Genomic DNA, 288,358 nt, shown 5'->3' with positions numbered 1-288,358 from the left:
ACATCTAATATCATATACTAAAATAAAGCCCAGATTTAGGACTAAAAATCAATATAGAAAATGACTAAAAATTTTTCAAATCCTTGAGGGGGGTTATCCCAACATTCAAGCTTTAAAAATAACAACATAAAATGTAATAAAAAGATAATCAGATTCAACTATACATTCAAAACTTATGAGCAATTTAAAAAATTTACTGTTTGGAAAAATAAGTAGAACAAACATGATAAGGGCTAACACATTGATGATCTAGTGGATTCAAATTGTAAGGAAACACTGCTTCTAAAACTCGGACACAGCCAGGCATGGTGGTACACACTTGTAATCCCAGCAACTCGGGAGGCTGAGGCAGGAAGAGCTCAAGTTTCAGGCAGCCTCAGTAACTTAGTGAGACCCTGTCTCAAAATAAAAAATAAAATAAGGGCTGGGGAGATAGCTCAGTATAGCACACCTGGGTTCAATCCCCAGTACCCCTCCCCAAAAAAAGAAAGAAACTGGTCACAAAGTATAAAAGACAAAGAAGACTATATCAAGGTTAAAGATAAGTTACCACATGAGCCAGCAATTTCATTCCTGGGAATAGACCCAAGAAAAATAAGAACATGTGTCTATATAACAACTTGCATGTGAATATTTGCAATGACATTATTCATAATAGCCAAAAAGTAAAAATAATTCAAATGCCTATTCAGTGACAAATGAATAAACACAAGGTAGCAATAAAAGGAAGTACTGATATGTGCCACCACATGGGTGAAACGTGAGAATATTATGCTGAGCCAAAGAAGCCAGTCCCAAAAGATCACATACTGTATGATTCCTCTATTGGTATGAAATGTTCAGAATCCGCAAATCGATAGAAGCAGAAAGCAGTTTAGTATTTGCTTAGGGCTGAGGAGAAAGGGTGGAAATGGGGAGTGACTATCATGGCACAGGGTTTCTTTTGGGGATGATGAAAATGCTCTGGAATTCATTACTGGTGATGGTTACACAACCCTGAAGACATATTAAAAACCACAGAGAGCTGGGCACAGTGGTGTGCACCTCTAGTCCCAGCCACTCAGAAGGCTGACGCAGGATTACTTGAGCCCAAGATTTGAGGCCAGTCTGTTAAACAAAATGAGACCCTATCTGAAGAAAAAAAAAATTGTACAGCATACAACTTAAATATTAAGACAAATTGTACAATATGTGAATTAGATCTCAATAATACTATTATTTTAAGAAAAAAGAAAAAGAACCAGCCAGCAAATATATGAGGAATCATGGATTTTATTAATAATGACAAATGCAAACTAAACTCACAAGGTACTAGTTTCAGCTTGCAAACAACTTTTCATCAAGTTTCCAAGACTACAAAGCAACGGCTCGTCTCCTATGCTGCCAACGTCACAGGATGTATGATTTGTCAAAATCAACTGGACACAACAGGTGGTAAGGAAGATGGCAAAACTAGCTCCACTTCCGTGAATTTGTTAGGAAATAACAAAGTAAGGGGAGAAGTGAACTGAGGAAAGCTTGACCCTGGAATTTTAAACAAGGTGGACCCACAACTAGTTAGACATATCACTTGAAATATTATATTACCAGGAAAACAATGTGGAGTCTAATGGTATGTGAAAGCCCTTCAGTTATAAGAGCAAAGACTGGCAGCATGAAAATAAGTGACTGCTCTTTTCTGGTTTTAGACTTTTCTAATTCATTCTTAGGAGCACTGTGGCCTCCTAGTCCAATCAGTCAAGATGACAGGCTCAAAGTCGGTGGGCAGTACCAGGGCAGAGGCAGCAGCCTGGCTGGTGGGTTTCTGGAGGCTTCTGCTAGGAAGCTTGCCTTCAGCTCCACCTAAGCCCTGAGCTACAATCTGCTGCTTCTGTGAGAATGAAAGGTCGCCATGGAAAGGAGGACAAGCAATAGGTGTTAAAGCCACAGTACAGCCCTGGGTACTCTAGACTCACACCCGCCTCTCAACGGCAGCACCAACTGTGAAGACACCTGGTGTGAACTAATCTGGTTCTGGACCCAACGCCACAGGCAAATTCCTCCACAGGGAGGACATCATGAACCCAAGGCCTGAGATGCTGCCCGCAAACAGCTTCCTCATGGACACAGGAAATGTGGGCCGTGTGATGCAAGATCCAGGGGCCTGGTGTTTCTTGGAACTTTAGCATTAAAACAGCCAATAAAAAAGTTAATTTAGTACTGATTTCCTTTCTAAAATAGGATGTAAAGAAATGAACTGTCAACAGAAGGACAAGTCCCACCTGGCACTGCTTCTGCCAAAAAAAGCCGTGACCAGTTGGTTGGCTGGTGCTGCAGAACAGGGACAGGATGACTGCATGTGCCAAACGCAGGCCTCGAATCGTGAGCTCCAGGCGGAGTCATCTTCACTCCCACCACTGCACCTCGGGAGCTCCTTGCAGGACAGGGAACGATCTACTCTTGGCATAATGCCACCATGTGAGCAAGGCCGTCCTATGCCATTGCTCATTTGATCTGCACTGATTTGATTTATTTGAGTAAATTATTTTATATGGACAATATTGGAGTTTATTTTATTCCCCTTCAAAACAACAAACAACAACAAACTATCGCAGAGATCATTAGTCCATGTCTCCGTGACCCTAACATGATAAACAAACAATTATTTGATGCACACAGACCTCATTTATGCACGCCCCTCGGGTCCTGCCCCCACAGTGGGAACGGGGAGCTCCCAGCATCCCCCCGGTGCATTCGGTCCTCAGCAAGCGCTGGTCTCCAGCCCTGAGGCCTCGTCAGGCAGGATGGGCTCCACCACATGGAAACAAATGAGCAGGCCAAGGTCAGCCAGAGCGATAGAAACCCAGAACCCAGAAAGAGGGACACCAGGCAAAAATACGGCTCCAGGAGCTTCAGCACAGATGGGGCAACCTAGCGGAACATTCCCCTAAAAATTCTTTACATTCCCAGTAAAACAGAATGTCAGGGATACTCCAGATTTTTATCTGAGAAATCTGTCAAATGTTAGGTCACCTCCACAGCCAGGTGACCCAGGAACAGACAACAAAGCCAGCACCTCACTGTGTGCTCACAGCACACTGCAGACCCCTTTTGCCCTCACATGGCATCTGGGGATGAATATTGCTATTTATAGATAAGGATCCTGAGGCACAGAGAGGTTAAGTCACTTGTCCAAAGTTCCACAGCTAAGAGGTGGCAAGGCTGGGACTCCAGCACCAAGTCACCTTACAGCAGCTCTGCTGTTTCTTAAGCACTTAAGTTAGCTGCCTCAAGGGGAAGCCAAGGTCAGCCCTCTTTCTGAAGGTCGCTGCCCTTCACAAAGTGAACAACTCCAACATGGCTGAACAAACCCACTGTGGGGAAACTCACAGAACGGTGCAGCCTCTGACTCACGATTCTTTTGGCTTTTACAGAAAAAACATTAGTCCCCAAATGTTATTATCTTTAATGAATGAAGTTAAGAGCCAGCAATAGAGCAGCAGTACAGAATGGTGGGTGGGGCCGCTGCACAGGTCGACAGCAGCGGGATCTCTGCTCACAGGGCTGCTCCACAGCAACTACTGTCCCCCCTGGCTTGCTCAAGGGTTTTCTTTCTTTCAGATTCTGTTTCACTAATGTTTCCATTTTCAATTCAGTATCATTCTTATTAAGTTCAAAATTAAATCAATTAAGTTTAAAATAATTGAAAGGTCTACCAGGTATCTTCACGCAGCACAACCACCCAGCCACCAACCCTGCAGCTTCTACCAAGCCCACTGGTCTCTTAAGGAAGGTCACCTTCCCCAGACTTCAGATTGACCATCACGTAATTTCCTGGCACCTACGACAGTCACAGCAGATGTTTGGTTCGTTTGATCTCTCTCACTGCCAATAACCCAGCTTGCTGAAATCTGGGGAGGCCCAAGAGGGTTTCATAAAGGAAAATTCACACCAAAAACTACAGCACAGCCTGAAAAGAGGTGACCGTCACCTAGATGTGCTACAATTTAGACCAAATTTGAAAAAGCTGCCTCCTCCTATGACTAAAAGCCAGGGCTCACCTGGTCCCTGCTGACTGAGCACTTTCCATAAGGAAGACCCTGGGGACTGTACCATCGTGTTTGTCCACACTGGGAAAACGAGGGAGCATGGCATGGGAGGAGAGCCGCAACCTCCTGCTAGCTCTAGCTTCCCCCCTGTGTCCTCGGGCCTCGATTTCCTCCTCAAAATCTAACTCCTATGGTCACCACATCCCCAGAACCAAAATGAACAAACAACAGACGAATCCATCTTTACACTCCGACTGCAGGAGCCTCCCTGATGGCCCAGATGAAGAGCCCAGTGGTGAGCGGGAGGTGGGAATGAGCACCAGGGGTGACGGGGGTGTCTGCCGCATCGCTGCAGACCACGGAGCAGACGCGCCTCCTCTCCCCCTCAGGAAAAGGCCGCTCAAGGTGGTAGCGTGGACAGCAGTGGCAGAATAAGCTGCAAAATAAGGGCCCCGCAGCGGCCTTGGCTCTGTGAGCAACGCAGCTGGATGAGCAGAGGTCTGGGCCCAGCGCCGAGGCTGGTAGGCAGGATGGATGTGCGTTCAAAGGAGCCTGCGTGGGAAATCTGAATAACAAAAACAACAAAATTCCCTCCCCAGAGAACCTTCTGACAGAACAACATCTTGGCAAGATAGCCAGAGACCCCGAGTTCCCAGGACAGGGCCCTCCACCCATCCTGGCTAAGGCCAGGTCAGCGCTGCTCCCACCCTTCTCCCCAGCCGCTCGTCTTCTGCAGGCCTCCTGACTCCCCAACTCCTCACAGGCAATTCTGAGCCTCAGGAGACACCAACATACAGCAAAGTGATTTCAAAAATGACTCCCAGTCCACACAAGTCTAAAATGACAGAGCTCGCAGACTTAGGAAGTCCCTCTCTGTTCTACCTCTCATGGGGAGAGAGCGCCCCATCAAGGAGGGAAGGCGAGGCCAAGCACACTGGGCTCCTGACCACTGTGGGCAGCCCCACAGGGCGCCTCTGGGCCTGAGGGCTCGAGGTCGCGGCCAGCGGTGGTAAGGGCTCCAGGAAGCTCCACCAGCAGCAGACCTGAGAGCTACTGTAATTAAAACTAAGGGACATTCGCCAGAACTGAACATGCTCCCAAGCCTGGCAGAGGGTCTTTCTCCACATGACCTACGTGACCCCACAAGAGTGCCACCAGAGTGCCAGAACTGTCATCAACGCTCTTCTAACAGATGGGAACGCCGAGGCACTAGGTGACGGAACATGAAGAGAGCAGAGCCACAGAGCAAGGGTCCTTCCAAACTGGCCGCCTACCCTCCCTGGCCCAGCCAGCCACCAGCCTCCAGCCTCCAGCCTCCAGCCTCCAGTCTCCCTGCCCAGGATGCGAGCTCAGGGCTCTTGCTCGCTCAGCCTCTGCTCTGGTGGCCTCTGGTAGCTGGGGTTGCATTCCCCACACTCAGGCAGACATGGCCGCTGGAGAAGACCATCCCAAATGATCTTCAGGGACACAGAACTTGCTCCACACAGGCTGGTCCCAGTCCCCAGCAGACCTTCACCATAGCCACGGGGCAAAGTCTCCAGACCCAGATGAACAGATCCCGGCTTCCAGACCCACAAGGATGAACGAAGTTCAACCCACGTTGCTTAGGAGAGAAAACAGGGTGTTTGTTGGCCTCAGGGTGCCAAGGGACAACCAGCTGCACTTCTGCTCAGAGAACCCAGAAGTGGCTCCCACATGGAACCATCTATCCCCAAACAAGGCAGCACAATCACTGTGTCTTCTCCTTGCCAGCCAGGAGGGTGGGGAAGGCCTGGCGCACAAGCTGAAGGCAGGTGGGAGCTCGCCAGGGTCGACCGCAGGTCACAACCTGATTTAGAATAAACGTTACCACTGGGCGAATGCTCGGTCCCCATACCTTTTCTATCTCCTGGAGGTACAAGAGGGCGATGTCCCCGGCTTTCTCATAACAGGTGATGACATCCTGCTCCCGGTCCATGTGGAGATTACTGGTGGAAGACGAAATAGGCAGCTTCTCTAAACAGAGTCCTGAAAAGCAAACAAAAAATCTGGTGAGGGTTCTTCATGGGGCTTGATTTTTAAATGTTGTGTTTCAGAGCCATAATATGGTCCTAGGATCTCACAGCCTATCAGAGAAGCAGATTCTCCTCCCTCTGATTTCCTTAAGGACAAAATAAAACATCAAAATGGAACACCAAAAGGAACACCATAGCGTCCACCAGAGAAGAAAGAGGCCCTGAAATATAGAAAAACCTGTTCACTTTGAGGTTGAGAACCTGACCCAGCACCTCACCAGGACCTCATCCAGACCTGAAAGCATGTTGGTTAACTTTATGTGTCAACTTGACTGGGCTACAGTGTGCCCAGACTTTAGGGCAAACATTATTCTGGGTGTGTCTGAGGGTGTTTCTGGGTTAGCTTAACACTTGACTTGGAGGACTGAGTGTGCACACTGCCCTCAATAACATGGGTGGGTTTCACTCAATTATTAAAGGCCTGAATAGAACAAAAACGCTGAGGGAGTGGGAACACTCCCACACTTGTGAGTACACACAGCTGGGATCTGGTCTCCTCCGGCATTTGGATTTGCATGGAAATGCTGTCTGTTCTTGGGCCTTGAGCCTGCCATCTTCTGAAATTAACCTGGGTCTTCCAGCTCTCTGACTCAAACTGAAACTACACCATCACCAGTCCTGGGGCTCCAGCTTGCTGACTGCAAGTTACCCCAGAACCTCACCCACTGCTGGTTCTGTCTCTCTGGAAAACTCTAATAGAGAGAGTTCACTCAGACAGCACAAGCCCCTACATTTTTTTTAATAAATAAAGCTAATTGCTATAGCTTGGATCTTAAGTGTACCCCAAAGACACACGTGTCAAAGGGTGACCCCCAGAGTCTTGCCATGGGACACATGGCACCTTTAAAGGGGGATCCAGAGGGGAGGTACTCATGTCACAGTGGGCCTGCCCTGGAAGGGGACCGTGGGACCCAGGCCCTTCCTGCCCCCTCTTGCTTCCTGGCCATTGGTGAGCGGCTCGTTCTGTCATGCACTCCTGCCACCATGTGCTGGCTTCCCAAAAATCCTGAAGAAACAGGGCCATTTGATTATTGTCTGGAAGCTCCAAAGCTCTGAGCCAAAATAAAACTTTTCTCTTTATAAGTTGATCATCTCAGACATTTTGCTAGAGGAACAGAAAGCAGACTGACCCACTGGTTTGGAGCATAACACTACCAAAACATTCCTCTAAAATGCCCACCTGACCTCCTGAACATAGATAACTGGGAGCTCTCGGAATCTGAGATGAAGACACAAGAACTGCCACAGTAAAGGGGGGAACAGACCATCGAAGGCACAACAGGGCCAAACCCAGGTCTTTGGCCTCCAACCAACATTCATTGCATCATTTGCTGATTTTCACAATGGACACCACTCTGAGGAGTGGACCAGACACTACAGGTCAGGAAAGAACTCATGGCCTAACATGCACCATTTTGGATAACGGTGTTACCCAAGTTGCTCTCATCAAACAGCAAAATTCCCAGAATACCACACAGTTGAAGTCACACAGTGCATACACTTCTCAGCCTGGTGCTGGAACTTAAGCACTGAGAACCTACAGTCCCTCCATGTCTTGTGTTAGCTTGATGGCTCATTTATTTCTGTTGCTAAATAATGTTCTACTTACCACTTAGAGAGTATCTTGATTACTTACAAGTCCTGGCAGTTATGAATAAAACTGCTATAAACCTTCACATTGTGGGTTTTTTGTGTGGACATGTTTACAACTCAATTTGGTAAATGCCGAAAAGTGCAACTGCTGGATCATACGGTAAGAGTATGTTTGGTTTTATATGAAATCACTAAATAAATACATTTTATTATTTATAATAAATACTATATTTTTATATTATTGTTCAAATAATATAATCAGATCAGATCTTTTGCTCCTTTTTTAACTGCATTGGGTTTGGGGTTTGTTTGTGGGATTTTTAGTGTTGAGTTTTCAGAGTTCTTTGTATCTCTCAATGCAAGTCCTTTATCACATCTACTTTGCAAATACGTTCTCCAAGCCTGCGACTTCTCTTTCCACTCCTTTAACCACATCTTTCACAGAACATTTTAACTTAAATTCTAAATCACTAACTTTTCCTTTCATGGATTGTGCTTTTGGTTTATAAAGATCTCATTCCAGACACAAGGTGTCATGGTTGCACTATGTGATGGCCCCCAAAAGCTCATGTGTGAGACAATGCAAGAATGTTTAGGAGCGAAATGATGAGATTTAGAGCTTTAACCTAAATGGTAAATTAATCCACTGATTTGGATTAATGGATGGTAACTATAGGCAGGTAGGGTGTGGATGAATAAGAGAAGTCATGGGGACATTCCTTGGGGTCATATTTTGTCCCTGATGAACCGAAGCTCTCTCTCTCTGCTTCCTGGCTGTCATGTCCTGAGCTGCTTTCCTCCACCATGCCCTTCCGCCATGATGTTCTGCCTCACCTCAGGCCCAGAGCTATGGAGTCAGCTGACCAGGGACTGAACCTCTGAAACTATGAGCCAAAATAAAATTTTCCTCCTCTCAATTGTTCTTGTCAGGTCTTTTGGTCATAGTGACGCAAAGATGACTAAAACACAAGGTCACCTAGATTTTCTGTTATCTCCTAGAAGTTTTAAAGTTTTGTACTTCACATTTAGATCTATGATCCATTTCAACTTAATACTTGTCAAAGGTCAGTGTCTAGAATTTTATTTTTTATTTTTTGCATCTGGATGTCCAGTTGTTCCAGTATTATTTGTTGAAAACTACCCTTTGCTCATTGACTTGCCTTTGGTCTCGTTGATCAGTTGACTATAGCTGAGTAGATCTGTTTCTGAGCTCTCTATTCTGCTGCATTGATCTACTTTTCTTTTATTTTTCCAATAGTATGCAGCCCAAATCACTGTATAGCATTTTTAGTAGCTCTAATGAGGTATAATATATATGATATAAAGTGTGCAATTCAAAAAATTTTTAATAAATTCACAGAGTTATGCAACTATCACTGTAATTCAATTTTAGAACTTTCCATCATACCCAAATGATTTGGCACAAGTGAAGTCAGTCTCTATTCCCACCCTCAGGCAACCACTAATCTGCTTTCTATCTCTGTAGATTTACCTTTTTTGGACATTTTATATAAATAGAATCATATATGTGGTCTTCTTGGTTTTCTTCACCTGCCTAATATCTTCAGGGTCCATCCATGTTATAGCAAATATCAGGACCCCACTCATCTTACTGCCATATAGAGAGGCTACATTTTATCTACCCATTTGCCAGTTGGGCTGTTTCCACTCTTGGCTATTTGAACAATAAAGCTATGAACATTAATGGACAGGTTTTTTGTGGGTTGTGCAGATTTTTTAATTCTCTTGAGTGGAGACCCAGGAATGCAAATGTTGGATCAAATTTCTTTTTAATTTTTTAAAGAAATTGCCAAGCTGTTTCCACAGAAGCGGCGCCATCTTCATTCCCACCAGCAATGTATGTGGACTCCAGGGCATTCACCTGCTCAGCAGTACTTGTTATTGTCTGACTCCTTAACTACAGCAGTCCCAGTGACCATAAGTGACACCTTATTGTGGTTTTGAGCTGCATTTCCAAGACAACTAACAATACTGACCACCTTTTCATTGTGCTTATTTGCTATCTATACATCTTCTTTGATGAAGTGCCCATTAAAATATTTTATCCATTTTTATAGGGTTGCTTATTTTCTTATGGAGTTTTGAGCGTTCTTTATATTCTGAATACAAGTGCTCAAACACATGGTTCGCAAATATTTCTGCAAATATTTCCATTCTCATATAACATCAGTTTGTCAACTTTTACCACAAAATGTTTCCTGAGATTACAGTGAATTTAGAGATTAATTTGGAGAGAACTGGTATGCTGAGTTTTTCAACTCTTGAGCATAGTATGTCTCTTATGTATGGATCTTTCACATCTCTCAGCAATGGTTTTTAGAGTTCAGCATATAGGCCTTGCAAACCTTTCCCAGTTTGTCCTTAAGTATTTCATATCTATTATACTATTGTAAGTGGTATTATTTTGATTCACTTGTTGTTCATCGCTAGTATATAGAAATGATTCTTGAATAGTGAACTTGTATTTTGTAACCTTGCTAAATTCTCCTTTTAGCTCCACTACCATTTTTGTAGATTCCAGCAGAAGATCCACATCAACTATCATGTTGTTTGCAAATAGTTTACTTCCTCCTCCACAATCTAGATGCCTTTATTCCTATTCATTGCCTTACTGCACTGACAAGAATCCACAGTGCAAGGCTGAGTGGAAATGGAGAGAGCAGAGATGCTTACGTTAATCCTGGTCTTAAGGAGAAAGCCTTCAGCCTTTACCATTAAGTTCAATACTAACTGTAATAACTGTTAAGCTCTTCATAGATGCCCTCTGTTAGATTGAGGATGGTCCCTTCTATAGCAGTGTGTTCAGAAGAAAAGGAAATAATAAAGACCAAAGTGGAAGTAAATGAAATAGAAAACAAAAAAGCGATAAAGAATAATGAAACCAGAAAATCTTTATTGAGAATTTTTTTTTAAAAAAGGATAAACCTTTCGCCAGACTGGTCAAGAAAAAGGGAAGACACAAATTGCAACATCAGGAATGAGAATAAAGGTGGGGTTTTCTCAATTAGGTCAAGTTGGTACACTGTATTGTTCCAAGGCTTCTATATCCTCACAAATAATTTGCCTACTTGTTCTACCTGTTGAAACACGGGTATTGTAGTCTGCACATAAATGTGAACTTGGTCTGTTTCTCCTTTAAATTCTCAGTTTATGCTTCATGTATTTTAAAACTCTTACTAACCGTGTAAACTTTTAGATCATTTTACAGAACCTCTTAACAGACTTCTTTGTTCTGAAACTGGCTTTGTCCAAGATTAACATAGCTACTCCAGCTTTCATTTCTTCACTGTTAGACTGTTAGCATCATATATTTTTCCATTCTTTTTACTTTTCATAGGTCATGTGTTTCTAGTTACAGTGTTTCTTGTGGGCAACACACTATTGAGCCTTGCTTATTTTCCAATGTTATGATCTCTATTTTTTTTTTTTTTTTTGCAGTGCTTAAACCCAGGGCTTTGCACGTGCCGGACAGACACTCTACCACTGAGTCACATCTCAGCCCTTTTAATTAGAGTGTTTTAACTACTTACATTTAATGTAGTTTTCTATACAGTTAAGATTAAATCTACTACTTTGCTAATTGTTTTTAATTTATCCCATGTGTTCTGTTTTTTTCCCTTTTTCTTTCTTCTATTTGACTAGCTAAGTACTTTTGCTAAAACTGTGTTGTATCAATGGTTGATTTAGAGTTTAAACTGCCAGTCTACTTCAAACGACGTTAGACTAGTTCATATATAGTCCATCACCTCTACAATTGCACACATCCATTTCTCCCCTTCTAGCCTTTATTCATTTATCATATATATTTCACTTTTACACACTTTATAAGCCCCACCCTATATAGTTATTGTTTTAGTTTAAGTAGTCAATTATCTTTTAAAGATATTTAAATCACAAGGAAGAACTCTTATATATTTACCAATTACAGTGATAATTCTTTGTGCTCTTTGTTCCTTTCTGTTCATGTTTTCTTCCAGAATCTTCTTCCTTCTGCTGAAAGTAATTCCTTCAACATTTCTTATAGTTTAGTTCTGCTACTGATGATTTTTTTTCAGTTACTATGCCTGAATATGTTGTCTTGTCTCTGGTCTTCATTTTAAAGAGATGCTTTCATTGAGTATGGAACTGAGGGTTGACAGTTTGCTATTTACCATCCCTTACTCTAACAGTGTTGCTTCACTGAATTCTCACTTGTGTGGTTTATGACAAAATGTTTAATGTCATCCTCTTCCCCTCATAGGTGACTCTAGTACACTTTAAGACACCTGAAGTTGTCATACAGCTCATTTGTACTTTTCCCACTTTTTAAGAAATATTTTTTCTCATTTTCATTTTGGACAATTTCTATTGCCATGTCTTCAAATTCACTAACTTTTTCTTCTACAATGTCTACTCTGCCACAATCATATGCAATTGCATTTTTTAAATTTCAGCCATTGTAGTTTTCATCTCTAGAAATTTGTTTTGGGTCTACTTTTATCTTCTGTGTCTCAACTGGACTTTTAAAACAAAAGGAATGCAGTGATAATAACTGTTAATGTTCATCAAGTCTTACGTCCTCGATATTCATTCTGTTCCTGCTTAGAGCCAAAATTGTTTATGCCATTGCAAAAAAAAAAAAAAAGTAGTTCTCTCCAGTGTGAACTCTATTCTAACTTCTTGACATTTTCTTTGGAGGAGAATATGAGATAAACTGAACAAGTTGCACCATTTAGCATAACAACTGCAGAACTACTTAAAAGAATATATACTTGATTAAAGTTTCCTAAATGCACTTTAAGTACTTAGTACAAAATTAAAACCACCAGGAGAAAGAGACAGAGAGAATGAATATAAATGTTAATGAACTGTTTCACAACCTGCCGTCCACTTACATGAGAAGTAACTAAATAATGTGCAAGTTGATATCAGGGATTCAGATTAAAGAAAAGTAATTCCCCAGAGCATGTTAAAAGGTCAGAAAAGAAATGGCTCTACTCTCTGATACTGTGCTTCTTTGCAAGCTGGACTCTGACACCAATGCTTATGAAGATGAACAAGATAAAAATAAATAAATAAAGGCCAAATACACTAAATGTAATTTGACTATCAGCTGTATTTTACTAGGTTCTGAAATATTTGAAAACCTGTCATCTAGGGCTGCAGTCCATGGTCATGTGTGGTTAGTAAGAATATTCAAACCACCTACACAACTAACCCTCCACTGGTAGGAGAGACCAGTGTTTTCTACAGGTTCACGTTCTTAGGCAGAACACTTGAGGACACTCGAGATCTGGGCTGGCAAATGCATTCTCAGGAAAGAATCCACTCTTAGGCTTTTATGGTATTAAATTAATTTGCTATTGTTGCTTCCTCTTTTATGGTATTAAATTAATTAGCTATTGTTGCTTCCTCTCCCCAATGTTATGGTGTTCATTCCATGTGGCACTGGGCACACATCAGAGCAATGGCAGTGTCTTGACTTATTGCAATGACTTCATGCCTGTGCAGCTGAGTTCCAGAATATTTAGTCCTCTGTCAAAGCTGCTTACAGGCCCTTTGGACTACTCTATAAATTTTCAAGTGTCTGGGATCATATCAGCACTGTCTGAGAAGCAGAGTCCTGAGGTCATGGCCTAGATTGGCTCCCATTAAAATCTCAAATAATGCCTTGTCACTTTGGAAAGCTATCTCAATAATGTTTTTAGTTACTTTCTTTTTCCTAGAGAAATATATGACCGAAAATAAACTGAAAAGAAGACTTGATTAAAAAAAAAAAAAAAAAAGCTGGTGTAACAGCAATGCCTCATTAGGTCTGCATCTCCAAAATTAAAGTTGTGTACAAAAAAGGGAGAAATTAAGTGTTTGTCAGTCTGGTTTTTGTTGTAGTAATGAAATACCTGAGGCTGGGTACTTTGTAAATAAAAGAGGTGGGTTTTTTAAAGAGTTTTTGGGTTTTTTGTTTTGTTTTGTTTTGTTTTTTTATCTGAAGGTTTAACAGTATGGCACCAGCATATGCTCAGCTCTGATGAGAAATTTCTGGCTACATAACAGCATGGTAGATGGCATCATGACGGGCACATGTATAAGAGGGAGAAAGCACATGGTGGCACAGGAAGCAAAAGAAATTCAGGGGCAGACTCATTCTCTTTATAACCACCCACTCTCACAGAAACTAAATAGGGTCCCTCGAGAACTACATTAATCCCTTTCAAGAGCAATGTCCCCAATGACCTAATCACTTTCCACTGGCCACACCTCTTAAACGTTTCATGCTCTCTCAATATCGCTGCCAGAGAGCAAGCTTCCAGCACACGGACATCTGGAGGAGACGCTCACCACAGCGAGTGATCTTGACAGTCAAGGCCAGCTTTAAAGCAGGTGATCAAAGCAGGTAACCATGTTGTTGTGGTTTGAAGAACAGAATATCCACAAAAATTATTTTTCTCTCTGCCACAGGAAAGAATTTCCACATATCGACTCATTTCTAAGAGATCCTTTCTAGGAATGATAACATATTTTAAATAAATTAATGACAATAATATCATTTGATTACATTTAACAGCTTTCAAAGCTCTTCCATTTCCACTGGTCTGTTTGGTCCATTCAGTAGGTACCATCCTCCTCTCAAACTCGTGGAAAAATACAGTCTCAGAAGTTCAGCAATTGCCCAAGGTCAGTGCGGGAGTCAGAAGTTGAAATTATAAGGGACCCCCTGGGTTGGGGCCAATAATTTGCCCTGGTCATATCCTGAGAGGCCACACTGACCGTTGAGACCTTGCAGGATGATGTGGAAAGCAAAAGTGGCCTACAGAGGCCAGAAGACCAGTGGGCAGCAAGTGGAGTGGGTACAGGATGGTTGGGTCGCTGCTGAGGACTTCTACGCTTTTAACAGCTCAAACCCGCCCAGCCTCTGGGCTGTTCCATCTAGGTGTGACTTGCAGAACATCATGTGACAAACTATACTCTCCCTCTGCGTTTCATTTAACATCACGGTTTCAAATCCTCTGCCAGGGAGCGCCATTTTATTTCCCCATGGCCTATAGGTTCCCTGGAGTTCTGTGAGAAAGTAGAAAATTACACATCTCATTGCCAGAGATCAGAAGAGTTAGTTAAATTTGAGATCACTCAGGTAGGCGCCCTCTCTGGACATTAAAACTGAACAGTTTCAATAATAATAAAGGTTCATTTAGCAAATCCCTCCTCAGCCCCTGGCACCATGCCTGGGACTGAACATGCATTCCTAATCTCCACAGCCATCCTGCAAGGAAGGTGTTAACAGAATCTTCTAAATAAGACTGAACTCAGGGTGCCAGGCTAACAGCTGATAAAGCCAGTTTTGACCCCTGGTCTGACTGAGTGCTAAGCCCTGCTCCCAAAGTCCTTTCTCACTGAGCTGCTGACAGCAGCACTCAGTGTCTGATAAAAACAATGCCATCACAATGAGTCCTAAGTTGCAAAGGCATATAGATCAAAGTCTGGAGTCTCAGGGTGTTGCTCCCCTCCTATCAAGAGCTGCAGCACCCCAGGCAAGTCCTAGACACTGGGCCTCCTTTTCATTGTCTGCCATGAAGGGCTGAACTACTGAGATGCCACCTTGAGCTATATAACTCTGAAAGACAAACAGCCAAAACAAATATTTTGATTTTTTAAAATCACACTGAGATGAATAGGAAATTAATTTCTTATAAAATTATGCAATGCAATAAAAGCCTATAAAATGTAAGGACATGAACTGTGTGCTCTAACACCAGCCACTGTTGCCAATTTACCTTGCTTGACCACACCTCTGGAAGTCAGGCCCAAGACAGGCCTGATGCTTTGTTGTCACATGACCCACAGGGAAGTTTATAACTAGAAGTACCAGAAAAACTTTAATATCATGTCTTTCATACTCCACCCTGGGGCGTGGGCTTCAAAGGCAGGAAGACAATTTCCAGGGATCTCAATTTCCAAGTCTGAAAAGAAACTTAGGAAAACAGATTTAAGATGCACAAAGCCAAGCCCTGGCAAGAGCAGCCCAGCCTGCGGTTCTGTGTTCTTGCCTCTAGGATGGTCGGGTTCCCACAGGTGTCAGGTGTTCTCAGTTCAGTGGGAGGAGAAGCCTCAGTGCAGGGTGGAGAGAGCAGGGATGGCTGCCCAGACATCCTGTGAGGTCTGTGTTAATCCCAGTTTCGGAGATTTTTAGTGGTCTCTGGGCTAGGAGCCATGGTTGGTCCCTCTGTTGCTTTACGAATTGTTTTCCTTCTAGACTCAGCACATCCTTCTTAGGAGGTACGTATACACGCACACGCATAAGCATTCACATACACACACGCACACATATACACATGCACATACCACACACACATATACGCACACATGCATACACACCCCCTCATACACACTCCTCACACAGAAAGAGGATACCAGGCCCTGCTTTACACATTTACCCACCAGAGCAGATCAGTTTTCAATAAATGTCCTTTCTAGCTCTATGATCCTGCCAGCAAGTAAGATGCTAAGTCAACCTGAAATGCTCACTAAATAAAAGTTTGCAATTTGAATCTATTCTTTAAGTCTTCCTTTAGTAACCCCACATAATAGTAATAATAGTAATGTGTCACTGCATCCAGATTCTGTTCTGAGTCTGATATAATTTACCTGACTCCAGAAAGCCCTAGGATGGAAGATTCACTCTCCAGACTGGAGATGAGGAGAGTGTGGCTCTGTGAAGTAACTCACCCAAGATCACATCAAAATGGCAGAGCTGGGATGCAGCCCAGCAGGTCCAGCATTGAGTCCTGCTCCTAGGCTCTCTGCCACACTCTTGAATCTCTGGTGCATTTGTCTCTATATATAAAGCAGGACAGCTCAGCAGCCAACCGGCCAGACTTAGGCTCCAATCCACAGCTGACTTCATATGCAAAGGTGCTGAGTGCTTAGAACAGCGCCTGGCACACAGGAAGAGCTCAGAAGCACAAATGCTGAGGACCATTCATCGCATTATTATTATCTTGAGGTAATAGTAGGCTGGAAAGTCTCTAAGAGGGAGAATTTTATTCATTCGTTATGTTATTTTTGGCTATGTTATTTTTATTTATACTTAAATAGTATTGAGATATTATTCATATACCAAAAATATAAACCAGATATTATTCATACACCAAAACCACTGGATTGATATATGGTACCAATTGTATACCAATCCAGTGGTTTTGGTGTGTGGTCCAGTTGTGGAACCATCACCACTAGCTAATTCCAGAACATTTACATAGCTCCAAGGAAAACCCTTCCCCGTAAGCAGGTACTTCCTACTCCATATTCTTTTCAGACCCTGACAACCATTAATCTACTGACTTTTCATCTCTATGGATTTGCCTATTCTGCATATTTCATATGAATGAAATCACACAGAATATGATCTTTTGTGTCTGGCTTCTGGGACTCATCATGTTTTCAAGCTTTACAGCTATATACCAAATATCCAAATATCATTCCTTTTTTAAAAATGAAACTCGGGACTGGGGCTGTAGCTCAATGGTAGAACACTTGCCATGTGAGGCACTGGGTCCTATTCTCAGCACCACGTTAAAAATACGTACATAAAGGTCTGGGGCTGGGGCTCAGTGGTGGAGTACTCTCTAGCATGTCTGAGGCCCTGGGTTCAATCCTCAGAACCACATAAAAATAAAAAAATAATATTGTGTCCAACTACAACTAAAAAATAAATATTTTTTTAAAATAAGTACATAAAATAAAGGAACTATGTCCACCTACAACTAAAAAATATATTTATAAAATGAAATGAAATTCACAAAACACAAAATCAGTCATTTTACTGTTAACAATGTAGTGGGCATTTAGCACATTTACTGTAGTATACAACCACCATTATCTAGCTCCAAACATCATTCCTTTTTATTGCCAAATAATATTTCATTCTGTGAAACACCACATATTCTCTATCCAGTCATCAGCTGCTAAACATTCAGGCCACTTCCACTTCCTGGATGTCTACAGAATACTGCTATCAGTGTTCATGTATTGGTTTTGTTTTGTTTTGAGCACTAGGCATTAAACCCAGAGGCCTCCCCACCATCTTCCCTCTGGCAAGGCTAGTGCCTACTTCCACCGAGCTACATCTCAGCCCTTTTTATTCTATTTTGAAAGAGGGTTTCACTAAGTTGCCCAGGCTGGCCTCAAACTTACAATCCTCCTGCCCCAGCCTCCTGAGTAGCAACACCCCACCCAAGCCCAGGTATTGGTTCTTGTGTGGGCATACATTTTCAATTCTCTTGGCTATATTTTTATGAATGGAATTGGTGGATCATGTGGTAACCCTGTATTTTTTGTTATTATTTTTTCAATATCTATTTACTTATTTTATGTGGTACTAAGGATGGAACCCATGCCTTACACATGCGAGGCTGGCATTCTATCACTGAGCTACAGCCCCAGCCCATGTTAAATTATTTTTATTCTTTGAAAAATTCCATCTTCTACCTAACTGACAAACTGCTAGGTGTACCAAGAATCGAAACTGCACAGGTTTCTACCTAGTCAACTGAACTGGAACCCCTGCTTCTCCAAGTACCTGCTCTGTGACTTGACACTTGTCCTCAGTGAGCAAAGGTACATGACAGCACTTGCTTTGACTGACTGCTGCGAGGCTTAGCCTGTGCCTGGAATACAGAACATACTCAATAAATAGCAACTACTCCTAGCAATATGTGCCTTTCCTGGGGCAATGACAATCCTCCTCCCTATTTTTTTTTTTTTTTTGAGGTATATCTGAAAAATGCAGGAAAGCATCAGGGAGAAGCTAAAAATCACCATGTTCTTTCCACTTGAAGCTCAGCACAGCTACCATGCTGGCACCCCTAGTACATGATGCCATAGCACTCTGATCTTGGCACTAGTCTCCTTCCTAAGAAGAGAGGAGTCTTCACACTAAGGATCCCTGTGGGCCACGTTTAGCCCCTGCACTCCCACTACAGCCCAGGAAAGGGCAGCCAGCCAATGGGAGTGCCTATCCCTCTTCACCCCCAAGTTCTCACTGAACACCATCCCTCAGTGTCCTGGACTGTACAGAACAGGACACAGTTTTCACCCTTGAGAAGTGCCACTTCTAGCAAAAATGAAAAACAAGATATTCTCAAAACAATGTAAAGCATGCAATGACTGCAGCAGACAAGGTGTCACCAAAGAGCAGGGGCCTCAGCAGACCTTCACCTAAAGCTTCCATTCCCCAAATTTTCTCTAGACCCTATGAGTCTCTGCCACTTCCAAAAAGAGAACCAATGAGAAGCCTATCAAAACAAATAACATTAAACATGAACACGGGTCAGTGGCTGGGAAAGGACTCTTGCTCTTCTTACACAGTCTAAATATAACAGGAAGCCCTGAGAGCAACCTGAGAGGAGCCTCCCACCATTCCCAGAACCATGGATCTAGAATGGGAAGGAGCCCAAGAGATCGGAGTCAGAGGCAAAGAGCTAGAAGGCTCACAGCAGATCTCACCCCAGGGCCCCACAGCGCAGCTACCGGCCCCTGCTCCCACAGTGCTGGGTTTCATACATGAGAAAATCCAGCACTCAGCAAGGACTCCTGTGGCCACCTTCCCCACTCCATTCCCTCCACACATGGACTTTTTTTTTTTTTATAGAACTGCTTTTTCACCCCACCCAAAGGGATTTCAAAGCCTCAAATAATGAAAAGCAGCTTCTCAAAAAAATAAAAAAATCAACGCAGAACCCATGTCATCTCTCCTGTAGATGGGGAAATTTAAGATTCCAGAGGGTTCATGATTCAGTCACGGTCCCACTGCGGGTATTGGCAGAGGCCACCCAAATTCCTGATCCAAGGAGATTTCTACCAGGGAAGGTCCCCCCCAGCAGCTGGGACACAGCCCCCAAGAGATTGGAGGAATTCTCCACCAGTGAAGAAGCATTGTCAGTGGCTACCCTGCAACTCCAGGATGACACCTAGAAGGTTATGTCATTAACATCCAATTTATCAAGATTGGGATGAGATTCTGTCACTTTAAGACGTGAACAATGACCATCAAAACAACTTCCTCCTAGGCCTTCTGCGGTCCTACCTACCAAGGATCTTCTTTCCATGCGCAAGGAGGGCACAGCTCACCTCCTGCGAAAGCTCCACTAGCAGCCTATGTGCTCTCCTGTCTTCCTCTCTGTAAACGATCCTCGCACTCAGTGTTTCCTATGTTAAACGCTGTCAACTCCTGGAAAGTCTACAAATGTCCCAGAGGCAGAACCTGGCTCATGGGTGGGGGCTCAGAAAGGCCTGCGAGTGTGAACGCTTCTGCAAGCCAGGCTTTTCCTGCCTCCCGGCGATGCCACCTGCAAAGGGCCGGGCGTCCCCAGGGAGACTCACTAATTCGAGGCTAAAGAAGGAAGCGGGCGAGTTCCTTCCCTCTCCCTGAACTCCAGCTGAATCACAGAATGAACTAAACTTAGTGACTGCCAGCGTCAAGGGGTCCTGCAGAGACCACTGCCCGGCCCCGCCCTGGGGTACAGGCGTTAGACGCCGGGCGGGGGCACGGCCCCGGACGCCGCTGGTGGACTCTGCGCATGCGTGGGGAGGGCGCGCGCCTCAGCGAGGACGCTGCTCCCGCGACCCCTAGTGGCAGCCCGGACCAGGCGGGATGACCTTGGGCGGCTGCACTGAGTACTAAGGTGGCCCAAAGTCCACACACCTGGATGCCTTGTGTAGAACTCAGGGTTTGCAGGTGCCCAGAGCTCCAAAGTGCCCTAACGTTAAAAAAGAAAAAGAAAGAAAAAGAAGCCTGAGGGCTGTCTACACTGTTCAGGGAAGAAGTATTTTTTTCCAAACCCTCCTGCAAGGTCCAACTGGCACTGGGAGCCGCTACTTGCAAACTAAGGCACCTAGCAGCACACCAGGATCAAATTGGTCTCTTTCAATCCCGACTTGGCAGTATTCACAACTGCAAAGTGACATGCCAGCCCTTGACAGGAGAGAGCTGGATAGAGGAGGGGATGAGCCACACCCATGCCTCTCTAGGGTTGAGATTAAGAGACCCGCAAGTGCTTAGATGGTGTTCTGTTTTGTTTACAAAATAATTTGGCCAATATCACCCCCCACTGTATCTCCTCTCCCTTCACTCCCCCTTCCCCAGGAATGTTTAAATGCCATGATTATCATTAGAAATTTACTACTACTACCCCAGAACCTGGCACCCAGGAGTCACTCCATGAACTTGAGTCCTCTGTCTTGAGAGGTGGTATGCCCACCTTTGCCGGCTTCTCCCTGGTTCAAGGATCAGGACACTGCTCACAGTGGCCCAGCCAAGGCTGCTCCACAGCTCCCTGCTCTCGGGCGCCCTTCCCAGCCCACTGAGGGAGCCACACTCAGACGCCCTCCTTCTCCACAGAACAGTCTGTGCTCTGCTCCCACCCCCGAGAGCACTCAGAGCTTTCCAAATATGGATGCTTTTTTCATTCCCAAAGCGTCACGAACATTTGGGGGAAGAAAATGAACACCAGACACGGTTTGGAAACCGTAGAAGCCAAGAGATGGGTGGTGACAGAACAAGCACTGCAGGAGGAGTCAGGCGCCCTGGATCTAAAATAAGACCCAGGAGCCAGGTCTGGGTGATCCTCCACACCACAGCCAGCTCTGTGTGTCTGGGCCCCGGGAGATCCTAAAAACAAGGACCCGAATCCTGAAAAAAAAAAAAAAAAAAAGAAAAAAAAAAAAAAGTGCCGCAGTTAGCACACAAGACAGGGCAGAAAACTGCACTGAGGAGGACAGAGAGCCGCTGCTCTCAGCCAGCCAGCAGGGAGGCAGGCTCTCTGAGGCAGTCTGTGAACTGACCCGCCCTGGGAGAGAGCGTGTGTGGAGAGAAGCTGGCAACAGGAGGCTGTGCTTTCTACCAGGACTGACCCCAAACCCACTTTCAACTAAAACTGGATTTCAGAATATTCCGGAAGCTCTTCACTTTCGCTTTTTACTTGTATTACTCGAGTAGAACTTATCTTCGGGAGGGCAAAATGTTTAAAGAACAGTCCCTGTGCAAGCACCCTCGTGTGGCAGGCACTGTCCCTGGTGTTAATGCAGGGAAACAAAGCCAGCAGCCCTGACATGACAGCCTCCGTGCCCACCCCACAGCAGGAGCCCACAGGGTCGCTGATCTAATGAATTAATTATACAATCTAGTCTGGGAGAGGCAAGTGGCAGATGTGAAGTAATTAAACAAAAACTGAGTGCCAAACTAGATGACTAACTACACACAGAGGTGGACTCAGAGGAAGGAGAGACTAGAGAAGATGGAGGACCAGTGGGGCCTTCATGCAAAACAGGTGTCACTAGATGGATTCAGCACAGGGAAAGGGGAGACTCTAAGGAGAAGGGAGCAGACAACCAGGGGCAGGGTGCACCTGGTGGGGTGAGGACAGGCGGGTGGTGGGCAGGCAGCCTGGCACAGAGTGTGGGCAGGACACAGCAGGACATGTGGCCAGCATGACGAAATTGGGACGTATTGTCCAGAAATCTGGAGAAACATGTGGCCATGCCTCAACTTGTTACAGTAAGCAGGGACACTTATTAGGAACCTGAGCTTCAAGCAATAAGGGAAAAAATGTGGATTTTCTCCATAGTACGTTTAAACCTCATCTTGACTTGTCCTGACACCCAGGCTACCACCTACTTACTGCCTTTACCACGTTTTAATATCACTCTCACTATGAACATACACCTGCCTCAACGTACAAATGCTCATGTTTCAGGTGCTGTGAACCCCAGGGGAAAGCCATGTGTCACCTGCATGCCTCCTCCCTTCCCCAGCCCAGAGCCCGGGCAGGCACTCTGCCTACAGACAGCAGGCCCTGTTACTTGCTGGGGGCTGGCAGGCCCAAGGCTCAGCCCTTGCCCACCTCACTCTCCAAGGTCCTCTGCATGAGCTACAATTTCTAGGAACCTAGAAATTGTAGTCTGACCAGCAACACCAGACTTCCAATGGTCACGTGGACAGCACCCCCTGGTGGACACAGGTTTCACCATATTCAACTGCAATCCAGATTCGTCCTTCCACCCTCCAAGGAAAATAAGTGTTTCCTCCCATGATCCTCATCTGGTTTAACAACATCATTACCTGCCCAGTATGCTAAGCTAAAAACCCCACAATCATCTTTCCTCTCTCAACCACCTTCCCACACCAACTCCAACAAGCATAGTCTGTCTCTTTCAAATGCCTCTTGATTTTGACCTGCCCCATCCGGCCTGGTTCAACACTTTCTGCATGGAATCTAGGTTTTTGCTCTCTTACTGATATCCATTAGGATCCAGTGAGGACAGCGGAAGCATTCTAGCCCTTCCAATACAGGGGATGCAACACCTAGAACTGTCCGCACGGGGGTTATAAGAGACAAGGGGAAACACAAGATGGCTTTACATCCTAGAATCCAGCAACAGCAGGAAGACACCACTGTCATGAAGGACAGAAGGAGAAGACGGAGCTTTGGGAGCCTTGGGTGACAAATCACAGGGGGAGGTTTCATCTAGAGCTGAACCAAAGAGACTCGATTGCTGCCAAAGGTGCTGCCTAAAGCAGAGGAAGAGGAATCCTCGGGTTTCTCTCTCCGCCCCCCCCCAGTTTCCTGCCAGTGCCTCCTGTCTGCCACGCCCATGCATGAGCCTACTACTGACCTGGACACCTGGGGAACAATCTGCAGAAGTTAGGACCCCTGAAATGCAGAAGAGCATGGAGAAAGGGCCAAGGCCAGCTCACATCCCCCTTCCTTATAGTCTTTAATTCCTTCTCATTTTTCTCTGCTTTGTGCCAGAAAGAGCCTTCTTACTTATAAATTTAATTAAGTCATCCTTCCTGCTTAAAATCTGGCAGTGGTTGACAGTTTCTTGGCAGGAGGAAAAAAAACAGGATTTGTTCACCAGGATGATTTTGTCCATCAACTGCACTTATGGGAAGTACTGCTTCCTTTGACCATGATATGTATCAGCTTTGCTTTATAACTCAAATGAGCTGCTACTCAAAATATTACTAAAAAACAGAATAGAGACTACTCCTAAAGTCATTGACTCTGAAACTGGGAACTAGCTAAAAGTGTCCACTTTTCTGACCAGGGTTGTTTGCCATGATTGACCGGCTCAGGACTCAATGAACAAATGCCATAGAGGACACGGAGAGCAAGTGAAGGCCATTCAAACCAACTAAACCAGTACAGTAATGAGACTGAATCAGTCATCAAGAAACTTCTACAAAGAAAACCCAGGCTCAAATGGTGTCACTGGTGAATTCTATTAAATGTCTAAATAAGAATTAACACCAATCCTTCACAAACTCTTCCAAGAGGTAGAATAGGAGGGAACATTTCACAACTCATTCTATGACAGTATGCCAATAATACAAACCCAAAAATGTCACAAGAAAACAACCTACATCCATTATGAACAGAGATGTAAAAGTCCTCAACACAGGATTGCACATAAAACCCACAGCTATAAAGGATTGCATAACATGGCCAAATGTGATTTATCCCAGGAATGCAAGGTTGGTTTAACATATGAAAATCTACAAAGGTAAAATATTATAAAGAATAAAAGCACCAAAAAAATGCATGAACATCTCAATGAGGGAAAAAAAAAAAACTTTTGACAGTCTCTTACTGCTACAGTCTGGCAGGGCACAAATCACGAGCCACTGAAGCAGGATCAAACTTTATTTCTGAACTCCACCAGCACACTCCACACATGCTCCCCAGGAACTCTCCCGAACGCCACGTGGCTCCTCCAGGAACCAACAACAGGAAATCCCTCTTCCGGAAATCCCTTCTCCCGCACTTCCCCAACCAATGAGAACTTTTCAGGAATCCCCACGAGAGCTCAACGGGAACTCCGCGAGAAGTCAAAAGTCATCATCTTAATGGCTTGCTGGCGTCACCTCTCAACCATTACTTCTGGCAAAAATGCCATGCGTCATCCCGACTCGGCTGTGGCCCTCAACATCTTACATGTTTTAATGACAAAAACTCTCCACATATTAGAAATAGGAAAGAACTTCTTCAAGTTGATAAAGGCCACATATGAAAAATCATACTTAATGGAGTGAACGCTTTCCCCCAGAAATAAGGATGTCTACTCTGGTCACTTCTGTCCAACATGGCAGTGGGGGTACAAGCCAAGGCAATCAGGCAATGAAGAAAAAAAGTTACCCATATTGAAAGCGAAAAAGGAAAACTACATTTACTTTCAGATAATCTTATGTAGAAAATTCTAGAGAGTCCTTAAAAAAAATGTATTAGATTTAGATTTCTATCTTTCACCTGGCACAAAAGTCAAATCAAAATGGAACAAAGCCTTAGAAATTAGACCAGAAACCTTGCAACTGCTAGAAAAAACAGGGTCAACACTCCATTATAGAAGTGCTGGCACTGACTTCCTCAACAAGACCCAGAAACTCAAGAACTAAAACCAAGAATCAATAAGAGGGATGCCATCAAATTAAAAAAGCTTCCACACAGCAAAGGAAATGATTAAGAGGGTGAAGAGAGAGCCTGTGGAATGGGAGAATATCTTTGCCAGCTACTTGTCTGATGAGGATTAATATCCAGAATATACAAAGAACTCAAAAAACTCAATGCCAAAAAACAAATAGCCCAATCAATATATGGGCAAAAAATAAAACAGAAGCTTCTCAAAAGAAGAAACACAAATGGTCAGGAAAAATATGAAAAAAATGTTCAACATCTCTAGCAATTAGGGAAATGCAAATCAAAACTACACTAGGATTTCATCTTACTCCAGTCAGAATGGCAATTATCAAGAATACCAATAATTATAAATGTTGGTGAGGATGTGGGGAAAGAGGTACACTCATACATTGTTGGTGGGACAGCAAATTAGTAAACTACTCTAGAAAGCAGTGTGGAGAGTCCTCAAAAAACTAGAAATAGGACCACCATATGACCCACTCCTTGATATATATTAAAAAGATCTAAAATCAGCATACTATAATGATATAGCCACCTCAGTGTTTATAGCAGCACAACTCACAATAACCAAATTATTAAATCAACCCAGATGCCCATCAAAAGATGACTAGAGGGCTGGGGATGTGGCTCAAGCGGTAGCGCACTCGCCTGGCATGCGTGCGGCCCGGGTTCGATCCTCAGCACCACACACAAACAAAGATGTTGTGTCTGCCGAGAACTAAAAAATAAATATTAAAAAATTATCTCTTTTGGGCTGGGGATGTGGCTCAAGCGGTAGCACGCTCGCCTAGCATGCGTGAGGCCGGGGTTCGATCCTCAGCACCACATACAAAGATGCTGTGTCCGCCAAAAACTAAAAAAATAAATAATAATAAAAAAAATTCTCTCTCTCTCTCTCTCTCTCTCTCTCTCTCTCTCTCTCTCTCTCAAAAAAAAAAAAATTGAATAGATTTTAAAAATGTGGGGGCTGGGGATGTGGCTCAAGTGGTAGCACACTCGCCTGGCATGCGTGCAGCCCGGGTTCAATCCTCAGCACCACATACAAAAAAAATGTTGTGTCCGCCGAAAACTAAAAAATAAATATTAAAATTCTCTCTCTCTCTCTTAAAAAAAATGTGATGTATGTACTCAATGGAGTTTTACTCAGCCATATAAAAGAATGAAATAATGGCATTTGCTAGTAAATGGATGGAAATGGAGAAGATCACACTAAGTGAAATAAGCCAGATGAAGAAAATCAATGATTGAACATTTTCTCTCATATGTGGAAGATGGAGCAAAATAAGGGAAAGGAGGCAGTTGGGGAGGGGATCAGATACCATAAAAATTCAGGGAAGATCACGAGAATAAGAGGAGATGAAGAAGGAGGGAGGAGGGATGGGAAGGGGGACGAAATTTGGAATGAATTTAACAAAATCATGTTATATTCATATATAAAGGTACCAGAGGGAACTTCACCTTTACATATGTTTGAAAGAAAGAGCGTTTAGTAAAGTAGGGAGAATAGGGATGGGGGAGGGAGGGGGACAGTGGGGATCAACATCAAAGTCCTTGAGTGTATGATTTTGTCAAAATGAACCCAAATACTATGTATAATTATAATGCTCTAATAAAAAACTATTAGAGATAATTAATAAGTTTAGATCAATATATAAAAACTAGTTGTATTTCTATAGCAATGACCAATCTCAAGATGAAATCAGAAAGAATTCTATACATAATAACATCAAAAAGAGTAAAATGCTTAGAATAAAAGTTAACAAAAGGAATGTAAGGCTTGTCACCAAAAATCTACAAAACATTTTTTAAATTAATGAAAGAAGACAGCCCATATTCACAGATTGTAAGACCTAACACTGTTAAGATGATAGTATTCCCCAAATTGACCTACAGATTCAATACAATCTCTATCAAAATTTTTCCTGCACTAATTTACAATATATCCTAAAATTCATGTGGAAATGTAACAGGTCCACAAGAGCCAAAATAATCTTGAAAAAAAAAAAAAAGTTGGAGGGGCTTACACTTCCCAAATTCAAAACTTACTATAGAGCTACATGTTAGTGAGCTTTTTGTCACTATGACCAAAATAGCTGACAAGAACAGCTTAAAAGAGAAAAAGGTTATTTTGAGCTCAAGTTTCAGAGGTTCAGTAGATAACAGGATGACTTCACTGCCCTAGGACCCAGATGAGGCAGAATATCATGGAGGAAGGCTGTGGCAGAGGAAAGCTACTCAGCTCATGGCAGCCAGGAGGCAGAGAGAGAGAAAGAGGAAGGGGCCAGGGGTAGGTACAGACCAGGACAATCCCCAGTGACCTACTTCCTCCAGGTACACCCTCTCTGCCTACAGCTACCACCCAGCTATCCATTCAAATTATTAATCTATCAGGTGGATTAGGCCACCAATAAGGTGACAGCTTCCTCGTTTCAGCCCTCAGAACATTCCTGCATTGCATAGCACATGAGTTTGGGGGCAGACATTAAAGATCCAAACCACAACATTACAGTAATACACTGCGGTACTGGCATAAGGATAGGCATATAGACCAAGAGAACAGAATTGAGAGTCCAGAAATAAACAATTACATTGATGTTTAATTGATTTAACAAGAATAACAGGACAATTCATTAGGGAAAGAATAGTCTTTTCAACAAACGGTGCTGGCACAACTAGAAATTCACATACAAAAGAATTTTTCCCAGCCAGGGGTGGTGGTACACGCCTATAATCCCGTGGCTCAGGAGGCTGAAGCAGGAGAATTGCGAGTTCAAAGCCAGCCTCAGCAAAAGCAAGGTGCTAAACAACTCAATGAGATCCTGTCTCTAAATAAAATACAAAATAGGGCTGGGGATGTGGCTCAGTGGTGGAGGGCCCTTGAGTTCAATTCCCAGTACCTATGCCCAAAGAAAAGAATTTTTCCCCTGTCCTCACAAACATATATTTGGATGAGAGACCAAATATATTTTGAGACAGCATCAAATCTCACTCAGTTGCTCAGCCTGGCTTCAAACTTGTAATCCTTCTGCCTCAGCCTCCCCAGGAGCTGGGATTACAAGTATGTGCCTGAAACATTTTGATGAGAGGCCAAAATGGATCAGAGACCTAAATTTAAGAGTTTAAAATATAAAACTATGCTGGGCACAGTGGCACACACCTGTAATCCCAGTGACTCAGGAGACTGAAGCAAGAGAATTTCAAGTTCAAGGCCAGCCTCAGCAATTTAACAAGACCTTGTTTAAAATAAAAAATAAAAGAGACTGAGGATGTGGTTCAGTGGTAATCACTCCTGAGCTCAACTCCTAGTTCAAAAAACAACAACAACAAACTCTTAGAATAAACAATAGGAGAAAATCTTCATAGCATTGATTAAACAATGTTTATTAGATACAAAATCAAAAGCATGAAAACAGAAGAAAAAATAGATAACCTGGACTTAATCAAAACTAAGAAATTTTTGCATTTCAAAGGTTAACATTAAGAAAGTGAAAAGAGGGGCGGGAGTCGTGGCTCAGCGGTAGAGCACTCGCATAGCACATGGGAGGCCCTGGGTTCGATCCTCAGCACTACATAAAATAAATAAATAAAATAAAGTTATATCCAACTACAACTAAAGAAAAAAAAAAAGAAATGAAAAAGAAAGAAAGAAAGTGAAAAGACAACCAGACTCGGATAAAATATTTACAACCATGTATCTGTACAAGACTGGAACACACAAAGAACCATTACAACTCAAAGAGTAAAAAGACAAATATTCCAATTTTAAATAGGCAAAGGGTTTGAATAGATATCTCTACAAACAAGATATACAAAAAGCAATAAGCACATGAAAAACTGCCCAATATCACTCGTCATTAGGCAACTGCAAATAAGTGAGGCTGGCTTCACCCGCCGTAGGACAGCTATCATCAAGGGACAGACACTGGCAACGCTGATGAGGATGCAGGGAACCTCTGTGCTGGTGAGGCTGCCTTGGAAAACAGCCATGACCAGCTCCTCGGAGCTGCCCGGTGACCTGGTGGCCAAGGGAAATGAGAATGTCTACCCAAAATCTCTATGCAGTGTTTATAGCAGCATTATTCAGAATTGCCAAAAGTGGAACCAACCCAGGGTTCACCAACTGAACGCAAGATTAACAATGTGCAAATGTGATCTTCACAGGACAGCACAGCGCTCAGCATCACCAGGACTGACACCTGCTCTCACGTGCAGGAACCTTAAAAGAGCAGACAAAGGGAAAGAGGACAATGTAAAAATTCTAATAGAATATGATTCATTTGCATAAAATGCCTAGTATAAACAAATAGACAGATAAATAATTAGCGATTGACTAGGGCTGCAGGTTGGGGATGGAGTTTGGGAAATAGGAAGTGACTGCTAATGAATACAGGTTTCTTTTTAGGCCTGGGTGATAGAATTTTTCAGAAATTGATGGTGGTGGTTATATAACATGGTAACTAAGTAAATTATATACCAATAAATGTTATTTTAAAAAGCTGGAAACATTGCCAGGTGCTGTGGCACACACCTCTAAGCTACTAGGGAGGTTAAGGCAGGAGGATCATAAGTTTGGGACTAGCCTCTGCAATTTAGTGAGACCCTGTCTCAAAATAAAAATAAAAAGGGCTGGGGATGTGGCTCAGTAGCAGGGAATTCCTGAGTTCCATCCCCAGTGCCAAAAAATAAATAATCAAATAAAAGCTATAAACAAGATTCCGAGAAGATGGTGGGAAGTCCCAGGAGTATCTTTCTGCTTAGGCAACAATGACATAGGCACAGTCTGTCCCATGTAACATTCTTGGAACCTGGAGTCTGTTAAAAGCTGGCAATGTCCAGAGGAAGGCTTGATGGTAACTTAGAGTCATGGTCAGCTCTTAGCGCAGCAGCAGCCATGCGAGTGTTCCCAGAGCCACCAACGTGCGGCCTACAGAAGCCAGGCAGCTAAGCATTCCCTCCAGTGACTGAAAAATTCCCCAATGTGATGAAAGAAATGAACACAAACATCCAAGAAGCTCAACAAACTCCAAGTTAGATGCACTGAAGAGACCTACATTATAACCAACTTAGCAAAGACAGAGAATGCTCAAAAAGCAAGAGAGAAGCGACTCACATAGAAGGAATCCTCTGTGGGTGATCAGGAGATAGCTCATCGGAAACATCCATGGCCCAAAATGCAGCGAGTGGGCCGATGTATTCAGAGTACTGGAAGAAGCACTCTGTTGGCCAAGAACCTGTGTCTGGCAAAGCTGTCCTTCCCGAGAGAGGAGCACCTGTGAGACTCCTAGGTAAACAAGGGCTGAGGGAGCGCACTGCTGCTGTGTCTGCACTGCTAGAAACGCTCAAGGAAGTCCTGCAGGTGGAACCAAGTGACACCAGACAGTCGCTCGAAGCTGTAGGGTGAACCAAGGATCTCAACAAAGGTGGATGCCTCCCCAGTGAAAGGACAGGGACTGGCAGAGGAGTGTGAACAACATGGTCCAACTACATGCTGTCTGTGAGAGACCATTCAGCAAACCAAAGTGAAAGGACGAAAAAAGATATTTCACATAAATAGTGACCAAAAGAAAAAGGGGTGGCTACACTAATATCTGAGAAAATACACTTTAAAAGAGTGCAACAGACTAAGGATTTTCTAGATTAATGAAAGGTTTAGCAAGATGTGACAGGTGAAAACATTTACACACCTGATAACCATCAAAATACGTGAACCAAATCCAGACAGAACTTAAGGGAGAAGTCGAGAATTCTGTATCAATTGTTCCACACTTAGTAAGGAATGGACGGACAGAAGGTAAGAAAACAGAACCTGCCACGTCAGCCGGCCAGACCCAGTGGACATACTCAGCACCCTGCCTGCCAACAGCAGCACGCACCTTCTTCTGAGGTGCCCACGGGAGCTTTTCCAGGATGGACCACATATTAGGCCACAAACTAAGTCAACATGTGGTGTATATTCACAGAATGGAACATCATTCACCTAGAAGGAAGGATTCTGACACCAGCTCAACAGGCAGGCCATGAGGACTTTATACTAAGTGAAGTACGCTGGTCACAAAAAGGAAACACTCATGACACAACAGCTTGGACTCTCCCCAGGCAACTGGCTCAAAATCAACCATAAGGCACGCCACTGTGTGGATGTCAAAATCTACATTTTTGAAAGTATTTAATGATATGGAAAAATAATTGTACACTCATGGAGTAAAAAAATATAAAAGAGTACATGGGTATAATCCCAATTAAATATAAAATTATATATATACTACATATTTTTAAATATACACTCAACAGTGGTTAACTACTCAAAGTGGCAGTAGGGTAACTGACAATATAGAAATGATTTTAAATAACTATCAATATATAAGTATATTTAATAGAAATATATGTGAATATTTTTTGTGACTATTTCATTTTTAATATAAATTTTTATATTTGTTTATTTTCCAAATACACTATACTGAGCACACAACTAAAAAATAAATGTTCATTTTTAAATGTAAAGGATTCTGTTGCGTGTTGGCCACAGCGAGAGAAGCTGGACCCTCACTGCAGGAAGGAAGACACACAGGTCTGGCCATCCCACAGGGCAGGCTCCACTTCTGGCAGCTCTCCTGTGGAAATCACATGGAAACGTACAGAGACCGGGGTACACCTCCTCCCAGCTTCATGTGTGGCCGTGAAAAGCTCTGTGCAGCACAGAGGCTGCTTAGCTAAGTAAGTTTTACCTCATGCACACAATGAGAAGCTCCACAGTCCCCCAAACTGCAGAGACGTGTCCATGGAAAGTGTTTATGATCCCTGGTGAAGTGGGAAAAGCAGGTCACAAAGCAGAGTACATTGTAAAATCCCCTTCTGATTAAAAAAAAAAAAAAAAATTACACATCTGAGAAGTGTAGGGACATACGGGAGGAGAGGCAAGAAGGTGCTAAGAGCCCACCTCGGGGGAGATGGGGAATAGGTCTTGCTCTGTCTTGCCTGAGCGTCTGGCTTTTATAACACACATGTGTTTGGTCTACATTCAGAACAATTAAATATCACATGGGAGAAAGGACAAGAGATCAATCCCAGGGACAACTGGAAGCATCACTGGCTACCCAAGCTCAAGAGCATGACAGGCGGGGCCTTCAGGCAGGGGGATGCGGGGTGTGGGGATGCGGGGACTGTGGGGGGTAAGGCTGTAGCCTGCTGCTGCTCCCAACCTCGGCTGTAGTGGGGTCACACTCTACAAAGCCCCTTTCATTGGCCTCCATTTACATATTTCAAAGCACCTTCCTGTTTCATCTTGGCCTTCTTAATACTCTTGTAAGGTTTTGTTAGAGCTCCGTCTTGTAAATTTAAAACATGAGACTTAGAGTGAGAACCTAGATTAAGGTATCTAGAAATCACAGAATAAAATCAGAGTGGAACAGCAGGTTACCTGACACCAGAGTCTCATCTCCCAGGGAGCAGAGCAGCCCCACCAGCCCTGGCCAGGTGGGCTGAGGCGTGTTTGGTCCCTTTATCACAGCAGAGCTACTTAGAAAGGCCATCTCCAGAGGCCACGCCATTTCCAGCTCTCACTCTCCTGACTGCACAGTTACCTCACGTCCCAGCACAAACGGTGGCCCTCTTTCTTTCTACTGCTCCCAGCCTCCTGTCTTGGGGGAACAACATCTGTGGTCACTTGGTATCCCAGAGATTCCCTGAGCCTTATCCCAGAGTCAGCCCTCCACTCGCCAGGTTAACCCAACCTGCCAGACACCGAGGAGCTTCTCACTCTTCCGCCTGTCCTTATGTCTCTACTCAGGTCTAAGAGATGGTGCGAGGGAGAGAAGGGGAGGAGGTGGCCTCAGCTCCGGGAGAGTGGGCACGTGGGTCTGTGCAGGTGCGCCCCGTGGCTGTCAGGGGAGAGTGGCCCATAGGTGCTCAGCATCTCACACACAGGTACAGAAAGCACGTCCAACCGTGACCAGCCAGGAGCCATGGCTCCCAGATCTCCCAACCCTCAAGACAGGCACCTGGGCAGAAATCCAAGCAGGGGAACCTGTAAAATGCCATCAGTAACTAAGCACCAACTATGTGACAGACACTGTGTTGGGTTCCCAAGGACAGCAAACGAGTGAGAGGAGAGTCTTCCTTTACAGGAGCTCACAGACAGGCAGGAGCATCTGGTGATGCTTCAACCAATTCTCTACATTTCTCAAACGATCCTAATCCACTATGCCAAGATGGCACCAGAAATGGGCATCTGTGAATGGGTGAGTCCCAGGTGGCTTCAGAGAGGACAGGAAACAGAACTTAAAAAAAAAAGAACTTACAGGAAGAAAATCAGGCAAGAGTGTGGAATTGAGGTGAAGGCATCAGGGGGTGGGCTGAGGACGGGGAGCAGGTACAAATCCAGGGCATTCTCCAGAGACCTGGATGCATTTTGCCTGAGGAGGCTGTGCATGGCTGAGGGAGACCAGCCCACATGCCAACAGGACAGAGTGACTGAGATCTGGGCTCACTGCTGAGCACGCTCCATTCAGCTCGAGTCCTCCCTGCCACTCACAGAGAGGCACAGGCTCTCAACTGGTTTCCCAGGACAAGTTCTGGTTTGACCTCTTCTTGCTCTAGACCCCCACCAAGGTTCTCTAACTTCCCTCTAACTTGCCTCAGTTTCCTTGTCTGCAAAACAGAAAGCATAATGGTGTTCACACTGTAGGGCAGCTGTGAGGCCTGAACGGGAAACCCAAAGAGGATGCAGTGCAGGGCACAGGAATCTCAGTGCACTCGGTCACTGAGGTCACTGGTAACTTCACCGGGTCTCCTTCTTTCATCTGTAAGCTTGGAGTTTGGAGAAGTAAAAAACAGTAAAGTCCCGCCTGGTGCCGTCCCATAGAAGGCCTCAGTAACTGAAGGATACTGGCTTCTGACTCCCAGCAAGCAATGGCCAACTCCCTTCCACTCAGAAGAGCAGATGTGTGGGAGCCATGGCATTTCCAGGCTGTCACGAGTCATCCATGGGCTGTGTGTAGACTGTTGCGCATAGTAGCCAAGTGCGAGGATAGGTCTGGCATTGCCAACTCCCTGTAGCACCCCCTCGGGGATTGATCACTTGATGCAGGTAAACCTTCCCTCAAGCTCTGCCTAAGATCCCATACAGCACCTGAGATGGGAGTGACCTGCAAAGATACCAATCAATCTGCTGACCACAGGACACCATGAAGCAAGACCTCGCCCTTGAATCCCTATCCCTGTTATAAAATAAATCAAACGCAGGCTCATGTTCCAGCCTACAAGTTTGACCCTGAAAGTCAAAGAGCCGTCCTGCCCTGCTTTCTGGATACTGCTTTCTGTGCCATGTGATTTTTCACAACCACCTTCTTAGCTTAATGTTGCAGCCAGTCTGTTTAAACCCAGTTTGTCCCATCTGCGCGGGTCATGATCGAGACCAGGCTCTGGCTAAAACCTTGGTCATGGTCATGTTTCATGTCAGCCTTTGGATCATCATGAAAAAGTCCAGGTGGACCTAGAAAGCATGCAGGTCAGTCCTGCTGCTTGGAGCAGTGCAAGGCAGCATGGGGAGGGGCGGAGCTGGGGACATTCCACTCAAGGGGCAGCTGCCCCATAGCCCCAATGTGGTCTGGCCATGGGGGTGGACAGGATAGCTCTCCCTTCTTTCCAAAGAAACTGGAAAAACAAATATTTAAGCAGAATGAAGGGGCTCGATGTTGAAATGCTAATTTACAAGTGTGGGGAACCTGAGCTAATGACGAACAGCTCCACCTGGGCAGTCACCTGCCACGGCACTCCTGCTTTAAGGTGCTTTGTACATCAGCAGTCATGGGCTCTCTTGCCAACTGTCTCTCCTTTAAATTCTCTGGAACCTTGGCAAAGAAACAGCCAAGACTGAATGTCTCTTAAGCCCTCAGAGAGTTCACCTGTCTTTGGGCGTCTCGGTCAACTGGGCTGGCAAGTCCCGGGTTGTTATGAGTCACTCCTACGCCCCCCTCCCACCCACTCCACAACACACTCATCTATTAAGCTACCGTCTCATCGTGCCCGCTGTGTGCCAGGTGCCTTTCAGCACTGCATGCGTACTCTCTCACACGGTCCTGATGACCTGCTGAGACCCCTATGTGGAGAGACTGAGGAACAAAAGAATTTGCACAAGGACACCAGACCAGTGCGTGCCCGAGGTGGGAGCTGGACTCAGGCTGGCAGTTCAGCTGGTCTCCCTCCACTCTACACTGCTCTAGCTGCCAACCAGGCTCTCAGGGGCCTGGAGCCTCCAAAGCTGCTGTCCACTTTCTCTACACGAGTGGTCATCCCTCTTCCTGCACACATGTGACTCTACTCACATTCCCAGAGCTCAGAAACTAGCCAGACTTGGACACCTCTTGAGCCAGCCAGTGTTCCAAGAGTCAACTGTCACACTCATAGCTGGAGGGTCACTTAACAATGTCACCAGGGCAGACTTGGGGACCAAGTCTCCTTTCCCACCTTGCATGGCAGCCAAAAGACAGCTGGCACTGTCACCAGCAGACAGCCTGCCTCCACCCTGCTATGTCTGGGCCAATGTGAAGACCTGAGCTCAGGCCCCCAAGCCACCTCCATCCTCCACCAATGACCCAGCTGCTGGCCACAAGCCACTGGGGCCCAGGTCAATTGGGTGACTGGAAAGTGACAGATGAAGCTTTGCCCTCATTCCAGAATATCGTTCCTGGCCCCAAACAGCACATGTATGTGTGCAACACACACACAACAGCTTCCAGCAGCCCAGGGAATGTGGGAAGCTGAGTGAGCACAAGAGAGAGAAGAGGGCCACTGAGCGCAGAGCCCAGCACAGCACACAACACGGCACATGCCAACAAAAGCGGAGGTTCCCAGGCTCCCGAGACCACCTCGAAGCCTATGCCCACTAAGCTGCCCGAGAGCCACATCAAGAGCAATGGCATCTTTTCCTGGTCCACAGGGACATTTAGAATTAATTAGATGAATCTGGAAGACCTCTCAGCTCCCCAGGGAACTGGGTGTATATATCAATCCTGTCACAAAGTCAACACTGCACAGAACACCTGAGTCCCACAGACTGGACCCCCTGGAGCCCCAACATCTTGGACAGAATGTGCTGGCAGTACTCAAGTGGCCAGCTCGCTGCTGTTCTAGAGGGTCAGGCCCAGGGCCCTGTGTAAGCCACAGTCAGTCACAATGCACAGTCAGGACTGCAGGAGCAGGAGGCAGAGGGGGTCCTTCAGAGACTGACTTCTTAGTATTGGGAAGTCCAGATCCAAGTGTCCCTGCTGAAGGCCACCTGCAAAGGTATCACCCACCCCTGGCTATTACCATTAGCTGCCTTGTTTGGGGCTGGCATCTAAAGATATTCACTGAGCACTGAGCATGTGCCGGGCACCATAAAGAGCTTTACGTACAGTATTTTACTTCATCCTGACACTAATTCTATGAAGTGAATGTGACTGCACCATTACAGAGACAGAATCGGCAGCTTAGCAACAATAATACCTGTGTCCTGCCTTTTCTTTCTGTGAGATTGCATCCTACCATGCTAGACTACAAGCTCCCTCTGACCCTTCAGTAGGGACCCTGTTAATCATCAAAGGAACCGCTGTGGATTGACCTTAACTAGTCAGGGGTGACATTAATGAATAAAAAACATGGTAGAGCATGTGGGAAGTTGATCACATGACATACACTGTCCAGTTACTCAATTATCAAGAAAAGTCCCCAGTGAAGTTGCACATTAATAACCAAGAAACTCTACTGAAATGCTTCTCCTTCATTCCCTTGAGCAAGAATCAAAGAACTCAAGCTCTGAGGAAACAGAGTGTTGCTGAGCTTAAAACCATCCCAAGTGCTCAGTGGGGCATCACAGGGGCCTAGCTGGGATTCTCACAGGGGACTCCTGGGAGGCTCTGCTACCCCCAGCGACATGACACGGAGGGAAAAAGGCCCAGGTCTCACCTTTGGTGGCGTAGGATTCTGCAATCATCCGCAGCCTGTACGGAGGGACAGCTGTCAGTGGCAGGTCATCAAGGCCCACCCGGGCGTAAATGTTCAGAGCTTCTTTATAATCTCCTTCCACATAATTCAGCTTGGCCATGATCAGATTGGACTCTTGTAGGAATTCTGACTAGAAGGAAAAGGAGAGAAAGGCATTTTCCTACAGTATTTTGTGGGATGCTCCCTCAGGGCCCAGCCATCTACTGCCATAAAGCCCGCCGCCCCCACATGAAAACCGGCCCATCAATGTTCACAGCATATTACCCACAACAGCCCAAAGCACGAACAACCCAAGTATCCATAAAAATGTGGTCTAGCCATAAAATAGAATATTGGTCATAATCAAAAATTAAGTACCACAATACAGAGGAAACCCCCAAACATTATTCCAAGTCAAAGATCAGCACAAAAGCCCACATATTGTATGCCTCCATTATAGGAAACATCTAGAAGAGGCAAATCTGCAGTCAGGAAATAAGTCGGTGTGCCAAGGGCTGGGGTTTGGGAAGTAGGAATATCGACCGATGGCTGCATGCATGGTTCCTTTGGGGCGTGCTGAAATGTTCCAGGGTATCATGGTAACAGTCTGCATAACTTCAGGAAGATGCTAAGAACCACTGCACTGTACACTTTAAGTGGATGAACTAAACATCATGGGAATCATACCTCAAGGTCGTTGTGAAAACAAATAACCCAGACCCCTGCGGCTCCCCTCGGGCCCTGGGCTGCGCTGGGCCCCAGATGGAAGGAACACTTCCCTAGTAAGCACTACAACGATGTGAGCACCTTCTCCAAACAAGAGAGGCCACTGCCTAGTGTCCTGGGGTCCTGTCCCTGGCACTGGACATGCACAGACCAAAGCCCAAATCACCCACACGGGGCTTGCCAAGTGGCTACGAGGTCAAGACTTACTTTCCCATCAGGGGCCATGTTTCCCACTGAGTGATCAAGCCTGTGAAGCTGCTGCTGACCAGAGTCCTCCTTCCTGCGGCTGAGGGCTGTGGCAGGTCTGAGGGGTCACCTTCCTTCCTGTCCCCTCTCGACCCCAAGTGCCACCTCCTCTGCCTTGCCGTCCCCAGCCTCACTGACTGGAGACAAGAGGTGACCCAGCCATCTAGACTAGGAAACACATCCATCACCTCTCCTGGGCCTTCTCCTCACAGCTAAGTTGTCACGCTTGGTGGCTCTGCTCAGAGAGTCACACCGGCACTCCTCTGTCACCTGCGGCTCTGACAGGTAGGTGACAAAACACAGGAGAGCAGGCAGAGCATGGAGAAGCAGCCCTGTCTGCCAAAGGGGTCGACACTTCTTTGAAGGGCGCAGGGACACCAGACAGTGTAACAGGCCTTAGGAAGGCCACTGTGCTGAGAGTAGCGACTCTTTACTGAGGCCTGCGAGGCCCTGTGGGGACTAAAAGCAGGGTCAGCCCCAGCACCCCTGCTTCCTCTTCTGTCTGCCTCCTTGACTACCTTCAACTCCAGGTGAGGCGCCTCACTCCTACGCAGAGGCCTGTGATCACCAAGGAGCCTTCCTCTCAACCCAGTAACACACGGGCTTAGCCTACCTTGTCCTCCTGGGAGACTGAGGCAAGAGCGGCAGCCTCCCGTTCTGTCCCCCTGAATGGTGCCTACAAGTCCCCAGACATCACCCCTCCCAGAATCACAGGTCTGACAGGCGAACACACTGAAAGCAGGTGGAAGTTGCCCCCGCCAGTCAGAAGGACTACCACAGAGCCACCTGGCAGAGCTTCCTGGCAGACCCGGGCCTGAGAGCACAGCCCAGTAGACCACAGTCTGATCAACGCTGCTCAGTTAGGCACCCTCCCGCCCTCCACCCTGATTCCTCCTCCTTTAAATCCAAAGCTCCTGACAGTGCCCCAAAGACAGGGCCAGGACACCAAGTGTCATCTGCCTTCCCAAGGTGGCCACATGATTCGTTTCCTCTTCTGCTCTCGCCATGACCTTTTCCACTGGTTTTTTGGGTCGAGTGGCCAGAACTGGAGTTAGGCCTCAGGCCTAGGACGCCAGTAACAGCACCACCAAGCATGGGAGGACAGCAAAGGACCAAGGCCACGCAGAGGGTGTCAGAGGGGCCCAGGGAGAGGGTCCCGTGCAGGAAGTCAGAGCTTCCTGGAGACAGACTTGAGAAGGTGAAAGAGCTTTGAAAAAAGCACCCACCGCAGGGTAAAGCAGCTCCAGGGCTGGGTACTTCAGAGAGTTTCCTAGGAGACTCTGGAGTCCCCCCTCCTTCCCCAGCTCTCCACACCTGAGCCCTGGCGTTAGCCAATTGAAGGGAGAATAGGAGCTGGTGCCAAATGGGGTCAGAGGATCATCCAGAAAGGTGACAGAGTCCTGGGGGTGAGTGGTTGTGATGATGCACGTAACATCACTGAGCTGTGTACTAATGGTGGTTCAAATGATCCATTTTACGTTAAGTATATTTTGCTACAAGAAAAGTAAGTCTTAAAATCTGCTTGGAGAAACTCATAGTCCGGAGGCACAGGATGGACACCCCAGGAGGGCCTTGCCAGGAGAGCTTGCCCGCAGCAGTGACAGCAAGAAAGTAACTCTGCCCAGGCCACCCAGCTCCAGAGTGGAGGCAGAGCCCCAGCACAGGACCAGGTTCTGCCTTGTGTATAATAAGCACAATCTTCTTGCCCTAAACCAGAAGCAACCTCCTCATCCAAGGCTCCATCAGCCCTCACTGCAGGCTGACTGCTCCTCCCAGCCTCGGTCACTTGAGACACATTGGACTTTACAAGTTCCACATTAGCCAGTGTGAGTGTGGCAACACACCTGTGTAGAAGCTGCTCGACTCTAGAATATGCTTTATAAGGTAAAGGAAGCTAAAAACAGCAACAAGAGGAAAACCCTTTGGTAGAAGCAATAAAACAACAGTAAAGGGCAGGTGTCCAGTGGGGTAGAGCTTTGAAAGCACTTCCATTTTTCAGCCTTAAAACAACCCTGACCCATGTCAGCCTTAGTTGAGAAACATGAGTTCAGAGAAGTTAAATAACTTCCCAAGATGGCACAGTTTATAAGTCCAGGACAGGGACTCAAACTGTGGAATTTCAACTTGAAATTCAAGGGCTGGGGATGTGGCTCAAGCGGTAGCACGCTCGCCTGGCATGCGTGCGTCCCGGGTTCGATCCTCAGCACCACATACAAACAAAGATGTTGTGTCCGCCGAAATCTAAAGAATAAATACTAAAAAAACTCTCTCTCTCTCCCTCTCTCTCTCTCACTCTCTCTTTAAAAAAAAAAAAAAGAAAAAAGAAAAAGAAATGCAACGTTCTTACTACCACATTGGTTTGAAGAGGACAGAGAATAAAGACCACGGAGATAAATGGCTAATGTTTCAAGATGAAGGTTAAGGATAGGAAAGAATTGAGCAGGATGTCTCCCTTAACACACAGTCACAGGCTCATACCTGGCAGGACACTTGGGTCTGAATGACTATCCTGTGAGCTGTGGCCCCACAGGCCCACTGTCCCTCCACTCTCTCCTGCTGACCAAGACTCACCCCAGTGTCTTTTGGTTAAGAACAGCGGATATGCAGACAAACACTCCCTAACTTCATCCTAGGTGACCTGGCCCTGAGGACAAAAGGAGGGGTGATGAAGGCCTAGTGTAAGGCCCAAGTACAATGGCAGGTCCCCATGAGCCTGGGCTTCCCAGTGACAGCGGTGCCCTTGAGCCGGCCTCCCAGGGGCTAAGGTGGTCCAGTGCAGACAGAGAACCAGAGACCTTCTGAAAGGTGTCCTCTGTCAGCACTTCCAGAAGGCATGAGGCACAGCCAGAGGGCTCAGCGAGGCACAGCCAGCAGAGAGTAACACCATCTTTCCAGGGCTTCCCAAGCCTCCCTGGGACAGAGGCAGGGAGGTGGCCAGATGTCCAGGAGGAAGAACATGAATGAAGGCTCATAGTCTCAGAGTCTGTGGGAACTGAGAGAATCCAAGCTCAGGCCTGCAAAAGCCCATTAAAAACCATAGAACCTTGCCCCAGAGAGGAGCGTGACCTCCCCAGGGTCACACAGCAAGTTGGAAGCAAACTCACGTTTCCAATACAGATGCAAAAGGTAGAGCCAAAAAAATCTGGCTTCTAACAACAGGTGGGTGAGTGCGTACAAATGGACAAGAGTGAAGACCAAAGAAGTAGCCCCAGAAGATTCTGAGACAAGAAGAGAAGGAAAGTGAAAGAGAACCCATCATCAAAGGAAAAAAGAAGTCAGAGCTTCAAGAGTTCACATATAACTCTTTGTCCTCAGTGGAAATATATTCTGGGGGGAAAGGGGGCCCTAAGGGAGATGAAGGGACCCGGAGGATGGGGCTGAGATGCAGTTAATCATTTCAACAGAGTGGCCTCAGAAAGCAGTGAGGGCCAGACTTCAGTGATGGGCAGGGTCCACAGCTAAAGGGCTGGGAGGAGAGGCGGGGCGAACACGGAGAGATGCCCCTGTGGAAGGCGAGGGGTGGGAGGGGTTCCCGAGGAGCAAGCGGGGAAAGTAGGTGAGGAGCAGAGTGTGACTGGAAGGCAGACCAATGGGGAGCTGCAGTGTCCCATGCGAGGAGACAAGGGTCCAGGCTCAGGCAGGGAAGCTCCTGGTGCCCCCCACTCAGAGGCAGTGCCAGGCCTGTGGGAGTCAGTATGAAACCCCTGGCTCTGGGCCAGAGTGGCCCATTGCATTCACAAGCCACATGATTTGGTTAGGAAATTGTGCACTGATGACGCTCACAACCAACTTCTCTCTCTTCTAGAGTGGGGCAAAGCGTCAGGCTGTTCTCTAAGCCTCAGAGTAACGCTGAGGTCACTCTGTTGAGGCTTTACTTCAAGCACCGTGGGAGAATGGTGCCTTCTGTCAGGATGGTAGGTCACTGAGCACTCTCAGAGAGAGCCCCCCAGGGGTTCAGCTTGATGGCCCGGGAAGCTGGCCTGCTTCCAAAAGACGAGCCGTGCTGTGTGCAGAAGCACTCCAACATGGCCACCCTTCCCAGCCAAGGCCTCCCAGAGGAGATGATGCCAGCATCCTTTGCTGTCCCTGCTTCATCCCAGAGGCCCACAGTACCTTGAGGTTCCCTCGGTCTAGGGCGGCGGTCAGATGCTTGCGGACCTCGGTCAGCTGGGGCTTGGGGCCTCGGGGACTGGCCCCCTGCCTCAGCGGGTGTTCCTTCAGGTACTGCTCCAGCTTCGACTCCCCCAGGAGGAGTTCTGCCATGTCATCTACAAAACAAAGGGAGTCACTTAGTGGGAGCAAGGGACGGGTGGGCTGGGAAGCACCTGAGGACCCTGCTCCCCATGGCTCTAGCCCAGCAAGGTCCTCCTGAGGCCTCAGAAGCTTAGATGGGGTCTCACAGGCACTGTTCATTAGCAAGGAATGTACTGAGCCCTGTTCACTAGCAAGGAATGTCCAGCCGTGTTGGCCAAGCACTCCGTCATCTGCTGTCTCACATCTGCTGACTCCAGAGGGATGGCTACACATTAACATGGAGAGAGTCAAGTTCAGGAGGGAGAAAACAAGACTGTCTTTTGATAGGGGCTGGGTTGTGGCTCAGTGGTAGAGCACTTGCCTAGCATGTGTAAGGCATTGGTTCAATTCTCAGCATCACAAATAAATAAATGAATTAAATAAAGGTTCATCAACATCTAAAAATTAAAAAAAAAAAAAAAAAAGAAGAAGATACAGTATGATCTAACAACACACAAAAAACAATGTGACGCATTTCCAAGAGTGGGCAGTGAGGTCTGGCTCTTCTGCGAACATGGACGTGAGCTGGTGGGACAGCTCTATCTGTACAGCTTCTTCATTTTTTTTTTTTTTTTTTTGCAATACCAGGAATTAAACCCAGGGCCTCACACATGCTGGCCAGGCACTCCACCCCCGGCTCTTTTTTTTTTTATTTTTTTTATTTTGAGACAGGATCTCTGAGTCGCCCAGACTGGCCTGGAGCTTCGATCCTCCCCTCAGCCTCCTGAGAGCTGGGATTACAGGTTTTTCCACCACACCTGGATAAAAGTCAGGTTCTTAAAATGAGTTTGGATAAAAAAGACCTAGATGCAAGGTCTCTCTGTCTCAAAGTCAAAACTACATAGACACTGATGTCTAGGCATATTCACAGAAGTTTTCACTCCTAAGATTAGTTACCACTTTGTAGTGTCTACACTGGCTGGTTGATTAGAATAAAAAGCTCACCCCAGGCTTAGCCCTTTGGAACCCCTACACCAGACTGCTCTGACTGCACCCACAGCAGCTCGGACACCCAGCTGAGCATGGTCTATTTTTCTGTGGTGGACAGAAAATAATTGTAACAAAATATAAAATCAGTTTTTAAAAAGTCTAGAAGAATAAGTCTCAAATCCACAATAGCAGTTACCCCTGGGGTACAGGGAAACTTTGATGGGGTGGCAGCCAAAATGGACTTTAGCATCACTTTTATTTAACACCCTGGTCCTAGAAAGGAGAAAGATTTGACTATTAAATGCAATTTAAAATTAACTCACACAACAATCCCTGAGGACCCCACTACGAGGCTAGTGCTCAGCCCATCAAAGGCCCAGGGCCAGAAAAGCCTCCTATACATCCATGTTAGTCAACCCAAACTGCAGTCCACACGCCATAGAGAGCCCTGTCTGTATACTGAGAAGCTGAAATCATATTTAGACACAAGACCTAGATTCCGGGAGGAGCCCATGAGCAGCAGGATAGGGCTGGGGTAAGCTACTGGGCACAGGAATTCTTAAGACAGTCAAGAATACAAAGCAAGTTTCCCATAAGGAGGAGAGAAGATCTGATGGTCAGCAGTAGCGTCCAACCAGAGGACAATGAAGCAATGCCCACAGAAGGAACAGAGACACGGTGTGGTCTCTCCAGATGGAACCAGCCCAAACACCAGCCGGCTAGGAAAGCAATAGGCAGCATCCCCCGGAAACGTGAGCCTTTCTTGAGAAAGGAAATCTCCTATGACACTGTCCAAAGCCAGGATGTGTCTTACACTAACAGACTCTCTACAAATCTGCCACATTTCAAGTGATCAGTAGCTACCAGTAGCCAATGACCATCACATCAGGTGAGAGTGTGATCATTGCTTAGAGAGTACATCTAAATATTTATTTCTATGTCTGTCATGACCCTATAAAGATATCTAAAATAATCTAACAAAAACAACAGGAATTTCTGAACAATAGAGTTGGAGATTTTTAAACTTTTCATCTTTGTAGTTTTGATTATTTATATTGAGCAGAATCACTTTATATTACTTTAAAATTGTAACTGTTCCTTAAAAGCTGGGAGTTTATGCGTGGGTATTAATCGTGGCTATTTCTCCAATGTAAGATTATCAATCTATGCTGAACTTTTTTTCTGTACATTTAAATTTCCAAAAAATAAAATAAAGTAAAACAAAATGGAACATGGGATTCCAAGTACTAGAATCCCAGCTTGTGACCAATGACATCACCTCAGTTTAGAGGACAATTCTGCCCATCTGAGCTCAGGATTTCTCTCTCCACATTACCCACCATGATCCAGTCCCTCCACCTGCCTTCCTGCTCCAGGACCCCCTGACATCACATCTGATAGGGGGTACTGGGGCAGAATCCCTGCCCCGGAGAAAAACAGCAACAGGCCGGGACCCCTGCTCTAGCACTGGAACAGGATGGGGTTTCTCACCCCTCAGAGCATCAATTTCCATCACAAAATGAGAGCCATGCCATCCAGACTGAGCCTGGAGTTGAGGGGTTATCAGAGGCAGGGCTACAGCTAGGGTGGAGCTTAGCCCTCAGCCGGGCCATTATGGGCAGGAGGACCTGGACTGGCCAGCAGGAGGGAAGGGCACACCAGGCTCTGGAAGAGCATGACCTAAGCAGTGATGCAGAGGCCCAGGCAAGACAGAAATAAGAGCCTAGGACGAGGCTACAGTGTGGAGCTGGAGTGAGGATGAGGAGACAGGCCAGTCCTCCCCTCGGCTGTACCTCAGGATGATGTCCAGGGCCCTCAGTGTAGAAAACAGGTACCAGCCAGCCGCTCCTCCAGCTTCACACGCTCAGCATCCTGGGAGCCATTCGCCACTACTTAAGGAACACCCACTGAGGCACGGGTGGCCTCCTCCTACCCGGGAACCACGAGTACCCTGGCCTGGGTGTTGCTGATCTGTTTGCCCTTCTACACTGGAAGAAGAGGCTGAAGGAAGAACCCATGTGCGGTTTCTTTCTGAAGCCGGGCTGAGCACAATGTCTGGCCCAGTCAGTGCCCATAACCAGTGGATTAATCTGATGACAGGGTTAGGCCTGCTGCATGTGTGGCAGCTACTAGCTACCCTGAACAGCTATCCTCCTCTTCCTCTAGTACAGAGGCTACAGATCACGCTTCCCAGGCCCCCTGGTAACAGATGCTACAGGCAACTGAGTCACAGCAGAGGGGACCACAGCCATGCAACCTCTGGGTTGTTCCTCTAGGTTGTGCCTTGGCAATGAGTCTGGGCTAATGGACAATGACACTCCATCCTAGCCCACAGGATGGAAGCCACAGAGGAGGGCAGAAAACTGTGATACAGGGAGCCTTGGTCCCCAACACCCAGGAGCTGCCACCAAGCCCCGGTCTGCTAATGGTCAATTATCACATGTGCGAAACATTCCTTCTATCTGGTCTTGCTGAAGCCACTGCTACTCTGACTTTCCTTACAAGAGGCCAAAGACGTAAAGTGATCTCCTGAAGAAGAAACGGGCTTCCAGGTGAGATGGTCTGCCAGCACCGCTCCAAGTCCCCTGGCTCCCACACAGAATCCTGCAGCTCCTGACCGCACCCTTCAGGTACTATTCCTTGCTTTTTCGTTAAACATGTGCAATTTTTTTACCTAAACAAAAAATCTCATAGTTAAAAAGAAGTAAAAGACTGTTACCCGAGTGCTCTGCAGGATTCACCCCCCATAACTTCTCTGATCTCCTGACTCTGGGAAGGCACCAGTCTCGATGCCAAGATGTGGAGGGAGCCCAGCTGGAGCAGGAACACCTGGCGGGGGCGAGGGGTTTGCACTGAGAGAGGGGGTTTTCCTCAGAATTAGGACACAGTCCCACACAGTCCCTGTCTCTCAGGACCACTCAATAGGATGTGGGGCCTAAGGAAGCTGAGTGTGATCCTGGACGGGGAGAAGGAAGCAAAGCTCTCACCAGGAACATGCCAGATACACCTCTGCAAGGTGGAAAGTGGGGGAAAGGCCTTCCAGGCACAAAATTGAACTAGGAGGCATGCCACAGCCTGGTCATTTGGGGAACTCCAAGTACTCTGTCAGAGCCAAACCCTGGAGTGCTGGGGGGAGGGAGACAGTCGGGGGCTCTTGCCAGGTGGGTGAGGGTCCAGAAGGAGCTGCACCCTCTGAGCTTACGCTTGAGCTTGAAATCCAGCAGACTGGCTGTAAAACAGTTTAAAATTTTTAAAATATCTAGGCTCCAATGTAATCTCCCAAGCAAATTATGTTTTATTTGTTCCCCTTCAAAAAAGGTGAATTCCCTTCCACCCAGACTCCCAACCAGGACAGCAGATATTAAAAACATTATGAGCTCACGCCAAAGAAATTATTCAGGGGCTGCAAGACTCAGTTCTAAAACAGAGAGTGCTGGGTGGCCAGACAGCATACGGTGAGCTCTGATGGGCTGGGCTTCAGGGACTCCCAGTTCAGAATCCACTGGCAACAAGGAGCCGGCGTCGCTAGGCAGCTGCCTCTGCCAGCACCACCCGTTGCACACTAGGACCGTGAGCAGGCGAAGAGGCATCTGGGGTACGTGAGAAAATTAATTCCAGTGGACTAAAAAATTAGAGGTACTATAGAAGAGGATCAAAATGGTAAAAGACACTTTTGTTTCCCACCAATATGGAGTAACAGGGACCAAATTCAGCCTCCTGTGCCACCCTCCCCTGAAACAACCTCAAAAATAATGTCTCAGAACATTGGGACTGGGTGACACAGAAGAGGCCCCTGAGGGCCAGGTGACACTCAAGGTAAGCCCTAGGAGCTTCCACAAGCGACACAGAATCGGGGACCTTGCACAACTCTGTGCACACAGACTCCAGGCACCTGCCTTCTCTGGCCTCTCACCTACATGTGTACAGCAGGCCCAGAGGAGCGCGGGCTGGGCTTCCACAGCTGCACGTGGAGCTGCCACCCTGCAAAGTAGGCTGGGCGCGTGACTTCCAGAATGGAGAAGCCCAGGCAGCATGACATACAGCAAAGAGCTTTGGCCTCAGGCTGCTTGGGGCCTGAATTCCACCACCCCACCCCCTTACTGGCTATGTGGCACAGGGCAAGACACCTGACGTCCCTAGCCTTAGTGTCCTCATCTGGCTGGAGTAAGATTATATATGCAATACCTACAGTGAAGCAGGTGCTAAGTAGACATTCACTACCATTACTGACACCTTGTTTCATTTAGGACATGCAATTTCCCAGGATGGTCATGTTAGACACTATGGGGCAGACAGCTCTGAGACACAGTCCTTGTGCTCAGCGGGCCCAAGTGTGGTCGGAGGATATGAACGCTGGCAACCTTCATTAACGGCCCAGCCACACAAAGCTCTTACTAAGTGCCATGCAGTGTACTAAGCTGTTTATGTGATCCCGATGGCCCTGAAAACACCAGGATGATGACACTCTTCTTATCCCCCCCTTACAGACAGGGAGCCAGGCACAAGCGGGAAAGCAGCCAGATTCCAGAGCAGCTCATCCCGGAGCTGGGGTGTGAACTCAGGCAGGACCCAGTTGTCTCTCCAGCAGGCCCAGCACAAACCACCTGGACATCGGCATTCAGCAGTGGCCCAGCTTCCCTCCTAACCAGCTGTGTGACCCTGGCCACACCACTTAGCCCATTTGCTGCAGGGGCTGGACAGGCAGTTCTAGAGCCCCTTCCTGCTCTACCTGCTAGGATTCTTGGGGAATCACAGTGAGGACAGGCTCTGGGAAGCCTGGGACTGGTTTTACATTTCCCACTGCATTTCTTGGGAGTTTAGGCCAGGCAGCAGGAACCAGCCTCCCCATGATGGACATGAATTCAATATGAATCCTCAGCAAGGAGAGGCATTAGCCTCAGGGGACTGGTTCTCTGGTTCTGCTCCAAAGAGACAACCCCAGGAGCCTTGTGATGGCGCAGCTAGATGCATGGGGATGCCTGGATTCCCTGGTCCCCCAGGGAAGGGGAGCTATGGCCTGTGACTTTGAAGTGACTGCCCCTTCCTCTCAGAGTCTCCCCTGCAGGACAGCAGCTGATGTGCCAACTTTTGATCAGATGGGACAGGAGGGCTATTCCTGGGGTTCTTCATATCAACCACCTGGGGTTCGTATGTCAACAGAGACACGTTTAAGTCTACTCAAACCGCTCCTGGCGTGGCTGTCATCCCAGAGGACAAAGTAAAGCCCTATTCAAGCAGAATGGTTCTCCAGCATGCCCTTGGACACATGCCAAAGACAGCCAGGTCTCCAGTTCTCAAGTCTCACGGGGATTCGATCTTCTCACTTATTGGGCTTCTTGTAAGTCACAGCTAACAGCATTTTCAGGGATTCCTCATCCCCCCAAAGAGCGCTGATAGGAAAGCAGGCATGATCATGTGGTGCTGGTAGGAGTATTAACCAACAAAAGTGACTCCAGGGGCAATTTAGCAGTTTCTACATGATAAATCATACGTCTATATCACCTAAGCAGAAATTCCCATTACAGGAACTTATAAATAGATGCACCCTTGAGCATAAATTCACAGGTATAGGGACACTGATTTTTGTGCAACCTGACTGATAACAGTAAAAATAGAAAGCCACTTACAAGGTCCAGACAGAGGACCTGTTCAATAAATTCAGATGTGCCCTGAACTAGTGCATCCATGAAACAAAAGCAGCAGATTAAACACAAAGCCATAGTAGCCTGACCACACAAATGGCCTGTGTCCTCTCACATCCTGAGTCCACATGCTATGTGGCCTCATGCACTGACCCTGGGCTTGGCTGCCATGACCAGAAGGACCAATAGTCCTCTGATACACACACTCCCAGCTTAGAGAAAGGGCTTGCTGGCTTCCTCTTCCCCCTGGCTACCTATGGCCACCATGAGCACACACTTGGGCTAGCACACACTTGTACTCAGCTAAGGATGAGTCACTGGAGGATGGAAGGCCACATGAAGCAGAATGAAGTTGTCTCACCCTAGGCTCCAGATACATGAGAGCACCAGTCCAGAGCAGCAAGGTCACCATGCTGACCTCCAGAGGGCCACCAATGCATGAGTGAGCCCTGGTGAGCCCAGAATCATGAAAGATGGCCAGGATGGTTGTTGTAGGGCACTAAGTTTGGGGCTGACTTGTCAGACAGCCACAGCTAACAATCTCAAAGACAGAGGGGGAAAAGCAAGATACAAAGGAGGGTATACACTAGGTCATTACTGCATATACACAAAGACAAATAAATAACATACTTTCTTATGAAAGTACAGAACACTTCTGAAAAGAACCCTGTGAAAGTCTCAAGAGGGGCTGCGTCGGTGGCTGAGACAGTCCAGAAGGAGGTCAGTTTTCACACTACAGAAGGTAGATTTACAATGGCTCGATTTATGATTTTCCAACTTTACGATGGTGCAAAAGTAAGACACATTCAGTGAGAACCACCACACTTTGGGTTTTGAATTGTGTCTTTTCCCAGGCTAGCCATATGCAGTGCCAGGCTCCCTGGAGAGGCTGTCAGCATGAGCCATGCCGTCATGATGACATGTATATATTCCTAAAAAGCTGTGTAGATGATTTTGCCCACCGTAAGCTGATGAAGTGCTCTGAGCATACTAAAGGTGCAGGCTGAGCGCTGATGCTCAGTAGGTCAGGTGTATTAAATCCACTTTTAACTTAGGATATTTTCAACTTAAAATGGGTTCATCGGGATATGGCCCCATCATAAGTCAAGGAACACCCTATGCTCTTTTTAATTATTGGATTTTCATGAACATTCAATATCTACACAAAACAGCAATCAGTTAACTTAAAAAAGAGAGAAGAGCTATAACATAATGTGCCCTGAATCTCAAGCAGCTGGACTGGCTACCCACAGAGGGGTTCACCCAACCTGAACCATCACTCAGAGTCAAGTGAAGAGTGTCACATCCACAGTGACTGCTGAGAGCCATCTCTCACTCTTCCTGGGCCAACAGCCTCTCACATGCACATACGCTGGGTCCTCAGCATATTCCTGAGGCCATGGCCATCTGTGTCACATAGGGAACCTGGATACACTGTGCCTCGCTTCCTCTCTGCCCAAACTCAGCCTCCTCTATGACCTACTCCAGGTCCACCTGGAGCAGCTTCCCCAGCTCATGGCCTGGGCTAGCCAGGGTCCCACAGCATGCTACAGGTCACACATCACCAGCAGCACTGCTGGCACCAGGACTTGGAGCTGTGAAGGAGCAGGGCAAAGTCTCTGCATTCAGCAGCTCACCCTCCAGACAGGGAAGACAGAGAAACCTGAAAAGGACCAGAGTGGGACGAGACTGCAGGGAATTAAAACAGGGCAGTGCACGAGCAAGTACTTGGTGGCTACTTCAGACTCGGTGGTCAGGTCAGGAAGAGACTCTTCAAGGAGAGGGCACCTAAGCAACAAGGAGGTAAAGTCAGGCACTCAAAGACCTGAGGGTAGAGGGTTCCAGGAGGGTGAAGGGTCATTAAAAGACCTCAAGCTGGACCCAGCTGGTGTGGTCTGGGAACAGTAAGAAGGCCAAGCAGCTGGAGTGGAGGGGCAGCGCTGCCGGTGGGTTGGGGGTCAGGGGGCGGTGCGGAAGGTCCAGCATGCATTGAGCGCCATGGGAGGTCTTTGAGGGCTTACAGCGGGGAGATGAAAGGCCCTGATTTAAGTTGCTGAACGCTCCCTCTTGACAGCCGTGGAAGGAGCAGAGGCAAGGACAGAAAAGGTTATTGCAGTAGCCAGGTGAGAGGTGACAGCAACTTGGACAGGGGTACGGAAAGAAATAGTGCAGGAAGGGAGAGAGAAACTTGAGTCAGGACACAGCTTGGAGGAAAAATAAGCAAGGCTTACTAATGGACTGGACTGGAGATGTGGGAGGCAGAATAATGGCCCCAAGGATGTCCACATGCCAACCTCCGGAACCTGTGAATATGCACTTGACCTGCAGAAGTGCTGAGCATCCTGAAGTAAGTTTCCTGAATAGTCCTGTGGGCCTTGGGTCCTTAGAAGAGGGCAGCGGAGGGTCCACATCAGGGAGGGCATGGATGTGACAACAGAGACAGAAGAGAGACTGGGGAATATGGAGGGAGGGGTCATGACCCCATGACATGTACAGCCGTCTCTTGAACCTGGACTAGGCAGGGACACAGGTTCATCTCTGGAGGCTTCAGAAGCAACACAGCTCTGTTGACACTTGATTTTGCCCAATGAGGCCCATTCTGACTTCTGGCTGCCAGAACTCTAATAAAAGAATCCATTTGCATTGTTTTAAACCAGTAAATGTGGGATAATTTGTTACAGCAGCCACAGGAAACTAACAGATGATGGAAGAGGAACAGAGAGAGAGCAAAGACAAATCCTGTGGACAGTGGAACCGCTCGCCATATACTAAAGGGGGGGAAGGCAGCCAAGAGCTCTGTTTGGCCAAGTTCACTGTGCAGTGACACCGGTTTCCAGATAGAGAACTCAAGCCCAAGGAATCTGGAAGAGACTGAGCAGGAAGATGCAGGAACGGAAAGGAGAGAATGTCTCTTTCAGAAGCCAAGATCAGGCGAGTCCGGAAGGAGGGAGTGGTCAAGTGGGCTAAAAGCGGCTGGAACTCCGGGTGAGATAAGAGGAGGCCACGTTAGATTTGGCAATGTGGAGGCAACACCAGACGGTGACCCTGACTGGTGTCTCTGTGGGGCGCAGGGACGGGAGCCCCACAGTGGACTGGGAAGGTGCCACGACAGGGAACAGAGAGCTGAGGCGGGGCTCAGAGCACTGCAGTGGGGACTAAGGAAGCTTTTATCAGGACAGACCAGGGAGCAGTGCGGCCCAAGGGCCGGGCCAGAGAGAGGCGGGATACCACATGGCACAGGCCTGAGAGGACCCAAGCTCTGAGTAAGCTGAAGCACTGGTGGCCTCTGAGGGAAGCCCGGAAGCAGTGACAGGGGAAGCTGGCAGACCAGCAGGAGGGGTGAAGGAGTTTCCTAATTGCTCTTACTTCCTCAATAAAGTATGAGGCAAGGTCACAGGCTAGGAGCCAGAGGGTGGCCTTCAGGGGGAGAAGAGAGAGCAAGTTTTGGAAAGTTTGACTTCAAGCCGGTGAGGAGTGGCAGCGCTCTCTCCCTGAGCTTTGGCCACCATCTGCACACGGTCAGCAGGTGCACGGGCAGGCATGCACAGGCCCAGGTGGGCCAAACCAGGGCGGGGACAGCAACTGGTACATTAGAAGGGAAGGGCACACATCACTACTACAAGACATGGATAGTCATCCCCCTGCCAGTTCTTAGAGTGCTCGCAAGCCTTCCAATGGCTGCCCCTCCCCAAAGTGAAGGCCGAAAGCCCTGTAACTTGTCTCCTTTGCTCTCACGTCCATCCTGTCACTCTCACATTTGGGCTCTACGGCCAGTGCTGGGCACACAGTAGGTCCTCAATAAGCATTTCCAAAATGACTCCATCAATATACACATTCCCCTCTCATGGACAGAGTCCCTCCAACCAAGTGCCTGCTCTCAGGAGGCTCAGCCCCCTGGGGCGTCTGACACACAGTGTGGCCATGACCCGAGCCTTCCAGTTCCTACCTCAGGGCTCCAGCAGGCCCACTCGCCTCCACCCCAACCCTCTAGGTTTAAACCGTGGCCCAGTTCAGAGGCCTGGGCACTTGGAAGTCTTGACTGAAAAGCAAAGATGGCAAAAGTCACAGATTAAGAGCCCAAAAGAAGCTGGGAGAAACGATTCTGAGAAAATCCTGGTAGGGAGAGCCCGGGCGTCTTGCCAAACCTCCTCCCCACGTCCACACGGAAGCTGGAAGGACAGGATGGGAGAGCACAATGTGGGGACAGAAGATAGTGCCTCTCTGCGCTGGCAGAACAGACGCGCCTGCTGGACACACTCTTACACACCCTCCTGCCACACGCGTTCTCTCTTCCGCAGCACAGCCACCACACACCTATTCACACTCACACACTCCTGGAGAAGCCTGCCCCACGAGAAGAAAAGGTCACTTTTCTTCTGCTGGAAGGTCACATGAAGTCCCTGTTACATGTCTGGAGTGGTGTGGCCTGTCCTCTGAGCTCTGAGGGCAGGAAGTGACTCCAGGGCCAGGGGATGCAGTCAGGCAGCCCAGAGGCTTGAAAGTGGCTTCTTCTCAGGAAGCCAGCTCCCTGCGACAAGGCACACACGCTCACTGGTGTGGACCTGCGCTCAAGGACACCAGTCCTGCAGGTGGTAGGAAGACCACAGACAGTCAGAGGAGGGTCAGGAGCACGTGACATTGGGGCTGGGCCTGAGGAACCCTCCAAGTGAGGTAGGACTTCTCCAAGTGTGACTCCAGGCAGGAAGTGGCCCAGCTGGGAGGTGGCGGGAAGAGGCAGGGGGCAGGCTCCACAGGGTGTGGGGCCAGCTGCAGAGGGTTTCAGAGACCCACCTTCCCAAGACTTTTTCTGGGCCCAAGACTCAGTGGAAACTCAACTCCCTTGACCCAGCAGGCCAGCAAGGGAAGTGGCATTTGCTGCAGGTCCTGGGCCTGGCTCCCCCAGCAGGGTCACCTTGCCGACTGGCTGCCCTGGGGGTGACTAGCCTGAGAGAAAACAGTGCTTCTCATTGGGCTTCTGACCTGTGAGGGCCAGAGGGGTAGGTCCTCAAGGGAGTCAGTCCTCACAGCACAGGGGAGCAGTCTGAATGTGCAAAGGGGGACAGCAGGGCAGCCGACCACATCCTGGGAAAGGCTGCCCAGCCGTGTCCACCTCAGTTCCAGGAGAGCCTTAGCAAGGGCAGGTAGGTAACAGCACTCAGTCAGCTCTATTAGAAACCCATGAGCCAGGACTCACCCAGAGCCCCAGGCAGGAGGGTCACCCTAAAGATGACACCAACAGCCTTGCCAGGTCTCACGTGGCCTCTGCCTACTCTGGGCCTCCATGGCCCTCGTTCCTCTCCCATTCCAGACCTGATCAACCTTCTGCTAAGCCTCTAGGCCCAGCAGAGCAGAAAAGTGAGTCTTGGGGTCATTCCGACGCCTCAGGATGGTGGCTGGCACACAGTAGATGTTCAGCAAGTGTTTGGTGAATAAATGAATCCAAGTAAACTCCTCCAGGGCAGAGGCCAAGTTGTTCCCTTAATGATCAATTGTGCACTGGCCATGTGCCAGACACTGTCATTGGTGCTCAGGACACAGCAATGAGCAAAAGTGGCAAAAAGGCCTGGCCCTCACGGGGCCAAAGGCAGTCACACTCGCCCCTGACTCCAATAACAAACAGCGCCCCAGCACCCTACGGCAGACCCACCAAAGCACTGAGAAAATGCATGGAAGAGGAGGGCTGTGGAGTCTGTCACATGTGGGTTGAAGCCCTAGTTCTGTGACCCGGTTAGCATGTCTACCTTCAGCTTTGGGCCTCAGTCACAGTCGGGCACAGGAAGCCCCTGCTGCACGTCTTGTTGCATTCACTGTCATTGCTGTCCCCGTCACTCTCCTTCTGCACCCTTGATCCCCTGCATGGACTGAGCATCTGGGTCCTTCCAACCTCCCTCCACACACGACACTCCTGACTTGGCCAAGCGGCTTCCAGGTGCTGCCAGTGCCAGAAACTACAGTGTCTCCTTCACTCCTCCAGCAGCCTGCGCAGGAAGAGTGGGACTCAGCAGCTGAGGAACTCACCCAGGGCGGGATCTGAACCCAGGACTGGCAGGGCATAGCACTGCTTTCTCTGGCACCAGGTTCTGGCCCCCTTGCTAAATACCTCCATCCACTGATGGGATGATCTGCCATCCCACTTGCCCAGACTGAGGGGGTTCCTGGGACTCAAGACTTTCAGTGCTGGGGCTGGGGTTGTGGTTCAGCGGTAGAGCGCTCGCCCAGCACTTGCGAGGCCCTGGGTTCCGACCTCAGCACCACATAAAAATAAATATATAAATAAAAGGTATTGTATCCAACTACAACTGAAAAATACTTATTAAAAAAAAAAAAAGACTTTCAGTGCTAAACCCCAACACTACCACCCTGCCCAAGGCCCTCCCTGGCACTCTACCAGGCCTTACCCACTGCTGCACAAGCCCACCCTGGTCTCAGCCCTTCAGGAACCCAGCTGCATCCTGTGTGTCTTGTGACACTGTCATTGTCCTTCTCAGACTGCAGGGTCACGTGCTGTCTCAGCACTTGGACAGTCATCTCTAAGGTCTGGTCCTGAGATACCCCACACCACAACGACCTGGAGTGCTGGCTGACACTCCTGCTTCCTGACCAACCCACCAAGACCTCCTGAAGTAGAAGCTGGGGTCGAGCCTGGCAATTGCAGCTGCTGCTGGAAGGTCGCATGACCGTCCTGACCGGCAAGCCCTCCCTGGCTAGGGACCCACTCACTCTTTTTCTCCTGATGGCCCCCTGACACCTGGTCTATGCCCACACACAGAATGTGGTGGTACTCATTAAACACTAACCCTGTGATTCAGAGCAGGGGCTCCACACTGCCCACTCAAACCTCCTGGGTGAGGCACAGTCTGAATATTCAGACTCCAGACCCATGTTGGGCCAAGAGGATCACCCCACCCAGAGCAGATGTCTAGAACTCTATAATGCCCAGATTCCCTCAGTCCAGTACTTCTCAGAGTGTCACAGCCTAGCAGCCTTCAGGTCACCTGTGGGCTTTTTAAGAACACAGCCCTCTGGCCTGCTAGGTCAAGATCTCTGGGAGTGGGGCTTTGCAATATGGATTCTCTCAGTGATGTTTTGACATGACCAGTTTAGAAAACATTAATGCAATAGAATAATGCAACTTTCAGAAGTGGGATAGAACCCAGCTTAATTGACGTCACCAGGCCTCAGTCTACTTACCCCTGAATGAGAATTGCAATCCCTGACCTCAATTACCTGGGGTCTATGTAAAAGTCAATGCCCCAAATCTGGTACATGAGAGAAGAATGATTGCATTCTTCTCCCCTACTGGCACTGTTTCACACTGGGAAGTTGGGAGAACTAAAGCTTCAGAGGATCAAGTGGTGCCCACAAGGTCACTTGGAGGGCAAATGGATGGGGATCCTGGCTCCAGGTCTGAGGGGCCTCTGAGAGAACCAAATAGGGTCCACTCTGCATAGTTCTGGCATGTCCACCGTCACAAGTTGGATGAGCAGCAAAAAATCCCAAGGGTGGCAGGGGCTGCTGCCACTCCATTTTTCCTGCAGCTTGTGGCTGTCCTTCATATTTTAAATGGCAGCCACCTAGCCTACCTGCCAAACATCTTTGTCTTGGTGACTGATGGGGACGATTGAGAAGCCTCAGAAAAACACTCCTCTCTTCATGGCCTTCCCAGATGGGAACAGTGGCTCTCACACATGTCAAAGGCCAGCAGCCCTCCACCATCTGCCAAGCATGAGGTCACCCACAGGGGCATAAAGCCACCCATGTGAGGGCAGTGGGAATCAGGAGCAACGGCCATTCCCAAGCACCCAGGGCCAAGCTGGTCAGGCGGTAGAGGTTCTAGGGAAGGGAGGGGGTGGGCCTACAGCATGTGAGCACCACACACCACTTCCAGGTGCTCTCAGTGAAGGAATACATTATCTCCCACAGCAGGAAAACCAGAGAAGGCTGCTCCAGGCAGGGGGACCATGTTCCTCTTGTCTCTCTGTGCTGCCACCCTCTGTGGGTCACCTCATTCTTGGCCCAAGCAAGCTCAGGGGCACAAGACAGTGGCAACCCCAGGTCTCAAAGATACAAACAATGATATCCAGGTCAAGAAGAGAGCCATTTGCTCTGTTTTAAACAAGTAAGTGGCTCTTTAGCAGGGAAAAAAAAAAAAAAAAAGACTTTTCCCGAAGTATCTCCATCAAGCAAATGCCTGGTGATGTCCCATTGGCCAGAACCAATTCGCATGCTCATACCTCAATCACAGGTAAGCAAGTAGAATTACTGGGGTCAGAGCCCACCCAGTTAAGAACATGGTACACCAAAGGGCGGCCCCTAAACAAATATGGGGCTCATTCAGGAAGGAAGAAAATGGGTGGATATGGAGAATGCTGAACTGGCAACCAGGGAGCCTCTGATGGCCACAACTCATGATCCCACCAGCCCCAGGCAAACCCCAGTCCCAGCAGGGTGCTACTCTTCTGGGACATATTATCACTAATGATGCAGCCTTCACTCCCATTGAAAAAGACCCTTGACCTTTTATCCTTAGGCCTGTTCCATTTGCTCAGAGGCCCTGGCTCATTAAAGGCTGTGACTAAGTCAACAAGCACACCAGGAATGTGCGATGGCCCAACACCATGATTTAGGACCATAAAGTAGAAATGCGGCCCTCAGCCCTCTTGAGGCTGGCTGTCTGGTAAGGAGAAAAGACACACACCAAGAGAGGGGTTCAGGAAAAAGAACCCTGAATTGGAGGATAGGAGACAATAGTACCTATCACCACCTCTAGCAGATAATAGCCAGTTCCCAGAAAAGCTAACTCTTACTCCCACACTATAGACTCTCAGTTAAATCTTAGCCTTGTTTCCAAAGAAGACCCTCGGGCACCCAAGACGCTGTGCTAAGTACTCCCAGATATTTTGGGTTTTCCTTCATTTGGTTCTTATGACCACCATACAATCTGTCACTATCATGACTGGTTCACAATACCTGATCAATATTTTCTGAAATTTCAGAACTCTAAAAGTCAAAAGGTGATTTTGTTGTTATTCACTTACTGGATACCAAAACCTCAACTGAACTGACATGAGGCTGTTTATAGTGTCTTTATCCCTTTTTCAATGACAACTCATAGGTTTTGATGCAGAAATACTGACGTGTTTTATTATGAAGTGCTGGCCCAGGGCCCACTGAGAACATCACTCGGTGTCTAGAATATGTTCCATATTCTTAAAAAATTCTACATTCTGAAACACACCTGGCCCAAAGGATTCAGAAAAAGGACTCTGGGTGTGTGTCCCTACTTTACAAATGGGGCTTTGCAAAGTGAGTGGCCCCTCAGGAAGCAACAGAACACCTTGACTCAGGAGCTGGCGTTCTCACCCACTCTGCCTGCTTCTGCCACTCACTGGACAGTGGCTTTAAGGAAGCTGTCTCCCTCTCTGGGCCTATTTCCTCATCTGTAGGAAGATGGACTAGATCAGTGGATTTAAAGGGTTTTTTGTTTGTATTCCATTTCTTCAAAGGAAACCTTAGAGGAAAGCATAACTGCAAGCAGGTGTGGTGGCGCAGGCCTGGGTCCATCCACTCAGGAGGCTGAGACGACAGGACCCCTTGAGCCCAGGAGTTCAACACCAGCCTGGGCAACACAGCAAGATGAAAGGAAGGGAGGGAAAGAAAGAGAGGAGAGGAGGGGGAGAGAGAAGTGCAGCTGCTCCACTGGGTGAGGCCTGATGGCTGCTAATGCTGTTCCCAGACGGCCCGACAGCACAGCTTCACAACTGCTGCACGCCGTGATGGCTCAGGTCTTGCCTGGTCCTAGCACGGTACGGTGGCCTGTGAAGGAAGAATAACTGGAAGAACTTGAGCCAGACCTTGACAGATGGGTAGGTTTTTCATTGACAGAGAGAATTTCAGAGCCAAACAGTGTGAGCAAGGGCATAAAGACAAACAAGGGGTGCAGGAGGGTCCAGAAGGCCACGCTGGCCAAGGGATGAGCGGGGAGAGGGGAAGTGCACCAAGGTGAGAGGCCAAGCACGGGAATGCCAGGCACCCTCCTGCTCCAAGCACAAGGCCAGGGAAGAGCTGGGCAGGCCCAGCCCCAGTGTCTAGGCCCCAGAAGTCAAGGTCCTTCTGCCCTGACTATTGTGACCATGGGCTCCACGGCCTAGATCAGGGCCATCAATCCAAAAGTAAGGATATATGGTTGCCACAAAGATGTGTCCTTCAAAGGACAACAGGTCAGAGTATTTGAAAGCAGGACGCTGGCCTGAGAAGGCTCGGATGAAGACTCACCGGAGGTCTCACTGTTGTCCCTCTGCCCCTTCTGAGGGCAGTCTGACTCCCAGGGCTTTGTTGTGCCCCAGAAGTGTCCCAAGAAGCCACTCCTAAACATCAAGGCCACCTCAGAGACTCAGTTAAATCTCAGCCTTGTTCCAAAGAAGCCCCTTGGGCACACAGAACCCTTCCCCTCTTTGAGAAGGCTGAGAAGGCAAGAGGGGGGCCCTATCCAGAAGGGGAGCCAGAAAAAATCCCCGCCCTGCCTCCAAACAGCAGGAATCCCATCACAGACAAAGAGCTTCACCCCACTTCATCCTAAATACATTTTGTAGCCAAACTTTGGCCCAGAAGAAGCACCACTTCCTTGCCTACATATCACCAAGAAAGTAATTAAAATGTTTCAAAATCTCAAGGAATCAGACAGCAATGATCCCTTCAAGGAAAAACCACTATTTGGGGCCTGAGTGTTCTAAGTGAGCTGAGTAACAGCTTGCTCAAGAAGATTACCAGGCTGCAAAGAGAGAAGCCACCACGGCGGCAGAAAAGGAAGGGCTGTCAGGGGGCCTGGCCAGGCCTCCACACAGGTTTCCACCCCTGAACCACCTGGGAGTCCTGAGCAGGCCGCAGCTCGGGTGTCTCATTTCTAGATCCCCTGCTCTTTTTTCCCAGCCAGGTAAGGATCAGGAGTTGGCCTGCCCTGCCCAGGGTTACGTGGAGCTGCTGAGAGAATGAACAACAATTTACCACATGCCAAGGTTTCCAGGGATCAACCCGCTGAATCCTCACAGCCACCCTATTTTACTGATGGGAAAGGCAGGCTCAGAGAGGTGAAGCAACTGGCCTGAGGTCACCCAGTCAGCTACAGGAGAGTCCAGATATTAGCTCAGATGTCAAATCACCATACTTCATGCACAGCAATGAATTCACCATTGGGGCTGGAGATGACATTCTGGGGAGAGAGGGCAGCTAGACTGTCCTTCCAGAAACCAGGACTTCCTATTAGTCAAACAGAAGCCAAGAATGGTTCTCCATCTTCACCCCTGGACCCCTGGGTTCCTCCTCGTCTCCAGCCATAGCACTGCAGGCTTCTTTGTGCCCTCAGAGCCCCTGGACACCTGGCCACGGGGTGGATTCTGACTTCCAGTCAGGGGGAAGGGCTGAGTCTGCATTCCTCACATGTTCCAGGTGACGCCCACGTGGCGGGTCCACACTTCAAGTAGCCAGAGCCTAGACCTGGTGGAAGCTCCTGCCACCTCCCCCCCCCCCCCACCTGCTGTCTCACAGGGACTTACTAGGGCCTGGCTCAGAGCCAGCTCCCACGACATGTTGGGTTTCTAAAATAGAAGGAATAAATGATGACTAGGGTGGGGAATGAGGCCGAAAACAGATTTTCTGGGTTCTGTTTCCAACTTGGCATTTGCCCTTTTCTCCCTTATTCACCTCTTGGCAAAATGTCTGAACCAGTTTATCTCGAGGTCAGTTGGGCTGGAGCAGCTCAGTCTGCAAGTGTCCACTGCTTAGAGTCCCTGATGCAAAGGGGCTGCCGAGCGCCTCCCCGGAGGAGCCAGAGCTGTGGAGTCAGGAGGCGCCCAGGAAGGAGCTGGTGCTCTTGCAGTGCCCACCACCCTCAGAGGAGTCAGAGCCTTGACCATGGCCACAGCCCCTCCCTGGAATGCACAGCTCCTCTGGTCTTGCCTGAGGTGCTGCCTTCTCCGTGGTGCCCTTACTTCAGGGCCACTCTGGTGAACCCTAGTTTACTATTTAACTAGTTGTCCCTGTGCCCCACCCTACCCTACTACCAAAGCACCTTTTCCTGTCCCCACTGTATTCTTCTGACTGCATTCACCACACCAGGCACCCAACACACAAAAGCACCCTATTCCTTATCTGAACCCCTGCCCTTCCCTCCAAGAAATGGGCCTCCTGAGGGATGGGTTCTGTCTTCTTTATCTGTTTTGCTCCCTGGTGCATCTCCAGTGCCTAAACGGTGGCAAGCCCACAGCAGGTGCACAATATTGGTGGAACAAATGCATGAATGGACGAATGTCCTGCCTGCCAGGCCTCACCACCCTGGGAGAAACACTGGCTTTAATCTTCGTAATCCCACAAGGTAAATCTGTTAATCCCCATTCTAAAATGTGAAAACTGAGGCTCCAGTAGGTGGTGATTTGAGCAAGGTCACAGTGTCAAGTAGCAACAGGGCCAGGGCTCAGGCCCAGGCTGGCTGGGTCCAAAGACTGAGCTCCTTTTTGCCTGTGGCTGCCCTCAAGGTAACTGTCTTAGTTAGAGAAACAGGACATTAACTTGCTTTCCTCATTCTGAGTAGCAATTGCTTTAACTTAAGGATTCTGACAAATTTGATCAGAACTTGTGCCACCACACCTAAAAGGGGTCTAAGGAAAACAGGAGGCCTGTAGCTAGGAGTAATGCCAACACCAGCCCAAGGGAACCCCAGAGCCAAAGGAAGGTGTGTCAGCCACCCTCAGACACCTGAAGTCTAAAGGAGACCACAATATCCCTGTTTGCAATTCATCTTTTTTGTTGCTTTATTATTACTTTAATCTTCCTGAGCAATCTCTTTGATCTCCTTAAGTCTTGAGGACCTTTTATCATCAGTGGCTACTGCTCACTATGTGAGTCTCTGTGACAAAAATCTGTCTCCCATGAGTTTCCCACAACTGAACCTGCACAAAACCCCTGAACCACCTGCTGCTCACCCCACCCCACCCCAAGTGCTACTCATGAACCAGGCTCTGGAAAGGGAGCCCAGCCCAGCAGGAGATGTGAAGGTGAGTAAAACAAGCTCCTGCCACCAAAAACCCCTCCACTGTCATTCCAGGGCCCACCATGGTTTGAGTGCCTGTCTCTGCTCCCACTCCTTGCTCTCAATCATGTTAACTTGCCTGTTTCTTTAAGTCACCTCTCACTACCTGAAGCTACTTCACTTATTTACTCCCACATGAGCTGACTCCCCGAAGGACAGTCAGCATATGGAGGCAGGGCTTGGTCAGCGCTGTTCCCCACAGTCTGTGACTGGCACAGGTTGGGCATGCGTGTATTGGTTGAATGAATGAGCAAAAAGACCAGGAAACAAGTGGATTGGGAGGAAAAAACAGGAGAGGAGACTGGGGAGGACAAGCCAGTGAACCTAACAAGGAAGGCAAGGTCAAACTGTCTTTGAGGCTCTGGGGACTGAACGCTGGAGGAAGAGTTCCCTCGCATGCTCACATCACTGAGAAGAGTCAACGTTTCTCACCAAGCCGGGTCCTGGTGGGATCTGGGCTTCTTCCACACCTGGCGCCATCACATCCCCTTCATCTACTCAGAACACACCTGCCCAAAGCACGATGCTGAAATTGAGAGTGTCCAAACCCAAGTTCTTATTTCAAGGCACTAATACCATAAATGACCAACCAACCCGTCCTTGAAGAGGAAATGTGACATCACTGTCCATTTCTGGGTAGTCTGAGAGTAGAAGGTTGAAAATGGTGCCCATATCCTTTCCTGGATGACCATCATTCATTCATTCATTCATTCACTTTCATGCTTTTGTTCAGCCACATGTATCCAGACTGCTTTGGGAAGCCAGAGATGAAGTAGGACAGAACCTCTGCCCTCTCCTCAGTCTACTGGTGCCTGTGGTTTTGGCGGGTACTTAAAGACAAGCAAATATTAACCATACTTGCTTCCAAAACAAATAGGGCCACGTGGAGCTGTGCTCTGGAATGGGATTTTGGCTGCAATTTTGATTCGATTAGTTGGAAGAACCAATTCAGTCAATGGGGTCATGGACCAACTCCAGGCACCCTGCTCTTCTAGGCACCAAGCCCCTCACCCACCCAACTCCATTTCCCAAGGTTCTCACCTCTCTAGATAATGTTCTCCCTCCAGACTCCTGGGACTCTACTTCCCCCATACTCCTCTACTACATCCCAACCTGACCTCTCCAGGTCTGCATCCTTGACATGCTCCTCTGAACCCCAGGACACACACCCCAACCTGTCACCACCACCCCCATATGTTCCATGCCTGAGCTTCCACCTGGGGCCCTGGAACACCATATGTTTACAACCCCGGGTTCTCAGGACATCATACACACACTCTGGTCGCCCGCCAACCGCTCACTCTGTGTCCTGAGGCTGCGCCCCCGCATCACCTCCAACTTCTAAAAGCCGAGGCCGGCGTGGCCCCCCGGGTCCCGACACCGGCCGACTCCGGAGCCGCTGAGCCCTGACTCCGCTGACGCCCGCCCTGCGCGCCCAACTCCGGGCGCCGGCACAACCCCCCGCCCCACCCCGCGCGACCCCGGGACCCCGGCTCTCCGGGGGCCCGGCCCCGCGCACGTCCCCCGGGCCTGCGCCGGCGGCCCGGCCGCGCCCCGCGCCCGCCGCGCCCGGGGGCCCGGCCCGGCCCGGCGGAGGCCGCGGCGCCCCCCGCAGCCCCGGCGGCGCGCCCGCGCGTACCGTTGGCGATGAGCTTGGCCGACAGCTGCTTGACGAGCTCGGGGATCCGCTCCCACTGGCACTCGGAGCGGCAGCGCTCGATCTCCGTCTCCAGCCGCGAGCCCGCCTTCTTGGTCGCCATCGCGGCCTGACCGGGCCCCGCCGCCCGCAGGCCCCGCAGGCCCCGCAGGCCCGCCGCCGCCGGGCGCCCCCTCGCCGCCGCCCGCTGCCGCCGCGGGCTCGGGCTCCGGCTCCCGGCTCCGCGGCGTAACGGGAGCGCCGGCCGGGGAAGGGGCGGGGAGGCGGGCGGCGGCGGCGGGCGCGGCGGGGCCCCGGGCGCCGCGAGGAGCGGCCCCTGCCGGCCAGGGCCGGAGCCGCAGCGCGGGCCGGGGTCGCGCGGGCCGGGGCGTGAGGAAGGGCGGGAGTGGGCCCGAGGCCCGGCGGCCGGCGAGCGCGTGCGGGGCCGCGCGGAGCAGCGGGCCCGGGGGCGGGAGGCGCGGGTTGGGCGCCCGGGGCCGGACACTGGGCACGGAGAGGGTCGAGGGCCGCACGGAGAGGCCGACGGCCCCGGACAGGGCCGCGCGCGGGCGGCGACCCGGGAAGGTCACAGCCCGGCAGCCCTGGGGCGCCCGAGGCCCGGCCCCAGCGCGTGCGAGGGGAGGCCTGCCCGAGCCTGTGCGGCCATCTCGGGTTACCTGGGAGCCCCTCTGCGCCCGCGCTGACCAGTGCCCTTTATTAGGCTCCCCGCTGCCCTGGCTGCCTGAGCCGCCATCCGGCCAGAGGTGGGCGGAGACTCCTCCATCTGCACCTGCCAGAGGTTCCATAGTGCCTGAACCCAGCCAGGAGCCAGCTCCCCTGCCCTGCGAGGAGACGGCGGCCACCAGTGGGCTTTCCTGGTCGTGGCCCCTGTAGTCCCAGAGCAGGGGCAGCCGGCTCCGCTGTGCATTCATTCCACAATTACAGGGTGGTCATCCACTGTTTTAGGTGAGGGAGACACAGCCTGCCAGGGTGGAACTTCCATTTCAGTTAGAGGCATGAAGAATTGAGCAGAACAAAGTAGTAAATTAGAAGGTCAAAACGGAGAGTTGAGGCTGCAGCTTAGTGGCAGAGCGCCTGCCTAGCAAGTGAAGGGCCCTGGGTTCTAACCCCAGCACCTACGATAAATAAATGGAAATAAGCAAAAGGTTAATAAATGGTAATTTGAAAACACAGAGCAGAATCCAGCAGAGGATACCGAGTGAGTGGGTGGGAGCTGTGATTTTTAAATGGGATGGTCAGAGATGGCCTCATCACCCTGATAGTTGGCAAAGTCTTGATAGAGGCATGAGGATATATATATGACCCTGAGGACATGTGTGAGGGAAGAGGGTTACAGGCAGGGTGGACAGCAAGTGCAGAGGCCGTGGGGTTGGAGAATGTTTGGTGGGCTGGAGAAACATCAGAGGCCAGAGAGGCTGAAGTGGAGACAAGAGGAGGAGAGGGAGGGAAGCTGCTGATGAGCTCAGAGGTGGGGGTAGGAGTTGCAGTTCATCTGTGCCCTGTGGGCTGTTGTAGAGATTGTGGCTTTCACCCTGGTGAGGTGGGGCATCCAGACAGGGCATTTAACAGAAGAGCACTGTGACCTGCCTTACAGGAGCAGTACTGTGGTTGCAGTATTGAGAATACTGCCAGCAGGTCAGGAGACAGATGGTGCTGGTTGGACGGGGAAGTGAAGGTATTGGACTCTAAACACTGTATCTGAGGATGAAGCTGTCACCTCCATGTCTGAGGAGGCCTGAGGTCATCATCACCATCCCCTCCACCTATGGGTTCCTTCCTTTCTCAGGCCCTCCATAGACCCGGGTCTCATGAAGAACAGATTCTGGGGACCATGTTTTTCCAATGAGGAACCTTGTTAGAAAAGGGATGGGAGGAGGGAGGATCAGAAGATGTTTTCTGATGTGACCAGCACAACTTTCAGTTCCTCTGAGATGATGAAAGTTGAACTGATGGCCTCAGACACTAAGGACAGCCCAGGGCACAGGGAAATGGAATGGCTGAGTTTCCACAGGAGATCGTTTGGTGCCCTCTCCCTTTGCTCCCACCAAGAGAGCACCGGAAGGAAGGGAAGGGCAGGGCATCTCCATGGGAAGTACTCCCCTCCGACTCCAGCTTAGAAGTGCATCTCACCAGATGTTGGCCTGGAATGTTCTCCGTCTCTGGCCCAGGAGAGGAGTTGGGTCAGAGGTCACTGAGAGGCCTTGCTCACCATCTGACATCTGCTGTTAACCCACAGCACTACCTGTTTCCCTCGTGGTGGCACTCCCAAGGACAGGCACCAGGGGCCAAGGCCTGCACTGCCTCAGTTGCCACAGTGCAAGGTAGATCATCAGTGTCCCCCTCTCCTCCGTCGCTAAGTTGTCCCCATGAGGGCACGTGCTGCCTGGGCAGTGACTCCTCGTTCCTCTGTCTCTCAGCTACCGCAGCAGAAGCGTGCTAAGACACTGACAGAGTGCAATCAATGTGAGTGGCCTTTCTGCTGCTGTGTCCCCTGCACCTGGTGCAGAGCCTGGCATGATGAGTGAATGAGGCCAAGAGTGCCAAGATCTAGACTCAGCCTCCAGGTGCCTTTCTTTAGCATTTAAGACAACAAATACATGCGACTTGCTGTGGTTCGGATGTGGTTTAAATGTACCTGCCTCAGGTTCATGTGTCGGGAACTTGGTCCCTGGTGTGGCATGCTGAGAGGGGAGGAGGCCTTTAAGAGGTGGAGACTGGTGGGAGTCCTTAGGTCATTGCTCGGTGGCCTCCTGCAGGGATTAAGGTAGTTCTCTGGGACCCTGAGCTTTTGTGAGTGCGAGAAAATTGTTTTCAGAACTATCCCACCCCTGAAGCTCTCTGGCTGCCTGTCTAGCCATCTTTCCCTCTCACACATGCTCACATCGTACACCACGAGGTTCTCACCACAGCCGGGCTGATGTGGGTGTCATGCTTTTGAATCTTCAGAACTGTAAGCTAAATAAGCCTCTTTTCTTTATAAAGGTAGCCTGCCTCTGGTTTTTCCTTATAGTTATGAAAAATGCACTAAGATATGACCACATTCCAGGCTTCCACCTCACGTCCACCCATTTGCTTGAGTGCCCAGGTTGTTGGGTATAGGCTTGGGAGCAGAAGCTGACAAACATTGTCAGTCTGACCCAACATAGAAAAAGAACCTTCTGGATCTTTGCTATGTGGAGCCTAAGAGGTGGACCCTGTGATCTCTGGGTTGATTTCCACCTCAGCAATGTTTTGGTCCTTGCCCACCATCAGTGCTACTCTGACAGCTGCCACAACAACCTTAGAGAGAGACTAGTGATCTGTGAAGAGAAATCTCAGAATGGTTTTTCAGGTAACAATTTCCTGCAGGTGGTACTCAGGTAAATTCAGGAGTAGGAAGCCATTCATATTAATAATAGTAATTAAGCCAGCATCTTATTCTCCAGGAATTCAGGTATTACAGGTTTGACAAGGAAGCAAAAATCCCAACCTAGAGGCCAAATCCACTGCTGAGGCCCAGCAGCACCTGGCAGGAAAGAGGCCAAATAGAGGAGACTTCAGGAGAGATCCGTGGGGAAGGATGGGTTGCCAGCAGCAGTGGAGATGGGCTATAGGTCCAGGCCAAAGGTCAGTGCTAATGGCTAGTCAATGTGTTCTAGAAACCTCCCAACCTCCTAAGCCTCATCTTTCCAGAGCCTGAACACAGCGAGAATAGGAAGTAAACAGAGGGCAGAGGGCTAGAGAGAAAGAGGAAGACTGTGGGTGGGGTGGAGTAGAGGGAGCTCATGGGGAGGAGACGGGGCCTCTGCCCTTCTCTGGGCCTGGAAGACTCTTCCCCTAGATACCCACACGGTCCCTCCTCCCTTCCTTGAGGTCACTGCCCCAAAGTCATGTCCTCAGACCTTCCCTGACCATCCTATCTAAACTCCTTCCACACTGTACCCTGACAACATGCCCCTACTCTGTCATGGGTTTTTTGTCACATCCTGTGCTGTATGGGTTCACACACACACACACACACACACACACACGAACAGACTCTCCCTGAGGGCAGGGTTTTTGTGTGGTCTTGTTCACTGCTGCATCCCCAGCCTGGGGGACAGTGCCTGGCACACAGTAAGTGCTCAGTAAACATTTGGAGGGTGAATGAGTAGAGGCCGGCAGTGGGCCAGCGGGACAGGCGCTCAGGTCTGAGCATCCCAGGGGATACGCCCACAGGAAAGTGGGAATCCACTCACTGCTTTGGGCTTAAGGGGGAGTTGAAAACCTGGAAATGGGAAGAGACGAGGGGCTTCAATATGCTGCAGAGAAAGCAGCTACTTTTCACCCTCCACGGTGCCCTGCTGGGACCACAGCCCTGTCATCTGACTGCCGAAGCCAGGGAGACGCTTTGTTGCCCTGAGAAGTGTGAACCCTCAGCAGCTGGTGCTGTGGGCCTGGCTGCAGCATCCTTGCAGGGAGCCTGGAAACCAGAGCTTGCAAGCCTGGGGTGTGAGTAATGAGGCCACCTTGCTTTGGCTGGGTTTTAATTATGTAATATTTGATGCATACAGAAATATATACAATTAATTATTAAAACAATAAGGTGAGCACCAATACACTTCTGATTACCCCAGAATCGGCTACTTGTTACTGTACCCTTGCTTTGTTTTTAAACCAGTTCTATCATCAAACGTGCTTACAGCCTCTTGTAATATGCATGTCACATGGAACCCCATGCAAGGCACTGCTTGGTTTCGCTTGCTTTTGAGCTTCTTGAAATGGTGTCAGGTTCTGTCGCTTGCTTTTTCGCTCATTCTGTTCCTGAGTGTGTCCTGTTGGTGCACACAGCTGCTCCTCCTATCCTCTGGTGTGTAATACTCCCTGTTATGGCAATGTCCCCAGGGCCCATCCTGCAGCTTTATCAAACCCCAATGCCAGGTGTGCTTCCATGAATAAGGCTGCTGTTCATAAAAGCTACGTGGGTGCCATTGTTTTGAGCAAGGTTTCTTGGGATGAATTCAAGATGGTTCTGTGTCCCTCCCCCTTACAATACCCCAGGGTTTCCCTGACTTTCTTCACAAGCTGCCTGGAAGCCTGGTTTCCACTGTAGGGACAAACCAGTGGGGAACTTGCAGGGTGACGTCATTGCAGGCACCAGAGCTGGTATTTTGAATTTACCACCTCTTGTCAACTGCCAGGGGTAGCTAGATGCAGAAAGCTGTGGCCACTCAGGAAGGACCCCAGCATGGCATGACCCACATGTGGGAACCCTGATTGGAGGGTGGCCTTTAGCTTTGAAAGTCTAGAAGTGTGTTGGTGCTCCAGGGTACTATGTCGACACCGCTTGAAGCCCATGCCAACCCCCATGTACGCTGAAAACCACCCCCAGTTTTCAGATCCAGGAGACCCTGCTTCCAGCATCATGATACATGCAAAGCCAAAATCATTTGTGCTTAGTGGGTACGAACTTGTAACTAGAGAGGAGAAAGCATCAGAAGGTTGCCATCCTGTCCCATTGCTAAGCCCAGCTCTCCAGTGGGGAGAGTGTCCAAGTGTTGCAGTCTGTGTCCCCTCCCAGGATGAGGCTGGACCAGCTCTGTGAGGTTTTCTCTCTCTTCTGCATTCAGGCCAATCTTCCTTTGGCTTTGGATTCCATAGCAATCAAATTGATTCTGGAAGCTTTGTGAGTGTTTTTCTCATACTCAGCATTCTGAGGACACTTTCCTGGTCTACCTGCTCCCAGAAAGCAGAGAGTGAGCTTATGACAAAACACCTACCCATGTGTGTAAAGGAACATCGAAGTAGAGGTCAAAAACTATTCAGATGTGGGGGAGAAGGTTGTACTGCCAAAAAGGAGGAGACTGCTCCTGAGAGGGACCCCAGACTGATCTCTGAGTTTCCTAGCAGCCCAGACATGGAAGAAAATACATGGAGTGTTTGATTAAAATGACTCAGCTGGGCTGGGGGTATGGCTCAGTGGTGGAGTGTGTGCTTGGCACGCACAAAGCCCTGGGTTTGATCCCCAGTATGAGTGTGCACACACACACACAAATGATGTTGGTTCACACATCAGGAGTTTTAAAGCGAACTCAGGAACCAGGGAAACACAGGGGCCAGGTTGTCCCTTGGGAGTTGTATTAGCAAACAGTTTTGAAGTTTTCACTCCAAACACTTTACCTACCACTAAAAGGAGTCTCACTGACACGGAAGCTGCTTCTGTTAGGAATTTCAAGATCTCTCCCCCTGCTCACGGCCACTAGCATGCAAGGTTTCCACAGTTCATCTTGATCATCTACTATGTGCAGATACAGGCTCTGTAGACCAAGACTGTATGGAGTATGCCTCCATCCCTCAAGCCACTCCCTGCCTGTAGGGGAAAGGGACCAAGTGAGCAACAGCTCTGCAGTTACCCAAGAGGAGCACTAAGACAGAAGTCTTCCTAGAAGAGGCAACCCCTAAGCCTTGAAAAAGGATTCAGGTCTGGTCTCACCAGTTCTCACCATTTAACAGAGTGGTCCCGAGTTCTTAAAAAAACAAAACAAAACAAAACAACAACAACAAAAAACCCTGGACTTAAAATAGAGTCTCACTGTTCAGACACATCCAGCCCCAGATCACCCTGACTATCAGATGAGAATAACCCCACAGCTTGGTCATTTTTCCTGCAAACTGTTGTTCAACACAGTTGCAATGGAGATATATATGACCCCACAAAGCACAGAGCTTTGGATTGTTTAATTACCCCACACACATGCACACACACATCAAATTCTTGAAACACTAAAACAATGCTGATTACGCAGACCTTTTCCTGGAGACTAGGAAGGTGTCTCATTCTGTGTGTGTGTGTGTGTGTGTGTGTGTGTGTGTGTGTTTTGAGGGGGTCATCATTTGATAAGGAAGTTTAGGTCAATGAGGTATCTGCCAGTCTCCTCATTGGTACAATGAGGGTGCTAGTCTAGATTGCCCTGGGCTCCTGCCCTAGTTTCTCTCCTATCAGGGTGAGAGCTGGTAGGATGTGAGGAGACTGAGGTTATCCATTATTGTTATGTGGGTTCTCCCACCAAGCATCATTCCTCCTCTGAGCTCTGGGCAGCACACTGTGTGTACGTGTGTCTGAGACCTGGATTGTAACCGACTTGCTGTGTGACCTTGTGAAAGTCATAATCCTTCTCTGGAGTCAATTAGTTCCCAGGTTAAAAGTGAGGAGTTGGTGATTATCAGCCCACAGTAAGGTCCAGCGTGAAAAATTCGCCCACTGAGAAGCAGGAGAAAAGTCCTTGAAATACAACATTAAAATAAGTGGGTAGTTAAGTGATCTGCCAGATCTTAAAGAAAGGAAAGGGGGGGATAAAGGCGCCGGCTATTTCCCAGTAGCACAACAGCCACCGGTCGGCGTAGGAAACCAGCACTTTAGCTGGTTGAAAGGCAGTCTCCGTTTTTTTGTCAGAACCCAAAATTCCCCCTACGGGGTCCGTTGATGAAGAAATGCCTTCAAGACCAGCAGACCTGCTCCAGGTGCCCATCTGCCTCCAGCCCCGGGGCCGGGCTCCGCTGCTTCGCAGCTTCAATAGAGTGGGCGGACCCAGCGCACGGCCAATGGGAGAGCCTGCTGATGAGGTCATGGAGTTCCTCGGCGCACCATTGGCGGCTCCTCCGCGGGACTCGGCGCCGGGGCGGAGTGGCGGCGCTGGTGGCGGCCCGGAGGACAGCCCGGGCCGGGAGCGGGTCTCCGCTTTCTCCCAGGGTTTTTTTGTTTTTGTTTTTGTTTTTTTTTTTTTTGTTTTTTTTTTGTTGTTGTTGTTTTCCACCCTGGGAACAGCGAGCGACGCGATGAATCAGACCCGGTCTCTTCCTTCAGAGAGAAATGAAAATGTCCAGAACAAGGAGCTCTCACCCACCCGAGAGGCAGGGTGGATGGGGGCAGCCCTCATTGGGTGAAAGCGGAGGATAGGTTTATTTTGCTTTGTTTTAATCCAAACATTGATTAAGGACACTGAGTCAACCTCTACTGGTTGATCAATCACCTTTGACTTCCCCATGGAGACCCCCGCCCCATAATGGGAACAGCCAACCCCAGCTTTGTTTTACAGAGGCGGAAGACCCCAAGTGACTTGACCAGGTTGTGTGGCCAGGCAGTGGGGCAAGGGGAACAACAGAACTGAGCTCAGGCCTCTCTGCAGCCTCTGGGGACTCACACTCATGACTTAGGATCACAGCCCCAGACTCCCCACAGCATAGCAGTAGTCAACATGGGGCCCTGTTGCCTCCTGTGACGGGCTTTTAATAAATCAGTTTCATTTTCGAAAACTGCCCAGAATAGCCTGTGGTCAGCAGAAAGAAGCTGACAGCACTGTCTATTCTGGGACATTGTTTTCTGATGAGTTCCAGGGGAAGGAGTTGGTTTGAATGTTTCTTGCTGAGGGCATGACATTGGCCCTCACCCCACCCAAATGTCTTTTGAAAGGCATTTTGAAAGCCAAATGTCTACCTGCGGTGACAGCCTCTCTTTTGCTGCAGTCCAAGGCCCAGAGGAAATACAGTCCTAAGTACTGTATGCAGACTGGGTGACTGGCTGGCCAAGGAAAGCAGGTAGCAGAAGGTGCAGTGTGAGATGGCCCTATTACAGGAAGCTGAGTGGCCATTTGTTATGCTTTATAGCCTCCTGGGATCTCCATCTTTCCTGCGTGTGAGAGTCCCCCACCTCATGAGACAGAAGCCTCCTCCTGCAGAAGCTGAAAGTGCCAGGTGCTTGCTGTGTCCGAATCCCCGAGAACACATAGCCTCAGTGTGGCCAGGCCCATGCCCTCAGAGACCAGGTGTAGGAGTGGGGCAGCCATTCTACTCTAGAGACGTCCCAGGTCACAGCTGTTTTGGAAGCTGCATGGGGGGGCAGGCCGTGCACCTGCGTGTTCCTGCCCAGCTGGGGTGGCAGCACTTTGTCTCCTTGCCAGTCCTGAAGGCAAGTCCTGCCTCTGTTGCCTGCTACTGGGACTCTCAGAATGGGCCCCTCCTCCCAGAGACTGTGAGCCCCTGTGTCTTTTCACCTGAATCAGCTGGGGGTAAAGTTTTGTGGCTTGTAGCAGACTGAACTGATGGAGGTGGATTCCTGTAGTAGAAACAAGGACCAGTTGGGCAGAAGAGGGTACAGGCGCCCCTGTAGAGGGATGGCATCAGGCTAAGGTATGGGCCTAGGGTGGAGAAGAGCAGGCCAGGTTCCGCCACTGCAGCAAGGTTTTCCTTTAGACCAAGTCACAAGTTGGCAGCGGGAAGTGAGTCACACCACCAGGTCAGGCGGGGGCATCCTGCAGCTTTGCTGCTTGCAGGAGTTAGAGGGTCATGGGAACCCTGAAGAGCTGCAGGCTTCCTTGCAAGTCAGACTTCTTTCCTTTTGCTACTTTCTGAGCATTTTACTCAAGAAACTCAGGGTTTTCTATCCTGTCAGTGGAAAGGGAGGTTACTTTAGGGAAGACAGAAGTCAGGTTTTTCTGGTTTGATTACAAAGCCTCAGGGTGCTTCTCTCACTTAGAAAACTATCCTTTATCTTGCACTGTTTTAACTAGGGCTAAAAACCTTCTTTCAATGAAAGATGGAACTTAAAGTACCCCTGCCCTTCCCCAACATAGCTCTTACATCCAGGCCTCCTGTGGCCATGAGGAACTCCAGAGGGACTGGCCCTCCCATCTCTGCCACCTTAGAATGGACTCTCCGGAAGCTGCTGTTTTCCCTTGTGGGGAAATTCCTGGGAGCCCTGGGGACGGAGGAAGAGGCCACGAGATGGTGGGAAGCAAGTTGGGGCGGGGCGGGCCCAACAGTCCATTGTCCCCGCACAGTGCCAGCAGCCCAGGGATGGCCACCTTTCTGCCAGGGGTCGTACAAGCTCCTATACCTCAGCCTTGTCAGGCCTGCCTCGTGTGAACCCGAGGACAGGAGAAAGCCAGCTCGGGAGACTGGGCTGCATCTCTGTCACCTCCTCCTTAGCCATCGACCTCACACAGTGCTGTGTGGACACCGGTGCATGTGGACAAGCCCAGGAGGCATCTGCCCGCACACAGAGCCTGAGAGCACCATCTGGAAAGACAGGGAAGCAGGACGAAGCTCTCTACAGCACTTTCCATCCTGGGTTCACAGACCAGGTCTGTCCCTTGAACATCCTACAGGGCAACCCCTCTGCCCATGACCCCCTCAGTCACCCCAGCCATGAACGCCGGGACCCCATGGGCTTGCTTCATCTCCCTGCCACCCCAGGATGCCAGTGACCAGGGGCTAGGCCTTAGCTCCAGTCCCTAGAGCTGCTCAGTGGGCTTGTCTTCTGAGAGACCCCAGGGAAGGAGCGAGGTGAGGTTTCTAGCTTTTTCCTTTAGTCATTTTTGTTATCCTTTGTGTTTTTCCTGGAACAAGTGCCCACGATCCCTCCCCTGCTGGAGGCTTTGGGGATACGTTTACTTCTCCAGACAGCCTGGGTCTTGGTCCCTTTAACTTCCTCATGTCACAGGCACGTGGTTGGCACACCATCCAGCTTTTGAATGAAAGAGCATTTACTGAATGGAATGGTCTTGCTGAGAGGTCACCCGCCTCCTACAACGTTTGGGTACTAGGCTTGAATTGTGTGACTGAAAAAAGTTTATTGAGATATAAATCACATAGCGTACAGTTCCCCATGTGAAGTGGACAATTCAAAAGTTGTCAGTATACAGTCCCCAGGACCAAAAAACAAACAAAAAAAGTTGTCAGTATGTTCACAGAGTTGTGCAACCATCACTAGAGTCAAAGTTGGAGCATTCAGTCAACCCCATAGTCATTAACAGTTGCTCCCTTCCCCCCAACCCCCTAGGCCTAGGGTTTTTGTTACTATGGATTTAATGTTTTCAAGGTTCCTCCATGTTGTAGCATGCATCAGAACTTGATTCTATTTTATGGCCAAATAATAAAATATTCCATTGAATGGATACCGCATAGGCTCCTCTATTCCTCAGTTGATAGATACTGGGTTGTTTCCATTTTTTTCGGTGACATACTGATGCTGGGCATGGAGGGGGCTTTTGACCAGATGGCAATGGAAATGCAGTTGAGTCAGGGAAGACTTTTGCCAGGGTTTGCATTTAGGAAGGGAGGGACAGCTCTGACCAGACTCAGGCTGGTCCCCAGGTGAAATAAGGAAGCTCATTGCGTTGGTGACTTGCAGGAGTGGGACTGTCGGTGGCTTTAGGTGTACTCGCCTCCAGCATTTTGCCCTGTGCTAAAGATAAGCTCCGGCAGCTGTTCAGGGGGGACACATACAGGGCACCCTGACCTCACTGATGCAAGTCCCGCACTGGCTGAGGGTGGCACACACCAAGTCTCCTGGTGGCTACTCTCAGGCAAGAGTCCAGGCACACAGGTACACTGCCCTCTGTCCCTATGCAGTCCCTGTCTCCACGTTGCCCTGTACATTTGTATACAAGCTTTTGTGTAAACATGCAGCATCACGTTGGTTAGGCACATACTCAGGAGTAGGATAGTAGGGTCTCACGGTGACTCTACGTTTAACCTTTGGAGGACTTAGCAAACAGTCTTCCCAAACAGCAGCGCCATTTCACATTTTCCCCAGCACTATATGAGAGAGGCTTCCCGTCCCCACTCTGTAGGAAAAGCAGTTCTTCCTCCTCTGCTGTCACAGCACAACAGCCCACACTGGAGACTTCTGGGACCTCAGAGTGGGTGGGATTTCCCCCCACCAAAAAGCACACGAGTAATTCTGAGGTGGCCTCCAGCCGGGTCTCCGCTATTACAGTTCAGTTTGGACACTACTCACCTGGACATAATATCAGATCCCACAGGTTGTGGGCTCAGTCCCCAAGACTGCCCCCCACCCAGACACCAGTGCAAGCCCCAGGTAATTTGACCTGTGTTTCAAACAACCAGCTACAAATCAGGGTTCCTCAAGGCTGCCTCAGATTCCAATAATGTGTAGACTGGCTCTTAGAACTCGGGGAAACACATTTACTGGTTCATTTTAGGGGTATGACCAAGGACTTAGATGAAGAGGTGCATAGGACCAGATTTGTCACAGCCTCCATGAGGAAGCTCCAAGTTCAGCTGTCCCCAAGCTCCAGGAAGAACATCTTTTTGGCACTTCAGCCATCAATCAACTCATCAGCACACAAAAGACACTTAACGCTGGGGGGAGTTCAAGAATTTTCGGTGGTGTTTGCCAGGAAACTGGGATGAAGATCAAATATATATTTTGTAATATCACACTCCCATCTTCCATGTTCGCTATGTGAAGTGGTATTTCATTGTGGGTTGGGTTTTCATTTTCTTTTTTTTTTTTAAGCTTTCTTATTAAGCTTTATTAAATATGGTTAGAGTTGTTACCACATGCTATTATTGTAGTTGTACACATTGTTAGAGTATTCAAATTGCTCTTGAAAGAAACTTTTTAACTGAGCTAGGCTTGATTTTCATTTTCTTGATGACTAATGATTTGGAGCAATTTTTCATGTGTCTGTTGGCCATTTGCCTGTCTTTGGATAATTCTGACTCTTTTGCTCATTTTTTAATTTTTATTTATTTGTACAAGATTAAACTCAGGGGCGCTTTACCACTGAGCCACATCCCCAGCCCTTTTTGATATTTTATTTAGAGACAGGGTCTCACTGAGTTGTTGGAGCCTTGCTAAATTGCTGAGGCTGGCTTTGAACTCATGATCCTCCTGCCTTAGGCTTCTGAGCTGATGGGATTACAGATGTGCGCCACCACACTCTACTCTCTGCATATTTTTAAATTGGGTTATTTATTATTATTATTATTATTATTATTATTATTATTATTGAGTTATAAGAGTTCTTTGTATTTTTTAAATACAAATCCCTTATTGGATATGTTATTTGCAAATATCCCCTCCCCATTCTGTGGAATATCTTTTTACCTTTTTGATAGTGTCTTGAAGTGAAGATGTTAATTTTTCTTTTGAGAGAGAGAGAGAGAGAGAGAGAATTATTTTTAATATTTATTTTTTAGTTTCTGGTGGACACAACATCTTTATTTTATTTTTATGTGGTGCTGAGGATAGAACCCAGTGCCCCGCGTATGCCAGGTGGGCGCGCTACCGCTTGAGCCACATCCCCAGCCCCAGATGTTAATTTTAATGGAGTTCAATTTATCTTAAATTTTTCTTATGTCACCTATGCTTTTGGTGTCAGACTTAAGAAACCATTACCTGGGCTGGGGATGTGGCTCAAGTGGTAGTGTACTTGCCTGGCATGCATGCGGCCCGGGTTAGATTCTCAGCACCACGTACAAACAAAGATGTTGTGTCCGCCGATAACTAAAAAATAAATATCAAAAAATTCTCTCTCTCTCTCCTCTCTCACTCTCTCTTAAAAAAAAAAAAAAAAAAAGAAACCATTACCTAATCCAAGGTCATGAAGATTCATGCCTCTGTGCTCTAAGAAATCTGTAGTCTGGATTTTTATGATTAGGTCTGTGGTCCATTTGGAAATAATTTTCTGTGATTGGTGTGAGGTAAGGACCCAAATTCTTTTTTTTTTTTTTTTGCATGTTGATATCCAGTTCTTCCAGCACATTTATTAAAAAGACTACTCATTCCCTTATTGCATAATCTCAATGTCTTTGTCAAAAATCAACAGATGTGCTCTTCTCTGAGTTTCTCCACGATGTGTAGAACAGCTGTTTCTCAGGCTGTGCCTGCACCTTTGTTTCTCCCGTTTTGTAAAGAGTAGTTTGCCATAAGCTAATCCATTTTGAGTTTAAGAGCTGAGGTGGAATGACTCCATACCTTGTTTTGCATAAGTAAGCAACTACCATCTTCCTGGCATAACCATAAGGCACAAACGGATAAGATAATGGTGCAAATGAGAATGGCCACTGGATATGTGTGAATTTATGAGACTTAATTAGAAGCACCTGGATGCAGAGGTGTATCAAACTCATATCAGATAAACCAGGTTGACAAGCTTATCAAGCACACCAGACTACCCAGTGATGCACCCCCTCACTCGAGATCCAGAAAAGGAGGGGCACCCAGAGACTGGATATGGTGGCACCCCAACCCTAACACCTGGTCACTCCTCAAGAGCCTTGCCTGGGAAAATCAGCCCAGTGATGAACCTCTGGATCTCCAGCCTCAGACTTCAGCAGACTGCAGTTTTTCCTGACTGTGAAACCGTGCAAGTCCCACTCCAAGCTGACATCTCAAGCTGACACTGTGCCTTCTGGACTTTGGCCTAGAATAAGCTGCTGCACTTTGACAGCTCTGAGCCCTGAACAAATTCCTGGGCCTGTTCTAATCTTATCTGACCACCTATAGGGACCCTCTGCTTAGGCATCTGCTCTCAGCCCAGTCTCTCAACCCCTGTGGTTGCCTTAATTCTTTCTTAGCCTTTCATTGACACGATAAATAATTGTGTCAAATGTGATGTGTGACTTTGGCATTTTAAATATTAGAAATTAAGATTGGAATAAAAAATTCTGACATTGTGAAAAGACAACATATTTTGTCTGTTAACAACAGAGCTTGCTCATGACAGTTGATCATAACTTTTGGATTATTTCTAAACTCTGGATCTTTATAGCTATGCTTAAGTCAGTATCACATTGTCGTGATGGTTGTAGCTTCAGAAAAACTTTTGAAGTTGGGAAAGTGAGTTCTTAATATAGTTTTTCTCCTCCTCCTCCTCTTCCTTCTTCGTCTTTTTTTTTTTTTTTTTTGGTACTAGGCATTGAACCCAGGGGTGCTTAACCACTGAGTCACATCTCTAGCCCTTTTAATTAAAAAAAAAAAATTAGGGGGGCAGGGCATGGACAGGGTTTTGCTAAGTTTCTTAGGGTCTTGCTAAGTTGCTGAGGCTGTCTTTGAACTGGCAATCCTCCTGCCCCAACCTCCTGAGTTTTGGGGATTACAGGAGTGTACCATATTTTTCTTCTTTTATATGATTATTTTGACTATTTGGGGTCCCTTACATTTCTGAATAAAACTTTGGATTGGTGTTTTAATTTTTGCAAACCTTGGAAGCTGTCGTTTTGATTGGGACTGAGATGAGTCTGTCAATCAGTTTGAGAACTGTTGCCATTTTAGGAATATTAGGTCTCATTCTGCCTGCTTCTCTTTGTTCCTTAGCTGCAGAGCCATGTTTGAAAGAGGCCAGAAGCCAGATTTTTTTGGGTCCCAGAGGCTCCTGAGGCATTTGGTTTCTGCAATCAGAGATCTTTGATTCTTCTCTCAGAGACTCTTGGGAATCAGGGCTCAGCTTCCTGCAGGATCATCTCCTGCATGAGACAGAATTCCTGGACCCCAGTCTGGCTCCAGTTTCCCAGCACCACCCTGCAAGACTTGACCAGAAACTGCTCCAGTGGAGGGCTCAAAAACTTTACCACATTAACTAAGCCTGAAGTCGGGTCTGCTTTTACACTTACAGGCGCCCATTCCAGAGCCTCACCCTTCCTTCCCCAAAACATCCCCTTTGTCCTTAAAGACTGGGCAAAGTGCCTTTTAACACGACAAAATGTCTGAAGATAACCTGAAGTCACTGTGTGAGTGGGATTGTAGCAAATGATTTTTATGTCCATTAGAGTTGGAAAACCAGCACTCAAGGATACTGGGGAAACTGTCCAGAACCCAGACCAGGAGAGAGATGCTGGCCTTGGGGTTGCGTGTACTGCGAACAGAAGCAAGGGTGCCATGAACACCCACAGCGGGGAGACCTCTCTCTCTGCTTTCTTGGTCAGATTAACAGAGATCTTAGAATCTCCTTCTCTTCATATTTAGAATAGGGCACAGGGGGACCTGCTCAGGAGCACCTGTGGACGGATTCTGTTCCACAAGGCCTGTGTGCCTCTAAAGGCCTGAGAGCCTGCACACAGCACTCCAACTGAATTTGGCACAGTTCACCAAAGCACCCTGTGGGTCATCTGGGTTAAAATGCTAATCCTGGGTTGTCTTGTCTAACCATTTAGTGTGCTCAGTGTGGACTGACTCCAATATCAGTTGTTCAGGAATGTTCTACATGCGTTTAATGAAAAAATTGATGTGCAGATCTGTTCTCATGGCATCTCGGTCCATGGCCTGGGGTATTGGGGTATCGTCCTCTCCAGGTTGTGTAACCAAGAACTGGCTGCTATTTGCTGGTGGGGCTCAGCTCATGTTGTCTTTCAAAAGGTCATTAGGAAATATTCTAGTCATGCGGAAAGGTATTAGGAATACTGTGATAAACACCTGTGTGTTCTCACTAAGCTCAAGAAATAAGACACCAGGAAAATAGTTGGGGCCTCCAGTGTAAATCCCTCTTTAAAGAGCCCCAAACTCTAAATCAATGTGCTCCTGTGAATCACTGGCAATTCAAGGTGATACACAATTAAACACAGACTTCTATGTCTGATCTGGTAAGATATTGGAGAATTGTTATGGCATCACTAATAATTATTATCACTCTGACTATATTTGTTGCACCCAAAATGGGTCACCATGTGTAATTTGGGAAGCCATGCATATTGAGCTGAGGACTATTTTTTTTTTCCCTTTTTATTTTTGGTACCGGGGATTAAATCCAGGGGTGGTCTACCACTGAGCTACATCCCCAGTCCTTTTTATTTTTTACTTTGAGTCAGGGTCTTGCTAAGTCACCCAGACTGGCCTTGAACTTGTGATCCTCTTGCCACAGCCTGGGGAGAAGCTGGGATCACAGGTGTGTGCCATTGCTCCAGGCTGAGCTGAGGCCCCCGCACCCCTTCCTCATCCTAGTGCACCACACTGGAGCAGGAAGGAGGTGCAGCTGTGAGGTTGGCTGAGGTCAACTGCATCCTTTCTGCATGTCATGCTGGTTCTTCCAGCTCAGGCCCTGCCTCTAAGCTGCTTCTCTTAGTGACCTCAGACTGTCCCTCAATTATCACAATCTATTCATAGCTACTATAATTTTAGAGTACTCAAATATATTATGTAAACTTCACACCATAGAGACTTACCCCGAGAGATTTTCTAGTCTCCTGCAGTCTGAGGGCCTGCAGAAAGTGACCAAAGGGCAGCCATATTATCATCCCTACTTTACAGATAAGGAAATGGGCCCGAAGATCTGACTTCCAGTGGCCTGAACTCATGTAATATTGGGTGGGGCGGGGTGGGGGGCGGGAATTGAACTTGCTGAAAAGGTGAAATTTTAAGACAGAGTTTCCCCCAGACCTTCCTCCCCAGGCTGATTGCTGCTTCTTGCCAGGCTGGCCCAGACATTGTTTCTTAGTCACTCGTGGTTTAGCCAAACTGCCCAATGGGAGGGACCAGGGGTGGCCCCAGGCTGTGTCCTGTGATTTCTTAACGTTCACATCAGTGCCAGCTACAGCCTCAGAATATCACTGGGCACAATTTGGAAAGTACTGATTGGTGGTTTTGCTCAGCTGTATCACCCGTGACTATGCATGTTTGATGGGATAAATGGTCAGTATTTTCTAGAAACATCCACGGATGCTCGGCATATATTATCTTGACTCAATCTGAGTCTGTGGCTCAGCGTCTTTTGTGACCTAACATTTTAAACTAGATGGGTAATAAGGGTAGCAGCAAGTCAGAGCCACCCCTCTGTGGTGACCAGTGGCCCGAGATCAGCTCCTTCTCCCCACACCTCTATTCGGCATCTCGGTCCATGGCCTGGGGTATTGCCCGGTTTAACCCTGCGGATTACTTCTTTATAAATAGCCAAGCACATGTCTGGGTTAGCTGTTAACCTGTGGGGCTGGCTCTGAGACTTCTGAATCACATCTGCCTCAGTCAGAGCCGAAGCGCACTCAGGAGTCCTCGCCATGTAATCCTGGGTATGACAATTGCCCCTTCCTCTGGGCCATGGCCCCTTGAGTTGTGCAAGAGCCCACAGTTCCCTGGCAATCCTTTGTGGTGAAAGAAACTTCACCTGGGGCAGGAAATTTGAGGGCCCACAAAGAGACAGGAGAATGAACAGAGTGCAGAGCAAGGACTCCGGAGGCAGGAAGGCGGCTAGATCTATAAGAAGTCAGAGCCTGGTGAGGTGATACACACCGGTGACCCCAACTACTCGGGAGGCTGAGGCAGGAGGATCACAAGTTCAAGGCCAGCCTCTGCCACGTAGTGAGACCCTGTTTCAAAATAAAAAAAAATAGAAAGGGCTGGGGATATAGCTCAGTGGTACTCCATCCCCACTGAGAAAAGAAACCCAGAGCTGAGTGCCAGCAGGATGGCAGGAAGTTGAGAGTGAGCCCCGGATGCTACTGAGAAAAATGCCCTTGCTCTTTTCTATTCATGCAGTTTAAACAGAGCTCTAGAGAAACGTCCTGCAGTTTCAAACCTGATGCAAATCATAAACAAACAAGTACAGGCCCCGCTGCAGGGAGCCCAGACTCACCCAGGAAGCAGGCAGAGCCTTACCCCTGGCCATCTGGGGCCTCCAATTTTGCTGCAGGATGCATTTCTTTCATTTCCCAAATATTCTTTTAGTTGATGGAGCTCAGGATGAAATGTCTCCAGTAAAGATCCTGCCACTGGCCCTGAGTGTGCCACTCAGATGGGAAGGAGAAGCAGCTGCCCTGGGGAGAACTGGGAGATGGCCTGTATTATCCCTGGCTGTTGAGAGCTGACCCTGTGTTGCATTCATTTGCATGTGATGCAAAGCTGTGTCCCCAAGAGAAGTAAAAAATACATCTTTGACAAATGCGATGCATTGCCAAGGAGAAAAACAGCAAGGAGAGTGTGGTGGAGGGGACACCCAGCAGTGGGGTCAGGGCTGGAGAGAGATGGGGACGGGGGTGCATACATTTCCCTGCAGTTGCTGCAACAAGTTACAACAAACCTAGTGGCTAAAAACAACCTCATTTATGCCTTTTGATTTTAAAATCTATTTTAAAAATAGACTTATTGGAGATATCATTTATATACCATTCAATTCACCCACAATTCACAGTTCTTAGTGTATTCACAGACATGTACAATTATCATCACAGCTAATGTATAACGTTTTTGTCACCAAAAAACAACAAAACCCCCCTGTATTCTGTAGTTATCATCCCCATTCTCCCAAACCCCCAATCCTAAGCAACCACGAAATCTGGTTTCTGAGGGGACTGAGGACAGTGGCATGCTTCCCTCTGAGTGACAGACAACCCTGCCCCTACGAGCTGAGTGTTTGGAGGGATGAAGGGGCAGTGTCTTGGGTCTCCTTGGCCTGTCTCTGGCACATGCATGGAACTTGGCCCTAGGGGTCGGGGCGAGGCAATCAGGGACCAGTGTTCTCAGTGCCCTGTGCCATCCCTGGAGGGGTGCTGGGGGTAAGAAGGGAGCTTCTAACCCGTATCTGTACTGGCCCAGAAGCTGGGGATGGTGGTGGAGGCCACACCTGTGTCCCGCCTCTCCTGGAGGACAGTCCTCTGACTATGTGCCAGGCAGAGGGGGCCTAGGTTCCACCCAGGCTGTGTCATCTGGGGCGGAGTCTTCTGAACTGGGGAGTCAGAGTCCAATCAGCCTCACTGGTCCAAGTCAGGTGGCAGCAGGTCTTCTTCCTGAGGGTCCTTGGGGGAGGATTCATTTCCTTGCCCCTCCAACTTGCAGACACCATATTGTCCTTAGGCTTGGGGTCGCTTCCACCATCTTCACAGCCAGGAGTATCTGCTCTGAGCTCCTGTCTCCCTCTTATAAGGACCCATGTGCCTACGTGAGCCCACCTGGATAATCAATCGCACATGGCCTTCTGCCTTGACAGCCTTTCCTTAATCCCAGCTGCAAGGTCCTCTCTCCAAACAAAGTGGAATGTCCACAGGTTCTGCGACTTCAATGTGGACATATTTGGGGACATTATTCCATCTGGGACAGGAAGCAGAGAGACGGTGGTGGCCTCTAGCTGAAAGGCGGGCACTTCATACTGACGCCCTGTTGCACATTCCCAAGCCCAGCCAGGGGCAGCACAGGACGTGGTGACAGGTGAAGCTCCCTGAGCTGCCTGTCCCTCCCCAACGCTCCCCCTGTCCTGCCTGAGCACATCCTCATGGCACTGCCAGCAGACTCTGGCCCAGGTCCTCTCCCTGAGCCAATGGAAAAACCACCATCGCTCATTAAACACTGGCAGATATGGTTGTGCTAGGAGGGTCACGTCATCTGGAATCCACATAACTACTCATCAAGGAATCGTGTTTGCATTTGAGAGATGAAGAAACTACATCACACAGTTGGAGGAGTAAGGACCTGTGGGGCTTTTAAGATGTATCTATAAATTCTTTCATACTCCTCTCTTCAAAAAAATGGAACCTTGCCAGGTGCAGTGGCGCACACCTATAATCCCAGAGACTCAGGAGGCTGAGGCAGGAGGATCAAAAGTTGAAGGCCAGCCTGAGCAACCTAGCCAACCCTGTCTCAAAATAAAATGAAAAGGGCTGGGAATGCAGCTCAGTGGTAGAGCATTCCTGGGCTTAATACCCAGTACCAAAAAAATAAACAGTTAGGTAAAAATAAAAGATGGAGCCTAAGTTTCCTCCCCTTAAGTGTGGTTATAATTGGTCGGTGGCTTCTAGATGATGTAAAGGGTACAGGTTACGGTCTCTGAGGTCTGAGATTCAGATGAGCATTCAAAGGACGACAGCCCTGGCCAATATCTCCATCTAGACAGCAGGCCGTGAGACTCTGGGCTGGAAATGCCACAGGAAAGCAGGGAGCTGACACTCCAAACCTCAATTCTTGTGTTCTGATGAAAGAAGATTTAAAGTCTGACACCAAAAGTCATGCAAGAGAACTTTGTTAGGAGTGAAAGTGAGGTGAAAATAAATAAAGTGAGGCTTAAGCAAAAAGCACTCTCAAGGGAGAGAGTGGGCCGTCTCCAAGCAGAGAATGACAAAGGAGAAAATGCTGTCCCCAAGTTCATTACTGTTTGATGGTGACCAGGAGACCTGGGGACCGCCTTCTCTACTCTTTGCCATTCAGATGGTCAACTCTTTCTTCACATCAGGCGGTGGAGTTTTTGATCTTAGTAGCCTCTCTGGAACTGTCATGGTGGCCATCCTATTTAGGGGAGCGGGGCTTCATTCAAGTCAGTCTCATGTTAATGGGGCCACTGGGGTCAATCGCTGGTCAGAAGTTACCTTAGTGCGCCTGCGCCACTAAAGGAACCTTCCTTCCCAGACAATTGGAGACACTTCTAGCCATAACTCATAGCTTTATGTCAACATCAAGGGACCCTGTCAAGAGCTAGTCCCATTAATCGTTTTCTCTTGACATATTTCCCATTTAGCTCCTTTAGCTTCTATTTATTTTCTAAATTAACTACCATCCTTTGTTTTCTCACCTATTTTGAAAGTAGTTTAAAGAAGGACCCTAAATTGAGTTAAAGAACACTTGTGACCTTGCCGGCATCTCACTGCTCATTGCTCGCTACCACCTAACGGAACCACCTGGGTAGCTGCTCCCGAATCCATGACCCACAGGAATTGTGAAATAATAAATGCCTCTCATTTTAAGTCACCAAGTTTTTGGGGGGTTATGCAGCAATACATTACTAACACAGTCCCTGAGTCTGTGCTATTCCATCAACTAATGAGGCCTCCAGAATAAATTAGGTGACTGTTTCTTAGGGAACCTGAGAGAGGCTGGCCTTGAGGGATCTGTGGCAAGCTTCAGAGGACAACGTGTGAGGGATATGTGGCCATTAGGGGAAAGAAGGAGGGTGGACTGAGGAATGAAGGTCAGGTAGGTGGGATTCACCACAGAGCCCGGGAGCAGGCCACCAAGAGCGGTGGCAATGTGTTCGCTCTCCTCTGCTCCGCTCAGGACCTTTTCTCCTGGAGCCTGAACCCAGGGGTGCAGGGAGAGTGATGGGGGAAAAGCAGAGCAGCCCATCAGAGCGTGCCCTAAGGGGTGGCTTCCCTCTCCTCTGAGGGGCTCTCCAGAGCACAGCAGACCAGCGTCCTCCTCGAGCCTCACCTTCAGTCAGCCACCGCCATCTTGATTCAAGCACAATGAACTCCAGTCTTCTAAGATGTAAAATGACTGATGTGCATTTTTTTATTTTAACCAACTTAATTCCAGAACAACAACAACAACATACTTCCCCAAGAAATCCCCCACAAATCCAGGTCAGATATCAGGTGTTTGTACATGGACAAGTTTATTCTTTTCTTAAAGCTCAAACAGTACATCTTTACACACATAGAAGTTGGTAAAAAGTAAGCCCTTACTGCTTTGTTAAGAATAAAGCCCATACATAAAGCTCTCTGGCCAAATTCTCCAAAGAAGAAAATACTACATTTCTAAAATACATTCACTTTTTTTAATATTTATTTTTTTTGGTGTAGATGGACACAACACAATGCCTTTATTTTTATGTGGTGCTGAGGATCGAACCTGGGTCCCGTCCGTGCTAGGCGAGCGCTCTACTGATAAGCCACAATCCCAGCCCCCTACATTTACTTTTTCATTCATGGGTGTTTTAAAGCCCACATAAAACTCATGCGGACTTGCTTGAACCAGAAGTAAACTAACTTCAAGTCCACAAAGGGAAAAAGTACATGCCTCTTTGTAACGGTTGAAGCCAAGTAGCTGTGGAATTCTGGACATTTTCAATAAATAGAATATAAAAATTTATTATTTATCAGGGATAGTTTACTTTTAATCAAAAGCCATATCAATTATCATTATAATAAAGCATTTCAAGGACATTAAAATAAGTGCATATCTACAGCAACAAAAGAAACATTACATGTAGTTCTCCTAAATAACCTCAGAAGAGGGAAAAAGTTTGTTATATTTAATATTTCAAGGTTCTAGCCCTGTTAGAATCAATCTACTTTAAAAATCTTCCATAAAACATATAAATATGGAATTCAGGAAAGAAGGTAAAGGAAAGCTACTACTTTCTAAATGTTGGAGGTATCAAGCAAAACTTGTCATTGCCTTGGGGAGGGGGGAGTTAATAGAGATAATGGCAGATGGCACATAAGAGGAAGATACAAAATAGACCGATCCTTGATGTGAGAACAGTTTTATTCCTTATATTGTAAGAATGTCTCATATTCTTCCAGAAAGGATTCGAAAAAAAGCCCATGCAAATAAAAATAAGATTCATGTCCATGGAGTGACTTTGTCAAGGTTTGTCCTGAAGGGCTTTCAAAGGGGTCAAAGACCTGTTCTAACTGCCATCTAAAATAATGGAGCCCTGTCAATGGACTCACAGAAATGCACTTTGTAACACTGCTTTTAAAAATAAAAACTGGGGGAGGGTGGAGAGAGGAAGGGGGGAGGCGGGTAAAGAACCTCACCACCCAGGCAGAGAGCTGGGACATCAATGAAAGGCCAACACAAGCGACTTCTGCCAACAGGAGCATCTACCCCACTGACGAGCAGAGGCACATTCTAACAGGAGAACCTGCGTCAGAGGCGGCCCTGTGTCCCAGTACGTAGAGGCTCCTTTCATGTTTTGGGAACCTTTAATTAGCTCCTGCTTATCAGGCAACTAACAGAACCAGCAACCAAAAGGCTATAAAAACACCTTCAGCTCTAGCCCTTGGAAATCAGAAACAAAGTTTTGGTTAGAAATAAACATGTTTGAAGATTTTACAAAGGGCGCTGGGTACAGATCTTTTCTCTATAAATACATTCATTCTGGGTGGAATTCTTCAGCTGACAAGTCACCTTGGACCGCTATGAGGGTGATGTAACTGGTCAGAAAATGGTTTAAGGTAGATAATTTGGTGGGTACACATGGGCAATTGCTGCTGAGGGTGTGGGGGCTCTGGCAACTCATCTCAATACTGTAACCTGGACAGCAGCAAGGTCAGCACAGCTTCCCTTCGGTGGGAGGCAGGGTTATCACAGTTTGTGTTACATTATTGTAATTTACTTGTTGATGCTGATGGGGGTCAGTTAGCAAAACCAGGTACAATCATTTCCCAACAATGGTTGGAGTTTGAACACCAACGCTAGGTGATGTCCCAATACCTGTTCCTCTAAAGGACAATCGACACATTGTTTCCCAGCCTTCTCACCTAGCATTTGATGTACACTAGAACCCCAGTCTCCCTGAACTAAGTGCTGTATAATTTTATAATTTCTAAATAAACTCTTACTACAACTGCTATAACCAAACATTCAAAATATTTAATGTGAAACCAGCACAAAAATTAGTTTTTTAAATGCCTAAATAATAAAGATTACATGTTAACTCCAATAGTCCCCAATATTTGTTCCTTTTAGGTTTCATAATATACATATGATTCAAATAATGACAATTTAAAATTTAATTAGAACTTTTAATGATTAAAGTTTTTTTGCTCAATGTATTCACCATTAGAAAAAATGCTTTCTGGGTTTTTAGGTAAGCAGGATTTGGTTATCCTGACACCAGATTTAGAAGCAAGGATAATGAAATAAAAAAAAAAAATCTGGACTATTTTCACAGTATAGACTTTACTCAAATACCAAAAAAATATATCAAAATCAAAGATATACATATATTGACTTAACTACAATGCATCTTTAACTTCCCAGCCCCCAAAAGATCTATGACTAACAGTGCAACAAAATACTTATCTGAGTTCCTACAATTTTAGGTGCACTTTGTTTAAACATATTAAGGAAAAAATTTCAACCACTATCTACTATTAAAAAATGCCTTTAAAACGTGGTATTCAAAATTTATAAAAAGTACTGATTTTATTGTACTGTAGTATACATCCTCCAGATTAAGGTTTTATGTAAAGCAATTTGCAGTTTGAAACAATTTTCTATTTACATTTGCTATAAAAGCAGTCTGAAGTTTTCAAAGCCTAATTATTTTTCTCCAGGATAATTCTTCTTTGCTTTTGCCAGGAACAAAGGCAGTTATTTGAGATAGAGCTATCCATCAATCACTGAATAAAAAGATTTATTCTTGTGTTGATAAAACTTATGCGTTCAATGCATATGCATAAAAACTATTCAGGAAAAAAGATACTTTAAATCTATCTTGAAGAGATAATATAGTCTCTGACTTAAGTATAATGGAGAAATCATGAGTAGGATTAATTCTATGGTATTTCAAAGGTACTGTTTGATTAAAAGATAACTGCTACAAACGACTTCATGAATAAATAAAATATTTCAGTTAGCTGAGCAGAGGGGCCTGCTCCTGAGAGGATGTTAATCTAAGTGGGATAAGAGAGATTTTAGAAAAGCATTCACCAAAGAAAAGTGTGTCTAAAACAAGCCCCAGTGGTCCTGTTAGGACAATGCAACCAAAAGGAAGGGATTAACCTTTAGATCACAGCCGCAAAAAGAAGCTGGATGTGGGCACCATCAGAACACACCCTCAACACTGGGGAAAAAAGTGGCCCAAAGGAGGTTCCCTCTGTGAAGCTGGAACCTCGGTGTTATTTGCAAGAAACAAAATTATTTTGTACCCAAGAACTTCATTCCTGCTTGAAACACTTTCCATCATGATATCAAGCATGCTTCACATGCAATTGCTGCCAAAGAATGGGGGGCTGGAACAGCAGGGTGATAGAAAAGACTTCCTCAGAAGAACTGCATTCTTTCTAGCTAGTGGTTCTTTTTCATGCATATGGTTTTTAGAAAGTTAAGATGACATTCATGTACCATGAAGTTTATCATTTCACTCTGGGTATGGTGGAAAGCACAGTGGTCCCAGCTACTTGGGAGGCTGAGGCAGGAGGATCACTTGGGCCCAGGAGCTCAAGGACAGCCTGGGCAACACAGCACCACCCCATGTCAAACAAACAAACAAACAAACACACATTTTAAGTGTACTAGTGGTTTTTCAGTATGTAATTCCAGACATTTGAATCACCCCCAAACCCCATCACCTGTATTCAGTAAGCAGTCACTCCCCATTTCCCTCTCCTAGCAGCCTGTAGAAACCACAAGTCTTTTCTGTCTCTATGGGTTCACCTGTTCTGGACAGTTCATATGAATGGGATGATGCCTTCTGTGTCCGGCTTCTTTCAGTTTAGCTAGAGTTCTTGAGCTCTTCCCAAAGGGCTGTAATTCCAAGGACTCCAAACAAAGGTGCTTGGGTGGTTGATCTGGTGCATTCTAGTATCATGCAGTTTCCAGGTATGATGGCTGTCTAGTTCTATCCCTGTCTTTGATCATATGAAAACAGACTGTAATCAGAAGTACAGACTCTCTGGAATCTGTCTTTGGAGTACAAAAATGATCCACTGGACAAAGTTTTTGAAGTGGGAAAGAATATCAAACAGGAGGAATAAAATTCTTGATTTGACTATGTGTTTTCAGAGTGATATGTATCTAGGTTGTATTTTCTCTTGGTAACTGTGACGTTATTCTGGAAGACCGAGGACACTGATGGAAAACCAGAAGTATGCCGATTCTTCACTAGATCTCACATTAGCACTCACAGAAAGACCTGATTTCCCATAACTTAGTTCCTAGAGTTTTAACTCAAATTGTACAATAACTGTGCTTCAAAGAGAGTTTTTCATGTGTTTCTCTTGTCTGTATGATGCTGTGACTCACAGATATGGATTAGCATGTTTTAGCTTTCAAAAGGTTGGACAAGGATAGATGTATTGTCAGTAATCTGTGAACTGGGTGAATCTATCACATTTTTAAAAAGAATAAAAATGTTGATATGAAGTTTGAAGACAGAATCATGTAGAAGGTCTCTGTCCTTCTCATAACCCCACAGGAAAAGTCTGTATTTAAGTTACTACAGGTTCGACTCAGAAACTATTAGTCTTTTTATAAACAGTTGGCAATAAGTTCCAAGGAGACAGAGAGCTGACCTTACCTTATTGCCTGTGTCTGGAACCAAATCTGGCATGAAGCAGGTGTGCAAAAACTGTTCAATGAAGGAACAAATGTAGGGCATGGGAGAGGGGCTTGGGGGCCTCTGATATGACTTGTGACAACCAGGCTATCTCTGCCAGAAGCCACCCTGGGGAAATGAAAATGATGACCGAAAGAGACTGCTTTGTGCTTTGGTACAATTAGAGTAGCCCGTGACTGGGCCAGCCCTCCCCCTGGAAACAACTGAAAGCAAAATCAAACAGAAAACATCTTTCACAGGAACCAGGGAGCAAACCAATGCAGGCAGAAGCCCTGGGAAGCTCCCCGAGGGCAGCCCAGCCCAGACTTCTACTTCTCTGAAGGCACTGCCAGCTCCCAGCACGAGGAGGACACCTGGCAGACAGCAGCAACCCTGCTTGGTTAAGAGAGAAAAGCTGGAGCGTGGCTGTGAAAGTAGCTAGGATGTGACAGGCCAAGTCCCACAGAGGAAAAGACCTCGAGGAAGTCAACTTCAAAGCCCTGCTCCGATATCCAATCTGAAACCCATGTGCCCAAGGTGGGACCCCGAGAAACCCAGCAAAACAGCAGCTGGGAGGCTGAAGAGCTGGGCAGAGGGATTAGCAGCTCTTGGCACTCAGGAGACCAAGGGGAGAATTCAGGGCCACTAAGGTGAAGTGGCTCTGATAAAATAATGCAGATCTTCAGTTGGGAACCCAGAGAGGCCACATGCTAGGAGCAAGGAAACTAAAATATGCAAAAGCCCCAATAAAGTCAGTCTTCAAGAGGATGTGGTGATCAGCCTGAATTTTGTCTGCCTGATGGAGAAAACAACCTTCCAGGGAAGATACCACCATGCACAGCCTCTGCCATCTTCAATGCAAGACACGTGGTGGGCAGCCAGACTTGGTCAGCCTGCCGAGGAATCAGGGAGAGACTAAAACCAAGAGAAACTGGAGGGAACAGAAATGAGCCACTGGCTGTAGTTCAGACTTAGGGCTTTTCAGAAAAACATATTTGATCATATTTTATAATATGTTCAAGAAACTAGAGGAAAAAACTGCAAATTCAGTAGAGACTTGGAGTGTATGAAAGTATCAATAAATATAGAGAACAAGTGAGTTAGAAGACAGGTCAGTCAGATTTATTGGTTTTTTTTTTTTTTTGAGGCATAGAGGGAAATAATGATGGAAAGCACAGGAAATGCTAAGATAATCTGAAACATGGTGAAAAGGTTTGGGGTAATCTTAAGAAAGAGAACAGAAAACAGATTGGAAAAAATATTTAAGAACTACTAATTAAGAATTTCCATTTATGTCCATCAATAGTAGAATAGATAAGTAAATGTGATGTACTCATCTGATGGAGTATTACACAGCAATAAAAGAATAGACTACTGTTGCTAGTAGGTGTAGCACAGATATATTTCACGGACATCATGTGGATCTGATAAAACCAGAAACAGAAGACCTTATAGGAAAGTCAAGAACATAGCCGGAATCAGAAGAGTTTGAGTACCGACCGGGAGCCTCCTCTGGAACTGCATGATGGTGACATGAATGCATGTACATGTGAAAACTCATTGAGCCGGACACTTACGACCTGTGAACTTCACGTTATGTGCATTGAAAACTTAAAAAGCATGATCACTACCTACATGTAATCTTAATATTCCACCTGGACAGGTCCTGTTGACCATGTCAATAGAGAAACAGAAAAGAGAAATTAGCCCGTAGGCCACTTGGAAGAAAAGGACCACCTTATAAAACCTAAAGAGACATGTTAAATAACTTCCTTCTCTGGCTCAATCCAGTCTTTATTTAAGTGATCTTAACTATAACCTATAAATCTTAGGCAGTACATGGACACAGTAAGAAGCAGTGAGTGAAATATCAGGGCAGGGATACAGGAATGAAGATGGACTTAGCGTTGGAAAAGAGAAAAACAACGAGAGAAACAGCACACACACCGAGCAAGGAACCAACAGGCAGAGAAGTCAGCCGGAGGCTGTGGGGAGGAACGGGCTCCTTCCTCTGAGGCTGGGCTATATTTTTAATAACCACCCACTCAGAACAGAAGGAAAACAACGTTTTCATCTTATCTTCCACTGGTCTTCTAGTAAGACAAATGCTGTCTTTATGTACAGTTGTGGAAGAAGAGCTATATAGATCATTGAAGTTTAGATTATTTTCAACAAGTTTCAATTTCATATGGACACGTAAAATTTTTGACAGAAGTACACCAGCTGTATATTTAAATGTCAATCTTAAAATTCCTCTCCTTATATGTTTATGTAGTTGAGTCTCTTTAAATAAAAATTCATGCCAGTGCATGAATTTTAGAGATATTTTTCAAAACTTTAATACTAAAGCACTTTTTGTGAGATACAGTGTTTTTTTATTTCCCTTCTTTTTCAATAAAAGATTGGGCATTTCTGTACATTTAATTATTCCTTTTATACACACTTATAATCTTAGCAAGTCAGATAGTAGTGGAGTCCCTTCAATAAACTATTATGAATAATCCAGTACCTACCACAGCCATAGGTCCTTAATGAGAATAACTGTCACATATTCATTCCAGTACAGCACAGCTCATTTTACATCACCAGCCCCTTATGAAGTTAAAAATAAAACTGCAGTTAAAATGTCAAGTGCCTCAACCTAACTGGATTTTAAAACAAACCAGAGGAACACTGATTTTTCCAATCTATCTACAAGGAAAAGTGTCAGAAAATAAAGCCACAGTATTCCATTCATACAATTTCAGTTTTCTTACTCAGTCATGGAATTTCTTTCTTTGTTCTTTGTTTTCATCATCATCATCATCATCATCATCATCATCATCTTCTCTCTCATTTTTAATATAGGAAGACTTTAAAACAAATAAAAAGATAAAAATTGCTTACTGTGCGAATGGACAAGAATAACTGGATTTTTTAAAGCAGAGACGTTTTATAAAATCAGACAAAATATACAAAGGAAAAGAACAATGGAAACAAAAGTGTCACACAATAGGAAAGAATAATGGAATAATGGTCGATATCCCCCAGACTCCTGTGCTGTGGAGACTAGCTGCTGTATTAAATACAAATTTTACTCATTTGAAATAATTAATGCTTTACAATTGGCCAAGCAGCATTCTAACTAGGAAAATATTACAAAATGTTCTTCCCCCTCTCCCAGCAGAAATGTACTAAGAAAATTAAGCAGGATGAAGAACTGCCAAGAATCTTGTTTTTAAACTTAAGTCTCCTTATGAATGCAAAGTGTTAGCTTGGTGAGCATGATCAGAAGTGATGGAGGACAGGAAATGGCCTTGATCAACAGCACCTATTGTGCCTTAGTGCAGAGACCCTGACGCATCTGGGAGTTTCTTAACTCTTTCAGTCTCATAGGAGAGTGTGAAAATACTGGCATCTTACTTCACAAATTCATGAAGCAGGATGACAGCAGCCTTGGGTAGGAGAAGCAGCATTTGGAGGGAGAGCTGGGCAGACAAAGAAGAGGGCTCAGAACTATCCAGAAAGCCCCAAGGTAAGTGATCTGAAGGTAGGACTGAAGTGAGACTCATCAGAAGTTCTTTAGACAATGCTCCCTCGAAAACACGCTTTTCTCCCTGCAGAAACAAGATTTAAAGAACAACTCAGAAGGAAAATATTCTCTCTAAAGAATGTCTCGATTTAGAGAGAAGTTACTTCACAAGACAGTGAATAAAACCTTTATGATGCTGTAGCTGCTATTTTCTTTGGGCCCATTATTCTTAAAACTATTTGACACATACTTCCTCTGTTTATCTTGTCTTTTCCGTTTCATTCTTGAGTTTTACAATGACTCATTTAAATTCCAAATTTCATTAGAGCTTACCACATTCATTTTTGTGCCAGATCAAGTGACAATGGATATTCTAGTGAAAGCTTTGTGAATTTTAAAGTATGATTCATTTTACTTTGTACATGTGGGGTGTAATTAAGTAAAGGCCAGAAAAATTGGGGTGTGAAGGTGTAAGAGACCAAATATCATCATTTTAAGATCTTTCATTGTTGGGCTGGGCTGTGGCTCAGTGGTAGTGCTTGCCTAGCATGTGTGAGGCTCTGGGTTTGATCCTCAGCACCTCATATAAATTAAAATAAAAATAAGGGTCCATTGACAACTAAAAAATATTTTAAATATTTTAAAAACTCTGTTGTTAAAATGGTATTTCATTGTTGTGATAATTCATCTATAAGACAATTATTTTGACATAATGTAAATGGTACATGAAAATTTAACTTGCTTAGATTTTAAGGAATATGAGAAGTGTTCCCACATACATCTGTCTACTCATGCTATTGGTAACTGAGAGAACATGTAAAGTCATCAGGTGGTCTAAGAGAGAGAGCCAATAATTTGGAATAACTTAGCAATTTTCAACATTGTAAGGTACCTTGTTCTTAGTAAGTATAATAATAGCAAGTTGGAGGCCTAGTGAATAAGTAAATAATAAATTGTATACTTTTTATAATGTATCTGAGTACATACTTCAAAAAACAAAGAGAGTATAGAGTGAGTAACCAAGAGAATTTCCTCATTTGAAAAGGAAAACAACAACAACAAACCAATTATTTATCCTGGTAAAATTCTTTAAAATAATTTATAATTAAAATATAGTCCTTTACATACTTATTCAAGAAATTAGCAATAATCTAAAAGAAAAAATTAAAAGGCAGTTTTTTTTTTTAAATAAATGAACTGCAATTCCCAATCAGGTTGAAATTAATTTGGAAGACTGATGTTCTATCCCAATAGATCAGTGGGTTTCTTATTTCTTATCAGTGGGTTTCTTATTATATGTTCTATCCCAGTAGATCAGAGGGCTTGGGAGAATTAGTGAATTTCAAAATAGCCAGTTTAATTCATTCAGCCACAGGTCTGGCATGGTAATTACAAGGAACTGATCTTAATTTCTTTCCTCCATTACCTACCTTCCTTTCCTTACTTGCCTCCCAATGAATTAGACATATAGTTACAAAATATCTGACTTAGGATGTATGCTGGCCTAAGTCATATACAACACAACAGTACTGAAGAAGGGAAGGGTTGACTGGCTCTATCCTCCAAGTTAATGTCATAAAGAAAATTTAATATATATTTGTATTTTTTTAGATCTTCTGCTTAACTCCTAGTATCACAAAAGAGTCCTACACTGTATATTTTTATATAAAGTATTTTTTGGGCTGGGGATGTGGCTCAAGCGGTAGCACGCTCGCCTGGCATGTGTGCGGCCCGGGTTCGATCCTCAGCACCACATACCAACAAAGATGTTGTGTCTGCCGAGAACTAAAAAAATAAATAAATATTAAAAAATTCTCTCTCTCTCTCTCTCTTTTTACCATTGAATTTTGATGTTACCAAAGGAGAGCTTAGTGACTTGTGCTTCTTGGAATGCCATCTTTTGGGTACTGATAAGTCAGGGGAGGATGACACTACCTGATGAGAGCACACACTGTGTGTTTTCCAAGGTCTTTTCCAAAGCCCTTCTGGATGATTGAGGCAAGCTCTTCAGCTAATGGAGAGCCACATCCTTTCTCCCTCCTCTTACTCTGCCCACCTTTGCTGGTCTCAGGGTTGGTTCAAGTCCTCCAGGAGAATTCGTAGGGAGAAGAAATGAGAGCAAAACGTGTCCATTCCAACATTTGCAGAGTCAACCACATGATCAATCTTGGGGTGTGCTGTTGAAGCATTTTTCTGGATCATTTTTTTTTGTAAACATAGTCCCTTTAGTTTCTGTTTCAACTCATATTTTCTACCAGGATTCATAGTTTAAAAGATGACTTGAAGAGCTAAGTTACACATTTCCAAATATAAGTATACCCAAGCTCAAAATAAACAGACATTTTAAAAAATTATAAATATGTACCTGATGGCATCACATTTTATAAATTAGCTATAGTTTGTTAATAATTCACACAAAATTTCCCATCATTACTAGGAATAACTGAAAGAAGTACAAAACTTTCATTGACTCCTTGAGAATTATGAAGTCATTTGCGCCAGTGAAAAGTATAAAGTTATTCCCCAAAACTCAAAACCATCATGGAAAAAATGTGAACAGGATAATATAATTTTTTGAAAATATTTTAATATTTGCCATTTTTGTTGCCTGTGCTATTAGTATACACATTGATTCAGTAATAAATATGCTACCAATACAGAGAGTGCAATATTTTTAGTATTTATAACTGGTTGAAATTAATGCTGCTATTACCTCAGGAAAGGGATAAATAAATATCATGCCCAAATTCCAAACCCATGATCAAGAGGTTATCATTAACAAAAACTATAAACATGTTGGGCATTATCTTGATCATTATTAAGCATGATTCCTGTAAACATAGCAAAGATCACTTTTCTCAGTCCTGGCATTTTATGTGATGGCTTTAAAAGAAAACATAATGTACAAATCCTGTTACTTAATTTTTTTTGCATAGGGAATGAATTAATTCTATTTTAAAATGCAGCAATCTTAATGAAATGTCTTCATCGCATAGCACTTGTTTTCTGTATGAATTCAGAACTTTTGAGCAATAAAAGTGCTCTGCATAAGTTTATAAAATGCTTTCTGGATTTAAAATTCAACAGAAAAATTTCAGAACAAGTCATAGGTATGATTCTAAAATATTATGTACATAATATTTGACTACAGGAGGGATTACCTCACTGTAGCACAACACAGTGTACACATACGAAGCACAGTGTTGAGTAAAATTTCCCTTTAGTTTTCCCTCAGATTGGTGCATAAGTGGCTAATGACACATTATACAAAGCACCCCATTCTACTTGTTGCATACAAAGCAGAAGAGGGATGTGAGGACAAATTTAAAGTAGATAATGGAAAAAAAAACCAGCAAACATACAGTACATATGCTTTCAACAGTGCACTTTATAAAACAGACTGATTTATTCACACTCTTCTATAAAGTGCAATATTACTTAAAACAAAGAAAGGGACATGTACCTTAATATTTTGCAATGATCTTTAAAATTAATTACCAGGAAAAGGCAGTGCAAAATTAAAAACATACACAGCTTAGCATGCATCTCACGTGGCTCCCAAACACAAGGCATGGGACCTCGAGTTCTAATAACTTCTTTTTTTTTTTTTAACTTTTTAGAAAAAGATGAATAGCAAGTTATTATCATATATAACCATCAAATAAAAACAATAAGTTAAAATTCTCTCTCAAGAAATAAGTATATGCCACACACAAAATTCATTACAGAATCTTTTTCTGAAAACAGACCTCTTGCTCTGCTAAATTACTATCCAAAGGGTACAAATCTCTTAAAAACCCACCTTGTCCATCAGGCCCAGTGAAAGGCGTCAAGTCTTGTTGGCAGACATCGGAGAACCTGTGACTGACATTGTAGGCAGCGTCATCTAACAGGACCTAGTAAATGTACAGAAACTTTTGCCCTTTCAAGAATCATCCTGCTGGTATCATGCTAGGTTGTTAAGGGTATCACAAATGCTCCATTCACAGTGACATTCCCTGTTCAGTGCTCTTGTTCAAGGATAACCAGTTTTCCTGAAAAAATTCACTAGGAGCAGATCCCAATGAGACCAACGGGACAAATTCTTTAAAGCACAGACCACCACCTCAGGATCATGCTGAGGGGGAGCAAGGTGCCACGGCCACGGAGGACATTCCTACCATGCACATGTCGGTCTCTCAGTCCGAGAACTGGAAGAGGCTCTCTGGGTTAGTGCTATCAGCAGGGTTGCTGGGCTGCAGGGTCTTGGTGGGTGTGGTTTTGCCATGGGAATGGGAGGAGGAAGAATGGCAGCTCTCGCTGGAGCTGCTGCGGGTCTCTGTACTGGTGCTGGTCTTTTTCATTTTCCTTCTCTTAGCCAATGGGGCCTTATCAACATTCTGAAGGCAAAATCCTTCTCTCTTGTATTTGTTAAAGGCCTAGGGGAGAAAAACAGGGAAGGTAAAAATATTGACATTTTTGAAATGGATGGAACTGGAGCATAGCATACTAAGTAAAATACGCCAATCCTCCCAAAACCGAAGGCCAGTTGTCCTCTCTGATAAATGGAGGCTAACCCCAAACAAGGGAGGGTGGGAAGGGGAAGAATAGAAGTCCTTTGGATTAGACAAAGGGGATGAAGGGAAGGGAGGAGGGAGGAGAATAGGAAGGACAGTAGAAGGAATCGGACATATTATGTTGTGCTGATGGCTCAACATAATTCTGTTAGAGAAAAATTTTAAATCTCTCTACCCCATTATTTCTTATGCTATGTATTCAGCCTCCTATCTGAATACACGACCAGGGTAACTCCACATCATGACAGCCATGATAGGATCCTCATTAGAATAAGTGACACTCTGTGTATGTATAATATGCCAGAATACATTCTACTGTCATGTATAACTAAAAAGAACAAAAGAAAAAAGTATTGACATTTTTGCAGTAAATACAACTTATAGCAGAGGACAACTTCCTGTGGTAACCATAGCTCTAAGGCTGTTCTGGGAACAAAACTTTTATACCCAAACCTGCTGCAGGGAAGAGAAGCTCATGGGAAAAGAATTCTGAGTTTGCATCACACCAGCCAGGCTGTCCAGGAGTCAGGATTTAATTTGTTTATTTATTTTGTGTTGCTGGGGTTCGAACCCAGGACCTTGTGCATGCCAGGCAAGGTGCTCTATCCCTGAGCTACACCTCCGCTCATTTAATAAACCTTTTTAAGAAGTTAGTGTTACATCTCAGTGAGAAACCGCTGACTAACTGGAAAGTCTTGAAGAACATCAGTCATCTGAAGCAAGAATCCTTTCTGTTACTTTTACTGGTTTCATGTCTAAGACTGAAAATTCCAGCCACAAAATTCCAACACAGAGCAGATTCAATCCACTGTAGGTCCTTGCTCTGTACACCCAGTGCAACGTCACTTGGGCTTATTTTGGTCACTTAATATACACAGAGAATCGTAGTTCTGCAAATCCCACCCCAGCTTCTTCCTCACAGCAGCCTGTCTTGATCCTTCTTAGCTCAAGTGTGGGCAGTGGTGCAGGCACCTTGACAAACTCGCATCATGGTCATCACTGAGAAGACCTGGATCACATGGCCTAAACTCCTTTTTTAAAAAATATTTATTTATTTATTTTTAGTTGTAGTTGGACACAATACCTTTATTCCATTCATTTATTTTTATGTGGGCTGAGGATCGAACCCAAGGCCCCATGCATGTTAGGCGAGTGCTCTACTGCTGAGCCACAATCCCAGCCCAGATGGTCTAGATTCTTGCAGCTACTTTCCAACATTTTCTGGTTTGTTACTTTTTAAATTTTATCATTATTATTTTCAGTGCCAGTGATTGAACCCAAGGCCTCACACATGTTAAGCAAGTGCTCTACCACTGAGCTACATACTCAGCCCCTATTTTTCTTTTCTTTTTTTTGGTAGTACTAGGGATTGAACCCAAGGCTCTCACAGCTAGGCAGGTGCTCTACCACTAAGCTACATCCCCAGCCCTTTTTATTTTGAGATAGGGTTTTGCTAATTTAGGCAGGCTGGCTCTGAACTTTTGGTTTTCTTGCCTTAGACTCTCAAATAGCTAGGCTTACAGGTGTACACTACCATGTCCAGCTATGACTTTTAAAATCAAATCCCTGGTGCTGATGGCTCAACATAATTCTGTTAGAGAAAAATTTTAAATTTCTCTACCCCATTATTTCTTATGCTAATTATCTTGATATAATTGTATTTGCTTGACACAAGGGTACATAATGTGGTTATCATCATGTAGTGTCAGCTTTTTAAGGATACAGTCTATATTTATACAATTAACTCACTTCAAATCCCTCAGTCCTAGACTATGACATGCACTAATGGGTGGGTTGTTGAATGAATAGACTTTTCTTACGTCTTAGTTCCTAACATTTAGTTATGGTTTAAAAACATGATTTTGTTTGGGGAAAAACTTTTTTATTATGTATGCTTGTTTAAGTTGTTTTCATTACTTATTAAAATCTTTCAACTATTCAAACATCAGATTACTGTCTCCTCTTACAAACTCATTCTAAACACCAAATAAGTATACTCTTTTTTTTAATAAAATATTTTTTAGTTGTTAATGGACCTTTATTTAATTAATTTATTTATATGTGGTGCTGAGAATTGAACCCAGTGCCTCACACATTCTAGGAGAGTGAAGCAGTTTATAAAAATTAAAGCAGTTTATGAAGCAGTATGAAGCAGTTTATAAAAATTAAAAGGTGAATATATTGTAAATGTGTTAACAGACAGCATGTCTCTGAGACTACCAAATAAGAACATGTGGTTATGGGTCAGGGGTTGTGACTCAGTGGCACAGCACTTGCCTAGCATGTGTGAGGCACTGGGCTCACTCCTCAGTATCACATAAAAAAATAAATTAATTAAATAAAGGTATTGTGTCCATGTGCAACTAAAAATGTTAAAAAAAAGAAATGTGGTTACAATCCCTTTTCAAACCGCCTGCCACATGCGTAGTGCAGAGCCTCACATGGAAGGTTGCTTTCACACATGTGTGCACGGCAGCTCCCGAAGATCCCAGGATGTCTGGAGTCATCAGAGGATTTGAGGACAGCTGACTGCCATCTTGAAGCCATTCATTGTATCTCAAGCCAGACATTTTAAGTCTTTTATTTGGATCAACGGTGAGAAGTCCTGTGGGAATAAATAATATATTTTAAGGTTTGCCATTTTAAACCTGGTTTAAAAATCTATCTCAGACATAAATTTCAATTATGTTCACATGACATGAAGATTTCAATGAGGCTTCAACTTCCTACAAAGATAATTACTTCTTTTAAAAAATATCTTTATTTTTATTTTTATTTTATATGTGGTGCTGAGGATCGAACCCAGGGCTTCACACGTGGTAGGTGAGCGCTCTACCTCTGAGCCACAACCACAGCCCATACTTTTTTTTTTTTTGTACTGAAGGTTGAATCCAGGGGTGTTTAACCACTGAACCACATCCGCAGTCATTTTTATTTATTTTGAGACAGGTCTCATGAAGTTACTTAGGGCTTTGCTTAGTTGTTGAGGCTGGCTTTGAACTTGTGATCCTCCTGCCTCAGCCATTCGAGTCACTGGGATTGCAAGCATTCACCACTGTACCCAGCAGATAATTATATATTATACATATACACATACATATATATACAAATATATTTAGATCTTCTAGTGGACACTGGATGATAATGCCACAGTCGCCTATTTCTAGGAGGCTGTAGGCTAATGAGCTTTTCAATCAGAAAATAAACCCCCAAAACAAAGACTCCCACTGGTGACTTGGTAAGCTCCAATGAGAACAGAACACCTAGATCTACTTCACTCATGTCCAGACCTTTACCAGCATCTGCTACAAGTCAGGGAGGGTGGGAGGCTCTCCTGAGACATGGACTGGAGACTCAAGGGTGACTAAAGACAGGGACAGGAGGGAGCCAGTCTAACAGGAGGGCACTAGTAGCAAAACACACATGGACAGGGCTGGCAGGCCCGGGAGAAGGGCTCATCCGTGGAGAGCAGGTATCCTGGAAGGATCCCAGGAGTCGAGTCCTGTGGAATGAGAAGTGGGCAGGAGGAAGAGGGTGCTCTATATGGGAAGAAATGGAGAAATCTGTTTCCCACAGTGGCAGAGCTGTAGTAACCGGGAAGCAGGGGAAGCAGGGCCAGGTGACGGAGGCCTTGAGGTCTCAACACCAGGCTAAGGAGTGAGACCTGCAGCTGATGGAGAGTCCCTGATCACATTTGTCACTCAGTCAACAGATGGACAGGTCAAACGAGAGGAAGTGAGTCCAAATGAAGGGATGCTGCCGGACTCCAAGACACTTGGCTGGGAGTGGGAAGAAGGGCAGCCCGGGGGTGGCTGAACCTGAGCACCAGGGGACAGGCTGCAGAAGGCAAGGAAGGTGCAGGCAGCCAGGTGACAGGTTTCTGTTTCAGTGACCTGGCTCCTGGGTAGTGCCACTGTCCTGAAGGAGGAAAATGGGAGAAGAAATATGTTTGGGGAAAGGACAGTGGAAAAGTACATCTAAGTTCTTCGACTGAGATGCAGTGGGAGCCATGGGACTAATGTCCATGCTGGAAATGTCGAGATCACTGAGGGACAGTGTCTGGGAAGAGGATGACAGGCTGAAAGGTGCAGCCTGGTAAACCCCAGAGAACACCCATGGGCTCCGTGAGTAATTAACAAACACGGTATGTGTGTGTAAGGGGCACGACTCGGCTTCAGTCACTATGCACCCTGCAGAACACCAAGCGTCATGAGATTCTTACCTTGGATCAAATCTTTAGCTTCTTGGGATACATTCTTCCAGGCTTCTCCTTCAAAGGAGAAATCTCCCTTTTTAATTTTCTTCATGATTTCGACTGCGCTGGTGCATGTTAAACTTCTGTCATGAGACTGGAATGGAACCTGCCCTGACAACATTGTATACTATCATGGAAGAAAAGTAACAAAGCAGAATGACTGTCGCAGCCCCTCCAGTAATCCTACTGCCAACTTAATTAGCACAACTCACCAGCTTTTACAACTAGCATTATTTGGTTTAAAAGACCACATGACTTCCATCACTGAGGTTACCCCACATGCCAAAGACTTGTAAACAAAGTGGCATGAATTTTTATGATATTCAAATATAAAACCATTTTATTACTTCAAAGTACCCCTTTATCCAAGGGGCACAGACTTATAATTTTAGTTGATTATCCAGTAATCGATTTCTTTAAAATTAAGATTAATTTTCTGTCTACAAATGACGTGGTACAAAACAGAGACATATCTATACAGAAATACATATCAAGAATTGCATGTGTATGCAGAAATAATCTCTGTGTCTGTATACATGTATTATGTATGACCATAAGCATATGCATACACATAAATACATTGTAAGAGCACATACACAAGGAAGAATCAGAGGAAAAAAAAAGCAAATGCAGTGAAATCCTAGATGTTCGTAGTATTTTTCTCTCATGTCCTCTACTTTTGAAATTTTCAAAATAAAATTTTTTGGGAACAAAGTAAAAAAACAAAAAACAAAAACTAATGTCTCCAGAATAAAATATTTAGGGGAAATATGTTTTAAATGGAATTATGTGCTATATCACTGGTATGTTATATATCCTGTTCTATATCTCCTAAATACTTTGTGTTAAAGAACTAAATTCATATGTTGAAGTCCCAACCCTCAATGCCACTGTACTTGGAGAGGGAGTTTTTTGGAGGTAATTAAAGTGAAATTAAATTATATGATAGTGTCCTGATCCAACAGGATTAGTGTCTTTGAAAGAACAGATACCAGAGAGAGCTCTGTGGAACCGTGTACCAGCCAAAGGCTTTGATGAGCACATGGTGAGCAGGTAGCTGTTTGTGACCCAAAGGGGGGTCCTTACAAGACGCCAACTCTACTGGTACCTCAATCTTAGATTACCCAGGCTCTAGAACCATAGAAAATAAATCTGCTGTTTAAGTCATTCAGTTTGTGGTATTCTGTGATAGCACAAACATTAATATGCTGTGTAACCTCTATTTTAATTAAGCCCTACACATTCAGACTGGGATTATACTTCCATAGCATATACTGGGTTTTAATCAAAGCCAAATGAGGGCTGGGGTGTGGCTCAGCAGTAGAGCGCTCACCTAGCATGTGTGAGGCCCTGGGTTTGATCCTCAATACCACATAAAAACAAGTAAATATAAATAAAATAAAGGCATTGTGTCCAATTACACCTAAAAAATAATTTTAAAAAACCAGATGATACTATAGGATATATTTTCTTGGAGTACTTATTTTACTCAGGGTAAAATACTTTCTTTTCTTAATAAAATACCCACATTTACATCTATTAGATGGAAAATGCAAAAGGGCCATACATTTCTAAGGTACATCAGGAGACTTCAAATAAATTTTGTGCTTGCTATGGGATAATTCAGGCTTTGTACTAGATGTCTGGAGATATTCTTTCATTTATGCAAAGCTTTCTCTCTTTTTTTGACAGTTTAAAGAAGGTGTTAATTTTTTTCACTTTCATCTTGTATCTTTAAAAAGCAAGACTTTTTAAAATTATAACCACAGTGCCATTGTCACACTTAAAAAATTAGCAGTCATTTCTTTGTATGTTCAAAATCTCATTGTGTTATACATATTGTGGGTATATATATATATTTTAATAACATCTGTATGAATTACTTTTAGAATTTGAATTCAATACACAGAATTTCGATTTTGCTTGAATCAGGATTCAAGTAAAATGTAAACATTATTGCTCAAGTGTCTTTTAATCTGTAGGTTCCCAAGTTATCTTTTCTTATAATTTACTTGCTTGAGATATGGGCTGCTGAATGTTCTCATATGCAGATGTTAACACACAATAAGCGGGGAGGGAACAACAGAGGCTCATTGGATTAGACAAAGGGGAATGAAGGGAATGGAGGGGGAATGGGAATAGAAAAGTCAGTAGAATGAGTCTGACATAACTTTCCTATGCTCGTATATGAATACATAACTAGTGAAATTCCACATCATGTACAACTGCAGAATGGGATCCTGATTAGAATTTGAGTAATTAACAAACAAAAGTATTGAGAATACTTTTTTTAGGTTATACTCCATGTATGTATGTCAAAATATACTCTGTCATGTATATCTGAAAAGAACAAATAAAAAAAGATTGTAACCTCTCAAAACTAATAAATAAAAATCAAGCAAGTGGATGTGACTAAAAGTTACAACCCTATAATCTCATTTCTGAGACATTAACACCCCCAATCCAAAGACTATGAAAATTATATGAATAAAGATATCCACTCAAGATTACTTATAACAGCTCATCAGAGTCAATCGGTACCAGCAATATTCCCTCATGGGAACATCAGTAAGCCTTCCGAGCAAAATAAAGATCAAGATCAAATTTAGTATCATGTTAGATGTGGGCATGATACACACTGTAGTTATACTCAATTATAACTGAAAAACACGGATATTATAAGAAATGGAAACTACCAAAAAAAAGTGGTTTCTAAATTGCCTACAGTCTGGACATTTTGACCATCCTGAGCTATCACTTACCCTGTTTTATATCCCATTTTTCTTAAAATTTGATAATCCCATCTAGGGGGCAGCACTGCTTCCATCCATGCCCTATGGAAAGTTGCTTTCATAGAAATAACACTTGGGCTCTAAGATACCTCTCTGCACGTCTAAGACTCTTAAACCTTACGAGTTTGCTGGTCACAACTGGCCTAGATTTAATGGAAGTCTCTTTTTGCAATGGAAAAGAAAAGTGACACTAGAAATCAAAGGCTCTTTTTTATTTTCATCAATTTTTTAAAGACATTGCTGCTAATGAACATGCCATCAATTTAAGTCCATAAAACTCTTCAAACCTATAGTAGATTTGTTTTTACAATTGTTTATAGCTGTTTATTTTAAAACTTTTTTAGTTGTAGATGGACACAATACCTTTATTTATTTTTATGTGGTGCTGAGGATCGAATCCAGTGCCTCCCACGTGCCAGGCAAGTGCTCTACCACTGAGCCATAACCTCAGCCCTAGAGTTACTTATTTTTACTAAAAATAATCTTATTCATAAGTACATTAGTTTGACAATGATAAATGATGATTTAAAAGTGCTCAGATGAAAACCAAATAAAGCTTAAAATAAAGAAGAACCATCCTGTAGGGACAAGTGGCTGCCATTGGGGGAGAACAACTGACACCAAAATAAATCCCAGATGGAGGACAGATTGAGGCACAAAAATAAAACAGAGTAATGCTGGAGGAAATTTAGGAGACTACTTTTAAAATCTTGGGATGAGGGCAGGGATGGAGTGACAGCCTGACATCAAAGCCACACACCACATAGGGAAAGGCTGACACATCAGGAAAAAAACTCCTCTATTTATAAACTTCTCTAAAAACAAAATCAGCATTCCATATTACTATAAACAAAGTTTTCTTTTAAAAAATATTTTTAGTTGTAGATGGACACAATACCTTTATTTATTTATTTTTATGTGGTGCTGAGGATCAAACCTGGTGCCTCATATGTGCTAGGTAAGAGCTCTACCACTGAGCTGCAGCCCCAGCGTATAAACAAAGATTTCAAACAAAGGGTAAACTAGAAAAACATATCCAATATTGATGGCAGACAAAGGATTAAAATCCTTAACAGATCTTTAAGATTAAGTAGAAAAAATCTCCCCATAGACCAATGGGCAAAGCTTATAAGGAACAATTTATAACTGAGAAAATACAAAAGTCCAAAAACATGAAAATATGCTGAGAGTGAATATTCATCAAAGAAATACATGCTAATTATAAGAACATAGGGACTAATTAAAGATTGATACGGACAGCATTCAATGTTCTCTCATACAGTTGATGGGAACATAACCTGGTGAATCTTCTAACAGGGAATCTAGGCATCCATGTTGAAATAAAGGTGCACCTACCGTCCCCTAGGAATCTGTCCTAAGGAAATAATGAGAAAAATGCAAACATAATGTGCAAAATATTTACTTGTGTAGTTTATAATTAGTGAAAAAATGGAAAATGCTAACATAAAATTATTAAAGAAATATTTAAAAGAAATTTTACAGACTCGAACTACATGTATAATATAATCCCATTTGTTAAAAATTCCATACACAGGGATTGTAGCTCAGGGGTAGAGTGCTTGGCTTGACATGTGTGAGGCACTGGGTTTGAGTCTCAGTGCCACATAAAAATAAATGAATAAAATAAAGGTCTAACAATAACTAAAAAAATATTTTAAAAATTCCATACACATACACATATATAAAAACATACAAGATACACTGCAACTGGGGGACATGTGCAGTGGGGGACTGAGGGCAAGGGAAGCTTGCTCAACATCATCTTTGAGTGGAAAGGTTATGAGCAACTTTCACTTTGTTTCTTGCATCTTTCTGTAATATCTCAAAATTTCCCTCTAAGATCATGTACTATGCACTACATGCAGAAAACGTAAAGCTATTTTGAGGCAAAAAAATTCTGAGATTTTTTTTCCCACTTAATGTTTATTTTCTGATTACATCTTCTAGGCTCATTTGGTGAAAAGCATGCTCACCACAATTGCTATAAATTACCACAAATATTTCCAGTTTGATCTATTAATTTGTTAACTTATCCCAAATGATTTTAATTACATTTTTAGTCTGAAGTCTCACATAAGCTCTTGAAGTGTTTTTGTATTAAAGAGTCACTCTGCTACTTTCACATTATATCCAATATGTCTTATAAAAATACATTCATGCTTCTTTTAAAAAATAACATAATTCATTCATATGAAATAGGTAACTTAAATATTTCAAAATAAACCCAGTTCCAACATTTTCTCTAGTGTAAGTTTTAAGAAAGGGACATATTTATTCTTTGATAGACCTTCTAATTGGCTGTACAGAAAAGAAACCAATTGGCCATTTTTCTATTTTTTTTTTATGAATTCAAGAAAAACAACAGAGAGAGAAAATTACAGAGAACACCTAAGAACTGACCAGGTTTAGTGGCTCTTCTATGACACTCACCAAGATGACACCCAAGCTCCACAGGTCACAGGACTCATCGTAGCCATTGTGATTCAAGAGCTCCGGGGCTGCGTAATGAAGGGTGAAGCACGGGGTCTTCAGGGGCTGATTGTCAGGCGGCTTGAGGCGAGCAAACCCGAAATCGATAACTTTAATTTCCAAATTATCATTTTCATCAGTGAACAATAAATTCTGCAAGATACCAATACTTCAGTTGGTTTCTTATTGAAATGTCAGAGGATCTGTGATCCCATTCATGGAGCACATCATGCACAGGGAGAGGGCTCACAGGGAGGGTTTTGGGGCTGCATGTCAATGTATATTTTATACTTTTTTATACTCTTCCATTTTACAATGTTAGGTGAGGCATTTTTCGACTGCACATGTCTCTTTTCCTTTGGCTTGAGTTTGCCTGCCACTTCCTCTACAACCCCCCTTCCAGCCCACCTACCAACCCCCTCCTCCTCCTCTAGAGACACCACCCTAGCCCTCTACCCAACTGAAGTTAGAGCTTTTCATGTTTTCTCCCAGTCTGGCTTCCTTTCCCTTCCTGGCACTTATCATCTCTGTATTTTTAGTTTAATATTCTGATATACTAGTCCATATTTTCATAAGGATGGGGACTCTGTCCCTAGTTTTAATGTAGGTGCTTTGGTAAGTACAGGCATTCCTCATTTGATTGTGCATCATGTTATTGCTCTTTGCAGATAACGTGTGTGTGTGTGTGTGTGTGTGTGTGTGTGTGTGTGTGTTTGTTTAAGTTTTCGGGATTTTTTTTTTTTTTGCACAGTACTGGGGATTGAACCCAGGTGCCCTCTACCACAGAGCTATGTCCCTGGCCCTTTAAAAATTTTTAAATTTTGAGACAGGATCTTACCAAGGTGTCTAGGCTGGCCTGGCACTTGCAATCCTCCTGCCTCAGCCTCCTAAGTAGGTGGGATTACAGGTGTGCACTTCTGTGCCTAACTCAGATAAGGCATTTTAAACAAATTAAAGATCTGTGGCAGCCCAGGGTTGAGCAAGTCTCCCGGCACTGTTTTCCCAACAATGTGTGCTCATTCTGTGTCTGGACAAGGAGATTTTGACTTTCAAGTCTTGTTATTTAAGAAACAGATTTTATAAGGCTACAGTTGTCGTAGGTGTGGTTCTTATGATTGACCTGGGCAAGGCAGACTGAAAACCTTCTGGAAAGGATTCACCATTCCAGATGCCACTAGGAGCATGCATGATTCCTGGGAGGAGGACAAAATGTGAACAGAACAGGAGTTGGAAGAAGTTGATTCCAAATACTTGTACTCTGAGGGGCTCAAGACTTTATGTGGGGGAAGTAACTGAAGACGCGGTGGAAATGTCAAGGAACCAGAATAGGAAGTGGAGCCTGCAGATGTGATTAAACTGCTGCCCTCTCATGACACAACTTGGACACATAAGGAGTTGCTTCCTATGGGTGATTGAAAAAGGTTTTTTTGAGATGGAATTTACTCCTGGAAAGACACTGTGAACACTGTTGAAATGACAACAAAGGGTTTAGAATAAGAAATTAACTTGGTTGATAAAGCAGTGGAAAGGTTTGAGAAGATTGACTCCAATTTCAAAATTAGTTCTATTGTGGGTAAAATGCTGCCAAGCAGATCCCACACTACCAAGAAATATTTCATGAGAGGACATCTAACTTCATTGTTGACTTATTCAAGAAACGGCCACAGTGAGCCCAACCTGATCAGCAGCAGTTATCAGCATCCAGGGAAGACCCTCCACCAGCAAAACTTTAGGATTCATTGAAATCTTAGAAGGTTGTTAGAATCTTTTAGCAATAAAATATTTTAAAATCAAGGTATGAACCATGTTTTTTCAGACACAGTGCTATTGTACACTTTATAGATTATAGTGTAGAATAAAAATAATATGCACTGGGGAAAAAAAACCCCTGTGATATGCTTTACTGCAATATTCACTTTATTGGGGTAGCCTGCAACCAAAACTGCAGTATCTCTGAGGTATACCTATATTGTTCACTGAATAAAGGCATAAATAAAACAGATATATAATATCTAGTATAGTCTATTAAAGAAAACATGGTAGAGATAGGCATTATGTTTCAGAAACATTTTCTCCAAAACTGTTAATATTTAAACATATTTGAATGTTCCGATATGCCTCAAATATTCAGAAAACATGGTTATTTTGATCATTAATTTACCAAGGACATCTAGACTGTTACTTTACTACTTTGGTGCTTGCTATATGCTTAATAAATGTTAGCTGTTCTAATGTGCAATCGTTTAAATCAGCACGTCAGGCTAAGTGAGTGAATCGGACTATCCTGTCTTTAGATATCCTAACAAAATCTGCTATGCCTTTATACTGGTTCAATTCTTCCCAGTGCTAGAATATCATTTGCTCTGTTAATGCTATTCCAGCTGAAATAAAAGACATGACAGAAAGTTTCATTGATACAAAGAAGAAAAACCTTTTAAGCCTTTCACTTAGAAGCTGAAAATGAGTCAAGTGGGAGGAAAAAAAAACATTAAAAGTTCTCCTAAATTTTCTATCATACAATGCTTGACCTTTAGTTTGTGACAAGTGAAGCCACAGCTGGGTGTGTGAATGTCTGCTTGGAGAAGTCTCCCGGTAAACAAAACTGGAGTCCCCTTGTAGCGCCAGGCATGTGCTTCCCTGAGCAGTGAGTGCACTGGCCCTCTGAACTGTACTTGCTTGCTAAGCCTTTGGAAATGACTTAGGTTTATTTTGTATTAAGACTGACAAAGGACCCCCTCCATTTTAGTTTTAGAAGTGGAGAAAATGAGGGCATGTGGCGTTCACTTTAATTTGGTGACTCTGAACCATTCCTCCTATTCCTGAGCTTGTAGAAATGGAGCACTCTGCTCACCTCTCCCACAGCACAAAACAGAGGCTTTGAGAGCTCTGCGTGGGGTGCGTGCAGGTGAGCGTGTGCGTGTGTGTGTGTGCGCGTGATCAGGAAGCCGCCAATGCCCTTTCAGCCTCATTTCAAGTTCTGCCTGAAACTATGTGATAGATACAACTTTTTTTAAATCTTCTAAGAAGATGGGGCCAGTTTGAACAACACAAAGCAGCCTACTAAGAATGTCAGCCAGCTTCTAAATTTATCTGATTATCTCTCACCCAGAACTTAGGATTTTGCCTAGGCAGAAACGGATGCTTCATCACCATCGACCAAAAGATATATAATCAGATCTTCAAATGCCACATTGGAAAGGGATTACACTTTTGGTTTGGAAATAATATATTTTGCCATTTAAGAGTCCAAGTGAAAGCTATATGATTGTGAAGATGTTAGTTCAAAGGTACATTTTCATTTCTTAAAAATCTAGTTATGGTTTAAGACTATAACTGTTGTAGAATGTCCTCAATAATCTGACAGTTTTGTTTCATTCCAAATGAAAAAAAAAAGGCTTATCACAAATAAGAAAATTAAGTATCTTTTTTATCAAGGAAGTAGGAAGGCAACTTTAAATTGTGCTGCAGAGGACAGTTGCCTCATTTCAGACTCATGAGATGACAGATGGCCAGTTATCAAAGAATAAAACATGTGAAAATGAATTCTATACAGTCATGGAACAGATCTTCTTTTCCATTAAAAAAACTACATGCTTGTTCCTTGTCTATCAAGAAAACATTTAAGTGGTGTGCTTTCACATTTAAAAATAGACAGCTAATCTCCAATGTACAGAGCACCATATTTTCTGTGGGCGTTGTGTAAGGAAAGAGCGAGCCAGGAGGAGGGAAGCAGAGGGGAGCAGAGTGGCAAGTTCATCAAACACAGTGCACTTCGGATTAATTACTAGTAATGGGGATAACTAATAGGAAGTACACAGAAGTTAAACACTTTACAGGCATGATCAATTACAGTCATCCCTCCAGGTTACTGAGTTTTATAACTTCAGGCTCAATCATCTATGGATTAAAAACTTAAAACTGCAGCTGTACTGAGCATGGACAGCCTTTTCTTGTCATGATCCCCTAAACAATTTCATATAACTATTTAAATTGTACTTAACATTGCATTGGCGTTATAAACCTTCTAGAGGGGAATTAAGGTACAGGGAGGCTGTGTGTAGGTTATATGTAGATAATACACAAGGGACATTCTTACAAGGGACTTGAGCGTCCCTGGAGTCTGAGGTGGTGGGAGTTCTGGGACTGACCAGTCCTCCACAGAACCAGAAGGATGACTGAATATCTGAATATACAGATTCCCATTTTAAAAATATCCTCTTTCTCTAATGATGAAAGATACTTAAATAAAAAGCAAAAACTGTGTCTTTAGAGAAATATTCTTTTGTTAACAAAAAAGAAACATCAAATACACTAATATCTTAAATATACTTAAAAATGCACTATAATCACATGGGATCTAAAAATAAAGTTCTATTTTAGAGAAGCAATATGTATAATTGTGCACACGGTAAGGGATGATTCACTGTTATCTTTTTATAAATTACTGGGTTTTGTTTTTCAATTTTCATTATTATTTTGTTGATTTTCAAAAATGAGTTTTATATACTAAAAAGGGATTACTCTGAGTAAGAACCTTGTTTATTAACCTTTCAAAAAAAGAAATATATTAAAAGCTGCTTCTTGTGCATTGCTACACAGTTCTATAAATATTATAGTCTGAGCACAAAAAGCCCATACAAAGATGGCAAAACTTATTAAACCAATATAATGCTTTATGTTTAAGTATGTTGAATAAGATTATGTACATTCTTATTCAGGAACTAATCAGTTTGATTACAAACATGAAAAATAAGTTTTCAAAATACGTCATTAAAAAAACTCTCCAAAATGGAATACATATATGAAGGGATATTATTTTCTGCTACAAAAATTTTCCACTGCTATTTTTAGTCCACAACTGTTGCAAAAAGCATTTTTTCCATAAAAGGTTCTCACACTTACAAATATAACCTCAAGATGATCAGCTGGCCCCAAACGAAACAAACAACCCAAAAAATCCCATAAAACCAAAACATCAAAAAGGACAAATTTATTTTAGACTGACATAGAAAAGAGCCACCCACACCCTGTGATATTTTCAAGTATCTACTTAACACCTCTGGGAAAACAAATAAATCCCCCAAATTCCACAACCACTTGGGGGGGTTTAATAGTGATGTCAGGTGGACTGTAAAAGAGATCACACTGTTTTATACCTCGGGCTTCAGATCCCGGTGCACCACCCCGACGTCGTGCATGTGGCTGACAGCCGACACGAGCTTCCGCATGATGTAGCTGGCTTCCGTCTCACTAAAGTGCTTCTTCTTCTTTATGCGTTCAAACAGTTCCCCCCCATTCAGAAGTTCCATCACCAGAAAAGTATGAAGCTACAAAAGAAAACAGAATAATGTGGGGTGACTTAATGGAAAGGAGAAGTCTATCATTGTATAAAACATTTATTGATTATTATCCATTATCAGTTAAGTATAAAGAATCCCTTATTTAAACAATCACCAGCAAGCAATCTTTGAATTTTAGGGAAAAGAGCTGAGGGGTAATGTGGCTCTTTTAGAATTTTATTTTGGTAATGGAAAATTTCAAGTACTGCAGGGAAATCTTCATATATCCTCTCCTTGACTAATTCTTTCATTTGAATTCCATTCCAACCCAAGTAATGACAGTAATCTGAAGTGATCTGTTAAAAATAATCTAGAAGATTATCAACTAGGTGTGGGCAACTGTGCACATGAAGCTTGGCACGCCCATGTAATGACAAATCTACCTCTTAAAAAAGGTATTGTTTGATAATGTTAGGACACAAAAGATTAGTTTCAAGGTTCCCAGTTATACTTGTATTACAAGTATCTATCCCCATTGTGTATGTTTTTTAAAGTAATTGCTTTTGATCCCCATAGCAACATCTTAATTAACTACTTTATAAGTTATACATTTACTATGCTCTGCATATATTTCAATAAGAAGAGAGGAAGGACTTATATCAGCTCTCAAATGAACACAAATGGTTTAGAAAAAAAAGGTCAAAATTAAGATTCAGGTGGTTTGCATAATAGCACTAATATCACTCAATTAATGCTGCTGGAATTAGAAACTCATAAAAATTGCTCCATAAAAAGTTATATTATCCTGAGCATAATAGAAAACTTAGAGTATGTAAAGCACAGATCATAAAATGAACTGTACTGTCACAGTCAAAGGTTGAAGACCCAACCTCACTGCCACCCATCAATTAAAAAGAAGACCATCTGGGTATGGGGGTGGTCTAGGCACTCATGTCATCATCATGGGGAAATCCAAGGTTTAGTTCTACAATTACACATTAGAATGATAATGTATTTATGCTAGTACATACAGGATTATGAAATGATTTATATTCTAATAATTCCTGAATATAAAAACAGCAAATAATCAACTTCTGACATAAATAATTAGGGGTGTTCCTGAGATCCAACATCAGTCTGGAGTCAGAGAGCAAATTACTGGGATATAGTTTGGGCACAGAAGCAAAACCACAGAGGGAGATTTCTAGGTCATCCATATATCCGTTGATTGACATGTCTATCTACATCAGCAGGTTGTCCAGTCTGTAGGCTCTCCTCTTTGTGGTACTGGGGACTAAACCCAAGGCTATGCCCTTGCCCAGGCACTCTAGCCCTGAGCTGCATTCCCAGCTCTTTTATAAATTTTATTTTGAGACAGGGACTCACTAACCTGCTCAGGTGACCTTGAACTTATGACCTCCTACTCAGTATCCTCAGTAGCTGGGATTACGGTGTGCCCTCATGCCTGACTCGTAGTCTCTTCTTGAACAGCTCTAGTGGACAGGGGACTCACTACCTCCACTAGAAATGCATAGCTCAATGATGTGGGAGGCAGTGGAGAAGCAGGGAGAGCAGTTCCCTGAGGCCTTGCTTCCAAGGGCTGCCTTCTCTGATTGTGAGTACCAAAAAGGAGTAGAGGATAATGCCAACTTTGGGTGCTCATTGCCTGATGTAAACAATAGCCTGTTTCTGCCTTCCCTCCGGCAGCAGAGCGGAACAACGGCTTGCTGGCCTCAGACCCAGCCTTGTCGCTTACAGACTATGAGGCCTGTTAGTGAACTGGGAGTCTCTGTGTGCTCACCTCATGGAGTACGGTGACGACTGACTCAGGTGACATATGTAGAACACCTCGTGTGGTACCTGGACCACATGAAGTATGTGATTATAAATGGCAGCAATTATTACAGTTTGATAATACAGCTGTTGCTGCCCGAGCTCACTGGGAGGTATCATTCTTTCCCAGGTTCCTGTGGTAGAAACCTGGGTTCCCGCTATTCTAGTCATGATGTCACAGAATCACATTGAGGAGAGCCCAGAACTGGTGATCAGGTTCTACCTACTAGATTTTCGCTGACCTGTTGTAGGATTTTGGCACAAGTCTCATGACCTTCAGAACCTCAGTTCCTTCATTTGTAAAATTAGGGCAAACCACATTTGCAACTGGTTTCAGCTGCTGTGCCTCCTTGTTGTCCCGAGCAGGACTGTGTCATTCCACCTGGTATCAGGGGAAAGAATACTGAAATGGGGCAATTTCCAGTCGTGAATTGGCAGTGGGAAGGCTGAGAGGTGACATGAACCCAATACAGTGGTCCCATTTCCCAGCTTCCTGTTGGACAGCAAGACTGGGAGTGAAAAAGAGGGCAGCATGATCTAGGCTGGGGCAAGCAGAATTTGCCCCCTGGAGCAGCGAGCTGAGGGGAGCAGCTTTGCCCTTCTGCTCGTGTGCCCTTAGCTAGCAGTACGTGTGCTCAAGACTCTATGCTGGGCTGTAGAAGTGACAAGAGGGCTGAAGGCTCAAAACTCCTGAGTACTGAGAAGTGTGCAGACGGTGTGCCTGCGACAGTGCCCTGAGCTGCTGCCCTGTCCTCCTTCCCTGGCACAGGTGGTGCTGGCAGAGTGAGGAAAGCAACACAGCAGGATGAAGTGCTTTGGGGTGGGTAAGAGCGTGTGTGGGGTGGTTTCTCTGCCTTCCTAGTGCCCAGGTGATGTTCCACACCAATAAAACTGGTGAGAAATGGAGCACTGTATATAAACGAGGACACAGAGGAAGAAAAAGCCACATAAATACCTGATCATGAAAAACCTCATGCAGCTTCACAATATTGGGGTGTCCTTCACAGAGCTTCAGAGCGGTTATTTCTTTCTGAGTGTTGGCTTCCATTCTGCAAGATGAAATAGTTAGCATCTATATGATTCTTCAAGAAAGTTTTTATGTCAGTATTGCTCCAGCCCCAATTTTTGTTTTTATTTACAGTGCACTCAGAATACACATGTCCAAGAATGAGATTTAATAAAGTTTCCATGAAAGTAATGAATCATACCTCCCACCAGAAAAGTATGACATTTTTCTGGAGAAAATTATGTTCTTTGAGTCAGAAAAGAGCTAGTCATACAAATAAATGGATGCCCTACTTGCCTAACAATTTGGTAATAAGAATAGACAGTCCTGAGAGTAATAATCAGTGACTGAAACAACTAGCTGGCTGTTGAAACTACCAGTACCATACAATTTCAGAGAAAAGTACTTTAAACATACAACTAATAGAAAAAGCAAGAGCTGCTGAGATCATTAAGCAAGACTGATTAAATGTATCACTGTCGCAGAAAAGTTTCCCTATATGAATCTCAAAAGCATATCAGATAATGATTCATGTTTAAAATGAATTATTTATCAGAAAATATCTATTAGAACTATAAGTATAAGGGGTCAACTAATGAGCCACATAGTTAAGACTGTTGGTATAGAAAGTTAATATATCATTGATTCCTTTTCTATAAAAACCTCTTAATTTTCAGAATCCCCTGACAAGGATCAATACACAAGAAAGACGGCTAGAAACGGTCATACCTTTTGCTGATTATTTTGACTGCAAATGCTTGGTTACTTTTTTTGTGCACGCACTTTCTACAAATGGAAAAACTTCCTTCTCCCAATGGTTTGTCCTTCAGATCTAGGTCATAGTGTTGATAGAATGGAGAGTCCTGATGAGAAACCAACATCATTTAACTTAAGAAAAGGTTAAACATACACAAGGGAAAAGTAAAACCGTAGAGCCATATAAAATCATTAACATTCATAGATCTGAATGGAACACATTTATAATCTAAAATTCATTTTACTTTAGCTTGTTTCTACTTTTATCTATAGCATTTACTTAATATCCATAATTTTCTAGGGCAAATATTGCTTTCTATTGATTCATTCATTTCTCAATTGTCCTCAGTTGATTAGTAAATCTATTACAATGACTGCACTTGAGAACACTGAACAACGTTGACGTCTGAGCAGTCACAGAAGCAAGCACCCTGGAGCAGCCACACGCACCTTCACCATGGCACTCCTGGCGACATTCGCCATGCCAGGACGCTCGACTCCCAGGTGAAACTGAAGAGGATCTATGACAGCTGCATTGCGCTTGAACAGGATAGAAGGAGCGACAAAGGAATAGCCCTAGAAAAGGGAAGGGGAGGTCAAGGAGAAGGACTTACAATTTGCAAGTTAGTGGAGAATAGCTCACTATGTTTTCCTTTAAAAATACTCAAATATTGAGATGAATCTAATTTTACTGCAATCCTAAATGCAGGGTTTTTTCAATTCACTAGGAAAATGCTTTTCAGAAGGAGACAATGCCATCTTCTGGTAGAATTAAGCCAATTCAAAAAAGGTAGAAAAAGACTTCCTCACTATCCCACCCCCAAATCTGACTCAGATCTGTAATTTTTTTGCATTTGCTGATAAAAGTTTGCTAATGCAACTAACTTCTCAAGAAAGATACATCAAGGCATTAAACAATAGTACCAGTATCTACGTATGGTGTTTCGCACTAGAAAAATAACGAGATTCCTTAAAATTGGTTTCTAATTCAGCAATTATTTGACTCCTGTTTACTCAGAATAACTAAGTTTAAAATTGAATTTTGGAAGAGACCAAATCCAATGTCAGAATGATGTGATGAGTTAGAAGTGATGTAATGATGGGCAATTAACCTGCTCTGTTCAGGTTAATTGCTGTAACACTGACTAGTTCATCAACAAATGTCTACTAAGGGCTTGGTCAACTGGTGGACAGTGACAGGGAATGAGCAGGACACATTCTGGATGTCCATAAGCATGAACAGAAGTCAGAGGAGGAAGCTATGGCACCGATTAACAGGCCGAGAATTTTATCCTAAGTCTGATTCAGAACATTTTCTAAACACAAAGTCTTTTCTAAGAGTTGGAAAGTAGTTCAGATCATTCACTGAAAATGAAGAATCAAACAACACTGTGAACCAAAGACTATTTTATACAAATAGAGGGATAGATAAGGTATTATGATTTTTATAAAAAAGTCTGAACAAAAATCACATATCAGGTAAAAAAAAAATAACCTTTACTTATATAAAAAATAAACACATAAGCAATATCTGCTCTTGAGCCAACCATAATATTCAGTTAGTAATGTGAAATATCTCTGTTCTTAATAATTCTGACTAGATTAGGGAGCCCTGATTTTTAGATGCCAACAAAAGTACTTTAATATGGGGAAACAGGTCTTTTCCTCCAAAGCACCCAGGGCCAGCGTACAGGTGCGCACCGTGAGATTACCTGGAACAGCCGCTCGGAGCTCTGGGGCAGGGCTGCCGGGGAATAGGTTGGGTCCATTTCTGTGAACTCTTCGGCAAAGTTACTCACATCTAACTCATCTCGGATGACTGGCTTAAACGGTGCGGGCACTTTTTTGGCAGCTAAGTCATCCCAGTTGATTTTCTAAAGAAGAGAAAAAAAAAATTGGTACAAAGTAGAAATCAACAAAGTCAAAATAGATTTTTCTATGAATAATAAAAATAGATTAGGATTTTAATTAATAGGGAGAGGCTTAAAGTAAGAGGTTTCAAATCAGTAATTTTTAAATAATTGTTTTTTTTTCAAGGAAGAGGCCATTTTCTGACTGTTGCTGCTTGTGGTCCCAGGCAAGGTGGTGTCTGCATGAGCATGACGCCCTCATCTGGAGCCCCACAGTGTCCTCGCAGGCCACCAGGACACCCTGCTTTGCCCTGGGAGACACCAGAAAAATAACTTGTCTTGAGCCTTCTGAGAAAGGAATTAAGCCCCAAGAAACAAATAAAAAAATGAACAGAAAACAATGCATTGAAGGGCTTTAAAATGTTCTGTTTATATTAACTTTAAAGGAATACTCCTGTCCCCTAGGCTTCTTTTCCTCCAGATTAAAAATAAGTTATTTTTTAAAGGCATGGACAGAAGTTTATTTAGGAAGTACATATCAAACGTGTGCTTATAAGTTTAAGTGATGCTATAATATTTGTGGAACCACTCTGTTCTCCTTTGACTGGTATTCAAGCATTTTGGATACTGCCTCTCATCTGAGTTCCCTTTCTACCCATGTCACACACTGGCTAAATGATGTGGGTTTTTAAAAAAAAGTATATATTTTTTTTAGTTGTAGGTGGGCACAATATTTTTATTTTATTTACTTATTTTTATGTGGTGCTGAGGATCAAACCCAGGGCCTCCCAAGCCCATGCAAGGCAAGCACTCTACTGCTGAGCCACAACCCTAGCCCCTAAATGATGTGTCTTATATTATTCAAATTCAAATCCCTGCTCTGTTTCTTTATGCTCCTTCTGACACTTAAAACACCTCAGATAATATGTACTGAATTCTATAGATTCTCCTTTTACCATATTTTTTTTTTCAAATCTCAGATGTCACTATTGATATTAAGGTAAACCATTATTTTAAGTAATTAAGAAAAAAGCATTATAGATTAGAATAGTAAGATGATGTTTACTACAAGATGCATACTGACTTTATGATGATAAAATGTAAAACCTGCACTTCCTGGTTATAAAAATCATTAGGTTTAATCAACCACATAAAATGTCTTTTTGTTATGCTCCCTAAAGAGGCAGTGAAAATAAAATCATTAAATTAGAAATCTTCTGGTGTTCAGCTAGAACAGGTTTTAGAGCTTGATTAGTTCATCCTTCTTATATAATCCGGAAGGAAACCGAGGCCCATAAATAAGAACTAACCCTTTCATATTACAACAGCTGGTGGAAGAGTCAGGATCTGAAAGCAGCCTCTTGGCCTTCTGGTTCATATTCTTTCTTCTATGGCTGTAATGTTTCCCACTGTAAGCATGTGATTTGTGCTGGCTATTATACATACATTAAGAAACACTTCTAAAGTAAAGGTATAATTTAAAGAAATATATTGTTAGCAGGAGAATGCTTAACATGTATAAAACTGAATGGTATCATGAGCCACTCCTGTTCCATTTCTGGAAAAAAGACCATTTAGATGATTACATGTAGAGTTCTGGTCTTTCCAAAAGCATTCCTACCATTTAAAAAGTCAAAGCAATTAATCAATCTAAAATTACTATTCCAAGCTATCAAAAAAAAAGAGGGAGAAACTCTTCTAATATGAAAGATAATTGCAATATTCACAAATATAGAAGCAATGGTGAAAAAGATCCTAGGAAAATATGATTAGGGATATTTTGTTTGAGTAGTTTCTTGAATTTTATTTTATTGTTAATTCTGAGCCAAATTTATGAATGTGATATTTGAAATAGCTTTTCAAAGAATAATCTTTCCAAGTCTTGTGAATTCATGTGAACTTATGAAATGCATATAATGAGAAGTTCACTTCATTCTAAATGTATTTCTCACTATGCTACTGAACTTCTGTAAGGTGTACAATAAATGATTACAGTAAGAGATTGAAGTAATCATACTCTTTTCTGAGCACAGAAGTACAGAGATAGTGTAATTTTCAGTGAATATTTGTTTTTCTCCATTTAAAAAGCAATGAAGAACAATATGAAAGCTTACTTGACAGAATAGTTCTTTTCCTTGCTTTGGTATGCTCTTTTCATTTGTTTTGATAATAATATAAAAGCGCTTACAGGATAAAAATATCTTGAATGGTCCTTTTAGACTGTAAATATTGAGGTTATACTTGTTGATATGATGAAATTACTTAAAAGCCATAAACTCAAGAGTTTTAGAAATCAGGGCATGTCATCCAGGTTTGACCACTTAGACTGAAATAACTAGCCAACCCAGTCAATTTAACTTTTTTTCCCAGTTACTTAATATTTTGATGTTTTCCTGTAATCAACTGAACAAACTACACTGCGCAGATGTGTTGGTCCTCTGTAGAATGGCCTTATTAGGCTGTTTTTTTTGAAGAAAGTCACAGGGACAAAGAATATAAATGAGTAACTCTATATGTTGTAAATGTGTAAAGTTTTGGATTTTTTAAGATTTTTTCCTATGAACAGAGGAAGAGAGAAAGTCATCACGTAAAGGTGAAAAAATACAGTGACAGTAATAGCTCATGAACGGAGAAAGAAACAAGAAATATAACAAGTGTCTTTAGTACATATGCCAGAATCCCAAGATCATAAATGGAAACCACTATTTAGAAATTCTAACCCATCGGTATGGAGAAAACTAATTGCTATTATAATCTGTCCCACTCCCATTGCCCCTAGGGAGGAAAAGACCATTTAGAGTTATTCAAGTAGTACTCTAGTCCTTTCTAAAGGGTCTTTGTCATGTTTTTATTTTTAAGGTACAATGTAGTGAGATTAGGTAGAAAGACCCCGAGAGGACTGTGTTCATTCCTTCCACCAAGAATGTCAAGCACCCTGAAAATAGTAGGGGTGTGAGTTCATCCATCTGCTCAGTAAACTTCACCTGAAAGAAGAGATGTTCCTTGATTTCATCTGCATCCCGAGGACCACATCCCAATCTCTTCTTGGGATCTTTCATCAGAAGACGCTGAATCAGGTCTTTAGCTAACGCGCTCATCTCCTGTGGATATGGAGGCTCACTTTTCAATATCCTCCTGTAGGCAAATGAAACTTGCTGTTAAACAACTAGAGGATGGAGTCACAGTGATGACTTTTTTTTAGCAAAAACAAGTATGGTGAAACACACTTTGAAACTCAACTACATGAGAGAGAAAGACATTTTGAGATGAATCAGTAGTACCTCAGTAAAGCTGAAGAAATATTTCAAACTGAGATATCATAAAGTCAAATTTGTGAAACTCACAGATGTTTTTCAATATAAGTCAATCCTGAGGGAAGGCTACGAATCCAAATACATTACTGGGGAAGATAAAAAAGGGGGTGTGGACTAGAACAGAACAGAACACACACATACACACACACACACACACACACACACATGTCGGGCTCTCTGAATAAGGACTTTACAACAGAAAGAACTCAACAAAGTCAGGCAAGTGAACGCAGCAGCATCCAGATTCAAAAGGAAAAAAGAGAACCATCATTGTCCCCACCTCCCTGAGTGCCAGTCACTGTGAGGGCCACTGGGAATCGAGAGGGCAGCTGAGCAAGATGGGCGAGGCCAAGCCACCCAGACATGGGTCAGTTCTGACATGTGAAAATGGGCCTGGGGTGGCAGCTTTTCATGGGGTGCGAGCGAGTGTATGCTTCAATATTTGCTGCTGTAAAGCAAACAGGGCCTTTAGGAAGGAGGAGCTCGGAGAGTAAAGTCTATTATGGAAAATTAAAAAAAAAAAAAAAAAGAGGAAACCAAGTTTCTTGATGAGAAATTTATTCTGGTCACAAAAGAAATCAATTCAATCCAAGTGTATCTTTTCCCCTCATAGAAGCAAGATCAATCATTTAATGAGAAAAATAAGGGAAGAGCTTGATTGAAATTAAAATCTCCACAGAGCATGCATGAAGATGTAGTTACTCCATTATCTGCACACACAGGATTCTCCTGTTGTGCATGTTAACAACTATCATGAGACAAAACCAGGTAACACACAAGAGTGGAAGAACACGGACTATGAGGCCAAACAGATCCACACTGGCTCTGTTCCTTACTGGTTGTGTGACCTTGAGAAAGGTAATTACCTGAGCAACTCAGTTTTCTAAACTGTAAAATGGGAAGAAACAATAGTACCTGCCTAAAATGGGTAGTATGAGTTGACATGCCTAACACCACCTGGCACACAGCAAATGCTTGAAACACGTGAGCTACTAACTGTTCCACTCCCCCATTCTAAGGCAACAATAAAGAAAAAAGACACAGAAGCTGTATTGAGTAGCTACTGAGAATCATTAAATGATAACAGAACTACAATTTGGGGGTGGGGTGGGTACTAAGGATTGGATGCAGAGGCACTTTACCACTGAGCCACATCCACAGTCCTTTTTATATTTATATATATCTTGCTAAATTGCTTAGGGCCTTGCTAAACTGGCCTTGAACTTGCAATCCTCCTGCCTCAGCCTCCCACGCTGCTGGGATTACAGTGTGCATCACCATGCCAAGCCAGAACTATAATTTTGACAAAAACTTACAACAGAGTTGTTAATATCAATTAATTCTAGATAGGGAAGAGGGGTGGGAGGGAAAGGGAGGGGGAAGGGGATTAGCTAGGATGGTGGAATGGGATGGTCATCAATACAAAGTACATGTATAAAGACTTGAATTGGGTGTCAAAATACACAGAGATATGAAAAATTGTGGTATATACATGAATTAAGAATTATAATGCAAAAAAGTACATGTATAATGGCATAAATTGACCTAAACATACTTAAAACATAGACATGAAAAATTGTGCTCTATACGTATGATAAGGATTGTAATGCTTTCCACTGTTGTTGTGTATTTAAAAAAATAATAAAATCAACAACAACAACAACAAAAATAAGCTAATTTTACTTCTAGCCCTCCATTCTGAGAACACAAGGAAATGTTGGTAGAACAAGAAAGAAATAATTTCCTCTCCCCAATTCTTTCATACACTCCCACTGTACACTGGAGGGTTTTCAGCAGTAGCAGAGATGGTCCTCGCCTTAGATCAGGCTCGGGTGTATATGAGAAAGAAATTGGAAATTCTTTCACAGGGAAGAACAAAAAGAGCCTCTCCCATTTTCTCCTTCACTATACTTTTTGAAGGACAGAATTCCTTGTGTAAAGGAGCAGCTATAGATAAATGTTCCATTGGTGATATTGGCTATTTCTGCATCTATTGCTTCTTAAACCTCAGGAAGGCTGCACTCTGCTCTGGGAGGCTATTCTGAACCTGGCACCAGGGAAAGCAAGAGCCAGTCCTGTGAAGGAAGATACTACAGAGAGATGTCCACCTTGGTTGGTGGGTCCTCTCTCAAGAGGAGGTGCACCTGAAAACAGGGATGGCTCTGCTGAGATGCCAAGCCTGGAAAGAGGAGCATACCGAGACCACGGCTCAGGTCAGGAGCTTGTTCTGGGCACAGGAACAGTAGTAGCATGTGACCAAGTGGATAGCCTGTGCTGGGTGCAGGGGCCGACATTTTAGATTCTGATGAGAGAGGAGGCTGATATGGTATGATATGAGCTGTAGCCTCATCAGTCCACCTTGGCCTACCAGAAGGCAGAAAGTAAGGTTGAGTCGCTCCCTCCCGGCCTGTCCAGCACACGTGAACTCAATCTGCATATGTACTTTAAGCCTCACTTGCTGTCTCTTCTCCTTTAAAATCCTTGCTTGCCCTCAGAGATGTTGAAGACAGAATTTTTGCAAACAATAAGTTCCTTCTATCTTCCTTCAAAACTGGCTTCAAACAAAATCTATTTTACTAGCAATTTGACTCCAAATATTTCTGGAGTGCCAAGTGTTGTAGTCTGGCCTCTACATGGGGCTGACATTGGTGCTACCTGGTAACAAAAACATGTGCTTCTGTGTGTTGCTCTTCTATCCATAATGGGCCATGGAAGCCACGCACGTGGGCAGCCAGTAGACAAGAGCTGCTGAGCCAAGCTTCCCATGCTGGGTTGGTCCTCGCCCACCACATGGTCCCGTCACTACTGGCTTACAGGGTCCTGTGATCTGGGAAGCATTGCCAAGGTCTCTGGAAGGGCATACACTGATTCCTGCCCTGTGTCCTTCTACAAAGCTGAGTTACACTGGTGTCAGATTCCAGTCTATTGTGACATGCGACTGAGCATGCTGATCTGAGCCCCAGGCTGCTGATGGCTGTGCAGAGTGGGCATGCAGGGGCGGGCTGACTGTGCAGGGTCTTGTGGGACATGTGTCCCTCAACATTGGAGCATCTGCAGCAAGGAGGCGTTTCTTGGCCATTGCTGCCACTTCACTTCCTTCAATGGGGCTTGATTTCCAACTTGGTAATAACCCCAAATTATTCATTTTCTTGCTTCCAGATGAATCTGGGAAACTCCAGAAATGAATTGCAATTATGTAGGCCTAAATAAATCTTAGAGCCTCCTGTAAAATTAGAACAGGCTCTGAGTTGATGGATAACACTCAACATTTTATGTTATCATTTAATACAACGATCTCATTAAAAGCTGCTACTATTATTCCTGTTTATAGAGGAGAAAATATTCCTTTCTAAAGAGCAGTAAATATAAATACTGCAGGAAGGTATTTTAGAACATGTATGACTTTAATATTGATTTGCAGGAATAAGCATGTGACACAGTTTAGAAAATTCTGAAAAAGAAAACTGGGGCTGTTGTGCCTAACTATTTATTAAAATGCATTGTAAAGCAAAATTGTGAAAGTGAGGTGGCAAAGTAAGTCAACAGCCAAATAAGCGAACAGAAGAGACTTCTTGAAAGCACTGAGGCATTTATGAAGACAGCATTGTTCGTAAAAAGTGACCAGCCCCATAGGAAAGGCTGTGTGGTTCAACAAACTCTTTGAGGATAGAGCTACATGGGAAATAAACACACCAGGGCAAGATCCCTGCCTTGCACCATGATCCCAAATAAACTCCAAATAGACTGACAAATTACAAGAAAAATTCAAAATTAAATAAAATTATAAAGTCCATAAAAATATAAAAATGAATATAAAATTCCTTCCTATTTGTGAGAGTTCTTTTATCTGAAAACCGCTGTGATAAAAGAAATTCACAACTGACTAGCAAGAAGAACTTATGAGATGTGGGTTAAGGACATCAAGATTAAAAATCAACTCTGTGATGGGAGAGAGACAGAGACGGGCAGAAGGACAATGAACCAGGATGGTAAAATATTCATGGTTCCACCTCGCAGGGAGTGTGTGGACCTCCACTGTTAACAAAAGTCCAAAACTTTTCATAATAAATGTTTTACAAAAAGAGAACCTATGGAACTCTGTATGTAGGTTTCATTAAAATAGACCACAAAGAACGGCCTCTGGAAGACAGCACCACTGGCCGTGGGCACAGCTGTCACCCGCTAAGCTCTTCGCCCGAGGGTTGCACTTTTGGAGAGGCGCTCCTAGCCATTCTGCCAAAGCTAACCGTCCCCCCACCTTCTTTTGCTCCATTTTCTTTTTCTTCGTGGCATTTATAGCACATTATCTACTTGGGTGCCTCTTGTCTCTACCGACTAAAATGCAAGCTCCCGGGGAGTAAGGATTCCCGGTGTTTATTCCCTGCTTCATTCACAGGGCCTAGAACACGGCTTAGCCTAGAGCACGTCTGTTTTCCATTCACTATACCTTGTTCCCTGTGGCCCTTCCTTCCTCAGTTCAATAAGATGCCTGCAAACAACTCTATCACTTGCTAGCAGAGAGCACGGGTTCTTGTGGGTGGGTTCTTTCTCTTTGTCCTCCATTTAGAAGTTTGCCAGCGCGGTCTGGGGAGGTAGCTCAGTGGAGAGCGCATGAGTGAGGCCCATTCACCAACCTTCCTATTGCACAACTTGATGCTGCTGGCTCTCCTTTTCTGGTTCCCATATGGTCCAAGATTCACTGAATTACTTATATGCCAGTCTGGGTAAGAAAGAGCTTTCAGCAAACTTCACTTACTTTCAAGTTTTTGTCCAAAACTAGAGAAATGCGTGTGGGGTGTTCACTCAGTAGTATGTTACACAGGCACTGGAAACTTACGTTTAGAGAGTCTGTAACTATAGAGGGCTTATGAGATGAATTCAAGCGAAAACTGAGAACACAAAACCATGTTTCCAGTATGAACACATCACACCAGTGAAAGAAGGACTCTACAAAACATGAGCAGTATGTTGTCTCTGGGTACTACTGTCAGTTTTCCCTTTGCTCATGTTTTGAGTAGTTATGAACATTCCTTTTAGAATAGGAACAATAAAATAAATCCTCATTTGTAAGATCACAGATCCAGAACAGAACACAGCGAGGCAGGGAGACAAGGGAGTCTAGAACCTTCTACAGGAGCATCCCCCCCCCCCAGTGCGGCTGTGTGCTCCTGCCACCATCTGAAAGCCATCCTGTTCCCCCCACAGCTTCAGCCCACACTGCTCCTCCATTATGATGCCTCCCTGACAACCCAGTCCCCAAGGAACCACACTCCTTCAAACTTCGCGACATCCTTACCACTCACACTTTTCAAAGCTCCCTGCTATCATGAATTTTCATGTATTTCTTTCATATCTTCCCACATACTATATAAGTTTGCTTAGAACAAGGAGTAATTCCTTATATTTTTCTTCCTCCTTAGGAGTAGAAATCTACTTAAATACTCCACTGATTAGAGCAATCACGCCCCTTGTGTGGGCCATTATTTTACAGCCCTTTATCTAAAATAACATCTGCTGGACTAGGGAAAAAACAGCAGCAGGAAGCAAGTGTTCCCGGTGGGACAGCACCAAGCAATCTTCCAGTCACCTTGCACTTGACCCTGGTCCAGTCTCACAGCAGCCGAGTACTGAGGCAAGGTGCCCCCCGTTTCCGCCTCTGTACAACAGCAGGTGCTGCTCCTGTTCATCCGGGTGTAATGACTCCAGGCTCTAATGTGGTGGCTCTCAGCACAGAGACTGGCATGTAGTGGTCTCTGGTGATGGTGCTATGGGTGCAGTTCCACAGGAGTGGGCCTTCCTCAAGCCACCAGATGGCCTGCCCCAAGGGACCGGGTCCCAGGCCATCGCTTCTCTTGGGGTCTTAGGAGTTCTTCCTTGGTCCCCATAACCTGTTTCCCCTGGCCACACCAGCTGGGTCATTAGAACAGTAAAATTAGATTCTGTGGCCAGTTCCCTTATGTGCTTTTGTGGAATTTGTGACTGTGCTTAAAAGTCTCGCCCAGCAACTCCAGGGAGAGCCCAGGGCATGTCTATATGAGCTAGAAATATAGTCACTCACTGCATGGTGATGTTTCTATCAACCAGGTCATGCACATACAACAGTGATGCCGCAGACTACACTGCCCAGTGCCGGGGAGCCGTCTTGGTTTGTCTTGAGCACTCTGATGCTCACGCAGTGAGAGACCGCTGAAAGATGCGCTTCTCAGAACATGATGCCATCATTAAGTGTGCGTGGCTGTGCTCCCCGTCACTCTCCTGCCCAGCACACTGCCCAGATCTCCTACCCCCACCATGTAGGAAGCCACGGGACAGGCACCCACTCCTGCCACTGTCCAAGGAGAAAACTGCTGCACCTTACAGGGCCAAAGACACATGTATGATCTGGAAGACTGCACTTAAAGGCTTGCTTTTCCTTTCATCTTACAGCATCTTCTTCCTAAAAGTGGTAGATACCACCCAGAATTGCGCTTCCTCCCAGTGGCCAAGGCTTCCTTCGGACGCCATGCTCGTGTGCCTGGGTTCCTCTCAGATTCTCACACAGGTAGGTTATTGGTAACTTATTGAGAATCAAGGTGACCTTAAAAAAATCCTGATAAAATGGCTGGGGCTGTAGCTCAGTGGTAGAGCACTTGCCTCACATGTGTGGGGCCCTGGGTTCCATCCTCTGTTCCACATAAAAATAAATCAATAAAAATAACGATAATGTGTCCATCTACTACTCAAAAAATATTTTTAAAAATGCTGATAAAAGATTTTATCATAAATCTTCAGAAAATAAAAGGCCAAGGAAATAAATTTGATCTCATCTTAAAACAGGACAGAAAACAATGATACCTGTAATTATTCTATACTGTAACTCCAAATCCAGATATCTATGAACAGAAAGATACATAAAAATGGAAATGAGTAAATTTAAGGTGATAACTGACAAATCAACATGCATAAAATATAAAAAACAACAGAATTACTGTCTTAATTTTGTGTCCTAAAGCAGTTAGAAACTCACACGAAATCAATATATTAATTAACTAAAAAAAAAGACTACTTGGGAGAACAATAATAAATCACCTTAACCTGGTTTGGCACTCCTTTTCATAAAAGAGCCAATGGTAGATAAGACTTCAAAGATGGCCTTAATGACCACTTTGTTCTTGTATTCATAGCCCCCTCAGTGTGTACTGGCCTCAGGGTCTTTATTATACAGTAAAGAGGACAGAATGTCTTGTTCATGATCAGATTATAAAACATTCCATCATTCAGCAGATTCGTCTCTATCTTCTCAACATTCATGGTTTGATGCTGCCATGGAGAGAGGCCCACAGGGTAGGGAACGGAGGGTGTTCTCCGGCCAACAGTCAGCAAAGAACTGAGGCCCTCAGGCCAAACACTCTCAGTGAAATGAATGTTGCCAACACCCACGTGAACTTGGAAGGAGATCATTTCTCAGGTGAGCCTTGAGGTAATCATAGCCCAGCCAAGACTCTGCAGCCTGGGAGACATTTAAGTAGAGGACCTAGCTCAGGCGTGCTCAGATTTCTGGCCACAGACACTCTAAGAAATATATATTATAATTTTTAAGTCACTAAGTTTTAGAGTAACTGGTTACTTGGCAATGGATAATGGAAAATTAACATGAAGCCATGCAGCAGATATTTTATTTGATGCAAGCTGTACGGTTTCTATGGCAGTTATGCAACACTACTACTGTAGCACAAAAGCTGCCAGAGCAAACACACAAATGAACGAACATGGCTCTGTTCTAATAAAACTTTATTGATGGTGAACACTGAATGAATTTCACATAATTTTCACATGTCATAAAATACTATTTTTCTTTTGATTATTTTCTATTATTTAAGAATGTAAAAATCATTCTTAGCTCAGAGGACACAAACAAAACAAAATAACTCCAGACAGGCAATAGAAGGAAGCTGGCTTGCAGGCTGTAGTCTGCTGACATTCACCCAGACAGTACTAATGAGAGCTCTTCTAATACTACTTTGATCATCCATCAGTATCAGCAGTGGATTGTCCCAGGACTCTCGTGAACACCAAAATCTGAGGATGCTCAAGATCCTATATACAATCATAGAATTTGCATATAACCTATGCCATGCTCCCACACATTATAAATCACCTCTAGGTTACTTAAAATATCTAATACAAAGTCGACGCTGTGAAGACAGTTGTCATACTGCACTGTTTAGGGAAAGACAAGAAAAAAATTCTGCATACAATCTGTACTGACACCACGACTGCAGGCCTAACTGCGCGGTAAGAGAACCAGATGTGGGATGGACAATGTTCAAACAATGAATGCCAGAGACAGAGAGAGACTGTGAAGTGGCAGGAAGGGACAGCAGGGCAGGCCCACACAACACTTCATTTGCATAGCACTTGATGTGCAGCCAATTCCCCTGACTAGGTGGGTCCTTCCCCTGCAGCTGCAGCCCGTTCCTAGAACTTCTACCCAGAAAGGCAAGAAAAGCTAGCGGAAGACACCCAGGTAAGAAAAGCCCATGCTACACACATGAGTAAAACATGAAACACCACACAGAAAAGCTGAGGAGCAACCATTCAAGTCCACAAAACTGACAAGTTCATATCTGTCCAAAAGGGTACCAGAATGCAAGGAACCAGAAATGATTTCAAATGAACACTTAAAGGAACTGAAGAGTTCCATCCTAAATAATGATCTTCAAATACCTATAACAATGTGGAAAAACGAGAATTCCTCACATCTTTGAGAGGACAGGACCAGGATTAACAAGCAGTGATTAGAGAAAGATAATTTCAGCTTATTGCAAAGGTGAAAAACTCCACCAGCTAGACTGCCCCACAGCACACAGGTTTCCTTAAAAACGTCTCAGAGCAGGGCCGTGCGAGCCAGGGGTCTCACGGAGGAAAAGGGTCTAACTGAAGGGAGAAGGCTGGACTCTCTTGAAGTTCTTATTATATTTTGAAATTTTATAAACCAGAAAAACATTTTTATTCTGATTTTAGGCCACCTATAGATAATAATGGCAAGTAGTTTACATAGATAATACATTATTTTGAAGCATCTCAAATAAAAAACACAGTAAGTATGCCGTGTTCAGGGAAAATGATAATAATTAAAGAATGGAAGAATTCAATAATGAAAAAGTCTTAGCTAATCAAGATATCTGAAGACAAGATAATGATACATTTATCCAAATGATTCATATTTTAAGAAGACTATGAAAGAGTCTATGTCAGGAAAGATAATCAGAATGATTATCTCGAAAGGAAAAGGTAGTGTAGTATAATTCAGTTGCCACATTGTTTGTATATTCCAGTCACAAAAAAGTCCCCCATAGGATCACAGGTTAACAACCAAGCTTTAAACAAATTATTAACATGATAAAGCAGATAATTAACTGATTAAAAGGAAGAAATTCTATTTAAATGTTTGAAAAATCTATTTTTTAAAGGTTTAGATAATTTGATTCAGGTGTTCTTTCTTTTCTCCAAACCAGAATGTCAATCAGTTGATATAAAGGGAATAAAAGCCATCTAAATTCTAACATCACTTAGTTCAGAATATTACTGCCATTATGAGAAATATACTTCTCTCTAGGCCTACAGTGGAAAAGAAGATTATAAAAAAGAAGCTGTACTTGTATGTGACTCAGAAAGACAGGACTGGTCAGAGGAGCCTCTAATGTTCCCACACTAAGGCCACCCTTTGCACCTGCCACGTGGTATGACTTCGCAATGGCATACAAATTCTTCAGGTCAATGGCCAAGGTTTTCTGTCATTTTGAGGTATTTTCAAACTGCCAAATTTCTTTTAAATTTTAAAAAATTTTTAAAAAGGTATTTCTGCTCACTTAACTTTGATGTTAAGTAATCTGAAATATTGAGAAATTATTTACCTCCTAGCCTTTTCTGGAAAAGGCATACCTTAATTTTGAAAAATAGTTTCATTTAAGTACAACTGATAAATAATAAACTTCCCCCACACAGTGTACCATTTGATAAGCTCTGACCTTTATCTAGATCTGAGAAACCATTGTCACAATCAGGATAATGAACATGCCCATTACCTTCCAAAGTTTTCTCATGCTCCTCTGTGATCTTTCCTGCTCTCCTTCACCCCAGTTCACAGGTAACCTCTAATCTGCTTTTTGTTACTATAGGCTATATTCTATATTTCTAGTTTCTTTCAATTAGCATAATTATTTTGAGATTCATCAATGTTGTGTGTTAACAGGTCATACATTTTTATTGCCAAGTAATACTCCACTTGTGTGGATAAACCACAACTTGTCTATTAACTGTGTACTTGCTGACAGACCTTTGGCTTATTTCTAATTTTTGGTTATTACAAATAAAGTTGCTGTAAACATCTATGTACAAGTTTCTGTACAGACATTTTGTAGCAAAGAATAATTCCTTTGGTAATTACTTAATATAGAATGGATGGATCACTTAGTAGGTTGCGTTCAACTTTAAGAAACTGCCTGTTTTCCAAAGTCCTACCAGTGAACATCTCTTGCAGTGTGTGACAGTCCCAGTTCCTCCATTTCTTTACCAGCACCAGGAGTGGTCAGACTCTCTGTCTGTAATGGCTGGAGTGTGCAGTAGTGTTTCACTGTACTTTTAATTTACATTTCCCTAGAGACTAATGTTGATCAGTTTCTCCCATGTTTATTTGCCACCCACAGATCTTCTTGGTGAAATGTCTGTTCACAGCCTTTGCCTATTTTATATAATAAAGCGGTTGTTTGCTTCCTTGAGTTTTCATATTTCTTTCCATATTCTGGATAGCAGTCCTTTACCAGATGTATGACTTAAAATTTTATCCCACTCGGTGGCTTGTCTTTTCATTCTCCTAACAGTTTTGAAGAAAAGTATTTAATTTTGATAAAGTAATCAATGTTTCTTTTATGGACCATTCTTTTGTGTCATACCAAAGAAATATTTACTTAATCCAAAGTCACAGAGATTTTTTTCCTCCAGAAGTTTTACAGTTGTGGGTCTTACATGTAGATCTACGATCTATTTGGAGTAAGTTTTTTTTAATATGGTTTGGAGTATTTATTGAAGTTCATTCTTCTCCATCTGGGTAGCAATGGAAAGCACCATTTGTTGGAAAAACTTTTTTTTTTTTTCCTGTGCCGAAGTGACTAGGCACCTCTGTCAAAAGTCAGTTGCCTGTAATGTGGATGGTTCTCTTCCTGGACTCTCTGCTGAGTTCCATTTACCATTTGTCTATCCTGATACCAACATCATAGTGTCTTATATTTATGCTAAGTCTTGAAATCTATCTTGTTCTGTTTTTTTTTTTTTCCAAGGGTGATTTGGCTATTTTAGGTCCTCTGTTTTAATGCGAATATTTAGAATCAGGCTGTCAATTTCTACCAAAAGGGGGGTGGCGGGGGCACTGAGGTTGTAGCTCAGTTGTAGAGCACTTGCCTAGTATGTGTGAAGCACTGGGTTCAATCCTCAGTACCACATATAAATAAATAAAAATAAAGGTCCATTGACAACCAAAAAATATAAAAGGACTGCTGGTCTTGTAATTTTGTAATTGTACTGAATCTACAAGTCCATTTGGAGAAAAATAACATTTTTACCTATACTGAGTAATTCCCTCGTGTGTGTTTCTTAGTGCTTGACTGGATACTTTGTAAATCTCTGGACTTCTCTATAACGAGTTTTTTCTTCTCAGACACTATGGCCTGCAAACTACAGCTGCGTCGGTTTCCCTGGACTCTCAGTTCCATCTCGACTCTCCCGAGGGTTTCCTCTGCCTGCCTTGCAGCCTGGGAACTCTCTCAACACAATTAGCTAGGGCACTCTTAGGGATCACCTCATTTTTTTTTCTCTCTCTCAGGGATCACTGTCCTTCATTGCCAGATGTGCAATATCCTCAAAACTGTTGTTTCACATATTTTGCCCATTGTTAAAATTGTTTCAGGCAGGATGATAAACTGTTCCCTGTCATTCCATCTTCGTTGGAAGTAGAATCTCAAGTGGAATCTCTTTTAATTTTTAATGTCAAATCTGTTCTCAATATTATAAAATTCAAGAAAAGCAGGACAAAAAAACACAACTAGTAATTAGCATAATGTTTATCACTTTTTACCCATTTGCTCTTTATCCAGTTTAATTCCACAAATATTTACTGAATTCTATACATAAGTAATGAGGATAAAAATCAGATATGCCACTTGCTCTCACCATACTTTCTATTTAGTAGGTCAGACAGACACTAATCAAACAATTACAAACAAAAATACAACTGTAATATCGGCTGAGAATGAATAGAACAGAATGATGCTATCAGAACCTACGAGAGGGCAGTTCTGTGGTATTCTTTCTACTGAGCAGATGTCTCTCAGCTGAAAAAATATCATCATTGTTTCTTTACATTAAAGTCACAGAGAAATTACATTTATACAGTGGAAAATAGACTCATCAACCCATTAAGTATAAATTTTCAATTCTGCAAATATTGCAATGAAATTGACAAAGACGCATTAAGATAGGTTATATTTGATATATATAATATACAGCTTATATATTATATTAATATTACATGACATTACATTATAATTACATGCTACATGTCATATAATCCTATTATATATTATACATGATATTTAAATCTTTATAGGTGTTCCATATCTGAGATTATGGGTTAAATTTCTCAAAGTATGATGTACCTAGAGGTATAAGACAATATGCTAAATATGATTTGAGGTCATAAAAATTATTACACTATCCTTATGAGACTTAAGATTCAACTCTGCATATTAGATATATAGAAATAAGAAGACTATATATTTATATCCTCATATTGAATATAAATGAAAATTTAGCACTTAAACATCATTTTGTTTATCCCTAGTAAAAAATGTTTTTTCATTAACCTAACTACAGAAATTTGATCAGCTCCTTTGAGATAATAATAAATGTGTTCTATATGAAATCTTACCTAGATATTTCAGCCTGGGAATTTTTTTCTCCATCCACAGTGAAAGGAGATGCTCCAGTTAGTAATTCATACATTAGAACACCTAAACTCCACCAGTCAACTGCCTATAAAACAAAAAATTTTATAGAATTATCAACTATAATATATTTTCTAAGAAAAAAGCATATAAAACAATATATCTGAAAAATATTTTTAACAAAAATATTTAGTACATAACTTTCTGGGAAAGAAATATTAAGTTTGCATGTGCAAAAAGACATTTAGAGAACAAATACCCAGGTATCCTCAATGCAAAAAGTGTTTTAGTTATTTCCTAAACTAGTTACAGCTTTACTTTAACAATTAAAAAAATCTAATGTGAAATAAATTTTTAAAATTTTAAGTAGGTAAAATATTTGGACTTATGATAGGGGAAAAAGCACTAATCCACATTTTTGTTAAGAATTCTGTTCCAAACAGCCTCATGAAATTCCTTAGGATAGAGGATAAAAAATGTTTTAATCTCATCCAGTGGTGTTATTTTTTTCATGACCTCCTAAATCAAATTCTCTTAGGATCTATCACATAAATTTGATAGTCTTCACTGATACAAAGATTTAAAATAATAAAAAATAAAATGTATTCTAAATTGGAAACCTATTTATGAATGTATTTATCTGAATTGAGAAGAGTGAAGTATACATGGCTTAAAGAATTTTGATATATTCAATCAGTTCTTTTATAATTAGGCAGATCAAAATTTTAGTTAACTGTTGAATATATGAGCTCACACCAATGAAAGATATTAACTGGATGTTAAAATTTTGAACTATCTGCTTCTAAATTCCAGGTCAAAGTTTCAGAGAAGTGACACAAAGATTATAAGTCTAGAGCTATTTTTAAAGAAAATACAGAATACTGACATAAAACAGGACTGGGCAGCTGAAGTCAAGAGAGGAAAAGTATTTCCTGAATGTTCCTTTTCTATATCAGGCATGGTGATGAGCATTTTGCATATAACATCTCACTTAATTAACTCTAAGATGTCAGCATGTTCTATTAATATCTATTAAGTCGCTGTATTCTGGACCTTAAGTATGCAGAAATTCTAAAAGTAATACAAGGTTTTCTTGTGTGGAAATTGGCTTCATTAGGTTTAGGTGATAATCTTCATTTTTAATTTCTACTAAATTCCCCAATGGCTTCCAAGAACACCATGAGCAAGGCACAGCAGCAACGAGCTCCTCTAGCCATACGAGTCACTCCCCAGCCACCTGAGCCAGGGCCCTGCGAAAGTTCTGCTGCTGGATGTGAAACCACACTCTTCTGCTGACACAGAAGGCAGTCCGACTTCCAGCCACGTTCCTAAAACCAATGCCACTCAAACCTGAAGGTGGCTTTATGAGTATGTGACCAGTCATTTTTCTAGAAAAGAAACCAAAGATTCCTACTAGATTATTTGGATTGCACATGTGGCACTCTGACTGAGGGGGTGGGGAAGGTAGAGAACAAAAAAGACAGAATTTCTTATTTGGGTAGAGTTATTAATGAAGCAAAAGTGTTAAAAAAGACTGAACAACATTTTTACACATTAACACAGGAAGGACGAAAAATGACCTAGGCTTTATAACACAATCACTTAGAAAACTTCTATGATCTTCATTTTGTATATAAAAAAGTATGTGAAGTGAAGAGGCCAAAAAAATTGAGCTTTTTAGAGTGTTAGGAAAACAAAGAGGCTATATTGAATGTAGGATTTTTCCTTCTTCCAAGAGTTGTTAAAATATTTATTTCTGTTGGAGAGAGAATCAACAAAGTCATCAGTATCTCTCTATAAAGTTAAAAGCAGAAATTGGGAAGATATGGTGATCCCTTTTTAATGACCTCAACAACCTATAGAGAGCAAATACCAACTAGAGCAAATACAACTAGTTTCCGTATGTTTTTCTAGAAGAAATTAATCATGCCAATAAAGCACTTCTCATATAAAGCAGCGTGACTCTTAGGAAGCATGGACACAGTTTATGCATTCCATGACACTTCTTCATTGTACTGTGGTTCAGATGTGTCCTAAAAGATCGAGGTCCTACGCAACAGAAAAAGAAACATTTTTTTTTAAAAAACAGGAGTCATAGTTGTTGCTTTGGTTAAGCTGTAGGCTCTTTTAATGGAATATGAAGAATTAGTTTCAAGGTCTCAACTTTTTAATAAGAGTGTTACTTAAAAAACAAAGAATTTTCACCAAAGAATTTTCCTTTAACAAGGAAAATCTAGAATGTTTTAACCTTTCTATTATCTTCTTCCTCTAAAACACTAAAATTTATATTGTGTTTGGTATACAAAGCAAATTGGAAAAACAGGAAGAAGTAAGATAACACCAGAAAAAGGGCTCTGTTGAAAGGATAGCACTGAAGTTATTAACTGGGATTCTCACTGAACATTTTATGGAAATATAGAGAGAAGTATAAAAAACAGAACATACCTTGTCGTGTCCTGAATCGCCCCCTCTGACAATATCTGGTGCCATGTATTCAATAGTTCCGCAAAAGGAATATGCTCTTTCAGTCTTGAACAAATAAACAAACAAAAAAGGGATGTGATTTCAAGGCAGCATGATAAATATCCAAAGGAGAAAGATAATAATAGCATCATGTTGATACACTGCAGCAGCAAAGCAGGGGTAGTGTCTACCTGACAGGCCCCCTTCTCAGGACAAACCATCTCCCATACAGCATGAGACCTGCGTAAATGTCCTCTCAGACTTCTCTTGCTGAAACTCCACCATCAACCACCCATCCATCCACCCATCCATCCATGAATACATTCATTCACGCTGCTTCACTTGTTTTTTTTTTTTTTTTTTTTTTTTTGAGTGACTGTTTTGGCTTTGGTTTCTTTAACCCTCCTCTCTTTGGCACTGCAAACAGTCCCAGTAGGGGAACAGGAAATAGAGAGCTCTTTCCTAGAGTGACTAGCTCCACACAGGGAAGACCAAAAACACACTGGGAAACCTGAAGGAGGAAAGAAGACCAAATGCTCAGGAAGGGGAAGAGAGAACCCAAAGATGAAACTAGAGGGAAAAAAATAGTTTTTCTACCTGATCCTCTTGCACAGGTTTGGCACTGTGAACAATATAAATATATATCTCTAAGTGATGATGAACAAAACCATCTCTAAAATAAAGATTGTCTCTTAAAGGTAGTTGTTTCACTTTTATAGAAATTTAAAAATTCAAAAGAACTACTATATCAGGCCTGAAAGTTAATTATAATAACTTAAGTAATTCTGAAAGTAATAGAATAAATATTAATGTTGTTATGCATGCATAAAAGGAAATAATATACAATCATATGGCTGTATCTAAAAAGCTTTACTCTTCTTCAACCAGCAAGGTTTCAAAGCTCACGTAGACAATGACTGTGAGGCATTCACACACCATGAACAAAAAATTTATGTCAAATCAATTTTATTTAGCTTTAGTCTTTCCAGTGGTTTGCCACACAAAACTGAAGTGATGAAGCCGAGGGATAATACTGTGTGCTATGTGATTTATATGAACTATTCAATAACTATTCCCCCCTCAAACTGGCTTATAAAAAGATGAGTTTTGAACTTCTCAGAAGGTGATATGCAATTAATCAACAAATATATGAAAAATGTTCATCATCTCTAGCAATTAGAAAAATGCAAATCAAAACTACTCTAAGATTTCATCTCATTCCAGTCAGAATGGCAGCTATTATGAAGACAAACAATAGTAAGTGTTGGCAAGGATGAGGGGGAAAAGGTACACTCATACACTGCTCGTGGGACTGCAAAATGGTGCAGCCAATATGGAAAGCAGTATAAAGATTCCTTGGAAAACTGGGAATGGAACCACTATTTGACCCAGCTATCCCACTCCTCAGTCTATACCCAAAGGACTTAAAAACAGCATACTACAGGGACACAGCCACAACAATGTATAGCAGCACAATTCACAATAGCTAAACTGTGGAACCAACCTAGATGCCCTTCAGTAGATGAATGGATAAAGAAAATGTGGAATATATATACACAATGGAATATTACTCAGCAATGAAAGAGAATAAAATCATGGCATTTGCAGGTAAATGGATGAAGTTGGAGAACAAAATGCTAGGTGAAGTTAGCCAATCCCAAAAAACCAAATGCTGAATGTTTTCTCTGATAATAAGGAGGGTGATTCATAGTGGGATTGGGAGGTGGTGCAGGGGAAGATTTGTCAAACTGTAGATAGGGCAAAGGGGAAGGAGGGGGAGGGAAGGGGCAAGGGGATAAAGAAAGATGGTGGAATAAGATGGATATCACTACCCTAAGTACATGTATGAAAAAGACACAAAATGGTGCGAATGTACTTTGTATTCAAGCAGATAGATGAAAGATTGTGCTCTACATATGTTATATGAATTATAATGCATTCTGCTGTCATATGTAACAAATTAGAATAAAAAATTTTTAAAAAGATGAGTTTTGAGATGTTATTTTTCAAGATTTTTATTTATATAGAAGACTAATGTTTTTAGCAAATGTAAATTTTCAATTCCATTTAAAGATAGCTTCAAAAAATATTTTAAAAATTATGCATACTTCTTTCTTAGTATGAAGCAAGAATTAAATTTTTTAAGACTGAAGACTTACTATAAAGTTACAAACTGTTTTGGTAGCTGACTCAGGGAGAGGCAAACAAACGGAATTCAAGGAAGAGCCAAGAAACAGACTTAGGGTGTGCCTGTGAACTTGGTGACATGACCGCACTTCACACGGTCAGAGAAAGGGTTGATAACCCCTCAATGAACAGTTAAAAAGAGACTGGGCTATCTCTATGAAAAATAAGATTTCCACCTATGTTATACCCTAAACATAAGACCCAGAAGTATAAAACTGCTAGAAGAAACTTCATAACATTAAATTTAGCAAAGATTTCTTGGATATGACACCCAAAGCACAGTCAACAAAAGCAAAAATAGACAAAAAAATCAAAGTTACGAAAACGAATGAAAAGGCAACCTAGAGAACGGGAGAAAATAGTTCCACGTTATATGTATATATGAATATATGATAAGAAGAAATACCCAGGATAAATAAAGAACTCCTAAAAACAATCTGATTAAAAAAAGGGGCAAAGGACTTGACTAGGCATTTCTCCAAGATAATTATACAAATGGGTAACAGGCTATGAAAAAATGCTCAACTTCACTAATCATTAAAGATACACAAATCAAAATACAATGTGATATTAGGATGACCACTGTGACAAAATAACAAGTGTTGGCAAGGAAATGGAAAACCTGGAAACCTTGTGCACTGTTGACGGAAATTCAAAATCCAAAACAGTTTGAAACTTTATGGAAAACAGCAGGAGGTGCCTCAAAAAATTAAAAAAGATTTACCTATGACCATCAATTCCACTTTGGGATATTTATCCAAAAGAATTCAAAGCAGGACTTTGCTGCTGCATTGTTTATTTGTTTGTTTGTTTTTGCTGCTGCATTATTTATAGCAACCCCAGTGGGGTTGAACAAACAAAATGTGGTATATAAATACCATGGACTATTTAAAGGAAGCCCTCTCACATGCTGCAACATGGATTAATCCTGAAGTCGTTATCCTAAGTTACATAAATCAGTCAAAAAAGATAAATACTGCATGATTCCACTTACACGAGGTCTCTAAAATCAAATCAAATTAGACTCACAGAAACGGAAAATAGAATGGTGGCTGCCAAAGGCTGGGGTAGGAGGAAGATGCTGAGTTGTGTTCTGGGCATGGAGTTTCAGTTGTGCACAATGAAACAGTTCTATGATTTGCTGCACAAAATGGACAGCATCAATACTACTGAACTTAATATGTAAAAGAGGGTAAGATGGTAATCTTTGCTGTCTCTTTTGCCACAATTAAAAATTAAAAAGATCCAAAAAATGTAAATTCTAACAGAAAAGATCAATAGACTTGATTATTATGTCAAAATGTCAAATCTGATACTGGAAAATAAAAGCAACATTAAACAAAGATAAAGACAAGTGAAAGATTTGAAAAACAAATTTACAAAATATACAATTTTGAAGGATGAGTGTAAAGAATATGTAAAGTACTCCAACAAATCAGTAACATGAGAAACAATACAAATCTGTAATAGAGAAGGACACAGAAACAATCTTAAGTGTACCTCAATAGAAAAATGGATAAATAAACTGGATAACTCATATAAAAGAATATTATACAGCACCAAAATAAACTATTTCAAATTGGATAAATTTGAAAAATAATTCAAATTAAAAAAACAACTTGTGGGGCTGGGGTTGTGGCTCAGTGGTAGAGCACTTTCCCAGCACATGTGAGGCATTGGGTTTCATGCTCAGTACTACATAAAAATAAATAAATAAAATAAAAATATTATGTCCATTTATAACTAAAAAAAGAGTTTAAAAAATCAACTTGCAATAGGATATGCCATTCACATGTGTTTTTCAAACAATATAATAGTATATATTATTTATGGACCCATACTTGTGAGGTAAGGGTACTAAAACAAGATCAAGTTCAATCTACCACTCTCTCTTTATCTGCTCCTCTGCAGCTAAACATGGTTGGACAAAAAACATAATTAGGTTGCCTAATCTCACGATCATCAACCTCATGTCTTTAATGCTCCACCTCATGTCTTTAATGCTGAGCAGCAGAAATACTTATTTCCTGATTCCATTATTTTACATCTTCTCTCTCGTCAAACTTCCAATGTGTCCACCTCTTCCTTACTCTCCATGGGATAACAGAAGCGATCACTAATAAAGATTTTTCATCAGCTCCCTGACCACTCAGCCTTCACTCACAACTCTCCACTGGCTTCTTATTTTGCAGAGAAGCCGCAGTCCTTCGATGGTCTTCAATGCCCTCTATGCTCTGCACAAACCTTGTTTCATATAATCACCTCTGTGTCCTTATTCCCTGCTACTCTGACCCTCACTCACCCACACTGGCCTCCTCATTTTCCACACACATTCCAGTCAAGATCCCACCCGAGGGCCTTAACATTGGCTGATTCTCCTACCTAGAAATCTCTTTCCTCAGGTGTCTACCTGGCTCACCCCTCACTTCCTTCATGCCCTTACTCAACTGGCACGTTCTTCTTCTTCTTCTTCTTCTTCTTTTTTTTTTAAAAAGAGAGAGAGAGAGAATTTTTTAATATTTATTTTTTAGTTTTTGGCGGACACAACATCTTTGTTTGTGTGTGGTGCTGAGGATCGAACCTGGGCCGCACGCATGCCAGGCGAGCGCGCTACCGCTTGAGCCACATCTCCAGCCCAACTGGCACGTTCTTGATAAGGCACTTACTAACCACCTGATTTCAAAGCACAACCTACTGTGCTTGTCTCCTTGCAACTTATTACTAACATACTACATACATGTTTTATTTACTTACTCATTATTGTCTGCTTTCCTGTGTAGAAGGGGAATTTTTGTCAGTTTGGCTCATTATTAGATCCCAACACCACCCAGAACAGTGCCTGGATCACGGCAGACATCCACTCAATACGTCCTAAGAAGTGGGAAAAACTATTTCCAAGAGTTCATAACTGAAAATGTGAATAATGAGTATACAGATCAAGTAATATATTTTATTTATTCTTTTCTTTTTTGTGGTACTTGGGATTTAAACCAGGAATTACTGAGTTACATACTCAGTCTGTTTTTTAAATTTCATTTTGAGACAGAGTCTTGTTAAGTTTCCAAGGCTGTCCTCAAACTTGTAATCCTTCTGCCTTGGCCTCTGGAGTCACTGGGATTATAGGGCATAGGTCACTACGGTCAGCTATACTATACTACTTTTTATTTTATTATACTTTAAATATTTTATAATACAAAAATGTAAAATTAATTTTAATATAAAAATATAAACATTTATTAATCATATGATCATGTTATTACAGAAAGTCCCTGACCCTCAGCACTGTTTTAAATCATTTTCCTTTTTTAGAAAACAAAAAATAATCTGACACACACCTGCCCTGGATGCAAGGGACCAATGGGCCCTCTAGTGGAGACTGGCAGTAACACACAGGCAGGCCCAGGCAGGCCCAGGCAGGCCCAGGCAGGCCCAGGCAGGCCCCCCCCCACTGGCCAGCCACAAGGCAGTATTCCCACTGGGGTGCTTGGTTTGTATTCATCAGGATAAAAACCCAAAAAGAAAAAAGTAAATAGAAAGAAACCATGCTACTAAATATAGTTTTCAAGTAAATAAAACATTCAACATTATTTAAACGAATGGGGTATATAATACTGAGAAGTTTCTGTGAAAAGAATCCCAATTCACAAATTGTCACTGTTTGCTCTGTGATGCTGGACACTGAATGTGCTCTAAAAATAGTAATATGAATATACCTTACCAGAACCAAGTCTCTGCCAGGAGAAAGTTACAAAGAGATCCGTGAAGCCACTTCAAACCTCCCCTCCCCGAGTCCTATGGAGGGGAACAAAGGTCTGCTGATATCTAGGGGGAGAACTTCACAAACAATGGCTGAGGATAATGTGTAGGTATCTGAATATTTTGTGATACTGTTTTGAGCTGAAAAAAAAATTGGGGGCATAGGAAAATATTTTGGTTTCTAAGTCTCCTACTTTCCTAACATCTTCAACCCAATGTTCACCTTAAAATAAATTATGCTAGAGTCACTGACCTTGACAAGTGATTGACAGGGCTTACTTACAGAGACCTAACAGGTTTTCAGAAACACATGAGAGATAGAAGGTGGGGGGGAAAAGACTACATATCACTGCAAGTTAATTAGGAAAGGAGAGAGATGCACAGGGTGCCTCAGAGAAGGGTCGCCAGGTTTCCAGCGTAGACTTTCTCTATGAATTCTGGCTCTAACCTAGGTATCCTGAGACATGTACATCATGATAGCAGAAAGCCTGCCAACAGCATTATTAACCAGACAGTTATCAGAGAAAACTAATTTAAAACTTTCCTATAAACAGGAAAATACAGGAAGAATAATTTAAGATTCTATATGGTACATTTTGATTTTGTTCAAAGTAATCTGAAATCATACTAGTATTTCTTACAAGTAGAATTAATATTTATATGGTATTTTACATTTAAAAAATACTTCCATAAGAATTAATTATAATGGTATAACAATTTCATAAATTAGATCAGTATTATTTTACAGATGAAGAAATTAGACTTTGGGGTTAATGACCAAGTTGTCCAATGTCACACTGTTAGGAATGGAGAATGGAAAAAGACCCTTTGAGATTACTGTGTTGTTCTTGCCATTAAATGTCCCTTACATAGAATTAATCAATAAGTAACAGTATCTAAACTGAGCAAGATTAGATTTTCTTCTATTTCTGGAAAGAGAATATTCATAAATCCGTAGGCCCTTTTCCCCATAAGTGTAGGTTCTAGGGAAATGGGCTATCAACAACTTAGCTACCGTGGTTTTAAATGCGGGGAACATTAGCTTCTTAACTAAAACTGGAGTTTTGTTTATCAACTTGTGGATTCATGTTAATGACCTGTTATAAAAATTTTCAAACATTCAATGCTAAATTATGAAAATGCAGAATGCATATAGAGTAATAAACGCAAATGCCTCATTTTTGACATTTTTTCATTATTTTATTATAAATAAGAAATGACACAATTTTGCCAAAGCTATCTTCATCCTTTAACTGCCTTTTAAGTCTTCAATGCTAGAAACAGATATCCAACACCAAGCAAGTTGTCTGTCTGACAGTAAGAATTCAACAATGTTTGCTAAACGGTACTTTCAAAAAATACATACATACATACATATATATGGCTTGGTGTAGCACCGTGGTAGAGTGGTTGCCTAGGAGTCATAAGGCCCTGGGTTCGAAACCTAGTACCTTAAAAAATAATCCTTCAGAGGACATATGCGTAGCTTCCCAATATTTAAAAGTGTCTTCTTTTATTCTCAGGTTTTCAAAGGATTTATCAAATTTTATGATCAAGAAAAGAACATACCAGTAACAGTATCAAATTGTACAAAGTATATATCATTATCATATTAAAGATGTTTAAGGCTTCTAAAATAAATTTACTATATCCTGTATATAATAGGTTAGCAAAGTATTATCTAGAAATAATTATAAGAATATTTGACAAATACCTCTAGAATATAGGCTCACAAGGACAAGGAATTTGTTAGGTTTACCATTGTACTTCCAGGGTCTAGAACAGTCCTGGCACAAAACAATACTCCTAAATATCCTTCAGATTATTAAAATAATGAACATAGAGATGATTATTGTAACATGTGAAGAAATATGAGACACACAAAAAGTAAATTCCTAAAAACAAAAACATATTCTCCAGAACAAATGAGGCCAGGATTTATATTCTCCGAAACTGTGACGTACTGGAGGAGAAGAGAACTAAGCTGGGAAGGGCAGCCTGGGGAGGGGTGCTGAGTGAGGAGCCTATGAGGAGTCCCTGCATACCCCAAAGGCCTTCGGGGGGGCCTGTGCCCAGAGCAGAGGTCAGGGTGGCCTTGTGTACTTGGTAATCGGCAGCACTAGGCAGAGAGCGCAGCTGAACAGGGAGAGTGGCTGGGACTGAGCTGTGAGAAAGGGCCTGAGAAGACAGTGACAGGGACGCTAACCTAAGAGGGACGGGAGTCAGGGCCTTGGCTCGCCAGGCAGAGGTGAGACACAATCTCCAGTTGGACACTATGAGGCAATCAAGAAAGATGAGGAAGAAAAATACTAAAATGGAGGTCACAGCAGCGCTGGCCAGGACAATTTCAGTCAACTAGTAGGGGCTGCAAGCCAAAGAGGGGTAGATTTAGGAGTGAGTGACATGTGTTAGCGGAGACAGTTACAAATATCGACAGAGAACAACAGGACAATGGCTACAAGGGATTCTGAGATTCATCTTTTTTTTTTCTATCACTCCATTCATCCATCTCTCGCTCCACTTAAAATTTTTAAGATTGTGGAAGCAGCATAAAAGAAAGAACCTAAGTGGAAGAATTAGAAAAGCCATTTTGAGAGAGAGATTCAAGTTGGAAATCTATGAGGCAGAGTAGGGATAAAGGGAGGAAGAAACTCATTCCTAGAAAGATGGTATTGAGTTGGGCTGACACTTGAAACCAGAAGGAATGTTAGCTAATCAAAACAGAAATGGTTTCATGGGGGATTGGTTTAAGGTAGAAAGGGTCTAGGCAGGGAGAACTGCCCACCAGGTGCTAGGGGATTCAGAAGCAAAGGGTGATTAGATCAAGTTTGGGGAATGCAGAAAAGGAAAATCCCTGCTGATCCCTGATAGTTAAAGCTGAAGCCTAGAATGACAATGTGTCCTCTAGGCTCAGAAGAAGTATGAGATGGAAGCTTTCAGCAGCTGGAAAACTTAATAGTTACATAAAACAGAGCTAAGTTGTATTCAGTGAAGAAATGAACCTATTGATAACTTCTCTGTGTCAGCTTGAACCCCAATGGTTCATGTTAGCTCCAAACAATTAAGGTCTCAAATCACAGTATCTGATTGGAACTTCCTTCATTCTTTTGACAGGTGGCTGTTGACATGACCAGCAGAAAACACAAGAGTCTTCTCTCTTGAGGAATGACCTGGCTGTTTTTGTCACTATCATTTCTGACTAACTGCATTACTGTAGTAAGACCTAACAACTCTGATCAGCTTTGCTTTTTTCAGTCTTGTTTTGGGTTCTAATGTCTTAGAACATTTCTGAGTGATTAGACACACAGGTCTATAAATATCGATGCCTTTCATTATTGTATTCTCAGTACCCGGCCTAACATATACCACATAGAAGACCCTCAATAAATATCGATGGAGTCAATGAGCAAGTGAATGAAGGTTCCAGGGAAAGAAAAAAATGACCACCCAGTGTCCCTGCGCAGAGGGAGTATCACACGCTACATGCCAAGGACCCTTTTGACAGGTGCTGGAGCTGTAGATTCCTTCTGGGAATAATGTTCTGAAACATACACCTCTACAGAAAAAGCCAGTTATTCTGAAATACAAATGTAAACTAGGAAAACATTGTGACATCATCATAGACATGCTGCTATGGTACAGTCCCCGATTGCCAAGTCACAGAGTTCTGGTGGGACTGGTTCACTTTTGAAATTTCCATCTGAGAGAATCTGTGATTCTTTTGTTCTAGGAATCTTCTGTACCCCGATCTGGGAAACCACTGTGCTCAGAGACAAGAGGTAGAAAGAGGCCTGGGCTCTGCTCTGGGTGTGTCCCTTTTCATTTTCTCCATTATTTTCCTTAAGGTGTCTTCACCTCAGCTGGGCATGTTGTCCCTGAACCCAGAGTCTGTCGGCCTGACCTTTTCAGTCTTCTCTGAGGTGAGGAAGTAAATGGGGTGGAGATGGAATCCAGGGTTACCTCTGTTTCATGCAGACTCCTGACGCATCCTCCTGGGCCCTACTTTACCTGAACTTCTAGTTTGAGGGGTATCTGGAGCCCCCAATTCCTAAGCGTTTCTGGGGAGTCAGAAGTGCCCAGGAGCCTGCTCTTAGGCCTCTCACCTTAGTGGCTTAATCCAGATGTTCTGTGGATGTACCAAAATGTGGTTGCTAATATCTTCTTTCCCTTTTGAGTGTATTTATTTCTATCTTACCCTTTTTATTTTGCTTTAGTAGGGTTTATTGAGGAAGCAATAGCAAACATAATCTGGTACCTTTTATGAGGCTACAACTAAAATTTTTATAAGAGTAAAAATGTTATAAAAATAAAACTTGAAAGTAAATTCCTCAAAATTTACCTAATTTGTAACTATGATTTTTCTATCAAAGATAATTTATTGTTATTACCACAGCTTCATGAAGGCACAGATCATCTGCATTTTATGTATCACTACAATGTCTAATACAGTAGAGGTGATCAATAAATTGATTAAGTAAACTGAATAAATACAGATATAGTACAAAAATTGGGATCTTTAGTTTTTATGATTTCACCACTTATCTCACTCACTCAGAGCTGCTATAGCAATATTTCTTTTTTTTTTTTTTTTTTTTTTTTTTTTTTTTTTTTTTTTTTTTTTTTTTAATTGATTTTTATTGTAGGTTGTTCAAAACATTACATAGTTTTTGATATATCATAATTCACACTTTGATTCAAGTGGGATATGAACTCCCATTTTTACCCCATATACAGATTGCAGAATCACATCAGTTGCACATTGATTTACATATTGCCATTCTGGAGTCTGTTGTATTCTGCTGCCTTTCCCATCCTCCGCTATCCCCCCTCCCCCCTCCCCTCCCCTCTTCTTTCTCTACCCCCTCTACTGTAATTCATTTCTCCCCCTTATATTTTCCCTCCTTTCCCCTCACTTCCTCTTGTATGTAATTTTGTATACCCCTGAGGGTCTCCTTCCATTTACATGCAATTTCCCTTCTCTCTCCCTTTCCCTCCCACCTCTCATCCCTGTTTAATGTTAATCTTCTTCTCATGCTCTTCTTCCCTACTCTGTTCTTAGTAACTCTCCTTATATCAAAGAAGACATTTGGTATTTGTTTTTAAGGGATTGGCTAGCTTCACTTAGCATAATCTGCTCTAATGCCATCCATTTCCCTCCAAATTCTATGATTTTGTCATTTCTTAATGCAGAGTAATACTCCATTGTGTATAAATGCCACATTTTTTTTATCCATTCGTCTATTGAAGGGCATCTAGGTTGGTTCCACAGTCTTGCTATTGTGAATTGTGCTGCTATGAACATGGATGTAGCAGTGTCCCTATAGTGTGCTCTTTTTAGGTCTTTAGGGAATAGACCGAGTAGTGGAATAGCTGGATCAAATGGTGGTTCCATTCCGAGCTTTCCAAGAAATCTCCATACTGCTTTCCAAATTGGCCGCACCAATTTGCAGTCCCACCAGCAATGTACAAGAGTACCCTTTTCTCCACATCCTCGCCAGCACTTGTTGCTGTTTGACTTCCTAATGGCTGCCAATCTTACTGGAGTGAGATGGTACCTTAGGGTGGTTTTGATTTGCATTTCTCTGACTGCTAGAGATGGTGAGCATTTTTTCATATACTTGTTGATTGATTGTATGTCCTCCTCTGAGAAATTTCTGTTCAGGTCCTTGGCCCATTTGTTGATTGGGTTATTCGTTATCTCATTGTCTAATTTTTTTAGTTCTTTGTATATTCTGGATATTAGGGCTCTGTCTGAAGTGTGAGGAGTAAAGATTTGTTCCCAGGACGTAGGCTCCCTATTCACCTCTCTTATTGTTTCTTTTGCTGAGAAAAAACTTTTTAGTTTTAGTAAGTCCCATTTGTTGATTCTAGTTATTAACTGTTGTGCTATGGGTGTCCTATTGAGGAATTTGGAGCCCGACCCCACAGTATGTAGATCATAGCCAACTTTTTCTTCTATCAGACGCCATGTCTCTGATTTGATATTAAGTTCCTTGATCCACTTTGAGTTAACTTTTGTGCATGGCGAGAGAAAGGGATTCAGTTTCATTTTGTTGCATATGGATTTCCAGTTTTCCCAACACCATTTGTTGAAGATGCTATCCTTCTTCCATTTCATGCTTTTAGCCCCTTTATCAAATATAAGATAGTTGTAGTTTTGTGGATTGGTTTCTGTGTCCTCTATTCTGTACCATTGGTCCACCTGCCTGTTTTGGTACCAGTACCATGCTGTTTTTGTTACTATTGCTCTGTAGTATAGTTTGAAGTCTGGTATAGCTATACCGCCTGATTCACATTTCCTGCTTAGAATTGTTTTTGCTATTCTGGGTCTTTTATTTTTCCATATGAATTTCATGATTGCTTTCTCTATTTCTACAAGAAATGCCGTTGGGATTTTGATTGGCATTGCATTAAACCTATAGAGAACTTTTGGTAATATCGCCATTTTGATGATGTTACTTCTACCTATCCATGAACAGGGTATATTTTTCCATCTTCTAAGATCTTCTTCTATTTCTCTCTTTAGGGTTCTGTAGTTTTCATTGTATAAGTCTTTCACCTCTTTTGTTAGGTTGATTCCCAAGTATTTTATTTTCTTTGAGGATATTGTGAATGGGGTGGTTGTCCTCATTTCCATTTCAGAGGATTTGTTGCTGATATACAGGAATGCCTTTGATTTATGCGTGTTGATCTTATAGCCTGCCACTTTGCTGAATTCATTTATTAGCTCTAATAGTTTCTTTGTAGACCCTTTTGGGTCTGCTAGGTATAGAATCATGTCATCTGCAAATAGTGATAATTTGAGTTCTTCTTTTCCTATTTTTATGCCTTTAATTTCTTTCGTCTGTCTAATTGCTCTGGCCAGTGATTCGAGAACTATGTTGAACAGAAGTGGTGAGAGAGGGCATCCCTGTCTTGTTCCAGATTTTAGTGGGAACGCCTTCAGTTTTTCTCCATTCAGAATGATGCTAGCCTGAGGCTTAGCATAGATTGCTTTTACAATGTTGAGGTATGTTCCTGTTATCCCTAGTTTTTCTAGAGTTTTGAACATAAAGGGATGCTGTACTTTGTCGAATGCTTTTTCCGCATCTATCGAGATGACCATATGGTTCTTATTTTTAAGCCTGTTGATGTGGTGAATAACATTTATTGATTTCCGTATATTGAACCAACCTTGCATCCCAGGGATAAATCCTACCTGATCATGGTGCACAATTTTTTTGATATGTTTTTGTATCCGGTTCGCCAGAAGTTTATTGAGGATTTTTGCATCTAGGTTCATTAGAGATATTGGTCTGTAGTTTTCTTTCTTTGAAGTGTCTTTGTCTGGTTTAGGAATCAGGGTGATGTTGGCCTCATAGAATGAATTTGGAAGTTCTCCCTCTTTTTCTATTTCCTTAAATAGCTTGAAAAGTATTGGTGTTAATTCCTCTTTAAAGGTTTTGAAAAACTCTGCTGTATACCCATCCGGTCCTGGGCTTTTCTTAGTTGGTAGTCTTTTGATGGTATCTTCTATTTCCTCAATTGATATTGGTCTGTTTAGGTTATCAATATCCTCCTGGCTCAATCTGGGCAAATCATATGACTTAAGAAATTTATCGATGCCTTCACTATCTTCTATTTTATTGGAGTATAAGGATTCAAAATAATTTCTGATAATCTTCTGTATTTCTGAAGTGTCTGTTGTGATATTGCCTTTTTCATCCCGTATGCTGGTAATTTGAGTTCTCTCTCTTCTTCTCTTTGTTAGCGTGGCTAAGGGTCTGTCGATTTTATTTATTTTTTCAAAGAACCAACTTTTAGTTTTGTCAATTTTTTCAATTGTTTCTTTCGTTTCGATTTCATTAATTTCAGCTCTGATTTTAATTATTTCTTGTCTTCTACTTCTTTTGCTGTTGTTTTGCTCTTCTTTTTCTAGGATTTTGAGTTGAAGTATTAGATCATTTATTTGTTGGTTTTTTCTTTTTTTAAGGAATGAACTCCAAGCAATAAATTTTCCTCTTAGAACTGCTTTCAATGTGTCCCATAGATTCCGATATGTTGTGTCTGTGTTTTCATTTATCTCTAAGAATTTTTTAATTTCCTCCTTGATGTCTTCTATAACCCATTGATCATTCAGTAACCTATTGTTCATTCTCCAAGTGATGCATGATTTTTCCTTACTTCTTTTATTGTTGATTTTCAATTTCATTCCATTATGATCAGATAATATGCATGGTATTATCTCTACTCCTTTATATTGTCTAATAGTTGCCCTGTGACATAATATATGATCTATTTTTGAGAAGGATCCATGTGCTGCTGAGAAAAAAGTGTAGCTGCTTGATGTTGGGTGGTATATTCTATATATGTCAATTAAGTCTAGGTTATTAATTGTGTTATTGAGCTCTATAGTTTCCTTATTCAACTTTTGTTTGGAAGATCTGTCCAGTGGTGAGAGAGGTGTGTTGAAGTCTCCCATGATTATTGTATGGTGGTCTATTAGACTCTTGAACTTGAGAAGAGTTTGTTTGATGAACATAGCTGCACCATTGTTTGGGGCATATATATTTATGATTGTTATGTCTTGTTGGTGTATGGTTCCCTTGAGAAGTATGTAGTGTCCCTCTTCATCCCTTTTGATTAACTTTGGCTTGAAATCTATTTTATTTGAAATGAGTATGGACACTCCTGCTTGTTTGCGAAGTCCATATGAGTGATATGATTTTTCCCAACCTTTCACCTTCAGTCTATGTATGTCTTTTCCTATCAGATGTGTCTCCTGAAGGCAGCATATTGTTGGGTCTTGTTTAGTGATCCATTCTGCTAGCCTGTGTCTCTTAATTGGTGAGTTTAAGCCATTAACATTTAGAGTTATTATTGAGATATGGTTTGTTCTTCCAGCCATATTTGTTTATTTATGTTACTAAACATGGTTTGTTTTCCTCTTTGATTATTCCCCCCCACCTTTACTGTACTACCTCCCGCTGTTGGTTTTCATTGATATTTTCCATTTCCTCTTCCTGTAATATTTTGCCGAGGATGTTTTGAAGAGCTGGTTTTCTAGCTGCAAATTCTTTTAACTTTTGTTTATCATGAAAGGTTTTAATTTCATCTTCCATCCTGAAGCTTAATTTCGCGGGATACACAATTCTTGGTTGGAACCCCTTTTCTTTCAACGTTTGAAATATGTTATTCCAGGATCTTCTAGCTTTCAGAGTCTGTGTTGAAAGATCAGCTGTTATCCTGATTGGTTTACCCCTAAATGTAATCTGCTTCCTTTCTCTTGTAGCTTTTAAAATTCTCTCCTTATTCTGTATGTTGGGCATCTTCATTATAATGTGTCTAGGTGTGGCTCTCTTATGATTTTGCACATTCGGCGTCCTGTAGGCTTCTAGGATTTGGGATTCTGTCTCATTCTTCAGGTCTGGGAAGTTTTCTCGTATTATTTCGTTGAATAGATTGGTCATTCCTTTGGTTTGGACCTCAATACCTTCCTGTATCCCCATGACCCTTAAGTTGGGTCTCTTTATGTTATCCCATATTTCTTGAATGTTCTGCTCATGGTTTCTTAACAGCTTTGCTGAGCTGTCTATGTTCTTCTCCAGTTGAAATACTTTGTCTTCATTGTCTGATGTTCTATCTTCTAAGTGTTCTACTCTGCTGGTAGTATTCTCAATTGAGTTTTTAAGTTGGTTTATTGTTTCCTGCATTTCCAGGATTTCTGTTTGTTTGTTTTTTATAACCTCTATCTCCCTGTATAATTGATCTTTTGCTTCTTGGATTTGTTTGTGTAATTTATTGTCGAAGTGGTCGAAGTGGTCTTTCATTGTCTGATTTTGCTGTCTAATGTCTTCTTTGAGACTCCAGATCATCTGAAGCATGTATATCCTGAATTCTTTATCTGACATTCCATCTGCTGCAGATATTACCTCTTCTAAAGTTGAGTTGACCTGCATTGCTTGTGGTCCTTTCTTTCCTTGTCTTTTCATACTGATCGCGTTTCTTTCTTCTGGTAGCCACGCCCCCGTATCTGGTGCAAGAGACCTCAGTCGTCAGCACTGGTGGGTGCTGTAGCTGGGAGACCCGCGCCGCGCGGCTCCCGCCGGCTCCTGCGTCAGCGCCGCCTCAGCTCCCGCCGGTTCCCGTGCCGCTGCCACGGTTCCCGCCAGCTCCGTCCGGCTCCCTCGCCGCTCCTGCTAATTTAGAGTCCGCTGGGAAGGAATCTCTTTGGCCGATCTTTGGTGACTTCCCCTCTCTGCTATGGCGGGCCCCTGGCTCCTTGCAGGAGTGACCGAAGGGAGAGGTGGAACTGGCTTGTCTCTGGTCTGATATAATCTCTGGTTTTAGATCCCAGTTCGCTAATTCATAGAGGCTTGGTTAGATTTCCTTCCCATCCTCTCAAGGTGGGGAGCCCTTTCCTGGGTGGGCAGGGCCGTTAGCAGAGCCGGAAGGGCACGTGCCTTCTGTCGGGCCAGGCGGGGACCCTTCTGGCTGCGCTGGGCCGCCGGGGGCTCCCTCAGCGCCAGGCAGATGGCGCCCGCGTGGCTAAGAGCCGGGTGGGGTAACCCTTCGCAGAGCGGGCGGGCCGCCAGGAGTGCCGGGATGGTGGGAGCTGTCTGCCGGCCGGGCAGGGACCCTTCTCGACGAGCAGGGCCGCTGGGGGCGCTTGTAAAGCCGGGCGGCTGCCGCCGCGTGTCTAAGACCCAGGCGGGCGGGGTGGCTGTTTGCAGGGCAAGAGCGGGACCGGCAGGGTAGCCGGGATGGCGGAAACTGTCTGTTGGCCGGGCAGGGACCCTTCTCGCCGAGCAGGGTCGCCGGGGGCGCTTGTAAAGCCGGGCGGCTGCAGCCTCGTGGCTAAGAACCAAGCGGGCGGGCTGGCTGTTTGCAGAACAAGAGCGGAATGGCGGGAGCTGTCTGCCGGCAGGGCGGGGACCCTTCTCGCCGAGCCGGGTCGCCGGGGGCGCTTGTAAAGCCGGGCGGCTGCAGCCTCGTGGCTAAGAACCAAGCGGGCGGGGTGGCTGTTTGCAGAACAAGAGCGGAATGGCGGGAGCTGTCTGCCGGCAGGGCAGGGACCCTTCTCGCCGAGCAGGGTCGCCGGGGGCGCTTGTAAAGCCGGGCGGCTGCAGCCTCGTGGCTAAGAACCAAGCGGGCGGGGTGGCTGTTTGCAGAACAAGAGCGGAATGGCGGGAGCTGTCTGCCGGCAGGGCAGGGACCCTTCTCGCCGAGCAGGGTCGCCGGGGGGGCTTGTAAAGCCGGGCGGCTGCAGCCTCGTGGCTAAGAACCAAGCGGGCGGGGTGGCTGCTTGCCAAGCAAGAGCGGAATGGCGGGAGCTGTCTGCCGGCAGGGCGGGGACCCTTCTCGCCGAGCAGGGTCGCCGGGGGCGCTTGTAAAGCCGGGTGGCTGCCGCCGCGTGTCTAAGACCCAGGCAGGTGGGGTGGCTGTTTGCAGGGCAAGAGCGGGACCGGCAGGGTAGCTGGGATGGCGGAAACTGTCTGTTGGCCGGGCAGGGACCCTTCTCGCCGAGCAGGGTCGCCGGGGGCGCTTGTAAAGCCGGGCGGCTGCAGCCTCGTGGCTAAGAACCAAGCGGGCGGGGTGGCTGTTTGCAGAACAAGAGCGGAATGGCGGGAGCTGTCTGCCGGCTGGGCGGGGACCCTTCTCGCCGAGCAGGGTCGCCGGGGGCGCTTGTAAAGCCGGGCGGCTGCAGCCTCGTGGCTAAGAACCAAGCGGGCGGGGTGGCTGTTTGCAGAACAAGAGCGGAATGGCGAGAGCTGTCTGCCGGCAGGGCGGGGACCCTTCTCGCCGAGCAGGGTCGCCGGGGGCGCTTGTAAAGCCGGGTGGCTGCCGCCGCGTGTCTAAGACCCAGGCATGCGGGGTGGGTGTTTGCAGGGCAAGAGCGGGACCGGCAGGGTAGCCGGGATGGCGGAAACTGTCTGTTGGCCGGGCAGGGACCCTTCTCGCCGAGCAGGGTCGCCGGGGGCGCTTGTAAAGCCGGGCGGCTGCAGCCTCGTGGCTAAGAACCAAGCGGGCGGGGTGGCTGCTTGCCGAACAAGAGCAGAATGGCGGGAGCTGTCTGCCGGCAGGGCGGGGACCCTTCTCGCCGAGCAGGGTCTCCGGGGGCGCTTGTAAAGCCGGGCGGCTGCAGCCTCGTGGCTAAGAACCAAGCGGGCGGGGTGGCTGCTTGCAGAACAAGAGCGGAATGGCGGGAGCTGTCTGCCGGCAGGGCGGGGGCCCTTCTCGCCGAGCAGGGCCGCCGGGGGTGCTTGTAAAGCCGGGTGGCTGCAGCGGCGTGGCTAAGAACCAGCCGGGTGGGGTGGCTGTTCGCCTAGCGAAAGCAGGGCCGCCAGGGTAGCCGGGATGGCGGGCGCTGTCTGCTGGCTGGGCGGGGACCCTTCTGCCGCGCTGCTCTGGGCCGCCTGCCGCTTGCAGAAGCGGCGGGTGGCCGCGGGATTGGACTCTGAGCCCGCGCTGCCAGTCAAGTTTCACTTGTCTGGGGCAAACTGTCACGTCTATTAAACTTACTAATTCTCGGCAGGTCTCCTTTCAACGGAATTTTGCTAGAAGATCCTCAGTAGGTAGAATGTAGCTGTTTTAATTGGTGTTTCTGATCCCGTTAATGTGGAGATATTGAAAGTGCAGCTTCCTCGCCGGCCGCCATGTTCTCTCCCTTAATCAACTCTTAAAATGTATAGCAATATTTCAAAAAGCAATCAGAAATATATATACAGATTAATTATCCTTCATCTAAAATGCTCAGGACCAGAAGTATTTCAGGTTTCAGATTTCATTTTTGCACATATTTATGCACATACATATGTATTTATGATACCTTGAGAAATTCATTTGTTTCATGTATATTATATATGTTTCATATATAATTACCTTCAGGCTATATGTATAGCTGTATGTATATTACATACGATGTTTTAATAGTTTTGTGCATGAAACAAAGTTCATGTGCACCAAAGCTCAGAAAGCCAAGGTGTCTCTCTTGCGGCCATCCATGCATGTAGACCATTGGTGACTGTCTGGCACCATCACTGCTCCTAGGAATTTTCATGTGACCAACAAACAATCATGTTCTTATACTTGTTCACACGTAAGTACTAAATAGTAAAAAATACAACATGGCTTTAATACTGTGGAAAACCACGAGTTCAGGGTTACTAAGCAGCAATGGCACTGTCGCCGGAACCTGTGTCGTCCACTAAGCAGTGGCGGCTTCAGTGTCCACCTGTGATGCTGGGTTTTGGTTAAAAGATTACTGTGGACTTTATTTTATTTATTGGTGAGAAGAAACATCAGAAGCAGGAAGCAGGTTGTTTGGGGAAGAGGAAGCATTTAAAAATGTTCCTGCAGGGTCTTCTGCCTCACTGGCAACCATCTGTCTTAGAGGTCTCGCTGGTGTTCGTGTTCTGCTGGGAATCCGTGCTGCTCGTCCCCCAGTAAGACCTCTGTGCTCTCTCACCATGCTGTCCAAAGGCACTTTTGCTGCATTGTTAACGTTGTCTCCATTGTCACTATTACCATAATCATCTTTTTTTGGGGGGTACTTGTGATTGAACTCAGGGGTACTCAACCACTGAGCCACATCCCCAGCCCTGTTTTGTATTTTATTTGGAGACAAGGTCTCACTGAGTTGCTTAGTGCCTCATCATTGCTGAGGCTGGCTTTGAACTTGTGATCCTCCTGCCTCAGCCTCCTGAGCCGTGGGACCATGATCATCTTGATTCAGATCTATTTAAACTATTTTACATCTGTCAATGAACAACTAAAACTTCGTTACTGATGTTAAAAACTTATTTGATATTTCTTTCAGCTTACTGTCAGACTCTAAAGATACTTTTTTTTTCAAGTGTAAGGAATTCAGAGAGCTTGTTTTTCTCACTTAACAGATGGAATCCTCAAAGTCGCCACCTTGTTCATTATCATCACTGAACCCAGTCACAGGTCAGGAGCTGTGCCAGGCATGCCCACCTATGTCTGCCATCACCATGTTCCAAGTGTTGGCAACAGCACACACAGCGCCTTCATGCTCAGCTCCTGCTGAAAACTTCCACACTCACCAGCTGCTGTTCCCTGCTGCCAGCATGCTGTTTACGAAAATGTTTTATATTTATTCTTTAGTCACTTAAGGAAGCTCTGGTCACATGGCTAAATTAATCAAGCCACATTTAAGGAAAGTACTTGGCATAAACATAATTTGTGAGCAGTTCAGCAGAAGGTGAGCACACGAGATCTTGTAGTCTTCACCTGGTCCAGCTTCCCTGCAATGAGCACGAACAGCTGGCACAAAACAGGAAACCAACACAAAGAGGTCCCTCATGCCCAGGCCTTTCTGTTAGCATAATAACAGACCAGCAAGACACTCCCTCTTTAAAACCTTGGTCCACCACACCACGTTGACACTATGTGTACCTGCTTCAGTAGAAGGTCCTGGCACAGTTATTATCTCCTCGGTCCTTAATTTCTTTGGGGCTGTCTCATCAGCTGTGCCAGTGACTCTCTGGGCAGTGACACCCAAACAGTGATGTTTCCTCAGGATTTCAAACTTGTTCTGGCATCAGATTTTCCTCTGCGATGACCTTGGCAAGCTTGTCTGTGAATTTCTCTGCTGCTTTGTGATAAGAAGATGCTTCATCACCACAAATCTTTAAAAATTTAATGCCGTATCTCAAATTTCTGCAACTAACCTGTTGAAGTTCATGATAACCTCAGTTCTCAGTCCATGGGGATAGATCTTTGTTTCATGACCATTAAAGGGCACATGATCACTGTGACGCTAAAGGACCCACTCAATACACAATCAAGACCTTCATATTTGCCTTTGTGCAGTGATATGTTTTTTACCAACTTCTTTTTGTCACTTTCACACAGAACTTCACTCATTTGTCCCTCCATCCCTTCAGGTGGTATGCAGTGGCCACTGCAACACCATGTTCTTTGGTAAGACATTTTGCTCTTGCATTGCTCTGCAGTTTCTCTAACAGCTTGACTTTCTCTGCTAGAGATAAATAAATGCTTCCTCTTTTTCTTATCATTGTTACCCATACAAGTGTCCACAGACCTTTTTGACATTTTCAACAATATCTTTATATCACAGAGCACAGAATACAAAAAATAAAAATTAAAAAAAAACACAGTTGGATAATGCATGTAGGTATGGATGCCACGTGGGCATTGCGGGGCACCTGCCCTCAGCACATGGGGCCCGCACATGTGCCATGTTATCCTCTGTGGATGGTGGATATGTGTGAAAAGATATATCACACCTGAAGGAGGCTGAGATGGTCTTGTGTTCCTTGGGGACACTGAATAAACTGCACTGTGTGTCTGTGTTTTGACTGTGACCTATCACACCAGGTCAGGAATTTCTTCCCTTCTGGCATCAGTGGGTGCTCAGACAGTTTTGGATTTTGGATTTTCAGATTAGGGATACTCAACCTGAACCTAATATAGGAGACAAGAATGGTGTATTGTATAAAACAAAGTCCTACATTACAAATATTTTATTATGATTTTGCATTCTATACAAATAATTTCCTGCATAGAAACACAATCAGCATTCAAATTCACTTAGTTATCCTGAGTGATCAGTAGTGTAAAAATAAAATTTTTATTATGACTGCTATCAAATAATATTTAATATTAATGAATAGGTATATATTAGCTACTACATATTGGTTCATTTTGAACAAAAACCCATCAAGATTATCAAAGAATGAATTCTAGTACAACCTTGTCATTCTTATCAATTGAATTCAAAGGGACATCACAGCATGTCCCGCTTGGTAATCATAATGTAAATAGTATGTGCTTTGTTTTGTGATTATTTGTTGACCACCCTCTAAGCCATAATTCTTCAAAAGGCCAAATGGCTAATATTTTAGTTATTTACAGATTTTATGGGGAAAGGTATACATTGTTTTTCTTAAACTGAAGAATTCTGATGCATCCAACAAAGGTTTACAGCAAATCTAACAGGATGGTTTGACAGTAATTTTATACTAAAAATCTTTATAGTCACTCATTCCTTTGAACAAAGCTGCATGGAGTCCATAATCCATAGGGTACTGTCATATTAAATGTTTATTCTATAGCTAATTTTCATCCTTGTTTACATTCTGCTATTACTAACTTCAAATTAAAATATAATACTCACTTCATCAGCCACAAACTCCTTACTCAGACCAAAATCTGTCAGCACCACATGGCCATTAGAATCAAGTAGAATATTTTCAAGCTTAATGTCACGGTATATAATCCCCAACTGTAAAAACAAACAAATATGCATTTTAAAATAATTTCCAAAAAATTAATTAGAACAGTCTTTCTTATCTACATTAAAAAAAAAAAAGGCATTTCCCTCCTCAGATCCTGTGGCTCCTAAAGACCATCAGGTCAAATGTAAATGTCTCCTTGTCAGGGCCATCTGCTCAGTTCCCCAAGACTCTGCAACCCCATCTCCACTCTCTTTGTAGAGAGGACCTCCTCCTATTGGGCCAGCTTCTTAGGACTTTGCTGTAGACTCTTGCTTCTTCCTGTCCCTGCAGATGATCTTCAGGGGCCTTCTTAGTCAATCCTTGTCCATTATTTCCTAATGGCTTCAGAAAGCTTTCCCACTAGCCTGGTCCCTCACTGGTCATTTCCTTCTTTTTCATCATATACCACCTATGTTTATATTGTACTTACCTATAAGGGAATAATATTTTCTAGGCATTTCCTGTTTGTCTTGATAAACTTATACTCTAATTCAACTTTTCACTTTTTTTGTTTATTTCTCCGGTATCCAGAACAATGCTATGTGTCAAATAGATAATTTAATAAAGACTTGTTGAACAACAAACTCTTAAACATGAAGGTTAAAGATAATAGGTTAATTTTAGTTTATCTTTAGTTCTAAATGTGGAAAACAAATCAATTAAATAACATTTACAGAGTCATGCATTGCTTAATGACAGGGAGTTTCATTAGGAGGTCCTGGGATTGTGCAGACATTGTAGGGTACTTACATGAGGCTACACAGTAGAGCCTACTCTACACCTAGACTAAGGAACAGCCTGCTGCTCCTGGGCCACGGTGCACAAAACAACACGAAATCAAAATGAGCTTAAGAGAAAATGATTATATGGTAAACACAAGATGTATGAAGCTGATGCCAGTATAACATAGCATACTGTCTTACAGAAAAACCTTTTTTTAAACAAGCAGGACTACATTCTCAACAGTCATTTATTATCATTACCAAGTATTATTGTCCTATACTTAATTGTATGTCATACTTTTATGCAACTGGCATGCTGCCATTTGTTTCCACCAGCACCACTGTAGACACTCGAGTAACAAGGTGCATTATGACAGCGATGACGTCACCAAGTAATAGGGACTTTCAGCTCCACTAGGATCTTATGGAACCACTTTGCATGTATTGTCTGTTATTGAAATGTTGTTATGTGGCGCATTCTCTATTCTGTTTTGCATGTAAGTTTTATAGTAAAACAATTCAAGTATTACATAGAAATATCTACCTAAGTTACGAAGAGGTGTTTGATCTACATGAATGTTGTATTTCATGTTTTTAGTTAGTCAGCCTGGATGAAATATTTTTAAACTTAGAAATCTTGCTTTCCTCAACACTAAGTATCTGAAAAAGCAGACTCTTCCTTAATAGCTCTCAAAAGTGAAATCAAAATTACACAAAGAAGAACACTAGGCAATTTTCCTCCAGTATCTTCAGTGTTTTATGTGAAATATAGGAAGGAAAACATCTGGTGTCTATACTGAGCAGATATTTAACTTAAGCATTATTCACGTCTAACAACAATAGTATGGTTTTTTTAAACAACTTCTTTGGAAGAGAGTTTTAGTAACAAATAATTTACTATCTTTTTTACTTCATCACTTTCAAGTAAACTCCCATTTTTGTCTCTTTCTACAAAATCCAGTGTTAGTATCTATAGAGGCTGGGGTTGAGGCTCAGTGGTAGAGCGCTTGCTTAGAACACGTGAGGCACTGGGTTCAAACCTCAGCATCACATAAAAATGAAATAAAGATATTATGTCCACCTACAACTAAAAAATAAATATTAAAAAAATTAATTAATACTGTTGGCTTTGTGTTATATGAGTTTTCTTAAAGTATTAAGATAAAGATAAAATGAGCTGAGTTCTGATTTGCTTCATATTACTTCATCCCATGTCAACTATATTTAGATTCAATATTCATTATGTTTCTATTTCCATGTTTCTTGCTACTGTTAAATAGTAAAATGAATGTTTGTGGATTTTCCTTTAATAAACAGAATGAACAGAATTAAAGTTCTGCATAAATTAAAAACTGAATTTCCTATCTTATTCACTGGGGCTTGGTGCTATGTTTATGCTGGTATGTATAATAAATCTGCCATCACTTTTACATTATTAAATATGACATTTAAAAAATAAATCTCAAAGATCTTTGAAGCCTATTCCTGGGTTTGATTTGTTTCTTATGCAAAAATGTGTTAACTACTTTAAATCACACAAAAAATAATAAGCATAAAGCTTGTCACCATACTGAAGATCCTACCAAAGGAAGTGTCAATGTCTGTCCACAATCTCAGTGGACCCCCCCTTCCCTGCTCTGCAGGCCACCCCCTGCACGTTCCCCCAAGTGTTCCCCACTCTTCTCATGATTCCTGCCTGGACTGCCTTCTTCCACCTGTCCTGTCTCGGTTCTCTTCTGGCCTGGGTGCTCCCTTCCTTGACCCTAGGCCTTCCAGAATCGCTTCTTTCAGCCTCTCCTCTATCCACGGCCTCTGTCTTGCTGCTTGGATCTGCCAACCCCTTTAAACTTCCTCCTCCTCCTAGCCTTTTCCCTTCCGTTCTCTCTTCCTTCCACACTCTATGATCAGTACTTCAGTCTCTGCTTATCCTATGCTAGGGCAGGGCTTGAATATGACAAGACAAAGAAGAGTGGCTTCATGATGTACCTGTACTGCCATAATTCAGTGGCTCGAGTCACACTGTGTCTTGGGGTCTCCACAGCCTCAGGGAAAATTACTTCCTAGACCTGAGGAAAAACACACAAGCCCCGGCTACATAATGACTATTTGCTTCTACAATAATGCTTCCTTATTATAAAAAAAAAAAATTAAGTCAAAACTTCATGGATCAAGATGAATGGCATCTGTAGTAACATACAAAAAGTTCAAGTTGATTTGTATAAGTTCAAACATGGTCATGGACACAAATTCCATTTAAAGGATTTAGTAACAGTTCATGCTACATGTAGGCAATGGAGGAGGAGAGCAGGGCCGGGCAGGAGAGTGGGTGCCAGGGACAAAACAAATGGAAAAGAAAGCAGCGTGAGGGGGGCGAGAGCTATTCTCCAACCCCCACAGGAAATACACCTGACAGGGACAGCAGAGACGTGATGGAGGAAGTCACAACTGAGGGAGTACAGATTATGACTTGTGGCTTCATTTCATAGGTCATTTTAAGAATTAATAGCATTTTTCTAATGATACTTGTAATAAATAAAACATTAAGGTTTTATTCATGGGGAAAGTAATCATTCAGGTTCTTCCTTCCTGATCTGCCTCCCAGCAACTATGATAGCAAAGGAGATTTTTTTTAAAAAGGGAACTATGAGAAAAGCGGTAACATTCTGGAAGTATGCTCTCAACAACCTCCATAACAGTGACATGTGAAAACACTAGCTGAATCAGAACCTCAATCAATAGGTTGTTCAAGGGGAAGCTCCGGAGATGAAGCATCTTACCTTATGCAGATGTTCGAGGGCAAGTACAATCTCTCCAACATAGATCTGCACCTCATGCTCTGTGAAACGCTCTCTTTGAGAAAGATGAGTAAAAAGTTCTCCACCATTTATATAATCTAAAAATGAAATATATTTTTTCTTTCTTTCACTTGTATTCATAAATGAAAGGAAGTATTTCCTTTTAATTACTCCGGATTAACCATAAGGCATTGATTTTAATAGACTGGTTTTTGTAAAATTCTTAAGTGTATAGTATACTGTTTTATTTAGAATATATTACTAAATTCATATAGTAATACAGTTTCATAAAATAATGATAAATCAACTTGAAAAAAGCATTGCCATTAAAACTATTACATAAAATCATACATATTTCAATACGTTTCCCAAATACAGCATATCAGAAACCTAATCCATCACTGTACAATGGATATATAACTTACTGTGAAGTGCCAAACACCAGCCCTACGGCAACCAAAGCAAAAAACAAAACACAAAATCCTAGCTTGTCAGCTGTGATGGTTGCCAGCCAGCTGTGCACAGATTCCTACTTTCCAGAATTGCCAATGCACACTTTCAAAATGCGTATTAGGCAGCAGGTAGCTTTCCTATTGCTCCTTCCAGCCCCATAGTCAAAGTAATGTGGCTGAATCAAAGCACCCAGAACCAGAAGATTCCATTTCCCTTTCAGTTTTCCCTACTCATCCCAAGGGGAATAATAAAAGACAAATGGTTACATTAAGAAATTAATAAGGGGACTAATTAAAAAAAATGTTGGTAATTGGTTATAATAAGACATTTGTTGAAAACTGATAAATAAATGTTTATTATTTTAGGTAATAACTATGGGTTAATGTTAGAAATCATTCAAAATCATACAGGATAATAAACCTTCTGCAAAAAAATTTAAACTATAGTTTCATCAGAGACTAACTATTGCTACATTAACATACATTTGTGTGTGAGAAACAACATTTAGAAAAGTCACTAATTAGCTTAAGCATTTCTCCTGAAAAATCTGAAAAGCTTGTATCCTAGTATATTCACTATCAAGTTTACAACAATTTGATAAAAGACAAAGCAAATTCTTCATAAACTCATATTTCTGAAAATCTTATCCATTCCAGAAAGAAGATGCAATAGAATTACAGAATGCTAACTGCTAATTGTTTTGCAATACTTTTTCAAAGCCCATGTCAGCATTTTCTATCTAAGGTGTCTGTATTTTGCCAAGGGGTTTTAATTATATCTGAACACAAAGCTAATTAATAAAAAGGTGTAAAAGAACATAACATTCCTGTAAACTAACAATGAATTTTGCTTCCTTTTAAGTACTTATTTACTTAAACCTGATACTGGTATCGATGCATAAATGGTTTTCCTCCTCAGTCATGGCACCCATCTACCCACTACCAAACTCTGAATGTTCAATCATTTTATCTTTTAGGACCATTCCAGCAGAGTTGATCACTTCCTCATAAGTTATCATCATACTTATTAAAGACTTTCACCATGTAATTATCTTGCTGGAACACAGAAAGTGCTTTCTATTCCATTTACTGGGGAAACTGAGAAAAAGTAACCATAAATGGAAACAGACCGATGGATAACAACATCAAGTACCGGACTTCTTACCTTTGGAAGATTAACCTTGGAGCCCAAAATAAAATCCTGAGGTAAGTAATGCTGTTTTCTAGGTATGTGCTATTTACTTTTACAAGCTATTAGCAAACTCTACTCAGGGGTCCAGGCTGTAACAGTGGTGAAGTAGATGCCAAGGCTGCCAAAGAGGTGTAACAGCGGAAGCTATGTTACCTGGAGGGTCATCAGGGGTAAGTGCTATAATTAATGGCAGAAATGTGAGAAGCTAGTGGGAACCTCTTTAAGGTAAGCACTTGGTACTGTCTTCATAATTCTGTGGTATATCTCATTATGGTTTTAATTTGCCACTTTCCTGAATAAAAAGATTACTTAGCATTTTTATATGCCTTATTGAACATTTCCATATCTTCTGTTGTGAAGTGCCTGTTTTGTTTGTTTGTTGGGGTGTGTGTATATGTGTGTGTGTGTGTGTGTGTATTTGTGTATGCATGTTTGCATGCATGCTTCTGTGCCTATTTTGGTTTTCTTTTCTCTTTGAGATATAGTTCACATGCGGTGAAATTCACTCACTTTAAGTGTAAAACTCCATGGTGTTTAATTTATTGAGTTGTGCTACCGTCGCCATAATCAATGGTAGAACATTTTTATCACCCACTACACCCCAGAAACTTCAATTCATCTATGTCTTCTTTACTTGTTTGTGATTTTGGTTTTATGTCTAAGAAATCATTGTCAAAACCAATGTCACAAAAAATTGCTGCAATGTTTTCTTCTAAGAATTTTATAGTTTTAGCTCTTTAGTCTTTGATCATTTGGAGTTAACTTGTTTATGTTGGGAGGTCTGGGTCTAATTTTCCATTTGCAAGAAGCTTTCCAGTTGTTCCAGCATCATTAATTGAAAAGACTGCTCTTTCCCCATTGTCACTCTTGATGAAAAATCAATTAACTGTCAAAGTGAGGATTTCTGGACCATTCTTTCTACCCCACTGTTCTATATGGATCTATAAATCTGTTCTTACACCAGCACCACTTTCTCCATTACTACAGCTTTTCAGTGAATTTTGAAATAGGAAATAAGTTTTCCAACTTTATTCTCCTTTTTCAAAACTGTTTTTTCAAAACATCTACAAACATATAAACTGAATTTCTGAAGAAGGTTGCATTAAATCTATGAATTGATATAGGAAGTATTGCCATCCTAACAATAGTGTCTTTCAATGCATAAAGATGAGATGTCTTTCCATTTATTCAGATATTCTTTCAACCTTCCAACAATGTGTTTTGCTTTATAATTTTGTTATATTTATTCACAACCATTTTGTCCTTTTTGATTGTAAAGTAAATGGAAGTGTTTTCTTAATTTCCTTTTCAGATTGTTCAATGTAAGTATACAGAAATTCAATTTTTGTATGCTGATCTTATGTATTCAGCAATGTAAGTTTTCTTCCTTCCCTTTTGTGACTTCTTCTAGCCTACAATGTTAAATGAAGTGGTAAAAGTGAATATTCTATCTCTGTTCCTGATTTTAGGAGGGAAGCATTTGGTTTCTCATCATGTTAGCTGTGGATTTTTCATGGATGCCTTTACCAGATTGAGGAAGTTCACTTCTATTCTTACTTTGCTGAGTGTTTTTTATCATGAAGGAATGTTGAATTTTGTCAAGTGTTTTTTCTATGCCTACTGAGAGAATTATATGGTTTTGTTCTTTATTCTACTGATAGGTATATTAAACTGATTGATTTTTGTTTATTAAACCAACCTTCCATTCCTGGGATAAATTTCACTTGGCCATGATATATCATCTTTATTATACAAGTTGCAAGACTCAGTTTGACATAATTTTGTTGAGGATTTTTCCATTTATATTCTTAAGAGATTTTGGTGTGAAGTTTTCTTTTATTTTATCTGGTTTGGGTATTGAGGTAATACTCTCTTCATAGGACAATCTGGGAAGTGTTCTCTCCTTTTCTATTTTTTTGGAAGAGTTTGTGAAGAACTGGTATTGTTCTTTAAATATTGGGTAACATTCACCAGTGAAGCTGTTTGGGCCCTGGCTTTTTTCTTTATATATATATATATATATATATATATATATATATATATATATATATATATATATATATATTTGTAATTGGACACAATACCTTTATTTTATTTTTATGTGGTACTGAGAATCAAACCCAGCACCCCGCAAGTGCAAGTACAGGTGAGCGCTGTACCGCTAAGCCACAACTCCAGCCCCCCTGGCTTTTCTTTATATGTAGTTTTTATTATAAGAAGTAGTAGTAGTAGTGGATTAGTAGTAGAATAATAGCAATAGTAATGATAATAACAGCAGTTCAACATCTTGTCATAGGCCTACTCAGAATTTATATTTCTTCTTGAGTTCAAGTAGTTCATACCCTTATAGGAATTTCCTTATATCACATAATTCATCTAATATGAAATGCCACTGGGCTGGGGCTGGGGCTGGGGCTCAGCTGTAACGCGCTTGCCTGGCATGTGTGAAGCACTGGGTTTGGTTTTCAGCACCACATATAAATAAATAAAATAAAGGTTTATTAACAATTAAACAAACAAAAAAAGAAAAAGAAAAGAAAAGAATAAGAAATGCCATGATAAAAACAACTTAACTGAATGTTGTTAGAGTTGTTCATGGTATTCTCTTACAATCCTTATTAATTCTATAAGGAATGTCCCTTCTTTCAAGATTTTACCAACTTGAATCTTTTTTTCTTGGTCAGTCTGGCTAAAGGTTTGTGAATTTGCTGATCTCCCTGAAGAAATCACCTTTTGGTTTCACTGATTTTCTCTATTGTTTTCACAGTCTTTGACTTATTTTCTCCTAATTTTTATCATTTCCCTCCTTCTTAGTTTGCTCTTCTTTTTGTAGTGTTTTAAAGTAAAATATTGGTTTACTGATTTGGGATCTTTCTTTTTAAAAATTGAGGCAACTGTAGATATAAATTTCCCAATAAGCACTTCTTTAACAGCATCCCAAAAGTTTGGGTATTTACTGTCTTCATTTTCTCTCATCAAAATATTTTATGATTTACTTCTTCTTTGGTACGTTGCTTATTTAGGGGTATGCTGTTTAAGTTGCACATAATTGTGGAAATCCCAAATTTCCTTTTGTTATTTATTTCTAATCCTATTATGTTTGGTCAGAGAATGTACTCTTTATGATTTTAGTCTTCTTGCATTTATTGACTTTTTAAAATGGTCTGGCATATGTCCATCTTAGAGAACATCCTATGTGTACTTGAGAACAATATGTATTCTGCTGTTGTTGTTTACCAAGTTCTATAGATGTCTGTTATGTCTAGGTGGTTTTAGTATTGATCAACTCTTCTCTTTCCTTGTTAACCTTTCTCCTAATTGTACTTAAGCATTATTGAAAATGGGATATTATTGTTAAATATCCATTTCTTTCTCCATTCCTTTCATATTTTGGGGTTTATGTTGTTAGGTTAGCATACATTTACAATCTTCCTGATTTGTCCTTTTATCATTATGAAATGTCTCCTTTTAATGTATAATGGCATTTTTAAAAATATCTGTTAAGTCTGATGTTTCTTGTAGTTGCTGTTTAAAGATTTACGTTTTGCCATCCTTTTCCCTCTAAATAATTTGGGTATTTGAATCTATAGTTTGTCTCCTGTAAATAGTACATAGTTTAACCTTATTCTCCCCAGTCTGACAATTTGACTTTTGATTAGAATAGTTAGCCATTCACATTTTATGTTACTATTAATCCAATAGCTGAATTTATGTCTACCATTTTATTTTTTTGTTTGTTTTTTATATATCTTTTTGTTCCTCTATTCCTCCTTTCTTCCTTTTTTCAAAATTTGGTGACTATTTTCTAATGTAACATTTTAATTCAAGTAGCGAATTTTCTTTTTTTAATTCATTTTTGTAGTTGTAGATGAACAGCATGCCTTTATTTTGTTTATTTTTATGTGATGCTAAGGCTCGAATCTAGTGCCTCACCCATGCTAGGCAAGATCTCTGCCACTGAGCTATAGCCCCTGCCCTCATGTAGTGAATTTTCACTTCATTTTCTTGAGTTATTTTTTAGCGGTTGCTCTATAGCTTACTATATAATATTAACTTAGAAACAGTATAACATTTACACTAACTTAATTCCAATAATATATGGGAAATTACTCCTATGTAGTTCTACTTTCTTCCTCCTTTTTGATCTATTAATGTTAGACACAGTACAGCTACAGTTGGTCTTCTTATCTGTGGATTCCATATCCATAGGTTTAACCAACTGCAAACTGAAAATATTGAGAAAAAAAGTCTACATTGAATATGAATGATTTTATTTTTGTCACCATTCCCTAAACAATACAGCGTAACAATTATTTTCCTAGCATTTGTCATGTACAATCTAGAGACCATTAAAAGTATATAGGAGGGTGTGCATAGCTTACATGCAAATAGTGTAAGAGGCTGCTCTTCTGCATGTTGTCCTTGGCAAATTATTTTTTCCTCCTTCCTTTGCTTTTCTGCAAGATTGTTGCCCTCCCCATTCCTTTTGTTATGTCCCTCTCTTTTGCCCTGCATTCTAAACTCTAGGATGTTAACTGCTAAATAATCTACAACCAAGAACCAAGAACATCTGGTGACCTTGGCGATGCCTTTCTGCAGCCTTGAGTTTAGTGCATCAACTAACACAAACCGTATCAACTGCTGTGAAGTTTAACTTGCAGAAAATCTCTATAATGTTAGACACCTCTCAACTGTAAACAGTTGGCCTTCTGTGTCTGTGGCTTCCACATCCACTAATTCAACCAACAGCATATTGAAAATAGTAAGCAAAAATGTACTTATTTGTAAATTACAGGAACTACCCCAGGAGGCTGAGGTCAAGGTAGGTTTCTGTGTTCCAGTCAGAAAAAAAGAAAAAAGGAGACACAAGCTATAAATGATGAAGACCCCGCTCAGCACACAGCCTTCCTGCCCACTGTCTCAATGCATCTTCTCCCCCTCCCCATAAAAGCCCCTTTGCCTCTGAGTTCCCCAAGGTGAAGCTTTGAGGTTGACAGCGCCTCCATCTTCTAAGATGCTGGTCTTTGAATAAACCTGATTCCTTCAACTCCTTTCCCACATACTGGTCTTTAAATGGTGAGCAGCTGGGACCTTAATCCAGTAGCCAAATCACACCATTTTATACAGGGATGTGGATATTTTTTTGTTCTGGTCTGTGAAGGTAATAGAATCAAGAACCCATGGATACCAAGGGTGCATATGTTGAAAGCCTGGCGATACCGCTATCATTATTACTTTACATAATTTTGTCTGTCAAAGAAGTTGAAAAAAGAGAGCAAGTACATATTTATAGTTTGCTATATGGGTCTTCCTAGTTACCATTTTGATTCTCCTCTCTTTGGGGGGGATTCAGTTATGATCTGATTTAAACTTTCTACCCTAGCCTGTTTTTATTATTTTTTCCACATTTAATAACTTTGGCTATTTTGGTGAAGTCTATTTTATCTGCGGTGTGCCTCCCAAACTGCTCCTCAGAAAGCAGAGTCCTGGGCTTTCCCTCTCTTTTCTGACTGGTGAGGCCGTCTGCCTTTGCCGCACCACAGCCAGCTACTAGGCCCCACTGACTGCTGGCTGACTGCTCTGCTGTTTCCAATAACATTCGGAGGCATAAATTACTCCACACTCTGATCCTATAAATTCAGGGCCCTTTACAAGAAAAGTCAGAGGCCAGTGCTCCAGGTTTGTTCTGACCCTCGGAGGGCTCTCCCTAGGTGTCCACTTCTAATAACCTACCTTGTGCTTTAATAGAGCTACCCGCCTCCTCTCAGTTGCTCACCCGCCAGAATCTTTTTTTTCCCCCCAAAAGTACTTGTAGGTTTGGATTTTCCAGAAATTCTATTTTACATATAGTTAGTTCTTTTGACGAGAGCTTCAGATCTCTGTTCTTCTGAACTGCTGTTCCCCTTATGGATTAAAAAAAAAAAAAAATCTACAAGCCACCTCTCTGGAGTTAAGGGTGAGGACTGAGGCCCACTTTTGGAGTGACAGTCCTGTTTTATTAGGAGACTACTGGGTGAGGACAGTTGCTTTTGGCCATCTCTACCAGCCTGCCCCACCACCATGGAACCCCCATCCTGCGAGTGGAGTGGGCAGGGATGGGGAGCGCTCCACGACCTCGGCTCGCCAAGCCACAGCAGAGTGCCTGCCTTGGGGTGGGGGATGGGGAGGGAGAGGCTCCCCAACCTCCCAGCCTCACTTGTCAGAAAGGTAGGCAGTGTGACTCATGGTGGGTAGGAAATGTTGGTGGCCTGTCTCTTCTGGAGATCCTGGATCCTGGACAGGGACCTGTGGGAAGGAGTCCCACTTCAGGCCACGGCACTTCATGCCTCAAGTGCCATCTACTGGATGCTCTTACTCAAATTTAGAGTTTATTAGATTTTTTCTTTAATAAACGTTTCTTTTTTGACTGTATTCCTACCCTTAAACTTCCAGAGACACTTAATGGTTAGTTGTTCCAACAGCTTTCGTTAGATGAGGTTGTTTCCTGCAGAGGTGTCTACAGAGCTCTTCATGCTGCCAATCTAGGAGTACAACCTCTGGTTTTCCTTTTTTCATTATTAATTTGAAGACATTCTTATATATTTTAAATACAAATTCTTTGTTGGGTATGTAAATGGCAAATATTATCTCTGACTTTGTGACTTACATTTTAATTTTCTTAAACATTTCTCTTGATGAGCAGAAATTGTTTAATTTTGATTAAAATTAATCCCTGACCTGTTAGTGTTTTGAGGAATTTCTGCTTATCCCAAAGTCAAAGATTTCCCCTGATTTATTCTAAAAGCTTTATACTGTTAGCCTGTATATATAAGGTCTTTCCATTTCAAATTATTTTTTGTGTTCACAGTACAGTAAGGGCTGGGATTCACTTTTTTCCATACTACCCAGTTGTTTACATATTTAGTTGTTCCAGAACAATCTAATGAAGAAATTTGTTTCACCTCTGAAATTGCTTTGGCCTATATGCCAAAAACCAACTGACCACATAAATGTGAGCCTGTACCTAGAGTTTCTGTTATACTCTATTGATCCATATCATACCATACTGTACTACTGTCTTGATTTGTGCAACGTGTAGTAGGTTTTGAAATCAGATTGTTTAAGTCTTCCCCATTCCATCATCTTTATTGTTTTACTGTAGAGTCAGCTCTTCAATCTCTATATTAAAAAAAAGAGTACTTGGATTTTGATTTGGATAATTTTACTTTTATAGTTCCTTAGGGGGAGAACTGACTGCTTTAGGCAGCTTCTGTTACTGGAACAAATCTCTGAAATAACTGACTTATAAGGAGGAAAGGTTTATTTTGGCCCATGGTCATTTGACCCTGTTGCCCTTGGGCCTACAGTGAGGCAGCATATCATGGCAGGGGACATGCAATGGAGCAAGCAGTTCACTTAATGGTGGCAGAAAGTGAAAGAGAAGAAGAGGGGATGGTAGTGGATGTGGTAAGGGGTCCCAATATCCCACTTTAAGCACACGCCCTAATGACCTAAAACCTTCCCTAGGTCTCACTTCGTATTTTTACCACCTTCAGCTTTAATAACTAATATAGATACCATATTAGTTATTATCCATAAGCTGAGAACTAATTCTTTAACCCACAGGCTTTGGAGATATTTAAGAACCACACCATAGCACTAACACTTTAACAATATTGAGTTTTGTCAACCACGAATATAGTGTCTTTCTCCAATAAGCTGGTTTTCTTTAATTTCTCTCAGTAATGCGTTCTAATATACAGAGTAAATTTATTCCTAAGTATTCTATGTTTTTTAAAAACTATACTGTTGGGCTGGGGATGTGGCTCAAGTGGTAGCGCGTTCGCCTGGCATGCCTGGGGCCCGGGTTCGATCCTCAGCACCACATACAAAGCAAAGATGTTGTGTCTGCCAATAACTAAAAAATAAATGTTAAAAAAATTCTCTCTCTCTCTCTCTCTCTTTAAAAAAAAACTATACTGTAAAGAATACTTTAAAAGTTGACTTTCTAGTTATCTGATGTTAGATCAAAATATAATTGCACCTTTTTGGTTTTTATTTTGAAACAATTATAAGTTTACAGAAAAACTGTAAGTATAGTATATAGAACTTTTTTCATAAACCATTTAAGTCACCAGCTAGACAACCCATCATTCATATATACCTACAGTTGTATTTCAAACCACAATACTATCATTACAAAGTAAGAAATGAACATGAAAATAGCATTATCATCTGGGGCTGGGGTTGAGGCTCAGTGGTAGAGTGCCTGCCTAGCATGTGTGAGGCGCTGGGTTCAATCTTTCACGTCACATAAAAATATAATAATAAAATAAAATTATTGTATCCATCTACAACTAAAAAATATAAATACAGCATTATCATCTAATCCTCAGTCCTAAATTCAAGTCTCTCAAGTTGTTCACTTATTTCCTTATAGAAAATGATCCAATTCAGAACTAAAAGTTAACATTAGTTGACATATTTCTTTAAATGGTGAAATTTCTCCGTCTTTCTTTGACTTTCATGATCTTTACACTTTTGAAGACTTCTCACAATCTGAGTGTGTCTTCTTATGACCACCATCGTATTTGGTGTGTGAAAGTGTCACCGTGACCTTGGTGCAGCACTCTCTCAGGCAGTATGTGACTTCACTTCATCCTATTATCAATGATTGACTTGGGCCATTTGACGAAGGTAGTGTCTCCTTGGTTCTTCCACCATCAAGAGTACATATTTTACTTTGTGATTAAAAAGTAATTTGGGAGAGGCAGTTTGAAATTATGTAACCGTTCCAAGCCTCATCAAACATTCAATTTATTTATTTATATCTAAATGAATTCATGGTTTCCTATTTTATTCAACTGGCTGAACTGTACTACCATCATTTATTTTTATCCTGAGTCTGTGCTTTTACTGCTAAGGCATGGCCCTGCTGTAATTCTGATAAAAATCTTTTGGTATTTGCCGAGTCCATGTACCCTGGGAGGAATCTAACTCCAACCTCCATCTCCCTGGAGGTGAGGAGCTGCTGAACCTTCCAGCTGTTGCTTTGTGTGTCTACTGAGACTGTCCTTCCACACATTCATCAATTCCCTCCTTGGAGGTCCCCCTTCTCCACAATCTGCAACTACTCCGTCACCCCTTACTCTAACTTCTGACTCTTCAGCCGGTGGGACTGCCACTTCAGGACTACATTTTTTACTTATTTTGCCTATTCTTGGAGAGAAATATTTTCATCTTTAGAAAGGAAGGTAATGCAGTGGTTAAGAACACAGGTCTCGACAGCGGAAAACCTAGAGGGCAGTCCTCGCTATACCCTTCACCAACGGAGGACTGAGCGAGTTACTTAATCCCTCTGAATCTAAATCCATACTTAAAGAACAGTGCATCTTCCTAGGGTTTGTTCATCCCATTCAACAGCCATCTGAGTCCTTATTAAATAAGTCACTCTTCGAGGCACCATACGCACAGCAGTGAACAAAACAGGCAAAAATGTCACTATTGAAGCTATTGGGAGAAGACAGAATCATAAAACCCCGAGAGCATTGGAAGGTCATGATTACTATGGAAAAACAACTCAAATAGAAGCGGGTAGAGAACACCAGGGTGGAGATGAGGATGGATTCTAAATGAGAGTGGTCACTACAGGTCGCACCAAGGTGACTTCTGAGCAAATACGTTAGGTAAACACAGGAGCTAAGCAGATATTTTGGGGAAGAAGGTTCCAGGCAGAAGTTAACTACTAGTGCAGAGACCTGAGGCAGGAGCAGAGTTGGTATATTCAGGGATCAGAGGGGAAGCCAGATGGCTATGACAGAATAAGGAAGGACAGCAGCAGTCAAGGTCACCGAGATAACTGAATTAAGGCCAATGGGAGGGCTGGAAAGGGCCTGACAGGCCATTATTTGGTCTGTTCTATGTGCCATCACTGCACCACGACTTACTGTGGTCTATGTGAACACAGGCAATGCAACACAGAGGCCCTGGCCACTGCCAGGATTTCATTACCTACTCTGAAATGGAAACCTGGAGAGGAGAGGAGGCTGATATGACATGACTCTTTTTAAAAAAAATTTTTAAACATAACTCGTTTTAATCATATTAATGGCTGTGGCTTCTGGGTTGAGAACCATAAGGGTGGAAGCGGTCACTGCAAGGGCAGCCCTGCCTGAGCAACTGGAGGGGGAGCTGGTTCCCCCAAGATGGGAAAAGTCTGCAAGGCATCATGGGGGTTCACTGCTAGATATAAAGAATGCACAGTGTCTGACAAATATTAACAGCTCAAAGCACAGTAGTTGTCATTGTCGTCATTATCATCATCTTGAGTTACCCATGTTAAGAGTGGTAGGACAGGGCAGACCTGCGAATCACCAGCAGATCAGGCCCAGCAACCGCGGAGCGGCAGAGCCACCCCCGGGCCTGCAAGGTAGGCGCACTTGCCACCCACCGGCAGGTCAGGCCCAACAAACTGCGGAGGGGCACAGCTGCCCCACGAGCCTGCTAGGTAGGCAGAACCCTGACCACCGACAGAACAGGACCAGGCCGGCCTGACACATCGCCCCGCCCCGGTTGGGGGAGGGGCAGAGCCGCCGGGCGCCTGCAAGGTAGGCAGACCTGCGACTCACCAGCAGATCAGGCCCAGCAACTGCGGAGCGGCAGAGCCACCCCCGGGCCTGCAAGGTAGGCGTACTTGCCACCCACCGGCAGGTCAGGCCCAACAAACTGCGGAGGGGCACAGCTGCCCCACGAGCCTGCTAGGTAGGCTGAACCATGACCACCGACAGAACAGGCCCAGCGGCCGGCCAGACACATCGCCCCGCCCCGGTTGGGGGAGGGGCAGAGCCGTCGGGCGCCTGCAAGTTAGGCAGACCTGCGACTCACCAGCAGATCAGGCCCAGTGACCCGCGGAGCGGCAGAGCCACCCCTGCGTCTGCAAGGTAGGTGCACTTGCCACCCACCGGCAGGTCAGGCCCAGCAACTCTCGGAGGGACACAGCTGCTCCATGCGCGTGCAAGGTAGGCGGAACCATGACCACCGACAAAACAGGCCCAGTGGCCCGCCAGATACATCACCCCGGTTGGGGGAGGGGCAGAGCCGCCACCAGCGCCTTTTAGGTAGACAGACCTGCAACCGACAGACAGAACAGGCCTAGTGGCCAGCGGAGGGGCAAAGCCGCTGCTCATGCCTGCAAGGTAGGCGGACCTGTGACCACCGAAAGAACAGGCCCATCAAAAGTACAGGCACAGCGGCCTCCCGGCATGGTAGGCACATTGCCTCAATTGAAGGAGGGGCAGAACCACTGCCAAAGCCTGCAAGGGAGACGTTGCAGCTATACAAGAGCAATATAATATATAGGGGGAAAAATCAATAACACAACAGTTTCACCAAGCAGAAAGAAACGCGATCAGTATGAAAAGACAAGGAAAGAAAGGACCACAAGCAATGCAGGTAAATTCAACTTTAGAAGAGGTAATATCTGCAGCAGATGGAATGTCAGATAAAGAATTCAGGATATACATGCTTCAGATGATCTGGAGTCTCAAGGAAGACATTAGACAGCAAAATCAGACAATGAAAGACCACTTCGACCACTTCGACAATGAATTACATAAACAAATCCAAGAAGCAAAAGATCAATTATACAGGGAGATAGAGGTTATAAAAAACAAACAAACAGAAATCCTGGAAATGCAGGAAACAATAAACCAACTTAAAAACTCAATTGAGAATACTACCAGCAGAGTAGAACACTTAGAAGATAGAACATCAGACAATGAAGACAAAGTATTTCAACTGGAGAAGAACATAGACAGCTCAGCAAAGCTATTAAGAAACCATGAGCAGAACATTCAAGAAATATGGGATAACATAAAGAGACCAAACTTAAGAGTCATTGGGATACAGGAAGGTATTGAGGTCCAAACCAAAGGAATGAGCAATCTATTCAACAAAATAATACGAGAAAACTTCCCAGACTTGAAGAATGAGACAGAATCCCAAATCCTAGAAGCCTACAGGACGCCGAATGTGCAAAATCATAAGAGATCCACACCTAGACACATTATAATGAAGATGCCCAACATACAGAATAAAGCTACAAGAGAAAGGACGCAGATTACATTTAGGGGTAAACCAATCAGGATAACAGCTGATCTTTCAACACAGACTCTGAAAGCTAGAAGATCCTGGAATAACATATTTCATACACTGAAAGAAAATGGGTTCCAACCAAGAATTGTGTATCCCGCGAAATTAAGCTTCAGGATGGAAGATGAAATTAAAACCTTCTATGATAAACAAAAGTTAAAAGAATTTGCAGCTAGAAAACCATCTCTTCAAAACATCCTCGGCAAAATATTACAGGAAGAGGAAATGGAAAATATCAATGAAAACCAACAGCGGGAGGTAGTACAGTAAAGGGGGGGGAATAATCAAAGAGGAAAACAAACCATGTTTAGTAACATAAATAAACAAATATGGCTGGAAGAACAACCCATATCTCAATAATAACCCTAAATGTTAATGGCTTAAACTCACCAATTAAGAGACACAGGCTAGTAGAATGGATCACAAAACAAGACCCAACAATATGCTGCCTTCAGGAGACGCATTTGTTAGGAAAAGACATACATAGACTGAAGGTGAAAGGTTGGGAAAAATCATATCACTCATATGAACTTCGGAAACAAGCAGGAGTGTCCATACTCATATCAAATAAAATAGATTTCAAGCCAAAGTTAATCAAAAGGGATGAAGAGGGACACTACATACTTCTCAAGGGAACCATACACCAACAACACATAACAATCATAAATATATATGCCCCAAACAATGGTGCAGCTATGTTCATCAAACAAACTCTTCTCAAGTTCAAGAGTCTAATAGACCACCATACAATAATCATGGGAGACTTCAACACACCTCTCTCACCACTGGACAGATCTTCCAAACAAAAGTTGAATAAGGAAACTATAGAGCTCAATAACACAATTAATAACCTAGACTTAATTGACATATATAGAATATACCACCCAACATCAAGCAGTTACACTTTTTTCTCAGCAGCACATGGATCCTTCTCAAAAATAGATCATATATTATGTCACAGGGCAACTCTTAGACAATATAAAGGAGTAGAGATAATACCATGCATCTTATCTGATCATAATGGAATGAAATTGAAAATTAACGATAAAAGAAGTAAGGAAAAATCATGCATCACTTGGAGAATGAACAATAGGTTACTGAATGATCAATGGGTTATAGAAGACATCAAGGAGGAAATTAAAAAATTCTTAGAGATAAATGAAAACACAGACACAACATATCGGAATCTTTGGGACACATTGAAAGCAGTTCTAAGAGGAAAATTTATTGCTTGGAGTTCATTCCTTAAAAAAAGAAAAAACCAACAAATAAATGATCTAATACTTCAACTCAAAATCCTAGAAAAAGAAGAGCAAAACAACAGCAAAAGAAGTAGAAGACAAGAAATAATTAAAATCAGAGCTGAAATTAATGAAATCGAAACAAAAGAAACAATAGAAAAAATTGACAAAACTAAAAGTTGGTTCTTTGAAAAAATAAATAAAATCGACAGACCCTTAGCCACGCTAACGAAGAGAAGAAGAGAGAGAACTCAAATTACCAGCATACGGGATGAAAAAGGCAATATCACAACAGACACTTCAGAAATACAGAAGATTATCAGAAATTATTTTGAATCCTTATACTCCAACAAAATAGAAGATAGTGAAGGCATCGATAAATTTCTTAAGTCATATGATTTGCCCAGATTGAGTCAGGAGGATATTGACAACCTAAACAGACCAATATCAATTGAGGAAATAGAAGATACCATCAAAAGACTACCAACTAAGAAAAGCCCAGGACCGGATGGGTATACAGCAGAGTTTTACAAAACCTTTAAAGAGGAACTAATACCAATACTTTTCAAGCTATTTCAGGAAATAGAAAAAGAGGGAGAGCTTCCAAATTCATTCTATGAGGCCAACATCACCCTGATTCCTAAACCAGACAAAGACACTTCAAAGAAAGAAAACTACAGACCAATATCTCTAATGAACCTAGATGCAAAAATCCTCAATAAACTTCTGGCGAACCGGATACAAAAACATATCAAAAAAATTGTGCACCATGATCAGGTAGGATTTATCCCTGGGATGCAAGGTTGGTTCAATATACGGAAATCAATAAATGTTATTCACCACATCAATAGGCTTAAAAATAAGAACCATATGATCATCTCGATAGATGCGGAAAAAGCATTCGACAAAGTACAGCATCCCTTTATGTTCAAAACTCTAGAAAAACTAGGGATAACAGGAACATACCTCAATATTGTAAAAGCAATCTATGCCAAGCCTCAGGCTAGCATCATTCTGAATGGAGAAAAACTGAAGGCATTCCCTCTAAAATCTGGAACAAGACAGGGATGCCCTCTCTCACCACTTCTGTTCAACATAGTTCTCGAATCACTGGCCAGAGCAATTAGACAGACGAAAGAAATTGAAGGCATAAAAATAGGAAAAGAAGAACTCAAATTATCACTATTTGCAGATGACATGATTCTATACCTAGCAGACCCAAAAGGGTCTACAAAGAAACTATTAGAGCTAATAAATGAATTCAGCAAAGTGGCAGGATATAAAATCAACACGCATAAATCAAAGGCATTCCTGTATATCAGCGACAAATCCTCTGAAATGGAAATGAAGACAACCACCCCATTCACAATATCCTCAAAAAAAATAAAATACTTGGGAATCAACCTAACAAAAGAGGTGAAAGACTTATACAATGAAAACTACAGAACCCTAAAGAAAGAAATAGAAGATCTTAGAAGATGGAAAAATATACCCTGTTCATGGATAGGTAGAAGTAACATCATCAAAATGGCGATATTACCAAAAGTTCTCTATAGGTTTAATGCAATGCCAATCAAAATCCCAACGGCATTTCTTGTAGAAATAGAGAAAGCAATCATGAAATTCATATGGAAAAATAAAAGACCCAGAATAGCAAAAACAATGCTAAGCAGGAAGTGTGAATCAGGCGGTATAGCTATACCAGACTTCAAACTATACTACAGAGCAATAGTAACAAAAACAGCATGGTACTGGTACCAAAACAGGCGGGTGGACCAATGGTACAGAATAGAGGACACAGAAACCAATCCACAAAACTACAACTATCTTATATTCGATAAAGGGGCTAAAAGCATGCAATGGAAGAAGGATAGCATCTTCAACAAATGGTGTTGGGAAAACTGGAAATCCATTTGCAACAAAATGAAACTGAATCCCTTTCTCTCGCCATGCACAAAAGTTAACTCAAAGTGGATCAAGGAACTTGATATCAAATCAGAGACATGGCGTTTGATAGAAGAAAAAGTTGGCTATGATCTACATACTGTGGGGTCGGGCTCCAAATTCCTCAATAGGACACCCATAGCACAACAGTTAATAACTAGAATCAACAAATGGGACTTACTCAAACTAAAAAGTTTTTTCTCAGCAAAAGAAACAATAAGAGAGGTAAATAGGGAGCCTACGTCCTGGGAACAAATCTTTACTCCTCACACTTCAGACAGAGCCCTAATATCCAGAATATACAAAGAACTAAAAAAATTAGACAATGAGATAACGAATAACCCAATCAACAAATGGGCCAAGGACCTGAACAGAAATTTCTCAGAGGACGACATACAATCAATCAACAAGTATATGAAAAAATGCTCACCATCTCTAGCAGTCAGAGAAATGCAAATCAAAACCACCCTAAGATACCATCTCACTCCAGTAAGATTGGCAGCCATTAGGAAGTCAAACAGCAACAAGTGCTGGCGAGGATGTGGGGAAAAGGGTACTCTTGTACATTGCTGGTGGGACTGCAAATTGGTGCGGCCAATTTGGAAAGCAGTATGGAGATTTCTTGGAAAGCTCGGAATGGAACCACCATTTGATCCAGCTATTCCCCTACTCGGTCTATTCCCTAAAGACCTAAAAAGAGCACACTATAGGGACACTGCTACATCCATGTTCATAGCAGCACAATTCACAATAGCAAGACTGTGGAACCAACCTAGATGCCCTTCAATAGACGAATGGATAAAAAAAATGTGGCATTTATACACAATGGAGTATTACTCTGCATTAAGAAATGACAAAATCATAGAATTTGGAGGGAAATGGATGGCATTAGAGCAGATTATGCTAAGTGAAGCTAGCCAATCCCTTAAAAACAAATGCCAAATGTCTTCTTTGATATAAGGAGAGTAACTAAGAACAGAGTAGGGACGAAGAGCATGAGAAGAAGATTAACATTAAACAGGGATGAGAGGTGGGAGGGAAAGGGAGAGAGAAGGGAAATTGCATGTAAATGGAAGGAGACCCTCAGGGGTATACAAAATTACATACAAGAGGAAGTGAGGGGAAAGGAGGAAAAATATAAGGGGGAGAAATGAACTACAGTAGAGGGGGTAGAGAGAGAAGAGGGGAGGGGAGGGGGGAGGGGGGATAGTAGAGGATAGGAAAGGCAGCAGAATACAACAGACACCAGAATGGCAATATGTAAATCAATGGTTCTGCAACTGATGTGATTCTGCAATCTGTATATGGGGTAAAATGGGAGCTCATATCCCACTTGAATCAAAGTGTGAAATATGATATATCAAGAAGTATGTAATGTTTTGAACAACCTACAATAAAAATTAATTAAAAAAAAAAAGAGTGGTAGGACAGCTCTATAGGGACCCTCCTAGGAAGGAAGATTTCTGTGGCTAATTTCATAATATTAAGAGGAGGCTCCATGAACCAGCCTGAAAGAGATTCATGTACATTCCTTGAAATTATGTGGAATTGTTTTGAGTACATGCAAGCATATGTGCATTCTTTTGAGAGCATTCACAGGTTTTATAAAATTCTCCAAGGATGGGCTGGGACACAGCTAAGTTAGAGCATTTGTTTAGCATGTGTGAGACCCTAGGTTCAATACCTAGAACCATATAAAAAATAACAACATTAAATTAAAAACTCTTAGTGTTTTTATTAGTGTATTATAGTTATATGTACTATTGGGGTTTGACATCATTATACATGCATAGAATATAATTGCTCCACTTCAGTTCCTAGAGCTTCCTTTTCCCTCCCCTCCTCCCTCCTGCTGTTCCCCTTCCTCTACTTTATTAGTCTTCCTTCTCTTTTATTGATAGTTTCTTTTTAACCGTGCTTTACAGATACACATAAAGGTGAACTTCACGGTGGCATAATCATATGTGTACATGCACAATTTGATCCATTTCATTCCACCGTTCTTCCCTTTTCCCACCCCACCTCCCTCCTGCCTCTATCCTCTTCCTTTCCTCCACTATCTCCCTTCTAGGAATTCCCTGCCCCCACCATTTTCCTTATTTTGCTCGAGCATCCACATATGAGAAAAAACATCCAACCTCTGAGTTTCTGAGTCGGCTTATTTCACTTAACATGATGTTCTCTAGTTCCATCCACCTATCAGAAAATGACATAATTTCATTCTTCTTCATGGTTGAATAAAATTCCACTGTTTAGGTGATGGGCATCTGGGATGGTTCTATAACTTGGCTGGTGTGGCTTGCACTTCAATAAACATTGATATGCCTGTGTTACTACAGTATGCTCATCTTAATTCTTTTGAATAAATACCAAAGAGTGGGATAGCTGGCTCATATGGTGGTTCCGTTCCTAGTCTTTTGCAGAAACCCCATATTGTTTTCCAAAGTGGGTGTTCTAATTTGCAGTGCTACCAATAATGTATGAGTATGTCCTTCCCTGACATCCTCGCCAGCATTATTATTACTGTCTGTATTCTTAATGATTGCCATTCTAATGGAGTGAGATGAAATCTCTACGTAGTTTTGATTTGCAATTCCCTGATTGCTATGGATGTTGAACATTTTTTCATATATTTGTTGGCTATTTATTTATTTGGTATTTATTGTTTTGAGTTTTTTATGTACTCTGGATATTAATCCTCCTGTCAGAGGAGTTGCTCGCGAAGATTTTCTCCCATTAATGTAAGTTCTCTCTTCACACTCTTTGTTTCCTTTGCTGTGTAGAAGTTTTTAAACTTGATACCTCTCCTTATTGATTTTTGGTTTTATTTCTTGAGCTTTAGGGGTCTGGTTAAGAAAGACGGTACTTGTGCCAATAAATTAGGAGTGTTGAGTCTATATTTTCTTCTAGCAGTTGCAAAGTTTCTAGTCTAATTCCTAGGTCTTTGACTCACTTTGACTTTTGTGCAGGATTAAAGATAGCAATCTGGTTTCAATCTTCTACATAGGGATATCCAGTTTTCCTAGCACCATTTGTTAAAAAGGCTATCTTTTCTCTAATATATGTTTTTGGCATATTTGTTGTGTATCAGATGACTATGTGGACCTGTCTCTGTGTCTTCTGTTCTATTCCATAGGTCTTCATGTCTGTTCTGATGCCAATACCACGCAGTTTTTGTTACTGTAGCTCTGTAGTACAATTTGAGATCAGGTATCCAGCATCACTCTTCTTGTTCAGGATTGCTTTTGCTATTCTGGGTCTTTTATTCTTCCAAATGAATTTTAGGATTTTTTCCTAGTTCTGTTAGAAATGTCATTGGTATTTTGATGGGGATTGTACTGAATCTGTATAATGTTTTTGGTAGTATGGCCATTTTGACAATATTAATTCTGCCTATCTAAGAACATGGAAGGCTTTCCATCTTCTAAGATCTACTTCAATTTCTTTCTTCTGTGTTTTATAGCTTTCATTGTAGAGGTCTTTTACATCCATAGTTAGATTTATTCCCAAGTTGTTTTTTTGTTTTTGTTTGTTTGTTTTGCAGATATTGTGAATGGGACAGTTTTTCTGATTTCTTTCTCAGCAGATTCATTAGGAAAGCGATATGCTACATACAATAAGCTCAAGGCCAACATCATTCTGAATGGAGAAAAACTGAAAATATTTCCTCTAAAATCAGGAAAAAAACCAAGGATGTTCACTCTTACCACTCAGATTCAACACAGTTCTTAAAAATCTAGCTAATCAGACAAGAAAAGGAAATTAAAAGAGATATAATAGGAAGTCAAATTATCTCTCCTTGCTGATGTATTACCTTATATCTAGAAGACCCAAAAAACTCCACCAGAAGATTTCTAGAGCTGATAAGCAAATTCAGCTAAGGAGCAGGATACAGATCAACATACATAAAAAAAAAAAATTCTTAAATAAGATTCTCCAAGGAATTTTAGCCAAACCAAGTGCAAAGAGCACCTTAAATACAGCAGAACTCTGAATGAAAAGCTCCTAGTGATTGACTATAGATCAGCAAGTGTTGACTGATGGCACATGGGGACATCTGTGAGTAAGCAGAGCACCATGGCTCTTTTGTAAGTGTCACACAGACATGGGATCGTCCCCAGCACGGACACCCAGGGTTCCACGTTCCTGAGTGTTAAGATCACTTCTCCCTATTTTCACCCCTGCTTGGCACAGCTCCCTAGAGCTTCTCTGGAGTTAGGCAGGGGAGGTTTGAAGCTAAAGAAAAGTGAGGTGCAGCGAGGGCTTTTCATCTTCAACAAGCTCTGACAACTGAGGATGCGCTGAAGCTATGTCTCTGGAGTCTTTACACCTATTTGTTTATCAGGAGACAAAGAAACTGTAGGGGATGGTCAGGGCTCGCCCTGGAAACTCAGAACAACTTCATCAGGCAATGACCGAACCAAGCCAAAACATGGAAAAGACTGTCTTGAACATTATTAAATCTGAGTTGAATTTTGAAGTTTTATTCTCTCAAAAGAAGCAACAGAAATAGAAATATAGGCAAATTCTTGGCCAGAATCACTAGTGACTTCAAAATGGTTAGTGACACCCTGAGCTGGTCAAGCCTCACTGACATTAAGAGGATTAGTCTTCTCTGCTTTGTAACTCAAGAAAGCCCCCCCCCTCCATGACTCCTGCCCCTTTCCAGCTCAGCCCAAATTACCCTGTTCACATAAAAGATGTATTAAAAAGCTCAGGCTGAATAATCTGAGTGAAAACTGCCTACAGTTAGAGTATTTAAGGTACAACCTGCCTGGTGGGTTCTTGACCCATGCCAGCTCACATATCTTGAAAAATTTATCTGACAGAATTAGGGGCCAGTTACATTTCTGGAAATTCTTTCTCAAGTTTTGGGCAATTTTCCCATAAGTTGTAAGCTTGTTCATTTCTTTTAATTTTTTTAAGCCAATGATGTTTTTATTCTTCTCGTTATAGAAAAACTGTCAGGAATAGGGTGAGCTTGCTCCATTTTTATTGATATTTCTTCAGCTTTTTGCCTTTGTGGGAATATAACAAAAATGGACTGAGTAACATTGTCAATACACCTCTGGCTACTGATGGTTTTTTGATTTTAGCACCAGGGATAGAACTCAGGGGCACTCAACCACTGAGCCACATCCCCAGCCCTATTTTGTATTTTATTTAGAAACAGGGTCTCATTGAGTTGCTTAGTGCTTCACTATTGGAGAAGCTGACTTTGAAGTGGTGATCCTCCTGCCTCAGCCTCTTGAGCCCCTGGGATTATTACAGGCATGTGCTACTGTGCCTGGATTACTGATTTTTTTTTTTTTTTTTTTTTTTTATAAAAGTAGCATCTTGGGGCTGGTGATGTGGCTCAAGCGGTAGCACGCTCGCCTGGCATGCGTGTGGCCCGGATTTGATCCTCAGCACCACATACAAACAAAGATGTTGTGTCTGCCGAAAAACTAAAAAATAAATATTAAAAAATTTCTCTCTGTCTCTCTTTGTCTCTCTCTTAAAAAAAAAATAAAAGTAACATCTTAATAACCCCAGAAAGTCAAAGAAAGTGGGAAAGGACTATTGAAAGAGAAGAATCTAGTAATATTATCAAGGGTTTGGGCTGCCCTCCTTTAAAATCTGAATCTTAACATACATTGACCTCTGCTTCTGAAACTAGACAAATGATAATAATAACTACAGATACTGGGCACTTATTCTGTGCCTGTTCTATTTAGGTATAATAAATTTGACCCTCATAAACAATGCTGTGAAGTAGGAACACTAATGGTAACCTGGGTATGGTGGTGCAGACCTATAATGCTAGCAACTTGGGAGGCAGAAAAGAGGATCACAAGTTTAAGACCAGCCTGGGCAACTTAGCAAGACCCTGTCTCAAAAAATTTTAGAAAGGGTTGGGGATGTAGCTCAATGAAAAAGTGTCCACGGGTTCAATTACTAATACCAAAAAGAAAAAAGAAACCATAATAATATAATCCTCAGAGGAAATATAACAATTGCTAGAGATAAAAGTAAAACTTGGAGAAGTTAAATAAATGATCCAGAGTTGCACGGTTTATTAACTGGAGAAGTAAGGGCAATGACTAGAAGCATCTGACTCCACAGATGGTGCTTTCACAGGCCTCTTCCAGCTGCTCTTGTCCCTTCTGATGTGACTTCACTGCTGCTTATCAGAACAGCCTCGTCAGGCAGTTGGTCTTGCTAATTAGTGTCAGAAAACATGCCTTCAAAGCAATAATTATGTCCTTTGACTCTTTAAACCACTTATAGCCAACATAGAATGTTTTAAATATATATTTGGTCACATAATTTCATTATCTTAAGGGTTTTTCCCAATTAAAGTTCTGAAGGCTCATCAGACTACCGCAGACCTTGAGAGCAGATGTCTGATTGGATCCATACTGAGTTGTTGTTTTAATGGCTAGAGTAAACAATTAGTTTAAATCTTTCTGAGAATGTGCAAACTAAAATTATGGTGGACCGATTTTATAACATGGAACTTAAGCAATTTAGGTTGTGCAGCAGGGCAACCCGGCTGGTTTCTTAAGAAAAGGACTTGTCCTTGTTGGCAGAAATGTCTGCAACCTTGCAGAAATCTCCTTAATTTTTATCAAGTTATTTTAACCTACCTGCCCATTAAAGCAGACAAAACTGAATTTGTCAACGAAGAGCTACAATTGCGGTTCTGGCCAAAAATTAGAACCTCAAATTGTCTATAGACCAATATCATCAAATGTTCAGTTGTAAAAAATGGTACATATGAAGGACAATACAGTACTCTATCCACCCTTCTCAATATGCTATTGTGGCTTTGAACAAAGGCACAGCAGAAGAATACCACAAACTTGGACAACACTGTATTGGAAAAAACTATACACTGTTATCTTGTACCAAAGGCTTCTAGTAGGAAGCCTCAAGAGTGATATGAAAGGGCTCTATTTAGGAAGCTTGGTGAAAGCTGTCCACCACATCATACAGTGGCTCCTAAAGGAAGCCCTATTAAGACCATTTCTCCTAGGTCACAATGCTTCACTTGGGGACTTTAAGATAAAATAATTTATCTTGATATCAAATTCAGAGAAAATTGCAAATTTCAGTGTAAAGAATCTCCATATACTCATTAGGAAAGTTCACCAATTGTTTCCATTTTGCTTCTTTTGCTTTAGAATTCTCTTCCTGTCTGTTTTTATACATGGCACAAAAATTTCCTGACCCACATTGGAGATATCATGCTCCTCTACTCCTACGTACCTCAATGTGCATCTCCCAGGACATGCTCTCACACTCCCACGGTGTGATTTAATATCAGAACCTTCAACTATGATAAAAATACTATTACCTAATATATTCCTATTCAAATATTCAAAAATGCCTAATAACACTCTTTGCAGCTACTTTTATTCAGTCCAGGATCTAGTTAAAGATCATATATAATGCCTTAGAAATGACTGTCTGAAACTTTCTTTCCTTCTTTCTTGATCTTGACACTCTGAAGAGGAGAGGCTTGCTATTTTGTGGACCAACCCTCAATTTGGATTTTATATGGTGTTTCCTCCTGATTAGACACAAATTCCTGGCTAATACCAGTGCAATAATTTTACCCTTCTTAGAACAAATCAGAACGGTCCTCTCCTCAACACTGGTGTTACTGATCACCTCCTTAGTGCAAAGTCATGAGTGGAGTTTGCCAGGATTCTCCACACCATAAAGTTATTATGTTTTCCTTTGTAATTAACTGGCAAACTGTGGGGTGATCAATTGAGACTATGTAAAAAAATATCCTGCTCCTCAACAAAGCATTCCTCCCTCTTTCTGACAGGAGTGATGGTTGTTGAACTCCATCACCCCGTCTCTCATTGGCTTTCTTCCAACAAGAGAAGAGCTTTCCCTTCGCCCTGTTTATTGTTCTTTCCTACTTTCTAGCACAACAAGATGTTCTAGTTTCATCTTGTACTCTTCTAGGCTTTATTTTAATACAACCATCACGGATAGATCATTATCACTTTACATAGATCACTCCACATAACCAGACAACCGCAGGGAAATGGGACAGCACAGGGCCGGAGATTAAGTGCTGTGTCTAGGATGCTGCAGGCAGGAAATGCCGAGACCCAGGGGTGAGCTCAGTTAGCACTCGAGTAAAGAAGAGGAAATAAAAAGGCAGGTTCGCAGAGGAGCAGTAGATTATTTAGCTTGGCTGGAACTTGTGTATCAGAACACAATAATGGGAGTGGGGCTGGGAAAGACAGGCCGAGACTGGGCCAGACTGTTCTAAAAGCCTGACTATGGAGTTGAGACTATCTCTTCAAGTAAACAGGAGTCACTGGGAGATTTTAAGCAGTGGTGTATCCCAATTATGGCTGTGTGGGAAGAAAACTAATTAGTCATATCTTTAAAGGATGGACTGGAAAGGATTGAGAGGGGTGAAACAAAAAGACATTCCAACTGTTTATCATTTTCTGCTATTAAAAATAAAACTGCTTCTCCTGACACACTCAGGAAATCAATTCCTGTGGCCTGAACTGTGTGCTGAAGTGAAACCACGTGGTTCTTCCACATACCAACTGTGGGGCCGTGGCACCTTTCACAGAGATGACAATCTATCCCCTTAAGTGCTGCTTACAAGGAGTGGATGAGATGGGTTTGAAAAAAATGCCATGAGTGCTGCCTGATAACAAATAAAAACTGAAGAATCTAAAAATTACATTAAGAGGGCTGGGGATGTGGCTCAAGCGATAGCGCGCTTGCCTGGCATGCGTGCGGTCCAGGTTGGATCCTTAGCATCACGTACAAACAAAGATGTTGTGTCCGCCGAAAGCTAAAAATAAATAAATAAATATTTAAAAAAAAATAAAAATAAAAATTACATTAAGAAATATTTGCCAGCTCTCATCTCAAACAGCTCCATGGTTCTAGATACAGGAATATAGGATTTTCTAGCCTATAAATAAAATTAGAATAAGATAAGAAAATAATGCCACAAGAAATACCCTGGTATATACATCTTGTCTACTTGGGCAGGTACAGATTGGTAGGACACATTCCTAAAACTGAATTAGTGAGACACAAAATACCTTGTATATTAAATTTTTATAACTGCTATCAATTTTAGGGGGTAGGGGTGTACCAGGGATTAAACTCAAGGGCACTCGGCCACTGAGTCACATTTCCAGACCTTTTTGTATTTTTATTTAGAGACAAGGTCTCACTGAATTGCTTAGTGCCTGCCTCCCTTTTGCTGAGGCTGGCTTTGAACCCGTGATCCTCCTGCCTCAGCCTCCTGAGCCGTTAGGATTATAAGCTTGTGCCACCACACCTGGCTTGCTGTCAATTTTTGATAAGCACTGTGTTCAAAAAGGTTGAGGCCATTTATATTCCACACCAACAGTGAATGGATGCCTTTTAATAAGGTCTAACTCTTGTTATTAACAATATCTTTAATTTTTGTTAATCTAACAGGCAATGCCAAGATACAGAGAATTTTAAGGTTCAAAAGAAAGGAGAGCAGAAGAAAATCTGAGGGTCTTCTGCAGCTCGACTGGAGATATTTTCAGTGAAGTAGGACAAATCATCTCTGCCAGACAGGAAGAGAGTGATGGGGCTGAGGGTTCAAGAAGGAAGAAAGGTAGGAAAGTTCATATGCGGTTCACGAGAGAAAAGTAAAACCTCTGCTAACCTTCCAGGAGGTTCTGTTAAGATTGTCAGCACAGATTTCATGCCAGACCCAAGAGACACATTTTATTGATCTATAAGGAAAGCTTAGCAACCTGGAATTGCAAACAGAGATCAGAGGTGATCCAAGTGATAGCAGTGTCAGGTGAGGAGGGAGAATTGGAGGGTGAGCAATTCCAGGGTACCAGCAAGGCAGGTTCCAGGTTCGCAAGGATGATAGGAACCAGAAGGAAGTGGTGAGAGGAACAGGAAGGCAGGGTTCAAGGGGGATTAAAGACTGCCTGAGGAGTGCAAGAAACGGGGAGAAGGAAGGTTGTGGCCAGAGAAGACATCTGACGTTAAGGTCTTCCAGGTGTGGATGGTTTGACCATGGCCCAATGAGTAGCTATTCTTATTTGGGAACGGCTAATGTGAAGTAACAGGTCAAGATGTCTGACTTGGAGTTGAACTGGTTATCAATACTGCTCCTAGGGAGGTGATGGAGGGAAACTGGAGGAAAAGGAAACCAAGTCTGATGAGCAAGTCATTGGAAAGGCACGTGTGTATCCTAGGAGGCAGTAAATGACAGGACCCAGGGGAGTGGAGAGAAAAAAGTTCTCAGGAAAACCAAAACTCCATTAACAAGTAACTACTGAAATGACATTTAGCCACCATCACTTTGCTGAGTTCCAGGAGCAGAATGGGAAGACGGGTGGTCTTCCATGAAAGGGACTGCTGGGGAAGAAACACCGTTCAAGGAGAGAAGTTTTACTTAGGACGAGAGGACAATAAAGTGTGCTTGTTAAGATTCAGGACCCGTGCACACAGGGTTACTCATGGAGCTCACGGAAAGGGTTAGAAGACGACGAGGGGCAGGGGATATGTAAGTAGGAAAGATCCTAATAAATCAATAAATTAAAAAAAATATCCAAAGCTTCTAAAACATTAAGTGCATACAAAATGAAGCTTTACAGTGAGTTCACTGTCTAATTACATATTTTATATTTTACTCTAAAAGCTGATTTAAATATATTTTGACAGAAAGTCAAGTTGAATTTTGGCACGGATGAGACAGACCTTAAAGTTCCAGGGCAGTTTTCCCACTTGCAGACACAGAGTCTTACAGTAGCAAATATAAGGCACTCATGTTCAATTCGAGAAATGAATAAACATGTAATAGCCCAATCACTGGCTGCTATAGCTGCAAAGGAGTCTTAGGGTAGATAGTTCATCTCAAGTTTTAGCATTGATTAAAAAGTACAAATAAGATGTTGTAACTGCTAAAAACTGCAACTGAAATGGGCCAGTGGGGAACAGAAAGAAAGTAGGGAAAGGAAAAAGGGAAGCTGTAGTGATATGGTAAGAAAATCTTTCTTAACAGACAGGTACTGGCATTCTGATCCCTTCTCCTAAGAAAGTATAGGGTGAATCTTGAGACTTAGTCTGTTTATAACTAAGAATAAAAGGGGGCCATGAACAGTCCATCCTTTAGACAATAATTAGAGACAGAGTGCTTGCCTAGCAGGCAGGCCCTGAGTTCAACCCCCGCACCACCAAAAACAATAATTAGAAATAAATTGGGAATAAACCTGTATATAGGCTCTGAAGCTGTCAAATTTCATCAATTGTGACTTTTCCAAAAAATAGCGACCAATTTATTATTATACTGAGATTTATTTGTAATCCATAACAGTGGAAAACTCATATGATCCCGGTATTGACAGTTGGTTCCTTGATTAAACTAAAGGGAATTTCTTTGTTATATGAATATGATTAAATCTCAATTATTTTGAATTTGTTAAATTGTATTTTACAGATAGAATGACTCACATTCTATAGCTGCAAATTATTAATAGAAATGATTTTAATTCCCATGTGATATTGTCACGAGGACTAAATGAGCTATCGAGGATAAAGGCTGGAGCAGAAATACAATAGACACTTATTCCATGGTAACTAATGGCTATTGTTATTATTTATACACATCAATTATAACTTATAGAATAGAAAAATACTGTTCAACTTTAATTATTATGACTTAAATATAAAAATCTGATTTATAATACCCAGACCTATCTATCAATATAAGCAGAATTTCAATGCTTATAAATGCTTAACATATATTTCTATAAAGTATTACTTGAGTCTAATTAGTTTTAGTTAATGCTAAAGGGAAATTTTCTTAAGTAATTGATTTTTTTGGTGCAAAATTTAAATTTTCAAAAAATTTGTTTTTTATACAAGGGCAATTAATTTGCTCTTACAGACTCTTGTGTTCTGGTATTCGGGTGTCAGATGAAGAATTCCAATACTGTGTCTCAGCATACAAATAACAGAAATCACACAAATACAGTAAAAAAGTCAAAAGCACAAAAACTCTTCCATTTTAAAACACACTACCATCCTCCTTAAATCCTGCATGTCACATCTTCCCTCTCTTCTTTCTTTGGTGGCCAACTTCTATTAAGGGAGGTCTATGTGGAGGACATTTCTTTCCTACCCAATGTTCACTTCAGAATGCTGCTTAACAAATTACTTCAGACCTAGTGGCATAGACAACATAAATTTATTATTTTACCATTTGGGTCATTAGAAGTCTAATATGGACATCACTGGGCTAAAATCAAGCTGTTGGTGGGTTGCATTTCTTCTAAAGGCTCTCTCTGGGGGCATCTGTGTCCTTGCCTTTTCCAGCTTCTAGACAGAGGCTGCCCACATTCCTTGGCTCAGGGCCCCCTTCTCCACCTTCAAAGCCAGCAATGGCAGTCGAATCCTCCTCACATGGCATCTCCTGCTTCCTGCTGTGAGATGGTTACAATGGGCCCACTCAGGTAATTCAGGATAATCCTCATATCTTACAGAGTCTCTCTTCCATCTATACCTTTTGCCAAGTAATATCTATACCTTTTGTCATGTAATCCAACACAGTCACAGGTTCTGGGGATGAGGCTATGGGCATCTTTGGGAGGCCATTACTCTGCCTGCCACTGCCTCCATTCACTCCTTAACACACTACAGTACAACTTCACCTTCACTACACCACTGTAGCCTATGGTTAAAAATAACTCATGTTTCTAAAATCTGTGAATACTTTTCAGTACTTATACTACTTAACATTTCAGCTGCACTTTGCAAATCATGGAAAGAATATTTCCAAAAGAACAAAGAGAGACTGACACAAGAACTGCCCTGGTGGATCAGTACTGAACCTCTCAAAATTGCTGGTATTAGACCACTGAATTTTGGGGTAGTCTGTTATGCAGAAAAGGCTAACTAATATCGTAGTAACTTATAGATCATTTTTAGAACTACTAAGTGACCTGTTCAAGATCATATGGGAAGTGACAAAGCCATAATTTAAATCCAAGTCCATCTGACTGCAAAAACTAAAGCCCCGTCTGATCTGACCTCACCACCAGGACTCCGTGGCATTCACCTTGGCCTTGTGGGTAGTTAGGTTTCTAATGCTCCACACATCTTCCTGTCTTCAGGCTGACACACATGTTGTATGCATCACTGGGCCTTAATATTCTTCCTCATCTTCTCCTTTTGCTCAGTTATGGATTATTCTTGCTCTTAGTCACAGGTGAAACTTTTTTCAAGAAGGTCTTCTCTGATAAACCAGATTAAATTTAGGACTTTTCATTATACACTGTCATTAGTACTCTTTGTGTTTCCTTTCAAGTGCTTATTTCAATGGTAATTACTTAATGGTGTACTAATTTGCTAATGTCTGTTTCCCTTTTAAACTCAGAGGCCCCAAGGACAAGGATTTGGTGTAGGTTGTTTGCTACTAGATGCAAACATCTGGCACACAGTACTCAGGCAAATATCTGTGGAAGGAATAAAGAGTTTAAAATTGTCTATACCTTGATACAGTTCACATATTATAATAAAGGAGGCAATATCCCAAAGAGAAAACCTACATGATAAAGAATCTGAAGCCATGTATTTTTGTGCAGAGGGATCCATTATTTATTCCTCCATAGTTGAGTTTCATTGATTTTCTAAGTGTAAGGCCCACAGACTGTGGAAAAAAGGCCTTCATCAAAAGTCTGAGTGAAGCTTATGTCTAAAGAAGTAACAAATTAGAATGTTTAAGACTCCCCAGTGAGCAGTAATTTTTTTAGTATTATGACACAGTCATATGTTCTTTTAGAAAGTAATTCAAAATTGTAATGTTATAATGCCAGGCTGATTTTATTTCCAGTGCTGGGGACTGAATTCAGGGGTATTCTATCACTGAACTCCATTCCAAGCCTTTTCTTCCTTTCTTTCTTTTCTTTTCTTTTTTTTTTTTTTTTTAAGTTGCCCAGGAAGGGTGAGTAGCTAGGGTTACAGGAATGTGCCACTATGCCCAGCCCTTTGAAAGAAGTGTGTGTATAAGTAGGTATGTATGTATACATTTTTTTCTATGCCACCATAAGGATGTTCTTTTAATTCTGGCCACGTTTCTGCCACATGAGAGACACAATTTATATCTCATTTTAATAGTAACTAATTATATACAGATATTCAACAACAGCAAATAGATTTTATTTTTATTTTTTCTTATATGGTACCTTCCCTTGGATTCAGAATAGCATGGTGTGTGTGTGTGTGTGTGTGTGTGTGTGTGTGTGTGTGTGTACGGTAGAGACTGAAGGAGGAAGAAGAAGCCTTTAAACTAGTAAATTTGTTTAAAAAAATGAATTAATGCTGAGATTTTAAACAGAAGGTCTCCATAAAATTTCTGAAGATTCTAGCAGTTCCCTCAGACAAAATTATTTGTAGAATTCTGACAATGTCTTACAGGTAAAAGGATACCTGCTTTCAGTCAAAATTACTACTTCCTAAACAGAGATTATTTATTAGATTGGTGCATTTTAAAACAAAAAGATCAAGTGTTCAAAGGCACAACTTTCTGGACCTGCACTATTAACATTGCTTGGTGAGAAGCCCTGTATTAGAGCATAAGGAAACACACTCCTCTTACTGAACAGGAAAGGCACTGTGACTTCATCAGAGTTTCAGCTCACGTCCTCTGCACGCATCTTGACTTAACATTAAACCAAGAAATCTCTCCACTGTGCTTTAGTCCACTTGCTTCTACAAGCAGATGGGGAGACTGAACTCCACCGTGATGGTGCATTCCATAAGGCTTGATATGTTACAGAACTGGAGAAACAGCCTCCGCTGCACTATTTTCCACTGAGGATGCAAAAGAAGAACCAGTGCCAGGGAGCGCTCCTCAGGCTGTCTCGCTCTTGCAATCTTTTCATGCGAGCCCGCTCGTGGGAGGGGAAATGGCAGAACTGATAGAAGAACTGCTTTCAAGGAAAGAGTATCTATCCTGCTTTCACTCTCTAAATACCTACCTGTTTCCAGTCCCAACTTTCACTGATGTCTGTCTATCTTCCAACCTTTCCATTTCCAGTTCCCTTACTTAGAACTTCTGCCACGGTTCTTAATGGTGGTGACACCTTTCTTCATTGAAATCCTTTCAAAGCTCTGAGAGTATCTATCTACAGCTTGTGAATTTTTCATATTTACTTAAAAGCCAGGAAGTTCCTTCAGTTACTGTCTGTTCTGTCATTCTAGCAACTGCAATAGAGCATGAACATTCTGTTACCATCTCAGCAAGTATTGTCACCCTTGCAATTTCTGAGATGAAACTAATACTCAAAAGTGAAACTTTAATGTTTTACATACCTCTTAATTCCTGCTGAAAGAATGACTCATGATAATAGAACTGTCAGCAAGACTGAGGTGGCATTCATTATGGAGAACAATCCTTGGCATCACCTTTATAAATAACTTTGTGACTTGCTTCTTTAATGTCTTATGAATTCTCCTGATTAATCTGACAGTTTAATACAGTCACAGATCAGCTAGTGTTTTGACAAAATCAACAGACTAGAGAACACCAGAAGAGAAGGTTTTTTACAGATTATTTTCCATATACAACTGCTTCCCACTGTTGTTGAAATAAATATGAGTTTCACATGAGACAGAAGAGATAAAAATATTTTTACATCTCTTGTTGTGACCATACACAAGTACCAAAAACCTTGTAAAGAAGATATGGTCTTTATGCTTTAAGATTTGGGAAGACAAAAAAATATAAAGGGGAGCTGGGGATGTGGCTCAAGCAGTAGAGTGCTCGCCTGGCGTGCGTGCGGCCCGGGTTCGATCCTCAGCACCACATACAAACAAAGATGTTGTGTCTGCCCAAAACTAAAATGTAAATAAAATATTTTTGAAAAAATATAAAGGAAAACTCTGTCAAATCCATAAGATGCCATTAGACACAAATTAAGACAGAGCCTTAAAACATATTAATGCTATAGAACTAAAAAATCATGAATGTGACTTACAACAGAAGGGTTTAGTTCGGGGTCAAATCTAGCCCACTGCCTTTTTGTAAATAACATTATACTGGAAACTGCCAAAACTAGTTGTTTACTCTTATCTATGGATAAAGAGACCTTGAGGCCTAAAAAGCCTAAAATATTTACCACCTGGCCCTCTACTGGTCAGAAAAAGTCCTGTCCACTAAGTAGAGGACGGAAGATAGAATAAGTGAATGGGAGGCAATCAGGATAAGGCATACCACTTCTGCCTGATACAAATGCTAGTCTTTTCCATAACTGACTACTAAGGCCAGATGCTACAGGTACACAGTTGGCAAGATAATACTTTTTTAGAAGCCTATGCCACCTAAGCAAAATTTATCCCACTGGAACAGGCCCTGAAAAGCAGTCTGTAGTGAGCCAGTAGAGTTGACTACAGCCTAGCCTAAATTTCCATCTCTCCAAAACATCTTGAAAAACAGCAAGAATGACTATAAACCTCCCTGACCTACTCCTTCAGCGAAACCAAGTGGAAAAGAAAAAAGAAAAAAAAAAAAAGGTCACATACACCAAATGGTACTCTTTGGGGTAGAGAGAGAGGGAACAGGGCAGGACAAGAGTACCGTGGGAAGATGAGAAAATCCAGGAAGGCATTAGGATTAAAAAATTAACGCACAAACTTAATAAGTCAGCGGAAGATACGGTGAAAGATCCCATTTACAAGAGCAACAGAAGAAATTCTGAGATTAACTTAACAAAACATGTGGATAGAAAAAAAAAAAACATTAAAACACCCCTCAAGATCTCAGAAGTAGTTTTAAATAAGAGAAGACATACTACATACTTGAGGAATGAGCAACATCATAAAAATATCGATTCTCGCTAAATTAATTTTTTAACTTAAAGCAATCCCAATAAAAACACCCTAACAATTTTTTTTCCCCTCCCAGAACCATACATTGGATTCTAAAGTTCACGCTGAACGGGCTGGGTGCGATGGCACACGTCTGTAATCCCAACAACTCAGGAGGCTGAGGCAGAAAGATCGCAAGTTCAAGGCCAGCAGGAACTTTGGGAGGCCCTAAGCAATTTAGTTAGATGTTATCTCAAAATAAAAAATTAATTAAATAAATAAATAAACCAACCAACCAACAAGAAGAGCCCTCCATCATGCTCTGAAAAATAACAATGAAAGACAACATGAAGAACAGGCCAAGCCTTACCAGATACTAAAGCATACTGTAAAGCCTTGGTAAATCCAAATAATATGGTACCACACTTAATCAACAACCCACATAGCACTCAAACTCAAGAAACAGATCAAAACAGCAGCACTCTGAAGTCAGAGGTGCTTTTTACCCAATAGTGTTAGGGAAACTAAGCAGCTATTTTTTAAAAAGATTTAATTGGATCCTTAATTCATGTTGCACAAAGAAAAAAATCCATCTGGATTAAAGGCCTCCATGCAAAGCATAAAACCACTTAAGTATTAAGAAGAAAAAAATCAGTGAGTTCCTTTATAAACTCAGAGGAGGTCTTTTAACTACAACTCAAAATCCAAAGCCAAAAAAAAATCCATAATCAATAAAAATAGTTTAAAAAATACATTCCACAATATAATTTTTTTTGTGTGTGTGGTGCTGGGGATTGAACCTACAGCCTTGTACATGTGAGAAAGAACTCTACCAACTGAGCTATATCCCCAGCCTATACATTTAAATTTTTGCATGGTTAAAAACATAATGAATAATGCCAAAAAATAAGTGGAAAAAGAGTAAATATTTACAATGCATACCAAAATGATTACTCTTTCTAGGGGCTCTTAGAAATTGAGAAGAAAAAAAATGGGTAAAGGGTACAAATAGGCAATATAAAAAGAGGCTCAGCAAGGGTGGGGGTGGGGCGATTGGGTGGGGGGTGAGATAGAAAAGCAAATGAAGTCTATAATGAGACAACTGCTCACCTAAGAGGCACATATCTGAAGTTTGATGATACACTGTGAGGAGGCTCTCTCAGACAGTGCTGGGGGGATTGTAAAACAGCACAACTTCGCAGGGTGCATAGGTGCACACCTGTAATCCCAGCTCCTCAGGAGGCTGAGGCAGGAGGATACCAAGTTTGAGGGCAGTCTGGGCAACTTAGCAAGACCCTGGATCAAAATAAAAAATAAGGGCTGGGGAGGTAGGTCAGTGGTAGAGCACTTGCTTATTAGCATGGGTGAAGCCCTGGGTTCAATCCCTAGTTTTGCAAAAAACAAAAAAACAGAACTCAAGAAAGAACTTTATAAATTGATATGGAGTTCATATTTTCTGTTGTATTACAAACATGTTCTATTATATTAAGATTATAAAGTGTCAAAACATCACACAGAATATTTTCTAAGGACAAAAATGTAACATTGTAATGAAAGGACCAGGCTATAATTTATGTAGTCTAATTCTTGTATTAATAACTATGAATAACTTGAAAACAGTTTTCTTCTAATTTGATATTATATATAATACACAATTTCATCTAAGGTATATTCCAGCCCAAAATGTTTAACTTCAATCTGTCAAGACTTTAGATTTAACTTCCCAATTATTAGAATTCAGCAGAAGCAAGAATAAGCTAGACGACACTACAAGGACACAACCAAGTAAATATCCCTAGATTACACAAACATGCACCTGTAGCTCCAGCACTTGAGAAGATGAGGTGGGAGGGTCACGAGAGCCCACGCGTTTGAGACCAGTCTGGGCAAAATCAGTGAGACCCCATCTCAAAAAACCAAACCAAACCAACCAACCAACCAACCAATCAAACAAAAAAACAATAGTAAAGGGCAATTCTGTGACCATTAGTGAAGTCAGAATGTGGACTTGGTGGCAGATGACCACAGATTCTTTGCAGTTCCCCTCATCAAGACGTGGACCTAGGCGGGTGGTGCTGGCAGGGAGGTTGGTGAGCTCCAGGACTTGGCCTCGGGAAGTCTTGCAGCCTCCACCTTTGCCCTCTTGGCAGTCTTCATGCCCTCAGACTGCCAGGCTGTGAGGAAGCTGCTCTACTGTCCTGGAGGGTGAGGGGCCATGAGGAGAGGTGAGGTGGCTCAGCCAACAGCCACCACCAACGGCCAGGCATGAACATAAAGGCATTGTAGCCCGTGCAGCCCAGCTGACTCTGATCACTACCTGAGTGGGCCCAGACCAAACCAGCCAGGGTCACCCTGTCCAGCCAAGCCATGGAATCATGAAAAATAAATCACTGAGCAAGTAAATTTTAGGTGATTCGTTATACCACCATAAATAATGTTTTATAACTGGGGATTGAAGGAAATGAAAATTTATTTGCTGCAAAAGGTAGACATCATTAACTGAAAAAAAACTAGTTATAAATTTAAAAAAACTAGTTATAAATTCTCATTTTGATAAACCATGTATGCACAAAGGTACACAGATAAAAATATCTAGGATATACATTAAGTAGTAACAAAGGTATATACTCAAATGCTCAAGTTATGACAGTGTTCTGTGCCAATAAACGCAAGGTAAATTGAATATATCATTATGTGGAAAATGCAATTAGTATGTCTAATGCTTGAAACATCCTAAGTTGGCAACACAGTGTGCTGTAGAGTCTGGCCTGGTGACCCCTGTGATCATGAGATTGACCACTGCCTAGCATCAAGAGAGAGAATCGAACCACATATCACTAGACCAAGAAAAGATCAAAATTCAAAATCTGAATAAGATTTGACTGGATGAATACTGCTCTCGCACCATCCTAAAGTTGAAAAATGGCAAGTCAAACCATCTTAAGTCAGGAACTATTGTAATAAGGTAAACTCTGGGTAATGAAAATATATTTTTATATTCTTATTTTTTCTTTTCTATATCTTCCGGATGTATATGTATTATCTTTGTAGTAAAAGAATATTCTTTAAAATATCATTCTTTTTAAAAAAGATCTATAATGTTTATTTGGTCATCCGACAAAAGTCAGCAGGGTCCCTGAAGAGACTACTAATTTCCTACTATCACCTCACAAAGAAGCTGGATGAAGTCAGTGATCAATAGTATCAGTTATCAATAGACAACAGGCTGCGCATATCTCCCCAATGCTCTTCTACTGAAGCCCCAAATCCTCGGTACCTCAGGATGTAACTGGATATGAAGTTACAATGAGGCTTCTAGGGAGGCATCATCACAGGAAGAGAAAACTGGGACCCAAAATGAGACACCAGGGTATGCATGCCAAGAGAGATGGCCATGTAAAGAGACGGCAGGGAGCAGCCCTGTACAAAACAAGGAACAGGCCTCAGAGGACACCAACCCTGCCGACACCTCCATCCTGGACATCAGCCTCCAGAACTGTGAGCAAATAAATCTCTGCTGTCTAAGCCACCCAGTCTGTGACATTCTGTTATGTCAGAGACTAAGTGTTAGAGCTGAATATTTGAAAAATTGACCTAATGTGTGTCAGAGCACTACAAATAATTACTAAACCATAAAAATAGTCTTTAAAAGTTCTGTTCTAAATTTCTGAAAGGTTTTCATCTTTAAAATTGAACAACTATTTTAAACATGTACAAAAAGAAACTGGTAAGTGAATCTATTAGGACAGGGCCTGTTTTCTAATGCACTGCCAGGTTAGGGAACAAACACATCACCTAGTCCATATTCCACTCTTGAGCGGCACAGAAACAGGTCTCCTTGTTTTGTTTTATATCTGTTTCTTTATGGGTCACTGACAAAGAGCAAAAATAATGAAAAGCTAACAGCTAAAAAGCAAAATGATTAAGGACTATTGCTTCTTAATCAGATACAAAGTATTTCATCTCCTTTTAAATTAAAAACATGATTTACAAAAATGACACTATTCAGAATACATAATAAAAAACATGCTGAGTACAGTTACCATACCAGAATAAAATAAGAAGGGAGAGAGGAAAGGCAAAAGAGAGAGGAAGGAGGAGGGCGAGAGGCAGACTGGGGTGCAGCCGCTGGGCAGGGTCACAGCTCCTGGGCTTACAGCTCCTGGCTCGTGTGACCTTCACATGATTTAAAGAGGGAGGCTCAAATGAGACAGTCATTTCTTAAACAGCCCTCAGTGACCTCCTAAGCCTTCCTTGGGTGAAGAACTCAAATAAACTAAGGCCCAAATTCAAGCTCAGGTATTTATTTCTATTTATTTTCCATTTGAATATCTGTTTTCATTCTGTTTTTCACTGTGAAAAAATATTTAAAGCTACTATATTAAAATGTTCTATCCCTTACAACACTGTTACTGACACTAAAAAAAATACATAACAAAAAAATCAGTCAATAACATACAGTATAGATACACACACAAGGCAGGCCAAGGGCCGTGTGTTGACTCACTGGAACAATAGGCAGGTATAACATTAACAGGGACTGTGAGAGGACAGGAGAGACTGTGCATACAGAAGATTCAAGGTTGTTAGTTGATGGTAAGCATTCCACAGGGAGCCTGAAGTATAACTTCATGGCTAAAAAAGCGAATGCAAATTTAGGCATCATCAATAAAAGTATACTTTCCAAAATGAGAACATTTAATATAATTGCTAAATTTATATAAAACCCTGTTTGCAACCACTAATAATAGAAGAACAGAGACTGTACTGTTTGGCCACAAGAAGACAGACTTTGGAAGCAGTCAGGTCTGAGTTCCAACCTTAATTTTCAACCTTACACAAAATATGTAACTTCAGGGAATGCACCTTCTAGAACTCTGATGTGCATACTGAGGGGATCCTGTGGTGTTGTGAGGGTCACTGGCACCATAAACAATTCCTATTACAGTAGACATCCAACAGACACTCAAGAAATAGCTAAAGTTTCCAGAGAAAGAGACTATGTGAAATTCCAACCTCACCACAGTTCTAGGAGGATGTGAACACACCAGAGGACCAAGTGGCAATAGTCAATGATGACAAAGCACAACGCTATAAGCACTACCATATTTCCATTTTGCTTTCAGTAGGAACAGAAAACAGTGCAGCTTTTCTGCAGAGCAGCCTGGCAACGTGTGCTGAGGACTTTTCCAAAGATCACCAACAAAGGTCCAGTTGGGAAAGGAAGACTCAGAACGTGCTGGTGGGAAGTGGGCGTGGCAGGTGGGTGGCTGCTCCCTTTATCTGCAGGCTTTCCACTAGGAAATGCAAAGCATCTCTAGGAACAGAAGTTTTCCCTTTCTTTTTAAAATTTCTTTCCTATTATTGTTCCATAAGTGTCCTCCTGACAGCCCCAATCTAGGGCTGAAATCAAGGCCCACTTTGCAACTCAGCTCCTCGAAGGGAACAGAAGCACACTGGCCAGGATGGCTCCTCCTAACGACACCACTGTTTCTTAAGATTACAACGCAACGTGGGCTTTAAGCAGCTAAACTTCTTCCCATTGGGAAGTTTCAAATCCAGAGTCATCTGTGATGTTCAAGAAATGTCCCCCAAAAGAAGAGTGACAGTGAACACACATCATTTCTTCTAAGTCTGAAGTGCTGCCCTTTGTGCAGGTTCTAACTCAAGGCCTGAGGAGAACGTTCTCATGAGAAGTGTGACAGCTGACACTTACCTAAAATGAGATGAAGCTTGGTTTCTGTCTGGAAAGCATAGTGCAGAGTCACCAAGAACGGCGACTGCCTGATGTGCTCCAGGACTTGCCGTTCTGTCCTCGTGTGCTCTGTGGTTTTGGCCTTCTGAACGATGGTTGCCTTTTTCAAAACTTTCATGGCATACAGCTTTCCAGCATCGTGGCCGCTTATTTTACGCACTAGAAATACTTTTCCATAAGCTGAAAATGAAAAGAAAAAAAGGAATTAAAATGCATTATAGGCAGACTGGTAATTTATGAAAATTTTTATTTAATGCACAAAAAATACTCTTTAAAAAGAAAAGTATCCTTGTTACTGTTTCAAACAGATCTTTAGAATTCTTCAATTTCATACCTAATAAACTTCTAGGTCTAGCACTAAGTATTACATATCTAGCCACAGCTGACAAAGTTATGCTTTTATTCTTTAAATGTTATTCTCTCTCCTCAATTTTTAGCTGTAGGAAACTAACTGTTATTATGGTCAGCTAACCACAATCCAATTCTGGAACAACTAGGGCATTTTAGACAACAGATAAAATCTCTAAGTAATATGTTTGTGTGTGTGTGTGTGTGTGTGTATATACACACACACTCTATATGTACATATACATATATATATTTGTTACTGATGTAGACAAAGGATGACAGCTCTTAATAGAATCTTATACACACACAAATCAAAGGCCCTCAAATATTCCTGCTCACTGACCCAAAAAAAACCCCCACAAAACGCCCCCCAAAAAAAACAACCTAAAGGAACATAATCTGATGTTATAAACAAAGAAGATCTCTAGAACTAATAAACATAAAAGGCCCTAAATTACAAGCAATATAAAGAGAAGCCCCTTCATATCTCTGGGCAGAAATTCATGGCTTACTGGGTCAACCAGGCCACTTTCCTAAGTAAGGGATCTTTCAGGCACAGTAAATAGGTGGTGCCACTCCTCCAGTGCAGGGGCTAGGGCCTTGCTGGGCAAAGCAGGTTTCTGCATTTATTTGCCTAGACAATAGGGGGAAGGGAGGGAGTCAGGGAAGGAAGAGGGAGGAGGAAGGACAAGTAAACAACAACAAACCTGTGGGAGAGAAGAGGGACATCCCCAATCCACCCCCCTCCAGTTAATCCTGTGAAAAATGGAAAGGTGAGCCCAATTGTGACCCAGAGCACTGCTTCCACACCCTTTCAGTCCAAACTTCCAAAATTCTATTGCCATCTACCCACTGGAACAAGAGAACTTTACAAGAAGTGCTCTGGTCCTCTGTATGCCACGCAGTTCAGTGCTTCAGGAACTAGATTAGCACTGACACATGATACACCATGGATCAAGCGCTAGACAGACTAATCCCAAGGAGAAGCAGAGCCAGGACTTGTTAGGGATGTGACTATGCCAAGTTCTGCACTAAACCCTTTCCACATACTGAGTGGCTTAATCCTCGCCACAGTCAGTGAAGCTGGTACCTTTAACAATTCTAATTCACAGATGAGAAAATGGATTCGGAATAGCTAACAAACTGGCCAAAAGACATGGGCAAGGAGTGGCAGAGCTGACTGAGAGCAAGCAGTGTGATTCCAGGGACTACCCTCCTAACCCTAGAGAATAAAAAATAATTCCTCGTGAGTGCTAGGAACCTGGATTTTAATAAAACCAGTATCATAAACATACTGCACACAGTTTGGAACAGAGAGAAAGTTGACAAAGGCTTGTGCCTTTTCTCATTGTAAATATATATGATAATTGTAGATTGAGACCTCAGAAAGGTGGAAGTGAACAAAATAGGAAATGACAACTTTTAGAACCTAGCAAATCAATTTAAGTATGAAAGTGAAAAAAGTATCTCTATCCAGACGCAAAGAAAGAAAGCTGGAAAATACTCTCATGATGTGTACTATACTTCTCAACAAAGGAAGCTACTACATAATCTAGAGAGAAAGCAAAGTCCTCTAAGCGGCTGTGGAGCTATGCGGGGTACCACTGGACCTCCCAGAGTCCAGTCTCCAGAGCTACAGTACTCAGAACTCACAGAGTCCATCCACCCTCTCAAAAATGGCTGCTCTGTGTCTTCCACCCTTCACATTTGTTCTTCAGTACAGGTGTTGACATGTGACTGACTGATTACTGGGTGTCAGCACCTAACAACAGAGTACTCAGCAGCCAGTTTAGATATATAGTAACTCATTCCATTCTTAGACCATCCCTAAAGGTGGTGGGACAATGACATCCATCTCAAAGATGAAGAAACTAAAGTGAGGAAGATGGGCCCACTTGCCCAAGATGGCACCTGCCATTGAGCCTGCCTCCTGAGTGCCTGCAGGAAAGTCACAGTCCAGGTGAGGTATTCTAGCAGTGGGATGGATACACTAGCGACTACTTTTAGGACAAGAAAGTTTTGCAAAGTAGCCTCATCTTATTGAAGGGGGCTCTGAATTTACAAAATGTTCTTCATATTGAGGCCTATTTTAAATCCTCATCTGTTTGTCCTTCCCCACACTCTGGACTTACAAAAAAAAAGAATACTGACCCTTCTTCCATAAGATCATTTAAAAGTGTTTTTAAAAACTATCATGTCATCTCCTTACTCCTTATGCCAATCTCAAAGTAATAAGATTTTAAAACCTCTCGCCATTAGGAGGTTCACTGATGTGTTTTATGGGTGCATAAATTTTCTTTTATTTGGATTCTTCCCTACTCCTTTGAAAATTCTATTTTATTCCAAATAAGCATGAGGTAGTACAGATTGTTAATGACAATTTTTCAAACAATACAAAATCATCCTATTGCCATGTGTTTCAGTAAGCTTTTCTATCGCTTTGACCAAAAGACCTGAGAAGAACAATGTAGAGGAGGAAAAGTTTATTTGAGGCTCATGGTCTTAGTCTACAGACGGCAATTTCATTGCTCTGGGCCCAAGGTGAGGCAGAACATCAGGGCAGAAGGGCATGGTGAAGGAAAGCATCTCCGGACTTGGCCACCAGGAAGCAGAGAGAGCTCTGTTCATCAGGGACAAATCATATATCCCAGAGGTATGCTCAGAGTAACCTACCTCCTCCAACCACACCCCATATGCCTACAGTTACTACCTAGTTAATCCATTCAAGTCAATTAATGCAGTGATTAGGTTAAGGTTTTCATAACCCCAGCATTTGACCTCTAAACTTCCTTATTTCTCATAGCTGAGCTTTTAGGGGACATTCAAATCTAAACTATAACACCATGTTTCACTCCACAAAGTCTAACAATATATAGTTATCCTCCTTGCCATTTGATGATGTCCAGAAATTTCCCAATAATTCAAATTAAAGACCACATCTCCATTCAACACAATTATATTCATCTATCAGAAAATTTCAGGGGTGGGGGAGGGACAGTGAAATTCCCAATTCCTCAGTTTTTATTTTAAGAATTGCCATGATTAACACTAAAGCTACAGTACTGCTGTCACAACGCAACTGTGAGTGAATGCTTATGTCAATAAAATTCAGATGCCTTAAAACATTCCCAACAACCAGAATTTCACACAAGATACTTGGGAGCAGGCTGCATAGCTAAAACATAGTGGCCTCCAAACAGACTTGTTTCTGAAGCACCCATAAGGCTGCTTATCATGCTGCCAAGGGGAAGAAAACACAGCAATCATTGAAGAGGCCTTGAAGAACATTCCTCATCTGTTTAAGCTTGTTTGCAGGTTGAAGTAGAGAGAGAAAGTGAAACAGTCCTATTGAACAATGCCAGCCTTTCCAGAACTGCCTACATGTCTTTTAATATTGTAAGAGACCACCAAAACTGGAATTGGTGGCAATATTATTTCATTTAATTCCTTTTTGTTTGCAGCTAGATGACTGACTGCTTTAAGTGCTGTCAACTGCTAGCTTTTGTTCATTACATGTATGCTGATGTTATTACATAATCCAATATTGAAAACATGTTTTAGAAACTGCAAAGGCTACTGATGGTGAAAATTCTTTTGGCCAAGAATAAGATAAACAGCATTTCCTGCTTGGATGGATCCCCAACAGAGATGCTTGGAAGCACATCTGGGTTTGCTACTTGGGGTGAAGAGACTGGCTTCGTCCCTTAGTGTGACTCTAATTTCTGCATCCACATGCAATGGTATCAAATGCTGTACTAGAAATCTTCACAGAGGACTGGGGTTGTAGCTCAGCGGTAGAGTGCTCACCTCCCATGTGGAAGGCACTGGGTTTGATCCTCAGCACAACATAAAAATAAAATAAAGGTTATTGTGTCCATTTACAACTAAAAAAAATATTTTAAAAAAAGAAATCTTCACAGAAGTCTTGTCTATTGCTGTGACGGTAACCAACTTCATTAGAACTGGGGCATTTTCAAGATACTTGGTCCAGAGCAAAAGAGGATATGGAATTCACTAGTCTTGCAGCTCTTAACTGAACTTGAGTAGAGTTCTACTTATTTTGAGATTGAGAGAAAGTACATTCTAAGAAAAAAATAACAGAAGGGATCACTTCCTGTCTTAGCTTAAAAGACATCTGTGACCCTGAATAAGATAAATCTTTCAATTCAAGGCCTTACAGACACCATTTTGGATGCTGTCAAAAACTTTTTAGCCAAGTAGCCATTTCAGAATATATAATTATATCAAGGAAACTATATAAATTTCCCCAGACACTGTAGATATGCAAGTTACTCTGTTCAAACTGAAGTGTGGATTTGTGATTCTGTTCTTCTTGGTGAAAACTGTACAATATTGACAATCTTTGCTGATGACCCTAGTGGTTTGGAGTAACGTGAAGAGATTTCTGGTTCCCTGGAGTAGTACTCTTCTTGGTTTGCTTTTTCAAATGTGGGACTCTTATTCCATTTTTCACGAATATCATTATGAATTAACTTTTTAGCAGTTTTTGCCATTATAACAGCTAAAACTCATTAAAATAAAGCAAGACATTTGTGCTGCCATGCCAAATAACAAAACCAAATTTCAACTTCTTTTTTAAGCCAAGCAAAAACAGTCTTTTGCTAAAATTTACTTTGAGTACAATTAAGCTAATCTCTTCCATTTTATTCCAAAAATTTAAATCAAAAATGTTCAGGAAGTAGCCTTTAACATTTGCATTAAAATGATAATGAGGTCAATTTGTTAAAAACTATTTTTACAAACTGTCTATAAAAGCAATCAATTTACAGTGTAAGATAATTAAACACATGTAAAACTTCATAATTATACATGTTCACCTTCATTATTCTGGAGCAAGCAGTCATGGTCCAAAAAGGTGAAGAAACATTGTTCAGAAGGCCCTGGTTTACATCCTTAAGAATGCTCAAGTTGGGTGCAGTGGTGCATGCCTGTAATCCCAGAGGCTCAGGAGGCTGAGACAGGAGGATCGCGAGTTCAAAGCCAGCCTCAGCAAAAAAAAAAAAAAAAGTGAGGCACTAAGCAACTCAGCGAGATCCTGTCTCTAAATTAAAAAAAAAAAAAAAAAAATACAAAGTAGGGCTAGGGATGGGCTCAGTGGTCAAGTGCCCCTGAGTTCAATTCCCGTACCCCACCTCCCACAAAAAAAAAAAAAAAAAAAAAGTGCTCAACTTATATACAGTGCTCTCACTAGGATCCAAATGGCACATCCATCCTGAGACCACTGCCTTCTGTCACTTAAACTTTTATTAATGCTGCTTTAAAATGTATGCACTGTGTGTGTGTGTGTGTGTGTGTGTGAGTACGTATACTGCTTACTAGTCACATCATACTCTGGATTCATATCAAATTTATGACATAAACTATTTCACTTGACATAAACTACTGTTTTAAAGGGGGAAAAAATTTCACTTGACATAAACTACTGCTTTAAAGGGAGGGAAAAAAAGCCAGCAGAAATCACTCCCCTTCCCTCTGAAACACCCTGGCTGCACACGGAAGGCCTCCAGTGAGTTAGTGCACCACGTGCTCCTGCCCTCTTGCTTTGCACTAGTCACTGATACTTATTGTCCTCCAGGCTTATGCTTCTTGTATGAGTTATTCTTATTACATAATGTAATTAGATATTACATAAGCCAATAAAATGTGAATGTGAAAGAAAAGAGAATAATGAGGTTGAATGCTTTGAAAGGATTAGATAAAAGCAAGACACTTAAAAGAAAGGAACTGTTGAAAAATTAGGTGTGGGTGAAACAACTATAAAAGGCTAAGAGGGAAAATTTTGGAAATCTTTTTCTACTCAGATTGCTTCAAATGTGTCTAGTTCTCACTCCACTGAAAAGAATCTGAAACTCTTAATTTTAAAGGGTGCCTTACAAGTGTGGTTTGTGTAAAACAACCACTGTTAATGAATGTATTCTCAAAGTCTTAAGCCTACATCCAAAGATTGGCAAGGAATGTATATTTGTACATTAAGTAAAAAAAAATAACATTCTAAAAATACATATCTATCCTTTTTGAAATGATTCTCACTTGAATCCACTTTCTTTGATTAACCTCAAGTATCTATTGTGTCACTTGAGAGAATTTCTACTAACTACAGCTGAATGCACCCTTCTCGACCTTCCAGATGATCAGCATCTTATTAAACAGACCATACTCATCCATCTTTCTAGCTATGAGTCCCAGCTTGCTCTCATTTTCAATCTGATAAACATGTCTTTTGTGCTGTCATCTAACTTGATAAAAAAATACACACCTTCTAGTTCAAAAAACCTGTTTTCCTATTGTTCTCATCATAAATAGCATCCTTAACCTAAGTTTCTCAATTACCTGGCTTCTTCCTCTCTTTCCATGTCCCCACCATATCCTCAGCTAACTCCTTCAGACCTCTGTTCTGACATCCTTTCCTGATTTCCCATCTAGGATAATTCTCCCTGTTTTAGGCTTTTATACCTCTGGACTCCTCTATCATAGAAATAATCAGGAATGATATTTTATATTTATTTGTGGGATTGTTTTATCATCTAACTTACAGTAGGCTATGAATTTCACAAAATCATTGACTATGTCTGATTTTACTCACTTTGTATCATTAGCAAGTAATTCTGGAGGCTGGTAAAAACTCAAATGTTGAAGGCATGAAAAAAAATAATAAGCAGGCTAAGAAACAAGTAAAGATTAGGGAAAGAGCTGTATGCAGTAATCCCCTCCTCTCAGCCCATGATTTTGACCTAAGGTCTAAGCTGGGTCTTTAGTAAAAGAATCTAGCAATTCAGATCCACAGTGTTGAGCCACAGGTGGCTCATTCTCTTTTGGGGAGGAACAATGGACTGGCATGAAGAAATCCCTTCTAATTTTGGTATTTAATCTGTCTTGGCTATCTTCCCTGGTTAAAGTGAACTTAGGAAACCTAGCTACCACCATTTTAGAACAGGAAAATATCTTAACATAGTGACATCTATATACAGTCACTGCTTTGTAATCTGCCATAACTGTGTAAGAACTATTTATAATGCCTGGCCACATCCCTTCCTCACATGTAATTTAACTTGGGGAAGGATGTTCATCTTCCCCACGCGTGAAGGGCCCTAGTTCCCAGCTGACAACTGACCTGCCTGCCCACAGAACCTCATTAACCTCACAGAAATGCCAGATATGGAACCAAGCAAGAAATATACTCTGGGTACTCTAAATTTCACTTGCTATGTCGTTAAAAATTGGCATCCTTGTTGGATAGTTTCAAGCCTGTCTCACCTACAAGGGAGGTGACACTGGAGTAGTACATATCAATGCCCAGAAAACCGCCACTGAGCAGGTTTATTTTAGCATTACAGCAGCACAGTCTGTATGAAAAAACAAACACACAGAGTTCCATGTGAAACTGACCATAATATTATACGTCTGAAGACTCAGTGAAACATCTGACTACACTTCATAATCGAAAAGAACACTTATTGTGATTCTGGGAAATTCTCTAAAATTTACCCTCTGTTAAGCCAGATCAACCAAAGCACCTCACCTGGACAAATGCAGTAGCAAAATTCTACTCAGAAAGACTTTAAGGAAACTGAAATTTAATTTTCTGTGTGTCACCTTTTAAAGAAACTATATAAAAAAGAAAATTATGTGTTTTCAAGAATATCTGGTTTTGGATCAAAGATAATAGCCTCATGATATTATTTAATGCCCATGATACAGCAGCTATTCAAGAACTTATTAAAAGTCTCTATACAACTCATGCTTTTTTCAAACAATGGGATGAGATCCATTAGTAGATGATTTAGTGGGCCCAACAAGCATTTTCAAAAACATTTAAACAGAATTGAATACACTAAACGTTTTCACTAAACCTCTGTTTCCTCTTTCTACACACATATACATACATATGTATACATGAACGTGAACAAATTAAGCACATGGGAGTGAACAAATTAAGCACATGGGAGGAAGAAATAGGGGGCAGTATAGAACAATGATGAAAAATAGAGAGTTGGGTTGTATCTCAGTGGTTGAGGTTTTGCCTAGCACACACATGGCTTGGGTCCAACCCTCAAAGTGCTACAAAACAATCAAATAAACTCTGGTATCAGATTGCATGGGTTTAAATCCTAGATATGTTATTTACTAACTCTGTGACCTTGGGCAAAATATTTAATATATCTACATCTAAATTTTCTTACTGGGGATAGTAACAGCTTCTAAATGATATGGTTTGAGAATCAAATAAGTTAACATAAGCATCTAGAATAGGGCCTGGCCAATGACAAACACTAATTAAATATTAGTGAAAAAAAATGTGCATTTGTGGGTTGGGATTGTAGCTCAATGGTAGAGCGCTTGCCAACCATGTGTGAGACACTGGGTTCGATTCTCAGCACCACATATGAATAAAATAAACTGGTATTTATAAATATACCTACACTGAGTTGCAATAAAAAACCTAATTCTTGCTATGGGTAATAGTCAAAAGTGCTTGAAAGCCACCATTCTAGATGAGTTTACACAGCCCTCACAAACAAATTATACAGGCTAAAAAGTTTTCTCTCTTACCTAAACTCTTGGTAACCTAGAGTTAAATTCAAGACTCAATTACAATGTCTACCTCACCCAGATGTCTGTAAGACCTACTGCACCTCCCTTCAATATGGATTCCTTCCTTCTTTCCTTCTTTACCTCCCTCTTTCTCTTTCCTTTCCCTCCCTCCCTCTCTGCTTTCCAATTCTCTTTTTTTTGCTATCTTTCTGTTTTTGAAATATGTCAGCTTCAAAACACATTAAAAATAAAATGCACATGATTTTACCTATTTATCAAACAGAGGCAGTGATTCCTAAATTACCTTATAAAAGAAATATTAATTGCACACTAGGGCTAGGGATGTAACTCAGTGGTAGAGCATTTGGTAGCCTGCATCATTGGATTGATCCCTAAAACCACTACCAAAAAAAAAAAAATCCTTTAATTGCACCCTTGTATCTATGAAAAGTATTTTCATATTTTAACAATATTTCAATAATTTTCAAGTAAAAAATGAAGAATTTATACTATTTAATATATTTAAAGTTATTGTCAGGCTTTATAAAATCGTAAAAATAAAATTTCTAAGTTTTTTTAAAAAAGAAGTCTCAATTATTTATCCCTGAAAGTTTGGAGATGTCTTTTTGGTCATCACTGGTAGACTGAGGATTTTATAGCTTCTTAAAAAGAAAGAGACTTATTTCATAAATATTTATATAGGTATGCATGTACAAACATACGTATTTATATAATACATAAATATAAGTGAACATAAATATGTGTACACACATATATAGTAATTTATTCAAACATATGCATACATATATATATTATATGTACACATACACTACTAGTCTGGAGTGATCTATCACATCCTATGGAAATAAGGCTACAAATACATTGTTTACATAAATGCATACACACAAATATAAACAAATATATATTTCTAGATAAACATAGACAACAAAATATATTGATACATAACCATATAAATATATAAAAATATAAATAAGTAAAAAGCATGATTAAAGATAGTTTTTAGAAAAAACTATGAATTCACAAGATGCTTGATAAAATAAACTGATGCCAAAAGTAAAGACACATAAAAGCACAGGAAATTACAGGCAATAATTTTTCTGAAGGAGGCTGAGGTAGTCCATTTGTTTTAGACAAAAACACTCATATCCTCTTTAGATAAGAGATGCATAATAAAAGTGCCATTATTCTAGATTTAATTCAATTTTGGTTTTTAAATTAACCAGAACCATCCTGACTCACTAGCTTAATCTGTTTAATGGTCAAAAACGATTATATGTCGAATCAGGAACACAAATGAGTACATTTTCTCATGGATGGTGACAGCTTCTGAACAAAGACTTGACATGTAAGAAGGTTAAAACAAAAACAGTTAAGGAACTAACTACCCAGCAATTCCATTTACACATACTGCATTAGCTAGAATAATTAAAGACAAATTTCACAGTACTCTTTCTTCTAGTACTTTTTAAGTTTCAGAGAAAGCTGAGACTACACATTAAACCAGCTTGCAGTTACGTGTGTATGCTGCTGTGGCTGACTCCCGAGTACCTCCACATGGAGGACCTGTAAGATTCACAGGCTGTTTCTTACCCTTGATCCCAAGCGACTTGAAAAACAAACAGTTATGGTTTAGCCGAGAAGAGAAAAGTTGCAAAGAAACCATGTCTTACTGTGAGGTCTAAACTAAGGAGATAATTATCCACAGATGCTTATTTTAAAAAAATACACACAAAAAAAGGAATCAAAGAAGACCAAGACGCACATTCATAAATCATTCTACATCTTAACAAACCAGTTATTTGCCAAACTAGACGGTCATGTCTTCACTGCAGCAGTCCGTGACCACCTAAGCGGATGCTGGTAGTGCTAGTACCCTGCCCGAGCCCTTCTCTAGATTGATGCGCCTACACCCCAGCTGCCAGGAGGGCCAATGGCCCATGGCGGCTTCCTTCCCTGGAAAAGGGCCTAAAGTAGACGGGATCCACCTCCCCTGGAAGGTTAGATGCCACCATTGCCTACCTCACCTCCACTCAAGCAGCCTGTGGCCAGTGACTATATAAATATATAACAAATATTTTTATTAAATATTTTATCCAAAAAAATATATATATATATTTTTGGACACAAAAGTCCTGCTTCCTGACTCTTGCCCCAAACTTCCATGGATTCAGGCTGAAGTTAACCCCAGCTCAGACCACTCTGGCTTTGGCTCTTCCCCTACCTATCCCACCTCCCTTTCTCTCATTCTCCTGCAGTCAGTCACAAGAATCCAAATCCCTGCCCTCTGATTCTAGCAAATATGACCTAATACAACAACAATAACAAAAATTATATTTATACTTGGGAGACAATATCAATACCTTCATACAGAATCATCTTTTGAATATGACATAAACAACACAAGTATCTAACTTCTAGAATTTATAGAAACATTGTAGGTTTACATTGAAGCACGAGCAAGTGGGTATACACAGATGTAAAATTATAAATTTTCTGAATGACAATTTTGACAATTTAATGAACATATGCTTTCAAACGTACTTTTTAAATAGGAATACTTTCCAAACAAAAGAGTAAAATGACAAATGATGACTAAGTCTTCATACTATTTAAAAGTCTTTTACATGACTCAGCCAAAGTTTTTTCCCATCATCTCACCAAAAAGTGGCAGTATTTAAGTTGCCTAGGACAATTCCTAGCACCCTCTAGTGGAAAATTACTCAGAAGAAACAAATCTGAAAAGTCTATTAAGTAGTTTCTGGTCTTATGCCTAGATCTTTGATCCATTTTAGGCTGATGTTTGTACAGGGTGAGAGGCAGGGATGTACTTGCATTCTTCAGCATACAGACATCCAGTTTTCCCAGCACCATGTGCTAATTAGGATGGCTTCTCTATGTATGTCTTTGGCACCTAGGTCAAGAACTGGATGATTATAGCTGTATGGGATTCTGCCTGTCTTCTATTCCATTGATCTATGTGTTGTTTTTTAAGTCAGTGCCATGCTGGTTTGGTTACTATGACTCTACACTATAATTTGAAGCTGGTCATTGTGATACTTGCAGCATTCCTCAGCATTCGGGATTGCTTTGGCTATTTTAGGTCTTTCATTCTTACCTATGTGCCAATATAGGCACAAACAATCATCTATTGATAGGATTCCAATAGAAAGTAATATCAAGAATTGATAAATGGGATAGTATCCAATTAAAAAGCTTCTGCACAACAAAGGAAACAGCATGAAAAGATGCCTGCAGAACAGAAGAAAGTCTCTGTCAACTACTCTTCTGACAGAGGATTAGTATCCAAAGTAAATAAAGAACTCAAAAAACTCAACACCAAAAAAACAAATAACCCATTCAATAAATGGGCTAATGAACTGAATACACACTTCTTAGAAGAAGAACAAGTGGCTGACAATTATATGAAAAAATGTTCAACATCTTTAGCCATCGGGGAAATCCAAATCTAAACTACTCTAAGAATCCATCTCTGGCTAGAATGGCAATCATCAAGAATAAAAATAACAATGCTGGTAAGAATGTGAGGGAAAAGGGAACTCTTATACACTGTTGGTGATGATGTAAATTAGTACAACTACTAAGGAAAACAATATAGAGGTTCCTCAAAAAGCTAAAAATAGAACTATAAGATGACCTAACCATAACACTTCTTGGTATTTATCTAAGAATTAAAGTTGGCATTTTTTTAAAACTTTTTTTTTAGTTCTAAGTGAGCAAAATACCTTTATTATTTTTTTTAATGTGGTGCTGAGGATTGAACCCACTGCCTCACAAGTACAAGGCAAGAGCTCTACCCCTGAGCTACATTGCAGTCCCAAAGTTGGCATTCTTTAGAGTTAAGCATACCCGTTTTGATCACATCACAATTCACAGTGGCCACGTTATGGAATCAGCCTAGGTATCCATCAACAAATGACTAGATACATAAAATATGATACACATACACAATGGAGTCTTATTTGGCCACAAAGAAGAATGAAATCATGTTGTTTGCAGGAAAATGGATGGAACTGGAAAGTATCATGTTAGGCAAATAAGCCAGACTCAAAGTTAATTATCAAATGATTTCTCTCATATGTGGAAGCTAACGGGGAAAAAAGGACATCATAAAAGCAAAAAGAAGACTATTAGGGTGGAGGAAAGAGATCAGAGAGGGGAAGGGCAAGGGCAAAGGGAGGTACTGGGAGGGAAACTGAATTATGTTATATGCATGTGTAAATATGCCATGATGTGGGTTTCATCATGGTATATTTATACACCAATATAAAAATCTGCTGAAAAAAAAGATTTATTAAACAAACAAAAAAGACTTCCCTGCTGGGAGCTTTTTTTTTTTTTTTTTTTTAATACCAAAGTCTGAGACCAATGTGTAAAGACACACCACAGACTACATTACAAGGAGGACACTCAAGGCAGAAATAAGCAGCCCAGGAAGAATCTCTACTGGATAAATCAGCATTTCCACAGAAAAATTTGCAAGATCTGTTGTTGATTAGATGAAAAAAATCCATGTAAGTAAAAAGTGAGCTTCTTAAGAGGACCCAGGGACCAATGTAGGCACAGACGATACTGCTTATTAGACACTCCTGTAGGCGCAGCAGTTTAGAGTTCTACACTTGCCAGCCCTCAGTCCAAGGTTTATAAACTCAGAAGTAATTCTACACTAATGAAGACCAGACCTCAACTTTCAATTCGTGAGTTTATATGTAATGTGTCTTTTTAAAAATACTCACTAGTCTATCCCCACCACCCGAAACAGCAAGTGCCTCCCAATAAACACATGTGAATAATGAATTCTGAGAGAAATGGGAATGAATTGAAAGGTCTTACACAGAAAAGTGACATGATGAAATCTGCACTTCAGAAAGACTGCTCTAGTTGTGATGCATGGTTAGCAAGGTCCAGCCTGAAAGCAGGAAGACCTCTGGAGGTCATTGTTCCTAGTGCTAGACTTATTTTAGGCTTTACAATTAAACACTGATGAAGAAATGATACTCAATTCTACAGTAAGCTAATCTGAGAACTCAGTAATGTACTATATCAGCTCTTTTAGAAGCTGTGTTACTTTCCCTTTCAGCTTCCATAAAAATAGCTAAAATGTATATTTTAGCTTTTTCGCCAATGTGACCAAAAGACCTAACAAGAACAATTAGAGGAAGAAAAGTTTAGTTTGGAACGCATAGTTTCAGAGGTCTCAGTCCATAGATGGCTGACTCCATTCCTCAGGGCCCAAATGAGGCAGAACCTTATTGTGGAAGTGTGTGGTTGAGGAAAGTCTCTCAGGACATGATAATCAGGAAGCACAGAGTTCTCTCACCAAGAACAAAATATATATACCCCAAAGGCATGCCCCTAGTGACCCACCTCCTCCAGTCACATGTTACCTGCCTAAAGCTAAGACCCAGTTAATCCTCATCAGAGATGAATGCACTGATTAGGTTCAGGCTCTGATAACCCAATCATTTCACCTTTAAGCTTTCTTGCACTGTCTCACATATGAGCTTTTGGGGGACACCTCACATCTAAATCACAACAGTATAGTATTTACTATGTGTCAAGAAAGCTAAACATTTTATTACTCATTTTATGCAAACCTTACAGTAAGACTATTTACCTATAATACACTAAGATTGTTCCAAACCTAAAATGGTTGAGTACTTAAGAGAAAAAAACAAAGAATAAGAAATACAATCTTTTAATTTGATGTTACTTTTAAGGTAACAGTCAAATCGACTTCTTAAAAATGCTAATAAAATTTCAACTACCAATCCCTCACTTAAATGATTTTTTTCAGTTTTTATTAGAAATATCACATTAGTTGAAATTACTCCCAGAAATGCTAGCAAAGCGACTATATGAAATAACTAGCAATCTCTCCTTAGAAGTTGTAAATAACTGTGTTTTTCCAATTTATATTACACCTTTACTATGGAGTTCCCTTTTGAATAAGTAGCCAGATAGATGGTTATCTAGCAACTGGCATTTCCTATCCATTATCTCATTGATCTTATAACTACATTGAGAGATGGGTATTACTAACTTACATTGAAAGGGACCTGGGCTCACAGCATTCATATGATTTCCTCAGGGAACTCAGATAGGCAGTGATAGTGTCAGGACACAAACATGGTATTCTAAGTCACCCCCTACCCTCAAGGCTTCCACAACCAGAAGGCATCAAAATGGTGTATAAGCCAACATGACTGCATCCTCGACAGTCTCATGGCAAAACTTGTGTTTTTCTTTTTTATTATGGTAAGTCAAGATCACATCAAATCTCCAAAATACATGATCATGTATTATCAATAAAGAAAATTCAGAGGAAAAAGTAGTCTTTTAGCTGAGATCCTCAAGCTCTGCTTCATTATTAGAATTACTGATAATACAATGGGTAGATTTTAAAACTTTCCTATGGAATAAAGAGCTGTATAAGAATATTTCAATTAATGACAGATTGCAAATATGATGGTGGTCCTGTAAGGTTATAATGGAGTTGAAACATTCCTACCCTCTGGTATTTTTATATTCTATGTTTAGGCACACTTACATATGCAAATACCACTGCATTGCCTCTGCCCACAGTATTCGGTACAGCAACATATTGTTCCAGTTTGTAGCCTGGGAGCTAAGCTACACCTTTAGCCTGAGTGTGGAGTGAGCCAGCCCATCTAGGTTTATCTAAGTACACTCTATGATGTTCACACTATGACTAAATCATCTAGGGACACATTTCTTAGAACATAATCCTGCTAACAAATGGCATGACTATACTTGGACAAACATCGCAAAGAAAATCAAATGGTCATAAGGAAGGCAGACAGGAAAAGAAATAAATTAAAATCATTATTCCCACAAATACTTCCACATGAAAGAAAGAATTCTAAAAGATGAACCAAAGATATTTCTTGGACTTTGGAGTATCGATCTGAAAAATAATATGAGAGGCAGAATCAGAAGTGATATCTTTGTTAAACTATTTGGCCACATCCTGTGCTGGGCTGTGGGAAGAGGGCTGCAGAAACACAGATCATCTTGAGGAGTTTACAATGTGGAAGAAAGCTGAAGGGAAATTCAGAGGACAACTCGGTGCTGAAATCTCTACAAAGGACTCTTAGAGCAACGATTCCGAGAATGAAGCAATCTGGTAAGGATTTAGACAGCTGGAAAAAGAAGGAATACTTGAGATGGGGAAAAATGATAAGACACAGCGTTAGAGCAGAGTACAGATAATGGTAGGGAGTACAAGAAAATAAACTGACTAGAAAGGAGGCGGGCTAGCAGGGGGGCTGAGGAAAAAACATAGAAACTAAAAGCTAAGCAAGAATTTGGACTTGAATATGTAACTGGAAAAGACACTGTAAGTTCTTAGGGGAATTGTACAGTAATGTATTTAGTAAGTTGCATATTGTTTATAATAGAACATAGTTCAAAATGTACAAAACAGAGGAGAGAACCTGCAAAAAACAGACCAGCTAAGATACCCCTTTCAATAACTCATGAATAAGGTAAAGTGAGCAATGGCACTAGGAACACAGGAGCACAGATAAATCCAAGGGCTATTTTTACAGAAAACTTATACAACTTCATGAGAAACTGGACATAAAGCGATTAAAATAGAGAAAAGCCAAAAATTATTTCAAAGTTCCAAACTGAGTAAAGAGACCAACAGATTATTAATGGACTAAAGGAAACAAGAAAAAAGCTGAAAAGAGAGAGCACTGTCTGAATAAATGAGATGTTGACGGATATTATAGACATTTAAGACTTAAATAAAAAATCTTTCATCTCTCATATTCAAATAGTCCATAAAGTCTTCAAAATATCTGATGAACAGCATTTTTTTCTTAGCTCAGAATATACAAAATTAACTCATCAGAAAAGTTTTTAGTTTCACTTCCAAAGAAAACCTTATATGACACATAAAGACATCTGATGAGGCTTTTCTATTATTCTAAGTAGCGCTGGAAAAAAATTATCTTAAAAAGGTAATGAAACTGAAAGATTAGTGGTGAATTTTTTGAATAAAACTGAGATTTTATTATATTCAAAATAAAAGTTTCCACCTACTCCATTTAGTCATCAAAACTGATTTAAAATTCAGGAATATCTATAAATGACATTTCTTAGTTATTCCATCTTCTCATAAAAGCTACACATTGTCAGCTGAGGTGAAGGAAAAGCAGCATCCATGGCTGATGACAGACCCACTATGGCTAAGTGGACATGCAAAGGTGAAACATCACAACTAAGCTGTTGGCACACTGTGTTAGTCAGCTTGTCATCACTGTGACCAAAAAACCTGACAAGAACAACTTAGATAAGGAAAATTTTATTTGGGATTCGTGGTTTCAAAGGTTCTGTCCATGATTAGCCCACTCTGTTATTGCGGCAGAATGTTATGGCCTAAGGGTGTGACAGAGGACAGAGGCTCAGCTGAGGGGAGGCAGAAAGCTGAGAGAGAAGAGTAGCAGCCAGGGGACCAAGATATACTCCCCAAGAGTAGGCCCCCAGTGACCCACTTCCCCTAACCTTGCTTCACCTGCCTGTAGTTAACACACCTACAGCAGCCCTTTCAAACTATTAATCCATCAATGAATTGATCCATTAATTAGGGTACAGCCCTCATAATCTAAACACCTGTCAACATGCTACACTGTCTCACATATGAGCTTTTAGGAGACACCTCATATCCAAACCACAAACCACACTCACCTTTGATAAAATGCCTTAAAGGCCTATAATCAAACCACTCAAAGGAAAAGCAGACTATTAAATGTGTTGAAAGAAATACACACAAGGTTTGATTTTATTTGATAATAAAAATTTCTTCCCTTGTACTTACATGTTTTTGGAATCTAGGTTATACAAGCCTCAAAAATGAGATGGAAGAAATAATCTCCCTTATTCTGTTCTCTGGAAAAGTTTGAAGAATAAAATTATCCATGACTTTAATGTTGGTAGAACTACTTCTTAAACTCTATCAATGGTTTCCTAGTGGGGAGAGCTTTAATAACTGAACAAATTATTTCACAGTGATAGTACTATTTGGGCTTTTTGTTCCTTTTTCAAGTAGCTTGAAAATTTATACATATTAAAATTCATGTGCATGTAGTTTATTAGCATTTTTATTGCTGTGACCGAAACACCTGACAAAAACAACTTAGAAGAGGAAAAGTTTATCTGGGGCTCACAGATTCAGCGGTCTCAGTCCATGGATGGTCAACGCAATTGCTCTGGGCCCAAGGTGAGGCAGCACAACATGGGTGAAGGTGCCAGTGGAAGAAAGCTGCTTAGCTCATATGGCAAAATCAGGAAGGAGAGAGGGTGGGAAGAAAGAGGACACAAGAAGAACAAAACTTCTAGGGCACACCCCAACCCCCAGTGACCCACCTCTTACAGCTACACCCCACCTGCCAACAATTATCGCCCAGTCAATCCATTCAAACTAGGTTGGAATGATCAGGCTATAGCTTTCATAATCTAATCACTTTACTTCTGACTATTCCTGTATTAACAGGAGCTTTTGGGGGACAACTCATATCCAAACCATACCACATGTTAAAACTGGTATCTCAGAGCACTAATTCCTATCACTCCCCCCAAATTTTATGTTATTTTTATCCAATATTTCAGTTTTCCTTTTTTAATCCCACAAATTAGATGTTATGACTATGGTTTCACATTGTTAATACCATTTACATTACTCTTCACCAAAACTTTTGGTATCTCAGAAACCTCCCTGGCACCACTTTTCTTCTCCCGGAAAGTACATCTTCTAGAAAGTTTTCTAGTGTGGACTTACTGGTGGAAAATACACTCAGTTTTTGTGTATCTGACAATGTCTACTTTGTCCTCACTTATGGGAGTAGTTTTGCTGGATGCACATTTCCAGATTGACAGTTATTTCTCTGAGTATTTTATAGATATTATTCCACTATTCTACAGCTTCCATGGCTGTTACTGAAAAGTCAACAGTTATGATTGTTGTCAACCTAATTACTGTTCTTCTACAAATAAATCTTTACTTTCTGGCTTCTTTTTAGGTATTTCTACATCTCTCACACTCATAAGTTTCTCTCTGATGTATCTACATAAGAATTTATTTTTACTTGTCTACCCAGGATTTGATGTGCTTCATAAATCAGTGAATTCATATGTCGATTACACTAATTAATGAATGCTCAGCTATTATCCCTTTGAATAGTGCCTCTCCTCATTTTGTTAGCTCCTTTTGGAACTCTGATTATACAAATGTTGTCTTTCTCTACCATCTATGTTTTAACTTCTCTTTTATATATATCTTTCACCCTATATTCTGCATATTTTCCTCAAGTCTATCTTCCAATTTGCTAATTCTCTCTTTAGCTATACTTCTGTATTAGTGAACCATCCTTTGTGTTTATAATTTGAATTATTTTATGTTCACTTCCAGAAGTAGTGTTGGCTATTCAAGTAGTACTGGGTTGATCTGTGTAGTGAACCGACCTTATTTTTAAATCTGTCTAGTTTGTTTTAGCATGTCTTATTCTTTTTTTTTTTTTTTTTGGCATGTCTTATTCTTAATAGTACTATCAAATATCTTCGAGATGTTGCTTAAAGGATATAAAGTCTCAATTAGAGTGGAGGGAAGAAGTTTTAGTCATCTACTGCACTGTATGGTAATGATGGTCAATTATAATCTAGTATATGATTCAAGGTTTCTAAAAGAATAGATTTGCATTATTATCATTTAAAAAAAGGTAAGTTGGTGAGGTAATGAATACATTAGTTAATTAGCTTGAGTAAATCTTTATTTAATATATACATAAATGAAAACGTACTATAGTCCAGAAATAAACACAATTATGTCAATTTTTTAACGTTAATAAAAATAAACATATAAACATTTCCATCATATTTCATATTTCATATCAAATAAGTCCCAATTATCTCTGGTTTATTTATATCTCTTTTACCCATAATGCCTTGGTTTTGAATGTTAGCCAATTTTTGATAGTAAGGTAATACCTATAAAACTCTGATAATTCTTTAAGGTCTAGGTAAGAATTATTTCTCCAAAGAGAATTCATATTTGCTTTTGTTATACACCTGGGAACAATACCAATGCAGAACTACTACCTTAAGCTAAATCCATACTTTCTTGAATTTTTTGTTTTGCTTGTTTTTATATTCAAGCTGTCGAGCTGCATGGTATGGGACTTGTGGTTGTAAATGCTCAGGAAAGGCTTTTACTTATCTGTTTTCCTTCACCCAGAACAAATGCTGAGGTAGAAAAGTTTCCTCAACATTGCCAACTGGGGATTCCCCTCACCCCCATCATTAGTCTTTTCTCTCCCCCTGATATTGGGGATTGAACCCATGGCCATGCACACTCTAAGCAAGTGCTTTACCACTGAGCTACATTTCCAGTTCTTTTTATTTGGAGGCAGGATCTTGCTAAGTTGCCCAGGCTAGCCTCAAAGTTGCAATCCTCCTGCCTCAGTCTTCTGAATAGCTGGAATTATAGGCATGTGCCACCACACTTGGCTTTCATTTAGTTTTTTAATGAACAATAGTTATCTCTACTTCTTAGGAGCCTTAGATGCTATCTCCCGTACCAAGCATGAAAATAGTAGATCTATAAAACTACTCACAAATGAAAAGCATATTTCCCCAACACAATTCCTGCCTTTAGTAAATGTCTCTAGATTCTTACTTCCATTTTCTCTTTTGAGTCTAAGAATTTTCCTTATTCCTCACACTCAGCTCCCTTCATTTCCCGTTAGGGTTGCTAACTGCTCTTAACTAGAATCCCAATTTACCTGGGAGGTTCCCAAAATACCAAAACCCCACAAACTCTCCAGGCAATATAGATCATAATTTATTACATAAGCAAAAATTTTTTGCCACAGATTTCTTACTGTCTCACCAATTGTTAAGACAAACCTGTGGTAAAAAGATGAGATGAACCATCTCGTATCATGAATTACTTAAAACTGGAATGAATTTGAGGGGGAATTTATATAATCTTGAACTCAAAATATTTAAAATATACACAACTTCTTGTAAAACCCCTGGAAATGGAAAGTTAATAAACTAACCTGACAGTTTAACATTTAAGCAGGACAAGTAGCATTCATGAATTGAATTCTTAAGATTTCACCTAAGCCTTCTCATATCCAGTAAGTACTGAGAAGGATGTGGAAAAACTAGAATCCTTATATATTACTGGTAATAATGTAAAATGATGCAGCTCCTTTGGTTACCATTTGAGCCAGCAATTTACTCATTGTTATATATCCACAAAAATGAAAACACGTTCACACAAAACACTGCATAAGAATGTTCACAGCAGATTTATAAATAACAGCTAAAAAGTGGAAATACACAAATGTTCATCAACTGATGATTGGAAAAACAAAATATGGTATATTCAGACAATAAAAAATCTATCCATAAAAGGAATGCAGCACCGATACCTGCTACAGCACTATGAACCTAATATATTATGTAACAGAAATAGCATATACTGTATGATTCCACTTAAAGGAAATGTCCAGAAGAGGCAAAAATACACATACCACATACCGACAGTAGATTCATACTTATTTAGTAGTAGAGATAATAGTGATCTTTGAAGTAACTGCCAAAGGGTTCAAACTGTTATAAAATTGATTTTGGTGATATCTGTGCAATTCTGTGAATAGAAGGCCACTGAATCAAACACTTTAAATGAATAAACTATATGATATGTGGGATTTAACCTCAATAAAGTTGTTAAAAAACAAAACAAAAACTCATGCAAATAAAACACATTCTGTGCATTTAAATTGGCTGGTAAAGCTTTTGACAAGTTATCACAAACACTATTCTTTTTTTAATTATTTTTTTTATTATTGGTTGTTCAAAACATTACAAACACTATTCTTAAGGGAAACGAGAAACCATGGTTCTGTAACTCTCATTCCCCTGGGAGAAGATGCTGCCTTTGAAAATAGAAAACAAAGGTAGAGATGAAAGACATTATTTTGTCATTATTTGAAATCATTACTTCTTAGGTCTACGGTATGGTGGGGCTACTTGGTTTTTTTGGTTGTTATTGTTGCTTTGTTGTTTTTTGCAGTACTAGGGTTTGAACCCAGACTTTATCCCAACTAGGCAAGCTCTCTACCACTGAGCTACGTCCTAGGCCTTTTTAAAGGTTTCATTTTGAGGCAGGGTCTCACTAAGTTGCCCAGGCAGGCTGCAAACCTGGGATCCTCTGCCCAGCCTTTCAAATAGCTGGGATATAGGTGCGCACTACCACTGCTGTATGGTTGCTTTACATTTGTTTAATTTTGTTTTTGAAATTCACCTTTATGAATGATCCAAAGGTCAGAATGCACTAGAAAAATCTCCAAGTTGACAGTTACGCTAAACTCTTTCTAACAAGGTGCTTATTATAGGGTTCATTCACGGTAGCTGTAAAGCTGACTCTACATAATATGCTAACTACTCAGGAGGTTCACGAAGACCGAGGATGGCAAAACCCTAGCCATGAAAGCTCATTATTAAGTAACCGAAAGACAAGTGAATTTAAACCTGTTCATGGGAGGCTAGAGCAGTGGCTGGGACTGACAGTGGAAGCCTAGGAAAAAGCCTTTTTTTCCTGCTGCAAGGTTTGGCATTTTGGAAGGTATAGACCATACCCTCAAAGGACAACTGCAGTCTACCTATCAGGGCCTGGGGATCTAACAAGGTACAGAAGTCCCTGAGAGAGTCAAGCTAATCTTATTTTTTTTTGATCTATTCATGGAATATTTTATTTAAAGTCCATACATAGTGAATATTATGTCTTTCTGATGAACAAAATTTTTTTTTATTTATATATAGCAGCGAATGCATTACAATTCTCATTATACATATACAGCACAATTTTTCATATCTCAGGTTGTAAACAGAGTATATTCATACCAATTCGTGTCTTCATACCTGTATTTTGGATAATAATGATCCTGACATTCCACCATCATTAATAACCCCATGCCCCCTCTCTTCCCCTCAAACCACTCTGCCCTATCTAGAGTTCGTCTATTCCTCACATGCTCCCTCTCCCTATCCCACTATGAATCAGCCTCCTTATATCAAAGAAAACATTTGGCATTTGGTTTTTGGGGATTGACTAACTTCATTTAGCATTATCTTCTGTAACTCCATCCATTTACCTGCAAATGCCATGATTTTATTCTCTTTTATTGCTGAGTAATATTCCATTGTGTATATATGCAACATTTTTTTTAATCCATTCATCTATTGAAGGGCATCTAGGTTGGTTCCAGAGTTTAGCTATTGTGAATTGTGCTGCTATTAACATTGATGTGGCTGTGTCCCTGTAGTATGCTGTTTTTAAGTCCTTTGGGTTAGACCGAGGAGAGGGATAGCTGGGTCAAACAGAGGTTCCATTCCCAATTTTCCAAGGAATCTCCATACTGCTTTCCATATTGGCTGCACCAATTTGTAGTCCCAATGAGTGTACCTTTTCCCCCACATCCTCGCCAACACTTATTGTTGTCTGTCTTCATAATAGCTGCCATTCTTACTGGAGTGAGATGAAATCTTAGAGTGGTTTTGATATGCATTTCTCTAATTGCTAGTGATGATGAACATTCCTTCAACAAGAGAACACATTTTCTTCTCAGCAGCACAAGGATTCCATATTCTATATATGTCTATATTCTGTTAATTACTTATATAATTGTTATAGTTCTTTGTTAGATTTGATATTGTACCTCTCTCTTTATATTGTACCATAAACATACTTTTCAGTATGTTTTTTCACACTTTTCAGACACTTTCAGTCCCTATTTTTCTATAATAAATATTGCAACATCAAAAAAAGAGATGGGGATCTCTTTAACCACACAGACTGGCTAGCTCCAAGGCCAGCCCTAACTCCCGAGTAGCAGAGCAGAGGTAAGCATGGGCACACGTAAAGCAGAAACTCAACACATTACCACCCAGAGATCACCACTGCTACCATTTTGGTTTTTATCCCAAGATTTTCCTACATATATAAATATACACAGACATTTATTCACATAGTTATTTAATTATGGAAATTGGAAATTGTATATTCTCTTTGGTAACCTATTTTTCAACTTATGACTTTTTGGAGAGCTTTCCAAAATGTAAATAAATACAGACAATTTCAATCCTATTATATAGCTGACAGGTCCATGTTCCATTTATCCAAACCCTTACTGTTGGGTTTCTGAAGGGATTTGGGTTTTTCATTACTACAAATGATATACATTGAGTATCAGTAGCACTGAGTGAAGACTAAATGAGTCAATCAATATAAAGCATTTCACAGAATAGCTGGTTGTCTAAAAGTATTAGTGTGTTCTTTGTGAGGTTGAATTAATTTATATTCACAACAGCAAGGGAAAATATTCTTTAATTCTTAGAATTTTTGCCTTTTAATTTCTTTTGTGAGTGATTTGTTTGTAATCCTCGTCCTATTGGATTCCACAAGCTTCTAAAATTTTCATTGACTTCTGCACTGGGGATATCAATCCTGTGTCATAGGGATAACAAGTGTTCTTTTTCCTTACTTAAGAAAAAAAGGAATAAACTTATAACTTACCTCCAGTTCCTAGAACCTTCAGGAGCTCAAAATTTTCAATCCCAACCTTCTCTGCATGTCCTGTTAAATTAGCTAAAAAGAAAGATAGAGAAAGAGAGAAATAATTAAGGGGCTCACAACAGGACAGGTCCCATGGGACTTCTGATGTACCAGCAAAGTTTTATTTCTTGGCCTGGGTGATTAAACCACCAAGCACTTTACAATTTACTTGTTAAGCAGCATAGCTACATTTTGTGCGATTTTATGTTTTACATTACAATAAAACTTTTTAAAAAATTTAACTAGATAACAGTACCAAAAGTTGACATAAAGTATTAAAAGACTCACTATGGACCAATATAATCTGAACATAAACAAAAATTCTAACATATACACTAAAAAGAAAATTTGACAGATTTAGAAGATATATTTATTGAATCAGCAAATATTTACTGAGCATCAAATGCCATCCTTAGCTCTAGGTTGGGTGCATTTCTGCCACTAAGAATATGTCACTGTCTCCTGCACACATGGCGTCTCAGCCACCTCACCTCTGAAGAGCAAGCTCTGGCTGGGCGCAAACTAAGACCCCCCTACCTCTAACGTTCTAGGACTATGTTTAAAAATATAAATTCTCCAAAAACATATTCTATTCTCCACAAACTTTATAATGAGCACTTTCCACTGAATTCTGGTCCTATCGATGAGAGGTTAAAAGGTGCTGTGTTTGGGGAAGTACGGGGAGCAGAGTACTCTGGGAGTCAATTTGGAAATGGCTGGCTTTTACAAAATTAAATACTTAACCTAAGTGTTAGATGTCACAGATTCTGTACCACACATCTCCAAGATTGAGATAATGCATTTGTCAACTTATTTGAGTACAAGATTCCTATTGTGGCAATGTTATAAATATTATCTGAACTATCATTCTATGGAAATGGTGAAGAATGGCGCTAGGGTTGGGGATGTAGCTCAGTGGCAGAATGCTTACCTAGCATGTGCAAGGCCTGGGTTCAATCCTCTGCACCACAAACACACACAGACATGAACCAAATCCCAATTCTACCACTTAAAAGTTGTGTGGCTTTAAACAAGTTACTTCTCCGTGTCTCAGTTGAGGATAATAAAAATATCTATTCCCAAAGTGCACTGATGTTTGAAATTTACTTGGAAAGCATTTAAAAATTAAAATGGACTGATAAATATAGGTATGAATAGACATGTCATAAAGTAAATATCACAAAAATTTGATTGCTGAATCTAGATAATGAGTATAAGAGTATTCAACAGACAATTCTTTCAAATTCTCTGTGTATTTTTAATGTCTATATTAAAATGACAAAACAATAAATAAGACCTACCTCACAGGGTTTTGATGAGGATCAAATAAATTAAACTCACACAGTGCTTGATGCGTGTTCATAAGCAGTAGTGTGTCACAAATTATTGCTTTGAAACTGACTGCAATTTTAAGAGAATTAGATTTAACCCAAACTTTTAGAATTAAATATTAGGGGAGGCGGATGATAATGATGGTTTTAGCTGCTGAGTTGTGTGAATTCTGTATCCACAATGGAAATTCATTTCTTGTCAGATGTGTAGTTTGCAAATATTTCCTCCCATTCTATAGGTTGTCTCATCACTCGGTTGACATTTTAGTTGATACAACTCCATTTGTCAACTTTTCCTTTTGTTGCCTGCCTATCTGAGAATGTAGCCAAAAACTCTTTGCCCAGGCCAATGTCCTGAAAAGCTTCTCCTGTTTTCTTCTAGTAGCTTCAAGGTTTTCAGTCTTAACATTTAAGTCTTTGATCCATTTTGAGTTGATATTTGTAACTGGTGAGAGTCAGAGGTACAACCATTGTTTATGGTATTATTAGTTGTGATATATTGTTTTGGGCTTATAAAGTCTACAACATTTGTTTGTATGATATGATCTGCAAAGAAATTAAGAAGAAAGGGGAAGAGAGAGTTTCTTCTATTGTTCACATATTTGCCATATTTGATGATCATACTTTTCAGGGATCCAAAATTTCATCTGTCATCACTCCCCCTTAACCTTGAAGAACTTCCTTTGACATTTCTTATGGTATAGGTGATAAATTCTTTGATATTTCTTTCATCTGAAAAAATCTTTATTCATCTTCATTAAAATTGTATTGATATGTAATTCATATGCTGAAAATTCACCCTTTTACAGTGTACAATTCAGTGGTGTTTAATATATTCACAAGGTTGTGCTATTATCACTGCTAATTCCAGAATCACTGTTGTTCTTGAAGGCGTATTTTTTTATAGACAATTCTGGTTTAACAGGCTTTTTTCTTTTCTTCTAGGACTTGACCTGTGTACATCTGCTCTGGGCCTCCATGGAGTCTGAGGTGGAGTCAGTGATTAGCCAGCCGGCTCCTTAGTTTGACATGCTCTTTATTTCGGCTTTCAACAGTCTCCTAATGATGTATCTTAACACAGATTTCTTTAGGTTCATTCTGTCTGGTATTCTCTGAATATCTCTTATTTGTAAATTTCTCTTCTTGATCAAATCTGGGAAATTCTGGCCTTAATTTTTCAAATACTTTTCTATCCCATTCTCTTTCCACATTTCTTTCTTCAAGTTCACTTGCTTTTTCTTTTGCATTTTTATTCAACTGTTGAATCAATCCAGTGAATTTTTATATTTCATGCATTATTTTTCATTTCCAGAACTTCCATTTAGTTCTTTTTCATTGGTTTTATATATCTGAGTATCATTTTATTTTGTTAAGAGTATCATTTTATTTTGTTAAGAATACTGTAAAAGCATCTTAAAAATTCTTATCTGCTATTTCCAGTATCACATTCACCCTGGGAGAAGCCTTATTTGATTTTCTTTCCTCTTGGGATATGTTCCATTTTCATGACTATTAACATGTAGGGTAATTTTGGATTGTATCCTGAATAGTGTAAATGTTACTTGTGAAGAGCCCAATTATCTTTCTCCAGTGAGTGTCACTTGTTTTGTTTTAGTAGACAAATACCTTGATGTGGCTTGACTTGACTTTTAAACTTTGTTTCTAGGGAGGCAGCTCCAGTCCCAGCTGACATTTCTTACCTTTAACTGAGTTACTCGGAGTCTGTCATGTTCATGCTTAGCTCAAAGGTTAGTCAGAGATGTGGTGCACAAAATCTGAGGATGTCCTCCTCTCCCTCTGGGATTCTACTATCGTCACTTATTAGGGTTCCCCGGTTTCATTTTCTAGTTTCCCTAACAAGAAGACTGCTATTTTTCCACTGGAGTCCCCACAGCATGGAACATACTTAACCTGATCAGTGTAAAAGCAAAGCTACTTCTTGAAAGCGCCCCTCCTTCCCTCCTCCAACTGTGGACTCCGCACCAGAGCTATTTGCTTCTGTTTATTCTCAAATGCTTTCAGATATCAACATTTGAGAATAAACAAGAGATCAGAGATTAGGATTTCAATGGGCAGACTGGCCATTCTCTTGCACTTCTCCCTTCCAGGTATGCAGTAGTTAGCTAAGCAGGTTTAGGGTTGCCTTGAGACCTGGGCTATGGTTTTATCTTTGTGTCACCTCCTCCCTCAAATTTATTATGTTGAAATCCTAATTTTAATGTGCTGATATTTGTTTTTGAATTAGGCTTTTATACCTGTTTTCTCAAAAGGCACCCTTCAGTAGTGGGTTTTATTCTAACATTACAAGAAGCAAAAGTCTTCTTGCAGTCAACATTATAACAGAAATTTCTCCTTCAACCTCTACCTGCACAAGTTAATTTAAAAGAATAAAATCAAATAAAAACCGTGATATGATATAGATCCATCTCAGAGATCTTGAATTTAATATCCATATGATTCTTTCTTTTGCATTATATCCACTAGGCAAAGTAAGTGGCCATACATATGGAAGCAATTCAGTAGGAAGATCAATCATATATAGGCACAGGAGTGTTTAATTGTAAATATTTTTTCACTGTATCAATGACAAAATACATGAAAGCAAATGGGCCAGGGCTGTGGCTCAGGGGCAGAGCTTGTGCTTATCAGCATGTGAAAAGCCCTACCTAGGTTCCATCTTCAGCACACACAAAAAAGCAAATGAAAAACACATATTCAAGCATGTGAATCTAGGTGTCTAAACAGTTCTCATTTCTATGCTATTATTTTGTCATCATGATTAAAGCCTTTGAACATGAAAGTCTAAAAATAAACTATATTTCTCTTAATTAAATTGTTAACCTAAGAACAAGAGCTCCAACTTTCCAGCAACAACACTAACATTTATTAGAACAAGTCTTAAAATATTTACACATTTTATTTCACCCCAGAGGTGATATAAACATCACCAATTGCAGAAAAATCTTCTGCGCTGAGAGTCACTCACATGCCTTAGTAAGTTTGAAGTAGGTTAATCAGAAGACTTGCTGCTACCTTCATGCCTGGGACCATGCTATCAAAACAACCTGAACTCTTGGAAGAGAATTAAGAATGGCCATTGTTTTTCTTTATACCCAGAAGGACATGATGGTACCTTACTGTGGCTGTAGGAGAAAAAGAACTTTCTTCTGATCCTATGCCAGGCATGCCTCTGCTTGACCCCCTTTCTAATTTTTCCCAAAGGTGAGACAGTTACAAATCTACTACCATTCAGAAGTCCAAAACTCTGAAGGCCCACCTAGTAGTAGGCGAGCCACTGTGTCAAAAGATCAGCCTCGGGCTGGGCTGTAGCTCAGTGATAGAGCACTTGCCTAGCATGTGTGAGGCCCTGGGTTCAATTCTCAGCACCACAGATAAATAAAATAAAGACCCATTGACAACTAAAAAAACAGATCAGTCTCCACAAAAGTATTTGGTTTTGGCCTCAAATTTCGGTTATGGTTTGATCTCTGAGGCAGAGTGGCCATTCTCTTGCACTTCTCCCTTCCAGGTATGCAGCAGTTAGCTAACCAGGTTTAGGGTTGCCTTGAGACCTGGGGCTATGGTTTAATCTTTGTGTCACCTCCTCCCTCAATCTCATTATGTTGAAATCCTATTCTCTAATGTGCTGATATTGGGAAATAGGGCCTTTGGAGGCAGTGGGGTCAGAAGGTGGAGTCCTCACCATGGAAACCCTTATGAAAACTGTGAGACAGGAGAAAGCAAGCTTCCTTTCTCGCTCTGCCTTCCACCACAGTGAGGACACAATGAGAAGACAGCCATCTCCAAATCAGGAAGCAGACCTTCACCAGAGACGGTAGCTACCAGCACCTTGAACTTGTATTTGCCAGCCTCCAGAACTGTGAGAAACACATTGTTGTTTACACCACTCAGTCTGGGGTATTTTTGCTATAGGAAATAGAAGCCTGAACTAAGACACCTGGGGTTCACTCAATACTTTGTTCTCCCTTCTAGCCTTCTAAGCCACATGCTTGAACATGCTGGTCTGGTCCCCAGATTGGGATTAGATGGGGTTGAGAGGGACATAGGAAGCCTCACTGAGGCCTCAGCCTAAACAACTTGTATCAATACAACTTTCATAAAGTGGAGTCCTGCATGGGTGTGCTGGGAGCACGCTCTGCTCCTCCCAGGTGGCACTCTGATTCCACTTGCTCCTGTCATTGCAGACAGACCCCTTGTGTCTCCTGAGGGGACAGAGCAGGCTGGCTGACAGAGAGAGCAGGGTTTCTGCATTTCTGGCTCTAATACACAATGGCACTAAACCTCACCATCAGCCTCTAAAACCTAACGAGAGGATTAATTCCTTCCCACAGAAACAATGCCACAGGAAAACCCTTCACAAAACAAAACCAAAGAATATTAATAAACTTAAAAAACCTAACCCTGGAGCTGGTCAGCTGGCATGTGGCAGCACGACCACACCAGTTGCTTACAGGTGGCTTCGACTCTGAGCCACATCACATGACGATTAATAACCTGGATCAACACAATACTTGGATCTTTTCAAGGTCTACTTTAAGCCTACCTCTTTTATTAATCAGATTAGTCACCTCTTGTCAAAAGCTTTTATCATTTTTTTACATTAATGAATTATTGAGTTTAATCATTTAGAGAAGAAAGATATAAACAAGTTTTCATGCTTTCACAAAGCAATTATAACCAATTTTTCTTCTTATTAAAATATGAGGAGCTGGTGATGTGGCCCTGTGGCCCAGTGGTAGAGTGCTTTCCTGGGGTGTGGGGGGCAGAGGAGGAGGGAGGGAGGGAGGGAGGGAGAAAAGGAAGGAAGGAAAACATTGGAATCAGCCCACTAAAAAGCTTTCCACTTATTGATGAGACTTGTTTTCCTATAATGCATATTCCTTGGTTAGGTGATCACTTTTTTAATATTTATTTTTTAGTTGTAGATGGACACAATATATTTGTTTCATTTTTTTTATGTGGTTTGAACCTAGTACCTCCCGCATACTAGCCAAGCACTCATCCGCTGAGCCACAACCCCAGTCCCAAGTGATCACTTTTAAAACTGAATTTAATCCTTTCATAAGAAATCAACTTTTTTTTAACATGTCAAAACTCAAATGAATTTTCAATATTAAAGTGATTCACTTTGGGGCTGGGGATGTGGCTCAAGCGGTAGCTCGCTCTCCTGGCATGCGTGCGGCCCGGGTTCGATCCTCAGTACCACATACAAACAAAGATGTTGTGTCCGCCGATAACTAAAAAATAAATAATAAAATTCTCTCTCTCTCTTTCTCTCTCTCTCTCTCTTAAAAAAAAGTGATTCACTTTAAAAACAGTCTGAACTATTAAAAGTTTTTAAAGGAGAATATCATAAAATAGATATAAAATAATTGGTTCCTTACACAGTGATTGAACTTCAACCCATCCCGTATTTAATAAATAAATAATAATCTGTCTATATGCACTGTGACAAAATTTGACTAATTTTCCAATTTTTACTCTAGCAAGATATATTTAAAAATTTAACATAATACTTATTTTAATTGTATCATTCACTGTTATTAAATGCACTCACAGGAGCTGGCTTTGTGGCTCAGTGGTAGAGCACTTGCCAAGCATGTATGAGGCGCCTGGGATCTATTCTCAGCACCACATATAAATAAATTAATTAATTAATAATGGTATTTTATCCATCTACAATTAAAAATCTTTTTTTGGGGGGGGGGATACTGGGAATTGAACTCAGGGGCACTCGAACACTGAGCCACATCCCCAGCCCTATTTTGTATTTTATTTAGAGACAGGGTCTCACTGAGTTGCTTAGCACCTCGCTTTTGCTGAGGGTGGCTTTGAATTCATGATCCTCCTGCCTCAGCCACCCGAGCCACCGGGATTCCAGGCTTGAACCACTGCACTTGGCTAAAAAAAATTTTTTTAAATACACTCATGATGTGCAACCATCTCTACCAGTTATCCCTGCAACTTTTCAAATAAGACTAAAACTCTATCCACTGAACACTTCCCAATCCCTGGCAACCAATTCCACTTTGTGTCTCCATGATTTTGACTCAGATACGGATCTCACTGAAGAGGAATCTGGCTGGCTTACTCTACTTGGCATATGGCCCTTAATTTTCATTCGCACTGAAGCACATATAAGAATCTTTTTCATTTTTAAAGCAGAATAATATTCCATTCTATGCATCTGCCACTTTTGTTTATCCATTCATCTGTCAAGGGACACCTGGGTTGCTTCCATGCTTTAACATTGTGAATAATGCTGTTATGCACTGGGTGTATGGATACCTCCATTCTTATGGCAACTGAAATCCTATGAGAAGTGGAATTGTTGGATCAAATGGTCATTCTAGTTTTAATTTTTGGAGAAAATTTCATAGATGTGTTTTTTACATTCTTACCAACACCTGTTATTTTCTATTTTTTTTTATGTTAGCCCTCCTGATGGGTATGAGGAACTGAGTAGTCTAACTTTAAAAACAGTACATTCAAGCTAAAAGGATAATTGGTATTTGTCCAAGATTTAAATAACTTTGTTACAGTTTTTTTTTATTATAAAATAATCCAGGTTCTTTTTTAACAAAAAGATACTACAGACAGGCCTGAAGTAGACCTTGAAAATCCCTCATAACCGCAACACTCGATGATAACTTATTGTTAGCCTTTGCATATTCTTCTTGGCATATTTCAACCATGAACCTATGACTGATAAATGACTTCTTAATCCAGCTTTCTAGATAATTATATTGCCAAATGTAATTTGTAATGCATATTATCTATGATCATTTTTTTTTAAGTTGTGAAATGTTTAACTTGGAACTTCCCACTCTTAGAGAGGAAAACAATCAGTGAAAACACATTTTTTCAATTCTGTTGCCATAGTTTCTGCTAAGCTGCATAAATGTAATTGCACAGACCATGTGCTGAAATCATTTGATTAGATCCAATGATTCACTTATGTTAAAGCTAAGAAAAGGTTTAATTTAAAAGCACTTTAATAATTAAAGTTGAACAGAGAATGATGCTTTAAGCCATTTCAAACTTGCTTCTTAGTAGTGATTAAGGTACTCCTAAACCAGATTTTCTTTAATAAATTAATCTTTTCTTAAACTTGACTATGTTAGAAATATAATTTAATAAACAAGTTTATGGAGCCTATGGGCATGAATATCATCATCATCTAAAGCTGGTCAGAAAAGTTCACTGAGAATACCCATCCTTGTGCACTCATTTAATAAATATTTATGAATGCCTATTAAAGGCTAGGCCCTAGGTTAGGTGTGAGGTCTTGCTCGAAGTGCAGGATCTATACTGGTAAAAATGAGAGGATGGTTGGAGAATTCTAGGCCAGAAGACTAGCTGGAGCAAATGTATAGGTGGGAATAACTATTTTCTTAGTAGAAAATAATAAGAGAACTGTTCTAATTCACTCTATTATGTAATGTGGGAAAAAGTAAAAGCATAACATAAAATAGATACATGGAACTAGCTGATTCAAAACCTGCAATGCCAGACTGATGACTCTGAACTGAATCTGTAAGTAATAATAGCTCTTGACATGATAAAAGCATGTTTAGAAAAATTACTCCAGCAGTAGTGTGCTAGGAGGATAGAAGAAAAAAAAAACTAATGCTAAAAGATGATGATATTATTGCAGACAAAGGTGCCATAAACATACACTGGAGAAAAGATAGCCTGTTCAACAAATAGTCCTGGGAAAACTGGAAATCTTTATGTAGTAGAATGAAATTTAATCTCTGTATCCTACCTTGTACAAAACTCAACTCAAAGTGAATCAAGGACCTGGACATTACACCGAGACTTTGTGCCTGCTAGAAGAAAATGTAGGCCCAACTCTTCATCATGTCAGCTTAGGAACAAACTTCCTCAACAAGACTCCAAAAGTGCAAGAATTAAAATCAAGAATCAATAAATGGGATGGTATCCAACTAAAAAGCCTCTTTAAAGCAAAGGCAACAATCAAGAATGTGAGCAGAGAGGGAGAAAATCTTTGCCACTTGCATCTCAGAACATTAAATCTCCAAGATATATAAAGAACTCAAAAAAAACTAAAAAAACTAAAAAACTAAAAAAAAATCAAATAACCCAATCAATAAATGGGTAAAGGAACTAAACAGGCACTCCACTGAAGAAGAAATACAATGGTCAAAAAAATATGAAAAAAAAAATGTTCAATACCTCTAGCAAATAGAGAAATGCAAATTAAAACTACACTGAGATTTCAGGTCACTCAAGTCAGAATGGCAATTAGCAAGAATACAAGTAACAATAAATGTTGGCAAGGATGTGGGGGAAATGTTCACTCATACATCACTGGTGGAAATACAAATTGGTACAACCACTCTGGAAAGCAGTATGGAGATTCCTCAGAAAACTTGGAACAGAAACACCATTTGACCAAGTTATCCCACTCCTCGGCATATACTCAAAGGACTTAAAATCACTATACTATGGTGACATGGTCATGTTAATGTATATAGCAGCTCAATTCACAATAACTAAGTTATGGAACCACCTAGGTGCCCTTCAACAGATGAACAGATAAGGAAAATGTGGTATACATACAATGGATATTACTTAGCCATAAATAAGAATGAAATTGTGGCATTTGCAGGTAAATGGATGGACTTGGAGACTGTCATGCTAAGTGAAACGGTCTCTCTTATATGTGGAGGTTAATACACAACAAACAGTGAAGAAGAGAAGTTCAGTAGATTAGACAAAGAGGAATGAAGGGAAGGGAGGGTGAATGGGAATAGGAAAGCGAGTAGAGTGAATCGGACATCACTTTTCTATATTCATCTATGAATACATGACCATGTAACTCCACATCATGTACAACCAGAAGTCTGGGATCCTAATTAGAATGAGTCATACTCCATGTATGTATAACGTGTCAAAGTACACTCCACTGTCATGTGTATTGAAAAAGAATTTTTAAAAATGGTGGAGCCTTTGGGAGGTGACTTGGCCATGAGGGCAGAGCTCTCACAGATGGAATTAGTGGCCTTATAAAAGAGTTTAAGGGCTGGACACAATGACACACACCTAAAATCCCAGCTACTCCTGTGAGGCAGGAGGGTTGCAAGTTTGAAGTCAACCTCACCAATTAAATGAGACCTTGTCTCAAAATAAAAATAAGAAGTGCTAGAGCTGTAGCTCAATGGTTGAGTAACCTGGTCTTAATTTCCAGTATAGAAAGAAAGGGAGGGAGGGAGGGAGGGAGGAGGAACAAAGGAAGGAAGGAAGGACAGGACAGATAGGCAAGCTTGAGGGAGCCTCAGGCCCTTCCACTGTGTGAGGACATAGCTAGAAGGGGCAATCTATGAAACAGACAGCTCTCACCAGACACCAGATCTGCTGGCGCCTTGATCTTGAACTTCCCAACCTCCAGAACTGTGAGAACTAAATTTCTGTTGTTTATAAATTAACCAGCCTAAGGTATTTTGTTATGGTAGACCAAACAGACTAAGGCTGTCCCATATTTAAAGTACAAGAAATGCAGGTCTGGTGAATGAACAGCACTATAGTCAGAACAAGGAAGTGGAAAGGGGAAGTTTGGGGTTGCAACACTGCCATGAGGTGAAGGCCAATCATCCCAGCTGGATGTGTGCAGGCAGCGCTAGAAGCAGAACTGAAGTTCTGCAGAGACTTTATGCACCACGTTAGAAGAGAGGCAGTGGCTAAAGCTTCAAGAAGCCCCTCAGGAGACTGCACAAAGAGAAAAGTGAGTCTTAACTTCTACCTGGAGTAAAAAAGCAAGAAGAAAACTGAGTCAGAGAATCAGTCATTAGAAAACTCACTGTACACTAAATCCAACCAAAGACAGAATATCAAAAAACAACGTAAGTATTGATGGAGTAAAACATAACAGAAAGATGGAAATGGATGAAGACAGCAGCACACTAGGGCAGTTCAGTCAACAGTGATTTTCTTTAAGGAACCATTGACAGTGGAAGGATAAGAGCAAAAGCCAGATTCTTTTTTTACAGGGTTGGGTACTGGGGATCAAACTCAGGAGCACTCAACCACTGAGCCACATCCCCAGCCCTATTCTGTATTTAATTTAGAGACAGGATCTGAGTTGCTTATCACCTCACTTTTGCTGAGGCTGGCTTTGAACTTGTGATCCTCCTGCCTCAGCCTCCTGAGCCCCTGGGATTAAAGGTGTGCACCACCATACCTGATGCAAAAGCCAGATTCTAAGAGTATAATCTATATTTTTAAAGTTTAAAAGGTGGGAGGCCATTAAAAAAATAAAACAAATAGTCAAAACAGAAAAAAGTGAGTTATTTCTATGATGATTTATCTTTAAACATACAGTGGTATGACTGTTAAATAGGATAGTGACCACAGAAATGACCTCCTGCAACCCTTTTAAATTCTGAAGTCAAATATCATGGGTGGAACCAAGGTATTCAAGGCCATACTCTGGGGAGTAAGAAAAATTGTCCCAGGATCAAAACAACAAACTAGCTGGAAAAACCACTGAGTTTTCCATGAAAATGCAGCCTCGTGGAGCTATAGTATCTTCAATCATCAAACTCTTCAATAACACTACAGTCCAAATCACATCCAGCCTTTTAAAGACAATCTGAAACCCCTTTGTGTCAATGCCAGTGTAACGGGCATTCAACTGCTCACAATAAAAGTTAAACTCAACCTAAAAGCCTATCAATAAACAAAGCTTGAGCCTCAAGTCCACACAGGATGGCCAGAATATGAGGGTAGGGGTGAAAAGAGAACACCACCCTCAAAGAATATAGACAAGGGATGGGGACATAAAAGAGGAAATAAGAGGCAGTAGGAAAGAATCAGATGAAACTTTTTTTTCCAACTTAGAAAGCAGATGGGAAGGAAAGCCCGTGAGTAGAGGGGACACGGGAGCAGGTCCTCCTGGCAGTGATAAATAATGGGATCCAGGGCAGAAAGGGTGGGAGAGGAGAAATAAAGGGTAGAGAGACAGATGAGGATATGCAAAGGTGTCAGACACAGGGGACAGAATGACTAAACACAGCCTTGCTGGAGGACAGAACAGCCTCTAAAGAAAGCACTGCAGAAGCAGCGCACTGAAGCAAGAGAATGCTTCACCATCAGCTTGGCTACAATATGCCACAGAGGATGAAACCAAACCACACAAACTCACCTTAGGAGATACAAACTACTGTAAGCAGAGTAGAAGCACTTGAGATATCTTAATCAAAAAAAATTTAAAAGTCTAAACAATGGACAACAAAAGATAGACTGGAGAAACGGTAAAACTAAAACAACAACAAACCACTCCAAATTGTCAACATGTTCCTATCAGTGTCCAGGGGGACAACCAACCAGTCAACTGAAACACCAGGTCCCCCGGGAAGGAGCACCCCCATGATAGAGAAGGCTGTATCACGCTCTCAGGCCACAATTCATTAGGTATATGAACAGTCACCCATCTCCTTTTTTTCTGATTCCAGGTAGCATTTGACTCTATCATTCTTTTGATTATAATGATAACTCTAGGCATAAAATCAGGGCATGAAGAGAAAATGCAAGCAGTATCATGACCCAATACTGAATGAATCCTATTTTCCTCTATCCAGGAACATTTAATTAACAGCAATGTATAAATGATACTGCAGCAAGTATACTGTGACTGTGTCAATGATTTTCTGATGTTTTTCATTTTGAAAAATGGAGAAGAATTATAAAAAGCAAGAGCGAGAGATTCAGTTGTGAATGCAATAGGAAGTACAGAAATCTACTGCTTGTTGCAGCCTAACTGAACTAAGAAGTCATAACTCCCTATAAATGTCTGATCTACAAAACACTGTCAATCTCTAGAATTTAAACTTTGTCCACTCAAAATCCTATTCAATTTTCAGGTACTTAAACTTCTTTTGTCTGTGTAATATCGGTTCATCAACAAACAAAAATCAAAAAGGAGAAAAGGGAAACAAAGCCCAAAAACATGTTAATAAAAAAAGTTCCCATTTTTGGTGAAGAAAGGAGTTTCAGTCCTGGTCCTTTTTTTCCCATTCCTCAATCATTAGTTTCACTTTCCCCTTTCAAACAGCTTCAGTATTAAAGAAATCTCAGTATTAGTCTCTAACTTTCGAGTTCTGGTACAAAAAAGATGAGGACACCACAGATGGTCCCACTTCCAACGTCTGGCATAGACTTGCCAACTTTACAATGGTCTAAAAGTGATGATTTGGTAGAAAGGGCACCTAGAATCTTGAGTTTGGATCTTTTCCCCAGGCTGGTGACACTGGTGCAGGGCAGCAGCAGCCAGCCTCAGTTCCTGGTCAGCCTGCAACCATGAGGAAATGACCTCTGCAGCGCCCGTGCTGCGGAGCTGTGAAGTTCAGCAGGTTAGGCGCAGAGTGCGCTTTCAAACGCGCAATGGTTCAGCAACATTGTCAGCTTAAACATGGGTCCAATAGGACTCACCCCATAATCATTGAGGAGCATCTGTAGGAGGTTCACCAGAGAAACTGAACCAACAGGGCATCTCTCTCTCTCTCTCTCTCTCTCTCTCTCTCTCTCTCTCTCTCTCACACACACACACACACACACACACACACACACCTTTTTTAAAAAAACTTATAAGAAACTGGCTCATGTGATTATGGAGACCTATGGTCCAAAATCTCCAAGGCGAGCTGGTGGGCTGAAGGTGAAAGATGGTTAATTGCTTCCAGTTTGAGGCTGGCAAACCAGAGATCCAAGAAAGCTCTTGTTCAAGTCCAAGGACAGACAGCTATACAACCAGGCAGGGTGATGTTGCAAATGAAGCCTGAAGACAGTGCTGCCGAATTTTTTTTAGCTTGGGGGTAACCAGTCTTTTTGTTCTCTTGAGCCCTTCATCTGATTGCATGAGGCCCACCCACATGTCGGAGGGCAATCTGCCTTATTTGACCTCTATGGACTTAAATGTTAATCTCACCCCCCCAAAAAAAAATCCTCACAGAAACATCCAAAATGTTTGTGTGACCAAATATCCATTGATTCAGCCAAGTTGACACACAAAATCAACCATCACAAGGCCATCCCTTGTTGACCATGCGTATCTCCTTTAAATGATATATAATCTCCAAAAAAAAAGACAATAACAAGGTCATAATATAATATACGACTCTCCTGTGAAAATGCAGGAACCCTTTCTCCAGAAGAGGAGGCAGAGTCCTTAGATGATGATCACTCTTCTCCTTGATATCTAGTACTTGAATACTATGACAAACTTAGTACATCTGAGTTTATAAGGAAATAAGAGAGGTAGAGCACAAAAATCCTGTTTTTATGTATTAACATACATAAAAATACATTCATAATGAAATAAGGAAATATCCATGATACTCATTGCTGTAACTGGTTACATACATGGTCCTAACTAGTACTTATAAACAAAAAATTTTCTTCCATTGCCCATTCTGTATGCCTTTTGCCTTCAGCTGGCTCCTCCAACAGTTGTGATCTCCTGGAGAGGTGACTCAAACCTTTGCTCCTTAAAGGTCTGGGCCACAAGTAGTCCTGCCTGAACTGGGGAGTTGTAATTTTCCATTGGATTTAATCACAGGTTGTAGCAATGTTAAGAGACAATTTAAGGAATACTCAAGACTCCAAACACACGCTTCCTACCTTTACTGTACTACTTTCTTGTACTACAACTATATAAGTAGTAGTAAGCCCAAAGTGGCCAGGAGGCAGACTTAACTTCCAATTGAATGGGGTCATGGCTATTTCTCCTGGTGAAAGCCTTTGAAACTATGCTAAGCCAGCAGGGTAAAAAGTTGTAACAGGAAGCAAATGGGATATTAGGGGTAACAGTGAGCAGCACCACTCTAACTTCTACCACTGGATTCCTGGACTTGAGAGGCCTGGCTCAGGGAGAAACAGTATCATTAACTGGATGCTGAATCAGAACATATGCCCGCTTCTGGAGAACCCCTCTCATCCCTGGAAGGTACCAGCACCTAAATAGCGCTATAACTGAGTTTTCAAAAGGCTATTCCAGCATTCTATCAAGGCAACAGCTTCAAGATGGGAGAAAGCGGGCTGGGGATGTGGCTCAAGCGGTAGCATGCTCGCCTGGCATGCGTGCGGCCCAGGTTCGATCCTCAGCACCACATACAAATAAAGATGTTGTGTCCGCCGAAAACTAAAAAAAAAATAAATAAATATTAAAATTCTCAAAAAAAAAAAAAAAAGATGGGAGAAAGCATGGTGGGCCCAGCAATGTCCATGGCACAGGCCCACTACCATACTTAAGTTGCTGTGAAGCAAGTTCACTGACCCTGAGTGATGTGTGGAAGACAACAATGGATGAGGCATTTGGTACGTCCTCGGTTGGCAGCTGGACAGAAGGCTAACCCTATCAGAGTGTCTATTACAGCAAGAAGGAAACACTGCCCCTTCCGTGAGGTTAGGGGTGGGCAGCCATTTCCCTCTCCAGGCAGTGGTCCATATCGAGACTCAGTGCTGGTCTCTACTATTGGCAGACTGGGCACCTGGCCCAGGCTATTGACAAGTGGGAGCCCACGCTGTTGAACTGATGTAACTCTGCCCTTGGCCATGCTGTTCATGACCCCACTGAACCATGAGAAGGGTGCCTAGGCAAGGAGGCTGACCGCTCTCCACTGAACAGGCTATCCTATCCACTTGATTATCAATATCCTTCTCTATCAAGGTTACCCTTCAGTGAGCAATGACATGGGACAAAAATATCTTCCTGTTTTTTCCCAATTTAGAGAGCCCTGCACATTTTTTTTTTTTTCTCAGATTTCCAATTTCCAACCATGTTCCTTCCAGGTCTCTGACCATCCAGCCAAACTATCGGCTGTACTTCATAAATCAGCATATAATCTCACATCCGGTCATTTCTCCATCTAAGCAAAGTGAACAATAAAGGGCAATACTCCAGGTCCTGCCCACACGAGGACATCCTTTCTCCACCCTTCAGGGGTCTCAGAGAGGGCTGGAATGCTGGTGTTCACCTGCACATGGTGCCAGCATATGGTACAGTACCAGTATGAACTAGACCCCAGTTTCTTCTTCCTTTGTCAACATCATAAGGAAATCCCCAGACCTTAGGTGCAGGCTGGGAGAGAGAGAGCAGTGGGCAGGAGTGAGGCAAGGAACTTTGCCACTTCTTCATGGAACTTTGCCTCCAGGGCCTGCCTGACCTGACCCCATACATACTTCCATCTGATGACAGAGTGCAGGTACATGTGCCTAACTTCATGGAGGGAAATTTACTTTCTCATCCAAAAAGACACACAGAAATACCCAGAATAGCGTTTAACCAAATATGTGGACACCCTAGTTTCAGAAAAGTAAGTAAAACCATAATAGATGCATGCATACGTGTGTGTGCATGTGTACGTGTGTGTATGTGCATGTGTGAGCAGTAATAAGAGGAAAAACAAATGGAGAGAATGTTAAAAATCAGGAATTATGAACAAAGGTTCTTCAGATTATGAATTAATAAAAAGGTATGTGGATTACAAGTTGTCTATTATTTTTGCCATTTGGGATTTTTAAATCATTTTAAGATAAAATTTTAAAAACTAATTGGCAAAAAGAAAAAAGCTAAATGACCAGTGTGCGCTGAGATTATGTTTAGAGGCACAAAAGATCTGTGGCTTTTTTTGTGGTGACATAATTGTGCTGGTCCCCTAGTCATAAAATCAGAAGCAATGTTTGAGCGCGTGTTGGGCGACAGGTTATACAGGTGTGCGTGAGATGAGAACGGGGGACAGTGCGTGCTGTGTAGCTCCAGTGCTTCTAAGCCCTCCACAGCACTCCTTGGCTTTTATCTGGTAAGCCGCAGAATTGGGGCTGAGCACCGGGTGGTTGAGAGAACAGCTGAAGCTGACACAGGGGAGGAAGGACAGAAGCAGACAGGCGAATCCAGTTTCTGCGGTCCCCAGTTTTCTCAGCATTAAATTACATAACTCACTGGGAGTTAAAAGTAACATTTTTTAAAAGCAAAATTAATCTTGAAAAATTAATTGGCAGTAGCCCTATGAAAATTTAGAGCTGTAAGCACAAATTATTACAAACTGATATGGTATTCAAGGCTGCTACCTTTAAGTGCCCATAGAAATCAAACTGGCACTATTAGCAGCATGTTGCCTGGAAAATAGAAAAAGGGAAGGGTGTTCACGAAGTACTTTCTGACAACAGAACTGCAGCGGAAAATGAGGCTTTAACTTGGGAGGAACAAAGAGCTGCTACAGTTTCCTACATCAAATTGAAATCTGATCTTGGAAACATTATCTTGGACTATTAAATTTAAAAGTACTTTATATCTTACATGAAAAGTATGGTTCAAAATATATAAACAAACAAAAATAATATCAGGAGCAGTATGGAAGGTGGGATATATGCCTTGCTGTAATTGTTTCATTCTTTATTATTCCCAAGCTACCTAATTTTTCCTTGCCAAAAGACTGATGCACGACATCTACTGCAAATAAAGTGGGGGTACGGAATGATGCGCGTTGCGGGGGGGGGGGGGGGGGGCAGGGCCGCCTGTGCCTTCTCTCTCCATCCAGGCTTGAAGCACACCTGCCTTTAATTTATGTGTTAGACAGTTAATGATTTATAAACTAGCACTACAGAATCTTGCTTTTAAAAATAGTCTTATAAAAAATATTAACACTATCCTTTTGGATTTACTGTTTTGTTCCCTAAAATCTCTCTCTTTTTTTTTTTTTTTTTGCAGGGGGGGAAGTTTACTGGGGATTGAGCTCAGGGGCACTCCACCACTGAGCCACATTCTCAGCCCTATTTCATATTTTCTATTTAGAGACAGGGTCTCACTGAGTTGCTTAGTGTCTTACTTTTGCTGAGGCTGGCTTTGAACTTGAGATCCTCCTGCTTCAGCCTCCTGAGCCCCTGGGATTACAGGCATGTGCCACCTTGCCCAGCTGCTAAAATATCATTTCTTTACATTTTGGCAAATATTAAGTCCAGTCATTTAACATGACCAAGAAATGAAGTATGTAGACTACAGATTTTTCTCTTAAAGTTGCATAGTTTACAATAATTACAAAGTTCCAAATAAACTGGCTATAATAAGAGTGCTTATTTTCCACTGGCCATTTTCATTTGGAAATCCTGTATATATTTCTCATACTTTTTAAAATTTATAACAGTTATATTTACCAAATCTACACACACACACACATATACACACAGCTACATGTAAAATAGCATGTTATCAAATTACATGCTATTAAAGGCCATAAAAATTTGCAACATTTGAGAATAATGCATTAATAAATAATGTTTTACAAAAGTAAAGAACAAGTTGTGGGCTGGGGATGTGGCTCAAGCGGTAGCGCACTCGCCTGGCATGCGTGCGGCCCGGGTTCGATTCTCAGGACCACATACAAAACAAAGATGTTGTGTCCGCCAATAACTAAAAAATAAATATTAAAATTCTCTCTCTCTCTCTCTCTCACTCACTCTCTCTTTAAAAAAAAAAAAGAACAAGTTGTTTTCTACATGATGTGTATGATGTATCGTTTTTATGTGTATATTATAAAACTAGTCTTAGGGGGCTGGGGTTGTAATTCAGTGGTAGAGCTTTGCCTAGCAAGTGTGAGGCACTGGGTTCAATTCTCAGCACTATAAATAAATAAATAAATAAATAAATGTCCACCAACAATTACAACTATTAGATATTATTATTGCTGTATGTATATAAGTGACTGTATGACCAATGTGATTCTGCAACCTGTACAATCAGAAAAATGAGAAATTATACAATAATTACAAATTTGATTCAAATGTATGAATTGTCAAGATCATTGTACTGTCAAGTGTAACTAATAAAAAATTTAAAAAAAAACAATTACAACTATAAAAAAAAAAGAAAAGAAAACTAGCCTTGTTTTCATATGGATATTTTAAAAGATGAGGTTTTTCTAGAAGCATTAGCTTTGACAAGTTATATCAAGTATATGTACTACACATACATTAAACAATAACTAAACATTAAGAAAGTCCTTGTTGAATCTGAAATTTTATTCTTTCTAATATTCATGTTTTAAAAATACTTTCAGGTTTTTATATAGTTCTACTATGTTTCTACTGAGGTGTAGTTTACATATAAAATTTATTCCTTGTGGGATACAGTTCTGTTAATTTTGACAAATACATACATTTCTCTTTTTTTACTATGTATTTTTTAATTTTTTAATTTTATTTATTCTAATTTGTTATATATGACACTAGAATGCAATTCAATTCATATTACACAAATAGAACACAATTTTCATGTCACTGGTTGTAAACAAAGTAGAGTCACATCATTCATATTTTTATACATGTACTTAGGGTAATGAAATCTGTCTCATCCCACCATCTTTCCTACCCCATACCCCTTTCCTTCCCCTTGCCCTATCTAAAGTTCGTCTATTCCTCCCATACTCCCCCGATATCCCCATTATGGATCAGCATCCTTATATCAGAGAAAACATTTGGCATTTGGGTTTTGGGGATTGGCTTACTTCACTTAGCATTATATTCTCCAACTCCATCCATTTACCTGCAGATGCCATGACTTTATTCTCTTTTAATGCTGAATAGTATCCACTGTAATCCATATATTTCTTGCACAACATTTTGAAAGTTGATCTTGTCTTTTATCCCTAGTGTCTTATGATCTCATGGTTATTTATTGATTTTCATTGTGAACTTTAATGATTACACTGCAATTATTGAGAATAACAATATCTAATATTTCTCTTTGTCCTTAGTGAATAACACATTAAAGAATTAACTTTTTCTTCTTTCCCTACTCTCAGGACCTTGTGGGCCATTATCATTCTGCCCTTACCTATTATATCTACCTGCGAAGGCTCTGCTGTCTACCATGTCAATTCTTTTCTGGCTTATCTTCCACACTGAAGCTATGGGTCTTTCTAAGGTATAGAAGTGATTACTTTAGTCCTCTGCTTAAAATCTTCCATGAGCTCTCCCATGCGTACTTTTCCAAGTCAAACACGAATTCCTCGCTGAGCTGGCCCCTGCCTTTTCCCTCCTTCCCACAACCTGCAGGTTCACATTCAGTGCACATCCCAGACATGCCACCTTATCCGTGGTGTTGGTGCTTTCATATGCTCCTCCTGCAGACCCCACTGTCCACCAGCTGCCCGACTTTCCCCAGCCTTCAGTCTCTCTCTGTACTCTTCAGTAATCTCTGACCTCAGACCTCTCTAGTAGGGCATGCACCTTGGACTTGGTCACTTGTCCAAGTGTCTCCCCAGGACCCTGAGGTGTTTGGGATCAGGGCTGTGTCTGCTCCAGTCCTGCCACTGCCTGGCACAATATCAAATGCAAGTAAATACACAGAAAGTTTGTTCAATTAGCAGACTGTGTAGTCACTGTAGAATATGATGACTACATAACACATTAGCACAGTCATGGACGTCAGAATTCCTTATATGACAAGAAGTACTAGGGTCATTGCCTCAATCTCAAGCTCCCAGTAAAGTTGAGGTCCCTGAGAGTGTGGAAGCTGGCTTAAATCAAGAGGTCAGAGGCAGCAGGGGAAAATGAGGATAGATTTGATGGTTTAATTCTAACAGGGAAGGGGAGAAAAAAAAGGACCCAGAAAAAGAATGTGAGGCTAGGAGAGAGGTGAGATCCCCATCCCCCTTGGCTGATTATGAAGCTCCTTTTTATTTTTTGTGATGAAGGGATCAAACCTAGGGCCTCCTGCCTGGTCGCTGCTGCCCTGTGAACACCCTGCCTTTTGGAGTCTTCACTGAAGTTTAGAAGGCTTTCTCTATGTGTAACTTTGGCATTTGTCTTTCACAGAAGTCAATCAAGCACCCGGATGGGATCTGGATTGGTGAGTGCAGAAATGAGACAGTGGTGGAGTAGCTGCAAAGGTTCTGAGAAGGCTAGTCCTCCTAGTAGTTAAAGGAAATCTTGACAGATTAGTAAGGAGAGAATTGGCTTGTAGAGACCAAGTCACTGTGGGATTTGAGTCCATTTAGTCTAGATCATAAGACAAGTCCCTCCTAACAACTAGGGTACATATACAACAAGAAAGACTGTAAATGAACACAGAAAAATGAAATTAGAACCCAGGCACAGCAGCACATGTCTGTAATTCCAGCTACTCAGGAGGCTGAGGCAGGAGGATCACTTGGGCCCAAGAGTTCACAGCCAGCCTGGTCAACATATCAACATTCCCTCTCAATCAATCAGTCAATCAATATATATGGCATTTAATATATCTACTGAATATCCAAGCTTAGCAACACAGCACACTGCAGCGTTGATGGTATCCCCCTGTGACAGGGGCTGGAAGCTGTGGCTCTTGGCTGCTGTTCAGCATCAAAAAAGAGGACTGCCCTGCCTATCACTAGCCCAGGGAAAGATTATAACTCAAAATCTGAGTACAGTTCCATATCACTTTCACATCATTATAAAGTCAGAAAATCAAAGTCAAACCATCACAAGGAAGGAACCATCTGGACATCCAAGGGGAATTTTTCCTCGAGTACAAAACACATATTGCATTTATTTTGTCATGTCTTTAGTCTCATTTCATCTGGGAGAGTTTCTGAATTTTTGTCTTTTATGATTGACATTTTTTCAGAATAGAAGCCATTGTTTCCGACTGCTCAAATAAAATCTTCTCGTTTACATTTCCTCATGGTTCAGGTTGTGCACAGCCAGGACTGAAGTAGCATGCACTTCTCCTGGTGTCACAACCAGCAGCGTACCATGTCAGTCCGTCCCTCACTGAGCCTGTTAGTCTTGACCACTCAGTCCTGGTGTTTTTCAGGTTCTCCACTGAATACTACTGATTTTCCTCTTGCAATAAGCCACCTGCGGGGACACTCTATAGGGCCATTAAAATATCTTGTTCTTCATCAAAATCCCCCAGGAAAATTAGCTTCCTTTGATGATCCTTACCTGAACCAAATGGTTATTACAAAAGAGTAATTTTTTGCAAGTTTATCAGTCACACTGTACTTGGAGAAGAGTCTTCCCTGTCCCCACCTATCTATCCACCTATCTATTAGACAACTCGTAGATTACTATTTTTGTTTTCAACAGTTTAAAATTTATCTATATGCTTACTTTTTTTGCAGGGCGGGGGTTAAACTCAGGGGCTCTCGACCACTGAGCCACATCCCTAGTCCTTTTTTATATTTTATTTAAAGACAGGGTCTCACTGAATTGCTTAGCGCCTCACTGTTGCTGAGGCTGGCTTTGAACTTGTGATCCTCCTGCTTCAGCCTTCTGAGCCACTGGGACTACAGGCGTGCGCCATCATGTCTGGCTCTTAATTATTTTGATATATAAATTTTCCCATATTTGGTCAGTGAAAGCATCTTCAAGCTGGTTTCTGTATCCTGAAATGCACCCTTTCTTTTCTTTTCTCTTGTTTTCTTGAATACTTAACTTTATTATTCTTAAAAGTAGGCTTCATTCTTTTTTATTGGAAAATGATATTAGAAACCCAAACCTAGCCACTGGGTACGTTCATGGCTACTGGGGTACTTGCCTTTGAGGCAATTTCATGAACAGAGCTGGGAAAGGTGTATTTAGGTTATGTATTTGTGTATATTTGAGCTGTTTTATGTTTATTTAAGCTGCTGTACACACATTTATGCTGCACATGGATTTCCACTGTATCTGCATGTGTGTATGTATTTCAAGATACTGCCTCATTCAGTTGGCTACACCATTGTCTTACAATTTCCTCATGTAAAAAAAAAATATTTGGATGTAAAATTATTTGACCTTACACTTGTTTACTGGTTTAATAAGTCATCCCAAACAAACCAATAAGCATATGGACAACTCACCCAGAACAAATAAGAACATGAAGATTACAAGAGTAATAACGATCTATGTGAATGATGAGACCCAAATACTATATCAAACCAATGTACTGTGAAGGATATCAATAACATCCATGTTCCAGCTAGTATAAAAACCAACCCTGTCATCCATCACCAGGCCATTTGCCATCAATCTGTCCACCTCCCTCTCTCTTCCTAGGAAATGCAAGAATGTCAGCAACTGGAGGAAGGACACTTGGTGGCAGTTCAAGCAGAGAAAGAGTGAGAACTTGAGGATTCAGGCTTAAATGCTTTCCTATCACTTTTTTACACTGGAAATAAAAGCTTGAATTTGAAAATGTTTTTGTGGTCTGCATGGCTTCTGAGTTCTGTTTCTGTATGGCACAGCTCATGGAACCAGATTTTTTCTGTGACCTCAAGGGAACAAGCATGGACTCAGCCTCAGGCCATATGCATACGAATGCAACATAAATTACAAATATACACACATTCAATATAATTGAAAGTTTACATATGGTCTTCTATGTGTCTCATCCTCACTTGAGTCTCAACTCTACAAATAAACACGACTAAGTGCTTCCCAGCAGAATTCACTGTCGGGGAGATTCCTCAGGAAAACCACCCATGTAGGGCACTCTCTCAGTTCTTAGATGCTCAAAACTTTTCCTATGGCTGTAATCCTCAAGCTACTGGCTACATATAATCCTGGGTTTGTACTTTCTTTCCTAAAGTTTCTTAAAAAAAAAAAAATGCTGCTCCAGTGGCTTTGGGGAAATCTGATAACAACTAATTGTCCTGCCATGGACAATCTATTTACATCTTTTTGCCTGAAGTCCCAAAGATTTTTAAAAATCTTTGATCTAATAATATTACTAATACTAAAGTAGCACTAATAATGGCTATTACTGGATATGTCTCAGAGTTGATCACTATATTATCACTTTTTTTGGTGGTGAGGGGGTACTGGGGATTGCACCCAGGGGTGCTTTACCACTAAGCTACATTCTCGGTCCTTTTCATTTTGAGACAAGTTCTGAATATGTTTCTAAGGGTCTCCCTAAGTTGCTGAGGCTGGCCTTGAATTTGCAATCCTCCTACCTCAGCCTCCAGAGTCACTGGAATTACAGGTATGTCCTGGCTTCATTATCACTATTGATTTTCCCCAGAACTCAACAGACTACTTCAATGTGTAGACTCGAGTCTTCTTTATTCTTGTATACATTTATATAGTTTATTTTTCTTCTTTAATGACTCCTGCTGTACAAATGTTACATCTGCTTTGCCTTTCTCCATTTCAAACACTTTCTTTCTGAAAAATCATTTTTCTTTCTGTACCTAATTTAAAAAAAAATGGTTTCCTTGCTTTTCTTCAATGCCCTCATAACATTTTGTTTCAATCGATTCTTATCTATTCTTCCTTGGGGACTTTATAAATATAGTCATCATTTCTGATATAACTGTATCTTTTCCATCTTTTTTTCAGAATCTAATTCTTCTCCACCTATTTCTTAGTTTTTAAAATCGGATTCATACTCCCTACACACACACACACACACACACACACACCCTCCTAATGCTTGTCTGAGGGTATTCAGTTTGGAGTATTGTATTCCTGTTTTTGTCCTGCATAATGACTTAATTGGGGGGGGGTAATATTTTGATTTTTCATTTTGTTTTCTTCTTACAGTAGTTTTGTATTGTTTTTCTATTTCTAACATTTAGTGTACAAGGTTTCAAGCATAAAAGTGTTGTCCCTATAAAAGGTTACTGAGGCTTCCTTGGTTTAGGGGACGATGGGGAAGAACTGGTGTGTGATTCTTCCTGTTTCTACAAGATCTGTAATTTTTCCTTTTACTCCTTTCCCTTTACTGACCACATCTGCAAGGTGCCCACCCCTCTGCCAGAAGCAGCACTTCCTCATGCCTTGGGCTGTCACTTTGGGTCCTCTTCACTTTCAAGCCCTTTTCCTTAGCTGAAGTTGTCCACTAAACAAATCCCAGGTGAGAATTCAGTACTTTGGTACATACTGTTGACACTTTCTCCTTCTGGGGGGGGGGGTTCTGCTCATACTTTTTGGGTCTTTCTCTTTCTCCCTCTCTCTCTCTGTGTTTTTCAAGGTTTCTCAACGTGTTGCTGTTTATCTACTCACCAGACTATGTGAGGTTATCTACTGTGAAGACTGTGGCACTCCGTGACTCTCAGTAATAAGGCAGGGACATTATGGGTTTTATTTGACTTTCTTGTCGATATTATGTTGTGGGGCGAAGCACTGTACACATGGAGATTTGGAATCAGGCAACTGTCCAGACCTAGAAAACCTGTCCTTGCTCATTGCTGAAGTATCATTTATGATACTCAAAAAAAAAAAAAACCCATCAAAAATCCTCAAGACAAATTGGAAGTTGCAGGTTGCTCTAGGAGTCTCTTGAAAGTTACCCAAAAGTTTAACACCCTCCAATCCCAACTCCATCAAGCAGAATACTTTCCTTTTTTCTCCAAAAAATGTGGACTCTTTTACAGCTCCACACAGTTAAGAAATTCCAGATTTCAAATTAGACTTTCCTCACAGGAGGTTTTAGCACTAAGAATCATCTATATTACACTGTAGTAACAGAACCCAAGATCGCAGAGGCTTTAAACCACAGGCTACTTCTCCTTGCCCACTGCAGCTGATCTACAGGCTCTGTTCATGTCCTCCTCGTGGGACACAGGAGCACAGAGAACAACCGCCCACAGTACTAGTACTATCAGTTGCTAAAACATAGGAATAAAAGCTTTTTTTTTTTCTGGTCCTGGGTAATTGAACCGAGTAGAAATAAAAGCTTTAATGGAGTCAATGACAATCAAATGTACCAGCCCTGAAGCCCCCTGTGTCATCTCCACTCAATTTCATTGACCTGAACTAGTCACATGACTACTCAACTAAATAGACTATCTTATATCTAAAAACCCAGAAATCCTTTCCATAGAAGATCTAGCTTAAAGCTAAAATATTCCTAAATATTTCTCTTAATAATATGGAAATATAATGCTTAGTATACAAAAGCTACACTGACTTAACATTAAAGTCAAAGAAAACATATTCTAATGAAATGCAAATTATCCGCAGTAAGTCCTATAAAATACATGTAATATTTTAGTTGGCCAAATAAAGCAATCTAAAATGCTTTAGAGCTCCCAGAAAACAAAGTTAGCTATTGCCAACTTCAAATTACAGAACACGACTGTAACCATACACACTTATGAAGTAAATGTGCATGATGTTTAATGAAGGGAACCACTAACACAAACATACATAAGTTTATATTTATACAGAGATGTTTATCTATATGTAGGTTAGAAGCCACTAATTGTCTTTTTTCTTAGCATAAATACAACAGAGGTAATATCTGAAGCAGCACTACACACAAAGGAAGATAATTATTTAATTTTATATTTTAAATAGATCTTAATTTGAACTACATCTATGGAAAGTAAAGAGGCCAAGTTTTAAAATATCTATAATAGCCAGATAATAGTATGTTGATAGGCATACATATTTTTTAAAAATCCAGGACATCCATGGCAAAAAAAATATAATAATAAAAATAGCTAACCACAGAAAAAGATCTATTATTTGTGTTGTATGCTTATAAAAAGAAATTTTAAAGAAATATTATAGGGTTGGAATTGTGGCTCAGGGGAAGAACGCTGGCCTCGCATGTATGAGGCACTGGGTTAGATCCTTAAAGCTACATAAAAATAAATGAATAAAAAAATAAAGGTATCATGTCCATCTACAAGTAAAAAATATTTTAAAAAAGAAATATTATAATAAAAAATTGAACCCCTCCCTATAGAGTAGTCATTGGAAATGTCCTAAAAAATTCCATTTTGCTTTCCATTATTTGCTTTTTATTGCCTTCCATTTTTGACAACTTTAAAAATGTAGATGAAAATAGTAGCTTTTAATCAGACCTTTGCACTATATTAAGGTGTCTTTATGATATTGAAACTGTTCAAAAATAATAGAAGAATCAAATGGTATTAAGATGCTGCAAAGAAAGGACTGTAAGCAGGCAACAGTTAAGGAAAGAATATATCTACAAAAATATCATCTTAATTGTAACCCAGGGTTTACTTTAAAATATTCATTCCACAGATGTTTAGCAAGTTCCAATTACCTGCAGGCACTGTGTAAGCCACCTAGAACAGCAAGGACTTAGAGTCCCAATGCGAGGCATAGGAGAGAACCCAAATTCCTTTTACGAGGCATGCATTCTCTGATGAGTTACTTAACCTCTCTGTACATATGTATTGTCATCTGTAAAATGAGACAACAATATGCCTCTTATGTGGTGAGGGGGAAAAGGCACACTTAACACATTGCTGGTGGAAATGCAAATTGGTACAATCACTCTGGAAAGCAGTAAGGAGATTCCTTAGAAAACTTGGAATGGAACCATCATTTGACCCAGCTATCCAAAGGACTTAAAATCAGCATACTACAGTGATGCAGCCACATCAATGTTTATACCAGCTCAATTCAAAACAACTAAACTGTGGAACCAACCTGGATGTCCTTCAATATATGATGGATAAAGAAATTGTGGTATATATAAACAATGGAATATTACTCAGCCTTAAAGAAGAATGAAATGATGGCATTTGCAGGTAAACTGATGGTGCTGGAGAATATCATGCTAAGTAAAATAAGCCAATTCCCCCCAAAAAACAGAGGCCAAATGTTTTCTCTGATATGTGGATGCTGACCCATAATGAGGGAGGGTGGAGGAATTTTGGATTGGGAAGAGGGGAGTGAGGGGAGGGGGCATGGGGGTGGGAAAGATGGTGGAATGAGACGAACACGATTATCCTGTGTACATGTTTGGTTGCATGAATGGTGAGACTCTGCACCATGTACAGCCAGAGAAATGAGAAGCTGTGCTCCATTTGTATACAGTGAGTTGAGATGCATTCTATGTCATGTAGAACTCATCAGAACAAATTTTTAAAAAGTAATGAGATGAAACAAAAAAAAAAAAAAAAAGTATGACCGCTTTAGGATTTGTTGTGGAGACAAAAAGAGTTGAAATTCTTAGGAAGTTCAGCATCTGGCATAAACCAGATGTAAGGGTCAAGTAAAATAATGCATCTGCACCACTTAGAATGGAGCCAGATACTTAGTGAGTGTGCAATATGTTAACTGTTGTTATAATTTGTGGAAAGGAGTCATTTATTGGCTTCCAACTTCAAGAAGGTAAGACTTTTCTATACCCCCTAACAACACAGTAAACAAGAAACAGAAACACATTCAATAGCCCTGAAGACATCAACAATCCTACTCCACAATACATGAGGGCAGAAGACATCTAAAGAATGGTGAAGGACTGAGCTGAGGGGGAAAGGGCCAACCTAAGTGCCTGGAGAGGACAATGTTCCAATGAGCAGGTAGAACGGCCACCCGGGAAGCCCAGCAAGGCTCAAGATACGAGTAACCACAGAAGCCAGGGGACCAGGAGGAGGGAGGGAGGGGTGGAAATGGGGGAAATATCTGGAAACCCTTTAGGAAGTTTTAGTTCCCAGATCCCCTAACGCAAAGGATCAGTAATTTCAGGAGCAAAATAATTGGAGTTGTGGTAACCAGGCTTAGAGAGGGGCAAGGATGAGGGAGAGGAGGAGGACACAGAAGGAAGTATAAATCCACACAATCCCTGCTGGCTCCAAAAACACAGCCAGATGTTCCCCAAGGAGAAGTCTGCAGGACCTTCTCTCGGGAAACAGAACATCTCCAGGTCAAAGACTTGCTGATTGGGCTGGGGATGTGGCTCAAGAGGTAGCGTGCTCACCTGGCATGCGTGTGGCCCGGGTTCGATCCTCAGCACCACGTACAAACAAAGATGTTGTGTCCGCCGAAAACTAAAAAATAAATATTAAAAAAATTCTCTCTTTAAAAAAAAAAAAAAAGACTTGCTGATGGTGACATGGGATTCACAGTGAAAAATGCTACAGGTGTGTAAGCCTCCAATTATACCAAGCCGAGCTTTCAAAAGTAATAATGAAGATATTCTAATATTTGAAAAAAATTTTCCAGTGTTCAAAAAGGAATACTTTCTCAGTCATCTGCTAGGTTTCTGTTCTCGTGACTAAAAGGCTCAGGGTCACTCCAGTTGAACTGGACTGACTGGGCTGCACAAAATAACCACACAAGAGAGACAAATACCTTTTTCTTTGGGGTCACTGTGACGACTCCTCTGACCTTAATGTCTGGGCATGGTGATACACACCTGTAATCCCAGTCTCTCGGGAGGCTGAGGCAGGAAGATCACAAGTTCAAAGCCAGCCTCAACTTCTTAGCAAGGCCCTAAATAATTCAGCAAGACCCTTTCGCTAAATAAAATATAAAAAGGGTTGGGATATGGCTCAGTGATTAAGCACCCCTGGGTTCAACCTCTAGTACTCCCTCCCCGCAAAAAAAAAGATTGGGATAATTTAACTTCAGAGAGGAAAAAGTTTATATAAGGACAAAAAAAGAAGCAAAGAATACTTGGCTCAGCGATCAATATATACATAGAATTTAAGATTTAATGTGGATTCAACCAATATTATAATACAACTTCATTAGGTAGATAGGCAAGAAAATAAAAGAGGAATAAAACTGAGGTCTCAAGAGGTTTAAAATGTCACTTAAAATTAGTAAGACAGTATAAGAAGAAAGTAGAAACTGGGAATGGAAAAGTAGGAAAGGGTCAGGAACTCCAGGTTTCATCTGGTCGGTTTTGATATAAACCCTATGGTGCTACTTGACTAGGTCTCTGTGTGTATTATTTTGGTAAATTTTTAAAGAATTAAACTAAGTAGCAGATACTTAAGGATGATCCACTTAGTACCATTTTAACCATGTTTTCCCTTGTCTAGAGAAGTTAGAAAACCACATACTCAAATTTTAAGGATGAGCACATGATACCTTGTGACCAAAAACCAGATACAGAGAAAAGTCTGCTAAAGATTTCAAATCCTAAATACAAAGGAAACACCTCATGAACAGAAAGTGTCTTCCTTGCTCCCATGTTTCTGTCTGATGTAGACAGTGAACAATGAGGAAAAGGTCACCACAGACTGCCAGGGCAAAAAGAGGGTGAGCCCAGGTGTGGTGGTGCACACCTGTATTCCCAGGGACCAGGGAGGCTGAGGCCCGAGGTCCCAAATTTGAAGCTAGTCTCAGCCAAGTCAACAAGACCCTGCCTCAAAATAAAAACAGAAAGGGTTAAAAGATGGAGCTCATTAATAAAGCACACCTGGATTAAATCCCCAGTAACAAAGAGAGAGCGCACACGTGCACCTAGATTCTTCAGGGCACGAGCTGCTAGACTCCAGCCTTCCTGTGATGTGGACATTTAAAAATCCTATTTATTTAAGCTAGTGTATTGAATGAGTTTTCTATTATTTGCAGTCAAAAGCAGTTACTAAAATAGGCCCTAGGATACAAAGATAAAGCAATGGTTCCTCCTCCAAAAGTTCATTATATACTCATTATGAAAAATGAAAAACCGAGTACTCCAAAAAGAATGCACTACTGCCACACGCGAGGCCTGGGGAATCCAGAGGCGGAGGGATGCGCTGAGTGGAGCGTCACTGCCAGTGGTCCTCAACCGTGGATGGCTGGCCCTGCAGAGCAGAGCGAGCTTTCACAGAAACATACATGCCACCCCAGGGAATCGCACAGGCCAACCACAAGGGAAACCCAGAGCATTCCAGCAAAAGCAAAGGACTTCTGAGTTGACCAAAGATTACCGTCCAAAATTCACCAACACCACACAACACAAAACTCCCACAGGAAGACAAATCCACAGAGGAGAACAGGGAAAAGACACAAATAAGCAATGTGTAAAACAATCTAAAAGGCCAATAAACACGAAAAACGCAAGCTTGTTAGTAATCAGGGAAACGTAATTTTAAAAATCACAAGATCGGTCTGAGCGCTTGCCTAGCACATGCAGGGTCCTGGTTCCTCAGCACCACATAAAAATAAAATAAAACAAAATAAAGGTATTTGTCCATCTACAACTAAAAATAAAATGTTTTTTAAAACCCACAAGATCACAGTAAGATTCACATCCACCAGCCTGGAAAAGATTTTGTTTAAATCTGACAATAAAAAAATATTGGACAAAATGAAGAAGAATTAGATTACTTATATCCTGTGTTTAACAGTATAAGTTAATAAAACTTTTTTGAGAAAAAAAAAACAGTACTGTCCAATCCTTTTGAAGTTGTATATTCCCCCATGATCACTAGAGGATTTGATTTCTAAGTATGTGTCTTACAGAAACTCTTATATATGCATCAGAAGGGAGAAAATATATATTCACAGCAATATTGTTTAAGTAAGAAAAAGCAACTCAAATATCCACTGACAGTAGAAGAAATGAATTATAGTCTTCATACATGAAACTATGTGAAAGCATAGTAATGACTTTGTAAATCAGTACTATAAAATACACCTACATGAAACTAAGTGAATAAATCAAGAACATAAGACTATGCTGCAGGCAACATAAAGAATTCCTTTTCATCAAAAAAATTCAACAGAAAATCCATTTAAAAAAAAAAATAAGCAGAAACTACATGAATGGACAGATTCACAAAAGGGGAAGGCCAAATGGTCAATAAAGATATTAAAACTAGGGGCTGGGTGTGTGGCTCAAGCGGTAGCGCGCTCGCCTGGCATGCGTGCGGCCCGGGTTCGATCCTCAGCACCACATACAAACAAAGATGTTGTGTCCACCGAAAACTAAAATAAATAAATATTTTTAAAAAAAAAGAAAGAGAAACTATTCTATCAAATCACTAACATTTTAAAGTCCTTATTTATAATACCAAGAGTTAGCAAATAAAGTAAAATGAACTCCTATGTCCTGCTGGAGGGGATGGGAGCTCTTACAACTGCTCTGGAAAGCAATCTGGCAACACTGACTAGAGTCAAAGGTGTGCAGACCCACAATTTAGTGAACGTAGTCCTAGGCTCATACCATAGGAAAACGCTCACACATATGTATGTGGAGATACATCCCAAGCCACAGTCACCATCAACACACAACAGTGAAAAACTGAAAACCTAAATGTCCATCAGCAGGATAACAGATAAAGAAATTATGGTGCAGTCATGCAATGAAATACTGTAGAGCAGTGAAAATTAATAAATAATTAAGTCGCCAATGCACACACTAACAGTTCTCACAATGTTAGCAAGGAAAAACATTTATAATATGCTAATAAATATAAGTATGTACTTGATGAGTACAACACCATTTATGTAAAGAGAAAAACATGCAGAATGCTATGATGTACTATAATTTGTATAATAATGTTGTCAAAGTATAAAAATATTAAAAAATTAAAATTCAGGATAATGGTTACTGCTGGAAAAGAACATAAAGGAAAATGAGTCCAGGGAGGATGCTACTGTTTGGATCTTAAAGGTCCCCAAAGGCCCAGGGGTTGAAGGCTTCGTCCCCAGCCTGAGATGTTACTGGAAGGTAAAGGACTCTCTAGGAGAAAAGCCTCCTGGAAGGAAGTTAGATAATAGGGGATATAGCCTGGAAAGGGACATTGCATCTCCAGCCCCTTCTGCCTTTTCTCTTTCTTTTCCTAACTACCATGAAGAACACAAGCCTCCTCACCACACTCCCACCATGATGTACTGTCCCACCACAGACCCAACGCAACAGGGCCAAATGACCATGCTTTGAAACCTCTGAAACTATGTACCCAAATAAACCTTTCCTCCTGATAAGTTGATTATATTAGGTATTTTATCACAGTGACAAAAAACTAACATAAAAGGATACGTAGGTTGCAACTAAATTAATGATACTAAGTTTGTTGGTACATTTATGGGTATATATTCTCTGCATCTATCAGAAAAGATCCATGCTCTAAAAATTGATCTTTGAAAAACAAAAAATAAAATAACAATTCATAAGAATACAAAAAAAATTAGTTTCCTTTCTTGGCATGCTTCCCTCACTCCTAATACCTTTGCCCTTCACATCATCACTATCTGAAAATGGACAGATTGTCAGATAAGCAAATAATAAGTAAATAAAGGTAAGGTCCTCTCAGGCAAGGCAAAAAAAATCACTCCTGGAAAAAGGGTTAGGTCAGAGCTTGGTTTCTGGAGTCAAAACATCTAGATTCATAGTTCTGTCACCTGAAATACAAGTGGATTTGAACACAAATTTAGTTTTGCCCTCTGAAACATATAGTAAGAGAACTTACAGCACAAGGTAGCTCACTAGTTAATGAGAATCCACAGGCAAAGCACCTGAATGAATTATATAGTAGTACTAATAGTGATTGTTACCAAGGGATAGTATCATGCCCTGGTTCAAAAGATCCAAGTAGTTTGTTCACAATCTTTGGAATAGCTTAAATACTAGGGTCCAAGTATCTTCTCAGAGATGATGTCCATCTGCAAGAACAATGTTTCCAAAGAAATTACTTCACAATTCTAGTTTCACGTGGCTTACTTCTTTTGAAGAAGAAAAAACTTAGAATATACAACGGTGCAGTTAAACAATTATCAAATTAGTAAACTAAAGGAGATTCTCTTTCAATTAAAAAATTATTAAAAATAATGTCTATGTCATATGGCAAACAAATATCAGCTGCCTATCTATTCTATATCTTTTATTTTTCCTTCATTTCAGAACACAGGAAACTAAGAACTCTATTTTCTGAATGAATCATGTATGGAGACAAATTTACCTTCTGATTTATATATGAGCAAAATCAATGGGATACATCATTAACATCTGCTATTCATAATAATACCTTTCTATAAGAAATTCTGAAGAAAGCCAATTTTTGAAGTCCTGTGAAGTATAATGTAGTTGCATACTAACCTCTTATTTCATCTCCTAAAATCTTATCTGATTTTTGTGTCCAATAATCATGGCCAACAAAACAAAATGGAGTATTATAAATGATAAATGGGTTAAGAAATAACCCTTCCTTTTTAAAATGTCTGTTTATATTATGAAAAACTGGATAGAAAAAAATTCTAGCAATAGAAATAATTATTATTATGTAAAGAGTCTGATTTTTCATTTATTCAACTTCCTTAAAGATATACAATCATATTTTCAATTTTTTTATTTCAAAACCAGTTACAGAAAAATCAGATCTTTTCAGGATGCTAAAAAGCAGTAATAATTGAGCAGATTACAGGATTTTTGGCACACTTACATCCAACATCCGTCAATTAGGTAAATTCAGATTGTATATTTAAGAATCAAAATTTGGGACTGAGGTTATAGTTCAGCAGAACACTTACCTAGCATGTACAAGGTTCTAGGTTCAAATCCCAGAAACACACACACACACACAAAATTTTTGTCTTTTCTTTAAGTATGTGAAATTTTAGTCATGTGACACATTAAAGACATTTTAGATAGAAAAAGGATAGGAAGTCACTTATACATTAAAATGATTTATTAAAAACAGAAATTTTGCAGAAACCTTTTCAAAAGATGGGGAAAAAAAGGAAAGAAAGAAGATTTCAGAGTTTTAATTATTTAACAATATTAGAGGAAAGAAAAGGTATATGTAAAGGTCATCTTAATTTTCAAAAATTAATATTATAAATGATGTAGGAGAAAGAGGTAATCTTATTACCTTAAACTTTGGTATTATTATAATAAAAACCTGATCATTATGCAAATTTGTACCTATTTATACTTCTCTTAAAACTGAAGATCAATCTGATCCAAAAATATCCAAACTATTCGTGGCTGATGGAGGTGACATTCATCAGCTGTCTCTATTCTCCTTTAAGTCAATTAATCCACTTAGTAGGTATCTACCGTGTATCACAAAAGAATCCATGGTTGCCATTCAGAGACATTCACAATCTGATAGGTAAGGGAGACAAATAAATACAATATAATATGATAAAAGTAATTAGAAAAAGGTAAAATAGAAGACAGAGCAGCAAATATCTGAACATGGACACTAGAAAATTATCAGAAAAGTCTCCAAAGAAAAGAAGTTTGAGCAGAGCCTTAAAAGTAGAGAGAAGCTTCTGGGTTTCAGGGACAATGAAGGTTACCTCGTTTCAAATCTCCCTCCCACCCTTAAGACAAAAAACACCACCACTATAAAACCAATGAAGAGAGCAAATAAAACCACATATGACTATGCCCTCAACAGTATTAGGTGACAGAGGATGCTACACCTTCAAATTTCCTGTCATAGAAAAACAGAACAAATCCCAACAGAGCACCCCCAACCCCAACAAGTGTGAAGGTTGAGAGACAGGTAGGGATCCTCAGAGGACTCTGAAAATGAGTAAAGGGGCACAGAGCACTAAGACAAAGCAATATAACACCTTTCCCTAAAAGAGTCCAATAAAAAATCTAAAATATTAAAAACAGGTCAGGAATCCCAGCGGCTCAGGAGGCTGAAGCAGGAGGATCTTGAGTTCAAAACCAGTCTCAGCAATGGCAGGCTAAGCAACTCAGTGAGACCCTGTCTCTAAATAAAATACTAAATGGGGCTGCGGATGTAGCTCAGGGGTTGAGTGCTCCTGAGTCCAATCTCCAGTCCTCCCCTGACTGAAAAAAAAGGTCAGGGCTGGGGCTGTAGCTCAGGGTCAGAGTACTTGCGTAGCATGTGTGAGACACTGGGTTCAATCCTTAGCACTGTATAAAAAATAAACAAATAAGATAAAGGCCCGCTGTCCATGTACAACTACAAAAAAAATTTTAAAGAAAATTTTAAAAAACAGGTCAGAACTTGGTGCTCTAAAGCACCAACCAAGCAGCAAAGAGAGTTAACCTGAAGAAGCAACGTCCAAGGGTGAACAGAGAAGAGTGGGTGCCCTTGAAAATATGGCACGGAAGAGAAAGAAGGAAGGAAGAGCGGAAAACTGAGGATCCAACAGCAACAAAAGAGAAACAACCTCCCCAGTGCCATCCATGAAAAAATCTGCACAGAGGAACGTGTCCCATGGTGCCTAGAAAAGTGGACCACACAGAGGACCAAGAAGAATGGACTGGGCTGGGGATGTGGCTCAAGTGGTAGCGCGCTCGCCTGGCATGCGTGTGGCCCGGGTTCGATCCTCAGCACCACATACAAACAAAGATGTTGTGTAATATTTAAAAAATAAATATTAAAAAAATTTTAAAAAAAGAAGAATGGACTACGTGCCCACAGAGCAGACCGCCGCAAAACAAGCTGTGAAGACATGTATTAGGAAATGCTCATCAAGCTTTCCAGCAGCTGATAAGATCCTCCCCTAAAAAAAAAAAAAAAAAAAATGACAAAAGACCACAAAGCTGAAGAAAACAGTAATACCACTTTCCTCCAAATTGAACTAAACTTCAAAAAGCATTTAAAATTATATATATATATATATATATATATATATATATATATGAATCCTGAACCAAAGATACAAAAAATAAGAACAGAAATGAGCAAATAAACAAAAAAGGTAGAAATGAAACAAGGGTTGATGGAACTCAGAAGAGAAACGGAAGAAAAAGTACACACAGAGGTACTCTGCAGTCGCAGCACCACAGGGAAGGGCAAGGAGAGGAACCGACGAGCAAAGGGAAGAGCCATGCGAGCTCGCCTGGCACACTGGGCACTGTGGTCACCCAAGCAGGAACACCAGATCACCCAGGACTCGGAAGGACGAGCTAGTTAAAGCCCCCTGATGTCATCTGCCAAGGTGGGGAGGAGGTGGAGTCAAGGAGGCAGAGAGCAGGGTCTGGCTCAGATGAACTCACTACGGGAATCCCAAAGACAAGCGGAATCAACCAGGATGAACAAGAGCCTAAGTCTGTCTCTATCTTCAGCCTCAGCGAAGCCCATAACCTGCAGAGAAGCTGCGCCCCACTGCCCCAGGGTTCCCAGAAGCTGAGGGAGGTAATCCAACAGGAGGCAGGGGAGCTGCAGCCGGCCCTGCTCCACGCCCACACTACTGTAAAGCAGACTGGCAAGGACGTGTGGGAGCTGGAGCGGGCCTAGTGCCATCACCAAGCTTGAGACATAAAGGAAACTGGCTGCTGCTTCGCTTGGGTCCTCCAATATCACTCAAAATGTTTCTCGCAGCCAGTGCTAAAGTCTAGAAGAGTTTTAGGAAACATACTCCAGTTGAGCTCAGCAGACACCATACAAACCATCCCAAAAGGCATACAGCTGTGCTACCCTTTGATTAAATCCTGGGCCTGATTTTTTATTAGCTTAATTTGACTAATGGCCACAGGTTCTTTCCAAATGCTGTCATGGAAGCCCTCTTTTCACAGGATGCATTGATAACTAGCTAAGTTGTTGTTTTCACGGTTTCAAAAGCTAAAAGAGGTCAGTCAACTCAGAGCCATATAATCACCAATGTCCTCACACCACTCTATTACTGGAGTTATTGCATAACCCAACCCTTTACCTTCTATTCAATATTCTAATCCCCTAAAGGTATGAGTCTTAGTACCTGGGCTGCCACACATGTCAGGGTTTATCAGCATCTACTGCCACCAACAATGGGGTCCATACTACAGTTTCACCAATGAGTAATACGCTCCAATATCCCATCCAAGGATACACTTTCTAGAGCCACTTTCGGCATTACCTGTCACAGTCAGACACATGTGCAAGTGGTTTTTGTGGAAGGTAATCCCAGTGAGAAGGATAGAGGAGAAATTGAGAGTAAAAATAGGGAATAAGGAAAAGCCAAAACAGGAATGCCTTATCAACCCAATCTAATCTGGACCTTCTGAAGAACTTATGGAATTTTCCACCCTTGAATCAATACAGAGAAGACATTATTACCAGTTCCCATACCCCATTAGTTGATGGTTGCCCCAGTGGGACGTAAACCCCTAGTACTTACTGAGCCTGCTCCCTAAAGGGTCCTAAGCTTTGGAGCAGGAATCAAAGTCCCAGGACAGAAAATGGAAAATGTACAGTTTGTGTGTTTGAAGGTAGATGCATCAACCTGAAATGAGTGGACACCAACAGAGAACTATTTGTCACTGCTTCAGCTGAACTCCAGGCAGACAGGACAAAAGGCTGTACACCAGAGGTATCAGCTCTAGCAGCCATCAAACAGATGTGTTGTGAGAATTAAATAAGACATGTGAATTGCTTGGCAGAGACACACAAGGCTCAACAAATGAGAGCAATTATCATTAGGTTCCACGCTGAACAAAGACTGTGGTAATGGCAACAGTGAGCAAGGAACAAATAAAGGAGATATTTTACAGTTGCAGCTGACACAACTGGCAGAGCCAGTTAGTAAGCCCAGGGAACATGAGAAAGGAAAAGTCTAGGATGTTTCTAGCTGGTCCTAGCAAGATGGGAAATGACAATGTCACTAAATAAAACCAGGAGAGCTAGAGGAAAAACTTGAGTGACTAAGGTTACCTGTGGATGGCCAGATGTTTTGTGTCTAGTGGGCTGTTGGGAGTGTCTGATGAGGAATGCAAAAAAAGAGATCTAAGCTGAAGACAGAGACTTGGATGATAAATGAAGCCATGATAACACCCTGACCTCTTAAGAAGCGCAGGAACAGAGGACAGATCCTTCCACGAGAAGCAGAGAGACAGCAGGCAGCGGAAAGAGAGGGGCAGTCAGTGAGAGGGAAGAACCAGGGAGCAGAGCAGAGTCTGTCACTAGGAAAGGGAGGTCAAGACCACACTGGGCACCAGCTGCTGGTTCTAAAGAAGCAGAGTTATATTCAACTGAGAATTTTCACCAGACTAAGAAACAGAGAGACAGGAACTTTGGTGAGTTAATAACCATTTGGGGGCAGTGGCTGCAACAGAAGCCTGATGCCAAAGCACATCAAAGACTGGGCAGAGATGGAGAGGCAGAAAGAGCTGTCAACCGTGCCTTCAAGCACCAGAGGAAAGATGATGACAACCATCACAGAGGGCTTAGTGTTATCATTCTTTACAGGCTGACTCAACTGTGTCTATGGGAAGGAGAGCTTGGGGATCAGGGGAAGGGGAGAAATGAGCGAAGTCTGAGGAAGTAGAAGATTTAAAAATCAGTGCAGAACAGACTGACAACCTGACTTGAATCTATTTATTTCATATGCTCAGATTTGTTTTTAATATACCAACTAGAAAACATGTATTTAGCATATCATTTCCTGGGACCAAGCTAATAAGGTTATAAAATAGCTTTTCTTATACAACCTTGCCTTTTCTTATTCCACACTACAAAACATAAGGTTCTCAGACTAATTTAGTTTCAGTCAAAAGGTGACAATTGTATGCAGTGAGAAAAAAAAATCTATTTTTTTTCTTCCTTTTTGTCAGGGGGAAAATTATTTATAAAGCAAATTATTAGATAAGCTGCAGTTTAGCTTAGGTGGTATCCAGTATAGTGCTGACAGCACATACATTACTCTGAACTAAAACCCCTAATTCCTGTCCAGAGGGTCCAATTAGCCCAATTCTAGGAAGGCAGGAGAAGTGGAAAATAAGCTAAAGAGCTGGCACATTAGGTTCCTTTTTACTGCCAGGTGGTAAGCTGTTCTGAAGCTGTTTAGAGTTGTGGTTGGGCCTCAAAACCATGCCTCTGGACAGCATTCTGCTGGAGGCAGAACAAAGTTATATTTATTATCTGTGTACTTTAAAACAATGCTGCCCACTTTCATTGCTGGAGTCTCTTACCTTGAAGACACACTGTACTTCTGGTGCATAAAACAGCAGTGTTTACTTCTCCAAGTGATTTTGGAATTACATGACTTAGCCAATATGAAAACTGAGTCAATAAGAACACAAATGCTTATAAAGTGGCTACAAATAGCCAATACATGCACCAAATAAATTTAATTTAGAAGAACTGAACTAAATATAAAACACTTCAAAAATAAGAAACAGAACATTAAGCCTACTAAGAATTTTGGCATGATCCAGAGAACATGTTCAGGGAAATGACCTCTGCAGAAAGCACAGGAGCATTTCCATTGCTGGGCCTGAAAACCTTTTTCTGGAAGCTGTTCCACAACATTAGACAAATTTTTCTTGTACATTATGTAAGCTTTGTGTCAACTTTCTGGGTGATTTTCCTGTATCTAGGAATTTTTTTTTTAAAAGATCAGAATAATAATTCTTTAAAACAGTGAAGCTATTTTTCTTGAATAAAGAATTGCCTTTTCTTCATAACTCCCAGAAAAGAAAAAAAATCATGCCTTCAAAACTCCACATCCTCCTGCCACCAAATGCACCTGTGTATTCTCATCCTGCACACCCCTGTCACAAGGACCTCAGCATCATCACCTCTCCCCCTGTGCACAGGGGTCCGTGGACTGTGTCCCCACCTCCAGCCCTAGCACCTCTCCTGGGCTCCCACAACAGCACAACTCCCCAGGTGGTCTCCAGCTTTTCTCCTGGCTCCTCCCTCTCTGTGTTCTTTCTTGGCCACTCCTTTTCTATCCATTCTCTACATCTTGGGGGTTTTCTGGGCTCAGGTCTAAGTCTTCTTCCTTTCTTCGATCTCTTCTAAGGTGTTCTCATCTACCACCTTGACTTGAAGTGTCATTTACATGCCAATAATGCCAGGATTCTTATCCCACCCAGACCTCTTTTTGGAGCTCCTGGCCCATATTCATCTACATGAGCACTTGGTATGAGTGGGACCTCAGGACAGTCTGCTTGGGTTTTAAAACCAATTCTTCTACATACTTTCTGGATAAGTAGAAGTTTTCAGTTTCCCCATGTATAAAATTAGAATAAGAAGAAAGTAATCACCACACAGGGTTTTGATGGCTCCACAGAAGGCTCCACTGATCCCTCACACCCTGAGAGGCCACCCAGTTAGGCTCCCTCACAGAACCCATACATCTTCAGTATCACAACTGTAACTGTAGAGCTAGTTATGTGATTGTGTAATTAATGTCTCTCTCAAGTATTATTTAGTGATGATAAAAGCCAGGTTTAATGTATTCCCTACTAAACATAGCATTTAGGACAGTGTGAGACACACAGTAGGAATTCAATGATAATTGGCAGATAAATAAAACTGTGACTATTGTACCCAATTTATACATAGAAAAATTAGGTCCAAGTTATGAGTTTCATTTGTGTGTGGCCGCATTAGATTTATTCCATTCTGGCCCTAATTATGATGTTTCCTTATAAACAAATGACATAAGTATAAAGGAAAAGCAAGCATAAGATCATGAGAGTGGGTTTTTTCAAAAACACTGTTAAAATTCAGTGTTCATGCCCCCCACCCCCCGCCACAGCACCATATTTAGAAACAAAGTACATCCTTATCCTTATTACCTATTTTAAATAATTTTTCCCCTTGGAAAAACACCTACTCCTACTTCAGATTATTGATTTGGTTAGAGTACGGAGGGCTTCAGTTGAGTGAACTTTCCAGCTAATGATGGGATATTCCACTTTGCAGGAAACTGCATAGTGCAAAGAGAACCCTCTATCCATCTCCACCTTTTTGCCTCTAGAATTATTTTAAGTATGCCTCTATTTTATTGATTTATCATATTTTTTAAACATCAAAAGTGCTACTAATTAATTAGAGGACTCACTTTTCTCTTTTTAGAAGAAATGTAAAAATAGCATAAACATTATGATAAAGATTCTACTTAAGAATCAAAACACTGAATAGAAAGTAAAAAGCATTCTCATGTTTTCTATATTACTTTATGTACTCATATGTTTAAATATAAATGTACTTACTTAATTTCATATTTAATAAATCCTTGCCTTGGTCTAGAAAAGATTGAAGTCAAATTTCTAAGATTAATTAAGACACCAGAAAATTAAGAAAAATAACACAAAAGAAGACAGGAGGAGATTCAAGACACATACCCTGGGCTGGGGTTGTGGCTTAGTGGCACAGTGCCTGCCTAGCCTGTGTGAGGCACTGGGTTCCATCCTTAGCACAACGTAAAAATAAATAAATAAATAAATAAATAAATAAATAAATAAATAAAGGTATTTTGTCCATCTACAACTAGAAATATTAAAAAAAAAAAAAAAAGACATGCCCAATCACACGTTTACATGCTATGGGCCTGAGACTGGATGCTTTCATGCCACCAACTTAATAAAGTAGGTGTTCCCAGGGATCTAGTGCAGAGTGTTCCTATGAAAAATAGAACAGGTGGTCAGCAGCAACACAGCAAGGATGTTTCCTTGGAGAAACAGCACAGTCCTACCCCAGAAGAACACTCATTGCCCTTCCCTATTAAAATAGTTGTTTAAATGACTGCATCCCATTATGTTAGTCACCAGTGCCTGAAGCAAAATTATCCCTTGGCTCATTCAATCCTAAGCAACAGGTACTCGTTTCCTATTGCTGCTATAGAAGATGAACATAAACTTGATGATTTATTAACAACATAAATTTGTTTCTTAAAGTTCTGGAAATCAGAAGTCTGAAACTGGGTCTAATGGAGCTAAAATCAGGTGACAGCAGAGCTGTATTCCTTTGAGACTGGGGGAAAAATCTGTTCCCAGCTTCTAAAAGCTGCCTGCATTCCTCGGCTCATGGCCCCTTCCAACAATGGCATTACTCCATATGTTTCCTCGTGGTGACATTCCCCCCTCTTCCCCTGCTTCTTTCCCCTTTTCCCCTCGCCCTTCTACCTTCCTATGTGATTACACTGGACTCCCCTGGATAATCCAGGCTACTCTCCCCATCTGCAAAAGCACTTCTGCCATGGAATATTTAACATATTCACAGGGGTCCAGGTTTAGGATGTGGGCATCTTTGGCAGGAGGACAGGGGTCATTATTCATCCTACCACTGAAAATTTCATTTACCTCTTTGCAGCAACTTAAATTATAAAAATGATGTGTCAGAAAAATCCCCTTAACAGTAAGAGGCACAAATGGAAAACAGAATCAAGAGGTTTTTTTAAAAAATATAAGCACAAATAACAGAATTCTTTTAAGTACCAAGTTCGCTTTCTATATTCCATATAATTTGATATACAAAAATATTATTTACACAATAAATAATTTTGCTCCTTTTTTATGCTTTCTTTACTTTGAGGAGAGTAGACAGAACTTGTGTTTTGTGTTTAGTTTTTGTGTTGGTCAAGAACACACTGATTATATAACAAAACTTGAGTGTGAAACAACTGCAATACCAAGTATTGCACTAAAACTTGGGAACTCTACCTCCGTATTATCCTGCAGTACAGAAGAATGTCTTTTTTTTAATATATTTTTTTTTAGTTGTTGATAGATCTTTATTTTTTTATTTATCTATACGTGGTGCTGAGAATCGAACCCAGTGCCTTACACATACCAGGCAAGTGTGCTACCACTGAGCCCCAGCCCCAGCCCCAGCCCCTGGAAGAATGTCTTAGAGAATTTTTTTTTAACTGAGATCATTCACTCACAAATCTAGGAATGTGTGAAGTTCAGAGAATCCAACTGACTTTCAGAGAAAGGAACTACACCTGAACTAAAAGGGACACTGCTAAAAACAAACACAAGGAAGACAAGAATCTATTTTGGACCCTAGTCACTCAAACAAGATAAATGCAGGAGTGCTCATACATTTGATATATGCAGAATGGAAGTCATGACAGAGCTCAAAGGCAGTGACTAGGACAATCTCCCCTCTCCCCCTGCATTTAAGGATAAACATCTCTCTCTTTTTTTAGTTGTTCAAGACAATACAATGATCTTGACATATCATACATTTGATTCAAATAGGGTATGAATTCTCATTTTTCCACGTGTACAAATTGCAGGATCTCTTATCAGTGTTTTTAACTGTGAAACTTCAACCAACGTGTGATGTTATCAGACTTTCCCTAGAAGAGCTGTCACCAAGTGTCAGTTTCTTATTAAAGGGAAAAATTGTTCCCGCCAATCAAATCACCTTGGTCTCCAGAAGCTTGGGTTCCAAGGTACTCTCTTTTTCTCTTTGGCGATCGGAGCAACTGACCTCTTACTGCAGACTCATCATACTGTATTGATCCTTGTTTTCTTCCCCCAACCTTGTGGGAGCTTTTGGAGGGCAAGGTTGGGCTCCTCTCTCCATGAAAGCATTGGTCTAACAAATGGCCCTCAGGACTCTATCTAGGTCATATGTGTCCTGGGGAAGTTGAAATCCTTGGGTGCAAGATTAACCTTACTTGATCCTGTTTATTGCCCTGACATCTCAATACAATATCTTTTATATTTTATGTGATTGATAAATAGATGATAAATAGATAGTTTCTTGCAACTAGACTTATCACCGAGGTCTTTCCCCCACAAATACATCCAGAATTGAAAGGAAGAAGTAATCCAACCTCTATTCACTTGAATCTCTTTGACATAAAGGCTTAGATGCCATTCTCTGCCCAAATAAATCATTTTCTCAATCTCTGAAATTCATGATAGAAAATTAAAAGGAAATTTTGGGGGGGGGTCTAGGGAATCAGCTAGGGTACTGTCAATAACCTATTCATATTTTTAACTTTCTCAATGTATCTATAAAATTAAAGACAGAGCACAAGTTCTGTCTACTTGCCTCAAAGAAAGCATGAAAAAGGAACAAGTACTATAAAAACATATACGTCCACAAAAATATATTTGTGTATGTTTAGTGTAAAAAGGAGAGCTGCATCATACTCTCAGATAACTGAGACTGTCACTGAAATCTGAATATCTTTTACTATACATGATGGTTTTATTTCCAAAGAACTAACTACAGGGCTGGGGCTATAGCTCAGTGGCAGAGTGCTTGCCTTACATGTGTGAGTCACTGGGCTCGACCCTCAGCACCACATAAAAATAAACAAATAAAATAAAGACATGCTGTCCATCTACAACTACAAAAAAAATTAAAAAGAAAAAATAACTAACTACAAATTAAATCCTTATAAATAGAGCCATGTTCAAAAAGCAGCAGAGAACTGTTGTTTATCAGTGGGATTCTACATGAATTCTTCAGTAAAACAGAATGGTCATTAAAAGTAAATCATAGCTCCTAACTTTCTTCTATTCCATAAAAATCCTTAGAACACCAGCTTTCACTAGGTCCAACACCTTTACTTTCTGGATAAGAAAACCTGGGCTCAGAAAGATTCAAGTTCCCACAGTAAGTTAGAGCAGAATCAGTAGTTTGGCCCATCCCCTGACCTCTGTTAAAAGACCTTCAATATGGATGCCAGAAACCAAACAGGTAAGAAGGAAAAGGAAGGAGTGGGGCAAGGGGAAGGAAAGAAAACTAAAAGTATCTTTTATGAATACAGACACAGAAATCCTCAACAACATGCTAACAAACATATAAAAAGGATTATATTCCAGGCCCACAAAGGATTTACCCCAGGAATTCAAGGTTAGCTTAACATTCAAAAATTAATCCATTCAATAAATCACACCAACAAAAAAAAAATTAAAAAATAAAAACACACGATCATCTCAACAGATGCATGTGACAAAGTCCAAAACCCTTTCATGACAAAACACCAAACAAACTAGAATAGAAAGACACTCTCTCAATCTGATAAAGGGCATCTATGGAAATCCCACAGCTATTCTTACACTTGGTGATGGAAGACTAGTGCTCTGCCCCAGGGTCAGGGATAAAACAAGGATGTCTATTCTTGACAATGCTACTGAACACTGTTTTTAAGGTACTAGCCAGGGCAATTAAACAAAGAAAGTAAACAAAAGCATACAGATTAGAAAGGAAGAAGTGAAACCACCTCTATTCTCAGATATGATCTTTTAAATAAAAAAAAAATCCTAAGGCATCTGCTAAAAAACTACTAAGCTAATAAAGGTTGCAGGACACAAGGATCTCTAGACATCTGCAAAGAATAATCCGAAAAAGGAATTAAAGACAATAATTTATTTTACAAGAGCATCACTTGGGAATAAATTTAACTAAGTAGTACAAACTCTGAAAATGATAGAACATCATTTAAAGACATGAAAGAAGACCTCAATAAAAGATATTCCTATGCAGCAATCAGGAAACTTAACACTGCTAAGACGGCAACACTCCCAAAACTGATCTATGAGTTCAATGCAATCCCTGTCAGAACTTCACCCAGCTAGCTTCTTTGCAGAAACTGAAAAGCTGATTCTGAAATTCATATGGAAAATCAATGGACCCAGAATAACAATCTTGAAAAAGAAAGACCAAGTTTGCCAAGCACAGTATAATTTTGGCTATTGGGAGGCAAACCAGAAGAATTGCAAGTTTAAGGCCAGGCTGGGCAATTCAGCAAGACCATGTCTCAAATTAAAATTTTAAATTGGAAGAAGGGGTGGTGGTGGCTGGGGATGTAGCTCAGTGGTAGAGCACTTGTCTAGCATGTGTGAAGCCCTAGGTTCCATTGAAAGTACTACCCCTCAACACACACACACACACACACACACACAAAGAACAACAAAATTAGAAGACATATGTTCTTATTTCAAACATACTTGGTAAGACACAGTAGTGTGGTACTTGCTTAAGGAAGGACAAACAGATCAATAGAACAGAATTGAGAATCTAAAATAAACAAACCATACATCTATGGTTAATTGATTTTAACAAGGGTGCCGATACAATTAAATGGGAGAAAGAATAGTCTTTTCAACAAATGGTGATGTGACAACTGGATATCCACAGGCAAAACAATGGATCTGGACATTACCTCACACCATGTACAGCAATTTACTCAAAATTCATCATAGCTCTAATTCATAGATCTAAAATCATAAAAGAGCTAGAGTTATAAAACTCTTAGAGGAAAACAGAAGTACAAGTTCTTATGACCTTGGATTAGATAATGATTTTTTAAACACACACAAGAAAAAAAATGGAGGAAAAATAGAAAAATTAGATTTCATCAAATTAAGACTTTCACACTTCTCAGGACACCATCAAAAAAATGAAAGATCAACTTACTTTATAAGAGAAAATATTTGCACTCATATATCTGACAAGGTACTTGCATCTAGAATAAAGAAATCTCAATAATAAAATAAGACAAATTAGCCAATTTTAAAAAATGAGCAAAGGATTGGAATAAATATTTCTCCAAAAAACATACAAATGGTCAGTAAGTGCATGAAAGGATGTTCAACATCATTAGAAAAATGAAACATCAAAAGCATAATGAGGGGCTGGGGTTGTGGCTCAGTGGTGGAGCACTCACCTAGCACATGTGAGGCCCTGCGTTCAATCCTCAGCACCACATAAAAATAAGTAAATAAAATAAAGGATCCAATCGACGGTTAGTACCCCCCTTCAGTGGAGCAATCTTCTAAAGTAGCCTAGACATACTAACCCTTATACCTGCATAGCACCTAACCTAAAGTCCTAAGAACAAAAAACAAACCACTATATGCATACAAAATCCGGAAGCCCTTTATAAATTGAATGAATCAGCTCTAAAGTACAATAAAGCCCAACATCTATAGGCATAATCTCCCACCACAAAGGAGAGACAACAGAGATAAACAAAGCCAAAACAAATGTATAGGAGAAAGCAGTTACAAAGCAGTCAAACAGAGCTGGAAAGTAACGTGAACGACATGAAAAAACAAGGGAAAAAAGGATTACAGATAATGCAGGACAACTTAAATCTACAGGAGGACCTAGAAGAATCAGAAACATGGACAGGGAAAGAAATCAAGGCATACCTAACTCAGATGGAATGGAATTTTAGAGAAGACATGAGACAGCAAGTCCAAGAATTGAAAGTATATTTTGAAAACGAACTAAACAAACAAATTCAAACTGCAAAGAACGAGCTTTACCAGGAGATAGAGATCTTAAAAAAAAACCAAACAGTAATTTTAAAAATGCAAGAAACCATAAACCAGATTTAAAACGCTAACGAGAATATTACAAATAGACTAGATCAAGTAGAAGTCAGAACATTAGATAATGAAGACAAAGTTTATCAACTTGAAAAGAGGATAGTCAACACTGAAAAGATGCTTAAATCTCACGAGCAATCTATCCAAGAGATATGGGATCTCATCAAAAAACCAAATTTGAGAGTCATTGGGATAGAAGAAGGCACAGAGGTTCAAACCAAAGGAATGGACAACCTATTAAATGAAATAATCCTAGAAAACTTCCCAGAGATGAAAGATGGAATGGATTGCCAAATCCTAGAAGCCTACAGGACCCCAAACATCCAAAACTGTAATAGACCAATGCCAAGACATATAATTATGAAGATAGCCAACATACAGAACAAGGAGAGAATATTAAAAGCTATGAGGGAAAGGAGGCAGATTACATTCAGGGGTAAACCAATTAGGTTAACGGCTGATTTTTCATCACAGACTTTGAAAGCGAGAAGATCCTGGAACAATGTATTTCAAACGCTGAAAAATAATGGTCTCCAACCAAGAATACTGTATCCAGCAAAATTAAGCTTCAGATTTGACAATGAAATTAAAATCTTTCATGATAAACAAAAGCTAAAAGAATTCGCAGCCAGAAAACCAGCACTGCAAAGCATTTTGGGCAAAATTCTACAAGAAGAGGAATGGAAAAATAGTGCCCAAAACCAACAGTGGGAGGTATCTCAGTAAACGGGGAGGAAAACAACCAAAAAGTAAAAACTAGCCAAACTAAAATAAATAAATAAATAAACATGACTGGAAGTACAAATCATATTTCAATTGTAACCTTAAATGTTAATGGACTAAACTCACCAATCAAGAGACACAGGCTAGTAACCTGGATCAAAAAAACAAACCCAACAATATGCTGCCTTCAGGAGACTCATATGATAGGAAAAGACATACACAGGCTGAAGGTGAAAGGTTGGGAAAAATCATACCACTCACATCGCCCTCAGAAGCAAGCAGGAGTGGCCATACTCATATCGAATAAAATCAACTTCAAACCTAAGTTAATCAAAAGGGATAAAGAAGGACACTATATCCTGTTAAAAGGAACTATCCACCAACAAGACATAACAATTATCAATTTATATGCACCAAATAATGGTGCAGCAACGTTCATAAAACAAACTCTCCTCAAGTTCAAGAGTCAAATTGACCACAACACAATAATTATGGGTGACTTCAACACATCACTCTCACCATTAGACAGATCCTCCAGACAAAAGCTGAATAAAGAAACTATAGAACTCAATGACACAATCAATAACCTAGACTTAACCAACATGTATAGAATATATCAACCATCATCAAGTGGATACACGTTCTTCTCAGCAGCACATGGATCTTACTCAAAGATAGATCATATATTATGCCATAGGGCAACTCTTAGTAAATATAAAGGTGTGGAGATAATACCATGCACCATATCTGATCATAATGGAATGGAACTGGAAATCAATGATAAAAGAAGGAAGGAAAAATCCTGCATCACATGGAAAATAAACAATATGTTACTGAATGATCAATGGGTTACAGAAGACATAAAGGAGGAAATCAAAACATTCTTAGAGATAAACGACAATTCAGACACAACATACCGGAATCTATGGGACACAATGAAAGCAGTTTTAAGAGGGAAATTCATTTCCTGGAGTTCATTCCTCAAAAAAAGAAAAAAGCAACAAATAAACGAACTCACACTACATCTCAAAACCCTAGAAAAGGAAGAGCAAAACAACAGCAAATATAGCAGAAGACAAGAAATAATTAAAATCAGAGCGGAAATCAACGAAATTGAAACAAAAAAACCATTGAAAAAATTGACAAAACTAAAAGTTGGTTCTTTGAAAGAATAAATAAGATCGACAGACCCTTAGCCATGCTAACGAAGAGAAGAAGAGAGAAAACTCAAATTACTAACATACAGGATGAAAAAGGCAATATCACAACAGACACTACAGAAATACAGAAGATAATTAGAAAGTATTTTGAAACCCTATATTCTAATAAAATAGAAGACAGTGAAGACATCGATAAATTTCTTAAGTCATATGAGCTGCCCAGATTGAGTCAGGAAGACACACACAATTTAAACAGACCAATAACAAAGGAAGAAATAGAAGAAGCCATCAAAACACTACCAACCAAGAAAAGCCCTGGACCAGATGGGTATACAGCGGAGTATTACAAAACCTTCAAAGAAGAATTAATACCAATACTTTTCAAGCTATTTCAAGAAATAGAAAAAGAAGGAGCCCTTCCAAATTCATTCTATGAGGCCAACATCACCCTGATCCCAAAACCAGACAAAGACACTTCAAAGAAAGAAAACTACAGACCAATATCTCAAATGAACATAGATGCAAAAATCCTCAATAAAATCCTGGCGAATCGAATACAAAAGCATATCAAAAAAATTGTGCACCATGATCAAGTAGGATTCATCCCTGGGATGCAAGGTTGGTTCAATATACGGAAATCAATAAATATTATTCACCACATCAATAGACTTAAAGATAAGAACCATATGATTGTCTCGATAGATGCAGAAAAAGCATTCGACAAAGTACAGCATCCTTTTATGTTCAAAACACTAGAAAAACTGGGGATAACAGGAACTTACCTCAACATTGTAAAAGCTATATATGCTAAGCCTCAGGCTAGCATCATTCTAAATGGAGAAAAACTGAAGGCATTCCCTCTAAAATCTGGAACAAGACAGGGATGCCCTCTCTCACCACTTCTGTTCAACATAGTTCTCGAATCACTGGCCAGAGCAATTAGACAGACAAAAGAAATTAAAGGCATAAAAATAGGAAAAGAAGAACTTAAAATATCACTATTTGCGGATGCTATGATCCTATACCTAGAAGACACAAAAGGGTCTACAAAGAAACTACTAGAACTAATAAATGAATTCAGCAAAGTGGCAGGATATAAAAACAACACGCATAAATCAAAGGCATTCCTGAATATCAGCAACAAAACTTCTGAAATGGAAATGAGGAAAACCACCCCATTCACAATATCCTCAAAAAAAAATAAAATACTTGGGAATCAACCTAACAAAAGAGGTGAAAGATTTATACAATGAAAACTCAGAACCCTAAAGAGAGAGATAGAAGAAGATCTTAGAAGATGGAAAAATGTACCCTGTTCATGGATAGGCAGAACCAACATCATCAAAATGGCAATATTACCCAAAGTTCTCTACAGGTTCAACGCAATGCCGATCAAAATCCCAACGGCATTTCTTGTAGAAATAGATAAAGCTATCATGAAATTCATAAAAAATGCTCACCATCTCTAGCAGTCAGAGAAATGCAAATCAAAACCACCCTAAGATAACACCTCACTCCAGTAAGATTGGCAGCCATTATGAAGTCAAGTAACAATAAGTGCTGGCAAGGATGTGGGGAAAGGGTACACTTGTAAATTGTTGGTGGGACTGCAAATTGGTGCGGCCAATATGGAAAGCAGTATGGAGATTCCTAGGAAAGCTGGGAATGGAACCACCATTTGACCCAGCTATCGCCCTTCTCAGTTTATTCCCTGAGGACCTTAAAAGAGCATACTATAGGGATACTGCCACATCAATGATCATAGCAGCACAATTCACAATAGCTAGACTTTGGAATCAACCTAGATGCCCTTCAATAGATGAATGGATTAAAAAACTGTGGCATCTATACACAATGGAATATTATGCAGCACTAAAAAACGACAAAATCATGGATTTTGCAGGGAAATGGATGGCATTAGAGCAGATATGCTAAGTGAAGCTAGCCAATCCTTAAAAAACAAATGCCAAATGTCTTCTTTGATATAAAGAGAGCAACTAAGATCAGAACAGGGAAGAAGAGCATAAGGAAAAGATTAACATTAAACAGAGACGAGTGGGGTGGGAGAGAGGGAGAGAGAAGGGAAACTGTTTGGAAATGGAAGGAGAACCTCATTGTTACACAAAATTACATATAAGAGTTTGTGAGGGGAAAGGGGAAAAAAACAAGGGAGAGAATTAAACAACAGCAGATGGGGTAGAGAGGGAAAATGAGAGGGAAGGGGAGGGGGGATAGTAGGGGATAGGAAAGGTAGCAGAATACAACAGTCATTAATATGGTATTATGTAAAAATGTGGATGTGTAACCAATGTGATTCTGCAATTTGTATTTGGGGTAAAAAATGGGAGTTCATAACCCACTTGAATCAAATGTATGGAAGATGATATGTCATGAGCTTTTTAATGTTTTGAACAACCAATAAAATAAATAAATAAATAAATAAATAAATAAATACAGAATGTCCAATAAGAAAAAAATAAATAAAATAAAATAAAGGTATTGTGTCCAACTACAACTAAAAAATGAATATTAAAAAAAATAAGGAAATACTGCTTCACCCCTCCTACAACGGCAAAAAGCAAAAAGAAAATAATAAACATTGGCTGGGCTATGGAGAAATTGAGGCCTTCATGCATTGCTGGAGGGAAATAAAATGGTACAGTCACCTTGGGAAAACAGTCCTCAGGTGATCCAGCAATTTTATACTGTGGGTAACACTCAAGAGAAATAAAGACACAGGTCCACCCAAAAATTTGTCTACAAATGTGAAGAGCAACATTATTCACATAGCCAAAAGGGAAACAACCCAAATGTCAATTAACTGAGGAATGGATTTTAAAATATGATACATCTAATACAAAAAAATACAATCTATCAATAAAATAATGGGGATGAATTTTGAAGACACAATGTTTAACAAAAGAAGATAGTTACAAAAGACCACAATTGTATGATTCTACTATAATAAAATTCATAATAGGCAAATATATAGAAACAAAAAATACATTAGTTGTTGCCTAGGGCTGGGGCTGGGTAGTGGAAATGGAGAGTGACAGGTAGGAGGGTTTTTTTTAGGTAATGGAAGTGTTCTAAAATTAGATTGTAGCAATCATTATATATCTCTAACTTTACTAAAATACACTGAATTGTACACTTAAAACAGGAAAGTATACCATACGGTATACAGACGACATCCCAATAGAACCATTTAATAAAAAAGACAACATGGCTTTCGCTTTGCTTTTTCCCTCCTGTATAGCTTGTTCTGGGAGAAACTAGCTGCCATGTCATAAGGACACTCAAGCCACCCAATGGAGAGGCCCATGTGACAAGGAGCTGAAACAGCCTGACAAAAACATGTGAGTGAGCCCTCTTAGAAGGGAACAACCAGCCCCAGACAAGTCTTCAGTTGAATGCAGTCCTGGTCAACATCGTGACTATCACCTCGTGAGTGTCGCTGAGTCAGAACCACCAAGCTAAGGAACTCTCAAATTCATGATCCAGAGAAATCATGTTGCTTTAAACCTTTAGGATTTTCAGTAATTCATTAAAACCCAATAGACAACCCTCCTGTCAGTCCTCTCCTGAGTTTTAAGGCTGTCTCTCCTAATGACAAGCAACATTCTCTCTTCAGAGAGTTTAGTTTGCCCCATCCACGTCACTACAATTGCTATCACCTTAGCAGAACATGATCGCTTCCCCTGACCTTAGTTCAATGAACCAAATGTGGACACCTGACCAAAGCCAAGACAATACTGTCCTTTCCTGACATTTTTATAAGCTTAGAAAAGGGCCAGTGTCTTTCTAGCACCTAAAGATTTAAGATGTAAAACTTGGGAACTTTCAGCAGCATCTTCCCATGTGGGAGAAGCTGGACTGCCAAGGAGAAGGACAAAACCATCACATATACATAAGCAGAGATTCAAGAGACGATAGACAATCTACACCTCTGCTTCCATCAATGCCTGATGCAGCTGATGTCCTTCCAGTAGAGAGACCACATATGTCTTGTAACTCTAGTATCTAAAACAGCATCCAGAACGTAAGCAATAAAATACTTATTGCATAAATGAGGAAGATAACCCAACGCTCTGATTGTTTAAAAGTCTCAATTGCTCTTTGGCAACTTTATACTGTGCACATACCACTATTATTAAACTATGACAAAGGGCAGAACATTTTCTTAGTCATTTTTGGTACTGATACTATCTAGGCTAAAAGACAGAAAGTGCTCAAGAAATTGCCATTTAACTCAATCCTATACTCTGCATTCTTCAGCTTTTATTGTCACTATCATCATTTATCAACCACCTAACATCTGCAAGGCACTGGGAATATAATATACTATTAGATGTGTTCCTTATTTTCATCCATTTGATGAATTCATTCAACAAATATGAGTAACTACTATATGCCAGGGGCTACAAATAGATCAAAGACATAGTATCTTACCCATGGACCTTATAGTCTAATGCATATAAGTAAATGAATTATTATAAGGATCACTTATGCTCTGTTAGAGAAAAAGAAATACAGAAAAAGATAACAGCCAGACAATGTGGCATGGGTTAATCATCAAATGAGTGATTTTCTTTCCAGTATTCACAGAGTTAATATGGACACCTTACAATAAGATATTGTTGTGCAGTGATTCCTGGGTTTCTATTCAACAAACATTTCCTGAGTGCCCACTTATTGTAAGTTAAGCAAAGTGCTTAGCATTTTTCCAACTATGTCTCATTCAATCCTCTCATTTTGTAGATGAAAGAAGTGAGTCTGAAATAAATGAAGCGACTTGCCCAAGTCTACACAGCTAGTAAGTGGCAGAGCTGGGATTTATTATGTCTTCCAATTCCATGCCCAGGTGTGCTATGCTATTTAATCTACATAACTGCAGCAATTCCCATATCCTTACACTGACTTTTATTGATTTTTAATTCATCCTAAAGCACACAGGGTAGTGTCATGAACAAAAAAGGCAATCGTCAACAACCGACCTGATATGACTATGCACTTGTCCACAATTTGAGAAGGGACCACATCAGATCAAATTTCTTTGGTGACTATTATAGCATCCTGCGCTAAAAGGAGCACAGTTGGCTCAAGATGAGTGACTCTTTCAAGTTTTATTTTAACAGTGGTTTTGACCACTATGTCCGGTCAGTTGTTCCAGTGTTCAGCAATAAATCAAAATGACTGCTCATTTCCTTTGACAGTTAACAACACTAATGAATTCAGTATAACCTCATCAACCAGCAGAAAAAGTTTCTAAAATGCAAACTTGCTGATGATTCACACAGTTAGTGGAGAAAGGGAAATAAAGCAGTACTCATTGTTTTCTACAAAACTAGCATTGTTTGCAAAATCCAGAAATTGAGCAGTTGGTTGACTACTAATAACAAGCAAGTTGCTCCTTGGACGGTCATAGAGCAAAAGCTCCTTGTTGCATCATGGTCAATGGATGAGGAGCACATGACTTCAAGTATTTTTTGCTGTACGGTATGATTCTGTACATATAAAGCAGTGAATCATTATGTAAGATAAGGAAAAATTCACACAGAAAGTTCTAGACACTGAGCCTGGTGCAAATCAGATATTAACACCAAACATATATGTATTAAGTAAATGACCTAATAGCCCTTTGAAAACATCAGTGGTCCATAAAATCAAAAGAGAAAAACCAAGCCAACAGAAACTACAAAGGTTATGTTAGGAACTCAAAAATATTATAGATGACTGGTTCAAGATATATAACAGATTGACAATGTCCAAAACCACAATGTTTAAAAATGTTGAATTAGGAAAGCATGAAATTGATCCAGGCCCAGTGGCCAAACGTGAAATCCCAGCAAGTCAGGAGGCTGAGGCAGGAAGATCATGAATTCAAAGCCAGCCTCAGCAACAGTCAGGCACTAAGCAACTCAATTGAGACCCTATCTCTAAACAAAATACAAAATAGGGCTGAGGATGTGGCATAGTGGTTGAGTGCCCCCTGAGTGGTAGCCAGAAGAAGGAGGAGGAGGAGGAGGAGGAGGAGGAGGAGGAAGAGGAGGAGGAGGAAGAGGAGGAGGAAGAAGCAAGCAAGCATTAATTTGACATCTCTTATGTTAAGTGACCACAATGGCATCCAATGGAATACTAATCAGCAATATCATCAGAAATAACAATAATTAAAAGAACTGTGCAACAGAGCCACCTTTATGATCTGTTCAAAACAGAAATAAAGTGTACTAGGTGTACCCCTGAAAACTGCCATTTAAGCTTTGTGTCTACATAATAAAAGAATATTTCAATATGAAAAGAAGCAGTGACAAAAAATCCTAAATGCTCACAATAATATGTAATAATAAAGACCACAGACTGTTAAAATGTACTATCTGCTCAGAAATGAAAACGTATCTCCAATAGGAGATTGAGCTCTACAAACACAATTGTACCCAAACTGTACTGATTGGTCCAGATAAGCATTTTCCAAAATCATAAACCTGGACTTACACAATGAAAAAGTAATTTAACAAGTATAAGACTCAGAACAACTCTAGTGATCACAAACATTAGAATGTGGGATCAAAGCCTGCTCCTTAGTCCCTTTCACCCAGAGCTTTACAGAGCCTGCATCTCAAGAGACCTTTGAAAGAAACTCAAGGCCAAGTATAGTATTTCACGACAATTGCAAATAAAAGCACTCAATCCCAGGAGCCGGCAAGCCTCTTTATCTCCGCAGTCTAGACTGGCTAAAGCGGAGACACCCCCCTGGGTTTCTGTGTCACAGGACCGCAGTTCTCACGGGACGGTTCCTAACCCCGAGCCTGGACCACCTCAAGGGGCGTGGAGAAGGGAGTCACGCTCCAAACCCAGGCGCCGCTCACCTCGCGCAGAGGAAAGCGCACCTTTCGCCCTAGACAGGATGCAGTGACAGCTGTGTTACCTGAGCGGGAAGGGGGGCGCGAAAGCATCCTCGGAGACCAGTGCCGCAGGCAGCGGTCCACAGCCTCCAGGGCCCCGCCGCCCCGCGTCCGCCGCCGCCTCCCGGACTCGGGAAAACTTTCGGCCCCTCCTCAGGGCGCGCGCCCACCTCCCGGGACCTCCCGAGACCCCCGGCTCCCGCCCCGCCAGCGAGTCCCGCCCCCGGCCCGCGCGGGCCCCCGCCAGTCCCCCGGGGCGCGACCCCGCGCCGGGCCCGGCCGGCAGAGGGCGGGGTCGCTCACCGGTCCGCAGCTCGTGCTTGACAGTTAGGAGCTGCTCGCCGCTGTCGCCGCCGTCCCCGCTGGTGCCCGCGGCGGCGCCGCCGCTGCCGCCCTCCTCCATCTTCTCCCTTATTCCGATCCCGCGGGTCGCTCTGAGGGGAACCCGGGAGACAGCGGACGCCCGTCCCCACACAGCCCTTGCTGCAGCCCCAGGAGCCGGGGTGCGGCGGCTCCACAACTCGGACGCGAAGACGAGTCTCTTTCCCGCTCTGGCCGCACGGCTGGCTCCTCCGCCTCCTCCCCCTACGGCGGGCACCGCTAGTACCGCGCAACCAAGCCGCCCCCTGCTCCACCGCCTCCTCCTCCAGGCCGCTCCGCCCACAGCCAACAAGGTAGAGGAGCCATTCGAGCTGTCACCGCTTATTGGGCGCAAGGCGCGCGCGTCTGCCAGCGCCGGCTTCCATTGGGCATCCTGCTCTGACGTTTCACTAGACGCCCCGCCCCGCTCCTCGAATTGTTGTTGCTTGGCGGGGAGGCAGGAGAGGGAGAAGCGCGGCCACTCGGATTGGTGAGACCCTAGATTCTGCCCCGCCCACTGCCTGTGGTGCGCACGCGCAGTCAACACCTTCCCTTCCCTGACCTCCTAGAAGAGTCACACCCCTTATTCCCCAGCTTCGATCTGTTAGTAAACAGTGTCTAGTAGTCAGGAGGCGCTCGGGGTCTGTGATTGGCTACTGCTGAAAGAGGCGGGGAGGGATGATTGGAGCGTATGGTCCGCCAATCACCGTGGACAGAGGAGGGACCTGAAGAGAATCGCTTGTCATCCACGTGTTTGCAGACAAACCAGAGGGTCCCAGGCTGCGATCCGCAGGTGTGTGACTGCCTGGACGAATGCGTATACAAAGGTGTTTCTCGTTCTAGTGAACCCTAAATAAGTTAAGCAAATTTTATACTTAAATGCAAGTTGTTCTTGGTACAAAAATTTACAGTCCAGTTCCCTCTGAGAAATTTTGAAAAAAAAAATTTGTATAATTTTACCGGACCCTTCCCGGGCGCCAAAAGGACACAGAGATTAATAAAATAGAGTTCAATTCCTTCCCCTAAGCAGCTTTCAATAGAACGTGAGAAACCGACAATCTGTGTATATACACAGGAAACCATAAAGCAGAATTTGAAATAAAACAGTCGTACAGTACAAAACGTTACAGAATCGCACAGATGGCAGAAATTATTCTCAGAGGAGGGGCTGGGAAAGACTTTTAGGGCAAGTTGGTGTTTAAGATAACCAACTGCCAGCAGCAGACGTTTCACACAGAAAGGGTAACTGTGAGTCTAGGCCTGAAGTAGAGAAAGCCAGAGTAGGTGAAGTGATTGATAAGGCTAGATGAAAGTCGATGTAAGAGAAACAGCTGGAAAGGTAAAGCAATGGAGAATCCTCAGTTCTATGCCAAACTGCAGGTTTTGTTTAGTACACAATGGGAAACCTCAAATAGCAGTTATAATATCAAAACTGTTCTCATGAGACCTAGCTTTGATTATAGTGAAATGGATGGACTTAAGGAGAGAGGAGAGAGACCGCAGAGAAAGGATACTGTTGCGAGGTTTGAATTAAAAGGGGCCTTAGGGAAGGGAGGGGGCATGAGGTTAGAAACGATGGTGGAATGTGGTGGATATTATTATCCAAAGTACATATATGAATTGATTTGAATATACTTTGTATACAACCAAAGATATGAAAAATTGTGCTCTATATGTGTAGTAAGAATTGTAATGCATTCTGCTGTTATATACAAATTTTAAAAATTAATTTAAAAAGGGGTGCCTAATTTCTGATAGTAGACATGAGAATTGAAAAAGGAGAGGCATAAAGACGTATACTTGAACATAATTCACATAAAAGTCACCTTTTAAACTAAGTGTGGATTAGATCGGAAGCCAGCACATCCTTTGTTAAGGGCCAGACAGCAAATATTTTAAACTCTGTGGGTCATATATCTTCATTTATAGCTGCTTGATTCTGCCTTGTAGCTGGAAAGCCATATGCATGTTTACTAAATAAACGTACTATTAATTAATAATAAATATATTATTAATAAACTAATAAACCTATGGCTGTGTTTCAATAAGACTTTTTTATGGACATTGAAATTTGAACTTCATGTAATTGTCCCATGTCTTTTAATTCATTTTTAACCACTTAAAAATTTTAAAATCATACTTAGCTCATGTGCCATTAAAAAAATAAAACAGGCAATGGGGCCTATAGGCCATAGTTGGCAGACTCCTACAGAAGATTGCCAGGGAAAAGAAAGCAGAGAGATCTTGGGCTCCTCAGATTGTGTCACAGCTCCCTGAGTTGACTTTCCTGGGACATTTACCACATCTCATTTCGTGCACCATGACTGTCTACTTGTGCTATTTGGAGCCAGGCAATGACTGTGTGCAATTGTTCATTTTTTTGCTCACTCAACCACTTTACGCCAATCATATGCCAAATACTGGGATAGGTGTTAGGGACACAATGAGAGCAAAACAGACTCAATTTTTATACTTATAAAGCCTGCAGTCTAAGGACAGAAATACATATTAAATAATCACATGAAGAAAAGTAAATTTTCCATTATGACCATGTCATAAAGGAAAACTATAACATACTACAAAGACTATATCAGGAATGCCTAATTTAGGGTTGGGGTTACTGGGAAAACCTTAGTAAGGAAGCATGATTTCAGCTGAGTCTTTAAAGATGTGAGGATTAACCAGGATGTGGCACAGAGGGGCCTGAATTCTCACTGATCTCATTGCCTCTTCCTGCACAGACAGGAAGACCCTCCACTTTATTTTTTCCCCCTTTTTCCATTTTGCCTACTTTTTCAGTTGGGATATGATCATATGACCCTGATCTGGCCAGTGGGTTGTGGGCAGACATGAGGTATGCCATTTTCAGGTGGAGCCAAAAAACTCCATGCGTGATCACCCACACTCTCTTCTATTTACACAGCAACCAAAAAGGCCACATTCTGGGTGTGAGGGTGCCACAGTTTAGAAGAACCCTAAACTCCTGAGTTTCCACTTGAAGAAGAACCACCTGACCCGCTTCAGACTGTGGGACCTGAGTCTTTTCGGGTATAAACTTTGAGATGTTAGGATGGTTTGCTACCAAAGCATCCTCTAGCCTACACCGTTGATTTCATGGATGAATTGTTGAAGGAAAGGAAGATTTTAGGGAGATGTCTTGACACAGGCAAAGAGCATTTTGCATTTGAGAGATTTAGAGAAAGCCAATGGAGCCTTAATACAGTAAGCAAGGGATGAGATGAGACAGATAGGTGGAGACCAATACTTGAGTGTATGATTGGTCTTATTAATATGTGTGGAAAGCAATGGAAGGAGTTTAAACAGGGAAGTAACATAATTGGAGTAGTATTTCCAAAAGGTCACTGTGGTGAGTGTGTGATGACTGAACAGGAGCAGCAAGAGATGATACTGGAATACCAGTTAGGAGACCATCCCTGTAGTCTGGGAAAAAGATGAGCGTGGTTGCAGTAGAGAGAGAGAGAAACAGAAACAGAACTTCTGGGTATACATTTTGGACTTCATGAAGGATTGCATTTGATGGGTGATGAGAAAAAAGGTGTCTGAAATGATACCAGAGTTTCTAGCATGAGTGATTAGGAGAATGGAGGAAGATAATAGAACAATTTCATGAGAAGGGCAGATTAAAGGAAGAGCACCCAAGAGTGATATCAGGAGTTTAATTTGAGACATCCATGACCAATATTAATTATATAGAGGTCTGTATCTGAAGCTCTGAAGAAAGACCTAGGATAGAGATATAAATTCAGGAATCACTTGCATGTAGATGGCATTTGAGAGCAGAGTTATGAAGCAGATTACCTGGGGAGAAACTGAAGCAGGAAGAGAAGAAGAGCCCGGGACTGAAGCCTAAAGTATTTCAACACTGAGAAGTTGGAATGAGA

The 288,358-nt window shown here is 41.5% G+C and overlaps 2 protein-coding genes across 6 annotated transcripts in view; both read right to left on the bottom strand.

The window, feature by feature from the left end:
• Ttc7b (tetratricopeptide repeat domain 7B) overlaps window positions 1-63,860 on the bottom strand; it is a 234,360-nt gene extending 170,500 nt beyond the window's left edge. For 3 of the 4 annotated variants that reach the window (XM_076849750.2, XM_076849751.2, XM_076849753.2), the window contains exons 1-4: window positions 63,668-63,860; window positions 42,193-42,347; window positions 37,090-37,258; window positions 5,905-6,035 (exon numbers count right to left, since the gene is read on the bottom strand). In XM_076849750.2, coding sequence (XP_076705865.1) covers window positions 5,905-6,035; window positions 37,090-37,258; window positions 42,193-42,347; window positions 63,668-63,788 — 576 coding nt within the window. In that variant the 5' untranslated portion in view covers window positions 63,789-63,860. Of the gene's footprint in view, window positions 1-5,904; window positions 6,036-37,089; window positions 37,259-42,192; window positions 42,348-63,667 lie in introns of those variants that run through there. The other variant, XM_076849754.2, reaches the window with a different exon arrangement.
• Window positions 63,861-96,419: 32,559 nt separating this feature from the next.
• Window positions 96,420-284,690, bottom strand: Rps6ka5 (ribosomal protein S6 kinase A5). Of its 2 annotated transcripts, none has more exons than XM_076848025.2 (17): window positions 284,400-284,690; window positions 227,291-227,362; window positions 202,705-202,923; window positions 163,177-163,292; window positions 159,578-159,685; window positions 137,476-137,559; window positions 135,015-135,118; window positions 121,721-121,871; window positions 118,599-118,760; window positions 117,337-117,462; window positions 116,860-116,993; window positions 116,080-116,173; window positions 113,169-113,339; window positions 107,974-108,165; window positions 102,698-102,857; window positions 100,917-101,080; window positions 96,420-98,337 (listed from the first exon to the last, which is right to left on the bottom strand). In XM_076848025.2, exons 1-17 carry the CDS (start codon window positions 284,497-284,499, stop codon window positions 98,098-98,100), a joined length of 2,397 nt encoding a protein of 798 aa, XP_076704140.1. In that variant the 5' UTR covers window positions 284,500-284,690; the 3' UTR covers window positions 96,420-98,097. The 2 variants fall into 2 exon arrangements, with proteins under 2 accessions (XP_076704140.1, XP_076704141.1); XM_076848026.2 differs by having other exon boundaries at window positions 107,974-108,093.
• Window positions 284,691-288,358: the final 3,668 nt, after the last annotated feature.

This window comes from Callospermophilus lateralis, chromosome 3 (assembly GCF_048772815.1).
Source record: "Callospermophilus lateralis isolate mCalLat2 chromosome 3, mCalLat2.hap1, whole genome shotgun sequence".
Taxonomy (NCBI): Eukaryota; Metazoa; Chordata; class Mammalia; order Rodentia; family Sciuridae; genus Callospermophilus; species Callospermophilus lateralis.
Note: the sequence above shows the minus strand (reverse complement) of the source record. Positions and strands in the feature narration are given on the sequence as shown.

Bases quoted from the DNA above. Each gene is read 5' to 3' on its own strand.
- Rps6ka5 (XM_076848025.2), bottom strand. From the start codon at position 284,499: ATGGAGGAGGGCGGCAGCGGCGGCGCCGCCGCGGGCACCAGCGGGGAC. The intron at 227,363-284,399 runs GTGAGCGACCCC...CTTTCTTTTTAG, and splicing joins CAAGCACGAGCTGCGGACCG to CTAATTTAACAGGACATGCA. The intron at 98,338-100,916 runs GTGAGGCTCTGC...TTTCTCCCCTAG, and splicing joins GTGTGAAAGCAACCTTCCAT to GCCTTTAACAAATACAAGAG.